We start from the raw sequence: 285,133 nt of genomic DNA, 5'->3' as shown, positions 1-285,133 counted from the left end.
AAGGTGAGAGCACAGCTCTCCCGGCACCGCCTGGAAAGGCTCTGGGTAAGGAGCTAAATCTATTTAGTGCACCTGTTGCACCAAAATGTCCCCTTGGCCAAGAGGGAAGAGCCGAGGGTCCCCATGGAAACACCACTGTGAATTTAGAGAGGGATTGAAGCACCTTCCTGGGGTCCAGAAAGTGGGCTGAGCAGCTGAAGACCCTTCCTGGCCATCCCTCTGCTTCCACAGAGAGCCGGGGAACTCCCCCAGGTTCAGAGCCAGCCTTGGTCACCAACTTCCTCAACGGAGTTAGGCTGGCAAGCGACTCTGGCATCAACATGCTGGTCTACATTATGGGGCCTACCACGCAGGGCTGTTGGAAGGATATCTGAGCCAACGTACGTTAACATTTTGAACATTTGAGATGTGTCACATAAATGCTAAGTGTCAGATTATGCCTTGGTGCATTTTCTGCGTCCCTCAAGTCTCGGCCTCACTTTCCTCCCTGCTGTGTAAACTGGGGCACCCTCCCAGAGGGAAGCCAAAAGGGCTACTCAGTGGTAAAGGAAAACATTCTGTTTATGCCATGGGGTTCTTCATACATCCCACGAGCCAGTTTTGGACCCCTCAGCTAGCTCCAGGCCCTGCCGCTCTGTAAAATAGGTGTCAAACGTGGTCATAGCCAGAGCTGCATGCTAGAAAAGGGCACCACACCCAAATTAGAACAGCTATGTGATGATTGGCAGCTGTCCTCAGTATATAATTACACACCACAAAGCCAGGCCTGCAAACAACCTTTAGTTTGGTTGCCTGCAGCAAACTTTGGTTGTCCACAGGCGGACAGGCAAAGAAGCTCATGTAAAGCTGGAAGCTAGTTGTGAGGATCATTAGATATGACTCTCGGTATCCGAGGGCACTGCGCTCTGGGTTGACGTGCTCCAAGCTACCACTGGCCATGGCTGCTCCATGGATATGACCCATAGACTAGCCAAGCAAAGAAAATAAAGGGAAAGGGAGAAAACTCAGAAATAAGGGGATGGGATTTTTAACCATTTGGCGTGTTACTGTGAAAACATACAGCCTCCCACTGGAAATTGAAATTGTTCAAGATTTTCTATTCCTTGGCTCAATCATCAACCAAAAGGGAGACTGCAACAAGAAAATCAGAAGGAGATTGAGACTTGGAAGAGCAGCTGTGAGGGCTAGAGAAGATCCTTAAAGATAAAGATGTCTCTCTGGGAACCAAGATCAAGATAATCCAAATCACGGTATTCCCCATTACTATGTATGGATGTGAAAGTTGGACTGTGAAGAAAGCTGACAGGAAGAAAATTGATTCATTTGAAATGTGGTGCTGGAGGAGAGTTCTATGGATACCATGGACAGCCAAAAAGATAAATAAGTGGATACTAGATCAAATCAAGCCTGAATTCTCCCTAGAAGCTAAAATGACAAAACTGAGGCTCTTGTACTTTGGTCACATCATGAGAAGACAAGATTCTCTGGAAAAGTCAATGATGCTAGGAAAAGTAGAAGGCAGTAGGAAAAGAGGAAGACCTAAACCGAGATGGCTGGACTCAATAAAAGAAGCCACGTCCTCCAGTTTGCAGGATCTGCGCAAGTCTGTAAATGATAGGATGTTTTGGAGGTCTTTCATTCATAGGGTCACCATAGGTTGGAGGCGACTTGACGACACATAACACACACATTATGACTGCTTGGCTTATCACTGGTGAAGCATTCTCTAGGGGTCTTTATGGCCCCCAGAGGCCCCTAGGCAGTCAGGGAAGGTCATGACCACCTACCTTCATGACATGAAGGCCAGACATCAACCTCTAAATATCCACCCTTAGCAACCAAGGTTCTTTAATTGGGATTCTTTAACAGTACCTTCCAAGGTTTTGCTACTTAAGAACCACCTTGCTGGAGCTGACCGAACCTGTCTAGTCCACAATCCTTCCCATCGGTGGCTCCCCAGATGCCTCCCCTTGCTGTTGGTCCCTGGTGCACTGTGCCTGATCATGGAAGTTCCATTCTGAACAATCATGGCTAAAAGTCTCTGACATGAGTTGGTCTAATCCATAACACAATTTCTCTGCTAAGAGGAGCCCAAGAGTCCACCTAGCACAGCATTATGTTGACAACATGTGGGGCCCACGAGGCAGATGTTTGCTGATGTTTCACCCCCCACATCTGCCCTCTTGACACATGGTCTGTCCCTACTCTTTGGCCATCCTAGACAGCAACACTGTGAGATCCAGAAGGTCTCTTGTAATGCTGCAGAGGATATCAGGGTGTGTGCTTGGATCACAGGCAACTTTGGCCTCACCTTCTGCTCCAAGTAAGCCTTTGTATCACTTCTACAGTTTATGTAGCATTTGCAATGTGGGGCCATTTTTCTTCTGCTCCTACCTACCTGCCTGCTATGCTTCTTTTACAGGCTGCAGAATGGACTCTGAGGATAAGTGATATGCTCAAAGCCACACAGTGAGTCTGTAGCAGGGATCAGCAAGAGTCAAGTCGTGTAGCACCTTAAAGACGAACAAGATTTCCAGGGTATGAGTTTTCTAGAGTCCAGCTCCCTTCGCACATACCTGAGGAAGGGATTAAGCTGGAAATCTTTTTGGATTTTAAAGTGCCACTGTACTTCTACTGCAGACCAGCACGGTTACCAGCCTGAAGCTGCAGGAGAGATGGGGACTTCATTCAAGCAGCACATTTCAGGATCCAGAACGCTCATCCGATCACAGCTGCCTAGTACCCAGGCAGCCCAGTCAATATTTGACTGATTCCGAGGAGAAAGAGATCTCCCCCGGCCCCTTGCTACCTGAGAGCCTTTGCACTGGACATAAGGACTGGCCTGGAACCCAACAGGCAGATCGCTCTACAATGCCTGCCCACTTCAGCCCGTGCCAACAGGGTCGGGGAGCGCGGGGGCGGGGGATCAAGCGCGCTGGGAAGAAACTCGGCCCCATGAAGCCCCTGAGCCTCATGCACAAGGGTCGCCTGTCCCTAACCAGCGCTTCGGGTAGCTGGGCAATGCGCTCGCAGCTCCTGAAGGGAAAGGGGCGCCTCTACCCTCCAGGCGGTGAGGATCGCCGGCCAGGTTCTCAGCAGGGAAGAAACAAGCCGCGAAAGGGTCCCCTGCGCCCCCCTCCCCGTGTCGACTGCATGCCCCGGGATGCCCAAGGCGCGCTGGGGAAGAGCCGGCTGCAGCTTACCTGGAGACTCAGGGATGTGCCGCGGAAATGCCTCTGGACGGGCTGGGAGCAGCGGGGCGCGCTGCCCTGCTCGGCACCGGGCTGCGAGCTCTGGAAGGAACCGCGCCGAGAGGGCCGGAGGGAGGAGGGCAGCCCGGGGCTCCAGCCTACCTCGCTCGCCCGCACGCCGAGGGTGCTGCAAAGGGAGCGCGCGCCGGTGTGTGCCTGCCTGCCTGCCTGCCTGCCTGCGCGCGTCTGGGGCGGGCTGGAGCGCTCTCCTGCTCGCTCGCTCGCACGCACGCACGGCCGCTCCCCTCCCTCCCGCGCACGCCGCCCGAGCCCGGCTCAAGGGGCCGATCGATACTCTGCTCGCCGCCTGGCAGCCGCGGCTCCTGCTGCAGAGCTTGGCCGGGGGAGGGGGGGGGGAGCAGCCCGCTGCGCCGAAGCACGCTGCAGCCGAGCAGGGGGCCGGCGCAAGGCCCCAGGCACCCAGCTCGCCTCCCGGGGCGAAGACCCCCCAGCTCTCTGCGCGCTTCCCAGGCCGACTCTGTAGCGCCCGTGCCGGGGGGCAGCCAACTCCGACAAGCCGCCGCCCTTCGCACTGTGGCGGGGACTGGGGGGAGAGGAGGGTAGGAATGCCGCAGGGACAACCGGGAAGCCTGCTTCCTCCACTCCCGCGATCTGCGAAGACTTCTCACTGTGTAACGCCGAGCATTTCTATGCAGCCCTCAAAGCCCTCGGCATATATGATCCGCAGTAATCCCAACAACAAGGCTGCAAGGTAGGCCAGTACCATCCACCATACAGTACACAGGGGTCCGAGAGGTCCCCGCTGAGATGAACTTTCAAAGCCAGACCTTCCCAGTGGCTGCTCACCCTCTGGGCCACGTTGATTTCAGAGCTACTTCTGCTGCTGCCCCAAAGGGCCCTGCACGCTTTAAGTACTCCACCCATTATCACCTACTGCCCTTTATACCTACCCTTCATCCATGCACAGGAACGTGGGAACACCTTTCTCCTCCCCCTACTCCAAATCATTCCTCAAAACCTTGTTTTGCAAAGCCTTCATCTCTCAACAACTTTTGCCAAACTGCATGCACTTTGGTTCATCCTGCAAGCTTCAGAACTCTTACCAAATGCTGTTGAGGGGACTGTGTCAGTCACAGCAGTGATATATCAGGAAGAGGAAGATTAAATGCCAGCTGGAAATAGGGTTGCCACTGCAGGCAAACCTTCTCTGGAAGCAAAGAAAACGAGGGTTGGCACTCTTGATCGAGAAAAGAGGTCACAGTGGGCATGTGCCACCCCAACACTGCCATGTACATCTGTGGGCCAATGGTAATTGAAAGCAGGCCGCCCCCTTCAAAAATCTCTGCATTAACACGACACGTTAATTGTTTCAGCTCTGTTTTACCTTTCTGTTTGGTTCCAGATTTCTGCTGTCCTAATACTATTGCAGAAACTGTCTTGAGTACTAGCACCATCCTCAGTGTGCCACCTAATTGGTCATTTGGGTGGCTTTGCCAGGGTAATTTATTATTATTATATATTAAATTTATAGTCCGCTCTCCCCACAAGAAATGGCCCTGCCGAGGCCGGACGCAAACATTAATGAGAAACAACTGGCATGGCTTGTTGTTAAAACACACAGGTAAACGGGTCCTCTGTCTTGCTGCACCACACGTTTTCATTCTCGTTCCTTTTCTCCCCTTGGTTCCTCACACCTTTCTTCCAAGAAACTCACAGCAGACCACGTGGTCCCCTCACAACCATGCTGGAAGGCAGGTTAGGCCAAGAGAATTACTCGGCCTAGGTAACACCTTTCCTTTCCCTTCCGCTCAGTAAAGAGGCTGTAGAATTTGCAGCCACCACCCAGGGGGCCTCCCAGCTCCCCTGGGCTACCAGGGCCACTGGGATTTTGTCCCCCTAGTCTGGAGAGCTTAGCTTTGACGCAGCCCTGCTGGCTTCCGGTTTGTTCCCTGGTCAGTTCAAAGTCCTGGATTTGACTTGGACTGTACTCAGTGGTTTGGGCCGGAGGACCCATCCCTGGCCCCAAGGAGGTCTGCTTAGCCTCGACCAGAGCCAGGGCCTTCTCAGACCTGGCTTCCACCTGGTGGAACGCTCTGTCTACTGAAACCAGGGCCCGGCAAGACCTACGATCTTTTCACCGGGGCTGTAAGACAGAGCTGTTCCACCAGGCACATGGCTGAGGTCTGAGCCTCTGCCGGCCTGAAACAACAAGGGGGTGTATAAAATCTAACCCTCCCTGCGAAGGTTGTCCACCATCCTGTTTTAGTTTGTAAGGCTGACTGCATCATTAGAAAAAATGTTTCTATTTAATGATGCTTTTAAATGTTTTATGGAAATGAAATTTTATTGTATTTTAATGGGGTGTGATCTGCCCTGAGCCCACTCACGGAGAGGGCGAAATAGAAATGTGAAATAAATAAATAAATCTTTTCCTGCCCCAGCCCAGCCTGTGCATGTTCACTTCTGCCCGGAAAAGAGGCCCTGCCCCATGTTCTGTCCTGTCCGAGGGTCTGGGGTGTCAGGGCTTGCCGCCGCTGCCGCTGGGCGTGGCATTGGGCGGTCTGCTCCTGACGTCATAGGGGGGCCAGGGATGCTGCAGGACCCTGCTCTGTGAAAGGAGGGGCGGTATACCTCACCCAGACTCCCTCTCAGTCCACTCGCTGGCCTGCTCAACCTGGCCTGCTTGCCCCCTGTGTCCTTCTTCATCCCCTCCTTCCAGAACTCTCCTCCAAACCTCCACTCTTGCATTGCACCGCTCTCACTCCACATTATCACTCCTTACTCACATCCACCACCACAGGGCTCTTCCCAGCCAGCTTTTATAGGGCTTCCTTCTACTGCCCCACCCCTCTTCCAGCCCAGTCTTGGGCTGCACCAAGCAGTTGCAGCTGGGGTAGCTGATCTGGCCCCACTGACCAGCACCAGCTGTGCCTTGTTCCCTGGCTGCCCAGCCTCCCTGCCTTGGCTGATTGCTGAAGGCCTGTCCAGCTGCAGTCCCCTGGCTAGCAGCTCGGCCTCCCTGGCTGAGCTGATGGCTGAAGGTGGGTCCAGCTGCGGCTCCTTGGCTGGTTGCCCAGGGCTTCCTGCAGAGTGCCTCCAATAGCCCCACCTGGAGTGGCTTGGCTTCTGGCAACTCCTGGGCCAGGCTACTATTTTCTAGCTGGGGCGTGGCTTTGGGCTGTTGGGGCTGCTGCTGCTTCTCCTCCTTAGGTAAGGTCTTTGGGTGGGTGACTGCTGGGCCCCCAATCCCTCTGCCCTTGCCCCCTTCTGCCTTGCTTAGTCCCCTTTCCTTCCCCAGGGGAGTGGGACTCGCTGGCTTCTCTCTGTCTCCCCCTGACTCCTGAGGCCCTGGGCCTTTGCCTCTTGCCCCTGGCGCCGGCAGGTTCTGGCTCCATTTGCCCGTGGGAGGGGATGACCTGCTGTCCCCAGGCTGCCCCCTCTGCTTGCCAGTCAGACCGGTTGACCTACTGCCTGCTGGCTGACCGGTTGACCTGCTGGCTGCTGGCTGCCCCCTCTGTTTGCCCGTCAGCCCGGTTGACCTGCTGTTCCCTCTTGTCAAGTCTGGGGGCTGGGGCTCAGACCCCGGACACACCTCCCCGCTTGGCTTTGAGTTGTGGGGGTCCGGTTCAGCCTCGAACATGCGGGACATGAAGTCCGCGTCCACATGCCGCGCCCCCTGGCGGTATTTGACGGTGAATTGGAAGGGTAGGAGGGAGAGGTACCACCGCAGCACCCTGGGGTTGTGCGCCTTCATGCGATGGAGCCACTGCAGGGGTGCATGGTCTGTCAGCAGTACAAAGGGGTTGTTGGCCAGGTAGTACTGCAGGGCCCCAACCGCCCACTTGACCGCTAGGGCCTCCCGCTCTACCGTGGCGTAGCGCTTCTCGGCGGGCTGGAGCTTCCGGCTTAGGAATAGAATTGGGACATCCACGCCATCCCGCTCCTGGGTCAGCACGGCCCCGAGGCCGGTGTCCGAGGCGTCCGTGGCCAGTGTGAAGGGCCGGTCAAAGTCTGGGTTCCATAGGGCAGTGGCATTGGAGAGGGCTGACCGCAGGTCCTTAAAAGCTGCCTCTAGTTCTGGGGTCCACCGGACTTGGTTGGGCAGCCCCTTCCTCAAGCTGTCTGTCAGGGGCGCCGCTCGGGAGGCAAAGTGGGGGATGAACCGCCCGTAATACCCCAGCAGTCCTAGGAATCGCCGAACCTGCTTCTTGGTCTTGGGCTGTGGGGCGTCGGCTATTGAGACCACCTTGTCCGGTGGTGGCCTGACTCGTCCTCCCCCGACCACAAAGCCCAGGTATTGGAGTTCCCGGAACCCCAGGTGGCTTTTCTTTGGGTTGGCCCGCAGTCCGGCCTGTTGAAGGGCTCTCAAGACTGACTCCAGGTGCTGGAGATGGGTGGGCCAGTCCGGGCTAAAGACAATGATGTCATCAATGTAGGCCATAGCGTATGCCCGGCACTTGCCCAGCACCTGGTCCACTAGTCGCTGGAACGTGGCTGCTGCACCATGGAGCCCGAAAGGCATTTTCTTAAATTGAAAAAGACCTTGGGGAGTGGCGAAGGCTGTTTTCTCCCGATCTTCAGGTCGCACGGGCACCTGCCAGTACCCCTTGGTTAAATCGAGAGCTGACAGGTAGCGAGCGGACCCCAGGTGATCCACCAGCACATCTGCTCGGGGCATGGGATAGGCGTCGAACTTGGCCACCTTATTCAGCTCTCGGTAATCGACGCAGAAGCGGGTGGTCCCGTCCGGCTTGGGCACCAAGACTATTGGACTCCTCCAGGCACTCTGTGAGGGCTCAATCACCCCCAGCTGGAGCATCTCGTCCGTCTCCTTTTCCACCGCCTCCCACCGCTTTCTAGGGATGGGTCGCCACGTAGCCCGAGCCGCCTGCCCTGGCTCGGTTGGGATGGCATGCTGTATCAGGCTGGTGCTACCTGGTCTGCGGGAGAAGACGCCTGGTACCCGGGCCCATAGAGCCTGTAGCTGGGCCCGCTGAGTTGGGTCGAGCTGGGGGTCCACCTTGGGCTCCTCGAATTCTGGGCCTTCTGTGGTCCACGGCAGCTCACTGGACGGGAGTTCCAGGGGGTCCTCCGCCAGCTGGCACTCCTCGCTGTCCCGCTCGTACCACCTCTTCAGCAGGTTCACGTGGAGCGTCTTCCTCTGGCGTCGACGAGGCCCACACTGGACCTCATAGGTGGTAGGTCCTAGTACCTTTGTCACCACATAGGGGCCTCGCCAGGGGTCCCCCTCCTCCCTGGGAAAAACTGTGCGGTGGACGAGGACCTTCTCCCCCAGCTGGAAGGTTCTCTGTCGCGTACCCCGGTCGTACGCGGCCTTCTGGTGTGTCTGGGCGTGGGCCAGCCGTCGGCCTGCTTCTGCTTGGAACTGCTGCACCCGCTCGCGGAGTTGGCTCACGTACTCCTGGACTGGGGGGGCTGGGGGGCTGGCTGGGGGGCCCCCATTGCTCCACCAGGCGGGAGAGCATTCCTCGTGGCTTTCGCCCATACAGCAGTTCAAATGGGCTAAAGCCAGTGGAGGCCTGGGGGGTCTCTCGGAGGGCAAACATCAGGGGGTCGATATACAGGTCCCACTGGTGAGGTTTGTCATGCGTCATCTTTTTCAGGGCCTCCTTAACAGTCTGATTCAGGCGCTCTGCCAATCCATCTGTTTGGGGGTGGTAGGCAGAGGTGAACACCTGCCGGATCCCCAAGTTCTGACAGAGCTGACGCATGGCCTTTGCTCGGAAGGGCCCTCCCCGGTCTGTCAAGATTTCGCTGGGCAGCCCCACCATTGCGAACAGCTTGGACAACGCCCGGACCACCCCCGGGGTCTGCATAGTTTTCAAAGGAATGACCTCCGGGAAACGTGTGGCGTAGTCCACGATCACCAGGGCAAAACGGTAGCCCCGGGGTGTGCGTGGCAGTGGGCCGATAAAGTCCATCGCTATCCGCTGGAAGGGCACCCCCATCACTGGCAGCGGGGAAAGAGGGGCCTTTGGCGGGCGTCTCGCTGCCACCCTCTGGCAGGTGGGGCATGAGCGGCAGTATGCCTTCACGTCCGCATTCACCGAGGGCCAGAAGAAACGCTCGAGGATCTTCCTCAGGGTCTTGTGGTGCCCCAGGTGCCCGGCCCAAGCGTGCTCATGGGCGGTGCGGAGGACCTCCGGCCGATAGCCTGCTGGCACAAGTAGTTGGCGGACCTCTCCCTGGCCATTCGGGGCACGAGCTATGCGAACCCAAACCCCTCCTTGCTTCTCAATGCGAGGGAGCCGTTGGGACCTCCGTTCATCCCGCACCTGCTCCTCCTCACGAGCGGCTGTCTCTCGCAAGCGCTGCAAGGACTCATCTGCCCCTTGGGCATCACAGAATGGGCGATCTGCTGGGGGTCCAGCTGGGTCTTCAGTCTGTGGTTCTGCCCCTGGTCTGGTGGAGGGACCCTCTCCCGGGTCGTCGGCCTCCTCCACTTGCAGAGTGGTGGCAACTTGTGGGTCTGTCAATTCCCGTGCCGCCTCCCGCCGAGGCCTGGCGATCCCTGGGGCGTCTCTTCCCGATTTCTTCGCTGCCTGCTGGAGGAGCCTGAAGAACCCCGGGGCATCTCTTCCCAGCAGCATTGGCACGGGTAGGTGAGCTACCTGGGCAACTTCCATTTGGTGGCAGACCCCTAGGTACTCTACCGTGATTAGGGCCGTAGGGTACGGCTGGGTGCGGCCCATCACATCCGTCACCGGGATCCAGCGGTGCACTGGGGTGGCAGCTGGGAGGAGTTGGGGCCGAATTGCTGAGACTGCACTCCCGGAGTCCAACAGGGCTTGTAGGATCAGCTGGCCTATCCTCACGGTGGCGCATAGACTCAGCACCTGCTTGCCAGGTGGTGGGTTACTTTCCCAAGCCAACGCACATACCACTGGCGAGGAGGCTGTGGGTGTGCAGGCTTGCATCCGCTGCTCCACGGCCTGCATTAGCTCTGCCTGAGCTGTTTGGAAGGCCGCCTCCAACTTCCTCCACATCCTGTCCAAGCATTCCTCCAGCCACAGTCTGAGGTCTGCTGGGGCTACGGCATTGGGATACATCCCTTCGACTGGCGCCTGCGTCGGAACGGCTTTCCCCGTACGGGCCACCAACTTGTCAGGGCTTGCCGCCGCTGCCGCTGGGCGTGGCATTGGGCGGTCTGCTCCTGACGTCATAGGGGGGCCAGGGATGCTGCAGGACCCTGCTCTGTGAAAGGAGGGGCGGTATACCTCACCCAGACTCCCTCTCAGTCCACTCGCTGGCCTGCTCAACCTGGCCTGCTTGCCCCCTGTGTCCTTCTTCATCCCCTCCTTCCAGAACTCTCCTCCAAACCTCCACTCTTGCATTGCACCGCTCTCACTCCACATTATCACTCCTTACTCACATCCACCACCACAGGGCTCTTCCCAGCCAGCTTTTATAGGGCTTCCTTCTACTGCCCCACCCCTCTTCCAGCCCAGTCTTGGGCTGCACCAAGCAGTTGCAGCTGGGGTAGCTGATCTGGCCCCACTGACCAGCACCAGCTGTGCCTTGTTCCCTGGCTGCCCAGCCTCCCTGCCTTGGCTGATTGCTGAAGGCCTGTCCAGCTGCAGTCCCCTGGCTAGCAGCTCGGCCTCCCTGGCTGAGCTGATGGCTGAAGGTGGGTCCAGCTGCGGCTCCTTGGCTGGTTGCCCAGGGCTTCCTGCAGAGTGCCTCCAATAGCCCCACCTGGAGTGGCTTGGCTTCTGGCAACTCCTGGGCCAGGCTACTATTTTCTAGCTGGGGCGTGGCTTTGGGCTGTTGGGGCTGCTGCTGCTTCTCCTCCTTAGGTAAGGTCTTTGGGTGGGTGACTGCTGGGCCCCCAATCCCTCTGCCCTTGCCCCCTTCTGCCTTGCTTAGTCCCCTTTCCTTCCCCAGGGGAGTGGGACTCGCTGGCTTCTCTCTGTCTCCCCCTGACTCCTGAGGCCCTGGGCCTTTGCCTCTTGCCCCTGGCGCCGGCAGGTTCTGGCTCCATTTGCCCGTGGGAGGGGATGACCTGCTGTCCCCAGGCTGCCCCCTCTGCTTGCCAGTCAGACCGGTTGACCTACTGCCTGCTGGCTGACCGGTTGACCTGCTGGCTGCTGGCTGCCCCCTCTGTTTGCCCGTCAGCCCGGTTGACCTGCTGTTCCCTCTTGTCAAGTCTGGGGGCTGGGGCTCAGACCCCGGACATGGGGATGGTCGTAGGCAGAGGGGACTTTGGGGAGGGGGCCCAGAGAGGGGAGGACTTCCTTCCTTACAAGACATATTTGGGGTCTCTAGAAGAAGACCATCCCTGCTTGGTAAACATTGCACTTTTTAGTTAGTCAGTGAAGGATTTCAATTTGCATAGGTCTGCTTTGGGAGCCAGTGTGGTATACTAGTTAGACTGTCAGACCCAGATGCTGGGAGACCCAGGTTAGAATCCCCATTCTGCCATGTAAACTTGCTGGGTGACCTTGGGCTAGGGTTGCCAGCTCCAAGTTTGGAAATTCCTGGAGATCTGGGGGGTGAAACCTGGAGAAACCTGGAGAAAGTGGGGTTTGGGGAAGGAAAGGACCTTGGTATGACATAATTCCATAGAGTCCACCCCCCAAAGTAGCCATTTTCTCCAGGTGAACTGATCTCTGTGGCTTGGAGACCAGTTGTAATTCCGGGAGATCTCCAGCCACTACCTGGAGGCTGGCAACCCTACCTTGGGCCACTCATGCCCTCTCAGCCTAACCTCCCTCACAGAGTTGTTGTGAGGATAAAATAGAGGAGAGAATGATGTAACCCACTTTGAGTCCTCATTGCGGAGAAAGGCAGGTTATAACTGAAGTAAATAAATAATTTTTATGCCTTGTTCTATTATGCACAGGCTGATTTCTGTTGGTTTTGACTGTTTTTGTTTTAGTGCCACTTAAGATCTGATTCAAGCATAAGCCACTTTACATAGCAAGAGTACCAAAAACTAATTAGAGATGTTTTAAATGAATCCATTTTCATTCTTCTTTTAAAACAATATTAAACATTCAAGGAAAGGGGCCCAGTCCTTGAGGAGGCCAAAGCCCTGCAGAGCCCATCCCAGCACATCTGCACATACAGCTGCTTGGGAGTATGCAAGGGTGGGGTGCAGACATTCAAGAAATGCAGCCCTGAACGGGAAGTCCATTCTGGAACTCAGCACTCTCTTAAGCTCCCAGAGAGAAAGGGTGAGGGAGAGGAAGGGAGGGAGATTTCTTCCCAGAACCCCAAATACCTGCATACCCGGTGTGCCTGTCAAGCATGCAGAAAGGTCTGCCGCTCCTGCTCCTGCTGTTCTTCTGCTGTTCATTAGCATTCCAGCAACACCTAGGAGGCACGTCCGTTCGTTCTCTTTTCCCCAAGAACAGGGTGTCTGAAACGACTTGGCACCCTCCATAATGAATGGAGTTTTTTGCTTCGCTTGTCTTTGCCGAAGAAACACCTTTAGCAGGACCAAGAGAAACAAGGTCAGGTCTGGAAGACACAGAGATGAACTGAATTCCCATAGATTCTTTCTCCCTCCCAAAGTTAAATTTCTTTACTTCATTTATATCCCATTTTCCCCCCAATGGGGAGCCAAAAAGGTTTGCATCATTCTCCTCTCCAGGGCTTTTTTTCTGGGAAAAGAGGTGGTGGAACTCAGGACCTCACAATGACGTCACTTTGGGTCAGCTGGAACAAGGGGGGAGTTTTTTAAAGTTTAACTCGCCCTTGGCGAAAATGGTCACATGGCCGGTGGCTCTGCCTCCTGATCTCCAGACAGAGGGGAGTTTAGATTGCCCTCCACACCGGCGCGGAGGGCAATCTAAACTCCCCTCTGTCTGCAGATCAGGGGGTGGGGCCACTGGCCATGTGACCATTTTCAAGAGGTGCCGGAACTCCGTCCCACCATCTTCCCTCTGAAAAAAAGCCCTGCTCCTCTCCTCTGTTTTACCCTCATAACGACCCTGTGAGGTAGGTTAGGCTGAGAATGTATGACTGGCCCAAGGTAACCCAGCCAGCTTCCCTGGCAGAGTGGGGATTTGAACCTGGCCCTTCCAGTTCCTAGTCTGATGCTCCAACCACTATACCCCACCGGCTCTTTAATAAGGAAAGAAGAGCCCTGCTGGATCCGTTCAAAGTGCGTCTCCACTCCACTCTGTCTTCACTTCCTACAAGGGCTAGTGAGAAGACTCATGAAGCTTACAGAGAAGAAGGGATCTTTGTCGATTTTATTATTCAGGGGTTTAGTGCCCCTGAAGCTGGAGGTTCCATTCAGCTATCACAGCTAACAGCTATCTGTGGCAGTGACAGGAGGAGGCCTTGTAGCATGAAGCTCTGAAGCAACTATATCCTAAGCTCAAGGCTCTGTTAGGTTTAGGGTTGTGTTCTACTGACCTTCCCTCAGGCTCCTCTGTAGTTGCCTGGAACCTTTCTAAAATGGCCCCTCCGTCTCACTAGCCTCTCTTCATCTTTCAATCACCAACCGTGCACATTCATGAGAATGGCTGACACGGGTTTATGATGAAGTGTTGGTAGCCTGTAAATTGCACCCCCCCTTCCCCCACAGATCTCTTCTTCAGACACGTTTATAACAAATTGAATATTGTAAAAAGTCCAGTAGTACCTTTAAGAGTAACCAACTTTATTGTAGCATAAGCTTTCGAGAACCACAGCGCTCTCTGTCAGAAGCATCGTCAGCTTTCGAGAGCCACAGCTCTCTTGGTCAGATGCATTGTCAGCTTTTGCAAACCACATCTCTCTTGGTCAGATGTATCATCAGCTTTTGAGAACCACATCTCTCTTCGTCAGATGCATCGTCAGCTTTCGAGAATCACATCTCTCTTCGTCAGATGCATCGTCAGCTTTTGAGAACCACATCCCCCTTGGTTCTTGAAAGCTTATGCTTTCAAGTTGGTTAGTCTTAAAAGTGCTACTGGACTTTTTACTGTTTTATAACTACAGACTAACATGGCTACCTCCTCTGAATATTGAATATATTTATGAGGTAATTTTACTTCCCTTTTTATTATATATTTGACTGGATAGATAAAACCCAGATGAAGGCAAAACAACACATTTTATTTAACAGAAAACAGGATATTCAACTGAGTAACTAAGTGTGGAATGTTTCAGCTGATAAGGGCCAAGTGATTCCCCATTACGACCTAGTTTACAACCTTCCTCTCATGAGATTGAATACTTTGTCACTGGGCCCAACTAAAGTAAATAAGTAAAGAAGGAGAGATTTTGGCTTCCTTTCCTCAGAAAGTTTACCTCAGATTAGGAGGTTTATTGAACCTGGTTATCAAAACACAAGTTCCCTCAAAGGTCACTTCCCCTCACAGTCTTTGGTCCTCAGAGATGTGGTGCTTCTGGCTTTTACCAGGGTGGTTATTTATCAACTAAAAATAAGCTTTCTTCCCTAAGTCTACCCATTCTGCCTTAAAAAAAATTCTAGCTGATCCGATGCTTTTAAGCATTTCCAAGCCCCTGAGGGGGGAAAAGTTGTTCCTCCCCCTTTTAAATGGAGGCTTGTTCACCCCTCCCATCCTCTGGAGTTCCATGGGCTTTGATTGGCTGACAATCACTGAACTTTGCCTCAGGAATCTGAACCTTAGGCAAGGATTGGTTCAGAGCCCTAGAAAGAAGGCGGGACTTTGGGGATGCCTGCCGCACACCATCAATATTCCTTATTTAGAACATTTATATGCCGCCTATCCAGAGATGTGCTTAAGGCCCCTTACAAAGTAAAACAGTACAATAGAACCATGAAAACAACAGCGTAAAGTTATCAACCATAAACAAGCCAGGGGAATAAAGCAGCAGCTTAAAATTATACTCCTAAAACAATCCTCAGGCTAGAAGCAGACCATAAAAACAGCTTGAAAGATGGAACCGCCTCAGTTAAAAGCTTACATAATTTTTTTTGGCCTTGCTCCTAAAGGACAGTCTGGTAGGTGCTGGGTGAGCCACAAGGGGGAGGGCTCTCCAAATCTAAGGAGCCACCACTGAAAAGATCCTGTCTCTCATCACTAGCTGCTTCACCAGGAAGGGGGCCGTGGAGAGCAGGAGTTGAGAAAAATCCTGTCAACCTGTGACATGGGAGAAGGGTTCTTATCTGCTTGCAGAATATTTAAGAGATTCATCACCTGATTTTTAACCAATTAAATTAATTCAGATTTTAACATGCATCGCCCCAAAATGTCATTATAAGTTACTTTCAGAGACAGTAAAGGAAGTGTAAGAAAATATAACAGAGGCTAAGAGGCTGGGTTGAAAAACTCAAGGCCCCTGATTGGAAGTCCCCTCTGCCACAAATTCAGTAGCTGCCTTTAGGAAAGACATTCTCTCTTTCAGCTTCTTCTCCACCCTCATATGAGGACAACAATATTGGCCTCAATTATAGGGCTGTTGTAGATTACTGAGATAAAGCATGTGGATTACTTCAAAATGCCTATAAAATGCAAAGTGATGTTGTTCAAAATAGATCTGAGTTGTATGTTTGTGGGAAAACATTTCTGGTGCACCCAAAATGTTTTTGGAAAGACAGGCTCAACGCTGCCCTCCCCATAAAACCCTTCCCTCCCCTTTTCCACTCCGTTTGCTCCTGTTTGCTTGCTCACTCTTGGCAGCTGCTTTGGAGCAATTTTAAAAACCTTTTTTGGCTTGGTAGCTGTTGGATTGAGCCAAGCAGAAGGTTTTATTGCTAGCACGGTGACATCATGACCAATCCAATCTGGGCACACAACATTAAGATGCCAAGTCAAAGTGAGGGCGAAGTTTTCTGCCCTCACTCGGGAGAGAATTTTCACCTTAAAACTATTGCCAGATACGGAGGAACATAGGTGATTGTTTTCACAAAGGGTCTTTCTCTGCCCTCCCCTCTTTTTAAGCTGTCAAATAAGCTGAGGAGGTCCCAGCCTGGATCCTTTCTTCTCTATGACAGTTTTGCTCCAGGGACAAAATAACAGACAAACAATTTTATGTATGATCTAGATGATTATTGATGACTGTAGTAGTGGTCGATTGTAAAGGTATGATTTAGACGATTGTATGATTGTAGCTTTTGTCTTATGTGTTTGAGTTTATTAACTGAAATAATTTTTTTTAAAAAATAACAGACAAGCATTATTCTGTAACTTTGACTGACTGACCTATCGATAAACCCAGTTAAAATGGATTAAAAGTTTTCAGGCCAACACTTTTCACAAACTTAGTTTGGAATTAATCCCAAGCTTTGGAATGTCCATCAAAACGTTAAAAACCTGTGAAAGTAGCAAGACATCCTTTTGATGCTGTTCCTAAACACCTGTCATCTCAATATTGACTCACAGCATTGTGTCTTCATTTCTTTGCACTGGCACAGTATCAGTAGTTTAGCAGTGGCTCAGAGACAGAGCTCCTGCTTTGCATGCAAATAGTCCCAGGTTCGATCCTTGTAGCCCCTGCTGTTTTGGGAACAGCCTTTCTTCACTTCAGTTCCTGGAGCGTCGCTGCCAGTTGGAACAGGCAGCTTCATATGTTAGCATGTAGTCTCAGCCCTCCAGAAAACTGCTTGAAATCCACCCGCACACCCATTTCAATGCAGCTTTCTGAAAGAATCAAAAGAACCAGAACCCAGCAGGGGGTGGGGAATGCCCTCTGCCCCCCTGGAAAGAGGAACGGATTAGTTCTTTGCTGGTGCTCTGTGTTCATGGCTTTAAAATGAATGATAGGATTTCTGAGAGTTAAGCACAGTCAGTTGCTATGTGCATAATTTGCTTTGCTTCTACTACTCATAGAAAGGGGCAAGGAAACTCGATCCTGTTTCCCTTCTGTCTTCCTTGTATGCTTTCAAGTGTATTTTTGAACCCATAAGGCAAGAAAGTGGGGTGTATTTTTTTAACTGAGGTTCCGGAGGGGAGGAGGCTGAGTTCTGCCTCCAATACGACATTCTACACTCTTTTACTGTTTGAAATTGTGATTTGCACCCAATCGCCACCCCCCCCCCCACAGCATCCTGATGCGGACAACAGAGAATCCATATTTAGCATCCCGAAGGCCTTCCAAGAAGCACCTCCTTCCACATAAGATGCAGCTGCCTTTGAAGTGGTGCCTCAAAGGAAACCCGCCCTCTGTCTGGATCCTTGGTAAGTGAACTGCTTTTCAGTAGTAGGAATCAGGAAGACGAGGCAGCTCTTTTCCTCAGCCTTAACTTAGAAAAGGAGCGGCATCCCGCCCTCACTCGCTAGTATGAGAAACTGCTTTCCTCTCCGAAGATCACACCTCTTGCTTATGCCAGAGGATGCTTATGTTGGGGGAGATTTAAAGCTTCTCGAATGGCCACCCTCTAACTCCTGATCTATCTCTATCTCTGATCTGTTACCATCCCTTCCGTATCACTACGTTTTCTGCAAGAATGCTGATGGGTTATGTACAAGGTGGTTTATCCATCAGGAACCTCACTGGTAGGGCAGCTGCCTTTATTCAAAAGGTCTAGTCGCCAGTGTCTCAAGTTAAAAGAATTGGGTAGCCAGTGATGGGGGAAGTTTCACAAGGCAGCTCTGTGTGTCTAATAAGTGGGGAGCAGTAGAAAAAAGCAAGAGTCCAGTAGCACCTATAAGACTAACAACATTTGTGGCAGGGTATGAGCTTTTGTGAGCCACAAGCCACTTCTTCAGATAGAAAAGAGTCCAGTAGCACCTATAACACTAACAACATTTGTGGTAGGGTATGAGCTTTTGTGAGCCACAGGCCACTTCTTCAGATAGAAAAGAGCAAGAGTCGAGTAGCACCTATAAGACTAACAACATTTGTGGCAGGGTATGAGCTTTTGTGAGCCACAGCCCACTTCTTCAGATACAGCTAGAATGTGAGTCCATCTGTCCTTATATCATGCAGAGTGGAGTGATTTCAGATGCTGAATGACAATATCAGGTGTGATTGGATAGGGTGGGGTATGCAGAGGAGTTGTGGGTGTGGAGAAATCAGCATTGGTAACGAGACAGAAAGTCTCGGTCTCTATTCAGTCCGGGTGGATGCATTGTCTTGAGCTTCATTATCAGTTGCAATTCAGCAGTCTCTCCTTCTAACATCCCTTTGAAATTCCTCTGCAGGAGAACTGCTAGTTTTAGGTCAGCAACTGAATGTCCTGGAAGGTTAAAATGTTCCCCCACTGGCTTTTGAATGTTGTGGTTTCTGATGTCAGACTTATGTCCATTCATTCTTTGTCGAAGGGACTGGCCAGTTTGTCCAATGTAGAGAGTGGAGGGGCATTGCTGACACGTGATGGGGTAAATCACATTGGAGGATGAGCGGGAGTATGAACCTGAATGGCATGGCTGATGTTGTTGGGTCCACTGATGGTGTTGCTCGGATCTATATGAGAGCAAAGTTGGCATCTTGGTTTGTTGCAGGCCTTGGTACCAGAGTCCATGTTTGTGTTAAGTAGTTTATCATTGTGGGTGAGTAGTTGTGTCAGGTTAGCAGGCTGTCTGTAAGCAAGAAAAGGTCCCCGTCCCCCACCCCCACTGTCTATGTAAGGGAAGTGTCACAATCCCACATGGGTTGTAGGCCATTAATAATGCATTGAACTGGCTTGAGTTGTGAGCTGTAGGTTACCACTAGCAGTCTTCTGTTGTTATTTTCTTTGGGCTTGTCTTGTGACAAGCTGTTCCTGGGTGTTATTCTGGCTCAGAAGCAGCCGCCCCTAACATGTCCCCCCTCTCTTGAAAATCCCCTTTTTAGTTTTCTCCTTCCAAGGCTACCATTGTCCGCTGTTCCTTCAGCCAGCACATTCCTTAACACAGAGCAGAGCACAGGAAAAGAGAAGAATTTCAAAAACTGCGCACTTTGAGATACATCACAGCTGATTGCTAATCAACCAGCTTCCTGCGTGCTTCTTCCTTTCAGCTTTCTGTCTAGAGCACCGTGTGGTTATTCTCTGCTCTTCCTTCTGCTGTGCTTGTTGCTAATGGTCAGCTTACTGGCTCACCATCGCCCCACAAGGAACTGGATTCTCTAGTTCTGATTGGGTGGCCCCTCCTGGGTGCTTTGGGAGCAAGGTAGGCCCCCAGTGGGCACACGGACCGACTGACAAGAGGCCAAAACAGACAGGGGTGGCTCTCCTCTCCTCAGAAGGTTTTGGGATCAAGCCCAGCTGCCGACAGGTGGCCTAAACACCGATCAAGCACGGGAGACAAATTGTTCTCAGATCCGAAATCTATGGGGCAGTTTATTTATTTATATTTGATTTATATTCCACCCTCCCCACATCCCCATATATAAATTAACATTTCAGCTTTAAAACCAATAGACAATAATATATCATTTAAAATCTAAAATACAGAGGACAAAAAGGAGCAGCACAGAAACAATTCATATAATCCATCGTCCAACCGCCCCTAAAAGAATATCACAAAGGGTCGGGGGGGGGTAGCTATTTCCTGATAGGGAGGGGCGATCCCCTCTGTTCGACCGGTGGGGGGCCCTGCCCAGCGTCAACCATACGCCTGGCGGAAGAGCTCTGTCTTACAGGCCCGGCGAAAGGACAGCAAGTCCTGCCGGGCCCTGGTCTCATCAGACAGAGCGTTCCACCAGGTTGGAGCCAGGACCGAAAAGGCTCAACTAGGAGCAAACTATTTAATCAACAAGGGCCGTCGTCACACGGGCTTTTATTTAGCGCTAAAATGGCGCTATTTCCCGGCAAACACCCACCTTATTCCAACACTGCAGCGATTTTCTCTCTTCTGCTTTGTGCTTGATAGTCGCGCTATTTTGTGCCTCAGTGTGAATGCCTCACATCGATGTATTTCGCCTCGCAACGTCCTATGCCCTCCCTTCAATCCCAGAATCCATTGCTTCCTGCGACTCCCCTTTTAAAAATTTTATTATGTCCTTATAACGCCATAACGACATAACACAATGCAGACTTTCTGCTGAAGTAAAAATGACTCAATCGCCATGGCAGAGTCTTCAGCGATGGGGATCACGCCAGACAGGGAGTTTTCTGCGGGCAAAGGGCTATTTATATACTTTCAAAGTTGGAAAAACAAAAGGGTCATAATGTTTTGCTCTAACAGAATGTTTATATGCTGTTATTCCGTTATAGTGGAATTAAACGCCAGAATAATAAAAAAAAGGGGGAGGAGCTGCTTCTGCGCAGTTAGAGAGAACAGAACAGAGTGCTTCGGTGTGGACAGCTGGTGGCGCGAAGAGCCGTTAGGTGACCCAAAGAAACGTTACTGTGCCGATAGCAGGTAGGACGCCATATGCTGTAAATTTAACGGAAGAGATGCCCGTGTGACGACGGCCAAGGAGCAGCTAATTTCCAAGCATTACTATAATAACACTGTGCACTGGGTCAGACTCCTATTTGCGTTCTTTAAAATGTTTTAAGCCTTATTAAGAATGCTCTTAATGCTCTTTTAAAGGCTGCAACTATTTTTTCTTCTTGTCGACTGTTTTGCTTGCTGTCTTTAGTGGCTTCTCAGCCCGTGTTCCCACTGCTGCCACTTTAGGGCTGCTTTCGTGAGGCTTGGAGTCAAGGTAGGAAGGCACCGTGCCGTGATTTGCCTCTCATTTCTTAAAACCCTCGAACTCCACTTCGGGCCACAATGCCGCTCCAGGCCACACACACACAAAGCAGCTTACAAGATAAAATCAATTCAAAATACATGGCAGAACATGCAATACATAACACAACCAACGTTTTTAAAAAAGCAGAGAAAAACTAGACAAAGCCCAGCAAGGCTACTCATATCAACACATTTAACATAATGAGGCAATTTGTAGACCAACAGGAAGAAAGTTCTCATTTGCACTTGGGATATTGATGCGTTCAGTCCTTCATGAAAGAGGAAATATTTTGAGGAACATTTTTCTTTTTTTCCTGTTGTCCCAAGGTGTCTTGGTTGTCTCTGCTAGGTCATGAAATAATTGATTTATAGGTAAATATAGATGGTAGGCAGGGCTCATTTTGAGCGGGGAACGCGCAGGAACGCAGTTTCGGTAGTTCTCCAAAAAGGGCACGTCAGGTGGCCCCGCCCACCTGATTTTGGCCATTTGGGGCCTGTTTCACCCAATTCGGGCCCCAAATGACCAGGATCAGGTCCAAAACAGCCAGGATTGGTCCTGAAACGGCCCGGATTGGGTCCCCGATGGGTGGTGGATCACTCTTCCACTCAGCGGTGGCCAAATCCTGACCATTTTGGGTCCCTTTTCAGCCATTTTCAGCCCCTTTTAGCCATTTTGGGCCCCATTTTGGCCCTGAATGGTTAGGATTGGGTCCAAAACAGCCAGGATAGGTGATGTCAGGGGGTGGGGCATATGCAAATCAGTTATGCTAAAGACACACTTCTGGTGATGGCAAAGGGCGTGGCACATGCAAATGAGTTGTGCTAATGAGTTAAGCTAATGAGTTCCTGCAGCTCTTTTTCTACAAAATGACCCCGGATGGTAGGTAATATTTTCTACTAAAAGTTCTGCATTTATTGCCAGACATCCTCACTATCGTAAATATGCTCATTTTTTCTACCATAATCCATTACATTCAAACTGTTTAAACCTGTAAGGTAGAAAAAAAGCAGGCAGTTGTAGCAACACATCATCACTATTTTCTCCTCCCCACTTCCAAAGACAGGAGCCATGGGTAGGAACGGCAATCTTTGCGATGCTCTTTTTCTCTTGCTTGGGTGACTCAGCAGCTCTTGGCCTTAATGCTAAGCAAACTTTGAAGCCCATAATTCTGGCAAATTAAAATACCCAGTGCTTTTCAAACAACATTATTTTCAGCCCTCGAAAAGGCCATTCATAATCTCCCATGAATGTTAAGTAATTAGAGGGGGGAAATTCATAAACCAACAGGCACTTAGTTGGAACTAAGATATGCCTAAGAAGCAAGCAAGAAAAAGAAGCCAATTTATTAATGCAATTAGGTTGAGCTAGAGGCTGGCCCGGCTTTCATTGTCTTCAGTTGTGTATTTGGTGCATGGGGGGCGGGGGTGGCACAATAGGTAGAGCTGGAGCAGTTCATCCATGTTTTTCTAACCTGATTTCTTCAGGGGACCCCTTCCACATCAGCTTATTTGCTGAGGAACCATTTGCCATGGAACCTCCGTGTGTTACAGAGGATTCTGGAGTATGTTCTAGAGCAGACACTCCTCCATGCCTCTCCCCCCTCCCATGACCTAGAATATGTTTGTTTCTTTATTGTGTTTCCTCTCATCCAAGAGGTTCTCAAGGGCAAGTTTCAAAACAAATTGTTAAAATCTGGAACGAGGCAACATTAAAGCCACCAGCATTAAAAGACCAACAATAAAAACAACAAGCAGCAGTAGAGACAGAGAACATAAAGAGCTGTTTCAACAGTAATCTGTCCAAAAGACCAAGAGGGCAGTGTGGGATAGTGGACAGAATGTCAGTCTAGGAGAAAGGAGTCTCTCGTTCAAGTACCACAATGCCCAAGCTCACTCGGTGACTTTGGGCCAGTCAGTCTCTCAGCCTAACCTACCTTACAGGTTTGTTGTCGGGGGAGAACCTATATGCCATCCTGAGCTTCTTGAAGGAAGGACAAGATGGAAACCTGCTTGATAGAAGATTAGATCCAGAGGAGTTAGCCGTGTTAGTCTGTAGTTGCAAAATAGTAAAGAGTCCAGTAGTGTCTTTAACAACAACAACAACAAGTCTAACCAACTTTATTGTAGCATAAGTTTTCAAGAACCACAGCTCTCTTCGTCAGATGCATCGTCAGCTTTCGAGAACCACAGCTCTCTTTGTCAGATGCCAGTCCCCATCTTACAGAATGTATTAATGGGGCTGAGCAATATGGGCTGCCACCTGAATTAAATTTTATGTTGTTGGTGCAATTTTATTGTGAACTATAGTTATATGATGTGATCTGCTCTGAGCCCACTTGTGGAAAAAGCGGATTATACCTCGAATGAATGAATGAATGAATGAATGAATGAATGAATGAATTTACAAGCTCATTGCATGAAAGCCCAGAAAAGGGTTCTCTCCTTTCTGAGCGTTCCCTCCCATCTCATGATGTTGGGGCACGTGTGCTGTGTCCATGTACATTACGGAGTTGTTCTCTCCCCTCACCCACCCCACCTCAGGAAGTGTAGTTTGGTGCAGTGCAAAAATACTCAGGAATTCAGCCAGTCATCCCTCTAAACAAAAATACGCACAAGCGAGAATGGGTTTTAGATCTGGCTGCAGGAAGAACCATCACATATAAGATCTGCTGGAAACCATCAAGAGAATAACGGATGCCCACCTAACAGGAAGTGGCTTGGTGGAACAGTCTGGTCAGAATGTTCACAGAAATTGGGCAGACTCTCATTGAGAATAAGAAATTACCATTCAAGGACTTGGTGTCTGAAGAAGTGAGCTGTGACTCTCACGAAAGCTCCTACCCGACCACAAATTTTGTTCGCCTTATAGATACTACTGGACTCTTGCTCTTTTCTACTGCTACAGGCTACCCATCTTGATCAATCCAAGGACTTGCATGTGTGCACCTATAAAACAAGCGGCATCAGCATGCGGTTTGCTGAACATCGCCTGCACATGTACAGAACCCCCGTCAACAATCCAATTCCACGCCGCAGAACAGCCTCTCGGGGAAATGCCGTTCAGTTCGTAAAACAGTGGAACATTACACGCTGGGCAAATTTGTAGATTGAATCAGACCATAATAAATTTCTGCAACGCCACTATGAGGAACACCACAGTCCCCTGAGGCAGAGTTTCCAAATCACTATACGCATGCAATGAGGATTCCCAAACAGACCGGTTTCAAAGATTAAGCAGCTCGGTTTATCATTTTTAAAGCCTATGGACTGCTGCGTGACAGAGGGAGAACGAGAGTTCAGCACATTTAAATCTTTTTTGCTACAATCAAAGAGCTGAAAAGGACTTTGTTGGGCCGCACTGCACCTGCTCTTCACTAGAAAGGCAGAAACCGTCCCTTTATTGGCTTATTAGGAAGGCGCTCACTCCTATCGTTTCACAAAAGATGCAGAACAGAAATATTCCAGAGGGCGTTCTCGCGGAGGGAGTAGAGCGGCAGTGTAATGAATAAGCTCAGTGGCAACTTCTATTAGGGATAAGGTTTGGCTTTTGTCTTTCCTTCCAGTTCCAACCCCAGCCCAACTGCAGTATGTTCTTTTACTAGGAACCTTTGCTATGAGACTCAACTGTATTGTTGAAGGCTTTCACGGCCGGAGAACGATGGTTGTGGGTTTTCCGGGCTGTATTGCCGTGGTCTTGGCATTGTAGTTCCTGACGTTTCGCCAGCAGCTGTGGCTGGCATCTTCAGAGGTGTAGCATCTCTGTCTTTTGGTGCTACACCTCTGAAGATGCCAGCCACAGCTGCTGGCGAAACGTCAGGAACTACAATGCCAAGACCACGGCAATACAGCCCGGAAAACCCACAACAAGCACTATTGTGTAATCTGCTTTCTGATTGACTGAACACAGGGCTTTTTTTCTGGGGAAAGAGGTGGTGGAACTCAGTGGTGGACCTCAGGACCGCACATTGACGTCACTTTGGGTCAGCTGGAACAAGGGGGGAGTTTTTTAAAGTTTAAATTGCCCTAGGTGAAAATGGTCACATGGCCGGTGGCCCTGCCCCCTGATCTCCAGACAGAGGGAAGTTGAGATTGCCCTTCACGCCGGAGCAGCATGGAGGGCAATCTCAACTCCCCTCTGTCTGGAGATCAGGGGGCGGGGCCACCAGCCATGTGACCATTTTCAAGAGGGGCCAGAACTCCGTTCCACTGCGTTCCTGCTGAAAAAAAGCCCTGACTGAATAGTTTTGTTTTACTAGGAATCTTCGCTGTTAGATTCAAATGTTATCATTCAAACGTTATGTGTTTTTTTGCAGGATTTTAAGGGCAAAACAAATAAATAAAGGGACAACTGTTTCCATCTGCCCAGCAGTGCAGATGGAGCACAGAATAATATACGGCAAAAACAATAGCACAGCTGTCCCTCCCTCTCTCTCTCTCTACACCTTAAATAAAGTCTTTTTCTGGGTGCATATCAAGGCACCTTAAAAACAGGAGCGGGGGGCATCTTCTCCCACAGGATTCACCTGGCTTCTGCTCCTTTGCAATGCATTTGCCACAGTTGAACTTATTCATGGATTAAATACATGTTCAGATGTTCAACTAGGGTTGCCAGCCTCCAGGTAGTGGCTGGAGATCTCCCGGAATTACAACTGGTCTCCAGGCCACAGAGATCAGTTCACCTGGAGAAAATGGCTACTTTGGGGGATGAACTCTATGGAATTATGCCATGCCAAGGTCTTTTCTCCAGGTTTCACCTCCCAGATCCCCAGGAATTTCCCAACTTGTGGCTGGCAACCCTATGTTCAACAGATAATTCTTGCTTAGGCAAACAGTTTTGACGTTTTTTTCTCTTTAAAAAAATATATTGCTTTATGTAAAGCTGAAAAGCTCCTCTGGGGAGAGTTCTCTTCGTCAGAAGCATCTGGTGGGGAGAGCTGTGATTCTCGAAGGCTTGTGCTGCAGTGGAATTGGTTGGTCTTGGAGGTGCTACGGGACTCTTTTTGATTTTGCTACTACAGACTAACACGGCTAACTCCTCTGAAGCTTTACAAACTGATCTCCATATCAGAAGGAGCTGTTTGCATCTACTCCGCCCTCCCCTCTCCTCCTCTATATCTGACCAGGTTCTGTTGGCCCTCCATGCATCTGACGAAGAGAACTGTGATTCTCGAAAGCTTATGCTACAATAAAATTGGTTAGTCTTAAAGGTGCTACTGGACTCTCTTTGATTCCTCCTGGACTCCTCTGGATCTGGGGAGAGAGGATTTCATGAAGTCACAGGTGCCAGCCAGTCAGACTTGTGCACAGTCAGTTCTGCTCCTGCGCAACTCGAGTTCTGGGAAGCCATTTTGAGCCACAAATCGATGCTCTCCAAAAACTATTAGCACAGATTGAGGGCCTCTAGGAGCCGCAGAGCAGGAAAGGGGAACCACGTCAGAGTCTCCACCTGCTCCTGAGGATTACCAATGGGATGCTGGCTCTTCCTACAAAGCTCAGCTCAAAACCCACATTTTCAATAAAGATGGGAAGCCCCAGCTAACACCAAAGCGCCCCCCCCTCCAGTCTGCCCAGTTGGAAAGAAAAAGAAAAGCTGACATTTGTTTAAAGACAAGCTGGGCAGCTCTTGCGGGATTACAGTCAAGACGGGAGCAAGTTCAATTAAATCAGACTTTTCAAGAAGTCCATGCAGACGGGTTTTTGAAGGTTACAGTCGGAAATGAAAACACCGGCCCTGAGTGGAGAGGGAAACCTTCAAAACCTGGTGAACAAAGCAGATGGCTGGATGGATCCCACAAGTGGCGGTGCTTTCTCTGGTGCCAAGTGTATGAGTTCTCCTGCGAGGCTGGGCTTGCCAACCTCCAGGTGGCACCTAGATATCTCCTGAAATTACAGCTGATCTCCAGGCTACAAAGATCAGTTCCCCCGTGGGGGAAACGGCTGCTTAGGGGAGTGGACTCTTTGGCATTAGACCCCACTGTGACCGCTATCATCACATTCACAGGAAGGTGAAAGGCTGCAGATCAAGTTGCTCCTTGTTCTCCAGGTATCCAAAGCCAACAAACCAACCCACACCCCATCCACAGAGGTTCCTAACCTCTTGCAAGACCAGCTGGGGAGCAGGGGGGGCAGGACCCTCAGTGGCTCCCAGGAGGCAGCTGCCTCACCTGGCTCCCCTTGCCAAGCCACTGCTACTCTTGCCTGCCCAGCTAGAGGTCTGGTCAGAGGCCAGACCTCATCAGAAGCTGGTGGCCACCAAGTGAAATCACTGGTCTGCCAACCCCAGGTCCCATTGTGGTTCTCAGCCCTGCTTCCTGAGATGCTGCAGACCAAACCCGAGACCTTCGGCATGCAAAGCAGGTGCTGGAACCCTGTCGATCTACCCCCCAGTTGGCATCCGGCACATATCGGCCTCATGCTTTTGCCCACATTGATATCCCTGCCTTGCACAAGCATGTAGAAGTCTTGCGTGGTCTCTGTTTTGCTCCTGAAGAACCCTCTCTTTGGAAGGGACGGGGAGGATGCTGTACAGTCTTTCGTTCTGAAAGGCTTTCCAAACGTGCCTGGCCAGACAGTTAACGGTCTGGAAAAGAAGAGTGGCTCAACATGCTGACATCTGAAGTGGGGAGGGGGGAAGTGAGCTATTTCCCTCCTCTAAATGCAATTGAGTTGCTGCTCTCAGCAGGGACAGGTGATTAGGAAACTGCCTGGCCAGGGCTAAGCACTGGCCTCATTTTGGATTTATTCTTGCTCCGGTTCCCCCTCACCCCACCCCCTGCTGCCCGGTTTCAAATAGACAAGCTTCCCATTTCCCTCCTTAATTTTTTTCTCTTTTTACATTTAACATATGGGTGATTCAACAAAGCATTTTGTCCCTTTTTTAATGCATAAAAACACTCTCCATTCAATGCAAACGACGACTGCTTTTTATATTGCAAATGCCTCATTACCTCTGCAAAGCAATATGGCTCTTGTAGGTACAGAAGAACAAGCCACTTTGGGCTGAAAAGGAGACAGCTGGTCAGATTTGCCAGCAGCAGAACAAGATTGCTCTCTTCTTTTTACGTACGAGAGCCACGATCCAGGAGATGGGAATTTTCAACTGGAGAAAGGCAAGATTCAGATCCAGTAGCACCTTAGAGTCCAACTAGATTTCCAGGGTGTGAGCTTTTGGGAATCAAAGCTCCCTTCTAGGGCAGACCAACACGGCTACCCACCTGAAACTACCAACTGGAGAAAAAGTCTGGGCAGACCTCTGCCAAAGGCTTGCTCCGGTTTTAGACCAGATTTACCATCATAGCTTTCCTAAAGAACTTCAGGAAATGCAGAGGCTCCCATTTTCTGGGCCCAGCCCTTAATCATTCCTTCTTTGTGCATGCCTTACCAGCAGCCCTGATCTGCTCTCCTCAACACCAAGCCTTTTGGAAAGGCAGCCAGCTGAAACAGTCCACCCCCCCCCCCTTTTGCAATCTGTGCCCCGAAATAGTTGCTATGGAAAGTCTCACCAACTGTAGCCCAAGGATGCCTTGCAAGGCCTCCCTGATGCCACAGAAAACAGCATCTGACCAGCAGCAGGGAAGTCACTCACTGGCTGTGGAGGCGGCAGGAATGATTGGCGGCATCTCTGTTATCCTCCTCTTGCTCCCTGAAAACGACAGTTCACTTTTAAAGATGGGCACGAACCGAAATACAAACCAAAGTTTGTCACGAACTGGACCAGTTTTTGGTTTGCGAACCGGAGGTTCGTCAGAGCTCATTTCTAACAAACCGCGACGAACCGCTACGATTTTTAGAGCGGTTGATATGGTTTGTTTTTCAGTTCGTCACTGCAGACAGCCTGGTGCTGATCAATCTGTTACCTAGGCAACGGTGGGAGTGATGGGCTTTCTGCAGACCTTCTGCAGCCCTGGAAGTGACTATTCACGAACCAAACAAACCGGTTCGCGAACTGAGCACGTTCATAGTGGTTCATGAAACGCAACGAACCATGAACCGCCATTTCCCCAGTTCGTGCCCACCTCTGTTTGCTTTCTTTCCATCCTCAGCTTCTCACATGGAAGTGCTGGCCCGCATGCAGGGACTAGCTCACAAAGCAGCCTGCACCACCCGCTGCCCCTGCCAGAAAAAGCCTGGGCTGCTCCCTTCCTTTGTGCTAGGCTGCCATTCCAAGCACCTCAGAGAAGCAGAAACACCGTTTCAAATGTGACACACCTTGGCACCTGTGCACACTTAACATGGCTTCCCAAAAAGCATAGCGGAATGGCACACCTGCTCGCCATGACCCACTGTATGGTTTTTCAGGGTATATATACCATTGTGACATGCAAAAGGGCCCTAAATCTCTCACAGAAGGCAGAGATCCCATAGCCATTGCCAGGCCTCTCCTCCATGAATTTGTCCAACTCCTTTCAAAGTAAGTGACTTTCACAAACTCCAGGGATTTGGAAGCAAGGAAAACGTCAGCCAATAGCCTGTAAATATAAACATGCTTTTCTACACTGATATATACCAAGGACAAGGCCTTCTTTGCAGTGGCTCCTTTGATTTCAGAATTCCCTTCCCCAAAACATCTCCTCACACCAGGCACCGAGGAGAACATTTCCCATGCTCTCAGGATCTCTGATGACGACGCTGTTCTTGCTGTTATTGTGTGTGCAGGAGGGTCAAAATCAAGAAGAGTCCAGCAGCACCTTTAAGACTAACCAATTTTATTGTAGCATAAGCTTTCGAGAACCACAGCTCTCTTCGTCAGATGCCTGATCCAAACTGGTCAAATACAGAAGAGGAGGGGAGATAGGGGAGAGAAGGAGACATATATCAGAAGGGGACAGGATGCAACTAGCGGGGAGGCAACCAAAACATTCCTTTGCTAGTAAATGTAAACATCTTCTTTTGGTGTGGAGTCACTTTGCCGTGTTAGTTTGCTGCAGTAAAAGCCTCCAATTCCTATATAGTATAAGCCTTCGATAACCACAGCTCTCCCTGCCAGATGCATCTGACAAAGAGAACTGTGGTCCCCGAAAGCCCACACCAGGCGCCACTGGGCTCCCCCAGACCACGCCTCTGTAAAGGAAATCTGTTACCAGCTGGTTAGATCCACTACTAATTAGAAAATCCTGTAATTCTTTAAGTGGGCTATCACTTTAACTTTGCCCGTTTCCACACTACTCACCTTCATCTGGAACGCTGCGGAATGTCGTGAAAAAAACGTGGAAGATAGCATCTTCTCACACAAGTTTTGCACGACATTTTTTTTCACAACGTTCTGCAGTGTTCCGGATGAAGGTGAGTAGAGTGGAAACGGCCTTTGACTTCACTTATGAAGCCACCTCAGCAGCTTTTGTGCAAAGGGTTTTTTTTGGGGGGGGGGTACAAGTAGTTTTTCAGAATACACAGTTCATATAGGTCAAAGGGACTTAGCCAGAAAACGGAGAGCAGATATACCCCATGCTGTTTGTTTGTTTATTTGATTTGATTTATACCGCGCCCTCCCCAGATTGATTGATTTGATTTATACCCCGCTATATCCCAGAATCCTTGGCCACAAACACAGATTCAACAGCTAAGCTTGGGAGTTCTTTGAAAGAAACATTTATGTAGAAAATGTTCCCAGCAGGTAGTAAATTTGAAAATTGCTGCTGTAATAATACTCCTTCTCAGCCATCATATTTGGAATCCACTGGGCCACCCCTTGGAAATGTGAGTGAAACGGTCCCACCAGCGGCCCTCCCAAGGCATCTGGAATAAGGAGGGTGATTCACCACACCCTTGATGGGCACCTTACAGCAATGGAGAAAATCCTCCCTCCACCCCCCCCCCACCTGTGACAGATCTTGCTAAGCAATTAACAATTAACCCAGAAAACCAAAACATCTCAATTGCTGCAATTAAAAGGAAACCACCGTTGGTATAATTAAAAGCCTCAAAATGAGAGGTTGGCAGTTTGGAGGAAAAGCGATGCCACCATCTTCCTTAGCAACGAGAGCAGCCAACAAATGCTCTGGTGGGCACACACACAGAACAAACATGTCTTTTCCAAAGGGGGCCAGCACAAATGTGCGTCCCCCACCTCCTCGCCCTTAAGGGGATGGGAGGGCTCAAACCAGGAAGGAGGATGAAGAGACCCGTAGCTTCAGAAAGGATTTGCAAATTGAATTGCTACCTTATAGTAATAGATCCAAGAGTTAGCCATGTTAGTCTGTAGTGGCAAGAGTCCAGTAGCACCTTTAGGACTAACCAACTTTTTTGTAGCATAAGGTTTTGAGATCCACAGCTTTTTGTCAGATGCATCATCAGCTTTCGAGAACCACAGCTCTCTTCATCAGATGCAGATGGTGTGGTTCTCGAAAGAGCTGTGCAGAGCTGTGGTTCTCAAAAGCTGACCATGCATCTGACGAAGAGAGCTGTGGTTCTTGAAAGCTTATGCTACAATAAAGTTGGTTAGTCCTAAAGGTGCTACTGGACTCTTTACTGCTTTATAGTAAGCACTTTTTAAAAGGTCTACCAGGAGTGCAAAGAAACATGTGAGATGGTTATGGGTCGGGAGAGCCTATTTCTTTTTCAAAGCATTAAAAGTTCCCCCCACACTCTAGAATAGCAACTGGTGAATTGGAGGCCAGAAACCCAACTTAGCCCCAAAGGTTCCTTATCTGCCAGCTTCCAGATCAGCCCTGATCCCAATAACCTCCTTCCCTGTACTCCTCCACTACTTCCCTCCAAGCTGCTCTCCCCAAAAATGGCTCTCAGCACCCCTCTTGCCACGTGAGTGCGACCGGCAACATGAGCGCGCTGAGATCTCTGAAAAACATGGAAACAGGAGAGAGCAGAAATGGCCCTAAAGGGTTCATCCAACGCCTCCATTACTTCTCTCACAGGGAGAGGATTTATTGATTCCTTATTAAAATATTCCTACTCTGCCGTTTCTCTTGGCTCAAGGCAGGTTACGAAGGAGGGAGAGGAGCAGGCTTAAAAACAGTTAAACATTCCAGTACCCGCCCCCTTTCACCCCCTTGCCGTCATATAGAGGAGGGTGCGGAGTTGTTTTCTGCTGCCCCAGAAGGTCGGACCAGAACCAACGGCTTGACATTAAATCAAAAGAGTTTCCGACTAAACATTAGGAAGAACTTCCCGACAGAGAGGTCCCTCAGTGGAACAGGCCTCCTCGGGAGGTGGTGGGCTCTCCTTCTTTGGAGGTTTTTAAGCAGAGGCTAGATGGCCATCTGACAGCAATGCTGATTCTGTGAACCTGGGCAGATCGTAAGAGGGAGGGCAGGAAGGGTTACACCAGTGCTTAGTTCTCCTGGCCCCTTCTTACATACCCAGAGTAAGGCCAATCTCCACCTTGGGGTCAGGTATCAATTTTCCCAGGCCAGTTTGGCTAGGGATCTTGATGGTGTTTTGCCATCTTCTGGCCCTGGAGGGTCACTGTGGGTGTGGGAGCAGGACGTAGTTACGAATTTCCTGCACTGCGCAGAAGGTTGGACTAGATGGCCCTAGAGATCCCTTCCAACTCTCTGAATCTCACTCCCCTCGCTTGTCTTCTTGTTTCCTGCCCATGCTTATAAAGCATTGGCACCCACCACCCAGCTTGCACTTGTTAAGGGAGGGGTGGTGGCCTGGGTCTGCTGGCAAGTTAGAAGCAGCTTAGCAATAGAATTGGCTTTTGTAATGGCCTCCTTCCAGCCTGCCTGCTGGGAGTTCATGAGAAATGAAATGGCTCCACTGCAGACACAGCGGGCTGCCCCAAGATTCCTCCCTCCACCACCTCGCACCCACCAGCCCTTCCTTCCGTGCAACCCTTCCATGCCATTCCATGCACTTGGAGAGGTGGTCGGAGGGGGCAGGCTGAAGGCTTCACCCCGAAGTGGAGAACAGGGAGTGACAGAAGGGACTGGAAGGCAGAGGGGCAAGCGGCAAACTGCCTTTGTGTTTGGGGTGGGAGTAGCCAATGTAAGTCGCAGTGGTGGAAAATGGACTATTGTCATTTAAGAGCCATTTAAGAGCCATTTAGGAAATGAAAAACTTGGAATCACCCCTTAGAAAATTAAAATGAAGGGCAGCCTCAAGAAAAGGATCCAGGAGCCTGCCTGAAAAACTACTTTAGCTTCCTCTTTCTCATATACTGGTTGTGCAGGGGGTTGGGGGGTGAGGAGGGACAACAAACTAACCTGTTGGCAGCTTTTTCCACTTACAGTCACAAGCCAGGTTGGGGAGGGGGGGGATTACAGATACCAGCATTTCAAGGCACAGAGAATTGACTCTTCGGGATACATCTGCCATGCTCTTAAGACACAGTAATGAAATACAATTAGCTGGCAAACACATTCAAGACCGTTTGCAGCATAAAGTAGTCAAACCCCAACCCCTTTCCTCCTGAAGAACTTGAGGATTCTATTTGCTCTCCGTGTATTTGCTTTGAAATTTCCTTCTCATCTTGCAGAGAAATGGAAGTGTCAGTTCCAGGTTAAACAGGCCACATCAGAGGCGGGGGGGGGGGGGACCATTGCCATGGCAACCGAGGGACTTCAGTTCTGCCACTGGTACTCACTGATGCTAAATTAAGGGATTTAATTTTTTAAAAAATAGGTATGCATTTCAAATTATGAACAGCTGGGCAGCTACCTAGAATGAGGGCACAACATTTAAAGCAGGAAAAATTATTACAGGCAAAACACAATACTGGGCTAAATTTTGCAGAGGCGTTTTCCTCTGACGGAAGGAGCCCTCCCTTGGTTGCCTTCTGTGTTGGTGGAGGAGATTAATGGGATCTAACCCATTGCATGGGGCCCTAAATAACACATACCATTTAAGAGGCCCAACTGTTCCTCTTTGGGTCCCTTGAAAAAAGAGACACACATTTTGATTGGCATTGTCAGGGCTTGTCGCTGCCGCCGCTGGCCGAGGTGCCAGCTGGGCTGGCCCTGACATCAGAGGGGCACCAGGGATACTGCAGGACCCTGCTCTGTGGAAGGAGGGGCGGTATACATCGCCCTGACTCCCTCTCAATCCACTCGCTGGCCTGCTCAACCTGGCCTGCTTACCCTCTACGTCCTCCATCATCTCCTCCTCCCAGAACTCTCCTCCAAGCCTCCATTCTTGCACTGCTCTGCTCTCACTCCACACCATCACTCCTTACTCACACCCACCACCTCAGAGCTCTTCCCAGCCAGCTTTTATAGGGCCTTCTCTCAGCACCCCACCCACCTTGCAGGCCCTGCCTGCCAGGCCACACCCCTCCTTGGCCTCCCAGCATTGGCCTGGGCTGTCTCAAGCTGCTGTAGCTGGCTGGGATGCCTGGATCAGCAACAGCTGCATTATGTCGGCTGGCTGCCAGGCCTCTCTGGCTGAGCTGATTACTGAAGGTAGGCCCAGCTGTGGCCCCTTGGCTGGCTGCCCAGCTCTTCCTACGGAATGCTTTCAGCAGCTCCACCTGGAGGGGCTTGGTTGTGAGCATCTCCTGAGCCAGGCTGCTGTCTTCAAGCTGAGGGGGAGGCTGGGGTGTGGCTCTGAGCTGCTGTGGCTGCTTCTCCTCCCTGCCAGGTAAGAGCTCTGTTTGGGCTGCTGCTGGGCCCCTATTCCCCCTGCCTTGGCCCTTTTCCTCTGGCCTGCTTAGCCCCCTCCCCTCCCGCTGGAGGGTGGGACTAGCTGGTCTCTCCTTGCTCCCTCCAGCCTTCTGAGGCTTTGGCCTTTTGCCCCTTCCCCCTGGAGTAGGCAGGTTCTGGCCCTAGTTGCTGGCTGGGGTGGCAGGGTTGCTGCCTCCCGGTTGCCTCCCGCTGTTCCCTCCTGGCGAGTCTGGGGGCTGGGGCTCAGACCCCGGACAGGCACGCAGTGGAGCAAGTTTCCCTGATCTGTGGTTGGAAGGCAACAGTCCAGCCCTGAGGAGAGGGCAGGCCCTGCTTCAAATACCCACTCAGCCACGAACTTTGCTGGGTTAGTGACCACAGCCTAGTACACCTCTCCCTGTCAATCTAAATCTATCTCGTTTACAAACCTTGAGTTTACCATTCTAATAGCATTCTTATAACCTGCAGAGCATCAGACATTCGAAGCTGCCTTGGGTGGAGTAAGCTGATTGGTCCATCCTAGCCAGTCTTGTCCGCTCAGGCCGGCAGCAGCCATTCAGACTCTCAGGCAGAGGAATGTCTTTCACATCACCTGCCACCTGATACATTTTAAGCTGGGCATGCCAGGATAGAACCTGGGACCTTCTGCATACCTAGCAGATGCTCTGCCACTGAGCCACAGCCCTTCCCCACTTCTTGGTCTTCTGTTGGGTAGTACAAGTGTCACCCCTTCTGTCATAAAAGAGTTAAGCTGATGTTTGTGTTAGCTAATGATAGCAAGTAGAGTAGACCCTTCCCACCAGAGAAGGGGAAGTAGCATTCTCAATGAGGTGAACCTAGGATTGACTCTTGGCTGATCAATATTGGGGGCCAATTAAGCTATCCTGCACCTACACAAGGGATCAGTTACAGTTACAGACAGGGCTTTTTTTCTAGGGTGGTGGAACTCATTGGTGGAACTCAGGACCGTACAATGACATTACATTGGGTCAGCTGGAACAAGGGGGGAGTTTTTTAAAGTTTAAATCGCCCTTGGCGAAAATGGTCACATGGCTGGTGGCCCCGCCCCCTGATCTCCAGACAGAGGGGAGTTGAGATTGCCCTCTGTGCTGCTTGGCAGCACAGAGGGCAATCTAAACTCCCTTGTCTGGAGAGCAGGGGGCAGGGCCACTGGCCATGTGACCATTTTCAAGAGGTGCCGGAACTCCGTTCCACCACATTCCAGCTGAAAAAAAGCCCTGGTTTATGGAGATGAAAGAGGAGAGAAAGTAGAACAAGGGAGCACAAAGGAACAATGGAGCAGAGGGTGCCACTCTTCTCCCATGCCACTGATGGCTGGAAGCCAGCTGTGCTGAGAGAATGGTGCTGCCCGCTGTGTTATGCTCTCTTAGCATTTGCTCAAGAGGTTTGGCCAGAGAACCTGCCCCCTTGCATAGAGCACAAAGCAGCTCTGCAGGGCCGTTTCAGGTTAGGAAAATGAGGCGTGGGTGTATATTACTCCTCCAATTGGCTACTACCTGAATCAGGCCTCCCTAGGATGGCTGTTGCTTATAGGGGGAAAGGCTTTGAATGCTCCCAACATGGAACTCCCAGGATATCTCAAGATCGCTCAGAGTTTGAGCTCCAGTCAACTCTGAAGGAACCACCACATGGGAAGCAAGGGGGAGGCTGTATGCTTACACAGTAACACAGTAACAAATGGTTTAAGAATCCCACCCCCATATTTTTCCTCAGCCCAAGGTGGGCTCCTGCCTCTGGGCTTGGTTGGGACTTGGCTCATTTACTTGAGCTACCTACACCTGCCCCTAAACTTCTAGAAGAGATTCATGGACAAGGAAATGGACTGTCCTGCTGTGTAGGGGGGGAGGGCTCCTGAATCCAATTCTGGAAAGGAAAACAAGCAAGTATTTGGAAGCAGAGGGAGAGCTGTGGGCCTGAGTGCTGGAGCAGCGGGGTGGGGGTGGGGAGGCATTCCTCAATCGCTGCTATTACTGTGCCAGCCCCTCTCCCCGTGGCTCAGAATTTCTCAGCAAAAATCTTCCAGTTTTCCAAATCGCCCAAGAATCCAGATACTGGAGAAGTCTACAAATAATGCACATTACTACAAATGAGTAAATGCAACAGTTAATTTTTCCAGGGTGTACCTTTTTCCAGCAGAATCCTTTGGGAGCCATTTGAAATTTCATGTAATATTTAGCTAAATCTCTTCATTATCTGGTGACAGTTTGTCAGGGATGGGAGGAAGCGGACTTTGCTTGAAGGCAGCCAAAGCCGGGATGTGGCAGGCTTCATCGATTGAAGGGGAGGCCCTTTGACAGGGGAGAGCCAGCCAACAGGAAGAGGCTCCCAACCAACCCAAGCCGAAGGGGAGCAGCAGAAGGGAAGCAAGCCCACAAGATCTGTCCTTATTGTCTTGCTCCAATCCTTGAAGCACAACAGATAGGAGGGGGGAGCACTCTGCGCCTGCTCAGAGGTTCTCTTGCCATTATCCCCTCCAACACAAAGCTGCAATTAAGCCACAACTGTGCTGTCACAAGCATGTCACTGCCTCAGAATCACAGCCTCTCTTTTTTAAATAGTACCCAAGTTGCTAGCTCTCAGGGCGGATGGGAATAAGCATCAAGGGCCAGCACTTGGAGAAACGTACAGGGCAAGCAGACCTTAGGGCAGCGGGGTGGGCAGGCAGGCAGCAGCTTCCATGGTTGCTGAGCTCTTGCGCTTTCTCGGCAAGGCCATGTAAACTTTACACAATTGGTTCAGGTTGCAGAGCTGGGCTTTTAGGATCACAGACCGAGGGCTACAGACTGTATCGTGCCCACTGTGACCACTACTGTGTTGCTTCCCCTTCCGTGTCTGGGCCTGTGCAACTCTCCCAGCAACTCAACCGTCACAAATGGCTCTCGTCTTTGCTTGGCTTGGCAACTAGCCCTTGCCTGGTCATGCTGAGCCATGCCTCAGTAACCTTGAGGCTAGACGACAGTAACACAATCTAAAACAATTAGGAAACTTGATGCAGAACGTGACAACTCGTCTACTAACCTGGAGCCAGCCACATGGCATATATTACTCCAGCAGCGAAAGTGCTTCACTGGTTGCCTGGTAGTTTCCTAGATGAATTCGAGGTCCTGGTGACTGACCGATAAAGCTCTTTGGGACTTGGGACCTGATATATCTGTCGTTATGCTCTGCGGCCCCTGTCTGAGCTCTGTCTGCTCAGTCCAGAGCTTTTCCTGAGAACACCGGGAGCCCCCCCCCCTTTCCTGTTCTTCCAGCAGCTGGCAGAACTGAGCTATTGGGGCAGCCTTTCTCCCGTACGCTAATCTCCTGAAGTTCTGGCTTGCTGGACTCTTGGGAAGAATGAGCTGCTGTTGTGGTCCTTGTTTTTATTAAACACTAATCTGTGTGGAGTGCTTGCTGGGAGAAAGGCAAGTTAAAATATCGCAATTAAAGTGGTGTGAGCCCTCCCCCTAGAGGAAGCACCTGCAGCACGCCCCCCCCCCACCTTCCACAAAAGGCAGAAGAGCCTCATTGCAAGTGCTGCAGTTGGATCCCACCCGCTTTGTTTTGCTGTTGGCATCGCTTTCCCCTGGCACCAGCAGCTCAAAGCCTGGCCCTTTGGAACTGCACTGGCCTGTGTTTGTTGCCCTGCATATTTTGTTGCATTGCATCGGCAAACGGAAGATAAATCAGCCTCCTTCCCTCTACATCATTAAAAAACGTTGCCAAGTCCTGGATGCAATTACTAGACAGATGATCCATCCCTCATGCCAAATGTGCCGTTGCTCATTTCTGGAGGACCATAAAGTTGAGAAACAGTCTATGCACTGGTTCCCCCCTCCCCCCAATTACAATCTGTATGCCTCGGTAGCCCGACTAGTGTGGTCTGCATTATGCAAGCCAAAGAGATCTGCATATTGTGCATAACTGATTTTGCTTTAGCGTTGCAGAGAAAGGAGGAGCTCCGCAGGGCACTGCTGGCCTGATCCTGAGCGACCGGAAGGCCTGCTCCAGCTCTCTAGAAGCCGAGAATTCAGCCCAGCTCAGCCCTTGTATCCCACTCCCCAAAGGCAGGGAGAACAGCAGCTTTGAAACATGTACACGATTCATGTAAAAAACACTGATTAACCTTCTGCATGTACTCCTTTAATGAAAAAGTTAAGCCCTCCCAATAAATTACGTTTCATTTAATATTACACATCATAGCAAATATTGTATTTTATTTGCATAATTTATACCAGCTGCATTATCTGAACCTGCAACTGAGTTTGAGTTTGAGGTAGGTATCTCCCTCCTTCCCTCTCATCCCCTCCAGTTATTGCTACCCAACATTCGAATTCAAGGTAACGGAGCTTCATAAAAACATTCTGGAAACAGGGATAAGAAAATGGATTTTTTTTATTCCTAATTTTTTAAAGTTCTGACGTTTTACAAATAAATGCTTTTACTCTTGTAATAAGCCTTGGAGCAATTAAAAAAAAATCACTGCACAGCCAGCAACGCAGCCAGATTCAACACCCATAAATACAGGCTGGAGACAGACAGACGATTACTAACTTTTCTATACATGATCTTTTTTTCTTTTAATGTCACACGTTGACGACTGGAAAATGGTCTACAGAATATGTGGGCAGAAGGCAATTGGTGTGTTTCGAAACACCAAAAGGGCGACTCCACTAGCCCCTGATGCGAGCGAGGGTGCTTCAACACGGCTGTGCCGGCACAGGCGGCTACTTGAAACCCCACCCCATGCGGGGGGGGCGGAAAAAGCACATCTGAAACACGTACATGATTCATGTAAAATCAGTAACATTCGGCATGTATTCCTTTTAAAGGAGAGAGTCAAGGTTCTTATTTTTCCCCTCAATAAAATATTACATTTCATTTAATACTCTGGTACAATACTTCATACATTGCTGGGAAAGGGGGCACAGCAAGAGAGGAAGAGATTTCAGGCTAGAGGAAAACAAACAGGGGTTTCTCTCACTGAGCTGGTAAAATTATTGTAGAAGAAGTCATAAAGAGGGAGTCATAAATAATTTTAAAAACAAACAGGCTTTGAAATTACTTGGAGATTAAGAGTTTTTTTAAAAAAATGAAGAACAAAAACAAAGAGCAAAATGTTGAAATAAACCCCGTCACAGTCTGTGTGGCTTAGGAACATTTCGAATAGTTTACAGCCAGTATCAAGTTTCTAGGCATCAAGTTTTCCACCCTTGCAAGTTACATTTTTTTTTCATTCCTTGCCCCTCCCTCACCTAACACACATACCAGAATCTGTCATTTACCAGAAAGATAGCAACGGTATGGTTATTTTCAACACACATTTTGGTGAACAGGGATCATAGGAAATTTGGTCGAGTAATGATATTTGTAAAAAGTCAGCTACAAAAAGTACGCATTAGCAAACATTCAATAAGCGATGGCACGCCGGCTACAGGTATCCCCCCCCAAGAGCGGTGCTTCCAAGATGACTTCTGGAAAGTGAGGCATAGTTATTGCCCGAATTAAAAATGGAGGCACACTTCGCACTCTTGCACCCCGAAATGTTTACTTTCACGAGAAGGCAAGAATAAGACTCGCCTGCCCCCAGAGGAGGGCCACCCCTTGCACTGTGACGTACACCGCCCGTCTGGGTGTGCCCTCCTGGTTTGGAAAGGAGAGCAGCCTGCCGGAGAGACCCGTGCAGACAGGAAACAGGCTGCCCTCCTCAAAAGGCAGGGGACTTGGGGAGAGACTGCACAAGGAAACTACGCCCAAACTAGCCTGAGGCTGGCTGGGAGGCCCACAACCGAAACTGGTGCAGAGACACCACAGAATTGCCCCCGCCTCCACCCTCACCCCTCCCTCCGCCGGCACACAGAGTCCAGGCATCATCCCCACAGGAGCCATCTTTGCACGCTGCCCACGTCCCAAAGTCAACAAGAGGATCCCTTCCATCCGTTCTGCTGGTGATGGCGGCCTTCCCCTGGCTCAAGCAGTCATGGGGAAAATGCCACCATTTGCAAAATGAATCCAACCCAAAGGCAAGCAAACTGGCCTCAAGGAGTGTGCAGCACTCTCCCAAAAGAAAGACAGGGGGAGGGCATGTACGAGATCAGGGAAACACAGTTTCTGAGTTCAGATTTCACACGTTTCCATTAAAATTAACAAGCAGAACGTTTTCCAAAAGCCAAAGCAAGGGCATGAAAAATGCATGATTTAATTCCAGAACCGAACCACGGCATCCCGACCAAATTCCAGATGGAAAGCTTTCCCTGCTCAAAACGCTCGAAAATCACCTTCCACCATCCCTTTGGCACAGCTGGAGGGAGGGATCATTTAAACGTTCGGAAGAGCTACGGGGAGGTCAATGCCACTTCCCCTCCCTTTGCAAGTTCACCGTATCTACTTCCACATCATCACAGAACACACCTAAAACTTAAGACACATGAAACCAACACCCCACTGTTGACCACGAATGCAGGCAGTTAGGACTGTCTCCGCTCATTTCATTGGGGCTGACCCAGGAGACACTCTCAGAGGTTTCCACTCTTTTGAAAAAGCGTTGTTGTTTTTTAAAAAGTCATCCAACATCTCTTTTGGTTTCCAGCAAGCCCCAAAGACCTCTTGCTTGAACAATCTTCTAGAAAGTCCTTTTTTCAAGTTTCAAGACGACACTCCATCACATCCTCTTCAACATTTACACATTCTAGATTCCATATTTCACCTCACAGTAAAGACTGAAACACACAAAAATTGAGAGCATAAGGGTGTAAAACTTTTCTGGATCAAACCATTCAGACTGGGAGAAGAGAGCTGAACGTCTGATGCATAATCAGACCCCTGCACATTGCCAGAAAGAAGGGAGCCAGGCTACTTTGGTACAGGCCAGCATGTTCTTGCTCCTTCTGCCCCCAAGCCCCAAACACACAGCCAGCAAAAGTCATGTCACGCCATTTGTGCGTATGTGGGGCAGAGAGGGGGCTTCAGCTCCAGGTCTAGCAGTGATGGGGGGGGGGACGGACATTAGCAATAATCTCTCCCTGTGCTCAAAGAAGAGTTCCATTCATTAAATTCTATGATTCTCTGCAGGCCATCGTAACTCCATCCACTAGTAGGAAACCTCCCCATTCACCCCTCACATCTGCTTGCCACACTGATGGCCACGTGTCATCCAACACTGCCACGGCTTAGGGGACCTGTACCCCAGCTTCTCCACGGTCCAACCTTGCAGCTAAGCCCAGCAAGCTGAAAGTGGGACCCTTCTGGATCGAGCAGCCACTCGGGTGGGAGATGAGAGGAGGCAGCACGCTCAACAGGAAAAACCCCTGCAGACCACCCATCGGGCCACCCAACTAAGATGAAACCTAAGACAAGAGGCTTCGGGCAAACCGGCAAACGGAGTTCCAAAGATCAAAGACGAGAGGGACACATGAAAGGTGGAAGGCAAAAAGAGACCCAGAAGACTTTCATTACGCCTACATTCAACATGCAAACAGGGCTATGTAAATCGCTGTGATTTTTGGTATGGAATTCTTTTCTTCGCTTGAGGGGGGGGGCGGTTATGTTTCTTTAACTGCTGAGATCAGAAGTTAGAAAAGTATCTGGTGCTGGGGAAGGGCTTCCGTTGCCAGCCTTTCCCCCAGATTAGGAAAGCCAGAATGTATTATGGAGGGAAAAGAACCCCCCATAAGCTATTCAAAAAAGGAGAAATGGCTCACATTCGTGCAGGTTGCAGAACAAACCTTTTCTTGGAGCAGAATTTGGATTTTTTTTTTTTTGAAAAAAGCACATCGCCCTGGCAATACCCAGCTGGTTTTGGCAGTTCCTGGCTCTGCCAAAGGTTTGCTAACCTCAACAGCCCAGCCAGCTTCCATTCTCCAAAAACTGCAGAAATATTGCGGAAATGAAACAGCAGCCTTCCCAGAACATGTGCAACATGGCCGCCAGCCATAGGACTCCTCTGGAAGGTCTGATCCACAGCCCTGACCCCTCAACAGGGTGGTTGGCAGCCAGAGGACAGCTGGAGACTGTAATTCCGTGCGCTGGATAGGTTCAAACTGCTCCTACAAGACCTCTTCATCAGGGATGCTAAACAGCAGCTGCCAGCCACAGCTGTTCAGGAAGGAAAAGAAACCAGGCAGTTGGACAGAACTTTGAAAAAAGGCACTTGGAAAAGGCAGAATGTTACAGACTATTTAGCACAACGGAACACGAGGTGGAAAAGTTTTTAACAAGTGGGTGAGCCTGCTACCCTTCGATGGCAACTTGAGACAGAACTAGGCCCTACAGATACATCAGCCCGCACAGAACTCAAACTAGCCACCTTGAAAAGCCCACCGCTTGCCCTTTTAAGGAAAGTCCTGTGGGATCAGGCAAGAGGCCCACCTAGTCGCCCATTTGGGCTGCCCTGACGCACCTTGGAAGCTCACGAGCAGGGCATGAAAGGAGACGCTTCGTACAAGAGCCCACGTTCAGCAAGCAAGTGGCTCAAGTGACAACTCCAGAATGCCACCCAATGGAGTCTGCCAGTCACAGCACCATCAACAATTCACAGGGGCGCCACCTAGTGACTGCGGGGCAGTTCTCAGAAACTAGCTGGTGCAAAAAACGCCTGGTTGGAAGTTGGAGAAAAGCATCTGAATTTCAAAAACCAAAACATGGCATGGAACACATTAAGGACCAGTTACTTTATCACACTAGCTGATCAACTAGACCTGTCGGTGGGATAGTTTTTGGCTGCTCCTTGGGGGCAGGGAGGGAGGAGAGAGGATCAAGCCCCCGGGGAAGCACGTAACCGCTCCCTCCCCAGTATCATTCATATCAATACTGACCTACTACTCTGAATTTTTAAAGGGCAAGAAACAGTCTTTAAAAAAAAAAAGAAATCTAATTTGAAACAGCTTTAAATGCCTAAATCCAAGAAAGGGGAGAAAACCATTCAAGTACAACAGAGTATTGGTCTGCGTCAGAGACAAGAGAACGCCAGAGTGGCTCCCGTGAATCTGCTGCGCTCACGGCAGCGCCCCCCCCCCTCCGCACGAGAGGGCCCGGTGGGAGAGGACGCCTCTTTGCGGTGGAGGAAAGCGTCACCCTTAGCAGAATGGATCTGTGGGATGCACCCTTTCATCTCAAAGAGTGGAAACAAAACATCAGCAACTGCAGAAACCAGAGAGGTTGGAAAAAAGGCATCAGGATCGTCTTGGGCAGACGGCCTGCTCGTCACTGGAGGGTTAAAACACCATAAATAAAAAAGGCTCTGTGCAGCAGCCAAAGTCCACTCCTTGCAGGATGTTTTTCGAGACGCCTTGTTTCGCCTTCCCATTTTAAAAAATGGCAATTTCAGTTCTGCAAAGGGAATACAAAAAAAGAGAGAGGTCCTTTTGTGGCCTATCAGAAATACACTTATGGCATAGATCCAGAGGAGTTAGCCGTGTTAGTCTGCGGTTGCAAAATAGTAAAGAGTCCAGTAGCACCTTCAAGATTAACCAACTTTATCGTAGCATGAGCTTTCGAGAACCACAGCTCTCTTCGTCAGACGCATTTTCAGCTTTCAAGAATCACAGCTCTCTTTGTCAGATGCATCGACAGCTTGCAGCTTCAACAAAAAGCTCCTGCAACTCTGAAGTTGGCTCAGAGCACTAAAGCATCTGGCAACATCTGGCAACATTTCAGAATGGGGTGCGGGGGGGGGGGGGTCAACGAGCCAAGGCTGCAGGGGTCAGCATAAGCCCCTCTGCACACCTCCAGAATGACAAGATGCAGAGAGAGGGGAATGTGGCTTTCATGGCACTGAAGCCGAGGTGAGCCATTGAGAGAGAAAGGAAAGAGGCAGCAGGAAGTGAGAGGGGAAGGAGAGGTGGGAGGGGGAGGCTGATCTGAGTCGAGGGAGAAGGTCGACTTTGAAAGCCGTCTTGCGTTCCAGGTTGGGGTACAAAGTGTCAGGTTCAGAATGCTTCCCTATGTATTGTAACCAAAGAGACTCCATTTTAATTCTCTTGCTTTCTTCACAGGTGCCAAGATGTTCCCTAGCAGCTATCTCTCTCAAGAGGAATGTTTTGACTACAGCTTTTCCAGTCCTGGGAAACTTTCACTTTCTCAGCTTCAAAGGGATTGTTTTGAGAACTATGGGGGGAGGCTGGGCCTACTGAGTCTTGATACTTTGTACTGTATTCTTTGCCTTTCATTTGTAACAATACACGTGTACCAGCCCAGATATTGCATCTGGGCCAGTGGACTATAATGGATTCTTTCAGTAAATCTTTTGAAAACAACGGACTCTTGTCTGATTGCAGAAGGTAGTCTGGATACAACTATTATTTAGCCACAGTTCTGACATTAAGCAGGGAACCCAGCCAGCTCCCAGCCAGAGCAGAGTGGACTATGGGCAGCTGAAGGACGGCCGCTCCAATGCTCCAAGAGAGACAAGAGCCAGACCAACCCCCCCCCTCCCCCCCCGGACAGGCAAGGTGCCTCTGGGGACAGATGGGAATGGGAATCGCCCCCGGGCTCTCTCTCTCTCCCTCCTCACCACTGCCGCGTAAAAGACCGCCTGGCAAAAGAGACGAGCGTACCTTTCCCACGAGAACCTCTCCCTTCGCACGGGCTCATCATCTGAAGCTCTTCTGCTGCTGCATCAGACCGACATTTTCATACACCCTCATGGCATTCTCTTCTCTCATCCTGGAGGGAGCACAGGATTGCAAAGTCACACCAAGCAACGAGCTCAGGGCTCTTGCTCGGCGGAGAACAGGTTTAATGAAGGGCTTTGACTGGAGTCTTACGGTTTTAATTGAAATGTTAACATGCTGTTTGAATTGATTTATGGCTTCGAAGGGAACCTTTTTAAAGGGGGAGAAAAGCAGGATAAGCAGGCGCCACTGAACCACTTTCAGCAACGAGACTTGCTAAACATTCGGGGGGGGGGGAAGCCTCCCTCCCCAGGAAGCTGAAAACCCGTGAAATGACTACGATGGGCCTCAGCTCCTGCTTCTCCAAATACTAATATCTGGGGGGAAAAACAGGGGCTATGAAGTTTACTTTTAAAGCATGCAAGAGGAGGAGCGTTCTTGTCACACCTCTGTACGTCACTGAGTACTGGACAGTGATTCATCCCAAGATGCAACAGGAGACCTTCACCAAAGCCAGAGAGTGCTGCTAATATGGCTGATAGCGGGAGCAACCAAGTGACCAGAATTACTTGCCCCCAGGAAGCAGCAGACCAGATGGAGAAACACTGGACCAACAAATCCTGTCAGGATGCAGGCCGCTGAGCAGGTGGCACTTTGGGCTCACCAAAGGTCTGGATTAAAAAATGCATTTGAAAAATTATCTCCCATGGCAGAGTGTCTGGGATTTCCCCTAAGGAGGGATTCTATCAAATGTCACAGCCCCACCATTTCCCCTTGGCAGTCCCCAGCTTCAGCTGCGTTTTCTCGTCGGCAAAAAGCATGTGCAGTTCTGGGCCATTTCTGCTGCGTGTCAGATTTTTGCCATTAAAAAGATACTGTTTTTAGCTCTTTGGGTCAATTGTGCAAAAATGGACTGTTTCCACATGTCTTACCTGCCTGCGGAACGTCGTGTGAAAGACCCGGAAGACAGCGTCTTCTCGTGCGGAACTGCGCCAGGAAGATGCTGTTATCCGGGAGTTTTGCGCGATAACAGCTTCTTCCTGGTGTGATGTCGCGCGAGAAGATGCTGTCTTCTGGGTCTTTTGCGTGGCGTTCCGCAGGCAGGTAAGACGTGTGGAAATGGCCATGGTGGAAAACAAAAGCACGAATGGTGGAAAAGGGTGGGAAACAAAAGTACTAATCAGGAACACTGACAATGAAAACTGATGAAACGGAGATTAACAATAGCAGCGGCCAAAACAAGGCATCTTGGTACAGCCCAGGGATCCTGAGTTCAGGGCTCGTTTCCCCACCTCCAGCATCGAAATAGCCTCCTCCCTTCCTTGAGCACTTGGACTTGGAACAATTCTGAAAAACAGATGCTGGGATTTCAGGGGCTGCCAGCTACTTACTCAGGACAGGTGGGAGTAGGAGTACAGGGCGGGAGGGGACTCTGGTCTCCGCTTGCCTGGTCCGCTAAGGAGTATTTAATGTTGGTGTACTCGTGTCCTTTTCTTTTACTTTTCTGAAATGAGAGAATCCCCCCCATCCAAAAGAATTAGCTCTCCTGCTTCCAAAAAGGAGGCTAGCGGGAGACCCTTCGCTTCTGCAAAACAACCGAGAAAGAAGAGTAATCCCCCAGTGGGGCTACTAGCCCGGTTGACAGAGAAGAAGCATTACACCGGAATAAAACCTAGCCAAAAATTAATGGGCCACATGCCAAGATTTAACACTGTAGCTTGGACCCTGCAGATCTGTTTTACCACCAGTAGCAAAAAAGATGCATGGGAAATGTGCCCCCCACCAACATCCTTTAACAAATGAAGCCTACGAAGCCACCATAGCAAGACCACATTGGCGTCTCATCTGAACACCTCTCTTTTGCCCCGGCAATCTGGGGGCGTTGCTCTTTGGGTTGCAGCTCCACACCCCCATCCTCCATTTGTCACGCCGTTCCTCCTTTACTGCCGCTGTCGATTGTTTTACAAGCATTTTGTTAGTCATTATCTGACTGCTGCTGCTGGCACTGAGCTTAATTTTATGCAGCTGTTTGACTGAATTTATTGCGTTTTGTAGTTTGTATTGTCTCTCTTGCGAGCAGGGCACACACAAGGCTCTTAAATAAGACGTGGATGACGCTGAGTAAAGCCCTGCAGACTGATCCCCCACCCCATCATGCACCACAGACACACACCATTATCTAGGTAGTAACTATCATCATTACAGCTTATGGACAAAAGGGAGGCAAATAATTACTCTCCCCCCGCCCCGACTTCCCCAAGAATTCTGCATTGCATTTTCACGGTTATTAATTCACACTGGATTTTGACTGCCAAGAGCCAATTTGGGGCTGAAAACATGGGGATTAAAAATATAACTGGGAAGTGCTAAGGTGCGTACGGTTGTTAACTGACAAATACGTGCTTTGGTGTTTATTTTGCATTAGCAGAGCTGTGGGCTACTAATCCAAAGCTGTTCTTCATTTTACTGAAACACACACACAAAAATGCAAAACCAAGTGCTGCACATGGGGAGAAACATTTTAAATGCGTTGGGACCTGGGAGAGCTGGGCGGGAGTGCATGCTCTCCTATGAGTTGTGGGGAGGACAGGCAAGTGCCCCTTACCCCCGACCCACCAGGCTCTGACTGCATAGTCCATTCCTAGACCTGGGCTCTGGGCCCCACCTGAGGAGGGGTGACCTGCCAAGCTACAAGCCACAAATAGGCTGCAAATGACTAGCGAAGGGGCAGGCAAGGCAGCGAGACCTCTTGCGGTTGAGCAACTTCCACTGACTTACTGGCAGGACTTCTTCCTAAGGCTTAGAGCTCTTTGATTCGGTAGCGCCCAGGCACTGAAATGTGGCCCTTGATCAGAAAGTACTTATGCCAGGCCATTCTGGCCGCCTCGGCAAAGAAGGTACCTGCTCCTCCTCGATCCTGCGCTGTAAGGTTTCAATGTAGTGCTGGACCGCCATGTAAATAAACCGGTACTGTGCCTCGGTCTGCACCATCCCAGACCGCTGGGACCTCACCATCTGAATAGTCTTGGGAACATCGATGTCACAGTCCACGCCTAGGGGAAGTGGGAAGATGTGCAATGCAACAGGATGCAGGGCCCGGGCCCAGGCAGTGTCACTTTAGCCAGGAAAGGGCATCACCTAAGTGCTCCAACAGGTGCAGGATGCAAGACATGAGCTGCAGGTCAGGGGCAATGAAGGATCTCCAGAGGCAGATGCTGACAAAGCCCCCTCTCTGCCCAAGACCCTGGAGAGCACTAGCTGTAGGATCTTTAGCTGGGAGGGTTTAGACAACATACTGTGGTTGGCACTCACCATGGTTTGGCCACATAGCTACACTGGGCTATCCATGGTTTAGTGTTATGCTGAGAAAGAAAAAAACAGACTCACCTTTCTCTCTGATTATGTCGATGAGAATATCGATCACAATGAATGTTCCAGTTCGACCAATTCCCGCACTGTCAAGAGGCGGAAACAAGTCGTATTTTTACCTCTTCCGGCTTAAGAAAAACCCTACAATTCAGAGCCACGGTCTAATGAGTTCACTGCTGTACCTGCAATGGACCACAACTGGGCCAGCATCTGCTATGCTCTCCTGCTTGTGGTGAACCTCTTCTAAGAAATCCAGGACGCCACCAGGATCGCTGGGGACTCCGTGGTCAGGCCAGGTTCTGAAGTGATACTGCCAAACTGTTCGCTCCGTGTTGCCCTGGACAAGACGCCACCCAAAAGAGTTATAAGGGGCCCTAACTGGCGTCCTAGCAAAAAGGCAGGTGGGGGGCAATGCTCCCTATCTAGGTCTGACCCTCTCTCCTATTTCCACATAGCATTCCATACCCCCGCCCCCACCCCCGGGCAGTGAGAATGGGAGAGGAAGGGGAAATCAAAGGAGCAGTTGGAGTTTTAGAATCGCTGGCAAAGCTGTCTGCACACCAGGGCAAGAAGCCCACACAAGGCCCCGCAGGGGACAGACACTTGCAAGCACTCCTGAAAGAGGGTCGCTACTGAGACCCTAAGCCCAGCGAGCCTCTTGGGAGTTTCAAGAGGCGACGACCTTGGCTGACCCTTCCCCACACGCCATTTTCACAGCATCTCAAGCCAGAACACTCCCTTTCAAAATGCATCCCTGAACAGTCTAACCACCTTTATATCACTAATTATATACATAAAAATGCTATTAATGTTCATAGCAAACCAACTCACAGAGGAAGGTGACATCTGCGGGGGAGGGGGGCTTGTTTATGAACTTTAACATTAAGAGAGTCAAGAGAAGGGACAAAGGAAACAATGCGCACACACCCCACCAACAAACACGTGTTCTGTGTGCCCTCGTCTACAGTTCTGGGGACCTCTGCTGCAAAAACAGAGACGCCACGGTGCCACAGGACTTATTGAACTTACTTGCCCGACCTTTGAAAGTTTGAGTTCTCGTAAGGTGTAATCATGAGCTGCGCTCTCTTTGACATTCCTGACGCGCATAACACCATATTCCTTCAGAGCATGCTCATCTGGCCAGTATTTCACACACTTGCTCTAGAAGACAAGATGGAGTGGGGGGAAGAGTTGTGTTTCCTTACTGAGGCCGGATCATTACAAGTTCAGGCCAAATGAGGAAGGAAAGTCAAAGCCTGCTCTCTCAAGCCCGCCTGCAGCAAATGAGTTGATTCTGTTCCCATTCAGGTAGCTCACTTTCTGCACATCTGCATAAGTCAGGATTGTAAATGCTATCGCCTTACAGTGAAATCCTAAGCAGAGTTACTCCAGTCTAAGCCCGCTGATTTCAATGGACTTAGACTGGAGTAACTCTGCTTAGGATTTCACTGTTAGTTATCCAGCCTGAGCAAGGACTGCATCCCAGTGACTAAGCAGCAAAGTTTCATAAAATTATTTGTCTTTGGAGTCAAATAAAATTATGTCTAGGCACATTTGGGCAGGCAACCCAGTTGTTTTTATTTGCCAGGCGAGCATAAATCAGGCACACGCAGCACAGCTGCCAGCCTCAGCATCTTTCCCAGCTTGTCTCTTGCTCTTCACTTACTAACGGGAAGACCCTGATCCTGCTGGGACCCAGTTCCCAGAAGGCACTTGGTTCAGCAACCACGTCTTACCCTTGGCCTGGTCCACGGTCCTTCTGCACCCCACCCCACCCCACCCGGGCTAGACCTTTCCCACATTGAGCACCACACAGGTTCACAAGAGCCCTCCGCCTCCTTGTGTTTAATCAACACAAAGAAGATCTTCAGACGCTTGAAACAAAAACAAAACTGTGCAAGTTAATTTCCCTAAGCCAACTGATGACAGCAGCCAGACAGTGGCTGGCATGGTTCCTGGCAAGATTCAGAGCATTTCACAGCCCACTGGAAAGAGGAGAAAGAAACTGAAACAGATGGTCTTAAAGGAATCTGAGAACACGCCGGCACTCGCCCCGGCTGGGGCCTGACCCCAGATAGCCTGCTAAGGCAGTTTGGGGAGCCACAACCAAGAGCTTGTTGGTGAGAGGGCGCTCAGAGTGGGAGGGAGGGAAGCCCTTGGCTGCCAGGGCTAAGAAAAGAAGCGGGGCAAACCAAGTGGTGCCTCCGCGTTTGCCAAGGTGCTTTGTAACCAGATCCTAATGGCTTCTTCTATTACAAAACAGAAGGCTTCCAACCCGCTCCCTGTGGTCGATGAAGGCAGGCAGGCCCTCCCAAGGGAACAGCTGTTAGCCAAAGCCGGGGATTGAACTTGGGACCCTCTGCATGCAGAGCAGAGCAGGGCAGAGGCTCTACCACTCAGCCGCAGCCCCCTCCTCCTAAGAAATGGCTGGGACTCAGGAAAGGGGCATGACCAGAAGGAACACGGCCTTATACAGTGCCTGTCTCCCGAAATGGGACTTGGAGACTCGCATCAATTCTGAAACATCCTACATTCAAAACAGCAAAACCAACCCGCCAGTAATAGTTTCCACCTCCACACATTCCCCCGAAGCCCATCTAAGCACCACAGTCAGGCAGAACTTCCTAAAACCCAGCAACGTGGGGTCCCCCCCTTCCTTACTGAGAGAAGACTGCAGGCCTGGAAGGGCCTCCCGCGGGGCCATCGCAAACTCAGGTGTGATCACGCCCACCCCTTGGCTTCCCTAGACAGTCACCCTTCCCAGCCCTAAGCAGCTCAGCCAAGGGCTGACCTTTCACCTGCCCCAGAGTCTTCCTGGCTACTGGGTGTCTGGGTCACAGGCCAGACCCAGAAGGAGGAGTGCCAGCCCTAGAAGCCCCACCTGTGCAGACACCGACAGCCTCTAGGGGGAGAATGTGTTACCCCTCAGCTGCTGCAAATAGTGGGTTGCCTTTTGGGGGGGCGGGTGATCAAGGGTGCTTGGAACTGTGCTCCTTGTTTGCTTTACCAGTTGAGCTTTTATAGATTTAATAAGACGTGTCAAAGAACATATTTTGAGCAAAGCTGAACTTCTTTCAGTTATATAAACTGGATACTAATCAGCAAATCCTTAATATTCAAGAAAAATCCCTTGAAAATGGAAGAAGTTATCAGACTAAGATCTTGCCACATTCGTTTTGGGTGGCAAATACGGCAAAAGCTAGCATATTACAAAAACACTACAATGCAACAATGCAGAAAAACCTGACTTGATACCAACTCCCAGCACGGCTGTGGGTGCTCGCCTCACTGCAGATGACGGAGGGAAGAGGGAAATAAAAGGAAACTCCTAGCCCTTGCGAAGGGAGAAGCCCAGAGACCCCTGGCAGGGCCTGGTGAAACCTCCACAGCCAGCAGGACTTCAGCGGCACGCCTTGAACCACCAGCACCCCTTCCGGGCTCGGAGAAACAAGGGCCAGGCAAGACCCAGCAAGGGGAGGCTCTGTGAACGGATCCTCTACGGCTGGTTTTTGTTTTCCTTAAAGATGGGAGCTGTGTGGGGCCCAACTTCAGATCAGAGGCCCAGCCTTGGAGGGCTGAAAGCTTCTCTCCTGTGCTCTTTTGGTGCCTGAAAGCCCTTGGGCCCGCGTATCTGCGAACCCCACATCCTGCCACAACAACTTGGCTCATCTGAGCAGGGCCTTCTGTGGTGCCACCCTGCAGGTGGGCAAAATCTACAGCTGCCTGCACAGCTGCCTTCTCTCAAGCGCTCTCCCCCCTCCGTGGAGACGGCCTGCCTGAGGAGGTCAGAAATGCTCCCAAGCTCCTGCCTTTCACAAACTATGTAAAACAGGAGAACATTTTTACAAAGGGAAGTCTCTACATTATAAGAGACTAGCTTGATACTCGTGCTTCGTTATGGTATTTAACTACTTTAAATCCAGTTATAATACTTATGGGTATGTAACATTTTTTTGTTTGGGGGGTGGGGTTTGAGCTGGCAACCCTAGTGAACTTTGAGGGGAAGACTGGGAGGTGCATTTGACCTCAGGACACATTCAATTACTCCCAATAGCAACTGCAGACTGTTGAGAATGCCGGGGGGGGGGGGGCGGTGAGGACCAATCAGGCAGCATACGCAGATGACCTCTGTGTTCCAACTGTCTCTGGGGAGGGGGATGAGGTGTGGAATGTTGTGAGCCCCAATCAGCCCGCATATGTAAATGACCTTGAAAGGCGGGCCCATCAGGGAAGAGGGGCTGAACTGGCTGTGGGTGGGGGTGCAAGCAGGCAGCAGACTGCCAGCCACACAGGGAAGTTGGATCCCTTTGGGAAAACACATTTGACCCCTTCTGACCTCCTTAGGGGGCGTTCTTAAAATCCCTTCTTAGTGGGTGTTTACATCATGAAAGGAATGTTCTCCCCAAATTTTATGTTTCTAGGTCCAGGGGTTTGGGCTGGGCATGGATGAGTCAATCAGGACACTTGTCTTTATATATATAATTGGTCCAAGAACGTGCCCTGAGTTTCTACTGATGTTACTACCATGTTACTCACTGTTACTAACATGTCAGGTTAATACTTGCAGTTTCTTCAGACGAAAGCTCAGCTTCAAATTGCTGAATTTCCTAGTTCTATTATATTGCTTATTAGATGTATCACCCTACTGAGTGCATTGATTTACACTGAATAATCTGTCTGGAAACCATAAAAAGTAAATGAATAACCCTACCCCAGGCAGGACAGTTCTTTGCTCCATGGGGAGCAAGCACACAGATGGTGGTGGGTGGGCAATTCAGATGACAAGATCAGCACAGGGAAGCAAGAGTTAAACCTCCCACCTCCACCATGCTGCTGGCCCTGCATCAACACACCCAAGCCTCCCTCTCAGCTCCCAGAATCCCCACTCCCATGACTCCCACCCAGAGGCCGGGTTGCCTGCCGCCTTCCCTCTTCCCTAAGCTATGTTTGGTTCCAGCTCAGCCCCACCCCTTTGCCTTTCCCTGGAAGGCTAAATTGCTCAGCTGGACCACATCAAGAAGTCAAGGCCTAACAGGCACACCCCGGAGCCATTTTTCTGCCTGGGCTGAGTGAGCAGCAGTGCCGGAGCGGAACATGTTGGCTGCTGGGATGCTGAATTTAGAAGGTGGAGACACCAGAACTGAGAATACTGATTTGCTCCTGCTAGGAGGAAAACACTTTGTGGCCACAACTACAGCCTAACCGACTCACACCAGCCAGCCCATGTACAGGACAAAAGGTTGAGCGCTAGAAGCTCCACTGGTGTGTCCAAAGCCAAGACCTCTGGAGTTCCATCAAGAGGGGAAATGCACACAGAATTCAGTGCCTTGCCTTCCCCCTCAGACCCTCCGGAATCCACGGTGCTCTTGCAAGAAGCAACCTCGGTTACGAGCTTCCAAGTTTTGCTCAAAGAACCATCCACCGGGATGACGTTCTGTGAACCACGGGGGTATCGAGATCCGTTGGGGGCGGGGACACCACCTCTTTACCTTGCCCCTCTCCACTTCTTTTGTCGTCATGACGATCACGCGCGAGTTCTCCTGGAACACCATCCTCCAGAAGTCGTTCACAGTATTCTGCAAGCAGCCTTGGGTGGCGATGTAGCTTTTCTTGGGCTTCGCGCTGTTGCATTTGGTTTCAAACTCGGGCTGCAAAGCAAAGCAAACACCTTTATTTTATTTATTTATGTCATTTATAGTCCGCCTTTCTCACTGGGACTCAAGGCGGATTACATAGTGTGAGATCAGTACAATCAGTAGCAAGGATCTTTGCTACTGCTCAGTTTGACACTGAGAGATCTTCTCCACAGTTTGACACTGAGAGATCTCTGTCTTTCGGTGCTACACCTCTGAAGGTGCCAGCCACAGCTGCTGGCGAAACGTCAGGAACTACAATGCCAAGACCACGGCGATACAGCCCGGAAAATCCACAACAACCATAATTCAGTTTTGCATTGTTTGCAGAAAGCCAAGAGCGTGGCAGCCTGCCATGGGCTCAGGACCCTTGACTCAGGACACTTCTGCACATCCAGGAGAACAAGAGAGACACCCCCCCACACACACCAGAAGCAGCCACGGAGGTAATCCTTGATGGAGAGAGGAAGAGGAAGAACATCTCCAAGTTTCAAGCTGTCCCCACTTGCTTCTCCAGAGAAGGTTTCCTTCCCAAGGGCCCTTGATTCTGAGGATCTTGCTGCTAGTGGAGGCACTTGTTGCTAACACACATACCTTGTGCCAGGGGAAAGCTCCTACTTATGGAGGAAAGAGCCTTCACTAGGGCAAGGGCTCTGCAGAATCCAACTCAGAGAGCCTGTTTGGTGTAGTGGTTAAGAGCACGGGACTCTAATCTGGAGAATCGGGTTTGATTCTCCACTCCTCCACTTGAAGCCAGCTGGGTGACCTTGGGTCAGTCATAGCTCTCTCAGAGCTCTCTCAGACCCACCCACCTCACAGGGGGATTGTTGTGGGGATAATAATAACATACTTTGCAAACCGCTCTGAGTGGGTTTTAAGTTGTCCTGAAGGGCGGTATATAAATCGAATGTTTATTATTTATTTATTTTGTGCAGAGATCCCCAAAACATGGGAGGGGAGGATGTCTTACCATGATAATATTGGCGTTTATGTAATCCGAAACGGGTTCATTTGGGTCACCGTCATGTAGGACAACTCTGGTATGGTCAACTGGGGGAGAAACACAGACATACCCTGTGAAACAGCTGCATTCAAGTGATAAATCAGGTGCGCTAGCCTGGGGTGAGTAAAAATTGCCTCCAGGGGATCAGGTAGGGAAGCTTTGCATTATTTGGGTCTTTTCAGAAAAAGAAATGGGATGGGGGGGGATAATCCAAGGATTTTAAAGGATTTTTTACTCAAGTTAGATTTTTGCACACTTGGCCTGCACACATAAACACACACCCTGCCCCACCAGGCAGTTCATCCATCAAGTACCCCGGGTCTGCTCTGATTTGGCTTCCCCCCCTCCTTCTTCCTCCTGCTTGCCCTCACCCCGACCCACGACAGGTAAAGGAAAAGAGGTTGCCCAACACGTAACTCCATGAGAGCCAGAAGCTCAGTTTTTAAATGGAATGCAGGAGCTAAGCATTTGTAGGAATCTAAACTCTCTGACTGATCAGATTCTGAAATTGCGAGAAAACACAGATGTCTGGCAAGATTTCGCCAGGGGCCCCAGACCAAGACTCCTCCTGGGCTTTGCCTGACCCCACCCAGACCCACTGGAATAAATCACACGTCTTGCTGTTGGCTTTCTCTGAGCCGCCCCCCCCCCCCCCGATACACAGCCCGTCCCCCCTGCCTCCATTTTATCCTCACAACTGCCCTGTGAATAAGGCCAGGCTGAGAGACAGTGACTAGCCCAGGGCACCTTGTACCCATCTCCTGCCCCTCTCGCCACTGGCTCCTTGCCCAGCTCTCCAAGACAGGCTGCGCAGTTTGATCCCCCAACCCCTTCTGGCAGACAACATCTTGTGTGAAGGAGAACAGATGCAGCGGCCTGAGGCAGGCCGTCAGTCCCCCGCGCCTGGCAGTGTCTACTTCCAGCAGGACTTCCCTTAAAAGTAAGATGACAGGGATCAAATCCTTCAACATGCAAAGCTGGTGCTCAGCACTGAGCCCGTGTGAAATGCTCAGAGTGGCAAACAAGGAACAGGGAGGCATGGGCATGAATCCCCACTCTGCCACGGAGGCTCTCCAGGCGACCCTGGGCCCCTCTCGCTCTTCCCCCACCTAACCTAATTCACAATGTTGCTGTGACGAAGAAGAAGAAAGGGAACAAGGGATGCTTCCGTGAGCTTCCTGGAGGACGGGCGGGATAAAAATGTAGCTGATCAACAGACAGCTACAAGTCACGGGAAACACGGGAACAGCCAGGAGACCCAAACAGATCGAATGCCCCCTCCCAGCCGGTAAAGCGTCCCCAGTAGAACCATCTGACTGCTGACTCACAGGGCAAAATGTTTTTGTATCTGTTCTTGTTCTTATTCTCCTGCCGTTGTCCCTCTTTGCGACTGTACAGGAGTTTGCATTCTTGCTGCTGCAGAGTCTAAAGCGAAGGCATAATATGGAAAGTTAACAATGACCCTCTTGCAGTTCTCCATTCTCAGGCTTCCAGCAAAACCCACCCCATCCCTCAGGCCCAAAAGCATCCAAGACACTGGCCGCTCTGCCAGAGACAGCCTCGTTGGGCAAGAGGCTTCGAAGCATTCGCTGGGTGCCAAGGCCATGAACGGGCACTTGCGGAGGGCACTGGCAGCCCAAGGCTGCTGGAGAAGACGTGAGAGCTGTGCTCACGTTTGCCAAGGGGCTCTTTGGACCACAAGCCAGACAAGCGTGTAGTGAGGGAATACCAGGCTCTTCCCAAAGAGGTGAAATGAGCTTAGAGCAGGAGTGGGCAAATCACACCCTTGGCAACAGGGGCATTTCGTTGAACACTTGAGTCTCTGAGCCGTGTGTCAGGAGCATCAGCTAATGGACCATGGTACTGGTGAGTGGCCCGAGGCTTCGAAGGAGCGGTTTAACAGCTCGAGATCCTTTGGTGCAGCCGACGGAACCGATTCTGGGTCTGTGCCTGCTTCAAGAGGCTCTGAGTAAGATGCCAGTTTTTCCTCTTTTGAGCATCAGCAGCAGGAGGAACCAGCATTCGACTTAAGAGCCCTCCAAAGTAGGCTGTAGTCTTCAAGCAAAAAATACTTGCCCGCCCCTAATTTAAACGCTCCCTAGCAAGCACCCATAAGCTACACTATGGGAGGAGGGGGCATCTGGGCTGGCGTGGACGGACTGCAAGCCACGGAAGCCCCCTTTAACATCTCTGTTTGCGGCTAGCTTCATAAGGTTCCTCCTCAACAACAGTCAAATTCTGCTTCTTTTTGCCGCACAAATCCATTCCTCTGGCCGATTTTTCACGCTGTGCAAACAGCCCTTGACAGCCGAACGCCAGCAGCATCTAGCAGTCACACCTCCCCCTAGTGGTGCCTCCGCAGCATTACCCGGCAGCCAAAGGATGGCTTGCGCTAGACCCATGTGTTCCTTTCATTAATTACAATAATTAGGAAAATGGGGTGTTTTGTAATGATTGTAATGAATATTAAAATGAAACAAGATGGCCTGTAATGAAAAAGCATGCCTTTCTTTCATTTTATTGTGATCTGTTTCAACAGAGCAGCCTCTGCCTTTACAAGGCAGGCTGCATTTTCCCAATAAAGGCACAGAACGAGCCCAGTGTTCCTTACAGGGAACAGGGGAAGCAGCTCAGGGCTTTATTAACTGACTGCAAGCTCTAGCCAATAGGCTTCGGTACACGTCTAAGGTATTACAATCCTCAAGGATACAAGGTGGGACTTTCCCATCCTCCCTTCTCCCGATGCCTGCCCTGCTGTGCCAAATTTTCTCTTGCAGTCTACGCTCGCCAGTTGCTCTCCACACCTTATCCCAATCCAAGAAAATCCATCTCAAGGTCCTCCTGCTGCCTGCCTGGCTGCCCACATGCCTTACTCTCCTTGTGCCACCAAACACCTTTGCCTTGCCAGACTGCTGCATCCTCGTGCTAATTCTCTTCAAGCTCACCCGTCTGGGTTACTGTTTGGAATCTTTCCGATCAATACTCCCACAGACTTTAATGTTAAACACAGGTGCATTTCATTGCCGCAAAAAGAGGGGCCCTTTTATTCTCTGTCTGAAGTTTGGCAATGTGAGTATCCTCAGGAAATACCACAATCCCCTCGAGCTTTGGTCCAGTTTGGATTGAAAACCATGAAGTACAGACCTGAGAAGGGAGGGGGGTGCCTTCCATTGAAACCAACGGGAAATAAAATTATGCAAATGAAACAACAATCATGAAAAGAAACAGTAATGGAAAAAAACATGCAAAACCCAGTAAGTAAACAGCCCCTTTTGAAATTAATAAAAATAAAAGAAACTAAATCAACTCCCAAGCATCCGAAGAAGTGAGCTGTGGCTCACGAAAGCTCCTACCCTACCACAAATTTTGTTAGTCTTATAGGTGCTACTGGACTCTTGCTCTTTTCAACTCCCAAGCAGAAGTCTAGTTTGCACAGATCCATATGGGATATTCAGTACATGTGCATGCAACCTGCTTTTCCTATCTTCAGTTCTTCTTAGGGCTGCTTTTTTAATGACATGGCGGTGCCAGAGATCATGGAAAACAAACACGTTCCAGCCAGAAGCATATTTCCCATTACAACCAGTAGAAACCAAAACATGGATACAAAATAGAAACAAATTAGGGGCAGCCATTAAGAACCTCTGGCTCCTTGACTTTCACAAAGATCCTGAAAAAAGCCACATTTCCACGTACATCCTGGATGGGAACTGCCAGAAGGGCTGCGCAAATGCAATCGAGCTTCCCAAAACTGAGAATACCCAGGGGAGGGGGGAGTGTACCAATTTCCCCCAATTACCTCAAATTCTTCCCAAAACCCCTGCTTCACTTTGTCGGTGGTCTCTGCAAGCTTGCTCAGTTCTCGAACTCGGCTCTCAATCTCTGCTGCATTGATGCGGGTGGTATTGAGGGGCTGGCAGAGGGAAAGAGACAGAGAACCCCATTAATTCTGTCAAAAGACTCCCAAAATGGACAGTTTTCTTGAACCACAAGTATGCCCTTTGGAAGCTCTTCCCCGTCAGCCACTGCACCCCTACGGCAAATCAGAGGCCCAAATAGCTCGAGGGGCCCTTCGCCTTGCTCTGTCCCCGCTGCTGTGATTGGTCAATGCCCATCCCTGCCCCCCCCCACCATCAACTTCCTTGCTCTGCCACCTGGCCCCAAAGGCACACCTGACCTGAACTACTGCCTTGCCCCTCAAGAAGGTCCAACCATGCAGAGCTGGTTCTTTCCACTCCCTCCTTCAAATCTGCAGAGGAGTGCAAGATGGCATGAAGACTGCTTCTTCGTTTGAAAGAAGGAGGGAAGCATTATGTCAGAGCAACTCAAACCCCACTTCAGGCCTGCCTTTCTTTCCAGCAGCAGAGGCTAATTTTTAACACTTGAGAGCCGCAAGTGGAATTGGCCATGTGACCAAGCACCAACGTTCCCAAGAATCACATAGCCCCCCCCCCCCCAACTCTCAGAAGCCTGAGAGGGTCCATAAGCAGAGGACAGTGGAGCACGCTTTTTTAAATTTGTAAAACTTTTATCCCTCTTTTCTCCCTGGAGGTACTGCATGCTTTGCATGCAGAAGACCCTGTTTATCCCCCAGCTCTGCAAGCAGAAAGGCTCTCCAGAGGCCCTCCACAGCCTAAGACCGTGGAAAACTGTGGCTGGTCAAGAAAGACAGCATACAGCTGGATGGTATGCCTAGGTGTAAGGCAGATGCATGCATTTATTGCACAGGGAGATCCTCCCCTCTAGCACACACAGAACCAGTTCCTTCCCCTCCTTGGGGCCTCCTTGACACACCCCCAGAAGCTGCTTTTCTGTGACCTCACTTCCTCCCCCCCTCTCACTCCGACACCCACCTTGATCCTCCAGACAACATGACAGAGCTGCTGACAAGTTATGAACTGCTCCTATCAGGCAGGGCCAATGATATCGGGAGGACAAGGATGAAGAAGAGCCTTCCCAGTGACTGAGAGCACGCGCCAGCAGTTTCTGGCGGGCCGATGCTCTCCGACACGCATTGCATGAGCTCTCTGGCTGGTCTGGAGCACGGCTCTCACCTGCTTGAGCTGAAGGACTGTCCCCAAGGTTTCCACCATGGGGTTCTTCTTATAATGCTCAACGAGGTCCGTCAGGGAATCAAACTTCTCCCCTCCTCCAACATCATACTTCAGATCCTTCGGAAGAACCAAGAGCCCTTGTTAGCCACACAGTGCAAACGCGCCTCCTTCTGCACGCCTTTTTATTCCGAGAGCTGAGGGAGGAGGCACCAAGCCATGCAGGAAGGGGGATTCTCAAGCCCCAGAAAGAACAATCCCCGCTCTGTCCCGGCCACCTCCTGCCTGAAATTTCGAGGGTCTCTACCCCTCCTTTACCTGGCACCGGATCATGACATGGGTCACTTTTGATTTCCCATCATTGCTCTCTCCTTTATCGTCCCCCGTCCGGACAGAAAGGACAAAGTCTCCGGGATGGCTCTGGCTCTCACGAACGAGAAAGCTCCCGTGTTTCCCTTTTTCCGTTAACAGTTTCTCGGCTTCTTTCCCAGAAAGGTGCCCGTGAAACCACCTTTGGAAAGACCAGAAAAGGAGGAGGGTGTGGCTTCTGCCTGCCCGGCAGATCGCCCGCCCTCGGCTACTGCCACCCAAACAAACGGAGCTGCCTTAAGTCAAACCAGACAAGCGGTCCATTCCCTCAGCACGGTCTCCTCGGGCACAGCAGCTCTCCAGAAAATGGTCTTTCCAACACTTGCAAGTCCTTTTTGCTGGAGACTGAACCTGGGGACATCTGTATGCAACACAGGAGGCACCCTGCCGCCCAGTCCTCTCGCTCAAGCCAGGGCGATATAATGGTCAGAACACCATTCCCCTCATTTCTGATAGACCCGAGCCTCCATTTTAATTTTTAAAAACACGAACCGCATGCAGTGGTTCATTCTTCTAGTCAAAACAGTCTGTTTTCCAGACTGTGCAGGAGTAACATTCATGCAGCCACAGAGGAGCCTACTCTGACTGCTAGGAGCAATGACTCATGCAGAGATGCAATGGGCAGACTCCTCCAAGGGAAGTTTCTTTAAGGCTCAGAGGAGACACTGATCTTTCATTAGCTCCATTCTTGTGGCACAGTTCCTTGGGGAGGAACTTCCTCACAGTTGTGCCTTGGCTCAAACAACTGTTTGCTGGCAGCCTCATTTATCCCGGTATAAAGAGAGCACAGCTGACAACTATCTCAGGGCTACTGCAACAGCCAGGAAGCTGAGCAAGCTGGTGCTCAGGCGCAGGCTTAACTGCCTGCCTACCTGCCAAACCCTCCACCTGCCTTCAAGATGCAAGCCCTGACCCTGGCTGCACCCAGAACTTCCAGGTTGGATAGGATACTGAGGAGCCCCCTTTACTCTCCCAGAAATCCTCTGACTGGGCACCCTCACTTGGCCCAGCCACACCTCTACACCACGCCCACCTCACCTTTCAGATGTGGGGTCAGCACAGTTGAGCGGATACTTGAGCTCGATCACATCCCCGTTTTTCTCTTTCAGCTGCCCGTGATGTTCCATGTAGTACTGGACCAGCTCCGCCAAGGTGGCAAACTTCTCCCCTCCATAGAGGTCATAGTAGTCCCCAGTATTCTGAATCTTGATGTGGGTGACGGCTCCATTCCGCCTGGTGGCGCAAATGCCCAGAAAAGGAGGCGAGAGACAAAGGACAAAACTGAGCCGCGCCTGCCAGCCCCAAGTTTCACTTTCCTCCAAAGGAGGGAACAGAAGCCCCTCTCATCTGCACTGCAGGTGCATCCGCCTCTGTTTGGCAGTGGCAGCAGGTCAGCAGGAGGGGCATTCCGTGGGGAGGAACCCCAGCACAGGGCACAGACAGCTGCCCCTGACCAATTTCAATCATCCCATCCCGCACCCTATTCTGGGCAAAAGAGTACATCTGTCATGTCTGTGTATAGCCATGCCATGTTTAGGTGTTTGTTATATCAAAAAGAGTCCAGTAGCACCTTTAAGACTAACCAATTTTATTGTAGCATAAGCTTTTGAGAATCAAGTTCTCTTCGTCAGATGCATGGTACAGAAACTGGTCAAATATAGAAGAGGAGGGGGGAGGAGAGGAGGAGAGAGAAGATGCAGTTAGGGGGGGAGAGGGAGGATGCAACCAAAACATTCCTTTGCTAGTAAATGTAAACATCTCCTTTTGGTGTGGGGATCAGTTGGCTTCAAGGGAGTTTGCCGTGTTAGTTTGCAGCAGTAAAACAGCCAGACCATCCAATTCCTATGCAGTATAAGCCTTCGATAACCACAGCTCTCACCGTCAGATGCATCTGACAAAGAGAACTGTGGTCCCCGAAAGCCCACGCCAGGTGCCACTGGGCTCCCCCAGACCCCGCCTCTGTAAAGGAAATCTGTTACCTCTGATAATGTGATAACCATTCACAGTCCCTATTCAGTCCTAGCTTGACAGAGTCAAATTTGCATATGAATTCCAATTCAGCAGCCTCCCGTTGGATTTTGTTTTTGAAAGGTTTCTGCTGAACTACAGCGACCTTTAAGTCTTTGATGGAATGTCCTGGTAGATTGAAGTGTTCTCCCACTGGTTTCTGGACGTTTCCATTTCTAATGTCAGATTTGTGTCCATTTATTCTTTTGCGTAGAGGTTGGCTGGTTTGTCCAATGTACAGAGCAGAAGGACATTGTTATGTCACTGATGCCACGGGCTACTGAAGTTTTAAGGCCTCAATGCTAACCTATTGTGTTCTCTCCTTTAGCCATATTAACCATGTTCTCTCCATAGTATAATTATTGCTCTCCAGGCCCAGGAAAGGGCCTCTCACCTTATCTCACAAAAGTATGCATCCCCTAGTTAGACATGACCTTGAGTGTCTAGATGCCAGTTTTGCTACTTTGCCAGATGCTGAGAATGTACTGATTGTTTATTCATAACTATAAGAGGTTCTCACAGAACCCGTGTAATCTTGCGCACCAAAAACCTAACCGTTGCTGAAGCACGGGAGTTTCCAAGTATATCATAGCCTGTATATGTTTTGACTCATCACTTCTACCAAGCTCCTTGCTGGAGTGCAGACCTGAACTGTAAAATCCTGAATAAAGCCTTTTCTATTGGAACCAATGTGTGTTCACTGGAAACGGACTACGGGAGCTACCTGCCAGGGACTGACAAAATCACCACTCTCTTTACTCAGCATGCAGCCATGTTTTTCCTGCCGCTATGGGCGTGTAGCACAAATTGCAACCAGATACACTCTTGAAGACAAGTGGAGCCAATTTTGTCCCTGTATAAAAGATGTTTGGAGGGGAGAGATTTCTTTGCATCCTTCTCCCCCTCACCACACACACAACTTAGAATCCCAGACCTATAAGCACAGCAACATGGACCCAGCAGGGTCAATGCAGAAGGCCACGGAAGTCAAGACAGAGCAAAATGCCTGCACAGATATTTCAAAGTCCCATGGGGCCCCCACCACAGCACAACCTGCCCCCCCATTCACTCCCTGCCCCCCCCTCCATACTTTGCCATGTGTGCGGTTGGCATGGTGCCTTACAGAGGAAGTGAGGAGTGGGAGCGGAAGGGTCCCACCCCAAGGAGAATGTATCCTAAACAGAGAGAACAGGCTGGGTCCTGTGGGCCAGTTCTGCTAGCAGAGATGCTTTCCTCTAAGAGAAGGAACATTCCTCTGCCGCAAGACATCTTACAACAGAGAAAGGCCCCTTCTGCTCCACCCTATGGATCCAACCTACGGGAAGCAGGACGGGAGAAATGGAAGAGGTCCTGGAAGCTGCAGGCTCTCCTTCCAGGCTAAGGGCACTGTTAAAGCACACACAGGCAGATGCACTGGCGGAAGATCGGTGACACTGCCGTTAGGACCAGGTTGGGTCTTCCACAGGCACTAATCTGCATGCCGAGCCCCCGACCCAATGATAGCTGGGGGCAGGGAGATCATCAGCAGTCCCTCTCCTCGGCACAAGCCTGTGGTGTTCCTCACGCTGCTCTGAGAAGCTCAGAGCATCTCAACTTCTCCAACCCCAGGGGTCACCCTGTAGGTATGCCACCAGTTTCCACCAGTCTCCAGCTGACCCCTCCAAGGTCTGGCTCTCTCCCTTCCCCACCCAGTTCCGGAGAACAGAAGTTATCTCAGAGACTGCCCTCCTGGGATTTACTGGGGATACGGCTGTGCTACTGACAAAAGAGGATCACAAACCACCTGAGCCACTTGGCAGACACAAGGCATAGGCCATTCATACTTGCATTGAAGGTGATGGACCCGGGCTTCGACAAACTTGGGGAAAGGGGCTTTTCATCCCTCTCAGCTGCCATGCACAAAATCATAAAGTTGTAAAGAGGAAGGGTGATGCTAAGCCAAAAGGGCACGCTTCTGAGCTGTGAAAGCCCCACCTTTGCAACAGAACTTACCATAGCTCTTTGTCAAGGTCACAGAACTTTTCTCACATTGAAAATAAGTAAACCCTCTTCACACACATGCAACTTACCGAACAGAAAGAGTGAAGTCTCCCGGGTTGCTTTTGCTAGGCCGGGCCAGAAAGCTGCCATCGACTCCCCGGGTCAGGAGCAAGTTTTCTGCCTCCACGCCAGTGATATTTGGGTGAAACCATCTAGAAAAGTTGCCCCACAAAGAGACATACATTTTAGAAGCCAGGCTGGAGGAAATAAGAGATTTAGCAGAAGAAAGTCGAATTCACTGTCACAACCTAAGTCACTTGGTGGAGAAACCGCAGGATGACCTAGTAAATGGCTGCTCACCAGCCTAAGATGAAATGGCATGATCAGAATGCGCAGGTGCTCATGGGCGAAGCTCTTGCTTTGAGATCCAACCACCTTTATTTGGGGAGGAGCCCCTCAGAAGGACCTCGGCTATGACAGAGAGAGAGAAAAAGACCAGGAAGTCATGTACAACCTCATGCTTCCGGACAGCACGTCAATCAGCAGCAAAAGGCAACTGGAAAGCCACCTCTGCCAGGAACAGCTTTGAAGACAGGCTGGAGTATCCCTCTGGAGTATCAGGGCTGGCAGAAGGCAGAAGCGTTGTGGCAAGACCCAGCTCGGACGTGACTGCCTTCCATATATCTGCTGGGTTTCGGCCACCCACAGCCATCCTTTCCAGGGACGAATATAGAATCCAGCCGGCAGAGGCCTCCATACGGACTGCCCCTCGGGCCCAGCATCGCCACCTATGGTGTCAGCCTCCTCCAGTTTATTATTAGAAATCTGGTTAACTATGCCGACATTTTGGCTCAAGCTACGCTCCCCGCCCCACAGCAAAAAGTCAAGATTCCTGAAAAGCCTGAGGAGTTATTATTGGAAGTATGGATTTACATATATTGGTTTTAAATATATATATATATATATTCCACCAACCAAAAGTAAGCTGACTGTAAAACAATGAAAACCAGCAGCATCAGCAAGAAGAGGCGAACAGACAAAAACACACACACCTCCTTAGAGACTAGGTGTTTTCTACCTGGCACCTAGAACTCAGCAAGGCACGTGCCAGGCAAAACAGCATAAGGAGAGAGAGGTACCACCACAGAGACGACCCCCTCTCCAAAGGCAGGAGGCACACCGAGAGGGTCACAGGGGAGCCGGCGGTTCTTCAGGAACCTCTTAGATCCAGAGGAGTGAGCCGTGTTAGTCTGTAGTAGCGAAATCAAAAAGAGTCCCGTAGCACCTTTAAGACTAACCAATTTCATTGTAGCATAAGCTTTCGAGAATCACAGTTCTCTTCGTCAGATGCATGGAGGGCCAACAGAAACTGGTCAAATAAAGGGGCTAAGCCCAATACTGTGCCCAGAAATGAAGCTCTCGTACTCCCTTCTAGTCCTGACTTACTGCTGCAGTCTGAACCAGCCGTAGTTTTATCACCTTCTTCACGAGGAGCCCCGTGTTAATCTTATCACAATAATCATAAAGCATCATCAATAGACACGGTGCTTAGAGGAACGTAAGTAAGAGACAAGACCCTACATTAAGACAGGCAGGTGGTGACATCTCTACAGATCTAACAAGAAATGTGTTCAAATCACGGAGAACCATCGATCCTGCAAACACAAAACTAGCCACAGTTGCCTCTTCGCAAATTGCCGTCAGAAACCTCCAAGTCTACATCTCTGCTCCACGGGGAAACCACACACCGGCGCCTCCACTAAGCTGACTGAATCTTGGTCCTCAGAGAGCGCTCCTGCTTTTGGCAGAAAGAAACAGTGACAGATTACTCCGGCAAGCAAGCTAAACCACAGACTGCAGGGGAAGGCAGAAATCCTTCAAGGTCACGTATCAGTTGCATTACAGGTACTTCCCTATGCTAAAATATAGTCATCTGCAACACCCTGGGTAAGTATAACTTCTTCTCACAAAGACCAATACTAGTGATACGCATTTTTTGCCATTTAAAAAGTAGAGCTAGGGCGAGCACCAGGATGTGTGTGTGTGTGTGTTGGCTGAGGTCATGCGCTAGAAATCGTCACTGAAGCAGAAATTTACTTGGCGATCTCAGCAACTTCCAGGCTTTTCGCTTCCTATCACCACCATGGGGCTACTGATGCTGCTTTACCTTCCAGGCACTGTACGGAGTCCTAGAGGTGGAACAACCGAGACACCCTTGGTGAATTAGGGGTGCCCAAAATACCCACAATTGTCCACTCCTAATACAAAAACCATCTATTCCCACTTGCAGATAAATGTCTCAAAAGGGCAAAAAGTGGGGGTGGGAAACAACTGGAGGCTCCAGCGGATGCTCAATTAGGCCGTGTTATTCTATTAGCTATTGCTTTCAAACAGGGGGCCATCCTGTGCTGTCCTGCCAGCTGTGGATAACAGGACATAAGCAACAGGGAAGGACAGTTCTGATCGCCTTGGGTGCCAAAACAAGTGGCCGAACAGCCCCAGTGGCCTGTGGGCACTGCCCCTTCTTGCCTTCTGGTGCGTCTGGGAGTTAAGCAGGGGCAGTCCAAGTCTCTGCCTGGCATGTGCCACACACCTGATGCCATGCCCAACCCTCAGATGGGCTTCCGCTCCTCCTCTCTTGTACCTGCTGCCACCGCTTGGCCTTTGTGCGCAGGGCCAAGGCTCCCCTCTCTCCTGTTCAGGCTTGCCACTTTGAGCCTTGCCTTGTACCCCATCTCCTGCCACCCTACATCTGACCACCCCAGGGACTCTGCTCGCTGCTCTTCTGCACCACTGGGGGACCAGCAAATTGCCAACAGACCCCCCCCCCTCCATGGCACCTGTTGCAAATAGCATGGTGGAGCAGCGGAAGTCTATGTAGCACAAGGAACCGCTAACAGCATTTAAGGATTAAAAGAAAATTAAGAAAAAATGTTTCCACTTTTACTTTTAAGCACAGTACCAAAGCACGTTATTTATAATCCGCCTTGCTCCTTGAGACTCAAGGCCAATGACACAGTGAGAGTCAAGACAATCAATATCAAAGGCATTTCAATAAACATGTAATGGATATATATAGGCAAATTTGTGAACATTTAAAAACCAGCAGAAATCCAATCTACAGACTTGAAGAAATGCTGAAACAGAGCATAAGCAATTCTACGACTGACATATGAAACAACACAGGAACTGCTCGGTAGGACCATACACCTAGCAAAAACAGTGATGTCGATGGTCCCTCAATATTTACACCAATAGTAGTGAAGTCTGTGGTCCTTCCTTATGATGGCTCTCTTGAGACCTCTTCTTTACAGTACAGCCTTCCTATCTGAGTAAAAAGCCCTCTTGAATAATTCAGTTTTGCATCATTTGTGGAAGGCTGGGAGAGGGGGAGCTTTCCTAACCTCCCCAAGTAGGCCGTTCCGTAAAGTGGGGGATGCTGCAAGAATGCGCATGTACAGGCATCTCTGTTGATTTTGCCCATGTGCAGGGAGGCACCTGCAGAAGGCCCTGCTCAGAGGAGCAAAACAGCCATAGTGGAACGCAGAGAGAAAGGCAGATCCGTATGATGAGGGACCAAGGCTGTGAAGTTTTGTAGGAGCTAGCTATACCTTGAATTGGGTTTGGTAACTGAAAGGTAGCCAATGGAGGGGCAGCAGAATGCGAGTAATATTAATGGTCCTCCTAGCTCCCGACAGTAGCAGAGCTGCAGTGTTCCGCACCAACTGGAGTCTCCGCGTTAACTTAGAGGGGAGACCTATGTATTACTGTAGTGACGTTACTGTAGTGACGTTACCATGGCATGGATCCAGGTGGCCAGATCAGCCGGGTCAATAGGGGGCCATCTTCCAGGATAGACTGAGTTTTTGGAAAGCATTTTTTCAGCTGCCTTAATTTGCTTTTCTAGCAGTAGTGCTGGATCCAGTATAACCCCTAGCCTCTTAGCTCAGTCTGCAAGGGTCAGATGAACTCCATCGAAAGCGGGGAGTACAATGTCCTTCAAAATCTCTGCCTTCACAACCAGCATCACTTCGATCTTGTCTGGGTTCGGTTTCAATTTGTTTGCTTTCAGCCATTTGACCACAGCCGTCAGACAGCGACTTAAGAGCTCTACTGCATCCTGCAGTGATTTGCATTGTGATATATAGAGCTGGATGTCATTTGCATATTGATGGAATCTAATTCCAGATATGAATGAGTTCTCTTAAAGGCGCCACATCGAGGTTGAATAACATGAGGGAAAGATTGCACCCGGTGGAATCCCGCAAGATAACTCCCATTCCACTGACAGCTGGTCCCCAACAGCTACCCTTTGAGTCTGTTCCATGAGAACGGATGACTTAAACCAGTCTAAGGCACATTCCTTGATACCTACTTTTCCCTCCAGGCGCCTCAACTGGATGCCGTAGTCTACTGTATTCAAAAGCTGCAGACAGATCCAGGAGGGACAAAAAAGAAGCATGGCCTTTATTGACGTTCAAGAGCTCAAGTCAAAAGGTCTATGTAAAAACACAATTCCTCTATCCCTCCCTTTGAACATACCTAATTTAGATCTTCTGTTAAGGTAGGCTTTTCTATCTTAGAAAAGTCCAGCTTATTAGGAAGTCTTCATACCTTGCAGTCCTGTCTTAGGCCTCTGAGCCCGCCACATGGTCAACAGCTGCTGCCTGCAAGGAGACCACTCTCAGCTCCTTCAGTCTGCAGCTCAAGTCAGCCAAAAAGAGCAACCCTCCTCTCTGTGCCGGGATGTTTTACTATCTCCCTTTGACCACCCCCGGGACAGGTCAAAGGGACAAGTCAGAGAGCTTTTCCTGAAGGTTACAGGAAGAATATATTCTGATATTTTACTGTCTGCCCAAACTCTGTTTCCCCACACATACCTGTAAAGGTAAGTAAGCGTTTAGCAGAAAGTCTTCTGGTCCTCCTTTGTCTTCAGTCAGGTGGAGCACGTGCGTAATTAAAGTCCTTGGATGCAGCTTAGAAAGCATTCAGCTTCCCCTCCCCCTTGCTACCTGTTCTCAGCGAAGAGACTTTTTTTTAAACTGGGGTTGAAAGTTTTGATACAACCCAGCTACAAATAAAAGCATTTCTCCACGGGGTTGGTTCTCTCTCTCTCTCTGTGTCCTGTGATGTTGCTTTGAGGCTTACTGTAAGCTGTCTTATGGACCTATCTTATGAACTTATCCAAAGGACAGATATAAAATGTTGTAAACCAAAAACAAACTGTTACCATGAATATGCAACACCAGCAATTGGAAAGCTGGACATTCCGGCGGAGGTGAAGAAACAGCTTTTAAACATCCCTAACATGGAATTCTTTGGCCATGAGAAAGAGTGCCACGCCACATGCCAGGGATACACTGGAGAGATGCGTGTCCCTGCCAAGGCCAGCGCCACCCAAATGTAGCGGAATCAGAGCCGCTTTTATTCTGCCCCTTTGGAAAATTCCATCCCAAGTTCTGAGGAACACAGACGACTTGCTGTATTTTATTTGGTCCAGATAAAAAGCTGTTACGCAACTTCTATTTGTGGGATTTTTTTCTATGGGCCCAACACTATTACCTACAATCTTTACCCCTAGGCAAAGTGAAGGACAGAGACTCAGCAGTTACACCAGCAGAGAGAGAGAGAACCCTGCCATTTCCTCCAAGCAAGCCGCAGAAGCCGACGAGAGGTTCTGCAAGAAGACGGCCGGTAATGGCGAACCAGCTTCTCTCCTTCCACTGCGCTGGGCTCTGCATCTCACTGCTCCAGGAAGTCTACGCACAGCTGGGGAAGCGGCTCACAAATCACTTCTCACCAGCCTCCTCCCTGCCCTCTTCCTTCCAACGCTCCTCCTCTGGCCTCTTGCCACCCACCACTCAAATGTGAGAAGAGTTTTCTAGGTCAGACGTTTAAAACGCAAGCTCTGAAAAAGCCAGCGAAACCTGCACCCTGCGAGCTTAGGCTCGTGTGTGCAGGACTTAAAGGAACCATCATGGAAACATGAAACAGAGACTACTAAGGATTTTTTAAAAGTTTGTTTTTAGACCCAAGTGATCCAGCGGAATCCGAAGGGGGGGAAGCGCTCCCGGAAGCCCCAACTGGGCTGCCTGAAGTTGCTGCGCTATTTGTGGCGATCTGGTGCTTTGGATATATTTGGCTTGAAGTGGGATGAGACATTTTGTCAAGAGCTTGAAATAGAAGGATCCGGGGGTGTCTTGAGTCAGTCGTGGACCGAGAAGTGGTTCCGGAGATGTGATCGGAACAACCACGCTTGGAACCCTCCAGGCACCTGTAAGGTTTATATCCCGTTTCAACTCATGGATTCTGGGCAGATTACACAAACACTTCCAATTATACACTACAAATAGGGGGAAGGGAGAAACAACAGTGAGGCTGCAAAAAAAAAAAAAATAAGGTCTTTCAAAACAAGGCTGTGACTGTAAGCCATGGCTCCATGGTACGGCATCTACTTGCACACAGAAAGACCCATGTTTAACCCTTCAGTCCCCCGTATTTCCAGTTAAAGGACCCCAGGCAGTGTGGTGGCGGGAAAGCCTCCTCTCTGCCTGAGACAGTGGAAAGCTGCTGTTGTCGATGCCACTGAGCTAGACAGACCAACGGTCTGAGACAATGTGTTCTCGTATGACTTCCTGCTAGGACCTTTCATCTAACCGGTGGTGCTGGAACAAAAAAACGACCGTTGAAAACGGGACCAGAGAATATGGTACACTGTTGCTAAAACTGACACATACCTTAAAAAGAGACAGGAGAGAAACAATACTTATCAAGAAAGAAAGGCCCTGTCCTTGCAACTTCTGGACTAACAGATATGAAGTGAGATCCAGGTCCAAAAGCAACTTAAAGATAAATAAGGTTGGTCTCTAAGGTGCTTTTGGACCTGGCTCTTGCTCTTCTACTACAGACCAACACAGCTACCCACCTGAAGATATGAAATGAATACATCTCTAATCATTACATAATAATGAGTTCACTGCACTTTTTAAAAAAAACTGTATTATCGGTCAACCTAGAACCCGTAATGTGAACAGTCTGTGGGTTGGATCCCAAAGATCCATTCTGCCAGCAACGGTGCCTTCTTCCATTGAATGAGCCTCTTGCAACAGGGGAAGGCTTCTTGCACTGGGGGAAGTCTCCCAACACAGAGCCATGGGATCCAATGGAATGGTAAAAACAGGGCGTCATAGCAAGGGCAGGATTTGACTCCAGCAGCACTTTAAAAGCCAATAAGATTTCCAGGGCATGAGCATCCAAGAATCAGAATGCTTGACGAAGGGGATTTTGATTCTCAAAAGCTTAAGCCGTGGAAATCTAGTTGGTCTTTAAGGTGCCACTGGATTCAGATCTTGCGGTTCTACTGCACACCAATATGGCTACCCACCTGGAACAAAACAAGGACAGGAAATTGTTCCTAAGCGCCAAAACTATAATGCTTTTAGCATCCTTAACTTTCATCACTGGCCATCCAAACAAAAGATGTATGTGATCTGCCCTGAGCCTGTAGGCTGTGAGAAGGGGAGAATACAAATTGAAATAAATAAATAAATAAATAAGATACCCTACCTCCCCAGTTACTACTGTCTGTAGAAACTACACACACAAACATATTACCTCCATCCACCTCAAAAATGGGCCTCTGTTCCTTTAACTGTTGCATAGCAAGCAACAGTATAATCAGTGCAATAATAGGAAACATATCCTCTGTTGAATTTTTGCCTGTCCTGCAGTAGTTCAAAGCACAACTGCTTTGGCAGGGAAGCCAAAAACACAACTTGTATTGCAGCCGAGAAAAAGAGAATGGTGGCTTCCCTGAAACAAGGGAAGAAATCCCTAACTGAGGGCACAGGAAGATTAAGAGAAGGATCCGAAAATTACAAACTCGCTCAGAAGCATGTGGTGTGGCTCCAGACTCCATGCAACAATCCCTAAGAACTGCTCTGCTGGATCAGGCCAATCAGATGCTTCCAGGAAGCGCAGCAAAGCAGGTCATGAAGGCAATAATCACCTTGGCTCAACAACAGCATTGAGAGGTATGCTCTCTCTAAAGTCAGAAGTTCCATTCCTAGCTTATATGGCCAAAAGACATAGGCAGGTGCTCTCCTTTGTGAATTTGCCCAATCCTCACAGGATCTGACCAAAAGTCCATTTGGTTTCTCATGGCTAACAGCCAGGAGTCTCTGGGAACTCCACAAGAGATGCCTGAAGGCAATAGGCATCTCCCCCGCCCCCCTTTGCTGGGACATAAGAATCTGGTACTCAAAGGAATACTCCCTCTAAGCTTAAAGTTTCCAGTTAGCATAATAATTAATCCTAAAACGTCACTGCTGCCAGAATGTTTCAAACCCATCTCACTTAACCTTTCGGTTCCAACAGTCCCCAACCAGATTTGCTTCTGAAAGGCAAACAAGGAGAAAGTGAAGGCCTTCCCTCTGCCGTTCCTGCTCCCCATCCAAAATCCAGAGGGAGGCTGTCTCCCCACAGGAGGAGGCCAGGAAGACTGCAAGCACTGACGGAACCCAGAGCTGTAAGGCTGCTGGCTGGCAGACCTTCCAGCAACGCCTTGGGGCCCGTTTAGCTGCCAAGATTAACAGCTGCCCTTGCCTTCCTCCTCCTCCTCCCCCTCCCCAACTCGTTTTAAGCCAATCTTGTGGCAGAGAGTTCCACCTGCCAGCTCCAAAGTGGCCTACGCCTCCTGCCATCTAGTATGGGATGAACCTTCTACCGAGTCAGAAAGGCAGGCAAGCAGGCTGCCTCTCCCCTCCCGTGGAGGCACCGTCCAGAACCGCGACTTGCCTCGGCTTTTGAGACTGGACTCGGGTCTTGTTCTTGGACTGCAGACCAGCGCGGCCGCCCCCCTGAAACTAGCTTCGGCCAAGCGGCAGCATCCCGTCCCTTGAGGCACGCCCCTCGTTATCACGGCCAACATTCGCTCGCACTTCCTCCTCTGTGCCTAGCCCTCTTGCTTCTTTCCTTCTGAACTCTTGTGGCAAGGAGTTCCCCAAGCAACGGAGCGGACTCGTCCTCCTCTTGCCGTTTTGGAGGGAATGACTCTTTCACCGCGCTGTAAACCAGGCAGACGCATTCGCTGCTCCTTTCCGTCCCCTCCCCCGCCCCCCGGCTCCGTAGGCGCGCATGGGGGGCAGCCTCCCCCACAGGCCCCGGGGAGGAGACCCTCGATTCGTTTCCATAGCAACGCAGGAAGGCGAGCGAAGGGGCGGGGCCCGGATCCCCCCTGCCTCTCCTCACCTCCTCGAGGTCATCTTCCCACCTCGGCCCGCCTCCAGCTTCCTCACATAGGGCTCCGTCGCCTGACGGAGAGCGAGGACCGACCCCGGCCCAGCCGCATTCGGGCCTGGGAGCCACACAGAACAAGGCGTCGCGGGCCCTTGCGCGTCATCGGCTCGCGACGCGCGGGCCCCGCCCACTCGTGTGGCCGGGGAGGAGCGGTCGTCGTGCGCGTGCGCACTCCGTGCCGGCATACTAACGGCAGTAACATTGGCGGTTCTCGAGCGAACGTGGAGACCGAAGGAATCAGCGGGACGCAGAGAACTGGGAAAGGGCGCTCGCTCCCCGCCGCCTGCCCCCGTCCTTCGCGAGTGTAAGGGAGGGGAAGCGCGCTCCGTTTTTTCCCTGTTATGAACCCTTAGTGGGACTCCAGACCCGCACATGGCGGCGAGCGCATGGAAACCAGAAGTGAAGGGCGTCTGTAATGCTCCCCCCCAGTAGCGCTAGGCAGCTTTAGAAGATTACGGCATTATTTATTGGCCCTGAAGAAGTGAGCTGTGACTCATGAAAGCTCATACCCGACCACAATATTTGGAACTCAGAGGTGCTACTGGACTCTTGCTCTTTTCTATTATTTATTGTTATTAATTTATTGGCTTTATTGTCTGCCTTCCTCACTGAGACTCAAGGTGGATTGTACAGTGTGTGTCAGTATAGCCAATTTCAAGGACATTTCAATAAACAATGTAATAGGGTATATACATGCCGATTTGCAAAGATTTAAAACCAGCTGAAAACAACAAGAAGGATTGTTATGGAACAACATGTTGGTAGTAACAGAAACTCATTGGACCCCAGTCCAAAAGCCCCCTTCCTCAGCTGCATGGAGATTGTCTTCAGTTGACATATTATGTGCAAAGTTGGCAGGAAGCAGTTTCTATGCGAAGCTCGAATGAGTAAAAGGTCAGCACTCAACAGCAGTAGCAGGAGACAACATAAAACTCCTGGCATTTGAGTCCAATGGCACCTTAAGAAGCCAACTCCCCGGCCTGGCTAGGCAAATATAACCCTTGGTTCCAGGGAGAAATGTGTCCTCTTTATTCAGCTGGTGATCAATACAGTCAACCCGTGTACTATAACATAAATAAATAAAGCTTTTCCACTACCGAATTATTCGAAAACGCTTTTGTATTATAGGGAGGGGGTCTCAGATGCTTCATTAATGAGTTAAGGACCATAGACTACACCACTATGTTGCCTTACTACCTGTTGTCCTAAATACATGCTACTTGTGCTTCTAATGTCAGTCCTAGAATTGCTTATGTTCTGTTTCAGCATTTCTTCACTCTGTGTTGGATTCTTACTAATGCTATGTCCTTGTAAAATTGTGTTTATTGACCTTATGGCATCATTTACGGAAATGTCCTTGAAATTGACTGTACTAATTCACATTGTTCAATCCCCCCTGAGTCTCAGTGAGAAAGGTAATAATAACATTAATAATAACATTCGATTTATATACCGCCCTTCAGGACAACTTAATGCCCACTTAGAGCAGTTTACAAAGTATGTCATTATTATCCCCACAACAGTAACCCTGTGAGGTGGGTGGGGCTGAGAGAGCTGCAGAGAACCGTGACTAGCCCAAGGTCACCCAGCTGGCTTCAAGTGGAGGAGTGGGGAATCAAACGATAAATGACATAAATAAATAAAAATAAATACTAGCACGTCAAATTCTTGGAACAGCGCCTACAGGGCTACAGAAACTACATCTCCCAGAGGGCTGAGCGGAAACCCTCCGATGATGTCACACACCCGTTCCTCTTTAGCGCCGAGTTCCCGGATATTGCTTCCTTTTCCCTTTTCGGAAGGTAAGAATGGCGGCCTCGGAGCTGTTCGCGGCTGGACTTGGCAGTTGGCATCCGCCGCCATCCGTCTCCGCGAAGCGCCGTGCGCTCTGCCGACGCGGTCGGGCTGATTCGGGGAGGTCTGGCGGATGGGGCGCCGTTATTATGTGGGGCGGGGGGCGAGCGACGCCGCCGCCGCCGCCGCCGATGTGGAGAGTAGGCCGCGGTGGTTGTCTCCAGGGGCAGCTGAAGTGCGCCGCGGAGTCGCGCGCGCGTTATTCCGAGCGCGGTGGGCGTTGGGATGCCCGAGTCTTCCCCGCGGCAGCTTCTCGCGCGCTTCTTCCAGGAGACAGGCGCGTGGAAGGCGCAGCCTGCTTCGAAAGCACGGTTCACACGTGCGAGGGAACGAGAGCCATCGGAAGGGGTGCCGTGCTCTTCGTTCTGCAAGGGAGAGCCGCTTTTGGCCCCCCCCCCTTTAAAAAACCCTCCCTGCAAATAGCAAACCAGGCAGAAGAAGGGGAGAAGACCTCTCTTCGTGCTGGTCTTCTGTTTGAATGAGGCTGCCCTAATTTAATTCTCAGTGAGAATAAAGGACCTAAATAAGCAGTAAAGGGCTGCCATGCGAGGTGGCCCGGTCGCTTCTCCCACTGCTTTCTCCTGCATGTGTGAACCAAGCCTTAGCTGTGTGTTCCTTGCTCCACGGGATTGGGCTTCCCCTTGGTACGAGGGGAGTGCCTGCGCTTGTAAGGTCACTCTTGTGGGGCTGGTCCTGGGAGCTCCTATGGGGCTGTCCACACAGTATGTGTTGTGGCCTTTTTGACCCTTGGCCCCATCTTAACCAGCACCTGACACCCCCTTCCTCTTGGTGACTGATGAAATGTATGGATGGTTTGAACTGGGGAATGAGTTCAGATCCTGACCGGCTGGGGGTTACGATCTTGTGTGTGTGTGTTTTCTGTTGTGAAATGTAGACAGATTGAGCAGAGCATCAGTTCAGTTACTGGACTTTGCAGCAGCCTCAGTTTTGTGACCTGCAGTGGAGTTTATATGCTCCCTCAGTTCAGCTCAAATGTCCCATTTTGGAAAAGAGCCAGTTTGGTGTAGTGGTTAAGAGCAGCAGGACTCTCATCTGGAGAGCCAGGTTTGATTCCCCACTCCTCCACTTGACGCCAGCTGGGTGACCTTGGGTCAGTCACAGCTTCTAGGAGCTCTCTCAGTCCCACCCACCTTACAAGGTGATTATTGTGGGAATAATAATAACACACTTTGTAAACCGCTCTGAGTGGGTGTTAAGTTGTCCTGAAGGGTGGTATATAAATTGAATGTTATTGTTACAGGTAGGTGGGGCTACACATATATTGGCCCTTTTTGATTCCTATGAACTGGTGCTACTTGGAGAGTAAAGCTGAACTCTCTGTGCTGGCTCGGGAACAAGTCTGTTGAATTTAGCAGGAATCCCTTTAGAGGAAATCTGTATAGAATTGGGGTGTGTGAGACGGGATGGGGGCATGCTTAACGTTCTCAAAAAGTTCCGAATTGCCTGTTTCTTTTTTTTTGTTCTTGCGTGTGCAAGTTACTAATCTTCATTATCCTGTTGATTAGATGGCGGACGAGAAAAAGGCAAAGAGGGTTCGGAAAACCCATACCAGCCGCAACCCCGTGCTGGCCCGGGGGATTGGGAGGTATTCCCGGTCGGCCATGTATGCCAGAAAGGCCATGTATAAGCGCAAATACAAGGCTCCAGAAACAAAGGTAGGAGGGGGGTTAGGAGCTCCTTGAGTGAAAGAAGCTTGAATGTAACGCACAAAATTCACGTTCCCCAGAAGTGGCGCTGGCTGCTAGGGGCCAGACGCTTTTTAAAAGTAACGGATGTGTTCATGGAAGTACATTGGCAGCAGTTAACTATAGCTGTTAAATGGATCTTCCGTGTTCAAAGCTAGTGTACCCGCAAAAGGTACGTTTATTTTTTTAAATGGATGTTATTTATGGTCTGCCCATTCTCAATGAGACTCGAGGCTGATTACAGATAGTGAGGGGAAAAGTCCTTTCTAGTAACCTTCCCTGTGGCTCTTGGGGCAAGCCTGCCGGAAGATCTGAAGCTTTGGGCTGATCTGGCGTGGTTTGTGCTTTGTGCCGAGCGTTGGTTTGCAAAGGTTTGATGTTCACATGTGTTTTGTCTGCAGATAGAAAAGAAAAAGAGAGAGAAGGAGCCGGCCACTATCACGAAACCTGTTGGTGGGGATAAGAATGGAGGCAACAGGGTGGTCAGACTTCGCAAAATGGTAAGTCTTAGCCCAAGTTCAGAGCAGTGCGGTGTAGTGGATAGATTTCTGGGCTTGAACTTGCCAGACCCCACGACCAGTAGATGAGTGTTCGTTGAAAAGTGTTGTGCTTGTTTATTAATAAAGGACATCTGCTTGTGAGCAGTCATTTATCCCTGAGGTGGTAACGTCTCCCCACCAGGCAAAAAGGGTTTTCAGAAGTTCGCTCTTTGATCCCTCGTGGACTACAGATAACTAGTTTTGGTAATGCATGAGCAGGCTGGTTAACGACAGTTAATGGTGGGCAAATGGGTTTTTGTGGGCTTAGTTGCAGGGCTGGCTGAAACGAATCTTTTGGATGCTGCTGTTTCTTGTTGCCAGTTGGGACTGCAGGATGTGAGCAGGTGGCTAGCTGGATGCAGAAAGGAGGAGGGGATAATGTTTTTATGGGGGTTCCTGGGGCCGGATTATTCGGGAAGGATAACGTATGTGCTTGCCTGATGGTGGTTGTAAGGGCACTAAACGACTAAAATGGTGTCTGGGTAGCACGAGCTAGGTAAGGGTTGCCGCGCTATCGAACATTTAGGGTGGAAGAGTCAGGGTCCAAATCCCCATTAAGTCGTGAAGCTCATTAGGTGATCCTGGGCCAGGCACTGCCTCTCAGTGCAACCTATTTCACATGGTTGTGGAAATAAAATGGGGGGCCCATGACACTGCCCCACACTCCTTCCATAAAGGATGGGATAAAAATTATCGATGCTTGCAACTTGAAGAAACGTATACATCAGCTGTTAGTTGGTTGCCACATAAATTGATTCATTTATACTTTTGATTTCCTTCCATTGGGGACCCGAGGCAGCTTACACCGTTCTCCTCTCTTCCCCTTTGTCATCAGAAGAACCCTGTGAGGTGTGGCTGGCCCACGGTCATCCGGCAACTTCTGTGGCAGGGTGGGAATTTGAACCTGAGTCTCCCAGATTCTAGTCCAGCTCTCTAACTACTATGCTGTGCTGGCTAGAAGACAAAGTTAATGTGAGAGACCAGTGCTTGGTTCTTTCATTGAGGTTACAGTCCTTGAGCTAGGTGATAGTTCATTTTCTTGTCACTTGAATATGATAGGATGTGTCCCTGTCACCAGAATCAAGGCCGTTGGCTCCCAGAGCTGTGCCAAAGAACTTCTCAATGCACATTGCAGATCCAGAGGAGTTCGCCGTGTTAGTCTGCAGTAGCAAAATAGAAAAGAGTCCAGTAGCACTTTTGAGACTCACCAACTTTACTGTAGCATAAGCTTTCGAGAACTACAGCACTCTTCATCAGATCTGACGAATCACCTCCCTAACCAATCCACCTCCCTGTCACTGTGTCTGCATAGCAGCATGTTCTCGTTGGAATGAATGGGTTTATATAACAAGTCCTTTTCTTGCAGTCCGTGGGAAAACTCTTACGCCAAGGAACTTAGGAAGATTGCACAAAATTCTGAAACGATTTCAGCTTTGTGGATAGCACAATTTAATGTTTAGAACCCATCTAAATACATGGGTGGTGGGGAGACAGCTCTAGCTACCAGCCGTCCCGGTGGCTGAGGTGATCTTCAGCCTTGGTTCTAGATGGCAATCTGGGTGCTTTGCAGAGAAAAGGATTCTTGGAGTTCCCTGTTACGTTATTTGTTTTTCCATCCTGATAGCCCAGATACTACCCAACAGAAGATGTCCCACGTAAGCTGCTGAGTCACGGCAAAAAGAATTTTGCCCAGCACAAGAGGAAGCTGCGGGCTTCAATCACCCCGGGAACGGTCCTGATCCTTCTCACCGGCCGCCATCGAGGCAAGGTGAGGGAAACCAGACAAGAAATGCTCATCCCAGCCTTCGTGGCTGATCAGTTCCCTGATACGTTTCTCTTTTCTAACGATGCTTTCATGAGCCCTCTTCCTTGTGTTTCTAGCGTGTGGTCTTCCTGAAGCAGCTGGGAAGCGGTCTGTTGCTGGTGACCGGTAAGTTGCTCTTATGCAGTCCGCCTGTTGCCACAGCTTGCTTAGTTTTTCTTTGCCTGGCTCAGTGGTAGTACGCCTACTTTGCACGCAGAAGGTCCCCTGGAATCTCTAATGAAAGGACCTCAGAGCTGATAAAGACCTTCTTCTGTCCAAGAGCTGCTGCCGCATGGCACAGAGAATGCCCAGTGTGATGGACCCATAGTCTAATATGATATAAAATGGCCTCATAAAGTACCCCATTAGTTGTGGTTTCTGAAGGGGAGCGGCATTGTTGAGTGAGCCGGGTTCATCTCTGAATGTTGGCTGGTTTTTATTTTAAATACTGCTTTGCTGAACGGCAGTAAAACCAGCTCTTGTCTATGTAAGAAATGAGCCATGACTTCCCTGGCACCTCAGGGCCCCTGGATCACACTTGCTTTGTCTCCTCTTTGCCCTCAGGGCCCTTGGCCATCAACCGTGTGCCTCTGCGTAGGGCTCATCAGAAATTTGTCATTGCCACCTCTACCAAGGTTGATATTTCTGGCGTGAAAATTCCCAAGCACCTCAGCGACGTTTATTTCAAAAAGAAGAGACTGCGCAAACCCAAGCACCAGGAGGGTGAAATCTTTGACACGGAGAAAGAGGTTTGTGCACGGGTGGCTGGGTGGAGTAGTAGGCTTGGCTCATTATGGAGCTGGAACGTAGCACCGTTGGGAGGGGTTGTGTTTTAGGATACCATCCCCTTGGATACTGGGGTCCTGCCCTCAAGACGGACAAGCAAGAATGGGTTGTGCTGGACTATTTCTAGTCATACCAAGTACATCTTGAAGTCATGAGAATGACTTCTGAGAGGCACTTCAGTGCCGGTAAACGTAGCAAAGGCTGCCACCTGTGGAACTGAGGGAACTGGCCTTGAGTGAGGAATTCCAGTCTGCACAGCCTTCCGCTGTTTTTTGGCTGCTGGGTACGAAATCTGTTCTGCAGAATTTGAGTAATTTCTAGAGCTGCTGTCATGGAGGCTTATGTAGGGGCACCTGATACATGGCGCATTTGCGTCTGTGCCAGTATCCTCGTAGCGGCTGCAGAACCAAGGCCATGCTCACACTGCTTACCAGCCACGGAACATCGCGCCAAGCTCCTGGAACAACGGCGTCTTTCTGGTGCGATTTTGCGAGAGAGTGGCAGTTCTCACGCCAGGAAGACGCTGTTGTTCCAGGAGCTTGGTACGATGTTCCGTGGCCGGTAAGCAGTGTGAAAACAGCCCAAATCAGTTAATTTTCATGGCTTGGGGAATTTTGGACAGAGGAGTTTTCCATGATGTCTTATTTGGGGCCGAAGGGGAGTATTGCTGTTGAAAGCCAATTAAAAATGCCTCGGAATCTTTAAATACGCCCAGAGTAGCTCATTGGATCCCTGCCAAGGACTTCAGCAATGATTGAGAGTAGCAGGATGAGAATGGGATGGAGGGAAGGGGGGAGATGCTTGGGCCTGGGGCGTCTTTTGAGTTCTTGGTGAAAAGGGCATTAAAGGTCGCACTGTCCTGCTTTCACAGAAATACGAGGTAACGGAGCGTCGCAAGGCTGACCAGAAGGCTGTGGACTCCCAGCTCCTCCCCACCATCAAGAAGACACCGCAGCTGCGTGGCTATCTGCGGTCCACATTTTCCCTCTCCAATGGTGTATATCCTCACAAATTAGTCTTCTAAGTAAGCGTGGAGACGTCATAGTAAAGCTGGTGGAAAAAACATGAACAGCTCCGTTCTCCCATTCCTGTTCTAAAGTCATTTTTTACTGATGCTTTTACCGTTGTCAAATGCTAACCCATAAAACCATTCCTTGCAAGCAGAAAACTTGGCATAGGGGCGAGGTTCTGGCCACACCTGATTCTTGCAACACTACAGTTCAGCTTGAAGGGCATTTTTGACACAGGGAAGCATTTTTTTTTTTAGCCAAATGGGCGGTGCTGGAGAACTTCAAAGCTTGCAGAGCTTTCTGTTACAATGTAAGCCTATTCCAGAGGGCTGGCTACGGTTTCACATTAGTGGGGGAAGAGGACCCTGGGATGCTCAGAGGTACTTTGGTGATTTAAAAGGTTAAAACGGTTCAGGTGGAGTACAATAATGTGGCACTCCACTACATCTTTCTGTTTCCTTCCCACCTCCCGCATTCCTGTTCATCCCTGTCTTTGACTTTTAACTTCTCTTCTTTTGCCTGTTTGGTACCCCCACACCGTCAAGGTTGATGGCAGGATAGCAGCGCCCCAAATCTCATGAGATCTCAGTGGCATTCTTAAAAGAATCAGAAACCACTGCTATGAGTTTAGTACTTTTTATTTTCACATTTTATCTTTCTCTGCAATACTCCTTGTGTTGATTTTTGATCCACACTGAAGTTGCTTGGGGCAGGGGAAGCACCACTCAGTATTGGAGCATCTGACATGCTGAAGGTTTCAGGTTCCATCCCTGGCATCTCTGGTCGAAAGGACCGGACAGTAGGTGATGGGAAAGACCTCTGCCCGAGGCTCTGGAGAGCTGGCTAAGAAGGACCTGAACTGATGGTCTGACTCCATATAAAGCAGCATCTTTTGTTTGCTGTTCAGAATGAGACAGATGAGACCTTTAAGACAGATCTAAAATACATTAAAGCCATATTAAAAGACCAAATAAAACTGCATTATGCCCCATTAGCAGGGTATTCCATTTGCCTAAGCTCAAGTTGCTCTCAAGTGTGCTCTGGAATAGCAGCCCTGCTGGAAAGCTGAGAGAATAGGAGTCCTGCCGTCATCCATAAAGCTGTTGCAAAAGCATCAGGCAGCCACTGAAAGTCCTGCCTGAGCAGTCTTCATACAAGGAGTGCTGGCCCTGTGGCGCAGAGTGGTAAGCGGCAGTACTGCAGCCTGAGCTCTGCTCACGACCTGAGTTTGATTCTGGCAGAAGCTGGGTTCAGGTAGCTGGATCAAGGTTGACTCAGCCTTCCATCCTTCCGAGGTCGGTAAAACAAGTACCCAGTTTCCTGGGGGTAAAGTGTAGATGACTGGGGAAGGCAATGGCAAACCACCCCGTAACAAAAAGTCTGTGAAGAAAACATGATGCGACCCCCCCCCCCCCCCCGGTCAGTAATGACTCGGTGCTTGCACGGGACCACCTTTACCTACTGGCAACAGACCTTGTTGGAAGAATGAAGCTGCTTCACGGGCTCGTACTTAACAGATGCTCTCCTTGGTGCCTTCAGCTGCTGCTACAAGGACATTCTTTACCTTGTGACAACATTTCACAGCTGATGTACAAAAGAGTGTGTGAGATGCCCTTGGGCTCCTGAACAGGAGGTGGAATTGTGCAGAAGCAGAGACTTCGAAGCGGGGAGGCTTCCTTCTTGCAAGGCACAGGGGCCCTGCTTGTGTGCTTTCACGTTCTAGGCCAGAATGCACAACTTTAACCCAGGTTGGGGATTTGTCAGTAGAGGGTGCTGGTGAGCAGGTGTAGCTTTGTGAAGCGGGGAGTGGGAAACTGAACATTAAGATACTGGGAGTGTTTGATTTCAGGTTAACTTTATCCAGATAAAAGGTTGGTGCATAGAAGAATGGAGGGGTGGGGCAGAGACATTACACGAGGGTGCAAAGTCGTAGGTTCACAGTTACCATGTTTTTCATATTACCCTAATTTGTCATATGACAAACTAGAATTAATCATTGATTATGAACACAGCCATTATCATTTATAGGTGTTAATCTAAATTTTAAGACTTTCTCATGTAGTTCCTGAATTAGCCCTCGAAGATACCCCTATTGCTGGGGGAGGGGCTAGCAGAACCAAGAATCAAATAGCATCTGACTTCCTGGTTTTGTAGTTGATTATCTGTTTACATAACTTTAATAGTTTAAAAATCATCATGCATAATTTTTTCATTTTAAAGCCTAACGTACAGCAAGACACTTCATAAATCGCCCAGTGGTTGGGTGGGACATGAACAGAACAACCTGAGGAATGGGCTTTATTAAAGCCTAGCCTATTAAAATGAGTGCGTTTAACTAGACTAACTGCATGGAATTGCGCTGGAACTCACCAAGGGCATCCAAGAATCACGATATCTCAGGGGGCTTCATTACAGTTTATCAAAGCCCCTGAAATAAACAGGTAATAACTGACTTTAGGGATACTGTCAAGAGACTGTATGACTCAGCCTCTTGGGAAAGAAAGTTTCAAAGCTTGCTGGCAGCTCTTCTACTGCGTGCTCTAATGGGTTTGTATTATGGAATGTTTTCATTCTCCAGGCTATTTTTAAATCTGTGGTGAGAATGGACAGGTCGCCGTTCTCAGCACATTTGCAAGCTCCAATTCCCAGCATTCTTTGGGGGGGGGGGAGAAGTATACACCTTTATGATCACCTTGATGCCCAGTGGAACATGCTGGACTTCCCTAATTACTTAAATCAGTCAGTACCTTGTACTAATTAAGTTTTGCAAAAGGTAGACTTCTGCCATTCAAGGTTTATTTTAGCAGAATAATCTATAGAATTATAAAGCTACCCTAAAATAGGGTGGCTGGTAATATAAGCCAACACAGAGAAAACCTGCAAACACATAGGAGGCTGGGTGCAGACTGTTCCCTCTGCCATGCGCTCAAGAGCTGCTTTTGTATCCCACATCCCTGTTTGTAAGCAAGTGGCTGGTTGTGCAGCCTGGCTTTGCTGACTCGGTGCTTTCCGCTGAGCACATCTCCCACAGAAGGACCGAGAGTCCCCCCACCCCCATCTGGCAGCCTTGGGCATCTAACAGAAAGTGATAGGTATCTGCTACCCAAAATAGTGAAAGAGTCAAATATATCAACATGTTCTGTTAACATCAGATCTGCTTCACGTTTAGTGTTCTGATTAAAAATGGCAATTAACGGAATGGTGGATTGTTTAGGGAAATAGAACGCGGATGTTTAATCTGTTTTGAAGAGCAACTGACCTCTTTGGAGTTTTGCAAGGAGAATATGAACAGTTGTACATTGCTGAGCATTTTGCATGCCTGTCATTGAAATTTGCTTGCCAGTCTTCAAGAGCAAAATATCCATGGAGTTGGCGGAGGAGTTGCATCAACCCTCTCTGCAGTAAGGATGTGGCTTGCACACCTCAGAGTGAGAGGGTGGCTGTATGGTAAGGCACAAGCATTGGAGCTGACTCAAGCTCCTGTGTCAGGAGCTATGACTGTACCATGTTGCCTGACCACCTCCTTCAGAGTCTGAATTCTGCTGCATGTTGAAGAAGGTAGTCTATAATGGTACAGTCTTACAAAGGGCAACCTGGCTCCTGTTAAGTATCTCTTCGTCAGATACATGGAGCTGATGGAGAGATCTGTGGTTCTCGAAAGCTTATGCCTCAATAAAGTTGTCTAGTCTTAAAGGTGCTACTGGACTTTTTACTATTTTGCAACTACAGACTAACACGACCAACTCCTCTGGATCTATTCCCCAGTAGAGCTATGGAACTACACTAACATCTCATGGGTCAGAGGGCATGGCAAATAGGAATGCCAGGGCTGCACCCATCTATAGGACAGTGGCACTGATAAGGGTAGACACTGTGCCAGCAATTCAGATACCTCTCCAATGTAGTCAACCACTGACTGGCTATACATTTTTTTTAAATAATCTCAGCAGGTTGCTCACAATAGCATGCCAGGTTTCTCCACTCCCCCTGCGAAGGAGGTTACATACATTTATGCTGTCCAGTCACAACCAACTTACGGCAATGTCAGCAAGGGGCTTTTGAGGCTAAGCCCTTTGCCTTCCTCTGCAGGGTCTTCCTTGGAGGTCCCCCCAAGTACCGACTCTGCTTAGCTTCCAAGATCTCACACGATCAGGCTATACCATGCCAACTTCCCTCTGAGGGAGGTTATGCTGAGAGAGAGCAACAGCCTCTCTCAGGCTTGATCATCGTGACCAAGGAGGAACTTGAACCCAGAACATCAACTGTTCCACCACGCTTGTTTCTCACGTGTGGTTTAGGAGTCAAATAGTAAGCATCGAATGTTTCTGTTTAACAAATTGTCGGTAAAAAGGCACCCAGTGAATTGTACCTGAATAAGGATCTGATACCAATTTTAATCCTCGATTTTGTACAAAACCAGAAACACATTCTGGTTTTGTGAGGACTGAAGAGCCTCGTTCCTATAGGAAGAAATGTTCACCTGCCAATGGAGAAGTATTTCTTGCATGAATTTTAGCATCATTTCAGATCTTGGTGCCATCCCTGAGACGCTGTACTACAAACACATCATATTTTGTTCAAAGGGAAAAGTGTGAAACATCCTGGTGTTACCAACTCTACCAAACCCTTTAAGTTGCATTATCTCTTGACAATAAGCAGGAACTCAGGATTCTTTGCATGAAGCACGTCTTAATCATCCCTAGATGCATAGATGACAGCCCCTTTAATTGAAGGATCTCAGGGTTTCCAAACACTAATTAGTTTGACCTCAGTAAGATGAAGAATTTCAGTGAGCATTACCGTACACCCACTGAAAAACAAAAGGAAAAACATAACTAGCGGCAGGGCTTTTTTTCAGCTGGAACGCGGTGGAACGGAGTTCTGGAACCTCTTGAAAATGGTCACATGGCTGGTGGACCCGCCCCCTGATCTCCAGACAGAGGGGAGTTTAGATTTCCCTCCGCGCCACTGGCGCGGAGTGCAATCTCAGCTCCCCTCTGTCTGGAGATCAGGGGGCGGGTTGCCGAGGGCGATTTAAACTTTTAAAACTCCCCCCTTGTTCCAGCTGACCCAAAGTGATGTCATTGGTCCTGGGAGTGTGCGCTCACTTTGCGCACGCACATGTGGTTCCGGGGCACCACCTCCCGCCAAGAGTTGCCCCCTGTGCTGGCAACCCACTGAGTTCCTCCACCTCTTTTCCCAGAAAAAAAGCCCTGACTAGCGGGTTCCCAAGTATACTAAAAGTACAAATAAAGATCCTAGGAGTGAAATATGGAAAAGTTTATGTGCCTGATAAAAGTTTCTATATGGGAAAGTATCCCGAACCTTGGAAGAAAATTAAGAAGTCATGAAATGTTCGGGCCTTAACTTTCAATCTAGATTTTAAAAAATGTTTACAGATTTTGTTGAAATTAGCCTTTTTAAATGGCAACTATCGATAGATGTTTTTTGAGAACTTTTAAAGAAATGATCTGAAAAGAGCCATACTCTTTTAAGGCCTGCTCAGGTCTACTCAGAAGTAAGTCCAATTTTATTAACTGGAGTTTACTGTCAGGAAACTGTTCTTAAAATTACAGCCTAAATTAATTATCCTGTGTGAAGCTGCTATACCAAGTCGTGGGAAGCGAGTCAGAAATGCATCTGGAGTCTATAGAATAGGAAGCAGTGAAGCATACCGTCTCTGTTCTTAGATCCATCTCCAATCAAAAACCACTCTCTTCCGCTTACGACTTCCGCTGATGGGTACAGCAGAGGAAGGGCAGGGAACAGGCCCTCTTCCACCCTGCCAATGTTGAACAGTACTTGTATCTGCCCTAAGCAGCAATGGCAGGAAGACATTGGAGACCAGGGGAAAGCCCCTGAAAAAAAATCAGTCTAGCAGGTTGCGTTTTGCTAATTTATTGTGTTTTTAATTAATTTTGTAAGTTACCTTGGGCATATATGGTAGAAAAGAAGGGTGAACAATCTTTGCAATTAATGATGAATAGTCAAGTAATCTGAAATTGCAAATCCAGTAAGCTCCATGGAGCATCTTGCTTAGCTCCAATAGCAGGAAATGAAATCCTGTCTCCACAGTACAAACCTGTTCTGTAAGTTTGATGCCGTATGAATGACGGCCCTTCTGATCTCATCTAAAAATTACAGGAAATGGCATTCACTCTTGTCAACAACTGGGAAGTACATGGGAACGGACCTCTGTGTTGACTGATAACAGTTCTCTTTGCTATGGGTACTTGGCCTAGTAAGTAGATCATAATCCTGTATACTTGATTTTTCCATTATTATCTTTATTTTTGTGTTGCAGATCATATCACTTACCAAAAATATCCAAGAGTCTGTGGGTGCCAATAAGTTTTAGATGGAACTTAATTGTTCAGTTATTTTTCGCAGAAAACCACAGGCAATAAAATGTGCTCTGAAGCATATTGCGTAGCCCACAGATTTCTGTAAGATTAAAATAGAAGTTAGAGCTGCAGTAAAGACAGGGCTTTTTTTCAGCGGGAACGCAGTGGAACGGAGTTCCGGAACCTCTTGAAAATGGTCACATGGCCAGTGGCCCCGCCCCCTGATCTCCAGACAGAGGGGAGTTGAGATTGCCCTCTGCGCCACTCCAGCTCCAGTGGCACGGAGGGCAATCTCAACTCCCCTCTGTCTGGAGATCAGGGGGCGGGGCCACTGGCCATGTGACCATTTTCACCCAGGGCCATTTAAACTTTAAAAAACTCCCCCCTTGTTCCAGCTGACCCAAAGTGACATCATTGTGTGGTCCTGAGTTCCACCACCTCTTTTCTCAGAAAAAAAAACCCTGAGTAAAGATATATGGTTCTAGTTCTCGTAGTCTTGAGCCTACACACATCCAAACTGTTTGGCACTTAAGACCAATGTTGTTTTCAAAACCCTGACATTTAACAATTTCGTATTTTTTAAAGCGATTGTGCAGCAAAAGTCTGCAATGGCATGAAATATTCTGTTAATGTGGATAACATAAAAATGAATTTTGGAAATGTCCTGCTCATCATATTTATAAAAAATTCCTAAAGACAAATAATTGTTGAATTACCTCACTATTTGTGTCAAACATAAAAAGGGGAAAGCTGTCTCTGTGGGATATTTGTACCTTAAATATTGTAAAAGAAACATTAGCCTATATATAGTCTCAAATGCTATAGTACGCATTTGTCACAACGGCATGGTTTAATAGACAGGTTTCTCCCATTGGACAATAGAAACAAAAAATAAAATGACACACAGAGCAATTCTATGTGGAGTTACTCCAGTCTAAGCCCCCTGAAATCAGTCTGGATCAAGTGCTTAGAGCCTGGAGCCTGGAATATGCCAACACCTAGCTCAGTTTGCATACCATTGGCAAAATCCCATTAATGAAATCTCAATAAATCTTTTCTGTCCTTCTTGCTCCCTTTTTTATCTCCCAGTTAATATTTAACTGTCATTACTTTCAATTCAAAAACAGTTCAGCTGTATTTCTCTCACAGGATGCACTGTGTATAAAATTGGCAGTGCAATCCTAAAGAAAGTAATGCCCTTCTAACCCCATTGACTTCTGTGGATTTAAAAAGGTGTAATTCTGTTTAGGATTGCTCTGGTGGTGTATCAATTTCCTTCTTTGACCTCCTTTCTACCTCCAGAGGATAGCTATGGAAACCTGGCTGCTGTGCTTTCAGCTGGAGAGAGCCTGGCAATGAAACCAGCTTGCTATCAGCAACACTTCAGCAATTTGCAAAGCAATTTAAATCAAACAGAATGAAAAGCTGACACATGCCGCTCACCTCTATTTCTGGATTAGTTTTGTTGGGTAATAGAGAATGGCCAACCTTCTTCCATGTGGATTGTAGTAACCCCAGAATTGCAATAGCTTGAAATTAAGATAGCTAGAAATTACCAGTGCATGAAAATGTTGAAACATGGGAGAAAGATCTAGAAACCAGGCAGACAAATGAAAGGGGTTTTCTTTTTAAAGGCAATGTGTTGTCTTCTCACATGGCTCTTGAAGAGCCTTAGAAGTGTGCATGCATAAAATAATACATGTACTTAACATTTAGAGCTTTCAGAACTTCTCATGTTATATTATTGCAACTTGCAATACAACTCAGTAATTTCACCCGGTATCATCATCACTGTATTGAGGAGCGGATACTGAAAGACAGTGTGGCTTATCTGAGAGCCAAGCTACAAGTGACGAATTACACTTGCCTGGCAAGTGAACAGACTCACGTGTATTCCTCCCTGTTCACTTACCATTCACTTGCGCTCCACTTGATCAAGTTCCAGGCAAGTGTAATTCGTCACTTGTATCTTGGCTCCGAGTTTGCCAAGGGACTTCCCAGATTACAGTTCATTCTCCAAGCCATTTTGTTTGAATTCAAGATATAGATGTTCAAGCATCAGTATTCCTGCCTTAGGGACTCTGATTCCGTTTTTAATTTGATTCCATTGCATATCAAACATATGTGTGGCCATGTTAAAGAGCTGTCATTTCAAACACGGTTAGCCATAACATTAATCATGTGTGAATTTGTGATAAAACACCATAAACATTGATGGCAGTAAGAAATCCATAACCCATGACAGATATGCTGGAAGTGTATCTGCCAACTATATATAAATTAATAATTGGTTGTGGGCTGTATTGGGTAATATGTGATCCTGCAGGATTCTTTGGTGAAGTTCACAAGCACTAACTGGAACCATAAAAATCCTAGTCACTGTTTAAAAAAAGTCTAGCCCTCATTTTTAAAAGAAATTATGTGTTTTTAGAATGTCAGGTTTCATAAACATCTAAGTAATCAGACCAAAAATATTTAAATTTTGTGCTTGCATCCCATTTACTGAATGCAATATTTTTCTTAGGTCTGAAAGTTTTCTTTTGCCCATTTCTGTGTCTTCTTTTGCTCTTTCTCACTTAATACTTCCTTTATCCGCTTCATTGTTTAAGAAGATAGTTTCAGGCAGGGCTTTTTTTCTGGGAAAAGTGGTGGTGGGACTCAGTGGGTTGCCCTCGGAGAAAATGGTCACATGGCTGGTGGCCCCGCCCCCTGATCTCCATACAGAGGGGAGTTGAGATTGCCCTCCGCACTGCTGGAGCGGCGCGGAGGGCAATCTAAACTCCCCTCTGTCTGGAGATCAGGGGGCAGGGCCACTGGCCATGTGACTATTTTCAAGAGGTTCTGGAACTCGATTCCCCCGCGTTCCCCCTGAAAAAAAGCCCTGGTTTCAGGTGAGTAGCCATGTTGTTCTGCAGTAGGACAGCAAGATCCGAGTTCAGTAGCACAAAGACCAACAAGGTTTCTAAGGCAGAAGCTTTTGAGAGTCAAAGCTCCTTTCATCAGATACAAGTAGGATATTTGGTCCCTGAGCCCAAATATCCCTGTCAGAAGGTGGGAGGGAGGATGCAGAGATCCAACACGTAATGTAATCAGCTTGATTAGAGTGAAATGCTTCGGGGATTTGGTCTCTAAGGTGCCACTGCACTCAAACGCTGCTATTGTAGGAGTACAGGTAATCTTGTAAACTGTTTCAGTTCTATAAGAAACCAATGTATTAAGTATGTAAGCCCAGTTAGCTGGGACAGCTAGCTGGGTTTATTGTAATCTTAAGTAATCTTTTAAAAATATATACATAAGAGCTATGAATAAAAAAACTAGCTGGTTTGATATTGAGCCTTGTCATGTATGTGTGACATTAAGACTTGACTATTGTAATGCACTATGCATAGGTCTCCCTTCTAAGTTAACTAGGAGTCTCCAATTGATGCAAAATATTATGGCTCATCAGGAGTGACCAGGAGCAGGAATATCACTCCCATCCTGCAGTCACTTCAATGGCTACCTATCAGTTACTGTGTTCAGTTCAAGCTATTGGTTATCTCATATACAAAGCTCTACCTGGCCTTGGTCCAGCATCCCTACAGGACTGCCTCCCTCCCTATGTTCCTCCACGGCAGCTTGGCTCATCTGAACAGGGTTTCCTGCAGGTGCCATCCTGCACATGGGCAAAATCAACACCTGCCCATACACAAGCATTGTCTGTGGTGGTCGCTACCTTGTGGAACAGCTTGCCTCAGGAGGTCAGGAGAGCCCCCACCCTCCTGGCTTTCCGCAAACAATGCAAAACCGAATTATTCAAAAAGGCTTTTTACTCAGATAGGAAGGCTGTACTGTAGGGAGGGGGTTGTAAGGAGGGGGTCTCAAATGCTTCACTAATGAGTTAGGAGCCATAGACTTCACTATTATGTTGCCTTACGTCCTATTGGTGGATTTAAGTATGTGCTCCTATGTGCTACCTGTGCTTCAAGTATGATCCTACTGGGTAGTTCTATGTTGTCTTATGTCCTAGAATTGCTTATGTTCTGTTTCAGCATTTCTTCAGCTCTGTATTGGATTCTTACTAATGCTATATCTTTGTAAAATTGTATTTATTTACCCTATGAGTCCAGAGCAAAAAAGACAGTTACAGAACAACCAATTCTTTTACTCAATGTCGTTTTAATGTTTTCCTAGGCAATGTCACAATCACACGTAGTTGGCAACATCCGTTCAGAGAGTGACCACCCCGGGGTGGGGGTCGCTCCCGACGGGAGAATGGCAACGGGTATGCCCGGCTGAATATCCCGTTTCGCTATACACACGCTTCTTCAAAAGCCTCCGTACAATTGCCAATAAATATGTTGATTACAAAGCAGGAGTCGTCCACCATAAATTTCCTCTACTTAATATCGGGCTCAAAGCCTCTACTCTCTCGACAAAGTGAAATAAACTCTCTTGGTATAAGTACAGCGCAGGGCTTTTTTTCAGCTGGAACGCGGTGGAACGGAGTTCCGGAACCTCTTGAAAATGGTCACATGGCTGGTGGCCCCGCCCCCTGATCTTCAGACAGGGGGGAGTTGAGACTGCCCTCCACGCCACGGAGATCAGGGGGCGGGGCCACCAGCCATGTGACCATTTTCTCCGAGGGCAACCCACTGAGTTCCACCACCTCTTTCCCCAGAAAAAAAGCCCTGGTACAGTGTATCAAGAAATAAATACAAAGAATCAGTCAATAATACAAATTAATTCAAGTTCTTGTGTACAATAATTTCTGGCTGCGCAACAACACTCTAAGGCATCTAATTATAATGCATCTGCAAGGTCACATGTCCTTTCGAAATCAAGCTTCACAGCAGACCGCATGAATAAACGTAGACTTAAACTGACCTATGCTTACAATGCTAAAGTGCTAGTGCCTTGAGTTATATAAATGTATATAAGACCAAAGTCTTAATGAGACAAAGTCCAATTCATTTCCAGGAGGAGATGTTCCAAAGGTGTAGGTGCAGTAGAGGTGTAACTGCAATGGGGGTACCAGTATTTCCTTCCCGTTTCTTTATTCCTTCCTCTGGCAGTTATCACGAAAGCCACTACTCCGTGAAAAAGAAGAACATGTCCATAATGATTCCTATGTCTACCGCTGCGCAGGTTTTCACGGTGCATGTTTGCTTTCTTTCTTGCTGTTTATCCTCGTGATTCTCTCAAGTGTGGAGTAGATCCTGGCAGCTAAGCAGGGTCAGTCCTGGTTAGTACTTGAATGGGAGACCACTGAGGAAGAGCCAAGCCATAGCAACAATGACAAAATCACCATCTCTTGCGTTGAAACTCTGGGGTCACCGTAAGTCTGCTGCAACTTGATGGCACTTTATACAAACAAGTGCTGAAGCTAGTTAATTGTGAAGATCTTGTGTGTCTAAATGCCAATAAAAGAAAAATACGTGCGAAGATTCTTTAATAGTATTACTGTAGTGCTGTACCGGAGATAAATCTAGGACTGTTGTGATGGTATACCTTCTGCCAGGAGATTAGTAGTCAGCCACTGTGGAACTATACAGAACTCTGTGACTTGTTAAATGCAACCCCTTATCTAGATTACCTTGATAAAGGGTTATTGGCAACAAAGAATTTGACAAGGAGGTAACATCCTGCCATACCAACACAATCAAATTAATTGTGATTACTAATACTGTTGGTGAAAAGGGGATGTGATTTCAACACTGCCTCATCCTATTTCATAGCCTGCCTCATTCCTCAGTTCAAAAAGTATATTTACCTGAAAAAATGTTACTGCTGTCAATGGAACTTAATTCCAAGTACATGTGTTCAGGATCGCAATCTTCATGCCCCCATTTACAGTGTAAATCGAAGAGGGGAGAATTTGGACCTTTTTTTAGGAGATGGAATTTGACACTGATGACAACCTCTAGCAAGTTTTGTTATAGTGATATTGAAGCAGAAATCCAAAAAGAAACAAAGGCAAATACAGAAATAGCAAAGGCTAAGTAATTACAGTGAAGAAATAATAAAGTTCAGTGTATTGTCGAAGGCTTTCACGGCCAGAGAACGATGGTTGTTGTGGGTTTTCCGGGCTGTATTGCCGTGGTCTTGGCATTGTAGTTCCTGATGTTTCGCCAGCAGCTGTGGCTGGCATCTTCAGAGGTGTAGCACCAAAAGACAGAGATCTCTCGGTGTCAGAGTAAAAGCCATTTTGACCAAGAACTTATGTCTTGATGCCATGGTCCAGAGATCTATCTGCGGTATCCTGTCATCCATAGCCTGACAGAGGGCGATTTAAACTTTAAAAAACTCGCCCCTTGTTCCAGCTGACCCAAAGCAACGTCATTGTGCGGTCCTGAGTTCTACCACTGAGTTCCACCACCTCTTTTCCCAGAAAAAAGCCCTGGTTATATGTATTATATCTATCTGTTGATTTATTATATATTATATCTTGAGGGCACTTTGTTGATGGTCCCTTATGGTTAAGAAATTCTTTCATGTCTGCTATGGAAACCCTGTACATTGCAAAGGGCTGGGAAATATCCTAAAGTATACTGCACATATCTAGCCAGGTCTACTGAGCTTCATCATTACCCTACTTAGACTGAAAATGTGCCACAAAACACACCAAAACGTCACTTGCAGAGATATTTCATTTTTATTCTTCATCAGGCAACTACTTTCTGTAATTATTTATTACAATCATATTTGCCTATATCTATTATTAATGTTTCCTAACAGATTTTAATTTTGCTACCCTCTCTCTTGTTCTTCTTCAAATAACCATTCTCATAAAATTCAGAATTACTCCAATTTTAAATAGGGAGGAAAAGAAAATTTATTTTTGGATATAAAGAATGTGCTTGAATTATTAAAAAACATTTGTTTTCTTTAGGGATTCTACCCCACCTCTTTCTATTTTGACAAGCGTGAAAGATGACATGATTGTAATTAACAACCGTTGTTTTAATTTTGTAGTATGTGAGCAAAAAGCATCACATGTCGCAGGAGCCCACAGAGATCCTTTCTAGTCTCTGAATACATAAAGGACACAATGCAGAGAAAGCTGTATGCACGAAAGTACAATGGAAAAGAATGGTTCAATTCAAGCCAAACCAATTCAATGTTCAGTTCATGTCAATGGCAGATTAGAATCCACATGGTGATTAGAGCTTCCAAACAGTCATGCAAACTATGGTTTAGAGTGGCTTGTCTGCTTTTGTTTCCCATCTGTTCAGAACTCTGGTTTCTAGAAGCAGTGGCTTCCAGAAGCAGAGCAAGAATATCAGGGATGCTCTGTCAATTTTGACATCTTAGCATACCAAGCCACAAGCCATGGCTTCAGATTCTAGTTTGCTCATCAACGGCAAACCAGTCAACTACCATGCCAAACCATAGATAAGCCTCTATAACTATACTGGAATCATAGAATCATAGTTGGAAGGGACCTTCAGGGTCATCTAGTCCACTCCCTGCACAGTGCAGGAAATTCACAACTACCTACCCCATACTGCCAGTGACCTCTGCACTCCATGCCCAGAAGATGGCAAAAAAACCCCTCCAGGGTCCCTGGCCAAATTGGCCTGGAGAAAATTGCTTCCTGAACCCCAGAGTTCTCACATGATGTCAGAATTGAGCCATTGTGACTTAAATGCTAATTGCTACTCAGCCTGTCATGCCTGCCAAAAATAGCATCTCAGTTCCTGCACTGTATACTCCCTACCTTCTAATGGGAGCTGCAGGTCAGGCGGCAACTAGAGACTGGGCTTTTTCAGTGCTAGCACCTTGACAATGGAAAGTTCTTCCCCCAGATGTTGGCCTTCATAGTGACATATTTGGTATGCTAGGCTGTATCTACTGCTTAGCCTTACTGTATTTTATTTTATTTACGTAAATTCATAGTCTGCCTTTCTCACTGAGACTCAAGGTGGATTACATAGTGTGAGATACAATCAGTATCAAGGACATTTCCATAAACAATCCCATAGAGTAAATAAATACAAGTACAAGCATTAGCAAGAATCCAATACAGAGCAAGAATCCAATACAAGAATCCAATACACCCTCCCTATATCCCCCTCCTTACAGCCTTCCTATCTGAGTTAAAAAGCCTTTTTGAATGATTCGGTTTTGCATCATTTGTGGAAAGCCGGGAGGGTGGGGGCTCTCCTGACCTCCTGAGGCAAGCTGTTCCACAGGGTAGGGGCCACCACAGAGAATGCTTGTATATGGGCAGGTGTTGATTTTGCCCATGTGCAGGATGGCACCTGCAGGAAACCCTGTTCAGATGAGCCAAGCTGCCGTGGACGAACATAGGGAGGGAGGCGGTCCTGTAGGTATGCTGCACCAAGGCCATGTAGAGCTTTGTATGCGATAGGGTTGCCAGCCTCCAGGTAGTAGCTGGAGATTCCCTGGAATTACAGCTGGTCTCCAGGCCACAGATCTCAGTTCACCTGGAGAAAATGGCAACTTTTGGGGGTGGACTCTATGGAATTATGCCATGCCAAGGTCCTTTTCGTCCCCAAACCCCTCTTTCTCCAGGTTTCTCCAGGTCCCCCCCCCCCCAGATCTCCAGGAATTTCCCAACTGTGAGCTGGCAACCCTAGTACGTGATAACCAATAGCTTGAACTGAGCACAGTAATTGATAGGTAGCCAATGAAGTGACTGCAGGATGGGAGTGATATTCCTCCTGGTCACTCCTGATAACAGCTGAGCCATTATATTTTGCACCAATTGGAATCTCCTAGTTGATTTAGATAGGAAACCTACATATAGTGCATTACAATAGTCAAGTCTTGATGTTACCATAGCATGGATCCACGTGGCCAGGTCAGCCAGGTCAAGGTAAGAAGCCATCTTCCAGGCTAGCTTGACGTTGTAGAAAGCATTTTTTTGCAGCTGCCTTAACTTGCTTTTCTAGTAGTAGCACTGGATCCAGTATAACCCCTACACTCTTAACTGAGTCTGCAAGGGTCAGAGGAAATCCATTGAAAGTGGGGAGTACGACGTCCTTCAAGATCTCTCCTTTTAATGCAGCTTTTAAAGTACTGATGCTGTTTAATTGATGTTACTGGATTGCCCTGTTTTACTGATTTTTTTATAAGCTACTTCGAATATAATGCATGGAGAAGTAACTAATATGTTATGTAATGAATTTAAATGGGGGATGCCTAAAGTAGCTCTTTCCTAGCCAATGTACAAAACACATTACAACGCTCTCACATTCAAAAAAGCATTGAGGGACCAGCAAAGATGCTCCAGGGAATCCACAGTGCTTCAAGGCTGAGCAACAATTTTCATGCAAGCTTCTGCCATCCATACTCAAAACTTTCCTGTTCACACATGGAAATATTTTTTTTAAAAGCAGCTGAGAGGCAAATTGGACAATGTGTTGGAACAGATTATTTATTGCTTCACATTTGAGGGACAATTATTCCCTTTTTCTCTGTGCACACAGGGTGGACATGTAAGTGGCCACAATGAAGTGGGATCTGGCCTACAAAAATGTATATCATATGCTATCTGTTCTTTAATGTGTCACACAGGACTTTTTGTTGATTGAACTTTTATAGGATTGAATTTTGATAGGAACACACAGGTTGCCACATACTACATTGGTACTCTCTACCCTGAATGGCAGCAACTCCCCCGAGGCTTAACTGGAGATGCCCCCTGAACTATGTCAGCTCCCGATTCAATGTTCTACAAGAGACTGCGTATATACTCTGTCAAATACAACATATGCACCTCAATAAACAAGCCCGAATACAATTTGTGGCACAAACACTTCATATTCATTTGCTTGGCACTAATCCTGCTGGCCCGCCTGAAAGGACCTCCTTACAAGGTCTAATGGTGTATATGGGCAAAAAGGTGGGGGGAAAAGGGGGGGGGCTTTCAAGAACCATCATTTGTGTGTGTGTGGGGGGGGTGAGGGATTGTCCTGAAGGGAGGTCCGAAGTCCCCAGAAGACTGGGGGTGGTGGATGTGTGGAAACGCGAGGAGGGCGTGCGCGACTCTGAAGGAGGAATGCAAAAACAGGGCAGATCAGTTCTTGGGATTGTGACGAGGGACGGGACAGCCCTCTTCCCGCGCAAAATGATGATGATGATGATGATGATGATGATTCCCTCACTGACTCCTAGAGTCTTGAATAAAATCCGAGTTGGTGAGGGACTAAAAATCCCAAGCATGATAATGATAATAATAAATAGAGAGGCGAGGAGACGGCCCGCTCTTCCTTCAGCGAGGGCCCCTCCCCAGAGGCACGGAGGGGCGGGGCCAGGGGCGGCGTGGGCGGGGCGTGGGCCGCGGTGGCCCGTGAGAGGCGCCCTGGCAACGGCGGCCCCGCCCCGCGCCTGCCTCGGCCTGCCTCCCCCTGGCGGCCAGGCGGCGGAGAAGGCCGGTGCGCGCCCGCGCGAGCGAGCCAGGCCGCCGCGGACCGAGGCGCGCCGCCGCCGCCGCCGCGCAGTGCATGCCGGGCGCTCCCCCCTGCCCTCCCCTCGGCTGGCCTCCCCCAACATGGCGTCGCGCGGCCCGCGGGCTGTGAGGGGGGCGAGGCGGGCGGCCGGGCGGGCGTGAGGCGAGGCGAGGGGCGGAGGGCGTCCCGGCGCCTGCCTGCTGCGCTCCTCTCCCGCGCCGGTTCCCGTTGGTGGGGGCGGAGGAGGCGGCGCCGCTTGGCTCCGCCCCGCCATGGTGGGGGGGGTGACGGGATCCGCCTCGCCTCCCTCCGCGTCCCTCCCTCTGCTGGGCCGCCGGGCGGCAGGTGCAGCTGTCAACGCCGCCGCCGCCGCCGCCTCAGGCTCGCCTCTCGGGGCCGCCGCCGCCGCTGCCAGCCCCTCCATGGGGTCCCCGGCGGGCGCCTGCAGCTCGGCCGGCGCCGCCGCCGCCGACTCGGCGCAGTGGCTGTCGGTGAAGGAGGAGACCATCTTCCTCCACGACGGGCTGATCCGGGTCACGGACCTGGCCGAGCTGCCCAGCGAGATCATCGGCGTGGCCGAGCCCGGAGACACCGAGCTGGAGGTGAGGGGGGGGGGGGGAGGCGGCCTTCCTCGTCTTCGTCCTCCTCTTCCTCCCCCTTCGGCTTCTGTGATAAGAGGGGAGGGGGAGGCGTCGCAGGGGGGCGATGGGAGCCGAGGGCGTCTGGATCAGGCCATGGGGGACGGTTGGGGGGCGCCAGAGAGGGGGGAGAGAGGGGAAGGATGCTCTGGACAAGAGGTCGGGAAAGGCCAGAAGCCGGGGGGGGGGACCTGGGGTCACCCTCAGATGAAGCCCGGAGGTGGCAGGAGGGCGAAGGAACCAAAGGCAGCATCATGTTGCCAGGAGTGGGGCTGAAAAGCCTCGAGGACGGGGTGATGTGGCAGCGGGGGGGGGGGGGCTATGCCAGAGGGGAGGGGGTGGCGAGGGGAGGGGGCGGAGGTCCCAGAGGGGGAGTGTGGGAAGGGAGGAGGGCAGGGGCTTGGAGCAAAGGTGGGGGTGCTTGGAAGATGGGGGCACGCAGGGGGGACTCCAAAGCGGTGAAGGTGGCAAGACCTTGAGGAAGGACTGTGAAGGTAGAGGAGGCCGAGGGGTGGCGGATGGGCTGCCAGGAGCGGATCATGGAGACCGAGGGAAGAGGGGGGGCTGGGTGTGTCGAGTGGGGAATCAATAAGAGGTGGCTGGTGATTCGCTGGGGAGAAGAGAACTCCCTGATCCTCCCCCCCCCCGAAGGTCTCTGCCCACCAGATTCAGAATATTTGGGGAAGGGGGGAGTTGGCAGGCACAAAGAGTAATCAGAGCATGAACACCCATCCTAAGAGGTCTGTCCACACCTATGTTTGTTCAAATGATGGTGCAAAGGTGATTTAGTAGATGAGGCAGGAAGAGAAACTGAAGCCTCCTTGGTTTTTAAACTCGGAAGGGTAAAACCCCTGGCTGTCTTTCTCTTCCGGCAAGGGGTTTTGAGAAGCATTGATTATACTGATAACTTTATGATCTTAATTATATAGGACTATTATTATTATTGCTTAGTAACTTATAGCTCTTTGTTTTTACCGTTGAAATGTGCCAAGGGTTCAGAAGTGTGCTTAAGCATACAGGCTCTTGTTATCATGGTTACTGTAAGGCCATAAGGAACAGCTGTGATTCCCCCCCCTCTCATTCTCCTCCTGTAAATGGAAGCAGCAGTAGATGGATAAATGTATGCCTGTGTTGTGATTAAAATATGTACTTTTGCTGTCAGTAATTTCTGCTTGCATCTCTTCCATGGTCTGCATCTTTCCCCCTCCTCCTGCCCCTCCCTCTGTCACCCCGCCCTCTCCCCCGACAGTGTGGCTTGCAGTGACACAGGTTCTTTGTCAGAAACTGGGTGGCGTGAGCCGAATGGGGATGGTTCAGCAAGCGCTGCATTGAATGATTATGTTCAGTCACCTGTGTTCATTTCGAGGGTAGAGGCAGGTTGCGTTCTTGCCAAAAGACCCTGCTTTAGTAGCTAGCAGCCCAGACAATGTGATAGCTGGATTCTGGTGACACAGTGTCAATTCCTTGTTTGGGAAACTTCCATAGTTTAATATGATGAAAACGGGGATGATTGTTCCCTAACAGGTTTTTTTTTTTACTATAGGAAATAGCCTAAGTATTGTTTAGGTTAAATAAATATTAAATAGAACATTGCAGGTTGGTAGTTTTTTAAAATGCTTTTCCCCCAGTAATGCAGGGGCTGCCTTTTGTGAAGAGTGACTTATCTGCTGTGTCTGGGGGAGTGAAGAATGTAATGATTCATTGGTCTTGTGGTCCACGGTTTCTACCAGTACAACTTGTGTGATGAAGCTGAATCCCTTAGTTCTGCAATGTATGTTGTTACATTCCTCGTAATGTGGTCTGGGCAAATTCATAGCAGTGCTCTACATGTGCTGGCCATGGAAAATGACCTATTTCTCAACAGGACCTAAAATTGCTCTCTGCTGATGGAAATGGATGTACGGGACCATTTACAAATATGAAAGGAGAGTGACATTTTGTTTTTATCTCGCAACTCGTTTTTGAAGAGGAAGTGCCATTTAGCAAAGGAGTGTCAAGAACATGTTTCCTGTGCAGAATCTTGTCAAGGGGTGCTGAGCCCCAACAACATCCTCCCAGCTCATACAACAATGAGGGTTAAGTTGCATGCGGCTCAACACTAATGGAGCGCCATCCCCGTGTTCCCACCAGCCATATCGTTGAAAGTGATCAGCTTAGGCAGACTTCCTTCATCAACAGATGCCTCAACAAGCTTGCCAAGGTTTCCTGCCCATCTTATGAAAAGAAGCCCTATTTATTTATTCATTTTAAAACTTTTTAAAAAAGTAATTAGAAAAAAACACAAGTTCTTAAAATAACCGTAACTCTAGTGCAAGATTCCACCAGCAAATGGCCTACCAGAACATGGGCTGAGTCCACCCTGGCTCCAAATGTGGCCAGTGCTAATACCTAGCCCTTCAGTTAGAATCGGGATATCTCGGGGACAGTCTCTCTCGCTACGTTCCACCGTGGCATCTTCACTCATCTGAACAGGGCCTTCTGTAGGTGCCATCTGGCACTTGGACATAATCAGCAGCTGCCCATACCTGTGGTAGAACTACCTGAAGAGTTCAGGAAAGCTCCCACTCTCCTGACTTTAATGCAAAAAGAGGGCCTTTTATTATTTATTTATTTATTTATTTACATCATTTATAGTCCGCCTTTCTCACTGAGACTCAAGGCGGATTACACTGTATGAGGTTAATACAATCAGTATCAAGTACATTTTAATACAATAGCATATGGTAAACAGATACAAGTTTAAAAGACATAGCATTAGCAAGGATCCAAGACAGAGTAGAAAAAATACTCGGATAGGAGGGCTGTAGGGTAAGGACATGGTGTCAAAGAGATAGGGACCATAGACTCTGCTATGTGCTACTATGTACAATGTGTTGCTTCAACTATGATCCTACTGGTTAGTTCTATGTTATTTAATATGTCACTCTTAGAATTGCTTATGCGCTGTTTCAGCATTTCTTGAGCTCTATTGGCTTTCTCCTTGTTTTAAATCATGCAAATTTGCTTTTATACACCCTATTACATTGCTTATTGAAATTCACTTGAAATTAATTTACTAACTCAAGTTGTGTAATCTGCCTTGAATCTCAGTGAGAAAGGCGGACTATAAGTAACATACATAGAAATAAACATAAAAAATACTCTAACCAGGTATGTTTAAATAAACTGAAGTTCCCAGGTACAATATGAAGCATGCCAAAGAAGTATCCTTTCATGGTCAGTTAAAGAAAACTCCAAAATATTCCTGCACTACAGTTATTGGGTTCAGTTCAAGGAACCGGTTCTGTGCAAAGCCCTTCTTTGGGCTTGCATATCTGCGGGACCACCTCTCCTGCTATGCTCTGCGAGAGCTTTGCTCATTTGAGCGAAGCCTTCTGAAGGCGCCACTATGCAGTGTAAGTTCGACAGCTGCATTCTCTTTCGTGGCTCCCACCTTGTGCAATGGCCATTTAACAAATTGCAGGAGAGTAGGAAAATTGCCTGGGGAGAAACGGTTAAAAGTTTTCCCCCTTGCATCACGGCCCTGATCCAGATTGGTTTCTCTGTGACTGCAATTTATTGGTGGTTGTTTTTTTAAGAAGGAGATTTGTTCATGGGTCATCGCATCTGGTTTGGCCCTGAATTTCTAAATTGATTGCAACTGAGGGCCTAACCTCACATTGCAGTCCCTAGTTCCACTCTGGCTCCTATCATACCAGGCATGCCGTGGGAGTTCTGTGTTTGGATCTCCAAGCAATTTTTGAAACTTATTTCTCAGGTCATTGCGGCCCTGTTTGGATCATGGTGCATAGGTACTTGAGGAGGGGGGCTTTCATTTTGTATCATTTCCCCAACTTAAAACCATCTAGGGAGCCATGGTTTTCCCTATAGGGAAGTTGTGTATTGATGGGCAGTATGAGAACTTAGTTCCTGCCTAGGGCATCGCTAATTTTATTATTTATAAATTCTTTATATCTGCACTGATGCCATAATGATATGAGTCATCTGTATTCCGTTAACTCATACTTTTACCTTCCTCCCTGAGTAAAATTGCTCCACTACCTTTTCTTCCCTTGAAATTCATAGCTACACAAACAACACCAGTCAGAGACCCCCGTGCTTCTTCGTACTACCACAGCTGGGTAGCTTGTATGATGCTGCATTTGTGTACATTTTTCTGAAGTGTGTAGTGTTTATTTCTGTCACCATATGTGCAAAAAGTCTGCTTTGTTTTCAAATGTGAAAAACCTTCAGAACGCTCTCTTCCTTTTTCTAGTAAATGAATTTCTCAAGATCCTTATTATTCTTTTAAAAATAATTTTCATGCCATAGTTGCTGGGGCAGGCTTGCAAAGAACCCCTGTTAATTATGACCAATGTAATGGGGAAGTGCTCCCAAGAGCTTGCCAAAGTGTGTGTCAGTAGTGCACTGAGATAAAAGTTAGATGATGATATATAAAATGAATAGTAAAAGAACTAAATGGAGTAGTTAGTAATAAGCAGCAGAGAGTCAAACAGGTATGATTTCTTAAAATGAAGAAACACGCGTGTTTCTTTAAAGCCCAACAATTCTGAGCATGGAATAGCCATTTAAAATGGGGTTACGTTGTGTTCATAGACTGTTAAAGCCAACCTGCTTCTATATTACTTTATAACTTGATCCCAGAGGTCCACTTTGGTACAACTTGAGCTGCAGTATCTGCAGCAATGACCTCATAACCTGTTTCATCATGAAGCTATAGAATTATAGAGATGAAAGTGATTAGCTGTCCCCCCACTTAATGTAAGACCACTCCCCATGCCCACCTATCTGAGTTGGGTAGCCTATCAGTGCCAGTGTGGGTCTGAGTGCCAAGATGAGCTCTGTCTATCTTGGGCTCAGTGGAGATGTAAACATTCCTGATCTTTGTTGTTTGTTCCCTTCTTTTCTCCCAGGTATGAAATCCCCCCCACCCCACCCTTTCCATGTTTTTTAAACCACAGTGTAATGTTCTGTCTGCAGCAGTCCTCTTCAGGGTTGCTCTCATAACCAAAGGTTAAAGCCATAGCTTGAGTAAACTACAGCAGGGTAGTGGTGGGGTTATCATGAAGCAAGAGGGAGAGAGGCAGTGTGTCGAGTCCTTGATTTCTTAATCAGTGTTGCGAAATGAGGAACTCTCAGCCATAATCTCAGGTGCATTAATGATATATTGGACTAGTTGAAGATCTTCCGTTGGCCTACAAGTAGTTTTGTAAAATAATGTGTATTTTCTAAGTATTCGCTTACGAAAGAGCGTGTTTGTTGTGTCCTTCAAAAATGTATGTTGCTAGCAGGGTTTTTTAAGACAAAGCTGACATGTATATAAAGCAAAACCTAAAAAACATACCTACTACCTCTTGTTTATTCCGTAAGTAAAGTATAGACACCAGTATATGGTACTCTTGGATTCTTTTCTAATGTGTTCATACCTAGTCAGTTGCAGTGTTTGGTGACTTGCTCCTCTTACAGCATTACTCCGGTTATCGAGTGGGCCATCACCTTTGGCTTGCTGTTCAAGGGTCATTGAGCACATGATACTCCCAGTAGCATCAGCCATGGATGTTCTAATGTTGGCCACCATGTTTTTCCTATGAGCAATAGGCTTAGTTCCCACTGAGACAGGTTTGGCAGATCTGATTGTAACTCACCTTTTTGAGGAACAGGTCTGGGATTCATTGCTGTCCCATGTGGGTGTTGTCTTTGCTTTGACCTTTTTGTATCTTCCTGTCTCGCTTGCCTATTTATTGGATATTTTACCAGTCCTACACAACTCTTCAGGTGCTCAAATCTGCTCATGGTACCCTTTCGAAAGAAAGAACTGACCTGTTCCTTTCAGTCATGTGGATAGATAGCACTGTACACGCAAAGCTGCTCCTGTTATTGTGCACAAGGAAATAATAGTTCATGCAGATAGTTAAATGTGGGTAGCTGTGTTGGTCTGCAATAGAAGAGCAAGATTTGAGTCCAGGAGCACTTGAAATTTGACCAACAAGATTTCCAGGGTAGAAACTTACAAGAGTAAAAGTTCCCTTTGACAAGAGTCACATTCCCTTCCTACTTGTACCTGATGAAGGGAGCTGGACTCTCATGAGCGCATGCCCTGGAAATCTTGTGGGTCTTTAAGCTGCTACTGGACTTGAATATTGTTCATGCAGAAGCTTTATATGTGCGTTGGAGCTACCATGTACTCAAGAATTCCTGCCGCCACTACATTTTTGGTGGCCTTAAAAATGGAAGGTAGCTATCTAATTGACACAGATTGCCCTGGTCCTTGTGATTGTATGCGTCATTACCAGAGATGAAAAACTGTGAGGAAGAGAACAAGTACCCTGCTTACACACGCAGAGCTATAAGAAGGCCAGCTCTTTAAAGTGACTGAATTGTTAGTTCATTCTAATAATCAAACCCATCAAATTATATTTACCTGGAGACATCAGCATCATGAAAACAAGTCCTTGGAAGAGTGTCCTGTGCTTAGAAGTTACTTTTATTGTTTTAAACCCTGTCTCGTAGCTCAAGATGATTACAGTTCCAATATTAATACCACGCAAAATAGCATAAAACTAACGCCTGTCTCGAAGAAAATGCCTGCAGCTTAAATCCCACTCTAAAAGTCTTCTTAGGTAAAAGGCCTTATAGTACCTGTTAAACACTTGTAAAGGCAATGCCCTCTTACCTCTTGGGGAAGCCCATTTCACAAGGTGGGAGCCACTATGGAGAAAGACTGTGTCCTAGGAGGTGTTTGCTGATGCATAGTGACTTGGCAGAGATACAGCACAGAGCCCCTCTGGGGATGCATGGAGGAGGTGCTCAGGCCACTGTCTGTGCCTACTGGGCAGGTGATGGTGCAGAGCTGCCTGGCCATGGCAAGCCCACCAGCCAGGGAAATTTAGAGCCAGCTGCCTTGCCTTTTATCTCTTCCTGGGCTGGGTATAGACTGAGGAGGTGTGCATCAGCCATTGAAACTGACTACACTTGTGTGGATGCTCTAGGCATTCCATCCCTAGACTCTTGGTTCAGGTACCATAGAGACTAGAAGAGATGGAGCACTTAGATGGACCTATGTGTCCAGTCCAGTCACCTCAGCGGCCCAGCATTAGTTGCCCCCACTATATGAGGTTAGATGGGTAGCAAGAAAAGGCCAACGATCAGGTCACCAAAACACTGGAAATTCCTCCACATGGAGGTTCATTTGTCACCTTATATCATTGTCTCCCACCAGCAGGTGAATACTTTTGATTCATTTGGCGTACCCCAATAACTGTTATTGGCCCACCTCTCTGATTGTAGTATTAAGTGTGTGAGAGTGTTTATATGTTTTTATGAAATTGTTTTAAACCCTGTCTTGTAGCTCAAGGTGATTACAGTTCCAATATTAAAACCATGCAAAATAGATGTTTTAATGTTGAAATCTTTCATTGCTTTGATGCTTGCCACCTTGGGCATCCTATGGCATCAAAATGATTTTAATAAATAAATTGTCCGTCCAGAGCTGCCATATTTGTCTCTTGGCACTACTATTTCTAGTTGGGAGATCTGGACTGCGTCCATGCCAGGGACTTTCTACGTTTCAGCCCCCCAACTGCTGTGGGTTCCCCCCATGTTTCCACGTGATGCTGTCCTCTGTTTGCGCACATATCTTTAATTGCTTGTTTTTTCCACACACAAAAAATCTGCTACACTTGTTTTTAAAAAAGGTACTTTCTGGGAAGAATGCTATCAGTAAGAGCAGTTTCTTGTGTTTGAAGAAGGCAATTGTAGGATTTTGACGTGTTGGTCAGTTACTTTTTTCATTTGGTAACGACTGCGAGGGATCAGTCCCTGACATCTATGAGCATAACATAAGAGAACTGCCTGCCTTTTAGACAGAGGGGAGGGGATTGAATAGGAGGAATTAATTTTTTTAAAGGTGCGTTATTTCTATGCTGCACTGCATTACCTATGCTTCTCAGACTTAAAAAAAAAATTAAAACGGTGGGTGGAGAATCCTGAGGGTCACATGAGAACACAGGGGAGGGGCTTCAATGAAAGTCAAGTGCAAATGGGAAACCACTGCTAAAAATGGAAAGAAAACAGATTACCCTCAGCTGTCTGGAATGTCCATTGCAAGAGCAATTTCACACAGAATGGCATTAGCAGCAACCAGACCTCCATGGTCAATCACCCTGCGGTAGAAGCAGCCCTGGTGGTGTTTCCAGAAAGCCTTCCATCCTTAGCAGGAGGTTAATAACTATCTAGTACATGCTGGCTGGACCACCTAAAATGTGGGAACAACTAGAAGATGGTAACCAGAAGCCCTAGAAGATGTAGCTACTTGTGCCACTAACCAGGGTGACTGCATTCTCTGAAGCCTCCTCTCGGTGATTCACTTTGCTAGTCATGTGTGATATATAGGGAGGATGTGATGATTTTTTGGCTGGCCTCATTCACATCCGTTTCTTTGGGTGCAGCGTGTCAAACCATCCATTATTTCATTAAGATCTAATTTATAGGTGCCAAATGGCAGAGCACCCCACGCAGACAGATCCAGCCACGTGCAGGAATGCTCTTGGGCAAATCAGGGAGTGATTCATTTGAAACAATGCTCAGGGCAAAGTTCGAATGGAAACTCAACTGAAGACGTGGATGACTTGATCGTTGCAAAAGGCATAAGGCAGTTGCAAGCTGCTAAACCAAGGAATTTTAAAGTGACATATATAAAGTTTTTGGAAAATATCTAAAATAATCTAACAGCAAATATTATATGATAAATACAATGAAGCTATTTACATTCTGTCATTTCTTCTTGTTAGTGTATGTGGCTGTCTCCTCTCCCTCCTCCCATATTATCCTCCTAACAACCATCTGAGGTAGGGCAGGCTTGACTCATCTCTCACATCTCCCCTCCCCAGTTAGGGTTGCTAGCTCCAGGTTGGGCAATTCCTGGAAATTGCGGGGGTGGGGGGGATAGAGTCTGGAGAGAGCACGGATGGGGAGGGGAGGGACCTTAGCCGTGTATAATGCCATGGAGTCTACCTTCCAAAGCAGCCATTTTCTTCAGAGGAACTGGTCTCTACGGCCTGGAGATCAGTTGTAATTCTGGGAGATCGCCAGGTGCCACCTGAATGTCAGCAGCCCTTCCTCCCGCATAAGCTTCATGGGTATCCTGGGTCTACATCTACTGCATCTGCTCCCTTGCACTGGCTTTTCAGTGTATTGTATTGTTACGTTTGATAGTAAATTTTTATTTTACGTTGTTTATAGTCTGCCTTTCTCACTGAGAGTCAAGGGGAATAACATAGTATAAATCAATGCAATCAACAGCTGGGACATTCAATAAGTAGAATAGGGTAAAAGATAGCAGAAATTTGAAAACAAGCAGAAATCTGAATACTGAGCTGAAAAGCAATGCTGAGACAAAACACAGGCAGATGGATATATATTAAATAATGTGGATCTATCCAGTAGGCACCAGCCAGTATTTATAGTCTACAGTCTATATCCCTGTGCCTCTTACACTACAGCCCTATTACCTGTATTATTAATAAAGTATCAGAGTAATTTGAGCTCAGCTTTGTAGATTAGTGACCGCAGTTTTTTACCTGGATCCAGACAATCACATAACTAGTTCTGTGCATCCCAAGGAGTTAATGACTTGGGTTTCTTGGAACTGTAGCCCTTCTTGATGCTTGGCAAACTACTTTGAGAGTGTTAAAACAGTTTTTTGGACTGTGCGCTATTCTAGTGAAGAAAAAGTGTAAAATCCCACTGGGTTCACATAAGCCCATAGTTCTTTATATCTGAACCTTTGTTTTTCTCCCAAGTCCTCTGTCCCGTGTACGCATGTCATTGTCCTTTTAGCACTTGCTCCAGTTGATTGCCAGCTTGTTTTGTTTAGGTTACTCCAATATCTGGGCTGAGTCTCCTCGTTCCATGCTGGGCTTGGGAATTTGCCAGTGCTCCGCAGAGACTCTTCTGGCGCCTGAACAGAATTCACCTCTGATGCTGAAAAACAGCAAAATGTAAAAACAGTGGCACACCTCAGATTGGTCAGACCAAAATTTGGGTTTGTTTGTTTTTGTGCTAAGGCATTTTTTATTTAGAAAGATGGCTGTCTCGGTCTAGAGGGAAAAGAAGGGAACGGGGAATACCCTGCACTGTCCAAGAACATCTCAATTTTTTTTAGCTGCTTAGTGATGGCTTCAAATATGCATTATTGGTGTGTGTGTATGTGTGTTGGGAACCATGTTTCTTATAAACTTGGCTAAAAATAAACCTCTTAGTACATTTCTGGTTCTTCCCAGGTTAGGTTGAGAGTAGACTTAAATTATTCTGCATGTATTTTTTAAAAATATCTTTGTTTGGCATATGCTCAGAATAAAATAGTGTGTCATGGTAATTCCATATTGGATTCAGCATTTATGACTTGCTGACTTAAAGGGTTCTACTTAAATTCAGTGGCTTGGTTCAGATGCAGCGCCTGTTCGAAAATATAAATAATTAATAAGGCGCTAAAACTGTACCGATTCATTGGCAAGCCGAATGCATTCTTGATATTTCTGCTGTGTTGATGTGGAAGATGGTGGCTGCACCTTCATGCATATCTGAGGCTGCAGAGGTATAAGATGTGCTGATAAGGCTGCAGAAGGTTTAGATTAGTCCCAAGAATGTTTATTTTTTTACAAATACTAAATGAAGACTGAAAGAGAACTTCTTCGCCAAGGCCTTGTAATATCTGTGGTAGAGTGTGGTTTGAAACCAGAGCTTCTAAAACGAATGCTGTCTGCTGCTCCACACCAGCTCTCCTTAGGTGAAACTTCTAACTAATTAAAATAAATGAATCATTACAAATAACCCTTAATGCCTGTAGAATCTGTTTAGGCCACTTTCTTCTTTTTTTCAAAGTTATTTTTATTTTATTAATAGAAATAAAAGCCCATAGAAAGGGCAGAAAACAAGAATAAAGAAAAAGTAAAAAAAGAAAAGAAAAAAAAGCTTACAAGCAAGAGAAGAGAAAAAAAAGAGGAAAAGAAAACAGAACTTGAAACTTAGAAAAGAAAAAGAACAATTTCCATTTCATTTCCATTCTTCTCTACAACACTTGTCTTATTTTAACAAAGTTACAATCTCTCCAAAATTTTCTTTTCCACTACTGCCTCCTTTCTATTTGTTTTATATCCCCCATTATCTTCTTAATGATCAAAACCACAAATCAAGTCACTATTCCTCATTTCGTGCAGAAAGTCAATAAAGGGTTTCCAGTTAGCCAAAAAGATAGACAATGTTTTGTCTCTGATCAAAGCTGTATCACCATCTCCGCTAATTCTTGTCATTTTCATAGTCCAGTCCTCTGTTGAAGGTAATTCTGTATTTTTCCATTTCTGTGCGTACAAAACCCTCGCTGCTGTAATCTTGTATAGAAATAAAATCCCATGGTGATTTTCCAACTGTTTATTAGCCTCAGCAAAAAGGCTTCTGGTTTAAACTGTACAGTAGTCTTTAGTATTTTTTGTATTACCATATGAATCTGGGTCCAACATTTTTTAGAGATGATAAAATGTTCCTTCTTGTTTCTCACATTTCCAACACTTATTTGACATACCTTTGCTCATTTTGGCTAATCTGTCAGGAGACATATACTACCGATGCATCATTTTATAAAAAAATTATTTAAGTCTAACACTCAACGTAAATTTAAGCCCCTTTACCCACATATATTCCCATTGGTCCATCATTATATTATACCCACATTTTTTTGCCCATTTTGCCATACAGTCTTTCACAGATTCTTCTTCCATTTCAAATTTCAGTAACAACTTACACATTTCAGAAGTAACATGTTCATCATTTGAACAAATCTCTTTTTCAAACTCTGTCTTTTCCTGCTCAAAGCCCCATAATTTTTTATCTAATTTAAATCTTTCTAAAAGCCGAGCATATGCAAACCATCGACATTTATAACCCTTCGCGACTACCTCCTCCCTTGTCTTTAATTTGCAGTCCTCTTGTGAAAATGCTATTAAATCTCCATAAGTCAGCCATCCCTGTTTGAAAGTCATTTCTCGTCTGTAGAACGCTTCCTCTGTTGAAATCCAAAGTGGCATCTTCTATGTTAGTCTCAATTTATATTTATTCCAAATTCTCAAAATAGCCCTCCTAATATAATAATTTTTGAAGTCTGCATTGACCTTTACTTTGTCATACCATAAATAGGCATCCAAATCTCAGGTCATAACCTTCCAATGTCAAGAGTCTCTCTTCTCAAAAGCATCCATTCCTTCATCCACATTAGACATACAGAGGCATAATACACTTTCAAGTCCGGTAAACCCAGTCCGCCTCTCTCCTTCGCATCTTGTATAATTTTATATTTGACCCTTGGTTTTTTCCCTTGCCATATAAATGTTGAAATATCCTTTTGCCACTGCTTAAATGGTACATCTGAAGTTAACACAGGTATTGTCTAGAAGAGGAATAACATTCTTGGTAAAACATTCATCTTAATAACTGATACTCTTCCCAACAAGGACAACTGCACTCCATCCCATCTTAACATATCTTTTTAAATTTCTTTCCATGCCTTAACATAATTGTTTTGAAATAGCATACAGTTCATCCCCGTTTTTCAACCTTATTTTCATCAACTCTTCCTGATATTTAATATCCATACTTTGATCATTTATTTTAAAACCTGCCAAAGCACCAAACCCAATTTCTCCATCGGTATTTCAATTCCATCTAACGGGTCCTCCAGAATCAAAACTAGGTCATCTGCAAAGGCTCCTAATTTATATGACTCTTTTTTAATTTTAACACCCTTGATCCTTTCATCCCGCCTTATGTCTCTATTCAAAACCTCCAACACCAAAATAAAAAGGAGCAGTGACAACGGAGAACCTTGATGTGTTCCTTTCTGAATCTCGCATGGTTTAGATAATTCTCCATTAACAATAATTTTGGCATTCTTTGAAGGATAAATTGATTTCATCCATTTTATAAAATTCTCCCCAAAATTCATCTTTTCTAAGACTTCAAACAGGAAAACCCAGTTCAAATTGTCAAAGGCCTTTTCAGCAAACAAAAAATTAAGAGCTGCTTGTTTTTCATTATGTTTATCCAAGTGTTCCACTATATCCAACACAGTTCTGACATTGTCTTTCAACTGTCTTTTGGGTAGAAAACCGATTTAATCCTCATGGATAAAGTCTTTAAGAACATACTTATGTCTTTCTGCTAAGATCAAAGTAAATAATTTATAATCATTGATCCACAGTGATACAGGTCTATATATCAGCAGTGACTTGACAGATCTTGTGCTAATGCCAGAGTCATCGGCGGTGGCAGATTAAGTCCCAGACCCTCCCTACTAAGAAAGAGGGAAGCCCTTTAGAAGAAAATTAGGCTTCCTGTATGGGAAGAGAATTACATTCCTGATTTATTTCCTGAGCTCTCTGTGTTGCAAGAGGGATCCTGATTAGCGCAGTCTCTGTATAATAATTTTTCCTCTGATGTCCACACGTGTGAATTGTATTCTATCCATTTTTCTCCTGTCCAAAAGTATATTCCCACAATACCTGTGAAGAAAAATCCATTTTTATCATTCCCAAGAAGTTCTTTGCTTGCTTCTCCTACGCTCTCCCTTTTTATATCACAATCAATCAGTAAAACTTGATTTTTCTTTCTTTTTTAGCCTACAGCATTTTATAAGCTGCATACAATACAATACCTAATACTAATTGTACTGCATTGCTATTGCCAAGGATTTGCTTTGTTACAGTCCAGTCAAAGAGAGTTGGTAGCAAATGCAGCTTTATTGGCTTCAGAATTAACAAAAGTACTAATTGATAAAATGCTAAAAGGCACCATTTTAACTGAGATAGGCAGTTGTTTATCCATAGCATAATTAAAATGCAGAATTAAATTGAAATTCACATTTTTCTGGCAGAGCTTTGTAAATTGCTAGAAGTTTCCATTTAGCATCATACTTAGCATCATACTTATAGACTTCTGTGTAGCTTGGAATCTTGCATGTTCTAACAGAAGTTGGCATAACATATAAGTTTGTTGCCAGCTTTTCTGCCATTGCCTAGAGAATTAGAGATTGCATTCTTGTCAACAAAATCAAGTAGGATTGGCTTATTCAGGAGGTCGTACAGGAGACACACCGTTACTTATCTATTGAAACACAGTCTCCCTTTGTTCTCCATAAAGAGGGCCATATAAATGTCATTAAGGAAAGCTGATCTGTGCTGTTTTTGAGAGTAGTTCTTGGGGGGTGGGGGAAAGATGAGTGTGTACCCTCTCTGCTTCTTTGTTCACATAAACAATATATAGCAGTACCTTTTTGAGTAGTATTCCCTATTTCTTACTTTCAATATTTTCCATTTGGGAGAATGATACAGGAGGATTTTTTCCACTGGAATAGCACTGAAAGAAGTGGTAATGAATTGCTCGATTGGGAATGGGCGTGAGGCTGAAGCGCTGTATGGTTTTGTGATTGCCTTTAGCACTTGAAAATTATGTTTATGCCAGGAGTGTCATGTAGCCATCTTGGTATAAAATGTATAGATAAGTAGATCAACTCATTCATTAAAAGTCACTCACAACTAAAGACTGCTATTTCTTTAAAGTGAGTCCACAGTACCTTCCATAGGTTTGGGGTCTGCTTGCTGGGCCTGCCTCAGCTCGGAGCAGCTCTGTCTGGCATTACCCTCAGCCACGTCCTAGTGCCTTTTGCCTTTTCTGAAGGCTGTCTCTGTTCTCCCCCTGGAGCAAGCTGGCTGCATGGATGTCTTCCCTTTTCCTGCCCTTGACAGCCTTGTTTCTTTGCATTCTGTCCTCTTCTCCTGGCCGGGTCTGCCCTTTTAGATGCATGCATACATCTGACGAAGAGAACTGTGGTTCTCAAAAGCTTATGCTACAGTAAAGTTGGTTAGTCTTAAAGGTGCTACTGGACTCTTTTCTTCTTTAGGGGTGTGTGTGTGTGTCTCATGGCCACATCTTTCAAGGCAGTCAGAAAGGCACCCTCCTGCAAAGAGGCATTTTTATCCTCCTGGACCCACTCAACCAACCCAGCTTGATACCAACAGCCATGAATGGCAAGGGTCAAGTCTAGACGTGGTGGGCTGCTCACTTGTAGTCAGATGCACTTCCTCTGGAAGTGTTATGAGTTTGGGGGGAATCTCTGAACAAGATTCTCTCAAGGGGTCCTTGAGACAAATTCGTAAGAGTAAGACCAGCTCAATTGTGCAAGTAGTCCAAGAGGGCAGTTGATGAAGCAGTGTGTCAGGAGGGCTTTTAAAGATGTGCTCAGGAACCTTGTGCTGTTGCAGGAGATGTTGGAGGCTCCAATGGACACTTCTGACATTTTCTAGTGACAGCATGGTTGAAGAGGTAGGAGGAAAAATATCACGGGCAAAGAATATTTTAGTGGGATTTATATTAACCACCAGAGCTCCTGAAATGATCTTGTAAAACCGATTTGCACTGTGATTGACTCAAACTACTGATCTGAGTTCAATTTAAAGAAGAGCCCTTCCTTTTCCCTCTCCCTGCTCTTGGTAGTTTGCCTATTACTTGTAGTATGTATGTGGGAAAGTAATTTAAATAACACATTAATGTTTGATCAAAGCCATGTAAGTCCTGGTTCTGAATTTTGTTTGAGACTTAAATTATTGGCCAACTTAGTCACAATGCAGCGCCTGAACGTGTGTTGACTCAGGGGATCTTATTGAACAGTGTTCCTAAGTAGTGATGTGGCTTTTATGGGCAATTTGAATCGGAAAATTTTCTGATGCAATTTTTAAAAAATTAAATATTTAAATAATGTTATCAAAACTTAAACAACCTTACCAAAAGAATTCAAATACACCACATATAAAACTTAGATCATGTTCCACATTTAGTCCATCTAACATGAGCTGAATCCACATTACGTCTGCGCGTCCCAGTGTTACACTAAATGTTTGCTAAACACCCGGAAGTATAGCGTCTTTCTAGCGCGATTCAGAAATCGCGCTTGAAAGACGCTATACTTCCGGGTGTTTAGTGAACATTTAGTGTAACACCGGGACGCGCGGAGGTAATGTGGATTCAGCCATGATGGATTTGCAGCCCAGCAGCCTTAACAACTATAGATAAACAGGCTATATTTACATATGTGGGGTGGAAAGTTTTCCTCGGAAAAATGTAGCATTGGGAAATTTTCTGCCCCTCATCACTTTTCCTAAGTCTAGAAACTGAGCACAAAGAAATGTGTTATACTCAAGCAGAATTTTATTGTAAAACAGAAGAAGAGCCCTAAGATGGACTTTGCTTTTGCTAATTAAAGGTTAAGATAATGCAGTAGTGGTCAGAAATTAAAACTTGAATAGCTGAGGGCAAGAAAAACAGCTGGGAGTAACAGAACAAGACCTGAGATGAAGACAAAGGTAGGAGTCCAGTGGCATAACATGCTGAATTTCCTCTCTATCCATTTTCAAAAATATTTAGCTAAGTAGCAGTATTTGCAGTCACAATCTATGTTCTCAATCAGGGTATGTACTTGGTTTGCCACAGATCAGTGCTGGGTTGAATGACATTCTAACAACAGTCTAACAACTGCCTAATAACAGTCTAACATGACAGTCTGACAACAGAAATATTTGGGAACCTGTTGTGGTGGGATTCAAACGGAAAGAGGCAAATTCCATTCCGATACTTAAAGGCAAGCATAGATTGAAATCCTGTGTTAAGGTAGGGGCGGGTCACTGCCAGGTGGCTTGCTTCCTGCTCCCTCGTCGGCTTCCTTTCTCGTTCTGTTTTCCCTGCAAAAGTCATGACAATGTGTTTACTCTCATAAGCCTGTTCTTACTTTGGAAATTTATACGCTTTCCTTCCAGAGTCCTGCTTGAGGTGGGCTGCCCTTTTCCTCTAGAGGGCATCCTTTCCATTTCAATAGGCATCTTTCTTTGGTTTCATGAGTACTCAGACTTATTTTCAAAATGTATTTATGTCATTTATAGTCCCCCTTTCTCACTGAGACTCGAGGCTTTGTGGCTCTGAAGCTTCTTACTAAAAGTATCGTTCTCTCCTCCCCTCCAACATATTTTTGCATGCATTGATTCTTTTCTGCTAGCTTCATCAGGTAGCGTGGAATAACTCAGCTGTTGCTCTGCTTTCATCATAACCACTGGACAATTGTTACTCAAAAGCTTTTGCTCAAAATCAATCACTCTCTGCAAAGTATAGCAAGAACATACCGTGGCCCCCTTGAAACAGATATGCACGTGCACGCAATAGACATAGCAAGATAAAGCATAGATTTGTTTTACTGTGGAGATCTCACTATGAGGGAACCTTGCCACCAGCCACTCACATCATTAGATAGTTCTTTCACAGTAGCTAATCTTGTTATTTCCTGCATGGGATAATCTTCTGATAAGGCCCCAAACAACATCCACTTCACAATTTCAGCAGCAGGTAGGCGTTTAGAGGACCTGCTCTGGCCCACTTAGAAGAGGCATAAAATTGCAGCATGGCTTGGACCCATTGAGTTTCTTTAGGGGTGCCCAAAGGCTCGTGCATATTCAGTTCACTCTTTGAGTCTCTTTTTAAACAGCAGATCCCCACTGCTTTATCACAAATTCCGTAGGAAACTTGTTTCAAAAGTGGCTTGGCGTGGCGCAGTGCATCTGTGTCTTGTGTGCTGTTAAGTCACTTCCGACTTATGGCGACCCTGTGAATTAATGACTTCCAAAATGCCCTGTCATGTACAGCCTTGCTCAGGTACATCTGCTGTACAATATTTATTCATTTTCATTATTTATAGTCTGCCTTTCTCACTGAGACTCAAGGCAGATAATGCAGTATAAGTCAATATGATCAAGAGCTGGGGTGTTCAATAAACAATGCAATAGAGTATGTGAATGCAAATTTTGCAAAGATTTGAAAACAAACAGAAATCTAATATGGAGCTGAAACAGAGCATAAGTAATTCTAAACCTGACATATACAATGCAGAAACTACTCAGTAAGATCATACTTACAGCAACAGACAGTACATAGTAGTATAGTCTATAGTCCCACTCCCTATCTCTCTACCAATGCATCCCTTTGAAACTACTTCTTTACAGTATATCTCTCCTATCTCAGTTAAAAGCCCTGTTGAATAACTGGGTTTTGCATAGTTTGAAGAAAGCTAGGAGAGTGGGAGCTTTCCTGACCTCTTCAGGTAGGCCATTCCGTAAGGTGGAGGCCACCACATAGAATCAGAGGAGTTAGCCGTGTTAGTCTGTAGTGAGCACAACAAAGGAAAACGCCCGGATAGTAGAAACTGTAAGCAACGAGTCCGGGAATATACAATAAACAATCAGTTCTTTTTTTCTCTTATAAACACTGTATTAGTGCAAAAGTGCAAAGTGCAAATGAATAAATACAATGTACAATAATTACAATAAGATCTCTTGTTTCTTCTGTCCAAGTCGTTATTGAATAATAATATCCAAAGGGAATACCATGAGGACCCACAATGGGGACTGAGCAATGTCCAAACGGAGAGTCACAGTATTAGAAGGGGGGTGACCACATCGGAGTAATTAGTAAAATGGTGACCAGTGAGTATGCGGTGTTTATATGTATAATGGAATTTTTTAATGGATTTTCTATGGAATTTTCATAAGTTTATACTTTTGTTACAGTCCAGGATTAATTGTGCCCAGGAAGAAGTATGATCCATACGAAATGGGAATTGTATAATATGCACGCATAATCCCGTCGGCACATTTGGATTTCTCCTCTACTTGGACTGGGGTCACCCCCCTTCTAATACTGTGACTCTCCGTTTGGACATTGCTCAGTCCCCATTGTGGGTCCTCATGGTATTCCCTTTGGATATTGTTATTATTCAATAACGACTTGGACAGAAGAAACAAGATATCTTATTGTAATTATTGTACATTGTGTTAGTCTGTAGTAGCAAAATAGTAAACAGTCCAGTAGCACCTTTAAGACTAACCAGCTTTTTTGTAGTATAAACTTTCAAGAGCTGTGGTTCTCGAAAGCTGACAATACATCTGACGAAGAGAGCTGTGGTTCTTGAAAGCTTATGCTACAATAAAGTTGGTTAGTCTTAAAGTTGCTACTGGACTCTTTACTAGTTTCCCCCCACAGAATGTATGTGTACGTGCAGCTGCTGATTTAGCCCATATAAAGTGTGGCGCCAGCAGAAGGCCCTGTTCAGATATGAGCCTAAAGCCGTTTAACTAGTTATTAATTTAAAACATTTATTAAGACGTTCTACCTTGCAGGAACTCAAGGCTACTTACAATATAAATGAAATAATAATAATAATAAAATCAATACAACACAGTTTAAAAACACAGTTTAGGACTGCCATTAAATATGAAAATAAAGTTAAAATCAGTCCTAAAGAAAAATGTCTTCAGCTGACTCCTGAAGATTCTTCAGTGAGGACGCCAGGCACCCCTCCCTGGGGATGCTGTTCCATAATCCCTTTGGAGCTCAGAGAATTAGCGGTACAATTCTTTTGGATATTGCAAACTGTCTCATTAGCAAGCTGCCCTAAAGATGGCAGAGGTGACGCTGCCCAACCCTTTCCCCAAACCTACCTACTTACCTTTGGATAGTGGCATGAATGGAATTAGTACTATTTTAGACCTCATACTTGGTGGCGCTCTTGTCCTTGCCATTGTTCTCCAGATCTGTATATCCAGAGGAGTTAGCTGTGTTAGTCTGTAGCTGCAAAACAGAAAAAAGTCCAGGAGCAAAGAAGCTGAGACCCCTTCCCTACAATACTTCCCTCCTATCTGAGAGCCAAGCTGCAAGTGACGCCTGACACTGGTTGGACACTTGTCAGCTTCCCTCAAGTTTTGATGGGAAACGTAGGCGTCCTGGTTTTACAGCTTGGCTTTCCATTGCAGCTGCAAGACCAGGATGCCTACATTTCCCATCAAAACTTGAGGGAAGCTGACAAGTGTCCAACCTGTGTCAGGCGTCACTTGTATGAGTAAATTGCAACTGATTTGCATCTACATGGCCCTCACTCCCTGCATCCTCTCTCTCCCCTCCCCTCCCCACCTGTATATTTCTGGCCAGTTTCTTCATACTCTCCATGCATCTGACAAAGAGAGCTGTGGTTCTCAAAAGCTTAAGCTTCAATAAAGTTAGTTAGTCTTGAAGGTGCTACTGGACTTTTTACTATTTTGCAGATCTACATAGAATATTCTCAAGACTTTTGCCTGTCCCTTCATCCTAAGTGTCCTCATTAGATAAGATTTCCTTCAGACCTCCTTTGCCATTCAGCTGGTGTCTTTATACTATCTAAACATGAAGCTGCCCTTATACTAAGTGAGACCACTGGTCCATCACGGTCCATATTGTCTACTCACGCTGGCAGCGGTTCTCCAGGGTCTCAGGCAGAGGTCTTTCTCCTCACCTACCACCTGATCCTTCACTGGAGATGCCAGGGACTGAACCTGGGACCTTTTGCATGCCAAGCAGGTGCTCTGCCACTGGGGCATGCCCCCAGGCACTTGACCCTTAGTAGGTACAGAGCTCACTGGAGCAGCATGTCCCACCAAGGTTGTTTGTATCGTTCTCTGTCCGTATGCCCAAGTCCCTTCTGCTCAGATCTCTTTTCCCCTCCTTTGCTGGCTGCTGATCTGCATCACCTTTCTGTCTTGATCGCCATTACCATAGCAACCTGACAGACATAGCTGGAATAAAACAAGATAGGCTTGTTTTGGGGTCTACTCCTGCCACCATTTCCGTCACTTCCCTGCTTCTGTGTATCATAGTTAGAATCTGAATGGGAGACAAGAAGGAAGACTAGGATTACTACACAGAGGAAGGCAGTGATAGACCACCTCTGCTCCTTTCTTGCCTTGAAAACCCCTTGATGGGATGGCCATAAGTCAGTTGACGTCATCCCCTCCCCCTCTGGAAGTTCTGGTCTTCCTACTGCACCCCCCCCCTTATGTCATCATGTTCTTCCCCCACCTCTGCCACCACACTGTTTCTAAAGGGAGATGGGATTCTTCTGAGGACCGCAGGATTATGCTTGGCTTTGTGCAGAGAAAGGCCTTTCCCTGCACTGTTCCCTGAGATCGTTTCACTGGAGATGCTGGGATTTGAACTCACAGACCTGTGGACTTTCCCCTGCTGTCTGTGATACCAAGTGAAATCCGTTTGCCCAAGCCTTTAATGGTAACAAACGCTAAACAAGTGTTTTAAATAAAACATTGGGCTGCTCCTATCCATTCCAGGTGTGATGTAATGGTTAAAGATTAAGACCTGGGATAACCAGGTTGGAATCCCTTGCTCAGCCATGGAAGCCCGCCAGGTGACCTTGGGCCCATCACTGTCTCTCAGCCTAAACCTACCTCCACAAGGTGGTGGTTATGAGGATTAAGTGGAAGAGAGGAAAAGAATATGAAAAGCTGCTTTGTGGGATATAATTTTTTTTAAAGCATTTTTATTTCCCTTTCTCTTCTATGTTGGTATTAAGGTTTCAGAGCCCAGTATAGAGACTACAAAGAGGGTCGTGGTGACACTATCACCAGTCAGAATAAACAATACAGACTTCCATAGATAGCTCTTACATGATCCATTTAACCGGAGATGCTGAGGATTGAACTTGCAACCTTCTACTTGCAAAACAGATGTTCTATCGCTGAGCCACAGCTCCTTTCCCTGTAGCTGAATAGCAATTGTAAAAGACCATCAAAACCTTGGGGAGGGAAAAGTGGAAAGCTCTGATAAAATTGGCAGTTTCAAGAACTTTGTGAGGTGCCACTGCAAATTAGTAGCACTGAAAATCCTGATGGGTTTTTAAAAGCAGCTGTGAGATTTGGACACTGCTAAATCGATACCTCTAGCAATTGCATGTGTACTGGCTGGTGTTTATTTGGTTAATTATCCTTGAAATTTGTTCTGGATAGTCCCATTTGGTCTATGTTGAGCGTCGTCCTTGAAAATGATTTAAAAATAGTCAAAATACCATTAAAATTGTCTGGAACCAGTGTTACATCTCAAGTAACCTCATCTAAAAAACATTAAGAGCTCTTACAATGTTGTAAATTCAGAGGGATTTGACACTGATCATAAGGGAACTTGTAACATGACCCTAACTTTTTTTAATCTAACCAGATGGCGAATTGACTCTGTGCTTCTGTGCAACACACATTTATGACAAATGCTTGACAAAAGCACCGAGTATTATGTGTCTGTATTGCGTGCTCTTATGAGATTGGAAAATGTTGTTGGGAGGTAAATAGAAATTTTTTCCACAGCAGGCCTGGCTTTTAACTGCTTCGCTGTTAAGGCACAATGATGAAATTGGTAAGGTCAGAAGGTGAATGAAATATGTGTGCTTTTCCCAGGACAGAAATTAAAGAGTAGAACTGAAGGAACAAATGGTGCCCAGTCAGTCAGTAGTCAGGCATGAGGCTGCCCTATGCAAAGCCATCGTTTTAATGCAGGCCAGGAAAAGGGGTCGTGGTGCTTAGAAACCCAATCTTTGGAACTGGCGTACTGGAGCATCTGTTCTCACTGATGTGAGTGTTCGTATGACTGAACTGTTCCAAGAAAGCCATTAGCAGTGGCTTAATTTCTAAATTAAAAAATCTGCAAATTAAAGGAGGAAAGAGTTGTCCACTGTGATTCTCTTTCACAATTTCTCTTTACAATCTCTGTCTGAAGTACTGTTGCTTCCCAGATGGAAGAAAATATGTCATAATATCTTGTGAGCAACCAGCTGTCAATAAAGGAGGTAAAACAAACATTGATCTCTACAATCGAACACTTCACTTTGCTATTCAATTTGTAGGCCTCAAGAAAAAGGTTTTGGTCGCTTGAGGCAGTCTAGCAACCTTTATTTATTTTGTCATTCTGGAATTATGAAGAGATGAATGGATTCATCTTTCACCTGAAACCTGTTATTCTGTTGTCTTATGCATAACTTTTTACTTTACTTCTTACTTTTTAAAATCTAACAGCGCAATCCTATGGCCGGCCCCAACGCCGACACGGCTGCACTGGTGGTGTGGCGGCGCCGCCGGGCCGGATCCTGTGCCAGCAAAGTGTGGCCGCAGCGGCGCCCGCAGCGGCGCAGAGATGCAATTTTGGAGAACCAGAAAGTGTTGTGGGCGGGTCTGATGCACGGCCGCCGCCAGGCGCAGCCAAAGGGCGCTGTTCCTGACAAGCGTCAGGGGGAGGGGCCAGGAAAGGCGCAGCCTATGGGCAGCACGCGATCCCGGCCAGGCCCCAGAGCAGCAGGCAAACCGCGCCCATGCCGGCAGACTGCCTCGGCTCGTGTGTCGGGCGGGGCTCGCAGTCGGGAAGGAGAGGGGTGAGCGTAGTCTGAGAAGCCTTTCCCCCGTTTGCCCAATGTAGCACCAAGTCCGTGGCGGCCGCATCCAGAGAGGTTGGCATGGGACTGGCAGGCGCCCTGCCATGAGGAATCCAGGGCAGCAGCCAGTCTCTGGCAGCAGGGGACAGCCCCCAAGTGGCGCCGAAGGGGAGGGCTGGCCTGAGGCCGCCACCAAGAGGCAGACACAGCGGGCCTGCCCCCTCGTCCCCATCCCAAGGCAAAGAACACAGACACCCATTGCACAGAAATCAGCCTTTATTATTATATCATCCCACCTCCCCCAGCAGACGTGAGGAAGGGGAGGCGTGTAGGAGAGCCGTCTGTGCAGCAAAACACCCCACCCCACCCCCAAGGCGGCAGCGGCGGTCACCGGCGAGGCCGGCGGCCGGACCCCCTTGGCCGTCCACGGGCCCGGCCTCTCGCACGCAACTGGGCCCGAGGGAGGGGTGCCTCTGGGGCGGGTGGAGCTGCTGCAGCGGGTGGGGCCAGAGGGTCGAGGATGGCGACGAGCCGCCCGAGCAGGGCTTCGGCACGGACTTGAGAGGCACGGACCCCTTCCCCCACTTCCAGTACCGCAGCCATGAACTCCCGGCCGCGGTTGTTCGCCTCCTCCCATGCAGCGTGCACCTCTAGCCGCTCCCTCTCGATCGCCGCCCACATTGCGGCTAGTGTCGGGGGAAGCCGCTGGGCAGGGCGGGGGCCGCGAGCCCGTGCGCCTGGAAGGATCCCCTCCATGGGCCCCTCCCCCTCAGAGGCGGAGCCAGGTCCTTCCCGCACACGGCCCATGGCACCCGGGGGCGGGGGGGCTGGAGGGGATGGTGCTGCAGGCTGGGACAGCTCCTCGAGCGGCTCTGTCGATGAGGTGTCCTGAACCGGCGGAGTCCCAGGGCCACCTTCACCCTCCACCGACGCAGGGAAGCCGAGCGACTGCAGGAGAGCCGCTCCGGCAGCAGAGGTCCTCCGGGAGGGTGGCAGCTCGCGCAGCTGGGCAATCACCTCCCTGCCTATCTCCAGGCGCATGGTCCCTGCTGGAGCGAGACATGGGTGGGAAGAGGCCCCAGGGAGGGAAGAGCAGCGGCCCAACATGGGCTGCCACAGGCCACCGAGCCGGGCCAAGCACACCCATTCCAACTGCGGCCGCAGCCCCTCGTCTTGAGACCGGTCGGCGCCATGAGTGGCCTTGGATGTGTGGCCGAGGCCGGCGGCCGAGCCGGTCCCTGGCCCCACCAGCAGCAGGGCCACAGATACATACCGTGCTCCGGATCCATGCCCCCCGACGGGCCCGGTTGAGGCTCCTCGTCGCTGGCAGCAGGGGCTTGCTGTGGCGGTGGAAGGGCTGCCAGTTCCTGGGCCCTGCTCTCTGCCAGGGGGGGCACAGACTCCGCTGCCTCTGCCTCCGCCTGGCTTGGGTCTGGACCCTCAGGGGCCGTGCCTACTCACGGGAGAGGCCCTGTCACACATGTGCCACGATCCATACGTCCCCCCCCTCGCCTCCCTGAATCCACAAATACTAACCGGGCAGGACCTCAACGCCCAGGCCGCCCACCACCGCCTCCGGGATGACCGCTCGCATGACCGCCTCTGGGCCTGGGAGCCCCTCGTCAAGGGCCCGCTCATAAGGAACCCCCTGAGACATGAGGAGGCGTACTCGTTTGCGCGCGGGCCCGAAAGAATCATTCCAGCGCTTCATTGCCGAGTGAGCAGTGCGGGGCGCGTTGCCCACAGCCGAGACCCTGTCAGCTGCCATCTGCCAGAATGCCCGTCGTCGAGACCGGGACGAGGCGCCCCTGTGCGTGCTCAGGGCGACCTCCGCATTCTCCACCACGAGCCCAAAAAGCAGCACTCTCTCGGCCTCTGTCCAGTTTGCCTGGCGCTGGCTTCCGCCGCCACTAGTGCTCTCAGCAGACATGGGGGTAGTGCCCGCTGGAATGTCCGGTCCCCGAGATAAGTGGTGGGAACCAGCCACCTAGTCATGTGCTCACCCATCCCCTCGGCAAGATGGAGGAGGGCACAGGGGGTGCAGGACCGGGAAGGGTGGCTGGGACGGCCCATGCAGCGGACAGAGGACCTGCTCCTGAGCACCACTTGCAACGGGCCGCTGAGACCGGTAGGCCTGCTGCTGTGCGTGGGGGGGGGTTCAGGGTGCTGGAACTCAACCTGCGTTCCTTCCAGGCAGGACCTTGATCATCCCCGCCTGGTGCCCGCCACTGCCGCCGCGGCTCCCAGCCATCCGGACCAGCCACCTCCTGCCAGCCGTGTTTGTCCGAGCGGCCCTCAGGCGGCGCCGCCTCAGACGCCGCCGCCGGTTCCAGGCCAGGGTGCCATCCCTGCTCCTGGGCGACATGACTTGCCTGGACCGCTTCCGCCTGGACAGGGCAGCCATACAGGCTCTGTGCGAGGAGCTCGCGCCCGCCCTTCAGGGGCAAGCTGCGGCTCCCCGGGGCATCCCCGTCCTCCAGAGGGTCCTGCTGTCCCTCCGCTACCTTGCGACCGGCTCCTTCCAGGGAGTCATGGCTGAGGCCTTGGAGGTCTCCCAGTCATCCGCCAGCCGCTGCCTGCATGCCTTCCTGGACGCCCTAGTTGGTCGGATCCGCGAGCACATCCACTTTCCCACCTCGGAGGCAGAGTTGGCACCCATCCGGGCTGGCTTCTCCTCCTTTGCAGGCTTCCCCAATGTGATTGGAGCAGTCGACTGCACGCATGTGGCCATATGCGCTCCCAGAGAGGAGCCGCAGGTCTACAGGAATTGGCACCGGTTCTACAGTATCAACGTCCAGGCAGCCTGTGACCACCAGGGGATCTTCACGGACCTCGTTGCCAAGTTCCCGGGAAGCGTCCACGACGCACAGATCTTCACCACCTCCGGCCTGAACAGGCTCCTGTCATCATGGCCTGAGGGGAGAGGCTGGCTCCTAGGTCAGGAGTTGGTGGGGGAGCTGTGAGGGGACGGGGATGGGAAGGGAGATCCTAACTCCGCCTCCCCTTGCAGGTGACCGTGGCTATCCATTGCTGCCTTACCTCCTGACGCCATACCCTGCGGATGAGCCCGCCGACAGAGCCAACTACAACCAGGCCCACCGGCGCACGAGGATGGTGATCGAACGTGCTTTCGGTCAGCTGAAAATGCGCTTCAGATGCCTCCATCACACGGGCGGCCGCCTGGCCATGCAGCCGTTCACCGTCGCCAAGCTCGTGGCTGCCTGTGTCATGCTGCACAATATTGCCGTGCGCCAGCAGCTCCCCTTGCCAGCCACAGAGGGCCCAGGCGAGGACCCCTGGCTGCCGCCCGCCGGTCGCCTTTCTCCTGACGCCCCTGCAGAGCCCCAGGAGCATGACCGAGCTGTGCGAGACAGGGTCGCGGAGCACCTGTGGCATGCTGCGCGCTGAGGGCCATGCCTGGCCATGGGGGGCTCGGCCGGCCAAACACTCGCCCTTTACGCCCCTATGGTGTCCCAGGCGGCCCCTCCGAGTCCCCGCTCCCTCAACCCCTGCATGTAGAGAGCATGGGAAAGCCGCCCCGGCCAGCAGCCACCGCCCCCCATGGACGGGCTGCACAGGAAAAGCGGTTAACGAACTTGGCTTTATTCCCAATCGATTCCAGGGCCGCATCAGGCGCCCAGAGAGCAGCTTGCCAACCCAGAACCCCGGCCTCAGCAGCCAGGAGGGTGAGGGCTAGGTAGCGCGTCGGAGCAGGGGGAGGCCAGCGGCCCCGCCACGGCATCCCCGTTACAGAGCAGGGGCCCGGCTGGGGTCCAAGATGCCTGTGCCTGGGATGGCATATCGGCAGCTGCCCGGCCGTCTGCGGGGACGGGCTCCAGCTTCGGCCGCTTCCTGCCAGGCCCCTCCACTGGGTCACCCTCTGGGTCTTCAGCGGGTGGTGGGTAGCGGAGTGGAGACCAGGCGGTGAAGCCCCTCCCAAGTTCCTCCTCATCTGGCGAGGGGCTCCGGGCGGGCGCCGCTGTGGGGGCAAGAGGTGGGGGATGGGAGCGTCAGGGCCCCTGTGGGCTCTGGGGTTGTTGTCGCGGCCGCAGGCCGCCCCACCCCACATGCCCGTGCCCCTCCTGTTGGCGAGACTCACATGGTGCCGCTGCCCGCGCCTGCTGGAATGCCCCGTGAACCCGGTCCATGGCAGCCATCCACCTGTCATTGATGGTCCCTGCAGAGGGGGGAGAGAGGGAGGGGGGGCACCCGTTGGTGGCAGCCCGGCATCTGCTGCAAGCACCTGCAACCTGCGCCTCGACGGAAGTGTCTGGGACGCCTCCGGGCCCTTACGGCCTGCCCTCTGTGGCAGCGGAGGAGGCTCCCTGGATGGCGCCGAGGACCCTGACTTACTGCGCGCGGGGCCCGCAGCCACCTCCTCTTCCAGGAGGTCATGCTCCACCTCGCACAGCGCCGTGTCTAGCCACGCTCGTATGAGGTGGGCCTCCTCCGCACGGCCAGGGAAGAGCTCCTCCAGGTAAACTGGCCGCGCAGTCATCGCACCCTCATCTGCCAGGAGGTCATTCCCGGCTGCCTTGGCAATGAGCTGGGCCCCGAGCCTGGCCGCCCACTGCTCCCGCCACCCGTCGCCCTCCATGCAGCCGGGACCGCTGTGGGTATAGTGTTTCTGTGCTGCCCACTGAACTACACCGCCCGCCGGCATGACCTTGGAGGGTCTGAGATGTAACAATTCCCTATCTTCTGTCTGGCAGCTGCATAGTTCATGGATAGGTTCAGCACAGGCCCCCCCCCCATCTCAGACCTGTGGGTTGGAGGGGAGGGGGCCGTGGTGGTTGGCTTCCTATGGCCCCAGGGCCCTCTTCCCTTGCGGGGATGCTGTGCTGCTCAAGTGCATCCTTGCGGGACGTGAACCCTTGGGCCTGGCTGTACGTTGCGCCGTGGGACTGGGAATAAAGCTCATCTACACATGGACCCGTGTCTGCCTGCGATACTTTGGTGAACTGCCAGCCATATCCTGCCCTGGCACCATGAGCGCATGACCAGGCCCGCGGTGACAGCGCATCCCTTCCAAGGGGGGGGGGCTTAGGATGCACAAGGACTGGCCAGGGGCCGCTCTGGCATGTCTTCCATATTGCCCTAACGCACCTGCCCTGCCTGGCATGCCGCCCTGAGCTGGGGCAGTCACGCAACCTGCCATCGGGGGGCCCTCCCGGGCCTGGGGTGGCCACCCAGCCTGCATGGCCCGGCCGGGGAAGGGGCACGCTGTGGCAGCCAGCCGGGAGGCCTCGGGCTCCCGCATTTTAGCCACTTTGCGCAGCTGATGCGTTCTTCCACTGCCCCTGTGGGCGGGGCCAGCGGCCTTCCCTGCAGGATTGGCGGGGCTGGCAGCCTCGGAGTGGTTCCCCCCCCCGGCAGGGCAACGCGAGTGGCCACAATTGCTGAACGCAGGAGACGGCGCCGAGCCAGGGCGGAGCCACGCGCAGCCTCGGACACACCCCACCCCTCCCAACAACCATGGCCTGTTGGCGTGGGAGGCTGGCAACTGCTCCACGGGATTGGATGCGAGGCAGGACGCCCTGAGGTGGAAGGTGTTGGAATGACCAATGGGGCTGCTGCAGACACCCGAGGGGCTGGACCCACTCTGGGAGGCGGCCGCTCATGGGACTGTGTTGCTGGGGCTGCGGCTGCGATGGGGGCGACCCTCCCCAGGCGCGCGAGACCTCCTGCCCGGGATATGGCATCCGCCTGCCACCACCCTGGATTCTCCATTGGTGGGGGCTAGGGTTCCCGCGAGTGGACCGTTTCCCCTGCCATCTCCCGCCCCCTTGCAGCGGCAGCTCGCACCACCCTCTCCCTTGCTTATCGGGTGCCAGCTACTCTCCCCACCGGGGATTGATCCCCCTCCCCGCTCACATGCCCCGCCCCAACCCTCTACCTGGCCATAGATGCAGGGGGGTTAGCCGTGTTAGCCTGTGGTAGCGAATTCAAAAAGGGTCCCGTAGCACCTTTAAAACTATCCAATTTTATTGTGGCATAGGCTTCTGAGAATCAAGTTCTCTTCGGCAGATGGGTGGTACAGACACTGGTCAAATACAGAGGAGGAGGGGGGGAGGAGGAGGGAGGGAGGGGGCGGGGAGGCAAGACGGGGTGTGTCGGATACATTTGTGGCAATGTGCAGGTGGGGAGATGTGACGGGAGTGTTGGGGGAGGGGCGGAGGACGAAGTCAGACTCGCAGACACAGAAAACAGTTGTTGTACATCTCGTTTTATTGCACTGGAAAGAGCGGGCTTGCGTTTAGGCTGGCGAGGGAGCCGGAGCATTCCACACAGCCCTCCTTCCCGCTCGGAGGGGCGGGGCTGGGATGCAGGCCGCGGCGCGACGGTGCTTCCTGGGCTGCAGCCAACCGTCCGTCAGAGATGTTTGGGGAGGGCGGGGCGCGGGGGAGCAGCCATGCCCTGGACGTGCCTGTGGGGGAAAAAGACACGTGTGGGCTTTGCCTCGTTCCACTGGCAAGGCAAGCCCCACACTCTGCCATCCGGGGGGGGGGTTGCACATGGTCGAGGGCAGCAGCTGATGCCTGACGGTCTGGCGAGGATGCACTCAGCCTTGGGAAGCCTTTACCTTTATGGGAGGGAATGAGCTGGTCACAACAAACACCTGGCCACATGTGGTTTTCGAGGCGCCTGCCTCTGAGGCAGCCAGGGGCGGCCATGGTTGCCCCCCACCCCTGCTGGGCCTCACCCAAAGCGGCAAGTGAGCGGGTGGGTTCAGGTGAATGGGCGGTTTGCACTAATCTGCGGAATGCCCCCCCACCTCCTCCTTACCTGTCAGCGCTCCGTCGGTCATCACCAGGTGGGAGCGCCAGAGTCAGGGCACCTGCAAGGAAACGGGAGAGCATGCGGTTAATTTGCAAAGTGTCATTCCCTTCTGCCACGGAAGGGTTAGTTTGTTTGTGCTTAGTTAGAAGCAACTAGCATGCATCAGTTAGCTGTGGAGTCATTCTTTCTATCACGGTAGAAAGAGAGTTAGGCAGACATTTGCACCTCTTCCCCTTTATGCGAAGTTCCCCCAGTTTTTCGCAAAGTCCCCCGAGTGCATTCTGCGCCTGCCAATGTGAATGCCCTCAGCCCGTTTCGGTTTTCAAAGGGGCAATGCCACTCAGCAGACGGGCAGAGCCTCTGGCCGAGTGCTCACTTACCTGGGGGTTTGGGCGGCGCTGGCCGGATGTTTTGTAGGGCGCGGTCGCAGGTGATTGGGTGCAGAGAGGGGGGCTCGTCCACGCCGGGCGCGCACGCTGATTGGTCCCCGGGATAGTTCTCATCCTATGCTCCTTCGGGCCATAGGGGCGGGGCGGGGCGCTCAGAGAGGGGGCTGATTTTTCGCCGTTCCATGGACGCCTATGGGCTACGCCTTCTTTTTCCGTGGCGTAGCTTTTTTGCGCCGCTGTGGGCGTTCCCGCTTCTGGAGGAGCTTAGGGAGCGGACTAACTCCGACCCCGCCTTGCTCCCCGCCCCCCCCCCTGCGTCGGCGTAGGGCTCTACGCCACTTCTGCGCCGCCGCCCGGGCGCCTGTGGCTTGCACCGGTGCTGGCCCGCCGGCGGGCCAGCGCCGTGTCCCAGCGCGGGCGGAAGGCCACTTACGCGGGCGTACGGGCTAGATGCGCCCTCGCAAGCCTTAGTTCGGTTCCTGTTCACTTTCCGTGCCCTTCTTAGGATTGGGCTGCCCGTCATAAACCCTAAACCCTCATCCCAAGAGAGGAGAACCTAAAAGTTAGTTATCATGTAACTTAACAACGGCTGCCAAAATTTTTGCCACGCAGAGTAGTTTGTTTGTTTATCTTTGTGTCTGAGTAGCCAGGATGATTTCACTTCTGAAGAAAGAGTTGTGATTAAATAATGGGTAGATCAATTCAGCTCTTAATTTTGAAAATTTAGAACAATCAAAGATGTGGTCTACAGAGCCAATTTTGTTGCTTCTGCAGTTGCAAAATTCCACTGAATCTTCCTAGTATCACTGCTGAAGGTAGGGCATTCAGGTGCACTAGCATAAAAGCCCTTTTATACATTGGAATAATTAGCTGAGATAGGTAATTTGGCATTTTTGTTGGAAGAAGAATGCCAACTGAGAACGATGAACACACACTGTGGGCTCTGATCAGCGTGCTAAGATCAACGGTCGTATGCATAATTCTTTGGTTTAAGATAATAGACGTTTTCAGTGTATAAGTTCATGTCTTGATTTTTGAGAAGCCCTGTTAAGAGCAACCTGGTCAATGCATTTATTAGTATCAAATTCTTCTTGTTTTGTCTGTAGATTTTAACGTTTGAGACTAAGAATCCAACAGAGCTGTCAGAGCGCCTGCGTTCTGTTTGTGGAAATCAAAGCAACGCCTATGCCCGCCTGCTGGAATATCGGTTGAATGCGCTGCGTGGACTCTGGAATGCCCAGCGTCAACTTGCCTTGGAAGAACAACATGAACGGGAAAATTCAGGGGATGAGGAAACTCTGGCTTTGCTCAAGCGGCAGGGCCTGCTGCAGCAACCTGAGCAGGCACCGTTCACATCGCGGATGGGGCTGCTCTTGGTCTTTCCCCTCATTGAATCCCAAAGTAGAACGGACCCTTCCCTGTGTAACATAACTGCTGAGGTGCTCTTGACTTGCCTTCGTGACTGCCAGCCCTTAAGCTTGACTAAGGAGCCAGCGGACTGTCTTAACGGCATTGAATCTTTACTCTGTTCTTGGTTGGAGGAAACCTCTGCCTCAGGCCAACAGATTCCACACAAGCAAAAAGAAAATGCTGCTGCCGCCCTTGTTGCCTTGGCTTGTGCAAGGTAAGGGAAAGGGAAATCTGAGCAGGAGAATCTTACCTTAGTTTAACTGTTGTGTGCCTGTGGGAGAAAATATCCTGGGATCTCACTGCTTGAATATCATTGTACTAAGGAACAGGTCCTGGGCTTTGGTATTTCTGTGTTTTCTTCCCAACCTCTCCATCTTTCGTCAAGGAAGCATCGGGAGCAGCACTGACCAGCTCTTAACCCTTTTTAGCAGCAGGATCGAGGGTTTGGGTCAGATATAATAATAACTCCACTTATATACAGCTCTTCTAGCAGATTAGTGCCTCACCCAGAGCGGTGAACAAGATAGTGTTGTTATTATCCCCACAATACAGCTGGGGAGCTGGGGCTGAGAGGAGTGGCTTACCCAAGGCCTCCTACTGAGATCATGGCAGGAGCGGGATTCGAACCAGTAGAGTGCTGATTTGCAGCTGAAGCACTTAACCCCTTAACCCGAAGTGAATGCTTCTGTTTCAACCTGCCGTTTAGTTGACTTGCTCACTGAAATTACTGATATGAAATCTGCAGATTGTGGCGATGAATTTCTGTTAGGATTGAAGATAAAGAGTTCTGCATGGCCCATCTTGGAAATGCATGGATTTCAGTATAGCAGTGATGCTGTGTTTCTGTATTTAAACCTTTCTGGATTATATTTGAGAATGCGTGTGGTATTGTTTCTGCTGAACACATGATCAAGAATTCCATTTGTGAACACTAAAATGCATTCATAGCACAACAGAGGCAGACTTATCTGTAGTTACGTGATTATTTTATGATGAACACATGAAGCCGCCTTACACTGAGTCAGACCAAGGTCAGTATTTACTGGGACAGGGTCTCAAATGGAGGTCGTTCACATTGCCCACTGCCTGATCCTTTTTAAAACTCTAGATGCCAGGGATCGAACATAGGAACTTTTGTATGCAATGCAGATGATCTCCTACTGAGCCATGAACCCTCCCCTACAATAAGTGTTCTGTTTCTACACACAACAGAAAATGGACAAACAAGTTACACGTCGTATGGTTCGCTTCATCTTATTTAAACAATGGGAAAGAAAAATAAATGTATACAAGTAACTTACAAGGGGTGGTTCTATAACCAATAATGTAAGGCTTAAACATTTCATGTGAAATGCAAATTCCAGTATTAGGATAGAACTTACAGTAGTATAGCCAACGTTTTATATACGCACTAAATAAGTCTGATCAATCAAATTATGTTCATCCTGAACATAACCATTTCTTCTTGCTTTTCTTTCTGCTTTTGAAAATGTATAATTGTCCCTTGGGAGTCCATCCCCCTGGCATCAGTGGTCTATCTGCCTTAAGAGAAAGAATTAGTATCTAGTCTTTTGGCTATCCCAGCCTCTATTCCTTTAGGTGTGGCATTCCAGCTATCCTTCCTACTTGTATCTAATGAAGGGAGCCTGACTCTCGAAAGCGTATACCCTGGGAAATCTCACTGGGCTTTAAGGTGCTTCTGGACTCAGATCTTGTTCTTTTGCTGCAGACCAATATGGCTACCCACCTATTCCAGCAAGGTGTGGGCTGTTAAATCTTTTGTTCTTATTTTGGCCAGAGCTATTTGCATAACTAAATTCTGGAGCATTGTGAGTTTGGGAGAGGGATGACTCATCTCTTGTAGTTTTCTCTTTGCCAGTCTTTTACCAGCATTGCAGCCTCTAGAGCATGTATAGCCCAAATCAATAAAACACCAACGTGGATTCTAGGGTGGAGAGCTTTCAGAGCTCCCTTTATCAGATACTTGGAAGTTCATACCCTGGAAATTAGTCTTTAAGGAGCTACTGCACCCGAATCTTGCTCTTCTACTACAGACCAACTCGGCTACCCACCTGAAACAACCTTTTTCTCGTCCCTCTGGCAAAGCCATGGAAGCAAAGGGTGTTAGCAAGATCCTCAGAAAGTAACAGTGTGTGGTTGGAGGCCACGTTCAGCACAGTGGGTCTGAAGCTGAGCTTACCCTTCTTCCTCTTCTTTCCTTCTCTCCTTCCTGCCTACCATCCTACCTGTCCCTCATCTTCAGCTATATTTATTCTTTATTTACTTCACCTATACCCTGCCTTTCTCCACAAAGGGGGCCCAAAGCAGCTTACATCATTTTCTGCTTCTCCGTTTAATCTTCACAACAACCCTGTGAGGTGGGTGAGGCTGAGAATGTGACTGGCCCAAGGTCACTCAGTGAGCACAAAGGCAGAATAAGGAATTGAACGTGAGTCTCCCAGTCTGAAACTCTAACCACTATACCACACTGGCTTCCATAGGGTGGTTGTTGTTGAACAGTGGGAAGCAGCCTGGGCCTGGGTGAGTCATGGAACTCTTATGGAGTCAAGTTGTCCAGCGGTTGCTGCCAGGTCTTGCTCCAATCTGTTCTTCCTGGAAAGGGCTCTGCCCCCTTTCTCCTGCCTTTTACTGACAGAACCCAAGGCGTCAGCTTGCAGTACTGTTGTGGTTACAACAGTATTGTCAGCTGAACAGTGCCTGGCGGGGGGGGGGGGGGGGGGGCTGTGAAGTGAAAAGAGATCCTTTATTCTAAATAAACAGACATGTTACTTAAACAGAAATAGTTTCTTTAGAAGCACATATGTGTAATATTTTCAGAGCCGTTCAGAAGGGTAATTAATGGTTTTGTCAAGACTGCAAGCATTCTGGTTGCAAGATCGGTACAGGACTACTTATCATTTTCTAAACAGACTTACAGTGCAATCCTAAGAATACTTTCCTGGGAGTAAGCCCCATTGAATATACCTGAGTAGGATGCTGGGTAGACCTCCTTAGAAATACTCTGGAGTCTCTTGCTGTTTCTGCCCTAGATCGTAGTGCTCTTATTCGGAACCTCCTTAACACCCAAAGCTAACCAATTTCTTCCCCATAAGATTTCTGTTCCTTTGTGCCCTTGGAGTGGTTCTGCTGTGAGTTTTTGTTTTCATGGGAAAAACTCTGTAAGGGGCTGCACCTGCTTTTATTTGTCCATGCTGATGTCCTTCCGTGGCTCCTGTCCTGGAGCAGCAGTGCTTGAGCGTTAATGGTCCTGTCAATACCTTTAACTGCTCTTTCCGGTGCTGCCCTAAGAAGGCCAAATTTTCAGCCTTCCTGTCTGTACGTTGCCTTGCCTTCACTGTTGCTGCTGCTGTTCTTCTGAGAAGAATGGCAAAAAGGCAATGTTGATACTCTCAAGCTCGTATGTTGATCTTCTAGCTGGTTTCCAGATGGCTGCATAGTGATGCTGCAGCAGGATATGTACAGCCTGTTCCTTGATACACATTTGACTTGTGCCAGTGACCATCTAAACTGCAGCATCTTCACTAAAGGCGAGTGTGTTCGCTGGTAGTCATCACCGTGTCGGTGGGGCTTGATGCACCACTCTACATGCTGTTTTGACAGTTTCTCTTGCCTGCTGCTCGGTCTCTGTTGTGGCTCTGGATGACGAAGAGGCTATCTCAGAAGAAAACAGATGTGGCTGGGTGCCATTAGCCTATTATTAATCATGTCCTCATTATCCAGTATATTTTATGAATGGAGGTATCTGAGTAATGAAGGGCCATGCAGAAAGGTCTCTTGTGCATAATGTGAGTGTTTCCTCAGAGCCATACTAGGCCCTTGTTAGAATTCTGTGTAATGAGTTGGAAATTGAAACCTCCTCTAAAGAAGTAGGTGCTAATGAGCCATATTTATTTTAGTGTCGTGAGCAGATTCTTTCAAAAAGACTTTGAACCAATTGCTTCACTGCTGATTTTTTTTTAAAGTGTTTGCAAAAAGTGACCAATGTTTTATATTTTGGCTCTTTCCTTAGGGGATCATTGAAAACATTTGTTCACACAGTACACCTTTTGCAGAAGCAGAGTGATTTGGGATCCCTGCCTGTGGCTGATGTGTTATACAGGTAGGAAGGAGAATTCTGAGGGTAATTGTATCCTGTGGTGCTGTAAACCAAACGTTAATATTAAAATATGAGAAATACAGAGATGTCTGTAATTTAGCAGAGCTTCAGAAGCCCTAGAGTCAATAATCAGAAACGCCAAGTCAGTTACAACCACGAAGGAGTCCATATACTGGTGGTGGAAAGTGCCATCAAGGCACAGCTGACTTCTTATGACTTTTGCTGGCGTTTTCAAGGCAACAGAGGTGGTTTGCCATTGCCTGCCTCTGCATAGCAACCCTTGTCGTCTTTGGAGGTCTCCCATCCAGTTATTAGCCACGTCCAGCCCTTCTTAGCCCTTGAGATCTGATGAGATTGTGCTTGCCTGGGCTGTGCAGGTTGGGTCTTCAAAAGCCTTAGCGTCAATAAGCAGAAAAGTCAAGTCAGTTACAGCCGTGAAGAAGACCATTTACTACTTAGAATATATTTTAATGTGAAGTCTCTTAACTGCATGTAGAAATATTTCCATTTCATAGAAGCTCCGTCTCTGTTCTCTAAAGGTTGTTGCTCTTGGAAGGGGGCCCTGGATCTCCCTCCTGTTTGCTTGGGGGCAAGCACATGGTCTCGTGGGGTTTTGAAGACATGTTACCAGCACCTGATGGTAACCCTGGTTCTGGCTCAGAAAATAAAGGTAAGATCCTTGATGTGAAAAAGCAGAACTGTAGTCACCGGCAGTCTTGGTGACTTTTTCATTAAAATCATTTTTCCTTAAAAATATCTGGTTTCTGATGTGACAAGAACAGTTTTACTTGTCAGAAACCATGTGCAAGCCTGAGCAAGTGTTAAGGATAGACACCTGAAGGGTTTCTTTCCAAGAGCACAGTCCCTTGGGCACATGAGGCATCAACCCCTTGGCACAACATTGAATTTGTGCCAACCAGATGCCCATTTGGGTAAGTAATGTTATTTTCTATCCTGTCTTCTTAGAAATCTGCTAACAATGGATCTTTTGAATTAACTTTGCAGTATTGGCCCTTACTGTGTAATCCAAAACATCTGAGTAATAGAAGAATTTATATTTTTTGGGTCAGCGCACAGAATGGTGCAAAATATTTACAAATAAGCCAGAAGAAGGATAACCTGCATACTGGTGCTGCGTATGTTGCTGAGTGGCTTGAATGGCTGAGTACTCACCAAAAAGGAAGCACGACTTGCCCTTGCTGAGTCGTGGACTTTAAAGCTAGACGAGGGGATCAGATCAATGCTGCCTTCTTTTAGGAGCAGAAGTACGCCATTTTGAGCATAGTGGTCCAGTGGTAAAGTTTGCATGTGCTGCTTCTGGCACATGTAGAAGAGCTGACTTCTGTGATGTCCCACCAGCATGTAGGACAGGCGCTCCCCCTGCCTGATGACAATGACTTTGCTGCCTGGAAAAAGCTTTCCTTTGAAAAGCTCTTCCTTTCTTGTTACAGATGCGGACTTGGGGCGCTGCCTTGCAGCGGATGGGTCTTATCTTTATACAACAAACTCGGTTGGCCGGGGAATAAGCAAATTAGGCTCTGGATTACATGGCACTTTACGGTAAGCCACAATTTCATTAAATGCCCAGTTAATTTAGGCTGTAATAAGCTTTTAAAATGCAACAAATTATTTGAGAGAGGTTTCTAAAATAAGTGTGCCATAGTTTCTCTGAGGGCACAGTCGTGGGATTGGCTCATGGATTTCAGGGTGTGGCCTCTACTGTTTTTGAAGTTTGCATAGTGTTTATTTTTGTTGTTGTTGTTGTTCCATATATTGTGTGTGTTTTCAGATTGGGAACTGAATAACTTCTGCATAGTAATTTGAATACTGATGATTGAATACTGATGATGATAATGAATAATGATGAATACTGATACATTGGTGAAGATACCGAAAAATTTAAAAATTCATACTTATGGACTGTGCGCGCCGGAATAGACTTATTGTTGTGTGTGGGAGTGATTGAGTAGATGAGCTACAGTTCATAAATCTGCCCTGAAAATATATTCATTTATTTAAGATATTTTTATCCTGCCCTCCTTGTCACAGTTGCAAAGTAGGTTCAGAACACTGAGGCAGCTTCTGCACAGCGATGATTCTCTGTTTAGCAGAAGTGTTCACAGCAGCAACATAAGCATCAACTAGCACATCCGAATCTCTGGCTTTCATTTAGCCCTTTTCATTGCAGAAACAAGAGAGAGAGAGACATACTTTGAAAAAAAATGAATTCTGGAAATTCAGAGGAACTAATAGATTGTGGCAATAGGTTGTCATAATGTTGTTGCATTATAGCAATCTAGCAATTGCTGATTTTTTTTTTACGCCCACAGTGCTCACGTCCCTCTTCTGGGGTACCCTGGAATGTTTGTGGTCAGGAAGATATCACTCGAGGGGAGAGGTTGAAGCCCCCCCCCCCCCGGTGCTGCTGCCCCTGTCTGAATCAGGCCCTGCAGCGCTGAAGAAATTCATTCCCAGCAGCTGCTGTCTGACTGAGGGGAATGAGAGTTGGGTCATACAGTGTCACGTCTCATTTTGCATAGTAACTCTTCATAGGATTGCCTGCCTTCCCTGGGAACCTCATGAAAAATATTTGCATCTGTTTCTCAGGCCAGATTAAGCAGTAGGGCTACTAAGAAGTTAATAAAATAATTTTTACATGCCCCATTTGTTGTGTCAGTCATCATATAATTCTACCTTTAAAACTTGGTATGAACCTATGGAGTTCTGGTTCTTCCTCACAGAGGGCTCTGGAGGCTATAAAGACTGTGATCTTCAATGATGGAGTTTCCTTGGAGGGGTGACAGACTGCATTAAAGGGAAACCATTTTTCTTTCTTCTTTGGTTTAACTTTGGTTTCTTTACTGTAGCTTCTTACAGGTGGACCTGATGTTCTATCTCTTGTACCTTCCAAATTAAAACCAATAGAGAATTAAGGCAATTAATAATAATAGTAATAACATTCGATTTATATGCCGCCCTTCAGGATGACTTAACGCCCACTCAGAGCGGGTTACAAAGTATGTCATTATTATCCCCACAACAGCAAGCACCCTGTGAGGTGGGTGTGCCTGAGAGAGCGCCTAGAAGCTGTGACTGACCCAAGGTCACCCAGCTGGCCTCAAGCGGAGGAGTGGGGAATCAAACCCGGCTCTCCAGATTAGAGTCCCGTGCTCTTAACCACTGTATCAAACTCATAGATCCAGAGGAGTTAGCCGTGTTATTCTGTAGTAGCAAAATAGAAAAGAGTCCAGTAGCATGCATCTGAAGAAGAGAACTGTGATTCTCGAAAGCTTATGCTGCAGTAAAGTTGGTTAGTCTTAAAGGTGCTACTGGACTCTCTTCTATTTTGCACCAAACGGACTCTCCCAACCCAGTTTGCTACTGCTTTGAACGGCACAGATGCTTTCTTTTGAAACACCCACCCCATGTACCCTAAATATTTTCTTGCTTATATTTTTGGAGATGAAGAAGCATTTTGTGAAGTGTTGACCTCCTGCTTTTTCCTTTAGAGGCTTTGTGTATTGCCGTAATGAAGAGCTGGAGACAGGTTGGATCGCTTTTGGAAATGGCCGGCTTCTTCACAGGCCTGTCTCCTTTGATAACAAACCTCACTCCCTTTTCCAGGTCATTGACCAGAATACCCTTCAGGTAAAAAAAAAAAAATCAAGAAACGCCTTTTGTTTCATATTCACATTATAGTTTGGAAAAAGATTTATTGCCTGTCAAGAGTATATTCAACCAATATGTAATGTAAGTTTAATTGTCCCTTTACTAAGATGTGGGTACTTTGCATTTAGTTAATTTACATCTACTTAAGGACTACTGGTGAGATCGGGGAGGGTATATATATTAAAATATTTATACCACATTTTCCTATTGTGGGACCTCCGTAAAGCAGTTTACACTAGTAGAATCTTTTAAAATCCTATCACAAACACCCACAACTACATGTGGTTGTGACAACTTTATTTAAGCCAGAGCCAGTTTACAAAAGTTGAGAAGAATGTATCAGGTCGGGAGAGCCCCCACTCTCCTAGCTTTCCTCAAATGATGCAAACCCGAATTATTCAAAAAGGCTTTTTGTATTGAAGACAGGGGTTTCAGATGCTCCGCTAATGAGTTAGGGACCATAGACTTCACCACTGTGTTGCCTTACATACTATCTGTTGCTTTAAATATGTGCTCCTATGTCAGCCCTAGAATTGCTTATGTTCTGTTTCAGCATTTCTTCGACTCTTTATTGGATTCTTGCTAACGTTATGTCTTCGTAAAATTGTGTTTATTTACCCTACAGCATTGTTTATGAAATTATCCTTGATACTGACTGTATTACACTGTGTAATCCGCCTTGAGTCTCAGCGATAAATGACTTAAATAATAAATAAATAAATAAATAAATAAATAAATAAACAAATAAATAAAATGAGACTAATGGAGGAGGAGGGCGTTCCAAGGCCTTGGTGGTATCCCTGAATAGGCCTCATTCCGTCTTGCTATCTGCTAAATTTCTGAAGGCTCCGGAACATGTAGGAGGATCTTTCCAGGTGGCCACGTATGAGAGAGGACACATTTTTTCTTTTGAAAAATTTTTATTGGGTTAGGATCAGTTTTAATTCACATTACAATCAATTCTCCCCATTCCTAGTTTCTAACCCCCTCCCTTTCCCCCCCCTTTTTGTTGACTTCCAACAGTTTTCCAACCCTTTGTCCCTTTTCCCTTACTCCTTTTAATCTCCTCTATCTATCAAATGTATATTCTCCCTTTATTCTAAGCAATACTTCTTTAACTATTTTTAATACTCTGTACCCTAACTATACGTCCCTTTTTCCATATTAGATAAACAATTTATCCCATTTTTCATAATTCCCATTTCAATTATTTCCATAAATCATAAAGCATATAAACCATACATTCATGTAGATCAGCCATTTTGACTTATACTCTGTATATATTACTCATTCTATCTTCTTCTTTCTATTTTAGTTATATTTTAGTTATATTTGGTTACATTAGTATTTCTGTTTCCCTTCGTAAATCTGTATATCTATCATCATATGATATCAATCAATTTGACTCTTATATATCTTCAGTTAACATATTCAGTTTGGTACATTATACAAATCTTACCAGAGAGAAAATATTATTAGTTAGTCAATCCTTATAATTAACCCTTATAGTTAGATATTTTCTATCTATTTGTTGTTCTGTATATGTCAATCTAATAACCTAGCTGCTTAGAAATTCACGTTTACCTATTCTCCCCCCCCCGGTAAAGTCACCCCCCCCCCTGCATTTTATTGTATTTCAATAGTTCTCAAACTGCCACAGTTCACCTCCCACCTCCCATTTCTTCACCAGATATTGTTTCAGCTTCTCCCAGTCTGTGTTAAACTGTCCTGGGTCAAGGTTTCTCAGTTTTCTTGTCATTTTGTCCATTTCTGCCATATACAGCAATTTGTAGATCCAATCTTCAATAGTTGGCACTTCTTGTACTTTCCATTTTTGCGCATACAAAAGTCTAGCTGCTGCTGTCATATAAAATAACAACGTCCTGTAATGGGCTGGAATTCCCTCCATTCCCAAGTTTAGTAGCAGGAGTTCTGGGCTCTTATTAATTTGAAATTGTAAAATCTCACTTATTACTCTTATTATTTCCCCCCAGTACTGCCTGGCTACCTCACACGTCCACCACATATGATAGAGGGAGCCCTCATGTTTTTGCATTTCCAGCACTTATTAGAAGTGTTCAAATTCCCTAGCGCAATCTTCTTTGGTGTCATGTACCAACGGTAAATCATTTTATAAATGTTCTCTTTGATACTAGTACAGGTCGTAATCTTCATTGTAGTCTTCCACAAGTATTCCCATGCCTCCATTGTTATTTCTTTGTTGAAATTTATGGCCCACTTCACCATTTGTACTTTAACTGTTTCATCCTCAGTATACCATTTCAACAGTACTTGGTATACCTTAGATATTCCCTTCTTGTCATCTTTTAAAAGCGTCTGCTCTAGTTCCGAATTCTCTGTTCGTATACCTCCCTTTACAGAGTCCGAATTGTATAGATCTCTGATCTGTCTATACTGAAACCAGTCGTAATTAGGTGATAGCTCCTCCTGAGTCTTTATTTTCAATTTAGATGATTCTATTCGAGTTATCTCCTTGTAAGTTAAACATTGTTGCTCAGTATCGACAGCTCTCGGATCTATCACCTCATATGGAACTACCCACAAAGGGATTCCTTCTTGTAAATAGACTCTGTATTTCTTCCAAATTGCATATAAACTTCTCCGTATTTAATGGTGCAGGAACATCGAGTTCGCCTTTACTTTATCATGCCATAGGTATGCGTGCCATCCAAAAAATTTTTTATATCCCTCTAGGGCCAGTAATTTCTTATTTTTCAATGTCATCCAGTCTTTCAGCCACACTAGGCAGATTGCATCATGATAAAGTCTTAAATTGGGCAGTTGCATTCCGCCTCTTTCTTTTGCATCTTGAAGGACTTTCATTTTCACTCGAGGCTTCTTGCCTGCCCAAACAAAGTCTGATATTTTCCTCTGCCATTTTTCAAACTGCTTGGAGTCCCTGATGATTGGTATTGTCTGTAGCAAAAACATTACTCTTGGTAACACATTCATCTTAACTGCTGCAATCCTTCCCAACCATGACAGATTCAGTCTATTCCATTTAATCGGGTCTCGCTCTATCTGAGTCCATAATTTTTCATAGTTATTTTTAAATAAATCTATGTTCTTTGCAGTCAGTTCAATTCCCAAGTATTTCACCTTACTTGTTACTTCACAATCCGTTATTTCCATTAGCAATTGTTGTTTTTGCTTGGTCATGTTTTTGCATAATATCTTTGACTTCTTTTTGTTAATAAAAAAACCTGCCAAATCTCCAAACTCCTTGATCTTGTCTATCACTTTTGGCATGTTCTCCATTGGGTCCTCTACAATTAACATTATATCGTCCGCAAAATGCTCTGACCTTATAAGAATAGTCCTTTATTTTTATTCCACGAATTTCTTCATCTTGTCGTATTTGTATCATCAGGATCTCCAATACCAAAATGAACAACAGCGGAGACAACGGGCAACCTTGTCTTGTTCCTTTGCTTATAGTCAATTTCTTAGTAACCTCATCATTCACCACAATTGCTGCATTCTGGTCTCTGTAGATTTCCTTAATTGCTCTAATGAATCTTTCTCCCATTTGTAGCTTTTCCATGGTGGCAAACATAAAGTCCCAGTTTAAATTGTCAAACGCTTTTTCAGCATCAACAAAGAAGAAACCAACCTCTTTATCACAACGCTTATCATAATATTCAATAGCATTGATCACTGTCCTTAAATTGTCTTTAATTTGTCTGTCTGGCAAAAAGCCTGCTTGTTCCTCCTCAATAACTTCCGAAAGCCACCCCTTCAGTCTCTCCGCCAGTATCTTCGCAAAAATTTTGTAGTCATTGTTAAGTAACGATATAGGTCTGTAGTTTTTCACATTAGTCAAGTCTTGGCCCTCTTTGGGGATCAATGATATATTCGCTTCATTCCAGGTATCTGGAATCCGTTGATCCTTTAAAACTCCATTGATCACCTCTTTTAGGAATGGTGCCAGTTCGTTGGCCATTACCTTATAAAATTTAGCTGTAAGTCCGTCTGGCCCTGGCGCCTTTCCCAGATTTGCAGATTGTATTGCCTTGCTTAATTCCTCATCCGTTACTTCATTGTTCAGTCTATTTCTCCAAGCTTCCGAAATTACTGGGAGTTTCACTTTCTCCAAATATGTCGCTATTGATTCTTTGTTCACCTCTTTCTTGTTATACAACTTAGCGTAAAATTTGTAAAAGGCTCTACTAATGGTAGTCTGTTCCAGATAGGTTTTATTATCTTCACAAATTTTATTTATTGTTTTCCTTTCCCTTCTCTTTTTCAATTGCCATGCCAAATACTTCCCAGGTTTATTTGCACCTTCGAACGTTTTCTGATTCAGTCTTTTAAGGTTCCACTCCAATTCTTTATTATTCATTGCTGTCAGCTGTTCTTGAAGTATTTTAATGTCCTGATATAGTTTCTTTTTCCCTGGTCTCTTTTTTAACTGTATTTCTTTGGCTTTTATTTTCTCCTCGATCTCTTGTCTCTTCTCTTCTTTCTTTTTCCTGGCTCTACCATTTAAGTCCATTAGTATGCCCCTTATTACCGCCTTGTAAGTATCCCAAACTTTATTAGTTGGTACTTCTTTATTCACGTTGTATTGTATGAAGAACTTTGTCTCTCTTCTCAGCATCTCCATATTCTCTCCTTCCTGTAGCAAGTCCTCATTTATTCTCCATGCTTTCCTTTTTCTCCTTCTCCCTAATTTCCACATGATTGGATTGTGATCTGAGCCTACCATCGGCATTATTTCTACCTCCTTAGTCCATAACGCTAAGTCTTTTGAGGCCCAGATCATATCAATTCTCGATAATGTAGAATGCCTCGCAGAGTAAAAAGTAAATTGTCTGCTTTTAGGATTTTCTCTTCTCCATACATCTTCTAAAGTCTCCTGTTGTATCAGCTCAAAAAAGAGCTTTGATAATAGTCCTCTTTTCTTTTGTGCCGTTGATGTATTTTTATCTAATTCCAAGTTTGTCACTCCATTGAAGTCTCCAGCAAGAATTATCTGGTCGTATGAAAGGTCATCTAATTGCTTCCTCAAATCCTCAAAGAAGCTTTCTTTTGCCCCGTTAGGTGCATAAAGTCCGACTACCAATACTCTCTTTAAATTCCACGTACATTCCACTGCTATAAATCTAGCTTCCACATCTTTCATTACAAATTTTGGCTGTAGCTCCTCTTTTATATACAACACCACTCCTCTTTTTTTCTTATTAGAGGCCGCTGCAAATTCATTGCCCAATTTTTCCAATTTTAGATATTTTACATCCTGCTTTCGAATATGGGTCTCTTGTAAACACACAATATCACATTTTTGTTTTAATAGCCAGTGGAAAATACTTTTTCTCTTGTTCAGTGAATTTAGTCCATTTACATTCCAGGATAGAACTTTACACTCCATATTCATGGTCTTATTGCTGGTAAGTCCTTTTCATAGTCCCTTAAAAATCTCTCCATCTCCCGCTCAGATCTGATCCGCTTTTTGGCCCCTCCAAATTCGAAGGACACACCTTCTGGTAATTCCCATCTGTACCTGATTTTCATGTCCTTCAGAATCTGAATTAGCACTTTATATTTTTTCCGATCTAGTAACACTGATCTGGGTAGTTCCTTCATTATAATAATCGTCTTGCCATCAAGCTCCAATGGATCTTGAAACTGTTTAGTCACAATCTTCTCTTTCATATTTCGAGTCGTAAACTGCACAATCACGTCTCTTGGTAATTTCCTCTGGGTTGCAATTCTCGAGTTTACACGATATGCCACATCTAGGATAGCCACAACTTCCTCCTCCTCCTTCCCCAGGTATTCAGCTAACACCTCAGTCATCTGTTCTTGCGCTGTCTTTCCTTCCACTTCCGGCAAGCCGCGAAACCTCAGCTGCTTCTCTATGTGTTTACTTTCCGCAACCGCCATTCTTCCCCTCATCAGTCTCATCTCTGTTTGTTGCGTGTCTGCTAAATTCTCCATCGCGCCTTCTACTGCTTTAACTCTCTGCTGCGTTCCTTGTAGTTCATTTTGTATTGTTTCCATACCTTTCTTCACTTCTGACAGCTCCGATTTTACTGTCTGTTTAACCTCTTTAATCAGCTCCAATTTCGTGTCCTTAAGTTCTTTAATCACTTCTAAAAGTTTTTTATCCAGGTTTTCTATTGCCGATTGCCACTCTTTTTTCGACATCGTGGGGCTTGCTTTGGCTCGCTCCCACGAGTCCGCTCTCTTCCTTAACTCCGTGGCGTAAGATTTAATGTCTTTTTTAATTCAAATATCCCGGTCTTCTTGCAAAAACTGATTTTTAAAGAGTCCAAAATGTCGGGCGTTTTTTCTCTATGGTTCCTCTATGATTTTGTAATCCAAGATGGCTTGCTTCCTCTTCCGCTGAAGCCGCGACCCTTCCCCTTTCAAAGATGGCGATTCCCTTCTTCCTGCCCTCCGGCAAGGGCCGCTTCTCTCCAGCAACTCTATTGTTATTACGTACTTCCTGTCTCCCGACTTCCCACAGTAGGTCTCGCGATGGTATCTTTTTCTCACAGCCCCATAACCGCAAGTATTCAAAACAATAGTCCAATTTCTTTAATAACTTCTTTAAACTTAATCTCTTTTCTAATACAACTCTTGCCGAGTCTTCCCCTCCTTGTTATTAGCCTGTTGCATTTTGAAAATCTACTTTTATTCTTCTTTACTTTTAACAATCTGTCCCGTATCAGAAGATAGTGATCTTTACCTTCTCATTCACTTTTCTTGGGTTGTAGTCGCTGTTTCGATTTTAATTTCTCCTCTCCACTTCTTCCCCCAATCGAAGCTTGGGTATGTAGGTCTTATGCCAACCAGGTTGGCCCCAGAACTGCCGCAGAGATCGTAGCCGACCTGTCGCAGGGTGGGACCTCAAGGATCGGGAGGGGACCCGTTGCGTAGAGCCCCCCCTCGTCCGAGATCAAACACACCCTAGGGTCTTGAGCGTTCTTTGCCTGCTCTCTGCCTGAGAGCAGTCGGCCGTGGGCTATATTTCCCCCACCGGCCGCTTAAAAACGGCAGTCCGGTCAGCTCCGCAAGTGGAGCTGCTTCAGACCTCCATGAATCCCAAACCGGAAGTCCAAGAGAGGACACATTTTAAGGTCCTTTGTCTGCCACCTCATGCTGCCCCTTCAAATACGATTTGTTAATCAGAGATAATTCTTGCAGCGGTGGTCATAGGTTTTTAAAGATATTCCCTTAAGGTATGAAACATTTCCAGAGCTTCCAAATGTGCTGTTTCGTTTGCTACTTCAGCATGACTTGTCAGTTACTTAGTCCGTCAATTGCCTTTGGAAGGTGTGTGGGGCTTCAGAAGATAAGATCAGAGTTTGTCTGTGTGCGTTGTCCTTTTTGTAGCACTTGGTTGTATAGCAATTTAAAAGCTTATTGCCTTTGGGCTTGAAGCATAGAAATAATACTTTAGCACTTGGATGGCAGTTCAGAAAAATGTGCCTTATGACTGTCAGAGGTGACTCAGTAGCAATCTGTCGTGGAGGACAGGAATCCAGTATCAAGAATGTCTGTGGATCAGCAAAATATTGCATGCTGACCGTATCTGTGATTCATGGCCCCAATCCCAAGATTTAGCAGAATAAATCACTGGCATAAGTTGTGTCAACTGCTGTCCTGCACAGTGCCTCCAAATGTTATACCAAAATGGCAGAGAAGGCATTAAATCCTGAGTGTGCAGTCTGATATACCAGTACAGAAGTTTAGGATTAGGGCATAAATTATTCCAGGAGGCTGGGAGCCCTGTGTTTTTTTTTATTGTGTTTGGTCTGTCCTCAAAAAATGCTTTAAATTGTTTTTAAAATATTATGGTTGATTCATCCCGCTGCCTGCAAGGCACTTTTCAGCATTTTCACACTTTACTAGTTTGTGTTCTGATCCATGTCAGTATTGCAAATGGGATTGTTCTGTTATGCTATGATATTATGGAGCTGCCTTATCCACATAGCCCAGGAATTGCCTCCTCGGACTGGCGGAGAGGTACTGCTTTGCTTATTCCCAGCTTGGCTGTATAAGATTCCTTTTTAACTAGAGGTACCAGGCCTCAGACTGCAGGCATGTGAGAAACAGGTGCTCCATCACTAATCTGCAGCCCTTTCCATTGTTTATATTTCTATTTCAGGGATGTGGGTTATTATTAAAAGTTACAAAAACAGGGTGTGAGAGAATGCTGATATGGAAAATCACATTAACAGAAGCATTTTGAAAAGGTTTAACATTTCAGTGTTCTGATTGGCAAGCATGAGTTTTCAAAACCATGTGTTTTGTTTGCAGTGATTTCACTGAACTATTTGGAAAATAAGATGCGTTTCAATCTCATTTTTTAGTTCAGGGTTCATGATGTTAGTTGGGAAGTCTTTGAGAAAAAGCAAACTCTCTCTTCCCCACTCCCCACCCCTTGTTGCTTTTGTGTCCTGATGCAGGTATGTCAGCTTCTCCCAATGCCAGCAGATCACTTCCCAGTAGGCAGCACTATGACAACCGTACATCTCTCTTCAGATGGGACTTATTTCTACTGGATATGGTCTCCTGCAAGCTTGAATGAAAAAACCCCAAAGGGACACTCCGTCTTCATGGATATTTTTGAGCTTATCGTAAGTGCTGTTTCCAAGCTATTGGGAAAGAATTAAGCTTTGTGCTGCTATTTCCAGCACATTTCCAATTTCCCTTGCATATTACATAGTGTGCACTTGGTTCGCTATCTAGGGTTTGCGCCATAGCAGTTCTTCATTTCACTCTGTGGCTTAATTACATATTAAGTATTTAAATCTTTTCCATCTCAAACCCAGTGGCTTAGGTTATCTATCCTTCATCTCAGTTTGTTATAGTGGTTTGTTAGTATTCATATAGTGCCTGAAACTAGTCTTCATGATTAGACACTATAAGGAACTCTGTTCCACAGCTTACGATCTAAAGGACATGATGTTTGTGGGGAAGGGGGACTGGGAAGGATATAAGATCAGTAAAAAGAAATCAACAGTAGAAGGAAATCAGTCTGTGAAAGCCTGAGAAAAGCAGTAATGGTTTTTTTTCTATATTCATAATGACTCACAGTAGCAGGCTGGACTAAAAAAATGACACACGGCAGCCGGCTTGGTAAGGGTTTAAACTTGAGTATTCCCTATCCTGCGTGCAGATGAAACCTCTGAACACTAAGGGTATCTCTAGATGTGCAGGTTTTTAAAGAGCGGTCCGGGTTGCCTAGAGCCAACTCGGGTTTCCACAGCTTCTGTGTGGCTACAGGGAATAGCTGTTAAAAAATAAAGGAGAGCTGAAACTGCCTCAGAACGCCACTGCATTCTGTCACAATCGGATTGGGGGGAGGGTATTTCCCTGTTTTTACTGCTCCATATTCACAGATTACTCCACATGGAGCAGCGAAACAGGGGCAGGCACCCTTTGCTCTCGATTTTGGAAAACAACTTGAAGGGAAAGGCAGGATCCCTTCCTCCCCTCACAGGGGCGTTCTGGGGCCTTTTGGACGCTCCTTTATTTTTAAACAGCTGTACCCTGCAGCCACACAGCAGCTGCGGGAACCCGAGCTGGGTCTGGAGTACCTGGACCCAGCTTTTTAAAAACCTGCATGTCCAGAGAGTCCGTAAGATCTGTCCAAGAAGTGGCCACTTTGCCGGTGCTGTTTCCATTGTGGATCATGCTGCCTAAGGAGGGTCCCTGGTGTGATTTTTCTAGGAAGTTAGTCAAACTGTTCTGCCAAATTATTTTTCTAGCAAATGAATGTGGAAGTTGTTAAAATTAGTCTCTGTTGATTGCTGTTGTATTGTATTGTACTCCAACAGTTTTTGACAGGCTGTTAATGTTTTATAATGTGTAATTGTTTTTCTTTAAAAGAGCACTTTTAAGTTTTATAAGGCTCCAGTGCCAACACCCCTCCTCATTGAGAACTGCATTAAAATACTACATAGCTGGGACTGAGATTTTATTTTTTTTTCCTTTTGTCCTTGTCTTTTGGGATTTATGTATGACTTGAGGTGACTTTTGTTCCCCCCAAAGAGAATTAAAGCTCTCTTGGATCATTTTAATAGGCAGAAAATGGTGTCTGTGTAGCCAATCCCCTTCAGGAACGTATCATACTAATGAGAAAAGAGGGAGATTCAGCCAAGAGTATTAATGAGATGCTTCTGAGCAGGCTGTCAAGGTACAGAGCCTCCCCTTCAGCGACTTTGGCTGCACTTACTGGCTCCACAATCTCCAACACGCTAAAAGAGGACCAAGCAGGTATGGAAGGAATTCTTAGTAATAACATTGTACCTTTAAGATAGATCAAGATGGGTAGCCGTGTTGGTCTGTCTGTAGCAGTAGAAAAGAGCAAGAGTCCAGTAGCACCTACGAGACTTACAGAATTTGTGGTAGGTAGGGTATGAGCTTTCGTGAGTCACAGCTCACTTCTTCAGATACACTTCTGAAGAAGTGAGCTGCGGCTCACAAAACCTCATACCCTACCAAAAATCAGTCTTATAGGTACTACTGGACTCTTGCTGTTTTCTATTGCACTTTTATTTTTATTGATTGTTTTATTTATACCTGGCTTTCCCCTTGTGCTCAAGGTGACTTACAATTCTAAATGAAAACTATCCATAATAAAATGAAAATGTGTAATGCCTCCCACTCAAACCACACTAAAAGCCCTAGCAAGTGAAAACAACCTTACAGCTTCTGTGGCCATTACCTTGCTCATAGACTCTGTTCTGCAAAGCAAGAGACTCTGTTGAAAAGAAACAGGCTGTGGTCAGATGGCAGGCAGGCAACCTTAAGGACGGAGGACAGCCATAAGGTAGCAGCCAGAGAACCATGATTGGCTCATGGAGACATACGAGTAGAGAGGGTCTTTCAGATACATGGGTCCTAGGCCAGCACCTTCAATTGAATTTGGAAACAATAAGCAATGGTCACATGTTGTTATTGATTGGCCTTGCTAAGCTGATACAAGTTTCCACCGGATACCTAAGTATCAACCAGATATCGGCATAATATGTACACTGTTCCAAGTAGCGCTGTCTTTTGCAGTTCTGTAGGTGTTATGTCAGAAAGCTGCAGTTTTTCCATATGAATTGCAAAGTTTTTCGAGATGGTTTGTTGTTGTTGTTATTATTATTGGGGTCTTTAATACCACATGCAAGATCACCTCTATCAGCTCAGCCAGGAAGCCTACTGGCAAGTTCGGCAGATGATAAACCAGCATCTTGATTTTTTTCCTGGTGCACAATGCAAGGTACATGTAATCAAGACTGGTTTCCGTCTTCACCAGGTATCTGCTGATGGAGAAAGTCACAGGAAAAGGATCACTAAAATCCTTTACTTTGAGGCTAGGAAAGACTTGATACCCAGCTGATACCTACCACCTGTAACTTAAATCAACCGATTTATCCTGCCAGGTTTCAGTCAATTAAGCCAGTTTTAACTGGTATTGAAGAGTGGACTCCAGTCCTTAGAGTTGCTTTTCTGACTGTGTGGGTCAGAACACACTTGGGGTTGTCTCCTGCAACAAACCTTTTGTTCCAGAAAAGTCTAGCAGACTGTGCCCTTTCTCAAAATGTTACACATTGCAAGTAGTTGTGGCTTTGCTTCTCTTATGTTTGGGGGTTTGAATCCTTTTTTTCTAATGGAAAAGTGTTTTGCATGCTTCTCACAACTTTTGTCTGAAATTTTCAGCTGCAAACACAAGCTGTGGCTTACCTCTCAAAATGCTACGAAAGACTCCGATATACACATGTGGAACATATTTGGTGATGTTGGTCCCGCCCCCAGGTGGTTCTGGCAGCTCTGCCACACGGTCTCTTTTTGGTGGAACAAGTGGTTTGTCATCCTTAAAAAGTAAGTTCTCTGCAGCCTGCCTGCCTTGCTTCTGCTCTCTTTGTTGAGCTTAGTTGGCAGAGTGGTCTGTCCAACGCTCTGCCATTCTACTCTGACCTTAAGAAAACGTCTTGTTTTCACCCGCTCCTGTTTTAGCAATCCTTTTCTTTCCATCTGTCTGAAAGGAGGAGTTTCCTCCCAGTCTCTTTCCAGTGATTGGCCAGTTCAGGACTTGGCTTGAGCCTAGGCTAGCCAAAGTTTAGTACCAGGACCAGTTTTCAGCTCAGGCCTTAGCCTTGGAGTAGGGTTTACATGACTGGCTGCATGTTTGTGTGGCACCAGGTGGTAGACCCTGCTTGGTTGGTCGTGAATAAAACTTCACCACCACACAATAGTGTTTATACAGCAGACTTCTAAAATATTTTAACATTTATAATAAATCAGTATCAAAATACTTCAGAAATTATATGCGTGACAATATCAGTCCTTGTACTTCCTAAGTAAAACAGACAATATGGAGCAAGCAGGAATTCATTCATTAGTCTTCTTGACATCTGATAAATTGCATTAGATTTTACCAAAAACCTTCATAGTAAAGCAAAACCACTTTTTAATTTTTTTAATCAAGTAAAACAATATATATGGCTGTAAATTATTAGAAAATGCCATGTTCCATTGCTCAGAAAAGCAAATCCAGTTTTTTACAAATCTGCTTGAAGGTCTTTTCGCTTTCCTTTTATATTAAGTTGAGTTAGGCAGGAGAGCAGTAGTCCAAGTCTTTTTGTACCAATCCATCAATATCAGCAGTTTTTTGATACCAGCGCATCAGAAAAAGAGATACCTGCTACAGTCACAAGTCCATATATCCAGGTCCAAAACAATTCTTATGGAAGCCCTGCAAAAATACCTTTACAGTAAGAATCCCAAAGAAGTTGGAAATCTTGTAAAGAAGTTCTTATCATTTGTGTCTTAGTCATAAATTGCAGTGGACTCTGGACTAAAAAAAAAGTCTGTACTTACTGTGAATTTCTGTTCTGTATTGTTAGTAACATTACTTAGAATATAGTAGGAATTGATACTGTCATTTTCTGTGTATTTTTAGTAGTGGTTTATTATGAATATTGTTAAATTACTTTAGGAATTTATTGATACAAATGCTTTCACATGGTGCTTGCTTTTTGTGGTTGTTTGGAACACTTATTCCCAATTTTCTACATCTGGTTTCTAGTCTGTAACAAAAATTGAAGGAAGGCTGGGATTGCCCATGAGCAGAGGAGGCAAGAAGTGGAAAGACACAACAATGGATACACATGTGAAGCAGGAGTAACTTGCCTTTAGAAATGTGAAGTGTTGGAAGTGTCTTGAGGGCCTTTTTAAATCCCTGCTTTCAGTAACAATAGGCAGCCTCCCCGAATATGGGAACAGCAGGCCCACAAGAACTCAGGCAGGTGTCTTGACCCATATCGTCTGTTCCAACTGGCAGTGGCTGTCCAGGGTCTTAAGCACAGAACTCCCCCATCGTTTGATACTTGACCGTTTTTCAAATGAATCTGGAACCTTCTGCATGCAAAGTAGGGACTTACCCCGGAGTGATGCCTCCTCTCCTAGAAGTTCCAAACCAGAAAGTGTGGCTTCCAGTCATGTTCTAGTCCCAGTGTCTCTCATCTTAGAAACTGAGACTTCCATTAGAACTTAACACTTAGAAATTAAGCACACCATTGTATGCACAATGGAAAATTTTAATGAGAAACGTGTGCAGTTTAGAAAGATTGATTGATGTTTCCTTGTTTAAAGTTTTGGCTTCAAGCTTGGTGTACAATATATCAGACGGGCAGTTTGCAAGCCGAGCGGATCTCATTGATGCTGCTGGGAGCTCACTTGGACGCAGTGCCCTTGTTCCTGGTCTAGGTAAGGAAGGAAGATGCATTTTAAGTATGACCTGCTGTTGGAAACACCCAGGCCCTCACCTGGATGGTCCATGTCGTCTAATCTCAAAAAATCTCGAAAGCTAAGCAGGGTTGGCCACACTCAGTACTTAGATGAGAAACACCCAAGGAAGGCCAGAGTTGCTACACAGAGACAGGCAATGGCAAACCACCTCTGAATGTCTCTTGCCTTGAAAACCCTGTGGGGTTGCCATAAGTTGGCTGCAAATCGACAACATAAAAAGAATTGGAAACCATAGTACCCAATGGCTCAGATTATAGTTAATGAGTTGAACCCCACCCTTTCTTTAGAGAGTAAATAACTTTCTAAAGGAAGAGGAGGCTAATAAAATTTAAAATAAGACACAATTACTTGTAAATAATTACCGAACCCTTATTTGAAACTGTACGCTTGCTCTGAACTGAGCCATAATAAGGGACTGTCACCTCTTCTTCAGGCAGTGAATTAAAATGCCAGTAAGCAGCATATACTGGCATGAACTTAAAGGAAGAATACAGGAGATAAAAGAAAGTAGACTCCTGTACAAAGCTTCCTTTGAACACTTCTTAGTTTACTGGGGGGAACGGGCAGTTAAACTCATGAGGTCTCTACAGTGTGTGCTATGTTTGAGAGAGACACAGAAATACATCTATTGAGCTATTGATTGGCGAGCAGGAAGTGGGAAAGCAAATTTTTAAATGGTTTTCTTAGGGAGGCTGGTCATGGAAGTTCTCAGGCATTCTGTTAGAAATCTGCTTCTTGTCAGCATGTGCAATTCAGATTTGGAAATTCACCAGATAATGTCATATTCTGAATATTGCCAAGCTTTATAATTTCAAATACTCAGAATAATTCCAAATACTCAGAATCCCATTGGCTCCAGTAGAAAGCTAGTTAGGAAACTGAAGTGAAGCACCTTCCCCAGAAAGCCTGAGAGCCAAACTAGACATGACGATGTCCTTTTTATTTCAGTACTTGAAAAGGGCTGTGGGAGGGGGGAAAAGGAGTACCTTAGTCTACCATGCAGTGGACCCAATCAGGATCGGGCCCTCCTGGCATTTTTAAATCTTGTTAAAATGGCGACGGCAGCATCTCCATGGTGAACATGAGGATATAGAACTTTCCCACTGTACAACAGCCATCCAGGCTTTGATTGGATCTTAACCCAAGGTTTGCTACAGAGCAAGTTTGGGAAAGATGGGAGAAAAGCCAAGGAAACTCCTGGAAGTGCACAAATGCACCATGATGGGCTGGGGAAACAGGGAAAAAATGTACCTCCTGACAACATCGAACCAGGGGCAAATAACCTGTGTGTAAATGGCCTTTGAACTGCTGCCCCAGGAGTGTGTCTGCACACTCCACTGTGCTGTGCCTAATGCTGTTGGACAAGGTCGCTCACCTTCCCCTGGCTAGCTGCCTGCTGCCTGAGGTATTTGCCTACTCCCTCATGACACGCTGTTCACGGTTCTTATTGTCCAGGCTGCAGTCATTGCCCAATGCCCTGGCAAAGCTCCTGGCAGTTGTGGTTACTGCTTCATATTGCTCCTTGTGTTTGGAACAGGGGCAGGGGCAGGGTGGAGGAAAGCTTTAAGAAGCAGTTTGCCTTTTTTTTTTTTTAGTGGGAAATAGTTGTTTCATATTAGTTTTAATGGAATTTCGAATATTTGGGCTTGTATGGTGCCATTCTGCTCAGCAAAGTTTGATGCTTTCCTGCCACTTCTGAAGGCTTCCTCCCACAGAAGCAGCTCTTCTGTCGAAGGAAGGCTTGAGCGAAGTAGGATAATTCCCCCAAAGCCTTGGCAGTTCCAAATACATTCCAAAATCAAAAGGTTACAAGTATCTCTCTGCCCCTCTCTAGGCAGCATCATCTCAGTGGTAGTTGGGGGATGGGGGCGGGAATAAACGCAGGAGTTATTACAGACCAAAAATGTTTTGAATCCTGACTCTTTTGATTGGCGGATGTATTTGTTGTTTGTGTTCAGGTGCGTGCTATGATGCTATGAACAACATGATCTGGACATGTTCAAATGACTATATTGATCAATGGTGCAATCCCGGGAACCAAGCCTTTCACTATGTCTGCCAGCGGCTAGGAGTCAGCCATATCATTACGGAGCCAAAAGGTGAGGGGAAATAGACGATCAGCACTCCATGTAAAGACGGGCAGCCCAAGCTGGGGAGCTTTTCCTAGAAGCCTCTTGCATCTTGCCAAGAAACTGGCAGCGCAGAACTGCACTTTTATACAAGGATGATTAGGAGGATACCTAGTATTCTGGTACTATTTTATTCAAATATTTCTTTGCTGCCTTTCAGCCCCATTTCAGGAACCCCAAGGTGGTGAACATTAAAACAAAACACGAATACATTTCAGACATTAACAAGCATTTAAAATACAAAAAAGAATTTAAGACAATTACATAAAACATAAACGCATAAAAACACACAGACAAGGAGGTGTTTCTGTGTCGCAACTTGTACGGCAAATAGAAATTGCCAGTTATGGAGTATGTTGTAAATATGCCGTCACTGTTGTAAAAACCTTGAGAAGTGGGGCCCATTTTACAGATGGGAAACTTAAATACGGTTTCCCCCACTGCTGCTGTGGCTGTTAATTCAGTGCAACAGCAGTGGGGCTTCCTCACATTTGTCTGCCCCAGTTCCCTGCAGCGGTGGGTCCCTTCCACATCACCAAGGGCTTTTTCATTTTTTGTTTTTTTAAAAAATATGACAATTAGCATATTGTTATACCAGTATAACTATCAGACATGACAGTTGCCAGTTTTTTAAAAAAGAGCCCTCTGTTGGGAATGGCTGCCATGGGAGACAGGAGCAGGGAAACTAGTGCCAATTGTAGGTAGAACCAGGAAGATCCAGACTTTCCTGTCTTCATGTGTGTCACTGCAGCTTTGCTGTGATCTTTCCCAAAAGATGGGAGCAAAGCAGGTTTGGAAACAGTTGCAGGAAGTTGAGGACAGCCCAGCAGGTGCACAGAACCTCTACAGTGCTTTGTGGGAAGCTCAAAACAATCTGCTTTCCAAAGCATCCAAACTGGGGTGAACGACTCATGTTTAAGTGGCCTTAGATTGTGATGGAGTGACTGGCCAAAGGCTACACCAACGAGTGTATAACAACAGGGGAATTCTGAATCCCTTCTCCAAGAACCAAGCTCCATGTTTATCTGCTTTGTTACTTTTTGAATGCTTTTGGAAATTGGGATAAAGCTGTATGAGAGAAGTAGCTATTTAGGGTGATTATTATTTGAATATGCAAAAAAAAAAAACCCAACATCTGGTGGCCCACACAAGATATGATGTCCTGAGAACCAGAGCTGTAGGTTTTTCAGAGCATGTTTCTGGCCCTTCCAGATGAAATATATGGGACTTTTCTGGAGAAAGTCAGAAACCTGGACAATCCTGGCAAAGTCTTCTGATAGCCAGAAGAAAAAGTTTTTGTAGCCATGACCAGCTTTGTGTACCTCTCTCTCTTTCTCTCCCTCCCCCTGCTCAAGATGTTGACTGTGGGTTACTTAAGTCAGTTGGCCTAATCCCAACCTCCACGCCCTTTACTTGCTCACTTCCCATACTCAGTTATATATGATGCTGCTTTAGACCTGGGTCCATCTAGCCCAGTGTTGTCTACTCCTGCTGACAGCGGGTGCCCAAGATTTCAGCCCTGCAGAGCCCATGCTCTGCCCATGAGTTAAGGATCCCCCTTTGCCTTGGGTTATCAGTGTCTTTGCAACAAGTTCTACAATCATATGCTGATCTTATTTTGAAAATGGTGCAGATGTATGGATGATTAATGTACAGAATGCCAGGCTTAGAGTACATAAAGCCTGATAACTTGGAAGTCATGTTACTTATCTCTATGACGTATCCTTTGGTTTGGTGCTGTTTTTTCTTCTAGGAGATGCCATAGCCACGAATGAGGTTATCAACCAATTACTACACCATGTTGGTGCCATGTGTATCCATCAGCTCAACCTGCTTGCAGCAAGTAACAACCTTCCAATTACAAACTTTCTGGGCAAGCAACACCCAATTGAAGCTCATCATCTCAGCAGCATTTGTGACATAATGGAGAAAGCCATGGTCAATGGAGACACTTGTATAATACGCTGTATCCTGGTTGTCTTCCAGGTAGGCATGCGTGGGTGTCTGTATCTATGTCACAGGCAATTATTTCAGTTTCTATTGCGCATGTTTATTATGTATGGAGGTGAGAGTTGGACACTGAAGAAAGCTGACAAGAAGAAAGTTGATTTATTTGAAATGTGGTGCTGGAAGAGAGTTTTAAAGATATCATGGATGGACAAAAAGACAAATAAGTGGGTTCTAGATCAAATCTAGCCTGAGTTCTCCCTAGAAGCTAAAATGATGAGACTGAGGCTGTCATACTTTGGTCGCATCATGAGAAGACAAAGACAATAATGCTAGGAAAAGTGGAAAGCAGTAGGAAAAGAGGGAGACCCAAAATGAGAGGACTTGACTCAATAAAGGAGGCCACACTAGTTTGCATGAGAATTTGGGCAAGACTTGACAGCACATAACACACACACATTGCACATGTAGTCGTAGTCTAAATGTCTGCAGAAAGTTTCCTTTGTATTGGCTCCAGTTTTCAGGGGCCACTTAGGCAGGACACCTTTGGTGGGGTTCCCTTAACCTGGCAGAGATGATGTGTAGAAACGGACCTTCTTGGGGGCTCCATGTGAAGTAAGAGTATCAGTCAGCATTGGTGTGGTGTTGGGCCATTCACAAGTCATGGTGCCCTGGAAGATGCCTGGCCTTGCTATTCTCTGGAGGTAACCAATGGCCCATCTATTCCAGTGTCCTCTTTCCAGCAGTGACCAATCACATGCCACACAGAAACTCGCAAACAGAGCATGAAGTAGGGCCAGATCTACGATTGCTGGTGCCCAGGGCAACCGAAGACCGGCCACTCATGCGCATGCACAGCATACGCACGCTCCCAGCACTGTGTGATGACGTCACTTCCATGACGTCATCACGCAGGGTGGCGCGAGCCGCCCCACAGCAAGCCATCTGTCCCGGTGTGCCGTGGAGCTGGTGGCGGCAGCGCAAGTGGCTGGGAGGCTGCCCGCGCCATTTGCCTGCCCTGCAGGACAGGGGGCGCATGGCAAGCCGGCCACCCCCTGTCCTGTGGGGCAGGTGAAAGGCAGCAGTGGTGGCTGGGCAGCCGGCTTGCTGCGCACCCCCTGTCCTGCGGGGCAGGCGAATGGCGCGGGCGACCTCCCAGCCACCTGCGCACCCCCTGTCCTGCCGCCCGTGCGCTCCCGGGGATGGCAGCTGCGCCCGCTGCCTCTCTTTGGCGGCCCCGGGGGCAGACTACCCCCTGCCCCCCCGTCAATCTCCCCCCCCCGTCGATCTGGCATGAAGTCAACAACCCTATCCCGCATTCTTCCTCTGAAGCAGAAGTCCCATGCAGTTCTCATGGTTAATAGCTAATAATAGACTGTCAACTCTAAATCTGTCTAACCCCTTTTTAAATCCAGTGACCATTAGCATATCCCATAGCAGTGAGTTCCAAAAGTAAACTACCCGTTGTGTGAAGCAGTACTTCTTTTTGTGTGTCTTGAATCTATTCCCAATTGGATTCATAGGGTGCCTGCAAGTCTAGTATTACAGGATAGGGTCTCATTTTCCTTTTGCCTGAGGATTAGGGTAAGAATGTGCACAAGCTCTTGTACAGGCAGAAGATCATCTTGGGATTCAGTTGTACTTTGTGCTTGACGGGTTACCAAAAAAAAGTCTTCTTGTGAATCTTCTGCAAGGGGCTGGGCATCTTTGGATCCAAACTGCTATATATTCTTTTAATGAGTCGCTCGTCATTCCTGATTTGTAACTGGTATTTCAACATTTGAGCATTTTCCTTCAAACAATTGTCGTTGCAGGTGGTTTTTAAATTTTTCTTCAGCCCCCAAACAGAGAAGAACCGTGACATTGTGAGGCGATCTGGCCTCCTGCTTTGGCAGCTACTTATGGCACCAGCAGACCAGATCAGCCCTGAAATTCAGAAGGAAGTCTGTCTAGCAATCAGGTATGTTCTGATATGTAACACATCTCACTAGAATTAATCTGAGGATTCCATAATTGCACTAAAGATCAATCACAAAGTCATATAGAGGGCAGACAATCCTATCCTGTAACATTCTCTCATATGTAGTGGACATGTAAGAAGACGAGAAAATATTGGATACAAATACATGATGAGATGCAAAATGTTTTAAAGTTATTCGTGCTGAATCCCAAAAATGTTATTAAATATTTTTTCCTCATATTTTCTGTAAACAAATGCTAAAAGTTATTTATCCATTTCTCTCCTCTTAAGCTCTGGTCTAAATATCCTGTATCCTGGAGAAGTAGAAATTAATAACTTGCTTAAGCTGGTCTTAACTGAAGGTAAGAGAGCAATGATATTGGAAAGTAAGTTCCTATGGAAACTGGTAGTTGACCAGTTCAGAAAACATACTTTGCATATTAGTTTGGCTGCGTAGCCCAATGTTGCGTACGTAACCAGAAACCCCACAATGTATTTCACTGTAGGGGATCGAAATAGTGGGCTGGCCCAGCTTCGAGATGTGATTATGACTAACCTGGCCGAGCAGCTTCAGAACAACAGATTTGGCAGTGAAGAAGACGAGCATTACAGGTAACTAATCTTCATGGACAGACCTGATCTCTATAAAGACAAACAATTGAGATACAAGGTACTTGTCAAAATGGCTCAGGTGACACAAGAGTAGTGGATGAACCGAAGAGTCAGCTAATGATTCTTCAGGGTTTTTTTTAAAAGACTGGTAATTTTGGGAATGAAGATTCAGAAGAACCAAAGAGATGCTTGGATCAGCGAGAGAGCAATTTCCTGGAAGACAGATTATGGCATAAATTATTGTTCATGTGTCAGTTTATTCCATGCAGCTCTCTGGTGCATGGAAGTTATTTGTATCAAAACCAGCCTTAGAAATAATGAACAGTGCAGGTTGCAGTTCCCTGGAAATTGCCTCTGCACAAGAATTGGGGCTCTTGTTAGAGATCGTGTTTGTACATTGAGGCTAGGATTCATCCAAAGAGCAAGTGTAGATGCCTCCAAGTACTTGCATGTACCAGTGGCCTTTGAACAGCAGATCCCCCTGCCATGTCACAGTTCGCTTTTGAAACTTCCCCATTCCCAGTAGTCTGTGAAAACGTGAGAAAGGAAGGCTGCTCTTTAAGATAAGCCCAGCACCTTGGGCATACGGAACTGATTGTGCAGTACTTTGAATCCTGCGCAGTGAAAGTTAAGTAAAGAAAAAGATGCAAATCAGTGTTTCACTACTGAAATTTTAGTGCATCGCAATTTGAATTTATTCCATTCTTTCTTTACCATGACTTTCCTGCATTTTAAAGACTAAACGATGAACTTTTGCACTACATTCTCAAGATTGTTGTCCGAGAATCTTGTATCTTAATCACCAAGTGCCAAACTGTATCCAGAGAGGAATTTCAAAGGCTCCTTTCAACTGTGCCTGTGAGTAAAACCCTCTAGCTTGTTATTTTCAAAAAACTATTTATTTTATGGCTACCGTTACGATAGAATGGCAGTGCCGTGGTCTCTGCAAGTTTGCAGGGCCGACTTTTCTTGATTTTGGGCTGCAGAAGTGAAATACGGCACTTATTACAGGCGAGACGGCAGACTTCTAAGGGTAAGTCTTCTTCCCCTGCTGTCTTTCATGTAATCTCTGACGGCCAGTGCTGCAAATGCACATGCAGTCTCACACTTTGTCCCATCATGAGTGTTAGTGCTTTAACAGGTTCAGATGGTTGCACAATGGCCCGCGTATGCGTAGACGGGCTCTCCATAATGCTTTTCATCCATACGTTGCCCTGCTTTCTCTTTTCATATTTGAAACGAAAAGATGATAATTGAGAACCGGAGGATCGTAATACACGGGACAGGCACTGAGATGGGAAGACCATAATGCATATCTGGCCTTCAGCTTTGGCTTCACAGGGCAACCTTTGGGACCCAGACAGATGAGATATTGGTAGAGCTGTTAGTGGATTTCCTGCACTTTTAAAAAGTTGGGGAAGAGGGTGTGTGGTTCAAGTAAGAGGCTGTATTCCCGTCCTCAGTTGCTCCTACCTGCAGACCTGCTATTTGTCCTGCAGAGGGTAACATAAGGCAACAGATGTGGTTTTCCCCTCTTCTCTGAAGCGACTACTCAAGGGGGAGTGACTGGGGTTTAAAAAATAGCACAGGTGGGTGTGACCCCTTTATGGGGCAGTGACTTGCTGTGGTAGGCAGAGACTTGCCCAGACTCAGTGATGCTCATGAAGGTTCCCTTTCTTGCCATGAACCGAGTCCAAACAGGTCCCCACGTGAGTGCATTCCCTTCATCCGCCCCCTTTAGAGCCTTAGGGGGCTGGCCTGTGCCTCTGCCGTGGGTCAGATCCAGGAGACTTTACCAAGTCAAATTGTCCTGTCTTGCCCAGGGCCACAACTCCTCCTCCGGGTTCCCCTTCCTCCCTTCTCTATGCTTTCTCAACCAGCTCACCTTCCTCTCCCCCTCTGTCTTCGCCTCTTTCTTCCTTGGCATCTTTGGGGCTTCATCCATGCTGGCCAAGCTAGGGTTGCTAGGGAGTGGCAGTGGTGTGGTGCCGCCTGGAAAAATCCAGATGTGTTGTCATGCCTCTCTAGGAGTCAATTAGTCCTAGACAGGCATGATGTCCCAGAAGCGGTGTCACACTGTAGGCCCAATGACCGCCTTTTAATTTTATCTTTCTGAGGAGCTGGGGGAGCGGCAAACGTAGCCCAGTGCTGCTGCTTCTTTCTTTGAACCTTGTTCATCTTTTAACCTCTTCCTTGCTTTGCTGCACCCCAGCTAGCTATTCAGAGACCCTTGCTGCCAACCTCACCCTAAAGCCTGCCCTTAATGCTGTGCTCAGTAGCTGACTTGTGGGGGACAGCTTTCCTGCAGGTGGCACGCCTCCACTCCTCCTGGGGCCATCATGCTGCTACTGCCGTCCTGGACATTGTCCTACCCTGTCCTAGAGCAGTTGCTGCCTTTGAGCCCGCAGACTAGGTCTCCTCGGGCCTCTGCCCCCACCTCTGTGCCACAGTGGGGAAGGGCTGAAGCAACAAAAAATAACCTTTCCTGTCTGCTGCAACCCTGATCTGAATGCAGTGCCCCATGGCTGCTGTTTTCATTTTTTTTTTAGAGTGCAGGAGATCCTTATGCCTCTTCTAGTTTGGTCCTTAATCTCAGTCCCCGTTGTATCCTACAGAGATAGTAATATTGGCTTGCCTTACTGGAAAGCTTGGAACAGCTGTAAGGCCGTAATAAACAACTAAAATTTGGGGTGATAAAAATATCTGGAAATGTTTCTGGCAGAATATTCTGGAAATTACGAGCAGAAGGGATATGAGTGTGTGCGGTTTAGGCCTATACTGTGTGTAATTCAAAAAAAATTGAAATTCTGTATCAAGGTCATCCAAAACCTGTACCGAGAAAAGCGGAGTTCTTTAAATTATGTAAATATTAATAATCTCTCCAAGTTCACATAGCTCATTCCATTATTTTTTTTACTATTCTGCATAATTTATTCTGACTTTGCTTGTCCTGGGAATGGTCAGAGAGCTCTGCAAGGTGCTCCTGCCCCACCACCATCTTCTAGATGTAGACTGGCTGCTGCATTGCACGAAGACCCACTTCCACCCCCTGAATTTAGTTGCTGATCTTTGCAGTTCAGCCTTGTTTCAAGAGTGAAGTTGACTGCCTATTTACTCATCCCTCATTGTTTTTTTAGCCTACATGCAAAGCTGGCAGACTGTTGCTCCCTGTGCTGTGATTCCCAGTTCTTTGGCCTGCTGTGCTCTTGTGCTTCGTTGTGAAGCTGTTACAGTCTAGCAGGAGAATAATTTGACATTCCCCTTGTACCCTTCCCTGTTTGTTCTCTTCCTTCGTGTTTCAAAAATAGCACACAGCCTTTTCTGTACTGATTTTTCTAATTGAAGTGTTGAGACGATAATGCGAATGGTGCTCGTTTATATTAAAGGCTGCCTCCTCCTGCCTGCGGTATCTGATGGCCGTACAGAACCATCTTCTGAGTAATACTATTTTGATTAAGCCTGACGAAAATGATGACAGTGACAGCTCGTTGCAGGGAGAGACATTGAAGGTACAGGTAAACATCAAGATTAAATTCCAGTACCTCTTTCGACAACCCCTGCTATTTCCTGGCCCTTGTATCGATGCAAGGCATCCGACTGGTATACCCCCTCTGTGTGGCATCACGTATTGTTGTCTCAATGTCAGTGTTGTGACAGAAAGTTAAAGCTTGCTTGGGACTCCTAGGGGATGGCTGATTCAAGGTTGTTTCAGTTTATGCATGAGATGACGTCCATGTTGACTAGTCAGGGAACTCGTGTAATCGTTCCTCCAGTGCTCTGCTACCTGGTTCTATATACAAACTATTTTTTTAAAACAAAATCATTTCCTGTATGTGCTGTGTGTACGGACCAAAGATGTAAATCCCTTAGATTTTTTTTTAAAGGGTGTGAGAGAGACTGTGTGTTGATAATATTGATGTAGTTATTATTTAAATTATTCTGTTAAACTTGTTGGAATTCAACCTTGAATGTAGCTAACCACAGGCCTTGAAATCTTACTGAGGACCCCGATCATCTGGCTCAGAATCTTTGTTCCCTAGTCTGCCGTAATCTGAAGCTTTCCCCTTTTTACTTAACTCTAGAGTGTGTCTGTGCTCACTCTTCCTTTTTATATGCATGGAGCTCATTGCTCTCCTCTCTAACCCAGTGGAGAGCCTCCGTTTTGTCACGCACACGTGAGTTTTGCCTGTGCAACAGGCTTTTAAAACAGGTCGGTCCCACCAGAAATCATTACTTTTCTCCCGCTTCAAACCCTGAGAATGATATTTCAGTTAGAGAACAGAAAAATTCTTAACAGAAAATTCTCTGTGTGTTCCTGCCTCATGGTTTCTTGGAGAAAGTTTTACCACTTAAACAGATCTGGAACCAGTTTGCATCTGTGGTGTAGGTAACAACAATAACATTCAATTTAGATACTGCCCTTCAGGACAATTTCATGCCACGGAGTGGTTTACAATGTATGTTGTTATTATCCTCACGACAGTCACCCTGTGAGGTAGGTGGGGCTAAGAGAGCTCCGAGAAGCTGTGACTGACCCAAGGTCCCCCAGCTGGCTTCAAGCGGAGGAGTAGGGAATCAAACCTGGCTCTCCAGATTAGAGTCCTGCCACTCTTAACCACTGCACCAGACTGGCTCTCCCTGTAAACAGTGTTTTCTGTGCTTGAACATGTTTGCTGTGATTGAGCTTGATAACCTGTCATTGGGGCCTTATTTCAAAGTCGTTGTTAGCTGAGCACCATTTAAATTATCCATGCAATCTTGTTGCAAAGACGAGGTGATTCCATTTTAGAACTTGCTGCTTTCACTGAGTATTCCTGAGGGGCAAGTGCTGGGTCTGAAAAAATGTAGCCTTTTCAGTGTTTTAACGTGAAACTTGAAATCTGCAAATAGTGATCCGGCTATGACAAAGTATTGCCATTAGAAGAAAGATTTCTGAGAGAATAAACAGTTCACACACTCGGGGGAGTATTAGTTGTGTAGAAACAGGGCAAGACATGCCTTTGTCCAAGGTTTGTGCTTCTCTTCTGCTATGTTTTGCATCTGTATTTGCAACTGCTCAGAGCCACTCGGGGCCCAGTCCGTTGCAAACTAATGCTGGTGCCCCTTGGATATGAACAGGCTCTCGTTTCTTTCAGTGGTGCTCACATGGGAGAAATCTACATTTTGCTGTGCCCTTTACTTCCAGAGAGAGCAATCTCTTTTAATTTTCCTTGGTAAATTTGAGAACATGTCCGATATAGGCCACTCTAACACATTCATCAATGTATTAACGAAGTGCTAATGTGTCCATGATGCGTCTCATCCTACAAACACAATTTTTTCCCCCCAGTTTCTCTCTGCAGCTGTCATCTCTCTTCCGTTCTAGGACTGTCTTTCGTTCCTTGTCCAGCCAGCAGTCAGGGCTGGATTAACCTTTCTGATAAGTACTCTGCAGAGGCAGCCCTGGTCCCGTTAGAGCCCAGTCTTTTCAGTAACTGGAGTTTCTCAATGTATTTATCTTGTTCCCTTCTCTTCAACATCTGCTGCAGAGAGGAAGAAACTGGCTGTTCCAGCACTGTAGAACAGGACTGCCTTGGCCCCGTTTCCAGCATTAGATAAATACCAAGTAATGCCGTTCTTTCCAGTATAAGGAGGAGAATGCCCTGTGCACTTCTGATTATTTTTGTCATTTCAGGGAGGGCAGGAATAAGGGCGCGTGCGTTTGCATCTGTCCATCCGTCCGTCTGTCTGTCTGCCCATCGAGGCTGTCAATCAACAGAAGAAATATTAGTTCATATATTGTATCAATTGGCTAAACCTTCATCACATATCAGGGCAATAGTCCTGATAAAAGCATACTTCGTATTTTTAGATGGTGAACACACAGGTTTGGGCAGGTACCATCTTCGAAGAGGCGTTCGTTCCTTCTCTGTGTGTGAGAAAGAGAGGGCAGGAGGATGCCTTATCTAAGATAGCTCCTGCCACTTCTAGTTTTTGTATTTCTATTTAGAAGAGTTTTCATTAAAAAAACCCCTTTCCAGTCATTCAGGGCACTCTTTAATTAATTGCAAGGGTTTGAACCAATCAGTTTTACTGATTAATCAGTTATGTTATGGCTTTTTATACTTGGAGGGTGGAAAATGAGCAATTTGGAGTTGTATGTCTGAGGCTGAAGGCTACCGTAAATCCTTAGTAGAGCCTTGCCAACAATCCTTCTGGACAAAACTGGTTCTTTGTTTTCTTCTGTGGCACCCAGATGCATCTCTTTTAAAAGTGCACTTAAGTTTTCCTAGGGCTAAACGTTTAAAATCTCACGTTGGAGACGGGCAATCATTTTTCAGAGTGGAAGGCAATCCTTCTCCAATGCTTGTGGCATTGTTTCCCATGGTGTGGCCGTTAGTTTCTGTTTCTCTGGTCAGAGAGAGTTTTTGTATATGCTTTGTACAAGCACAGTAAAAATCTGCAATATGGAAGTGATGGTGTGCACCATGTGGACAAATCACTTTCAGCTCTGAAAAACTTACTGTTTGTCTCCAAGCTCTGAGATATATCTGCCAGTGCCTGGTTCCATTATCATGATCAACGCGTCTGTTTTGGAAGGCCATACCTTACTTTGTTTTAAAGGTGGTTATTCCCTTGGCCATGTAAACTATTGTCCTATAACTTTTTATGCCTAGGAACTTAAGGCCAGTATTTTGACTCTTGCTACGCAAATCTTGACCGGGTGCGATGAAGTTCTAGAAATGCTGCAGCAAGTCACCACAGCTCTTATAAACAGTGATATTCCAGACAGGGAACAGAGGTAAGATCCTAATTTCCCTCCTTGCAGATGGAAAACATATATTAATTGGAACTTCCACAGCCATTGTGTAACCCAACTGTATCTACATGTCAGGCCAGCATTTAGCTGGTAGGAGAATGCAAGTTCAGGCAACATCAGGGGCTCCGAGGCAGAAACGAGCAAGACGTAAGGGAAAGTGGTAGAGCAGGCAGCACAATATGCTAGGTGTCTTGGTTAGGAGAGTGAAGTGGTAATCGGTCAGATTTAATCAGAGAAACAAGGAACAAGGGGTTGGGTCAATGCCCAGGGTAAATGACTAGAAGCTGGGTGATTTCAAGGGCTTTGAGGAGCAACACAGAAAGGAACAAGTTTCCCTGACAGACAAAAGGAGGAAGCAGACAGTATTTAGGGGCTCGAAGGTGCAGGTTAGCCAGTGAGACATGCAGTGACAGGACTGTTAAGTAAAGGACTGCACAGTGAACTTAATCCATGGGACCTCTCATTGCAGGTTAAAAGGCCTGGAGCAGGTGACTAAAGCCACGATGCTGGGCCACTTGCTTCCGGTACTGCTGACCTCTCTGATGCACCCCAACCTGCAGACGTTGACCATGGCTGATGCTCTGATGCCACAACTGGTGCAGCTGGTCCTTTACACAAGCCAGGTGGAGCATTTCTACTGAAACTTTTACACGTCTGATATCTTAGTGTGGTTTGTTTCTCTAACTCAGGGATATCAGTATTAATGTTCTAGCTCATAACAATTATTGACACAGTGGGCAACTTTCCGCTATGATGTTTGTGATAGTGCTTTAAGCGTTGCTGTGTGTACCTTCTTTTATGGCAGACAACAGCCTTTATTTCTTCTTACACTCTCTTCCCTTCCTCCCATTTTTGATTCCAATGAAACTGAAGCAGTATTTGCCCACCCAGAATGCATTTAGGCAACTTGAGCTCCTCTCAACATCTTTTTCAAAAACTTAGTTTAATTGCTTGGTAATGGAGACTGCCATGGAGCCTCAGGTCTGTGTTCTAAGGAGCACCATTTGACAGTTGCCTATGAATCCAATCTACCCCTCTCCCACTGGATATTCTGAAACTGGAGGGTTGTGCCTCCCAGTGGACAAGAAAGAGGCTTAAAGGTTTGGCCAGGGGTGGGGAGGATCAGTCCCATAGAGGAAGCTCGCGACCCACCTCCCCTTTTTTCCTCTCCCTCAGGTAGGTGCAACATTAATAACTATGCAACTTTATTAGCAGCAGCCCACATGTGTTTGATCAGCTCTTTTCCTGAAACCTTTTGTGTTACAGACGGCCTTGCTGCTGAAAACCCAGTCTCCAGTTTTCTCCGAAGTGGGCAGTTCTCCTGGAGGAGCCTCTGAACAAAGAAGCAAGCTGTTCCCTGATGAGAGGTAATTGATGTAGCCTCATCAAACTGCCCTTTTATGCCCAGCACTCACCCAGTAATATATTGAGAGCACGCTTGTAATTTGCTGCTTGTGTTACTGCTAGTTGAACTGTTACTGCGTGATTCAGAGGCAGGGAACTTATGGGGTCAGTACTGAGTTTAAGTTACAAGCTCAGTACAAAGCTTCCCTGTAAAGAACTGGCAGTGATTACTCTAATTGGGAAGTTTGTTGAAGAAGGGCTACATCTTTTATTTCTTTACCCACCCACCCCCACTCCCTTTAAAAGAATAGTAAAGAATACTTAGCTTGAGAGATTTCAGGAACGCTGCAAAAGGCAAGATGTAATGACCTCTTCCCGATTTTCAAGAACTTAGTCCACAGGTAACAATTATTTAGTGGCATTATTCACAACGCCCTGCTTGTGTCCCATTTCATTGGCATTGTCTGGTTGGGTGGCTGTTGCAGAAGCCAGAAAACTGTGTTGAAAAAACACAGCGTAGAGCCATTCAACGACCTTCCAGCATCTCATCTCCTTCTCTCCCTGATTTATTTATCTGTCTGTATATTTATTTCCTTCACATATACTTCAGCAGGGACCCAAAGTGGCTTACAGCAGTCTCCTTTCTGCCATTTTATTCTCAGCATCCCTGTGAGATAGGTTGGCTGTGTGTGTGTGTGTGTGTGTGTGTGTGTGTGTGTGTGTGTGTGTGTCCCAAGATCAGCCAGCAGGCTTCCTTGGCAGAGTGGGGATGCAAACCCGGGTCTCTGGCACTCTAACCACGATACTACACTGGGTCGCATAAGGAAGTGTTGGGGTTGTGTAGCTTACATTGCTACTGCACCCATGTTTTACAGCATAAACTTAACCAACACAGTTTTATTTTTATTTTATTTACTTACCTGCCCAAAACCAAGGTCTGCTGGTACATTGATAATTCTACCCTATTCTTGACCACTAAAAGCTAGTTTCCAGAAAACTGTGTTTCACAGCTTCTGGAATATGTGCAGGTTCCAGCTTTGGTGAGCCTCTGGTGAAGAGTAACTTTTGCGTTGAAGGGCAGCCATTGTGAGCTCTTGAGGATCTGATTTGGCAAATTCTGGGACCAGGATATTTAGAGATTTTGGAAGTTATCGTGAGCACCTTGAATTGTAATGTGTAGGGGGGGCAGCGTAAAGATGGAGGGGAGATGTGGCCAAAGGAGGTAGGGAGGACGAAAAGTGGAGCTGAAGGCAGCAGGTGAGGGAGAGAAGTAGAGCCAGTCTGGGGAAGAGACTCAGCTGTGGGGGTGGTGAGATAGCCTAAAGGGCTCCATTTGTGCTGTATATTTCCTGTCATTGCTGGTTTCTAGTGAAAATATAATAATGTTCAAAGTCCCTGGTGGAAGGTATAGATCCTGGAAGGTTTCTTCTTGTTATCATTTCTCTTTCATTTACCCCAGAATGCTAGAAGAGAAAGAAGAGCCAGGTTTCCTTACTGGCTTGAAAATCCCAGCTCCTTGGGCTGCCGGGAAAACGGTAGAGACAGTTCATCCTGTCAGGGACAACTATAAATTTAAGGAGACGGTGCATATCCCAGGAGCCCGTTGTTTGTATCTGAGATTCGATAGCCGATGCTCCTCGCAGTATGATTATGATAAGGTAAGCCAGGGCCAGAATGGAACTGTCCGTTTGGGCATGACCTACCAGAAGGATCTCCCTTCTCACCGGTAGGGAGCCTTACTCTTGTAATGCCCCCATTTGCTTCAGTTCCACATATTGTCATTCTTAGCATGTTTGAATTGTAAATGCTTCTCTTGAGCATGTTTCCTTATGCCATGAGCTAAAAGGAGGAGTGAGGTTTTGAGGACTGAACAGTACCCTGCAGTACCTCTGTTTGCAATTGTAGAAGCTAGTGCTGAAGCGGCGATACTCTAAAATGATACAAGTGTGAAATGCTAAGTCTAGAAAAAGCTGGGCAAAATTGAAAGGAGAGATCTAGTCATCCAGGAAAACCTGAAGACTTCTTTAAGCTGTGGAACAAACTTTTCAAGCACCTGTTCTCTTGGGAGAGAAAACTGAATATCACATTAGGAAACAGCGCAGCTTTGAAAACTGTCAGTTGCTGCTCAGAGAGAGGTTGATTTGAATGACTTTTTACACTTCAGGGCGATTTTCTGCAGCGTCCCATTAGGGGATTGAGAAACAAAAGGTGCTGTTCTCCCCTACCCCATATCCCCAGGTGGCTGTATGAGGTTATTTGAAGACAATTGCAGTTCCCCAGCTCCCAGGAACTGTGAAGTGAAAGGCGAGACCCACCCAGTTAGATGACTTTAGGCTTCATAGGAAATCATTAGACGTAGTGGTGGTCTGGAGGAAGGTTGCTCCTCTAAACAGAAAAGCAGTCACTGGGTGGGGGAGGCTCAGATGGGGAGAATATGTGAGAGTTCAAAAGTGTTTGCTGGCTAGAAGCAGTTATTCTGAATTGGCATAAAGCAAGCTGTGGCTGTTTCCACACGGCTTACCTTTTGCTGGGTGCAGCGTGATCTCGCGCGAAATTGTGCGATAACAGCGTGATCTCGTGTGATAACAGCGTCTTCCTGGCGTGATTTCGCGCGAGAGAGAGCACGCTGCATCCTGGCAAAAGGTAAGCCATGTGGAAACGGCCTATGTAAAATATTTCTTTGTTCCAGTGTATCTGCTTGTAAAATCAGAACAACGCTTGCTCGGTCACTTCATAACACTTCAGGAATTTGTTTCAGTACTCGAAATACTATGAGCGTGCACTTGAATTATGCTGTCTGACATTTTGTTTCCATTTTTTAAGCTGGTGATCTATGCTGGCCCGAACACAAATAGTCGGAAGGTTGCTGAATACGGGGGCAACACCCTTGGATATGGCAGCCGTAGCGTCTTAGGAACTGGTTGGCCCAAAGACCTGGTAAAGGTATGGCACGATAGCGTTTCTGTCCTTGAAAGTGACATAGAGGTCCCAGGTAATAGTAGTTCCGTCATGGTTAAGAGAGGCCATTTCCCCTAAGAAAATAGGCGTTATGGGCCTCAGAACCATCAAGTTCTCCAGCCAATTGTGTTAGCTCCTTGCTTCAGTCCTGTTAACTCCCCTAAAAAGCCCGGTGGAAATAAGCAGAGGCTTCTGAGCTTGCAGAATTGCACCCCACCATGATGCTGCCTTATACTGAGCCAGTCCATTTGTCTCTTAAAGTGGGTATTGTCTGCTCTGACTGGCAGCAGCTCTCCAGGGTCTCAGGCAGAGGCCTTTCACATCACCTCCTCCCTCATCCTTTTAACTGGAGACGCCACGGATTGAACCCGGGGCCATCTGCGACCCTCTGCCACTAAGCCACAACCTACCCCATCATGTTTGGTTGCTTGTTTAACACAATCTTTTTCATTTCTCCTTTTTAACGCCTAAGGTGGAAGGGGATACCGTGACCTTCTCCTTTGAAATGAGGAGCGGCCGAGAACACAACACCCCAGACAAGGCAATGTGGGGGTTTTCTTGCACTGTCCGGGCACAGGTATGCTTGTGTCAGATTTGTGTTGCGTGTGGGCCCTGTACTGGAGGATACTAAGTATGACCTAAGTGCACTGTATTTTGGGGTAGTGCTCAGGGGAAACTTGGAACAGAGATTTCTGCTCCTGCTCTAAAATCAAAAAGAAGCAGCAGGCACGATCGGTCAGATTGCTGAAGCCCATGTTGGTAGGTGGGGAGTGCTCAAGGGAAGCTGAATCCAGGTATGACCGGAGCTGTGTGGAGAAAGTGGAAGGTAATTCCTGGCAGGAACCACAGCTGCCATGGTGATGTTTAAATTTACCAAGGGGGAGGCAAAGGGGGCCTAGTCATCATGAGACAAGATTCGCCCTTGTCCTTGTAGGAAGCAGGCAATTCAGTTGAGGTCTACTTGAACACCTGCTTTCCACTTTTATGTCACTTGTGTTGAATGCTTTCTCAGTTTCCGTTTAGCTGTTCAGAATCGGTTCAGTCAGGGCATTGCAATAAACAGGGTTTTCCAGTAAACCGATAGGGTTGGATCTTGTGGGTCCACTCTGCCAATGGTGGCACTTTCACCTGGTGCAAGGAGGCCTGGGAACCCTCGTTGTGCCAGAGGAAGATGCCAACATTAGTAGAATGGATCCATGGGATCCAACACATTGGCTTTTTGTGCTCCTGCAAAGGCGTGTGCAACGAGGTATTTCCTTTCTCGGCTGCAGCTCCCTTCCACTTTGATGGGTGTTGCTTCTGCCACAGCTTCAGATGGAGCATCTGATGCAATTCAGATTAGCTGCCCTAAAAGGAAGGAATAAGAGATCTTCTACGTTGTACATGTGTCTGGATCAGGGGCATCTTTTTAAATTAGAGGGCTGGGCTCCAAACAGTTACTGTTCAGTATGGCCTTTTCCTCTCCTTAAAGGAGTCCTCAGAAGATGTATCAGGAGGATTGCCATTCTTGGTAGACCTCGCTTTAGGCTTGTCTGTGCTGGCTTGTTCTATGCTGAGGATACTGTACAACGGACCAGAAATAACCAAAGAAGAGGAAACGTGCCAAGAACTTCTAAGGTCCAAACTTCTGCAGAGGTAAATATGTTGCCATCAATATGGGTTGTGCTAAAGGGAGGCCAGTGTGCAGACTATCAAAACCAGGTGCCATGAGCTTAACCAGCTTCTGAGGTGTGCATGGAGCTGAGTGTCTCCAAAGCTGCAACATCTGCCAGGAGGTGGTGGTTTTCTAAGCTGCTTTTTTAAAATGCCTAAATCAGGCAGATGAATTGCAAATAAAGATAAGTGCAGTATGCAGGCAATATTCTTTTGTGATTACAGAAGGCAGACCATTGGAATGTTTTTGTAGTATAACTTCATTCTGAAATTGTGTTAGAACAATTTCCATGTAATGAATGAGAGAGAGAGAGAGAGCATGCAGTCAATGTGCTGTATTCTTACCTGCATTTCCTTTGGAACTCTGTAGTTTTGATTACACCACCTTGATTTTAAAGGGCCTTAAAATGACTATAGTGATAGTCTGGATTGGAAAGAAGCAAAGATGTTCTACTCTGTCGTTTCCCAGGTGCCAGTGGCAAGTGGAAGCCAATGGCGTTATCTCCCCAGCCCTCACACCAAGTCCTTCCCCGCTGCCTCTGACCATAGAAGAAGATCGGGAGTTCACCTACCCTTCAGATGTCCTTGTGCCCCCTGTGGGTCATTACTTTGACCTACCAAGGATCAGGCTTCCTCCTGGAATCATGATAAAACTCAGGGAAATATCTGGTCGGGCTCGGCCTCAGTTCAGACCTAGCATCAGGTATGTAGCTGCAGTTCTTTCCCCCAATACTCCTTTTACCTGCTAGTTTGATTTTGCGGTTATTTAAACCAGAAGTCTTGTCAAATGCCTGTATTTAAAGCAACTTCCCTTTATGTAAATAAACTTGAAGGTGTAAAACTTTACTCTCAGACCGGTTGAATTGTCTAATGCCAGTCTTCCAGAACATAACTTCTTGCAACCCTTTAACAGGGAGGTGATCCAGCCAGACATAATGGAAGAAATGGTGGTTTCATGTGTTATCAAGCACTTAAATCTGGTCGATGCACTTCAGTCCCTAATAAATTTCCAGTATCAAGAGGAGCACGCAGAGGAATACGACTTGCTTTGTAAAATTATGGGAGAGACCTTTAAGAAGCTAAATGCGATGGAACGGCAGTTGCAGGTAAGGCTGCTATAAATGTCCATTTTCTGTAGAGGGGTGGACAAGGTAGTGATGCTTTAGAATTAAACTGTCCTTTGCAGAAAGCTGCATATACCAAGTACGCTCCAATTTTCTTCTTGATAATAATCTTTCACACTGCTGTTGTCTTTTGGCCAGAGTGTTGCTGAGTTAGAACAGAAATGGCAAAGTGAAGTGGAAGACGCTATGCATGGGAAACTGGAGAACAACGTCCCCTTTTTTTACGACTATCACTTCAACGAGGTGAATGACATACATAGTACCAATAAGTCTAGAGGAAATCAGCTGACGCTCTTTCTGAAAGTGTGTTTCTAAATGCCTTTTCTCTCTCCTGATAAAACGTTGTGTCAGGTTTATTAGTGCCCAAGGATAAACTACGTGCCCTTTAAAACCAACTGACTAACCTTGTCTTGGAAATAGACTGTTGATTACTGGTGATTCCAGAAACTCTGTCAATATATGTATAAGGACAAGGCATTTCCAGGATGTTCTTCAAATGGTAATGGAACACGACAAGATTTTGAACACAGCTGCTATTATTTACGTTCAGAGAACTCAAAGGAGGCCTGGTTCTGAAGAACGCAATACTTCCAGCATGTTCAGAATTTTTCTTTTGACTGCGTGGGGTGTTAGCGGTCAAATCCGTCCTCACGTTATTAAGAAGGCTGATGAATATGGCAATATAAGCCCCTTCTCCATGTGTTTTAAACACAGGAATGCTGCCTAGCAAGGCAGGAAATGGAAGCCAGACCCTGGGCCAGGAGCTGGGAAATTACTGGCATGTGAGGTGCCCGGCAAGACCAGTTTTCAGCCCCCACACCCTGGAGTCATGCAAAGATCCTAAGACAATAAGGTCTTCCAGGAGTTCCTGAATTAATCTCCCTAATACACCCTACTGATCTTCCTGTATCCACTTCCATTGGAGCTATCCACTCGAGAGGGAGGGTCTTATATCATTGAGGAAGTGGCACATTTATGGTGTCATGTTTTGCATGTTTAATTTGGATTTTATTTCTGCTTGCTAATTTGGGGTTTAGAAAAAAATTACTTTTGAGTTTAAATGCAGGACACTGAGGAAAGAAGGAGAGGGGCTGCATGGACAAATGGGGTGTGATCTGACGGCACGGCAGCTGCATCCCGGGGGGCAGAGCGGACTGGTTTTCACTCAGTATGCTAAGAGGAAGCGTTTATTCTAGTTGCCTCAGGCAAACTGTGTGGAGCCCAAGAAAGAGTCTGTGTCTGTGTTTCCGAAAGAAAGGTAACCATCCCGGAGATTCTGGTTAAGTCAGTCCTTGTACGTCTCAGAGAAAGGATTCTGACTAAACCAGGCAACCTGTAGGGAAGCCTGAGAGCCTAATCCTGTCTAAGCCAGGCAGACTGTCTGAACGCCTGGGTCAGCCTGTGTACATCTGAGAGGAATTATTCCACCTAGCTCAGGCAAATAGTGTGGAAAGGCCTGACTGAGTCTACGTCTGTGTGGATGAGGAGAGAGTTTAGTCTGGTGGTGAAGACTTGTGTGGAAAATTACTCTTGTGTGACTGAGTCTGTGAACACATACCTTTAAGAAGATATAATTATTTTTGAAACTGCTTAGCTTAAGAACTATTCTGAAACCAATACACTTATCAAAACTTTGCGACCATCACGCCATCTTATAAATAAACCATCTTATAAATAAATTATATTTTTGGTTAAGGAAAAAAGGTCCCTTTTATACCTCACAGCCACCCCCATGTGCTGACTTGTTCTGTCATACTACCATCCATAACAACAGATTCCTGTAGTTCCAGTTAAACGGAAGAAATCTAAAACAAAAGACCTCTGGTGACAGCGGAAACCTTTTGGGAAGCAGCAATATATAGGTTACACCAGGGCTTTTTTCTGGAAAAAGAGGTGGTGGAACTCAGTGGGTTGTCAGCACAGGGGGCAACTTTTGGCAGAAGGTGGTGCCCCTGGTACCACATGTGCGCGCGCAAAGTGCACGCATGCTCCCAGGCCAATGATGTCACTTTGGGTCAGCTGGAACAAGGGAGTTTTTAAAAGTTTAAATTGCCCTCGGCAAAAATGGTCACATGGCTGGTGGCCCTGCCCCCTGATTTCCAGGCAGATGGGAGTTTAGATTGCCCTCCACACCACTGGAGCGGCATGGACGGCACTCTAAACTCCCCTCTGTCTGGAGATCAGGGGGCGGGGCCACCAGCTATGTGACCATTTTCCAGAGGTTCCGGAACTCCGTTCCACCACGTTCCAGCTGAAAAAAAGCCCTGGGTTACCCAAAAAAGGGAAGCTGTTCTTAAAGTATAAGCCTGTGTAAAGTAGAGAACACCAGAAGTTGTTTTTGTGTGGAAATATAGGGAGCGTTGGTTGTGACCTGGGCCCTCCTGAGGTGAAAATTTAAAGTAACATAAGGAGGAGGTGAAGGTCCAAAAGCAAAGGTTTACAAGGTTTAAATAAAAAAAACCCCAAGCAAATAATTACATATGGGCTTCCAGCTTTGAGATCAGCTGACTTTCACCTTATCTTTTGAATCGGATCCGCACAGTCCCTTTTCTGTATGTACTTTTTTCTTCTCTTTAGAGCAAAATGAAAGAACTGGAACTTCTGTGCTCAATGAAGGAGGTTTCTTTTGATGGAAGTGATCTTGAGAATATGGTTCTCTCGCTGAGGTTGGTGCAGTCATTGAATCTGATAGGGTACCTCTCTCTTCTTTAACAGTGCTTGTGCGTGCGGCCATATACACTGATTTGGGCAGCTCTGTGCGTGGATGCATAGCCATTCTATCTACAGTACTCAGCTCTTCTCCCACTACAACCTGACACTTGAAGAACTTGGACTACCCTACCCCCCTTTGTGTTTGTAGGAATTCCTGAAGAACATCCAGTCTAAGTTTTATTTTCACTTCTTTTAGGGAGAAATTCTTTCAGGAAGTAAACTCCCTACTACAAAAGCCTTTGCATCCCATGGCTAAAACCAAAGCGCTGGTTAAAAGCTTAATGAACCGAGCGGAACTGCTGTTGCATGTTACTATTGCTGCACAGCCTGGGCTCACCAGGAGCATATCTGGGACACCTGCGGAGACACCAGGTAAGGGTGGTACCAGTAAGGAACATCTGAGAAACTGATAAGCATGCTTCTTAAGGCGAAATATGCCTGTAGAATTGAGTTTGCAAATAAGCTTTTTAAAACAAATCCAGGGATTGGGAAAGACAGGGAAGATGACTTCACAAACTCTAGCCCAAAGGTTCCTTCTATGGCTAATGCCTTTGGTTCAAATTGAACCATTCTGAAAGCTTCTAGAGTGGATTCCTTCAGAGCTCGTTCCATGAGGAAAAGGATATATTTAACCCAGCATGTATGCCCTTAACTCGCTCACACATATAATGATAAATACCTCTCTTTAGCCAAAGATCCCTTTGTATGTCTGTCATACAAAGCAGCCAATGTGTTTTGTGTGTGCGTGTGTGTGTATGTATATGTGGAAAATATATGTGTATATATATATGTGTGTGTGGAAAATCACATTAAAGACAACATAACTCATGATGGTTTCCTAAAACGTTGTCCTGGAGTGTCTGGAAGCAATTCGTCATTCTGTTCTCCTAACCTTGCAGCTTGTAAATCAGCTTCAGAAACAAAGGTGATTTCCCACGCAGTCCGCCAGCCTGTCTTTCTCCGCAGTATGTCAGCACCATCTGACCTTGAAATGATTGCAAATGAAGATTTGGAGTTTACCAGGTCAAGTCAGAGGTATATGCATTGTTTCTTTTCCTTAAGAGTCTAAATATCAGTACGATCAGGCTTTTCCTAACTGGATCTCTCTTCTCTCCTATAGGAGGCGCCATGTTACTAGTCATAGAAGCAGTTCCTTTACTCTCCTTCAGTCCCTGACCATTGAGGATAGCCGAGATAAGCCCACATACAGCGTCTTACTGGGACAACTGTTTGCTTTCATTGGAACAAATCCTGACCAAGCAGTAAGTTGTGTCAACATAAAGCATCTAATCATAATGTGTAGCATTTATATAGAGTTTTCATTGTCCAAAACACTCCACACACATTGTCTTGTTTTGAATCCATCCTACAATTTGGAAGGGGATTTGCCAATGTTATCATTATTTTTCAGATGAGGGGAGCGGGTATGGGTTGAAGATGAGAGAGCAGCTTGCCAATGTCTACCTGCTGAGTTGGTAGCAGAGGTGAAGCTTGAACCTGGGCATTCTGAGTTTGTCGCTCAAGGTGTAGACAGAAGAGGTGACAACTGTGCCTTTTGGTGGTTCTGTAAAATGCAGGTTGCAGGCTTTGTGCATCCTCCCTCTGCCCCTGGACCATGCCGGCAAGGGAGGCGGTGTTAACTCTTCGCATGCCCTTTGTTTTAAAATGCTAATAGCAGAACCAGGAAGCCAATTTCATATAGTGAAACTGAGTGGAGGTTGAAAGTTTGAATGCCCTCTTCCTTCCATGAGAGGCCCCGAAGCAAAATGAGATTTCACAAGCCTGCAGCTTGCAGTTTTATAGACCAACAAAGAAGCATGATCGTAGCCCTCAATCTGTTAGCTGCTACACTGTACCAGCTCTCAAGATTTTTCCTTCCAGGCTACTTTGCTCAAACAGCACTCATTTCTGTAACAATAAAAAAAACCCCTAACATTGTGTATTTGCAACAAACAAAAATCCAAATTACATTCTTAGAAAAATGGGGGCCAGAAATGAAGATCTGGAATTCACCAGGTCAAGCCAAAGGTGTATGCATTCTCTTCTGCTTCAAGGGTCTATTTTATTTTATCAGTAAATGTCTGATATGGTAGAAAGCAGAGAGTTGGGGAAGGGGAGGAATAAAGAATGGAATGAGGCAGGAGTAGGAGTAGGCTAGCGGGAGCCTGTCTTCCTGTTCCCTGCCACGGTGTATATTCGTGAACGTGAGACACCACCCTATCCTCCTGCGGGCTTTTGGCCCATCCAGTCCAGTTTTATCTGTTGTGGCAGCAGCTCTTTCCTAGTTCTGTTGTCTTGCACTATCTCAAGTGTAGATGTCTGGGTTTGAACCAGGTGTTTTCTGTATATGGAACTTGCTTTAATGTTTTAAAAAAGCCAAGCTAAAGCTCTTGATACTCTTAGGGTTGCTAGATCCTATGCCTTGTGCCAGATTTAATAGATGCATAGCAGAAGGTGGCCTCAGAACATGAGACAGGCTGAAGAGCTCTTGTTTGAAAATTTAAAGGCTCAGTGGGCATTTGAATCTCAACCTCCCTGGGCCAAGTCCAGGCTGTACCACTGCGCTATACTGGCTCTCATTTTAAGGAAACTACTTGGCTGTTGTGCCTCAAAGAAGTTAGTCAAACAAAAACAATGTTAACATTCTAGATAAAACAAATTTCTCCCCTAGGTATCAAGCAGTAGTTTCCTGTTGGCTGCTCAGACCAGGTGGCGGCGTGGAAACACCAGGAAACAGGCCCTGGTGCATATGCGGGAGCTCCTAACAGCAGCCGTTCGTGTCGGTGGTGTGACACATCTTGTGGGGCCAGTCACAATGGTACTTCAGGGGGGCCCACGGTCAGTTTCTCTTCAAAACTCAGTTTGAAGAAGGGTGAATGGGGGTACATTGCTTGTTACCTGGAGCACATTTCCTGAGAGAAAACAGGAAGTGACAAAATTAGCTCTCTCCAGTGTGTACGTACTTTGGTTATGTCACATGGAAAACTTGACTATTGGTTGAGCTATCTTAAAATGCATGGAATGCTAGGTCTCCACCCAATGTTAGGAAGGTGGAAGAGAGTGTTGAGCCATAGCTGACTTATGGCAACCCCTGGTGGGGATTTCAAGGCAAGAGACTAATGGTGGTTTGCCATTGCCTGCCTCTGCAACCCTGGTCTTCACTGGAGGTCTCCCATCCAATTACTAACCCACGTTGGCCCTGCTTAGCTTCTGAGATCTGATGAGATCAGGCTCACCTGGGCTATTCAGGTCAGGGCACCCAATCTTAGAGGGGTTGCTTAATAAGTGGGCACCCTCTTGTGAATGCTTTGCCCTCAGTTGCTACTAGTTTTGAACAGATCCACCGTAGAAATTTATATTGATTTTTTTCCCTGTTAATTTTAACTCTCATGCCTTCTCCCAAAGAACCCTGGCAGCTGTTTATTTTGATGAAGCACAGAGAACTCCCGGTTAGAACTCTCTGCCCCATCCTGCCTCCCTCTCCTCCCTCCCACCCCCCTCAGGCCAAGCTGAATTTCACACGTTCATCCTTATGGTCACTGTGCAGTCCCCACATGGGAACCTCATGTGCCAACTCAAGAATATTCTGAAGCTTCTTCCAACTACGAGGAGCTTAAAGCAATTGAAGGAATTGATTTGGGCCGGCTCTCCTTGCGCTATGTAAAGAAAACGTTGAGGTGTGGGGAGTACCGTGCACTTAAAAAGAACTTCAGAATGTTCCACAGCTGGCTTGTGCACGTGCACTTCCTATGCATGACTGCACAGAAGACCCCGATGAACAGCCGTCACTGTCAAGCAGACCTGCGGCCCGCCTGCCTTACTCAGTGATGTCTTTTACTTTGAGGGATTTGGGGGGGGGGGGGTGGAATAGATAGTTTGTAGTTCTGCTGTTCGCTTGCTATTTTCTCTGCTGTTGCTGCCCTGCACTCAGCTGTCTTATCTATACGTGTGGGAGTGGGAGGGGGGTTGGATGGAACTTGAGGTACCTGGGAAACAGCCGCATGACCTTGGAGCCTTGGCGCTTGCATCTCTCCCCCCTTCCAGCTTTCCCACGAGAAAACGTGCGCTAAGACTAACAGACTTCTGCTCGAAAAAAGGGGGTGGATAGAGGAGGATATAACTAGCCCCTGGCCCTTGCCCTGGTATTCCTGGCAATTGCTTTGTACTGTGCTCTAATGGTGGTAATCTCTTAATAAAGACCTTTAACTCATCCAGCCTGGCCTGATGAAGTGAAGTAGTCTAGGAGAATCCCCTGATAGAGCCTGACAGTTACAAGTAACTGCAACCATATTTTCCCTGTGAGTACAGAGAGACCATGTAACCCAATGTAAGTCTGTAGTGGTAGATATGCCCTCTTACTCCTGTTCCCTTTTAAATAAATTAATTACTTTAGTTTCTTTTTCTTTCTTTAACCTTTTCTTTTGAGGAATTAATTGCAAGTGGGCAGTTGAAATATATTGATTTAATCCACGTGTTTGCTATTAAAATGCTTAATGTGCCTCCTTTCCTGTATCACCCAGTGTGAAAAATCTGTGCTCTTGTATTTCTTGCAAGGAGCTTAGAGAATTTGCCTTCAGGGGCTCAGCTGTTTGATTTCCCACAGAATCGAAGAGCTCACCTGTGGCGGGATGGTGGAGCAAGTGCAAGAAGCCTTCGGAGAGACCATGACCTCTGTGGTGGCGCTCTGTGCTCGCTACCCCATCGCTTGTGCAAATAGCATTGGTCTGTTGTGCACCATTCCTTACACCAGGTAGGCATGCCACACTGAGAAAAACAGCTTCACCGACCTCATGTGTCTAAAATCAGTATTTTCAACTGCAACTTCTTTTTACGTGTTTTGCAAGAACAGTTGGTGTGGTAAGAGAGATTCTCCTATGTAAATATCAAGATTAAATTCCATTTACTGAAATAGTTAAAGTCTGAATTATGGACCTTTGGTTTCCTCAAAGTGGCTAACAAAATTAAAACATAAAATAAAACCAAACATTGAACAAAAGAAAGGGAAAAAGGTCCCAACTCAGTCAATGAAATGCATAATCCATAGTACCACGTACAGGATCTGTTAATCCATAATCCGATTTAGCCTAGCCAATAGGCCTTCCTAAATAAAATAGTATCCACCTGTTTCATGAATACTATCAATAGCATAAAGAAGCATGTTGGTGCAGAATAATTTAATTTAGCTAATAGTGAACCAGCTGGCCCCTGTGTGCAGAGTGAAAGGTGCAAAAATGGGCTACCATAGACAAGACAGAGATCACTATCATTCAGAGGACTCTCCAGGTATGCAGAAAAATGGCTTAATAAATTAACTTTTGTCCTCACTGAGACATTTTAAAGAGGATTTGGAAAGTGGAGGAAAGCTGAGTGTCAGTTTAAGAAAAGCAGGCACAGGGAAGAAACCAGTCTATTCCTACCGGGACTTTTTTTCAGCCGGAACACCACAGAATAGCGTTCCGACAGCACTCCAAAGTGATCACTTGGATCAGCTGGCAGGGAATTCCCCATCAGACAGCTGATCCTGGGGTTTAAATGCCCTTTCCATGCCACTTCAAAGTGGTGGGGAAAGGGGCACTTAAGCTGTGCCAGCTTGGATCAGCTGCCTGGCGGGATATTCCCCGCCAGACTGTCGATCCCGGGCTGCAGGGTGCTAAATATTGTTACAGTTCCCCATCCTTGGGAAGATGATGAGTTCCAAACAAGTAGGTCTCACTAGCTTTGGAGTAGCAGGCTGGATTTGATGATTCACAGTGCTTTAGGTGAAAGACCTCTCTTGCTCTTTCTATATCAGATCCCATATGTTTGCAACCAATTTACACGCATCTGCAATGTACACATGTATCTGCACAGCCAGAGGGCACAAGAGAATCCCTTTACCTTTTTCTTAGTCCTTCTTTAAAAAAAAACATTAAAAGAGGTGGTAAATCCTTTTTTAAAAAAACCCTAATTCTTCTGGTTTTGGAGAATGTTAATGGTCTTCTGCATAGCATTGGCAGCCCTTGTCAAATTTTCTCTCCAGCGTTGACTGCTGGTTACCCAGTCCTTGGTGTCCAAACAGTGATGGGGGCTCAACATTCAAACAGTTACATAGATAAAAATGGTTCTGCTGTCTTATATAGTAAAAGACAGCAGAGCAAGAAATTAGATCAGCAGGCACTATAAATGTGCCACCTAGCGGCTTCTTGAGTGTGTGAATTGTTGCTGTGGTTCATTCCCTGTGGCTTGCTTTTGGGGCAGGAGTGAAGAGAAGTGCCTGGTGCGCAGCGGCTTGGTTCAACTCATGGATCGGCTGTGCAGCTTAAGCAGCCAGACAGAATCCAGCTCCAACGAGAAACAGACGAAGAAGCAGAAGGTGGCTACCATGGCTTGGGCTGCCTTCCAAGTGCTCGCCAACCGTTGTGTTGAATGGGAAAAGGAAGAAGGTAAGGGGGATGGCATGCTACTGCTGGCTGACCACTGAGAGAGGCATTGGTGAGTAGTGGGGCAGGGGGAAGAGATGGGACAAAAACAGGGGATTGCATTGCGAGTAGCACTCGTTCAAAAACCCAAGGACACTGTTGTGTTTTTAAAAACAGGGCAGGTTAATTAGGATCCCAAAACGAGTAGTGGCTGTCTTGGTTTTTCCAGCAAAAATGCTTGCTTCCTTCCCTCCCTCCCAGTTGGACACTTGCTACTGGCCTGATTCTTTTTGGCAGTTCTGAAATACCTCAGTATCCATTTTGCCTAGTAGGGTAGCCTAGAGGAAAGATAGCGATGTCAGATGTTCCTGCCTATTCTGCAGCTGGTGGCTTTCTGGAACCTCGCAGTAGGCGTTGATGCTTAACACCAGCATCACTTCCTGTTTTTGTTCAGATGAACAGAGGTAATTTTTAGCATACATGCCCCGACCTAAGCTACAATTTACTGTCTTAAAGCTAAGCTAAGCTTTGGGGTGGGGCATGTAAATCTGTTCACAAATATGCTATATAGTGCCTTGTTCAGATTTTCTTTAAAATTATTTTTAAAAACAAAAATGACAACATCCTCTTCAAGCGTTGTCAATTGTTCTGTATCTTTAACCACTTCTCGCTGTGTTTTACCTAGATCCCGTTAGTTGTTTTTCTGTTACGCTTGCAGGGGGGTCAACCGAGGCTGTGCACTCCGGTCTGGCTCGTCAAGTCTCCAGTCTTTTAACAAACCATCTGGCACGAGCCACAGAGTGCTGTGGCAACCAGGCAGCTGGAAATGATGCCCTGCAAGACGTCCTTAGCCTTCTGAACGATCTTTCGAGGTATGGCCTGGTTCTGACCTACTTTTATGTACTTCATTTTATAGTCTGCTTTTCTAGCAGAGAATAGAATTGATTTTATTAACGTTAGCAGCAAAACCTTTTAAAATGCAGTTTGAAATTCTGTTCTGAGCCATAAAGAGTGTTATTTTTTAAGCAGCTGGCCCCAATTCCTCGTACGTACATGCGCACGTGGGTGGGTGGGGGGGACATCCATGCTTGTAGTTGGTTGTATCTCCTTCATTTCTTAATATTGTGTAGTTGTACAAGGTCAATCTTTTCCCCCTGCTGTTGTGTGTTGATGAGAGTGACATGATGGTGGGCATCAGTTTAAGACTTTTTCTTTTTATCCAAGTCTCTATACAGTCAATTTTAATCAAGTTGGTAACCGTCTGTCTCTCATGAGGCTGGAAATGGGAAAGGTCGCACTCTAACATGATCTACAATGTTACTTTAAAAAAGAAAAGAAAACGAATTAGGGTAAACCATGCCCAAAATCAAATCATTGTAGAGAGAGACTGGTGAGATATTTTGGCTCCTCACCCTAGAGATCATGTTGGACGTTGACGTGGTGTCTCTGGAGATGCTAATTCCCCACATTGATATCCTGCTGTTTTTCCTGGATCTCTAGGTAGCGGTCACAATTCATCCTCACAACCACCCTTCAAGGTCGAGTGTGAGTGACCCAAGGCCATCCAACGCATTTTGTAATGAGCGAGGATTCGAACCTCGGATTGCCTGTTCCAGTCCAGGTGCTCTACTGGCTGTCCAAAGCGTGTTTAAAATCAGCTATATTTTGCTCTTCCAGGAGTCACATTGGCAAAGCGATCCTGAGCCAGCCGGCCTGCGTGTCCAAACTTCTGTCCCTGCTGTTGGACCAGCGTCCGTCTCCGAAGCTGGTCCTCATCATCCTTCAACTCTGTCGTGCTGCTCTTCCGCTGATGAGTGTTGAGGATTGCGGAAATGTTGAACTGCCCCCCTGGAGTTACTCTGTGCCCTCCCTGAACAGTGAGCAGGATGATCCCAGTGACCCAGCTTCCAAAATCGCCTCCCTGCTGTTAGCAAAGCTGGCTGATTATGTGGTACCAGGTAGTGAATGTTACCTTGTTACATTGCCATCTTGAGAAACTGATCGTTACTGCATACGAATTGCACTTTTATCTTTGAGAGTTGAGAGGCTTCAGCTGTTACAAAGTACTGCTGCCCCTTCCTGATATCAGGAGGTTTTACCCCAGTGCTAGAGTGCTCACACTGACTCTCTGTTGCCAGAGAGAAAATAGAAATACAGTCTGTTTATGTGCTATTAGGATTCCAGAGGTGCTCATAGATGTGTTTTTGGTGGATGTTCCCCGGCTTCGTTGTATGTCTGCCTCCCTCCCTTCAGAGGCTCACTAGACCCCAGATTTTAGGAGTCTTCCAGAAGCACTGTAAAACGTCCTTATTCAGATTGACTTTTGGTGACGGGGGATACCGCATGATGCTGCATGCTTGGGTTTGATCAGGGGACTTTGTGATTAGCAGGCTCCTGTTCACCCTGAACCCTTGGACGAGGGACAGCTAGTGTGCGTTTAGTTACCGTTTCGCGCTTATTTTTCTCCCTGCTTTCGTAGGATGTCAAACAGTTCTTTCTCCAACTGCTTCTGAACCTGATACCTCTCTGACAAAAGCCAGTCCCAAAAGCTCCCTTAAAGGAGACAAAGATCCAGGAGAAGAAAGTGAGGCTGTGGATGGTAAACTTTCCATTTTTATTCATAAGCGGGAAGACCAGTCATCTCACGAAGTCCTTCAGCCATTGCTAAGGTAACCCTGCCCCAACAGGATGTAATTGAAAGCCTATGTTAGGGCATCTGCATTCATGCTGTGTTGTATCCTTCCCTTTATAGTAGCTCAGAAGGCCGTCCATTTCGACTTGGAACGGGAGCTAATATGGAGAAGGTGGTTAAGATGGATCGAGACATGACTAAAGTAAGGAGGCATTAATGAGTGTGTGTTCGAATCGCTTAATCCCTTCTTCAGAGATCCAAATTGAGAAATCTGAACATCCCATTTCTAGAAGATTGGCTTTGGCTAATCAGTGCTTCATTTATTTGCATTATGTCTACTCCACACTGTTGGCCAGAAGGCTCCCAAGGCTGTATACAGAAAATCATTCCACCAAAATGAAACACTTAAAATCACTAGCATTGAAGCCAGAGCATCAAAGAGGTCTGGGAATTTGGTTCAGGTTCAAAACAGCCAAGAGATTTTGAGTTCTGATTCAGTTCCACTTCACAGAAAAAAAGACTTTCTAACCTGGCTTCACACTTAACTAACCTATTGCTAATATAACAGGAGCAAATAAGAGCAGAATGAAAACTTAACACGAGAAAATTATTAAGTAGCAAGCTGTTTCTTAATGGCTGTTACTTTGGCATGCAGGATGAGTGAGATACAAGCATAAACAAATCAGTATCATTAATACCTGAGAAGTCGTTGCCCTAAAGGTTTTTGAAGCCAGAGAACAATTCTGAGGAGATGTTAAGAAAGGCTGGACAAAACACGATGGAACAAGTTCAGCGAGAAGTCCGGGTAAAGGCTTCAGCTGGCATCAAAAATGGGCTTGGCAGCGGCTGCTTTCTCTGCAGGAGACATTTCATAGTATGCTTTTAGTTTGCAGAAATAAAAAAAGACTTTTTTAATGGCGACTTGGCCAGTGCAGACACTTTACAGAGCGAGCTGAAAAGAAGGCATTTCTGTCTTTCCTAGAGCGGCTCCTGTGAAGTTATCACGGAGGAGGCAGCTGCAGCTTTGCGAAAGGCAACCAAGTGGGCGCAGTCTGGATTAATCGTGAGTGTGGGGCCTCCGGTAGAAACTGTCAATCCCGAAAGCAGCAGCGGCCTGTCAACCGGAGACAAAAAGAAAACAGCTCAAACCTCCATTTGCAGGGAAAGGAATTCGGAGCTTGCCAGGTTGGAAACCTCTGCTTGACTTCCTGAGACTTGGAATGCTGTCATATGGCTGTGCTGATTCACCTGTCCTGCTAGGAACAGCCCTGGGTTCCTGTTTTTGTGGTGCTTAAAAGCAGTGAGGACAGTAGCAGGCACAGATCATATTTGCGCAATGGGGATCAAATTGCCATCTGCCCACCTGCCTACTGCTTTTGTGCATCGTGGGTTCAGCCTCAGAAGTGCTCTTACTGGGGCCAAGACTGGTTTTGTAAACAGACTTTATGTGCCTGTCAGATACAGTTTAAACCTGGTGTAGGTCTCAGGCTGTTACGATTTTGGCTGTCATCTCCCTAAAGCTATGGTGCCCTCCTAGTCCATACCATGGATACACATTCACTCTAGTTCTTCTTTGGGCTTCTCTTGTTTTCCTGTGGGTAGCTTAGTGAGGGTAGCTTAATAGCTCTTCACCCCTCCAGGGCATTTTGAAACGCAGCTCCCAGAAGTCTGCACATCTTCGTTCAGAGCTGTTTAGAGCATCTGCTTTTCTCAACAGGACTGACCCTGTGCGGCCTTTTATCAGTGGCCATGTTGCTAACAGCATGGCAGCAGAAGTGATCGCTCTGCTTCACAGCTTGCTAATGGCCCCAGAATCCAATGCTGCCCAGATATGGACAACCACTGCTGAAAAAGTAAGCAAGGGGAGAGAGGACTCTTAAAATGGTGTTTCTGTAATAGAGAGAGAATGCCCACGGTGACAAGGTTTTTGATCACAGGCGTGAAACCAAAGTGTCTTCTGAGCGTTGAAGGTTCTGTTGATCTGAACACGTGAAGCTGCCTTAGACTGAATCAGAACATTAGTTGTGGCTCTCCAGGGTCTCGGGCAGATGAGGGTTTTTCATATCACCTACTCTCTGGTCCTTTTTGCTGGAGATGTCAGAGATTGACCCCGATACCGTCTGCCTGCTGAGCAGATGCTCTTCCACTGAGCTGCAGCCCTTACGGTTTAAGTCAGAAGGGAATATTATTAGTAGCAAGAGTATCAATATTATTACTTGCTGCTCAATATAAAGAACACCCTATAAGAAAAATTTTATAGAAATGTTTAACCCTATTTTTTAGCAATATTTATGGATAATAGTAGTAGCAACCCTATTTTTTAGCAATAGTAGTAGCGTTCAGTCTCTCATCTCACCCTCTGACTGGTCTCGAAGAGCAAGTTCTTAATAAAGGTCTCAGTTTTTGTGCCTACACCTGTTTATAATTTGTTTCAGACCAGGGTGGATGTGTTTAGGTTGATACGACAAATTAAGTTGAAGAGATTTTTTGAAGAACAGCAGCGACCAATTGATAGACCTACTTATGGTCTGAAAAATACGTTTGAGTATTTGATTTTAAGAGACATTCAGGATATAGAAGAACGTCCCTTTAAGGCTTGGCAGAACCTCTCGAGAACAGAAAGGGAGACACTTAATGACCTTAGCCGAGACCAACAAATAATAATTAAACCTGCGGATATTTATTATCCATAAATATTTAGCAATATTTATGGATAATAGTAGTAACAATAACAGTAGTAACACATATAAAGAACATGAAGAAAATAGTTAATTAACAATGAGTAAAGGTAAAGAGAGGCCCCTGTGCAAACACCAAGTCATTACTGACCCATAGGGGGACGTCACATCACGACGTTTTCTTGGCAGATTTATTATGGGGTGGTTTGCCATTGCCTTCCCCAGTCATCTACATTTTACCTCCAGGAAACTGGATACACACTTTACTGACCTTGGAAGTATGGAAGGCTGAGTCAGTCTTGAGCCAGCTACATGAACCCGGCTTCCGCCAGGATTGAACTCAGGTTGTTGTGAGCAGAGCTTGGGCTGCAGTACTGCCGCTTACCGCTCTGCGCCACGGGGCTGAAGTAAGGTCTAATAATATTTTGCAGAAATGTAAAAGATACAACAAGGAGTTTAAAATAAAATGTCTGAAGAGACTGAAGTAGCATAAAAATACCCTAAAAGGCTAATAATTCCAGCAAATAAAACAATCAATATATGTAGTCTGGTAAATTGTCATAATTGAAATCATTACCTTTGGTAATATCTAATTTTTAAAATTTTTTCCTAGGTTCTGTCACGTGCTCTGATGTATATTCCTCAGCTTGGAAAATACGCAGAGAGCATCCTGGAGAACGGCAGCAGCAGTGGGAGGAAGCTGGCCAAACTTCAGAGGATTGCTCGCCAGGCAGTAGCTGCTCTCTGTGCTCTCGGCGGCTTCAAAGAGACGATCAAAATTGGCTCGGAAGTGCAGGTGACTGCCGGGGCTTTGCGGTCTCCCCCCCACCCCCCACATCATGTTGCTGGGCAGGCTGGTGCTTTGCTGCATTGAGAATAATGAGCCTTTCTTGTACGGCGCATTTAGAGTGCTCAAAGCACTGCACCTGCATTGTATTGTAATGCTTACCTAAGCCCTACACGGTCGTCAGTATTATTACATATGGGCAAGGGGGGCTAAGGCGGAGACCGAGCGTGTCTTGCCTAAGGCCGTTTAGTGAGTGCCGAGCAAGACTGAGACTCAAACTCAGGACTTTTTGATTCCTCACTCAGTATCACAGACTCTGCGCTGTACATGTTATTATTTATTATTATTGTAACACACACAAATACACAACTTGTATGCTTTGTGCTCTTTGCAGAACTGTCTCTTTCTAAATTTGGATTCTGTTATACATGTTTTGTAATCATTCGTCACAGACTGGCTTCACAGGGCCAAACTAGACAGGACTATTTTCTGACTTGCGTCTGCGTTCCTCTGAACCAGTTCCCCTCAGTCACACATCAGCTGCTGGGAACTAATTTCCCGAGCGTCACAGGGGCCCAGTTTGGGTCAGAACTGCCATGTAGGGAAGAAGGTGCTTCTGTCTCTTCCCCTGCTGTTTTCCAATCCCTGAAAGTCCCTTCTTCTATGCCGTAGTCCTGATCTGATCAGTTCCCTGTGGCACTTGGGAAAGTAGTTCCCAGCAGCTGACATCTGACTCAGGGGAATGAGTGTTGGGTCAGGTGAGCCCATACGGTGGCTTGGCAGTGGAGGGAGTCTGGTCTACTTTGGCCCTGACTGAAAGAATCTACAACACTTGAGCTGTGGTAGGGAGCAAAAGGGTGAGGCAAAAGGGCATGAGGAGCATTCAAGACGAGAGGAGGGGAGTAGAGATCAGGATGGGGGTGAAGGGCTTTGGCAGGAGGTCGAACCGGATGCCCGGGGTGGGGCTTTCCTAGACTCAGCGGGTGCTGGCTTTAGCAGCATTCATGACTTACAACTGAAGTTCAAAATCTGTGTCGTGGCATGGGCCTAGGTGGCTTGCATTTTTCTCCTGCCAGTAATCATTCCCTCTGTTCATTGTTTATTTCTGCATCATCAGCATTTAGTTTGAAAAGCCTTTGTCGATCTCTCCTTCCCTCATAAATCTTCTCTCCCTCTCCCTCTCCCTCTCCCTCTCTCTCATATATAGGTTTTAGGTAGGGGGATAGCAGGAAGCATTGGAGTGGTGGCGTCTATTAACGAACAGGAAGGTATAGCAACGGTCAAATTCCCACCTACCAGTATAGACTGTAGAAAGACTTCCCAAGCGTCAGACATTTTAACTATTCCATTATCTAGACTCTGTGTTCCAAGATCGGAGGTAAGGTCATCTTAAAATCCAACATCAAGTGTAATGGCAAATTGTTACATTAAAGTTAAGACTTAAATTTTGTAAAAGGGGCCAGTTTAATGTTTTTGTTAAAGCTGACTTGGGGTACCTGGCTGCACTCTGTAACACAGACAATTTGAAAGTTGTACCCAGGTTACATAATTGATGGATCCTCAGTTTGAGGATCTCCTGTAGCCTAATGCTACCTTTGTTGGATTGTCATTTTTACTTCTGCATCTCTCTATGTGTGCACATGTTTGTGTGTGTGTGTGTGTGTGTGTGTGTGTGTGTGTGTGTAGGGAGTATGTGTAAAAGACAAGAATATATAACTCCAAGTAATTCCCTCATTTCCTAGAAACTAACGACTTGAATTTAACTTTTTACCGTGCCCCCTCCATCACCATCAGGCATTGCCTCTTCATAAACTGTCCATTACTGAGAAGGTAGTACAGGCAGTCCAGTCCATGTTGCTTCCTCAGGAGGGAAGTCTATCTATTCATACCTCACTTCCTGCAACAGGAGATGGCTCAACTCCAGTAATGGCAGTGGTCCGACTCCTGGCTGAAATCAGAACAAGGTGAGCAGATGCTTTGGCCGTGTTTGGGAGGTGGGTGAGAGGCAGAATCTGAGTGCTGGCCCGCTGGGTGCTTCGTTTATTGGGTCCGTAGTGCAATTGATTTAGGATGAAGACAGACATAATGTTAAAACGGGGTTTACTGCACAGGCGAACTCAACTTTATCTTAGTTTCACAGCTGGCATGACAGATGCACGCGCCTGCAAATTAAACATTGGTGTAGCTGTCAGCCCGGCCCCATGCTTCATGCATCCTACCCGCCTGTTTCTAAGTGAAGATTCATGTCTTTATCCATTAACTTGCATGTTTATTATTATCTTTAAAGGATTTGTTTAAAAAATGTGCAAAAGCAGTCTGAGGGCCCAGGGTGGATCTTGGTAACTTGAGGGGCCAGCCAATCAGCCACTGGCTTCTGCTTTAAAGGTGTAGAATTGCTCCCCCCACCCCTCCCATTGCTTCACTCTGAAGAGGGATTGGTACGTTTTGGAATGGAGGGAGGGAGAGCGCTTCCACGGCTCTCCGTGCATTATGTCTGTCTTCACCTTTAATGCAGGAAGCGATCAGCAAACACATGTCCTTAGCAAGCGTGATGGCCACACTGGAAGGGCTTGTGGAAGGCCAGATGATGCACGGTCATTTGAGGCCTGCTGCTGACCGCACTGCTGCATCTTAAACCAACTTGTTTGTGAAGTGAGAAGTCCTTGAGCTGCAGAGGCATGAGGAAAGGGCAGCTTTAGCTGATGCCGCTATGACAGGCCAACTGTCATAAATAATAATAAATAAGCCCTTTAGAGGTTCTCCCAGCTGTGTGGGAGCCCTGGGCAGCAAGAAAGTTTGGAGTGACCCAACCTTACCTGTCAACCCTGCTCACACAGTTAGGGGACTGATACAGTCTCCCAGTTGTTAGGGCTGTGTGCTGCTGTCCTTTTTGGCTGAAATGGTCCTGCAGTGACGGCCTGATGGAGCAATTAATTCCTCAGGTCAAAGTGGTGATACCGCTGGTGCGAGGGGTTTCCGGCGCCCGCAGCCACCTTATGCGTGTGCCCCCAGCCTGCATGATGACATCACCATGTGATGACATCACACAGCACAGCCAGGCCCATTGGCCAGTGGGTGGCTGGGGCAGCGCGCGGAGGCTGCCTGCGCTCTGCACGCCGCCCTGGCCACCTGCCGTGCCTGGCCTGCAGCTGCTGTGCCCGGCTGGGAGTGTGTGGTGGTGGCGGCGGCATGGGGCTGGCCGGCTGCAGCAGCCGCGGGCCAGGCACGCCAGCTCCGTGGCATGTGCCTCCGCCCCTAGCACCCCCTCCGGGGCCCCAGCACCCATGACAGCCGCCTCACCGCCTCAGTGGTGGCGCCAGCCCTGAGTGGTGATGCACAGTAGAGCTCTACACGTGAAGGACAATCAGGGAATGGACATCACCACCAAAACAATGTGGAAATACACTTTGCCACAACTATGCAGTCACAATTTCCCCTTCATCAAACACATTCCAGAAATGAGTCACAACTCAAGATAATCATCAAAATATACCATCTATTGCAGTTAATATGTGTAGAGCTCTACTTTATTTCATTTGTGAGTGAAGGGGCCTCTTACAGATTCCTTGGTGATGCACAGTAGCAGCATTAAGCTGTGTTCGTTAAAATGCCTGGTAAAAACATTTTAGGATTAAAACAGTTTCTGAGGTTTGCACATTGTGGCATTGTGCATAGTTTAAAGATAAGCGTGACAAGTGCGCTGCGCTGCACTCACTTTGCCAAGCTATTTCTTGGGCCCAAAGGTCAGGTAAGTCCCTTGGCTGTCTTGCAAGCGGTCTGGTGGTGAAACTGTCTTAATCCTTGTTCTCTGGGTGCATCTGAAAAGCTTAACCATGTTCTTGAAAATGCACACTTGAAAGCATGGTTGCACACCTTGGTTTCTGGCCATCCTGAACCCCGCTTTTGGTGTTCAGATGTGATACTTAGGCCCAGAAAAGGAAAACAGAGGCTTCAGCATTATGCGTGCATGAGGCGGGCCTGTATGTGATAAGAACTGAGAGCCAGCCGGCCATTGCACCAACCTCTGACCTGCATGGCAGTGGCCGGCTGGTTTCAGGCACAGGCTTGGCAACCTCATCGTGCTTGAAGAGTCATAGGGCAGCAAAGTCATTTGCCTATCAGCTTGTTTCCACGGGCAAAGTCATCTGTGTAGCCGAGTGTATGTTCTGATACAGTTTTGGAATACTTGCTCACCTTTGCCTCCTCTCCCCACAAGAGCTTGCCTGGTGATGGCACAGCTGTTGGAAGACAGTTCCTTCTGTGAAGAGTTCATCCAGCAGTGCCCAGCCGCTGTGGAGGTCCTCAGTCTCGTGGCCCAGGAGTGCAGCCCTGGTAATAACTCGGTCTTGTTTGCACACCTAATGTAGTAACAGGCTGCAATGCATGTGTTCAGGAAGAAAGCAGGGTAGTCCAGCATGCGTGTCTGCTGCGGCTGGCCCCTGCCATCTGGATGGGAATAAGACCGACGTCAGCAGTTAGGCCCAGCCCATCTACAGCAGAGCAAGGAGGTGGAGGGAATCACTTTATTCATCAGTTTACTTGCAGCCATCCTGGACTTAACGTGTGGCCGATTCTGGGGGAGCCAAGTCACTGTAGCCAGCGGCGTTTCTTTGATCTCTCCCTCTCTTGTAATATATATATTAATAATTTTACAGATAAGCCAAAAATAAAACCATAGACATTTGAATGATAAAGACAAAGACAGTTATGCATGGTAACTCTTTCCTTGCTGAAGTGCCATCTGTTTCCCTGCCTCTCTTAATTCCCACAACGAACTCTGCCCCCAGGATCACACTGGATCCACATTCAGTTAAATCCCCACTGGGTAACTGAGGCCAAGTAGCATGCACACTACCCCTGAAACTGAGGACACATGGAGTTTGTAAAAGAAAATAAATAAGAAATTTTATTTTAAGAAATGATAAGAGTTCAACATATACAATAAACCTAACCTTTCCTAATCTTATCACTGATATCTTCATTTCCTGACTACCTCACTTTATAAAAACTCTACTGACCTAGCCTGGCTCTACCTGAACAAACCTAACAAGATGTCTGTCTGTCTTACTCGCTCTCCAATATATGTTTCTCCCCCCTCAATCATATCCTCAGAGCACTTGACTCCCATCTCTGTCTCATTCCATCACTTAGTGTCACTCCACTTCTCTCTCTCTCTCTCTCTCTCTCTCTCTCACTCACTCACTCACACACACACACACACACACACACACACACACACACACACACACACTTCCCCCTCCCCCCTCCCAGTCAGTGTTCCTGCCTTTTAATCTACCTGTCAAGAACTGTGTGCACAATTACATCCATTATCTACCTATCTTATATGCATCACATCAAATGCGTAAAAACCAGTAAGTGATAATATTAAGGTACCGCTGAGTAAATTGCTCACACCGATCACATTTCTGGGGTTTTCTTCTTCTGGCAACTGACTGGAGCTTCAAGGATTCTTTTTAGCCCCCAGATGGGCATGGATAATAACAACAACATTCGCTTTATATACCGCCCTTCAGGACAACTTAATGCCCTCTCAGAGCGGTTTACAAAGTATGTCATTATTATCCCCACAACAAAACACCCTGTGAGGTGGGAGGGGCTGAGAGAGCTCCAGAGAACTGTGACTGACCCCAGGTCACCCAGCTGGCTTCAAGGGGAGGAGTGGGGAATCAAACCCTGTTCTCCAGATTAGAGTCCTGCCGCTCTTAACCACTACGCCAAACTGGGTACATGATGGCCAATTGACTGCTGTTTAGAAGCTAGACCAGTCGCCTGCCAGCCACTGAAATAAGCTATTTGTTTTCTGCTGTGAAAGGCAAGAGAAAAGGCTGATTGGGATAAAGTGTTGGACGTTGAATGAAGAGACCCAGATTCCGTTCCCCATTCAGTCCTGGACAGGCAGGGTGGCCTTGATCCACTCCCACTCTCTCAGCCTTACTTGCCCCTCCCCTCCATTGCGATGAAGATTCAAGAAAATTGGGGAGGCGTGGGAGGGGCCCCGCATGCTACCCTGAGTTTCTCTGTGAAAGAACAATGCAAACGAATGCAGTTCCTCATTGTAGAGACACGTTTCAGGTTTTGTTCCTTCAGCCGAGCGACATTTTGCAAGATCTGCAAAACAAGGGCTTCTGATGTTTGGCTGTTCTTGAGGGAGGTTAGTAATGCATGCTGGGTGACTTTGAAAGTGCTGCTGGCCCCTTTGCAGTCTTTTTAATGGCCTCGGTTGCAACGTCCTAGGGGAGCGACTGCTGGTCGTAGAAGTGCAGTGTGAAAAACTAAGAATGCTGTACCGCGACAGTGCCCGCCCCCCACCTCCACCTCTGCAAGCTGATCGAAGGCAGGTAAATATGTGAGCAAAAGCCTAACAACTGGTCTGGCATAACATCGTTTGTGCCAGGGCAGGGCAGCAGTCAGGCTTTTTGTCATGTGGGACATACGCCTGAATGTTTTCAGTGCCCCGTTCCAAGCTTTCTTCAGCCAAGGCTGCATTTTGGAAGAGTTCCAGTCCTTGGATTTTAGAGGCACGAGATCAGGCGTGTACAGTGCAGTTGTGTAGAATTAAAGCAGACCCTTTTCTTATTGACTCAGCCTAAGGAAATCACCTGGAGCCCTTCTAGGGTGTTCCCGCCAGTGCGTGCCTGCATGTTCTCCTCACATCTCACAGCCGTGACCTTCCTTGCGGATCCCAGCGCAGGTGGGGGGCTGCCCCGTGGCACTTTCATCTATGCGACATCATCAGTTCCAGTACAGGTGAGAGGTTGCCGTTCATGAATTCACACCAATCGATTTCAAAAGGTTCCAAGAAGTTCCTTCGTTATCTGCATGAACCTTGTTTTTGATAGGCACCATCCTTCTACTGGGAGGTCGAGATTGTTTCCTATGGAGATACAGATGATGACACGGGCCCGATAGTTTCTTTTGGGTTTGCTACAGAAGCAGAGAAACGAGATGGAGCTTGGACCAACCCTGTTGGTACCTGCCTCTTCCACAAGTACGTTATAGATACATCTGTTGCAGAACTGGAGCTTTATTCAATTATCACTGCAGTGCTGTTGAGGCACTTTAAGAACAGGGCAACTGGTATTTCTGTTGCAAGGCTGCTCAGGGCGTGATAGACTAGCTCATCAGGTGGTTTTGCTTGTGCTGACTGTTTAGGTGAAATGCAACATTTTGAGTTGCAGAGAGTCTTCCCCATTCCCCTTTAGCGGCCAGCCTTTACCATCAGGTTGCGCTGAGCCTTGAGGGCACAAGCACGGCTTTCCTGCTCCAGCTTACACATCTTCTTCTGAACAAGAGGCAGCGTCTGCTAATGCTGCCCGACGGCAGACCTTCAGCAGCAGAGGAAATTTTTGCTTCTTTTTATTTATTTTATATTTGGATTTTTTTCGTTAAAATACGATAAATGCATGCATCTTGGGGCAAAATAAGAACTATAGTTGAAGAAAAGTTCCGTGAAACTTGAAAGCTTATTATCCTACTCTGGTCAAACATTTGGAATCTTATTTGACACAAGGAAAAGTGTCATCCGAGCCAGTTTGCATCTTCTGTTTCTATAGCATGTCGAGTATATTTTAGAAGGAGATAGAACCCCTTTTTTCAGGCTGCCACTGCTGTAATGAAAGATTGGCTCATGGTTTCTCCTGGTATACAGCCAGTTAATGGTTTGCTTCTTTCTTCTCACCTATCCAGCAATGGACGAGCGGTCCATTACAATGGATCTAGTTTGCTGCAGTGGAAGAGTGTGCGTCTGGATGTGACCCTCTCTCCTGGTATGCCAACTTCTGCTTTGCTTCACCTTCAAGCATTTTTTAAGGTAGCAGCGACATTAGGAGGGGAAGGAAGATACATGACTTTGTGTCCCTCTTGTGATTTTGCCTTCCTCTAGGTGATGTTGCAGGAATTGGCTGGGAGAGAGCGGAAGGCACCCCTCCACCTCCAGGACAGCCAGCCAAAGGCAGAGTGTATTTCACATACTGTGGACAGCGCTTGGGGCCTTACCTGGAGGATGTCTCTGGGGGAATGTGGCCGGTTGTACATATCCAGAAGAAGGTAGGTTAAACCCCATCCCTCCCTCCCAGCTAGAGTTTGCTAAAGCTCAATACCTGAACCCATTTTAAATTTGAGGTCTGAAACAGACAAAACAATAAAAAGCAGGGAGTGTGTTAGCGCTTCCCCCCTCTGCTGTGTAATCACAACTGCCCACAGATATCTCGAGCTACAGCTGACAACTTTTGGAGCATGACTTTCAAGACAAGCTTGGGCCTTCTCAACTTCTGAGCTAGGTCCATTGAAGCACTTGGCACTTCAATGGACCTATATTTACTCCATGTATATTTTACTCCATATATTGGTGTCTGTGTTCATTGCACAGAACCGTGACTTTTTATTTCTATCTGACTTTCTTTTCTAGATAATTGGTTACTCTTTTGATGATGGCTAGGTTCATGTGTAATGGTTGTACTCCAGCGCTGGGTCATGTGCTTCCTCCTCTTCCTTACACAGTATACCATGGCTAGCAGTTCTGGTGTTCAGCCAATTCTGGTTTTCACAAACCATAGCTTGCCTGGTTCAGATGTAACAGCAGATTATGATTTGCCAAGAAACTTTGAAGTAAAGAAAGTCCCCCCCTCCCCCCGAGAGGGGGCGTACATATGAGCCCTTCATATGAAGGATTAGGAATTTTCAGGTGAACTGAACTACCAATGGTAAATCAAAAATAAATAAATAAATAAAATGCCAACTGCACTGTAATTAGTACCATTATTTTAAAATATTTTTCATTCATCATGCAGCATAGAGCCTAGTTCTGAAAAGCATTTTAGTAACCCAACGAGAACGTTTCACTAGCAGAATATAGTAAGGAGGGGAAGGTTGTAATAGGACTCAGAATGACCCCTTCTGCTTTGTTTCTGTCCCTTCTAGAACACCAAAGTCCGAGCAAATTTTGGGTCCCGTCAGTTCGCCTATGCAGAAGGACAAGCTCACCGGAATGCCGCTGACCTCTGTGTTGACCTTGCAGAAGAAATCAGTGCCAACTTTGAAGCGTTGCCTTTTGCCATGGCTTCTGACAGCGACAATGATGCCGGGACCAGCACTGCCTCTGACCCCGGGACTCATGGCCCTCCTTGCAGGATTGCTGCTGTGGCCACAGCTCAGCAACGTAAAGTCATCTTTCCTAGCATTCAAGTTGCCTTCCCTGCCCATAGTAGCAAAGCAGAATAGAAATAAAAGCAGTAGCAAATTATTTATCAGTGAATTAGAGGCCTGGGGTCAGTTGGCAATTAAATGACCCTAACTGTGTTATTTTCATCATTATTATAATATTCTTAGTGTGCAAAGTGTCTTAAAATCACAATCTCATTCATTTTTGTGAATCTGCAAAGCTGGCTATATCACCATGGCAGACTTCAGCTGTCTTAACCATTATGCTGTCCTTTCAAGCCCTGGGAGTTGTATTTCTGTGAATGAACCGAAGAATGTGCAGTCCCATGCCCACCCCCTCTTTTCTGTTGCTTTGATATTCCACTTTTCATGAAAACCTCCAAAGCAGTTCCCATTAAACACACAGGGTTGAGTCTCACAGACCTGTTCCTCTAGAGGAGGCTGTTCCCCCCATCACAAGGATCCTCCTCCTGACACAGCAGGGCCCCTCTTGCATCAGGAGGTGGCCCCCTCCACCAGAGGAAAGCATCTCCACCGGCAGAACGGGTCCATGTGACCCAACCCACCGTTAAGTCGCACCAAATCCCTCTCTTCTTACAGAATACGACAGTGACACCTCCTGCCATTATAAGATGGAACTCAGTTTTGAAAACTTCATCACATCGGGCCCAGATCCTCATCCTCCGCCCATTGCAGATGATGAAAGCGATGACGACGATGACGATGACATCCCACGGGTAGGCAGAATGCAGCTGCCAAGTGTCTGGGCCCACCCTTCCCCTCCTGACTCATGTCTGCACGATACAGATTTCCTGCCTGAGAATTCTGTTCACATATCAGATGAAAAGAATTCAGCTTGCTAGTGTGTTAGTCTGTTAAGTTGCAAAGCGGAGAATGGTGGTGCAGTGGGGAAAAAAGATTTTTATTATGTTTCACTCAAAGATCCCTACACAACTTGCTACATTCTGAGAGACAACTTTACAGGCCTTCCAACGACGCAGCGTGCAAAACACACAGGAATCTTTGCTGTGCACAAAGCATGATAAAAATCTTTTTTGCTACTGCACCATCTTTCTTTTTGTTCTCTGTATGGATGCCCCCCTCCCCTTTTGCACTCATTCTTTAAGGTGCCACAAGATCCCTTTCTGTTTTGTGCTCACACAGCTGCTAAAGCAATTTCTCAGAAACACGTGGCTTGGGGATATTGATAACTGTGCTGAAAAAGGCCTAGGTCCTGTTCTCTGCATAGATGTTTACCCTTATCGTGGTTCTTTCAAACGGTGTTCACACATGCGCACCCTTCTCTCTTTGCCAGCATTGTGTGGTTCTGTACCAATAAAATATCACAATCTGCCCAGACTTATACTAGATTCAAAATAACAGCAGACAGACTGGCTATTTCTACAGCAAGTGTAAAGCCATAATAGATTGTGTGTGTGTGGGGGGGGGGGGGTACCAGGGCAACACCTTTCCGTCTGGTGGTGTACTCCCCCCATCCTTCCCCAAGCAAAGCATTGATGTTTGTCAGTGTAACTGCTGCAGGTGTGTGTAACCCGACCCTGCAATTATGAGCCTTTGGCCATCCTGCCTCATGAACCCTGAAGATACCTGAGAATTGAGGTGTGGGATGCATTTACAATATTTGTATCAATATTATTGTTTTTATTGTATGTGTTATATATATATATATATATATATATATATATATATATATATATATATATATATATATATATATATATATATATATATATATATATATATATATATATATATATATATATATATATATATATATATATATATATATATATATATATATATATATATATATATATATATATATATATATATATATATATATATATATTTATTATGTTGTCATCCACTCTGAGTCTGCTTGCAGGGAGAGTGGACTATAAACCAAATCAAATAAAAATAAAATGATCTTACTAATTGGCTGTTCCAGATGCATTCGTTGCTGTGAACATTACATCCTGAGCCTCTAACAGATGGATCAGTTTCCTTCTACCCCCCTGTGAGAAATCCAATAGTTTTCTACAGGCTTTTCCCCCCTTTCTTTGAGTCCCCCTCCTTCTTTTTAAGGTGCATACACTGTAGAAGGGGGACCATTGCTCTTGGTCTGATTCAGCACAGTTGCTCTTATGAAGCAGAGCAGATAGAAATAACCCAGTTTACTAAAATGAATTTCCATGGTTTCTGTTGCCTGAAGAAGCTGAGATTCCCTGGATATTTAGTTTTGTGATATCTCTAAGGTATATGTGGAGCAGGGTACAGCTCCAGGGTCAACCTTGTGCTTGGAATAGAGAAGGTTCCAGGTTCATATCTTACCAGAGTCCTCTGCGGAGCTACTCCTCGACTGGATGAACTCCTGGTCCAGGTTCTTACCATTTTGTATTCTCCTTGTCCTGACGGGAAGACGTTTGGTTTTCCTTCCCAGGAGGATCATTATGCCTTGCTGGTTAAAGCCTGGGAGACAAAAGTGTTTCCTACCATTAGAAGACGATTCCGCAATGAAGCAGAGAGGAAGTCGGGCTTGGATCAAATCAAAGGAGCTTTGCAGCTGGGTGAGCCTGTCAGAACTCTCTCTCTATTTCTCTCCCGAATTTCAGCATTGATTTCCAGGACTCACCCGTTCATTTTTAGACCAAGAGTGAGAAAGCTTTGCTCTTGCGTCTTGTTTAGTTTTTATTTGTAGTCAAGAACAGGCGTAGATAAAAGCATTGTTGAGATTTCATTCGTTCTTTTATTTATTAATTCCATGTATAGTTCAGCTTTCTTACTGAGGCACAGCAGAAGCAGGCTTGTGTGCTTTCCCTACTACTGCTACAGCTGCTGACAGAGCACGGGGGCAACAGGCCTTCTACATGGCAGGTTTCCCCACATTGTCCTTGCCGTGGTCACCTGGCAGCAGGGCTTTCCCAGGTTTTGTTTAATCAGCATTTGAATATAATGATAAAATCTGCATATCAGGTTCTCTGAATTCTCAGCCTTCATTTTTTAAAAAATATTTATTCCCTTTCATTGCAATGATATAAGGGGAAAGACATGTCTCTGCAATGAAAGGGGCTAGAAACTTATATTTTTTTTTCATACTGAAGGCTGGGAATTCAGAGAAGCAGGTACAGAGGCTGCTATGCTGTTATTCATTTCTTGCTGATTAAAATAATGAAAAGGCCCCGGTGGGTTCCCCCTGTGTTGTGGTCTCAATCTGAATCAGAGGCCCTTGTGGTGCTTATAAATTGAGTTGCCTGTGGGAACAAGCCACTGCCATATGGCTGCAAGCCCCTGTGATGATCCTGTGCCATTTGGGCCCCAAGTTGGAGACCGAATTGCTAAAAACAGTACACCTAATACAAACAATGATGTAAAGCTCGGCTGCAAAACTAGAAAGCAATGCAATAAAAAATGTACTTTATGCAAAAAACGAAGCAATGAAAGCTGCCTAAAATTTCCAAAGCTTAATTGCAACCCTATTCCCTTTATAAAAATGCCCTTCTGGACACTTTTGTTTTATGCATTGTATAGAATGATTTTAAAAAATGTGAGAGCCTTCCTGACTGTCACACAGGCCATTCCATCTGGTGGGAGCTACCACTTGAGTATGGGCAGCTGTTGGTCTTGCCCGTTTGCAGGCTGGTACCTTCAGAAGGCTTAGATCAGAGGGAGTGAAGCTGGAGCCGTGGAACGTGCCTCTCCCAGGGATTCTGAGCTCTAGTAACCAGTTCATTCAGTTGCTGCACTCCCCCTAATGAACCAGACAGAGTGACCGCAAATCTTCTGTAGCCCTGTGTAACATTTTTTTTCTAGGAATGGTAGATATAGCCCGACAAACAGTCGAATTCCTTTATGAGGAAAATGGGGGCATTCCTCGGGATCTGTACCTTCCCACTATTGAGGATATCAAAGATGAAGCAAATAAATTCACCATTGATAAAGTTCGTAAAGGTACATCTCTTTTCTCTTGTTTTGTGATATTGGGTTGAGGGGATGGTCTTCATTCACACGGGTTAGATTAATTTAATTTAGTTGGCTTTTAGTCCGCTCTCCCAGCAAGTGGGCTCAGGGCAGATAACAACGTCAATACATATAAAAATAAAACAGCCAACAATATAAAATAAAATCCATCAACATTACAGTATAGTAAAACAGCATGCTTGATTGCACAACCCCTACATTCAAACCCCATGAAGTGGGTGGGGGTGGCAAGCTGTATAAATCGACAGCAAAACCAGGAGAGGAGCTCAAAGCCGCCACGCCCCCCCCCCCCAGCAGGAGACCGGCTGGATAATCCACCAGTGGATTTGCATGAATTTCATTCCTTGGCTACTTAAAACACTGGGCATTTCTGAATGGAATATATGAATGGCTGCTATTTCAAAGCAGGTGAGGTTTGTTTTCAGCCTATTCACATGTGCAGTCTACAATTTGATGTTAAAGCCAACAGGTGCTGACTGCAAGTATGAGGACACTCGGGCCTGCCAGGATCTTGTATCATTTAGGCTGGCCTGTAAGACAGAGATGTTCCGCCAGAGAGTCCACTGCTGGCTGCCCTGAAAAGGGGTACAGTAATCTATCTGTCCGCTACTACCTCCCTTTTTTTGTATGCTGATGGGCAGGAGTGCAGGACTGCCCCGTCTTGGAATGGTTTTATTAATTGCTGTTTTTATGTTGTGATTATTGTTTTTGTGTTGTATTTTAATCAATGTTGTACCTCGCCCTGAGCCCGCTTGCGGGGAGGGTGGGTTAAAAACATAATTAATAAATGAATGAATGAATGATTGAATATGAACTCTGAAAAGTGTGTATCTCACACTCAACCTTCCAGGCTTAAGTGATGATAAAGAAAAATAATAAAAAGCCTAAAAAGACCACAGTTTAAAACTACAGCTGTGCCAAATTCCCCACAAAAACTGGTTAAAAGAGACTAAGGGAGTGGATGAAAGCAGCTTAGTGATTTAAAAGGCCCCTTTTCCTTAGCAGCCAACTTGTGGGCCGCACAATATCTGTGAGTGTGTGCTCTCTCCTTCCTTCCCCCTCCTTCTCCTCTCATCATTATCCCCATATTGTTCTGTGCTGGTAAACTTGGCTGCTTTGAGTCCTTCAGATACTGATTATGCCTTTACAAGCACAACCTGGCAAGTTGAGAGCCAGTTTGGTGTAGTGGATAAGAGCACAAGACTCTAATCTCAAGAACCGGGTTTGATTGCTTGAAGCCAGCTGGGTGACCTTGGGTCAGTCACAGCTCTCTCAGAGCTCTCTCAGCCCCACCCACCTCACAGGGTGTTTTCTTGTGGGGATAATAATGACATACTTTGTAAACCCCTCTGAGTGGGCGTTAAGTTGTCCTGAAGGGCGGTATATAAACCGAATGTTGTTGTTATGTTATTAAGGAGGCCTCACAGAACTGATACCAATAGAAGCTGCAAGCAGTGGGCTGCATAGCAAAGTTTGCGCCGCAAGCTTGTCTGATGTCGCCTCCGGGCTTTGTGGCAATCATCCCTGGTGCTGGGTCCTTTATTGAACAAGGCCAGGTGCTTCTTGTTGGAAGCCGTGATGTTGAGAAAGCTGTCTTTTGGTTTCAGGCCTGACCGTTGTCACACGCTGCCCAGACAGTAACAATGTAGCAACCAACACTGTAGGAACAGCCCTGCCTAAGTTTGCTATTCGTGGGATGCTGAAGACATTTGGGCTCCATGGAGTCGTTCTGGATGTTGATTCGGCAAGTTGAAATATACCGAAGCTTTTTATTTGTTTGTTTGTTTGTTTACGTTATGAATAATTGGTCTGTCTCACTGAGACTCAACGCAGATTACATAATGTGAGTCAGTACGGTCAATTTCAAAGACATTTCAACAAACATGCAATAGTGTATAGGGAAAGCCAGGAGGGTGGAAACTCTCCTAACCTCTTCAGGCAGTTTGGAGGTAATGGAGGCTAAATTTTCCAGTGGTAGAATGGAACTTCCCTGCCTCCCTCTTCTTCTTGTGGTCCACTGATCTCTACAAAATACTGTCCTGAGGAATTACACAAGGGTTGATCTGCATACCGGGGGTGGGGAGGGGACGGCGGCTTGGAGAAGATGGCCAATTTAGTCTGGATCCATCTCAGCAGGGCTTTTTTTCTAGGAAAAGAGGTGGTGGAACTCAAGACTGCACAATGACATCACTTTGGGTCAGCTGGAACAAGGGGGGAGTTTTTAAAAGTTTAAATTGCCCTCAGTGAAAATGGTCACATGGCTGGTGCCCCCTGATCTCCAGACAGAGGGGATCTCCAGCGGCGCAGAGGGCAATCTAAACTCCCCTCTGTCTGGCGCTCAGGGGGCGGGGCCACCGGCCATGTGACCATTTTCAAGAGGTGCTGGAACTCCGTTCTCCCGCATTCCTGCTGAAAAAAAGCCCTGCATCTCAGTATTTGCTGTCTTTCACGTGTGCCGTATTTGCTGTTGTCTCTCTCAGTGGCTGAAAGACGTCAGATGATTGTGGGGCTTGTTGTTTTAGGTAAATGAGCTGGTCCAAGTAGAGACATACCTGAGGAGTGAAGGAGTCTTGGTGAGATACTGGTATCCTATTGATATGCTTGAACGACCACCTGCTGGCTATAGGCGGACAGCGACAAATGGGCTGGTTTCTCTGGACAATGCAAACATTCAGATTCACAGGTAAAAAGAAATGGAACCTGCTTGTTGGTCAACATCTTAACTTCTGCTTCAGCACTCACCATCTCATAGACTTTGTTATTAGCTGTAGTTTTGTTACATAAATCCTTGAGCATCTAAAAAGGAAGCCAGTGCTTTGTGAAACTCTGCACAAATGACCTTTTATGTCTCAGTATTGCTTTGAAAGGGGAATGCTTAGGTTTCAAAGTCAAAAAATTTCCACTGCAGTGGATCTGAAATTCCTGTGCTGTGCATGAGATTCTTTTGCTGCTTAACAGTGGTGAATTGCTCTTTGTTTGTTGTTAGTTCAAGATTAGTTTACTTTTATTTTCATGCATGTAATCTGTCAGCTGGAGAGGCTTGCCCAGCCCTGTCTTAGATAACAGAAAAGCAGCAGTTTTTCAAATGGAGGCTTTGTTCTATGAATTAGTGCCACGTCTTTTCACTAGGAGGCAAACTAGACATTACTTTCTTCACAAGTTCACCACAGGCCCAACTTGTGTTCCCCACAGCCACACAGCAGTTGCAGAGAATGGCTTCTTTTAAAAAAGGAAAGCCGAAATGGGTCCAGAATGCTGCTGCTGGGGAGAAAGGGCTCCTGCTTCCCCCAGCCATTTACTCAGGCAGGAGACTGTTATAGCCCTGTTTTTGCTGCTTCATGTGCACAAATAATCCACACGAAACAGCAAAACCAGAGAAATAACTCCTCTCCTACACTTACGTTGTTATTAAATGATATTATAGTATGTGACAGTTCAAATTCCTTTCTTAATCATGGGTTTTTTTTGTTATTGTTGATGTTGTTTATTATTTTTTTTAAATGAAAATTTAAACATAATTTTTTTTAAAAAATACCCTACAGGTACAGATAGTGTGTTTTAAAGCACCTTGAAATGTATAATCTGTCTCTCCTTCCAGAGAACTTCTACGATGTGAGGCTGCACTTGCTAGGCTGTACTGTCGCATGGCTCTACTCAATATTTTTGCCCCTAAATCTCCTCACATGTTTACTCGTCTGTTTCACATCCCTGCAATCCGGGACATCACCTTGGAGCACCTCCAGTTGCTGTCCAATCAACTTCTTGCACCACCTCTTCCTGGTAAAATGGCACTCAGTTGTCTTGTGGGAGGGGCGTGGTAATGTAAATGGGAAATACAGTGCCATCAAGTTGCAGCCGACTTAACGCAACCCCATAAGTTTTCAAGGCAAGAGACAATGAAAGGTGGTTTGTGATTGCCTGCATCTACATAGCAACCCTGGACTTCCTTGGTGGTTTCCCATCCAAGTACTAACCAGAGTCAGCCATGCTTAGCTTGTAAGGTCTGACAAGATTGGGCTAGTCTGGGCTATTACCTACTTGGTAATGCAATAGTATCCACCATATCCATAAAGAGAGGAACTGTGTGTGTGTCTAAGTGGTTCTTTCTCTGTAGTAGCTAAGCTTTGGTTCATCTACGATATTCAATGCAGTCCCCCATTGGGAACTGCGCCTGCGCAGACCAGCCGCTCGGAACAGCATTTCTTAAGCTTACAGTCTATTAAGGGGGGGGGGCCCTCCCTCGCAATCCGCTCCAAGCTGTTTTTTCTCCGCTGAAATGGTCAAGTGGTTGGGGAGGTCTCCCCCTCCTTTCCCCAGTTTGTTTTTTGCCGCCACGAGAAACAGACGTCTTTCTTCACTTCTCTTTCAGCTCTGCTTTTTCTAGTTTTATTTTGAATAGTTAATAGTAGTTAATAGTTATATTAGTATAGTATAGTTAAGTGATTGTTAGGGATCATCGTCAGGGGTGAGTGGATCAGACGCAATTTAGTTAGCCCCCTCCCCCACCCCCGTATCCGTTAGAGAAATGGCAGACAAATCTTTATTTAAGAACTGCATGGAGTGCGGGACTAAGGTGGCCCAAACTGACAGCAACTCCCTGTGTTTGGCGTGCCTGGGAGGGGGCCACATCGTTGAACGATGCAAGCATTGCCAACTGTTTGCCCCTAAGACAAGAGGAGATGGTGCCTCCCGTTTGAAAGCAGCGTTATGGGAGAAGGCCGTGTCAAGTGCTGGTAGCCCGGAAGGAAGTAGCAGTAGGACAGGTGGTCCTGCAGTCTCCCTTTGCCTGAGAGCTCACCCCGGCACCTGGGGAGTAGCTTGCTAGTCTCCCAGTGCGGGACTGCACTGAAGACCATAGGTGAAAGCAGGGTTGCACTCACCTGTAAGCTCATCTAGGTCTTCGTGCAGGCACACGTTTCACCCCCTCCCGCCCCACTGTGAACTTTTTTTTTAAAAAAATGAAAAAAGTAAATAATAATAAATAATTAGTTAAAATAAGAGAGTTGCGGCGGCCCAGGAGAACTGGGGAAAGGAAGGGGCAACCTTCCCAACCACGTGACTGTTTCAGCGGGAAAAACTGGCTCGGAGCAGATCGCAGGGGAGGTGGGCCCCCCCCTTAATAGCCTGTAAGCTAAAGAAATCCTGTTCCGAGTGGCTGGCCTGCGCAGACGCAGTTCCCAGCGTGTGCCTGCACGAAGACCTAGGTGAGCAACGGTAAGTGCAGCCCTGTTTAAGGTATGTCATCAGTCTTTCCTAGCAACCTGGTGGGGTGAGCGAGAGCAGGCTTTTGAAAATCGGTGTGTTGATAGTCCTGTGCGCCTCCCTTCCTTGACAGATGGAACCATCAGCTCCAGCTCTATCCTCCTAGCTCAGTCCCTTCAGCACTGCATACATTCCCAGAATTGCTCAGCCACAGACCTCTTCTACCAGGGCAATTCCCAGACAGTCCAAGAGTGGCTCTCTGTCGCCATCACACGGACCCTGCATCAGGGGGAGGACAGCCTGCTTGACCTGACAAAACAGATCTGTTGCTTCTTACAGGCAAGTGGAAAATCAAGTCCTGGAAACGTTCCGGTCTCGTTCCTAAAATCCTCCTTCCTTAATAAAACACCTTTTTTTTGGTAAGAGTATTCTTGCAAGAGTGGATGCAGAAAATTCCAAAGGGGGACTGGAGGGCAAAAGTGGCAGAAAAGGAAGATTCGGTGTAGTTTATTGGCAGCAGTATCCTTCAGAATATGAAGATAACTTAAACACGAGCCACGCAGATACCAAATACAACCACAGCCGTTGGCCTCCAGCAGAAATAAGATCAGCTGCACCTTCCAGCCGTTCATTTCTGCAGGGTGGGATCGAGATTTGCAGCCGGAGGGTGTTTTCTGGCTCTTGCCCCAAGTCCGCCTCAAGTTCCACCCGCAAATCAGCACGTGTGATGCATAATTTGAAGCCATGGGGCCAGATGGAGGGGAGAATGAACATTTTGAGAACAAAATAAAATACAGACCTGTGAAGGTCACAGGCCAGGGGTCACACCACTCTGCACCAAGGATGTCACATCTTTTGACCCCAGAAATACAGAGGTGGTTGCCCTGTGATTGCTTAGCTCAGTTCCAGTCACCAGTCCCAGAGGTTAGCGGCCACCCTGCAGCCAGGCCTCTGTACTCCTGATCCCCACAGTTGGCTTTCACGCAGGCTCTAGGCCTGCTCTCCTAGTCTGAGTCCTTTACCAGGCCTTTGTGACCCCTACCTCAGGCCACTGCACCCTTCCTGCAGGGTGAAGACCTGAGGTAGCTAAACCACCACCAACGATCATTAGGGCCCCTTGGCCAGGAATGCTGCCTTCCTGGCCCCGGGGAGTTTTGTGTCCCCGCAGACCTGTACAGAGACCAGGCCTAGCTGGCTACTCTCCTTCCCCAGTCCTAGCTGGTTCCAGCCAGCTCCATCCTTCAGCTCTCTGGGCATGCCCAGTTCTTGATTTCCCATGCCTGCTCCTGACTCCTGAGTATGGCTTTTCTCCCAAGGAGTCCTTCGCTGTTGTGGAGGGCTTTACTCCATCAAAAACCAATACTGGGTGTCTGACCTTACTCCTATCCCGCTTGCGGGGAGGGTGGAATACAAATTTGAAATAAATAAAAATATCTGCTCCTCCTGTACTCCTGCAGACCCTTAGGGCACCTCCTTCAGCCTTAGCATACTTAGGGTGGGGGCCCTGTTACACCCCTTCTCCACCAAAGCTGGGGTGCCCAAGGATGTGATTTTACAACTTTTACAATATAAAAGGCATAAGTTATCACTTGGCATGTAAAATTGCACTACTTGGCCCTGGTTTTCTTCATGCAAAATAAGGTCAGTATTAGAAAGAGAACTGCAAAGTGCTGCACCTTCATGCGGTGGAGGTATCCTAGTTTTTGTCATATGGAAGGCAGGAGAAGTAATGGTCAAAAATAGAAAACACAAGTACTGTAGTGGTGGAACAACTGGAGTACGGACATCTTTGGATACCGTCATTATAATATCAATGAGCTCAGTAGTGTACTGTCACCATACATGTGACATCATACATACAGCCTTGAGAGTGAGTAAGAAGACAGATTAGAAATATAAATAGTAATTGTGGACAAAATTAGTCACACTTGAATAAATAATCTAGCCTTGAAAATATTGTAATGTATCTGCAGAATACACAGAAATTCCCTAATGCTGTAGATTGTCTTACACAAACATTTTCATAATGCATATTTTGGTTGAGTAAAACTTGGTCTTAAGAAGCACTTTGTTCCATTCAAAGGAAGGAGTAAATACTTCAGAGTTTTTTTTCAGTGCTCTCTGAAATTTCCAGATTTTATTGCATTGGAAGAATGAAATAAAGTCAGAAAAAATGGGAGGAAATTGGAGGGAGGATTTCACATCTTTATCTCTGTTCAGCCTTTTCAGCATGAGGAGGCAGCATCTTGTGACTGCAGAAATTTGTGGGACACATGATACATCTCTGTGTTAGTTTGGAATTTGAGAAGGGCTGGCTGTGTTTCCATTTGGTGGTTTTGACTGTTTAAAATACTGTTTTCAGAATGCTCCTGAACAGTTCCCTTCTGAGGAGTTCCCTATTTCTGAGTCGAAAGTCAACATGGATGTTACTTTCCCCGGCGCGGCCTTTGTAGTTGTGTCCTGTAAGGAGAGTCAGTCTGGATTCCGTAAAGAGTGAGTGACAATGAATACAGAGAGGGTGGGGATTCGTCTTTGAAAATGCACCTGGCCGCTCAAGAACTCTGCCATGTTTATTTTGGCCAGAGTCATTTTAAAACTGGATGGCCATGGATAAGGAAGATTATTTATACAATGTAGTAATAATTTTAAGCAGGCCCATTAGCATAGGTGATGCTTACAAAGTCATCTAGGCAGAATGATAGATCCCTGCACAGAGAGCTTTGCTGTGTTAAAGCTTCAGCAAACATTCCTTCCCTTGTTTTCTAGCTCTTCCCTGTATAAGGCTCCTTGGGCCCGGGTTTTTATCTATGGCCTCGGTCACAAAGTAAAGAGGAATGGCCAGCTGAACCTCACTGAGGCTGTATGCTACCCTCGGGATGCTTCTCCAACCAACACAGGCCTGACTCCACCCCCCACAACTAACCAGTACCCTTCAGTCATCATCTCCACAGACAAAGTCCACATCAAACTTGGTAAGCTTAAACTAAAAAGCAAGTGTGCACACCTACTTAGAACAGGATTTGGTATCTGCAGCAGACGGCAGAGTGCCTAGGTGCAAGCAGCCACCAGAGCAAGATCTTGGGTAGGAGCATGTCTGGATTATAGGCCTTTTTCACACTTATGGTTTAAACCTCAATTTATGAGCATTTGCTACAATCACAATGGCTTTGGCATGGCACCCCCGTGTTCCACGCTGTCTGAGGCAGTTTCAATTTGGCGACTTATTTTTCATTTTAGATGGGCTTTGAAGCCTCGGTGCAGTTTTGGGACTTTGCAATTCATGTCACACTTTTTTTAAAAACTTTGAGCAGGCGTAGTAATGTTGCAATGTTGGAACCCCCTCCCCCCATATTTGCTGATTGGGCTGTTCCATGCCCACTGGAAAGGCAATTGGTGGCAGAGTTCTGGGGGAAAACATGTACTTTTTGTGCTTGTTCCACTCTCATTTATTTTTTTAAAGCCAACCCAGGAAAGGGTTTGTTTTGCAAATAGCTGTGCACTGGGAGAGAGGGAAAAGCAGACATTTAAACCTTTCCTGGCTTTTAAAGCCTGGAGAAATGAGCAGTAACGTTACAACACAGCAACTTTACAACTCATTCCTGGCTTTGAAAAAAAAGAAAGTGTGCAATACCCTCGAGGGAGGAAGGGAAAAGCAGCCATTTAAGCGTTTCTTGGCTTTTAGAGCCAGCAGGGAATAAGCAGCAATGTTAGGAATCATTCCTGGCTTTGAAAAAAAAATAAGAGAGTGCATGGATACCTGGGAGGAAGGAAGCCAAGGGTGAATTAGCCAATGACCCTTACCTCGCTTTACTGATAAAAATGGTGGAAAAGTTCAGAGAACTGAGAAGGGTGGGAGTGGTTAATTCCATACAGACCAATCAGCTCCCAGAGTAAAGGAGAGGGGGGAGAAGAGAAGCAGAAGGGGAATATAGAGTTCGCTCTGACATTAATTGGGCCAGACGCGACTCAGCAGCGGCTTCAAAATAAAGTCACAGCATGTCCACAGGGAGAAAAATCGGGGATACCGCGGACAAACATCGGTACTGTGTCCCATGACAACCTTGCAGTTGTGAAATTCCTGCAGACATGGGAAGCAGAACAGATACTGAAATGTTTTAAAGTCCCAATGTGAAAAGGACTATAGTTTAGCTCTGTACAGTGCAGGCACTCAGGTACTGCAAAAGAAGTTTTTTAATAATGTTCTGATTGGTGGGAAAATATGTCTTGAGAGAATTCCAAAAGCATGCCTGCTGGCAGTGGACGAGGGGTGAGGGAGTTTAATATCTTTTCCCCCTTTGTTGCAAGCTTTTCTTTTAGGCTGTGTGTGTGTGTGTGTGTGTGTGTGTGTGTGTGTGTGTGTTGTGTTGTGTGTGAGAGAGAGAGAGGGAGGGGGCACTGATGCTAGAAGTGAGCAGCAGCAGCTCCTCCATTTCTGTGGGTCTCATTCAAGGCGTGTCACCCCCTCCGGGAGCTGTGCTTGTCTTGCACTCCCTTCCCCTGGAGTTCCCCTTGGCCATGGCATTTGCAGAACAGCTCCTGACATGGAAACTGGATGAAGGTGATGGGAAATCTGAAGAGGAGTTGGACACAGTCCCTGCCTCCGTTCTCCTGCAAGTGGTGGAAATCTTAGGTGAGAGTGGAGATCCTTCTTGCAGCCCCTGCATTCAGACACGGGGATCCTCATCTGCCTGGCAGTATTAGGCCCAACAGGAAACCGTAGCCCTCCCTTCCATGCTCAGAAAGTGGGGGGGGGGAAACTAAGAAAGTTCACATGGAGCAAATCGTCGAAGAGCTCTTGGAGGCAAATGTTTCTTGCATTTAGCCTCAGGGTCCCAGTTCTGGCAAAAAGGCTTCATCATCCACTCCTTGTTGTGTACACTTTAATACGTTTCATCCAGGAAAGCTGCCCTGTAGGAAGGGCTTCACTGGCTCTAGCGGGAAGAGGACCCAAGCCCAGGAATGGCATCTAAGGTGGCATCTAAAGTATCACAATGGGCCTGGCAGATGCCACCTTCATTGGCACTTTCCCACACTGCTGCCACCCCTGGAATGGAAAAGGAGGGTTTTTAATGGCATGGCGGACGGAGCTGGGCGTTGTCTGCCCTGTTGGCTAAGTGTGGAGTAGAGCTGCACAGCCTCAGTGCAGACTGCAGTGCAAGCCCATTGCAAGGGCTCTGCACGGTTCAGGCTGTCAGTCTTCACACGCACTATTGTGTTAGACGCACACTCCCCCAACCGATTCTGTCACATACGTAGAATGTTTTAGAAGTGCCCAATTTTCTCTCTGTCCTGTTTCAATATTCCTAGGGAACTTCCTGTGGACAACAAATATGGCGGCCTGTGTGAAAGAGCTGCTGTTTCACCTCTTGGCCGAACTGCTTCGTAAAATTCACAACCTGGAGCAGAAGAAGAACCCAGCAGGGCTGTCTTCCTCCATTGCGCTCCACCTAAATCCTTGTCTGGCTATGTTAATGGCTCTCCAGTCAGAACTCCATAAGCTGTATGATGAAGAAACCCAGAACTGGGCACCCGGAAACACTTGTGCAGGGTCAGGTGTTGGAGGAGCGGACCAGGGCAGATTTTCCACCTATTTCCATGCGCTGATGGAAGTTTGCCTGGCTGTAGCAGAAGTGACCCTGCCTATCAGTATGGGCATAACGGCCAGTGCGATGTCTTCAACTAGCGGCCCAAATCTCAGTGATTCTTCCTCTTCCTCCTCCTCCTCTCCGGGGCAGACCCCCCAGAGCCCAAGCCTCCTGTCAAAGAGGAAAAAGGTAAAAATGAAGCGAGAGAAGACGTCGTCTTCAGGGAAACGGACTTCATCCCGCGTGCCTGAAACAGACACGACCATGCTGAGCATAGGTGGGAGCAAGCCAGAGGACATGTTGTGGTTCCACCGGGCTCTAACCTTGCTCATAATTCTCAGGCATCTAACCAGGAAAGACCCCCAGGGGCTTGGCGTGACAAATGACGCTGTCACAGACGCTTGCCAAGCCTTGGTTGGGACAACTGCTCATAGCCGCTTGCTGGTGATTTCGGGGATCCCCACCCACCTGGAAGAGGGGACTGTGCGGAATGCCATTCGTAAGGCCTGCAATGCTCACGGCGGGGTCTTCAAGGATGAGATTTACATCCCTTTACAGGAGGAAGGTCCTAAAAAAGTAAAGGACAAAGCAGAGGGAGGGGAATGCAGGACTGAGCTGGACAAGCCGGTGGTCACCAGCGGTGTGGAGAGCTTGGATATCAGCAGCTCCAGCAGCATCACCCCAGCCATGAGCGTCAGTGCGTCGGCCTCCACTAGCCAGGCCTCCCTTTGCAGCTCCCAGGGGATCTCCCGGACGATCAGTGACATCTCTGTAGACCAGTTTCAGATGGGCCCAGAGGTGCCCCTTCCTCCCGGATTGCTAGAACCGCATGTGGTTTCCAGTCAGGAGAGTTTAGACCTTTCCCTTTGTAGCACTGGGAGCCTAGGCAGCCTAGGCAGCCTCGGAGAGCCCGTTGACAGTGTGGAGACGGCATCGGCGTCGGATGTTGGGTCCATGTACACTGTGACGTCGCTGGACAGTCAACCGGTCCCATCAAGGCCCATCAAAGGGTTTGCAGTTGTGGAGGTAAAAAACAGGTTTATGGGGAAGCGAATTCACTTAGACAGGTTTTTTAACATGCACAGTTTATTCAGAGTTTATTTCTATCAATGTGTTTACTTCGTATTTTTATCTGTATTTACTATGTTTTCTTTCTCACTGAGACTCAAGGCAGATTGCAGATGCAAAATATAAAAATTACGCAATGAGACAGCATAAAACCTCCAGCTAACAATTCAATAGGATTAGATTTATCAAGTTAGAAAACAGTACCAACAAAAGACTAAGGCATGCCATGCCATAAACAATGCAGAAAAATGAAGCACCATGCAGTAAGAACAAGATAATGCAACGAACAGTGCAATAGACTGCAGTGCTATTCATTACCCCGTATTAAAAAAAGCCCTCCTGAACATTTCTGTCTTGCACATTCTGCAGGATGGTGCTGGGAGGGAGGAGCTTCCCGGCCTCCTCAGGCAGGCAGTTCTGCGAGGTGGGAGCCACAGCTGAAAATGCTCAGATCCAGGCAGATGTCGCGTTTGCACGTGGACAGGGTTAGGTTTAGGGTGATGGTTAACCATCGGAGGAACTGAGCTGCAGGGCCCAGTCTGATTTGCTGTTCTTGCTGTAGCAGATTGACACGTGGCAGCTCTTCTGAAATGTCAGGCAAGGTGCATTTCACAAGTAATGCTGCTTAAAATGTTTCTTAATATTATAAACATTTGATTTAATGTAATCCAGGGTTCTTGATTCTGGATTTTGAAAACGTGGTTGGGGGGATGCCAAGTAAGCTTACAGTTGAGGGAGAAGCGGGGAGGAGCTGTTGGTGCAGGATTAGGCAGAAATTGAGAGTCATGGGGACACAAGAAGAGGTAACTGTTGGGTGACAGAACTGGTTTACCATCCCAGTCTCTGATAAGTGCCTTCCGTTGTTACTCCAGATAAGATCCAAGGCTAAAACAGAGAAGATCCGGGCCAGTTTATTTAACAGCAGTGATTTGATTGGATTATCCAGTCTCGATGGGGAGGATGAGCTCATGGAAATGTCCACGGAGGAGATTTTAACCGTCTCGACTGTGAACCAGAGTTTGTTTGACACACAAGGAAGCCCCGCACTTGAAGACTACTTCAATGACAAAACTATGAAAGGTGTGTGCTTTCTCAAGAAGCGAGTGCCGTGTGCGCACACACACGTGTGTGTGTTTCTATATGTGTGTGTGAGAGTGAGAACTTGTTTCTGTGAGACTTGTGTAGTGGAAAGATTCTGATAGCTTGTGCTGGTGCAGCAAAAAAGAAGAAAAAGAGCCAACCGTGCTGCTTGCAAGTGGCCTTGAGCATCGCAGGACCCTTTTGCAAGCCACTCTGATGAAATGCGGTCACGAAAGCACCTCCACATTTAAAAATTCATTCAGAACTATGAAAGGTTTGGGCCCTGGTTAGAAGTGGGGATGTGCATTCATTCCCAAACTAATAGAAATGTCGTGTTTGTTTGAATTGCAGAAGTGAGTAGGAAAAGCAACAAATAAAAGTAATTCATTGCCCTATGAGATTTCCCAAGGAATACGCTTTCAAGACTCTCGAAAGCTTATATGCCTTGGGATATCTCATTGGTCTTTAAGGTGCTACTGGACCTGACTCCTGCTCTTCTCCTGCGGACCTACACAGCTATCCTCCTGAAACTGTATTCATTGACCTGGATCCTGAGAAGCTGCCTGCATTCCTCCTGCTCTCCGTACCCCTTGTACCACCCCATGCATGCAGGCACTTTCAGTGCTAAGGGCTGGGGCTGCTGCCAGGATTTGCAGCGCTAGGCAGGCAGGATTCTGACCGGCCAGCCACTAGGCGGTCTCTTTCCGCCTTCCCCAGTGCCTTGGTGCGTCCTAGAGAATCAGGGTTTCTGACAATGTTGGACGGGCCCCCTCAGAGCGACGTTCGGGCAGGCCCGCCAAGGAGGTGATGCTTTGGGAAGCGTCAAAGGAGGAGGGAATGAGATCCTTCCCCCGCCCCGCAACTTGGCTCCTGGAGGACTGGGCTTTCCACAAGCAGCAGCAGTCCCAGCCACCAGCACAGTGGGAGCAGAAATGAATATAAAACAGAAATGAGTCACAAGGAAGTGTACGAATGCTTTTTTAAGAATGAAAAGTAGATGTGTTAAGAGCAGTGCTTTTAAGGGCTGGATAAAAGGAAACGGTTTCGAACCCGCTTTGTTAACATCCTCTTGCAATTTCTAAAAAATTGTTTCCACCAGGAGAGAAGCTTGTGTCAGGTGCTCGTGAAGTCCTCACTGAGATATTTAAAAGCTGCCTCCATTCTGAGCAAATGCTGAGCCTGACTCCCACGAAACCCACCAAAGTGGCTGAGATTTATCTGAGCAAAGAGCAGATAAATGCCCAGACACCAGGGAATCTCCTGTATGCCTTCTTCACCAACGTCCGGCCCCCAAAGAAGGTCCTGGAGGATCAGCTCACGCAGGTAAGCATTACATTTTGTCTAATTCTACCTATGCCTAAAGGAGTGAAAGTTCTGTACCAAGTTCTGCAACGTGTATGTTATGTGCATGGACTTGTGTTTTGTTTATTTATGCTATTTATAGCCCACCTTTCTCATTGAGATTCAAGGTGGATCACACAGTATAAGTCAATGCAAACAATGGCTGAGACAGTCAATAAGCATTCAGTAGAGAATACCATAGAGTATGGACTGCAGACATTTGAAAACAAGCACAAAACTGATGCAGAACTGATGAAAAGGCATGAGTAAGTTGAAATGACGCATGACCCATTGTGGAACTATCCAGTCGGAGCGTACTTACAGCAACGGACAGCACTCTGGCCTGCAGTCTCTGTCCCATTTCAGCGCATTTCTCTGAACTATTCCTTTACGGCACAGTCTTGTTAAAAAAGCCCTCCTGAGTAATTCAGTTTTGCACGGTTTGCAGAAAACCCAGAGAGTGGGAGCTTTCCTGATCGCTCCATCTAGGCCATTCCATGAGGAGGGGGTTACCACAGAGGATGCGCCTGTGCGGGGAGCTGTTGATTCTGTCCGTGGGCAGAGTGGTAGCTGCAGAAGGCCCTGTGCAGATGAGCACGGCTGCTGTGGCAGAGCATAGGAAGAGAGGCAGTCCTGTTGTGAATATGAGGGGTAGCCAAATATGTGATAGCCAAACTTTGAATTGTGAGCCCGATAGCTGACGGGAAGCCAATGGAATGGCTGCAAACTGAAAGTGATATGCATGTTTCACCGTTTCTGGTAATAGTCAGGCTGTGGTGTTCTGCACCAGCTACTCTGCTGATCACAGGAAGGAGAGAGACATAACAATGCAGGTGCGGCAGCTGTGTTCCTTAGCAGCTGCTGAGAAGCCTGTCTTTCCCCCGCCATGGCTTCCTAAAGTTTCTCAAGAAATCCTTTCAAGTTTCTCTTTGCTACGAATGAGAGGATGGAGATTCTTGGGGTGCTGACTCCTTTGCCCGTAACCCCTTTTTGTGCATGCATCGTGTGCCTTTTGTAGAATATGTCCATCTTCGTGTGACAGTATGAGTCCTGGGCGCCAGCTAACCTTTCTCATTTTTGAAGATTCTGAGGAAATACGGGGCTCCCAAGCCAAAGTTTGACAAGAGCAAGTACAGCAAGGCAGGCAAAGAGCAACACCCGGTGAAAGTTGTGAGCACTAAGCGGCCCATCACAAAACCACCAGCCAAGGAGAAGGCTGTGCTCAACAGTGTCAGGTGAGAGCCACTGGTCTTTGTGTAAATGACCCCCGTGCTTCCAAAGCGGCTCTTTTGGTGCGGTGCAAGGGACTGCAAGACGCCTCGCATGCTCTGGGGGGCCCCTGGCAACCTAGAAACCATCCTCAGGAAAAGGCAGTTTTCAGTGTCGTTAAAAGCGTGTGGAGCCACCATGTCCCCTCACCCATGAGGACTATGGTGGCTGCTTGAGCGTCTGCCTCCATTTTTAGATTGGGGAAGGGGGCGGAGGAGCAGACTGGCACTGGAGTTGGCACGTAGCTCCTTCCTGAGCTGCCTGATGGGTCCTTGCGTTCTCTCGGGTGGTCAGGATTCTGCTCTGGATTATGTGAAATCGGGTATTTGGGATTGTTTCTATACAGCGCTTTAAAAACACACACAGAGAAATTCTGTGCCAAGAAAAATAAGAATCTAAATGAATTACACAAAGTGGCATACACTAGAGCAGACTTGCTCACTGGTCACTGTTTTATTTTCCTCCTGCTTAACCATGTAAGAGGGCAAGAAATTATGCATTTAAGCAGGCACTGTCCATTGGCTTTTGAACCCATATTTGCATCCATGAGGGATAGAAACTTTAAAAGAAAGTGGGTGTAGGCTGATACCTCTTACTGAAAGGGGGATCATCTCTCAGTGCCTGCTGCTAGTACATTTCCCAGGTGCTGATAAAAAGAAAGGCAGGTGTGTCCAATATAACCTTGCTGTTCTAGAAGGGGATGTATGTCTTAATGGGAAGATATCCTGAACAGCCCAAATCTCTTTAGTTGTTAAGTCAACAAGCGAGTGAGCTTTAATCCTTAACTTCCATTTGGGGTTTGTTGGTACCTGGGATGGACTTCAGAAGCCGTAGCTAGGATCACAGTGCCACAATTCTTGTCCTAAATGTTTAGTTTGGGTTCTATACCTCCAGGCAGGCTGGAAAAAAACACCACTAAGTATGTGTGAACAGTTATCCCACAAGGACTCTCAAATGCCGCTGAAAACTTACATTGTGACATGGAAATTTCCTCTCTCTTAGCAGGACAGCCTTGAGTGAAAAGAAGCCAATGGTGAAACCCAAATCCCCGGAGAAAAGCAAACCTGATGAAAAGGACCCCGACAAATCGCCCACGAAGAAGCAGGAGGGTGAGGCCCCGGGGGGGTGAAATGCTTCCCTCCTTTCCCCAAGAGAGCGGTGGCAGCACAGGACAGATTTGCAGCACCTAAGCCTCCAGGTGGCTTCCTCCCAAGCCGATCTGCGTTCCAGCTCTGCTTGGTAAAAAGTTCCCAGCTTGAGCCATTTCGATATCATGGATGGCTGGAGAGTGGGGCACCATGAGGCTTGGAGGGTATTTGAAGGAAAGTCTCCTCGGATACTTCTGTTCCCACACTCACTTTCATAGAGGTGTGAAATTGTCAGGGCAGGTCCTATTTCATATGCCCCCCCCTTGAAGGCTATGAGCAGCAGGGCCTTCTCTGCAGTGGAGCCCTACCTGAGGGATTCTGCTTAAAGGGGTCTGACATACCTGCTCTCTTGTAGGTTTCTTGAGTGTAATTTGGACCTTTTCCCTTAGGCAGTTCTTTTGCAGTGTTGAATGGGTTGCTGCCTGTAATTGATGGTTGAACTGGTTATATTCTGTTAGCTTTGGCTGTTCTTATTTTAACTGCTGTGAAATTGTTTTTTCCATGTATTTTATGTTTCACAGAAACCCATCAGTGTGCTGTAAAAGGGAAGGGAAGTTAATAAAATTCCAGAGTAGACTGTAATTTTGAAACTAGAAAGAAGGGGGTATTACATTTAAAATCGTATTTCAGGGTAGTGTAATTTCTTGCTTCTGCGTTATGCTGGTCTTTGACCATAGCAAACGCATTGATTAAGCAGGGGCCTGACACACTGGTGAGGGGTGGGGGTGGGGGAGTTAGCCCAGCAGCGTGGCTGTTGTTTTAAGCTCTCTGTTGAATGCTCTCTTGATACCTCTCTTAGTTCCCGAAGAGAAATATCTGACCCTGGACGGATTTCACAGATTTGTCATCGATCGGGCAAAACAGGACATCCGGAGTGTGTGGCGAGCCATTTTGTCGTGTGGTTATGACCTCCATTTTGAAAGGTGAGGGAGGGGCTGAATAACACTTCACTTGCAGATGTTCAAGAGGCGGGTGGCTTCTGTGTCTTGCCCCTCGACACCATCCGTCAGGCTGATTCAGACGTGACCACGGACACCAGTCTTTCACGTTGCGACCTCCCCGTGTCCCCAGGTGTGCCTGCATCGACTCCAGACATGCTCAGAAGGCTTCCCGCAAGTGGTCCTTGGAAATGGATGTTGCCCTTGTTCAGTACATCAACCGTCTCTGCCGTCATCTGGCAATCACCCCAGCTCGACTCCACCCGCATGAAGTGTACTTGGACCCTGCCGACACGGCTGACCCCCGCGTCTCCTGCCTGCTGAGTATGCGTGGCGCTCCAGGCTGGGGTTCTGGTGGGCCAGACGCGGCATGCTGGCTCAGTCCTGGGCGAAGTGGAGAGCTGGTGGCCCAAGCAGCAGTCCGTTCTCCTTCCCTCCCTTCTCACTTGCTGGTCTCTCTTTCTCCCGTGTAGATGTTCCCGTTGAAAGCTTGCGCCTGCGTTTTGCACTACTTCAGTCCCTCAATACAACCCTGGAGACTTTCTTCCTGCCACTGGTGGAGCTGCGCCAAACTGAAATGTACACAAACAGCATTGCAGCACTGCTGCAAGTGGCCAAAGGTGAGAGTTGTGCGCTACCTATGAGCGTAGCTGAGCCAGAAGGGAGAGGGGACTCATTTTGCAATACTTCAGATTCCTAATGGGAGAAACGAACTAGATTGTGGTTTGGGTGGAAGGGGCAGGGAGCAGGCTGGTCTCCTTTGTTTCTGAGTAGCCCCAATCCACAGGCAGTAGTGGAGGAGCAGTATGTGCGTCACTCTGAGAAAGGGACTCACAGGGGAACTCCTAGTCCCTGCCAGAACCCCAGATCGCCCAGCAGGTATTTCTGGGGTGGGGCTGTTCCCAGAGGAAGAACCACTCAATCGATTCCTTGGGTCATTCTTTAGGATTCATCTTTTACGACACAAAAGTGACTGTCATGAACCGGGTGCTAAATGCCACCGTGCAAAGGACAGCTGATCATGCAGCCCCCGAGATCACCCTGGATCCACTGGAAATAGTTGGAGGTATTCTTGGCGCCCGTTTTGTTATTTCTATAGGAAATGTTGCATGACTGGCTGGGGTGAAGAGGAGGAAGTCATGATTTCAGGGCTGTGGGAATTCCGACAAGTGCAAACCTAGATTATTTTTTCTTTCTCTTTGTGCCCCCCACCTCACCCACGGGTGGCTGACAGGAGAGATTCGTTCTTCCGAAAACTCCTACTTCTGCCAGGCTGCCCGGCAGCTTGCCTGTGTCCCGTCTTCACAGCTTTGCGTGAAATTGGCCAGCGGAGGCGATCCGACCTATGCTTTTAACATTCGTTTTACAGGCGAAGAGGTCCACGGCACCAGTAAGGGGCTTTCATGTCACCGTTTGACTACCTGATTTGTTTTCAAGCAGCACTAACGTTGCAAGGCCTACCTTTGCGTTTGTGGGGAGCAGAATATTTATCTTAAATCCCACCCCTGCTGCCCCCCAAAGTCCTGTTCCGCTGAGGGGGAATCTCTGCACTGCCCACCTCCCACCACCATCCATGGCCCTGGCTGCTGTTAGTGGGGTTGATTTCAAGATCATTTTCCAGTTCTTCTTGATGGAACTTGTGGGATGTCAAACGGAGAGTATTTTCAGAATGGTGGTTGGCTGGCTTGTAGCTCTGTCCTCCCTTAAGCGAGTGAAGAGCTGAGGAGACATCTGCGGAGGAGCAGGACCCCGGGCGGCTTGGGCGTGGCTCTGAAGGGTCCGTCTCGGCTTCTTGCAGGTGGCTCTTTCCGTCACTTCCTGTGGCAGGTCTGTAAGGAGCTCCAGAGTTCGTTGCTGTCCCTCCTCTTGCTTTGTCCCAGCTCAGCAGTCAATAAAAACAAGGTACACTGTCCCGGGCAATACAGAGGGAGAAAATACTGCCCTTCTGGTGCAAGGTCTGGCCTCTTGGTGGGGGGGAGAGCACAATCTGCTTTATCCCACCCACCCACCCGGCCCCCCGGACTGGGCTCTTGATCAACACTCTTCTCTGTCATTAGGGCAAGTACATTCTGACACCCAGCCCCATCAGCTATGGAGAGGAGCAGCTGCTGCACTTCTTCGGGCAGCTGTTGGGCATTGCCATTCGGGCTGATGTCCCCCTTCCCCTGGACCTTCTGCCCTCCTTCTGGAAGACCCTGGTGGGAGAACCGCTGGATCCAGACCTTGACCTCCAGGAAGCAGACATACTCACCTACAACTATATTAAAAAATTTGAAAACGTAAGTCCCGGGTGCCACCCTCCTCTCCCCCTGCTTTATTTCCGGAGGTCATAGAAACTGCTGGGCAGCCGACGATTGGGAAGGGGGGGCCTTTGGTGGTTTTGAGCAGGACCTGCCTTGGACTGAGTTACTCAGAGGAGGCGGGACCTCACAGATCCATCCCACCCATGGCAGTGCTTTTCCTACAGCTCAAGGAACCTTCCTGTGTCTTAAGAGGGTCGCTTGCGTTGGGGGGGAAGCGCCACCATCAGCAGAAGGAGCTGCAGGATCCACCCCAAGCCCCCCCCCCCCCGCAAGTCTGGCTGGGTGATATCCTCAAGAAATCTGGTGGGGCTCAGATAGGCAATAGGGAGGTCAGGTGGTGGGGAGATTCTGTATAGTGATCTGGTGCACAGAAGAGGGAAGTGAGACATTTTGAAGATTTTTTCAAGGCCGGTCCTGAAATGCATCTACAACCAGCCATCCCTTTAACCAATCTTGGATTGATTGTATTGACCTGTAAGATAAGTCTGACACTCCTAGCATGTTGAACCCCTAACATTGCTGAAAATTGGCCCTTGATTGGCTGCTGTGTGAATGTGGGGGCACAGATATCCAGCAAACGGTGGCGTCAGGTGTTCACCTTAGCTTTCCTCAGGCATCTTGCTCAGAAACTAAGAATGAGTATGGCTTTTGGCGATGGCTCAATGCCACTCCATTCAGCAGCTGTTTGCGTTGCATTCCCAGAAGGATTTGGCTTTTTACAGAGGCCATAATTTAGGCAGTGCTACAGAACATTTATTCCTGATGCTGATTCAGCTTTAAAGTGATGTCTTTTTAAAAATACAATTAAAAAATCTAACACAGTGCAGTTTTCTGGAAGAGATTCAGCTCCTTCTGAGCACATCCGTTCTGAATAACGGAGGCAGTAATTGGTCCCAGAAAGAGGAGGCAAAAAGACATTGGAGTGTCTCATTGGGAGGGCTCCTTCTGAGTCCTGGGCAAGGCCCAAAGGAGCCTTCAAGACGGGGCGTTTCCTCCCTCTCTTCCTTCTGGCTCCAGTCCAATCCAGGCCTGTGGCCATGCCACTCATCCTGGGCAGGGCCTCTCTCCTCTGTCCTGCTTCCTCATTGCTCTGCCCCGAGAAGATTCTTTCGTCTTTCCCCGGCAGTTTTCTCAGCTGCTACTTTAGTGCTTCTAGCATCCTTTGTGGGACCAGGGACGATTCTGGCTCTGGCTGTTCTTGCCCCACCTTTAGCGCCCATTCTTTCTAGAGTCTTGAACCCTCCTGGTTGTAAGTGCTTGTCCACGGTCGGGACAATATATGTATGATTTTTGCAGTACCCTGGTAAGTATCCCCACTGCACAGGACTTGTTCACAGTGGGCCTTCTTCTGTGCCTGACTGTTGCCTTCCTTGTTGTCCAGCAGATTGTGCATGATCAAGCGTTCCTTGTGTGTGTGCAGACAAGCTCCCTCTGTTGCAATGAACTGAGGACTCCTGCTTGTCCAGTTACGTGCTGTGGCTGGGCTGGTTCTGCATTCGGGCTTTTGCCCTTAGCTTGCTTTATTGCCCAACATACCTGAGGGACTACCTTTCCCCATATGTACCCCAGAGAGTACTCAGATCAGCAGGTAAACACCTACCGTTGGTCCCTGGCCCCAGGGAGGCCTGACTGGCCTCGACCAGGACCAGGGCTTTTTCAGTCCTGGCCCCAACCTGGAGGAACTCTCTGTTGGAGGACACCCAGGCCTGCCGAGACCTTCTGTCTTCTCAGCAGGCCTGCAAGATAAAGATGTTCCACCAGGCATATGGTTGAGGCCAGTTCTAGATCCATCAAATAAGCCTTCCTACTGGTGTCTCGTCAGGGTGGGGGGCCTATATAGCCATCTCTTCTCTTCCCCCCCCCCCACACAGGTGAAGTTGTAGTACAATTATACCAACTTGCACCGCCCCCTTTCTCCCCTGTGTATGATTGGTAGGGAGGAATGAAATGGGCTTCCACCTTAGGAGCTGAAATCTGTACTTGTTGATAATTCTGATTTTATTGTGTTCTAAATGTTTTTATCCTTCTATTTATATATATATATATATATATTGCTGTAACCCGTCCAGAGGGCGGGCTAGAAGTAAAACAAATAATAAATAAAAAATAATAATAAAAGTTTGTCCCGCCATCCCCTACGACATCCTCTCTGATGTTGCTGTAGCTCAACGACGAGGCGGAGCTGGAGGCCTTGTGTGCCGAGATCGCTTCTCAGCACCTGGCAATGGAGAGCCCTGACTGTCCCAACAAACCCAGCTGCAAGTTCACCTACCCAACTATGACGGGAGAGGAAGTGGAGCTGTGTGCCCGGGGCAGGCACATTCCTGTCGTGTGAGTTGTACACGAAGCTAAGCAAAGAGCAGAGAGGGCGGGAGAGGAGAGTGTGGGCTGGGCAGAGAGTCTGGGGTGGCCCTGGGCCGTGGAGGCAGCCACAGCAGACCTTCCAAGACTGGTGTGCCCAGGAGCTTGTTTGGAAAAGGCTGCGTAAACTCAGACTGTGGCTGCTTCTGTCATTTGGATTTGCATGTATTCTGTGATGGGGTGGCAGAGGGACAGGTAAGGAGAGGGTCCCGTATGGAAGCAGGGAGCAAGAGGATCACGGAAGCAGTGGAGAAGGACAGGAACCCGCGTGATGCACGGCAGGCAAACCTACCCATGGTGTAGAAGCCCCTTTGCTTTTCAGCAGCCTGTGAGTGCTGGCTGCTTTTTTGCATTCCACTCTCTGTGTGCGCGACTTCTCTGAAAGCAAAAAAAGGGAGAACCTGATAGTTGGCAAACGTGAAGGCAAATCCAGGTGCCTCCAGCACAGTTGATTCTGCAGTATGATTATGTCTTCAACATGCATATCAGAATTTTTGCTAGCTAAATGCCCATTTCTCGGGGAAACCCAGAATTAATCTAACATCCCTGTTTGTGATTTCCCAAGACTACTCAGTTTGGCCTTCCTCTGTGCCCAAACACATTGCCCTTGTTGATGGACTGTTGCGTTTTTGTGTCCTTACTGCTTTGTTAGCCATTTTGAGTCCGAAGTGGTAAGGCCAGGTAGGTAGGTAGGATTGGCAGCTAGTTAAACTTAAATTTCTGTAACTATAAATCACTCTCTTTGACTGGGCACCCCAGACAGTGTACACCTTTCTTTTTCCAGGACAAATCTTAAGATAATAAAACTCTCTATTTGGCCAACCCCATCTTTAAGGCTCATCAACTTGTGTAAAATTAAATCAGTTGAACACAGTGCACACAGTTAAAGCCCGAAGATGGAAGCTTTACAGTACCAAATTTAAAAACACAGAGAACTGAAAATAGGGAGAAGGATAGCTAAGAGTGAGTGGGATGGAGCCAGTGGAAACGGGGCCTGAGAACTGAAAGTCAGCCTGGAAGCTGTTCCGCGAGGCTGCACAGGCCAGTGCATGTAGACAGAGTTAAGTTTCCGTGTGCATGCTCCGTATTCTGATATGGGTGTACTCTCCTCTCAGATGGGAGAACAAAGATGTCTATGCAACAGCCATCCGGAACCTGAGGACCCACGAGCTGCAGAATCCCGACTGTGTGACAGCCGTGAGGGCTGGTCTGGGCTCCATCATCCCCCTCCAGCTGCTGACCATGTTGACGCCCCTGGAGATGGAACTCAGGACCTGTGGGCTCCCTTACATCAACCTGGAGTTCCTCAAGGTTCATATTTTTCATGACCTCATCCCCGAGATTCTAACCAACCTGGTTCCAACCCTTTTGTGTCTGCAGACAGGATGTGTGTGGAATGGATGGAGGAGCCAGACAGCCGTTCTCCTTTTCTGCCCAAGGAGAACAAGCTACCATGGTGATAAGACGGTCATGGCCACAGGACCTTGAAGGTCTGGGGGCCACCAATTGCATCTGCAAAAGAGAACCTGTTCCTTGGGGCATGACTAAGTTTTTCTCCCCTCTCTCTATCTTGTTCCCCTCTCTTTCCCTTTGTTCTTTTCCTTGCAAATAGGCACACACCATGTACCAAGTAGGACTGATGGAAACAGACCAGCATATTGAGTTTTTCTGGGGGGCCTTAGAGATGTTCACACAGGAGGAACTTTGCAAGTTCATCAAATTTGCCTGCAATCAGGAGCGAATTCCTTTCACCTGCCCATGTAAGGATGGGGGGCCAGACACAGCACACGTCCCCCCATACCCCATGAAAATTGCACCTCCGGATGGCACTACAGGTAACTGCCCAGAGGGCTCCGAAACTGATTGATTTGTATATTGTACGGGTAAATGAAGAACAACCTTTTAGATCCTAGATTTTGGAAAACAGGACTATCAGAAATGCAGAGTGAAGAGCTTGGCCTACCTCCACTTGTTTTCTGAGCCTGGGTGACTTTTCTTCCCAGCAGGCTGTGAACCAATGGGATTTGGATCCAATTTGACTTCTGGTGGCTCTTTATCTTAGGTGTCCATAAATACATAACAGCAGAAGGAAGCAACCTACTCAAATGTCTCCGTCCCACCTTTCTGGCCTCCATTTTGAGTGGTTTCAGGAGGACTTTAGATTTTTCAGGTGACATAACTCAGCTGCCTCCATCTTGAATAGTGTTGTCCTTGTTCAGTAGGATTCAAGATGGTAACATTTCTGTTGCCCATTGAAAGGGGCCCCTGTTGAAATCAGTCAGCTAGGACATGGAGAAGGCGGAGTGACCAGCTGTATCTTAGGTGCACTGAAAGGCATTTAGAAGGAGCAAGGCCCTGCCCTCCCCAGCCAGTTCATAGTTCCTCTCTGTGGTTCTTTTCAGGTTCTCCAGACTCGCGCTACATCCGTGTTGAGACCTGCATGTTCATGATCAAACTCCCTCAGTACTCCTCCCTAGATATAATGTTGGAAAAACTCCGGTACGCCATCCATTACCGTGAGGACCCTCTCAGCGGCTGAGCTGTGCCGTGCCAAGGCCACAGGCATATTTGGAGAAGTCCTTTCCACGCCCCTGCTGAAACTCAAAGCTCCATGGAAGGCCTCCCCGGGACACTGACGGCAAGAGCCAAATGCTCACCCGCTCCTCCAAATTTCGCCGCCACAGCGGTGGTTGCTGGGAAACTTCCAGTTTGTAGTCGTAGGTGGATGGGTTGTCTTTGCTACCTTGTTTGTGAAATATTTGTGGGATAGTTTAGTACGCAGACTGATGGTCACAGACCTTGAAACCTGTACATTTCTTTTGAAATTACAAGCACTGATTGCAGAACAGGAACTGAATACCAAGATCTTTCAAGGCAAAAGCAGGATATGATTCTGTCTTGCCAAAGTTTCTGAGTTCAAACGTGAAGTTGCTGTAAGCATGGGTACCAGCTGTTGTTGCCAGACACTGAAACCCTGTCGCTGGGTGAGGTAAGGGCTGAAAGTCTTTGCCTTCTTCTGGGGGGGGGGGCAGGGTAGGAGGAGTTACCTTGATCCTGGTGAAATGGGCTTGGGTGGCACGGAACCTTCAAATTTGCATTTCCACAGAAGCTACAATTTAATGGCACACTTGGGGTATCCAACTCCAGGATACTGCAAGTCTGAATCTTTTGCTCAAAGACAAAGGGAAGGAAGTGTGCCTGTCAGTTACCCACAAACAGCAAAGCCAGTTGGAAACACTGCTAATCTTTTGCACTCAGAAAGGATTGCTTTAAAATGAGGCTGTATTGGAAAGGAGGGAAGGAAAGGAGGGGCGGGGGGCATACTGAATTCCAACAGGCTATTTTCCACTTCCCTGGGAAAATTGCAGGGATCATCCATGTAACTTTGCTATTGTGGCCAAATTTATTTAGGAGCCCACTAAAAGCAAAAAAATCTTGCACAGCTGCAGAGCTTGATGAGTTGAATTTGTGTCGGGGCCGAGATGCACCCAGCAGACACCCCCATTCTCTTTCTGTATTTTCTCCTCTTTAACTGCTGTGAGGCCTCTTGCGAAGCTTTGGAATGCAAACTTTTGATGTTAAGGTAGCCCTGGATCAAAACCAGCAGGCTGGTTACTATCCATCAGCAAAGAGCTAGTGCTTTGCTCTTAAGTTTTATTCTGGCCTGCAGAAATCTCACTGGCACCTTGATGAGCTGTAATGTAAAGCAAGTGGGAGACAGAAAAGCAGGTCCAAATTATTTTGCTTCTGCACAGCAACAGGAAAACAGTCTCAACTGAACATTACTGTGAATACTTCTAACTTGCCAGGCTGTGTGATCGGAGTGTGAGCAGAAGGGCAGACATGATGGCTTTGCGACTTAGCTGTTTGATGCCTAAAGGAAGCCAGCCTTGCTGCACAGTGGAGAAAGAAAAGCTCCCTGTGTTGAGGCATCCTTTTGGACCCATTTTCTGGCCCAAGCAGGCATGATATATTCGGGCTAAAAACAAATGTTGTATGGTTAAGTTTACAAATGCCAAGAGAGAGCCAGCCACAACCAATGTGGCATGGAAGTCCTTCATTCCACCCACCCAGGTCATTCCTGGTTGTGCTGGCCTAACACCACATCCAGACGGGTGCCAATGACGCCTGCTCTATGAGGGCTCTGCCCGTCTGTGTCTTGAACCACCACTTTTCTCGAGGGGGCTTCTCATTCCGTCAGATACCTCACAGGCCTTCCTGTTGCCACATCGCCAGAGAAGTTGCCCCCCCCCTCCATGCGGAGGGCATCCCTGCCGCTGCTGCTGAGTGACTTGATGTGTATATTTATTAGTTATTTATGGTTGCATAAGAAAAGAGAAATTGCCCTCCCCGGTGCATTTATACACAACCCTGTGTAGTGGAGCTTCTTTCTGGAGACATTGTATGTCCAAATAATCGCACGATGCCCTCCATCTGCATTGAGGATTCCTCTGGAAGAGCAGGCAGGACGAGCTGAAGGACGCTGCTGAGAACGAACAAGTTACAAACCGTTGGGTGGCCTGGAGTTCCCGAGGTGCTCGCTCGGTCCCTGTCCTGCCTGAGTACTGACTGTGGCTGCCAACGAGAGCATCTCTTGAATCACAACTTGTTTCTTTTCACTTGAAGACTCATTCCGAATGTACAGCTGTCCTAAGAACAGCAGCAACCAACCGTGGACGTGGCGGCATTTGAGTTTAAGCTTGCGTTGAGTGTCCCTCCTGGTATTAATTCCTCTTGACTTGTTTAAGTGCTCTTGAGCAGGTAGCAAACATCCAGGCTAAAGGGAAATCTTCCTATTACTGGTTGTGTATGTGCGTGTGTGTCTGTCTGTCTTCTGTGGCTCCCAATTCTTGGCCCAGAGGCAAGTGAAATGCCGTTAACCACACCGAAAACTACTTGAGATGACGGGCAGGCAAAGATGCCTGCTCTCCTGCTGTTTTGGGGATAGGTCAATGCACTAATTTTTATTTGTATTTACTTACAGCAAAGGTGTAAATATTTTGTATAAAAGGGAAAAGCAAGTCCCAAGTGGCTGTTCCTCTTGTGCAGGAGGGACCCTTGTTTCTGCTGCTCAAGGGCAAAGGCCAGTTGAGCCGACATGCCTTGGGGGGGGGGGGGGTTGGTTAATTTATTCTCTCCACACTTTATTCAACCACCAAAGTGTACCCTTAGAACCATCATCCCTTCTCAAGTGTTATCAAAACTCTGCCCCTTGCTTCCCTCTGTGACCCCCCTCATAGCACTTTGCTCTTCGACATAACACTGCAAGATTGGTTGCCACTGGTTTTTAAGATATCTCTCTGGCTTTTCTTGTATTTAAATAAATGCTTACTTTTGGTGGAAGTGTCTGAAAGCGGTTTTGTTCTTGGCCCCTCCCCCTGTGCTGAATACCTGTAGGAAATCAGGGCTTATGTGGAACTACATTGAGCTGAAGAAATACAGCCCAGGACAAATTTGGCAGCTGCTGCTTTTTGCAGGTTTTCAAACAAACGTTGGTTGGGGTGCCACCACCAGCCCCCAGCCCCAAAACAACTTGAGTACTGGCCCTCCAGTGAGCCAGTATCGCCCATCGGGTGGCCTCACACATCTAGCAGCGCTCTGTGCCTCCATTCGCTGTTTAGATACTGCACCTAGTTAAAACGTATTTCCCTCCACGCTCCTACAAGCTAGCAGGCATAGGCAAGCGATAGCAACTTTGAGCTATTGTGCTCCAGGGGCAGCAAACTTCCCTCCCCGTTTTGGTCTTCAGATAAGATATAAATAGTATTTTTCCAACCATCAGATTTGGAGCATTTAAAATGTAAGGAAGTTTAATAAATGAATTTAAAAAATACACATCGTCTGTTCAGGTTTTCAGCCTGAGCAAGGAAACAAAGGCCGTTTCCACACACGTTGAATAATCCACTTTCAATACGCTTTAGTGAACATTTGTAACTGATTTTCCATGTGTGGAACAAAAAATCCACTTCTAAAGGATAACTAAAGCGTATTGAAAGTGGATTATTCAACGTGTGTGGAAACGGCCAAAGACAAGCTGAAAATACCCAGTTCCCTTTCCTTGTTTGGTACTTACCTTTGAGGGTGCTTAAGTTACGACAAGTTAGCTTTACTTGAAGTTGCAGTAAAGATCGTGACCTCAGTTCACATGGTCCCTACTGTGCCGACAAGACAGAGTTCCTAAGATAAACGTGTAGTCCCACAGCTTGTACGCAAGGAACTACCCAAACTGAAGAGGGCACCTCTCTCTCTGTGCTCTGAGAAGTTATTTGCCTTGGGGGAGAATCCATGCCACCTGGGGGTCCTTTGGCTCCAACTGTCCCGAAAGGATGTTTGCCCCTTTTTTTCACACACCCCCCCCCTTCTGCCAGCTACTGTGCTGCAGCTGAGCCCCTGTACATAATAGCAAGCATAGTAACTGAAATACTGAAGTGAATTCTTGACGGCATTTCTCCACCGTGGCTTAGCCTGTGCTTAAAGGGTTGTCCCAACATTCCTATACAGGAAATGAGTCAAGGACTTGGCATCCTTGGCTCAGGGTCTGTCCCATGATCAGTCTCGACACAGAACTCCAAACCAGGCTTAGTGAGATTCTCCTGGAGCCTGGGGGGTTTTCCCCCCCCCCGCCGCCCCGAGTCAGAATTAGGGTACAGGCTTCTGCTTTTGAATAATCACTTGCCAAGTTTGGATAAGGCACCGTGCTGAAAATTAAAACTGATACATTTGGATACCTCTGTGAGCAAGACTCCCATTTTCTTTGGTTAGCTTATAGATCACCATCTCTCTTTCTCTCTCTCTCTCTCTCCTCTTCCTGAGATGCAGGAAGGACTTTTATCACCCTTCTCTGTAGTGCTGTGTGTGTGTGTGTTATTCTTAGGGTATATTTTGTCACAACAGGAGTCACTGGGCATATTCATGCAACTTCATTCCAGCAAGGGTTACCTCTTCAAATTACCTTGCACACCTAATGATAGAAGTAGACTTGGACTGCCTCTCTCTACAAAGCAGGAGAAACTGTAAGGCAGCTGAGTCTTACTGAACAGACTAAGCCTCCATATAGTTAATTCTGGCTTTGCTAGTAGAAGAGTAGCAAAACTGACCCCCACAAAAAAAGGATTGCTAGGGTGTTGGGAAATTACAGGTCAGTTAATCTCGGCAAAGTGAGGTTCTATTGCATCTACCTTTTGGCATTTGTCAAACTGAGCAGTTAAAAAGTTATACTTGGAATTCAAAAACGCTTTTGTCCTTCAACAGCTCCTCAGTACACTTAATGGTCACGGGAAAAAATGGTGAGCCTGCTCATGAATCAAAACAGTTAAGTGATAGAAAGCAAAGCTTGAGTAAAAAGAGAGACAGGAGGTGTAGAGGGATTCATGAGCACAAATCTGGGCCCAAAATGCTAGAAGCAGTAACACACCTCGATTAAGATGGCAGGCACAGGCTTCCTGCTTGTAAAAAGAAGACTACTGGGCATCTCTGTTCAGCCCCTGCTCTATGAACGACCAGTGTGTTGAGTTACACAGAGAATGTGTTCTCTCTCCGCAATGAGAAAAAGCCAGCCCCACGAATCAGGCCGTCTCTACCGTGGGGTTCAAGCATCACCCCTGGCACAGCCCATGCAGTGGGGAAACGGGCCAGTATTAGCAGCCGTTAAAAGAGAGATGATGGGAAGCACAAGACTGATAAATACCAACTTTTATTACAGGAAATTTAAAATGAACATTCTCTACTACAACAGAACAATTAGCACAGGGAGAGGAGGAGGATAGATCGATCCTCCTATCAAAGCCCCTCTCAATTCTTAGGAAATTTAACTGGGCACTTCCGGTATTAGAGACCAAGATCGATACCCACCCACCCACCCTGGATTATGGCTTTTCCTCGAGTTCCTCTCAACTTGCCACGGAGACTTGCCTAGGAACTCAGATTTGCTAAGTGTGAGAGAGATCCTTCCCCCCTACGGAGTAAGCCACAGCAAGGCACCCTGTGACCTCTCTTGCAGGGACTCCTCTGCTTCCTGAACCGATAGCGCTAACCGGGCTGATCAAACTCTCGGCTTTGGGAGTGGTGGATGTTTGATTCGCCGAAGGGTCTTTAAGGCCACAGACTTCCAAGCAGGCCACCCAAGACACATTAAAGCTGTACTATCGTTAAGCGACTACGCTGGGATAGTCTGCCCACCCTGCCCCAGCCCAGCACGTGTACACACTGCACGCTTTAAAAAGAAAACGTGAACTGGAGTTGGAGTCTCCTGCTGCCACATCTCTGCCCTGCAGCTGTGGTAGGAACCTACCTCCAAAGTGACTGCCTGCGTTAAAACCAGTACTGTTGCAAAAATCTTTTGTGCTATAATAAATACAGGTGGCGGCCCCCTAACTTGGCCTGACAAAGCCCCCCTATTCTTCTTTGTCGGGATCGGCTGCTTCAGTCTGTCACGGTTTTGCCTGTGAGAAAGGAAAGCAAGAGGTGAAACAGTGGCCCCTGCCAGGCTTCAGGGGAGAGGGGCTTGCGTCTCAAGGGGCTGTGAAACAACTGGTGTTTTTTGGGAAAGCTTTACTCAGAGTGTGCGATTTGCATTCTCAAGCCAGATCTGACAAAGTCCCAAGACAGAGTGACTAAGCATCAAGCAAAACGGCAGACATCTGCTCAGGTCCTTCGATTTCTGATTGCCATAGAAGGACTGCATACGTTTATTTATATATATATATCCCGCTTTTCTCCCGTTGGGACTCAAAGCTGCATAGATCCAGGAGTTAGCCATGTTAGTCTGCAGTTGTGAAATAGCAGAATCCAGGAGCACCTTTAAGACTAACCAACTTTATTGTAAAATCAAAAAGAGTCCAGTAGCACCTTTAAGACTAACCAATTTTATTGTAGCATAAGCTTTCGAGAATCAAGTTCTCTTCGTCAGATGCATGATCCCATGCATCTGACGAAGAGAACTTGATTCTCAAAAGCTTATGCTACAATAAAATTGGTTAGTCTTAAAGGTGCTACTGGACTCTTTTTGATTTTGCTACTACAGACTAACACGGCTAACTCCTCTGCAACTTTATTGTAGCATCTGATGAAGAGAGCTGTGGTTCTTGAACGCTCAGGATACAATAAAGTTGGTTGGTCTTAAAGGTGCTCCTGGACTCTACTATTTTAAAGCTGCATAGAAAATCATTCCCCCCTCATTCGCTTTCTCACCACCACCACCCTGTGAGGTAGGTCAGGTTCAAAGTATGTGACCAGTCGAACAGCGAGCTTCCATGTTAGAAATGGGGACTAGGCCAGCCCTGCCCTGTTACCAGGCAAGAGAGCCCTGGAAGCCGCTGGGGCCTGAGCAGCCCTTACCCTTGCTGCTGCTGCTGCTGTTGCTATGGGCAGGCCTGGGGGGGCTTGTGCCACCGTCACATCTCAGCCTGAGGAAGGAACAGAGAGAACATTAGGACTGGAACCCGACAATCGCTTCAGAAGCACAAGCGGCGTGAAGAGAGGAGACGCCAACTGCAGAGGGCGGAGAATCCTGGACGTGGGTGTGGTGGCTGGAAGTCCCCCTTTCCCATCGGGAGCAGAGGCCACCCCCTGGCCCCATTCTGTCTTGGCTGCAGCTCACTCATTCGCCCTCCCTTCTCCCCAACTGTGAATGATGAGAAATGCAGCTTTCCTATTCTTTATGGGCTATTCTTTTACAGTCCAAGCCTCAGAACTTCATCTGCAGAGCACACCTGGCTTGTGCAAGCCCCCTCCCCTGCCTACCTCCCCCTAACCTGCACTCCTGCTATTTCTAAACATGGAGAGAACCCCAGATCATCACCGAAAGCTGATTTAATTAAGGACCTGCTGGCAGGGGTGAGAGGTGCAATCTCTACCCCTCACAGAAGCCTGAAGTGCGTCCAGCCTAGCGGCCACTCACCAGCAAGGGCACGTGAGCACACACAGACACTTGCCCTGGGAACTCTACCTGGGTCGAGTTGGATCTGTAACAGGTAAGCTTGGCATGTAACTGCTGGGAGGAAAGTTGTGGGCAGAACGCCTTGCTGGCACAGGGTCTTGGACTTCTGCTACCCTTGCACTCGGGCCCCAGTACTGCTGTGCTCTCTCTCCTGTGCCACCATCTCCCTGGTTTTTGCCCTTCCCTTGCTCCGAACGCCCAATTTCAGTCTCTCTCCTGTTTGAAGAATTCAGCTGGACGCGCCTGGCAGCTGCTGGGTTGCCCCAAGAGGGGCGTCCTCGAATAGGCTGGGGGGGCCTCTGCTGCGTGAACTCCTCCATGTACTGTGGCGAGATTTCCCCTGAAACAGAAAGGAAGGAATTCCTCCCTGAAGCCATACTTGCAGAATGGAGCACGAACCAGAACGCCAGACCCTGCAGTGAGGGGCAGAACACTGCCCCGGGGAGCCAGACACACCAGCAGCTCTGCTCTAGGAAGAGGATCAGCTGCTCCAGGCTGCGCAGCCAATGGAGGGGACACGAAGAATGGCCCAACCAGGCTTCCCCTCCCGAGCCCTGTGCTGCCAGCATGAAGCACAGCCAGCAGGGGAGGGACACTGAGCCAGAGACACCAGCCCTTTCCCCGTCCTGCTGTAGCAAACGGCCTCCACAAATGAGGTGTGCTCCTTCTCTGAGAAAGGAGGCCTCCCATTCAGTCCCCAGAACTCTCCTGCCTCAGCCAACAAAACGGCCTCTTCTCAACTTTCCACCCCCGATTGCTCATGCTACAATACCTTGATGGCGGACTCGTCTTCTAGGCAGGTCCAGCAACTCTGTTCTCTCCAAGTCTCCTACGGCTGGAGCCCCTGGCTGGGGCGGGGACCTTCCCGTGGAGGAGGCTGTAGCTGGACGCAAGTCGCACTGGTCCTGGGGCAAGACAGACAGCCAGTCACGGGGGGGAAAAGCACCAAGGGCCAAAGCTGAGGAAGGAGCAAGCCGGCCGGCCTGCCCTACCAGGCCAGGCAGACGCTTCCCATGACGACATCAGTACCTGGTGGTGGAAGAGGATCTCTTCTTCCAGCTGGACTCCACAGAACTCGCAAGGGATCATGATGCTCTCCCCACTGTCAGACTGGAGAGGGAATCTCTCTCTGCCACCAGGTGGATCCCTCTGTTGCTGCTCCCACAAGTCCGTAAGACTCTCGGGCTGACCTTGCTGAGGGAGGGAGGCGCTCCTCTTGCTGAAGGAAGCCAAAGCACTTGCTGGGCTGCATCCCGTCTGCCACACAGACAAAGGAGGGGAAGGGCTCAGTTAACATAACACCCACACACACACACACACACACTCCATGGCAACCATGACCATTTCCTACTTCAATTCTGAACCACTGGTTTATAAAAATTCTTTGCTCTCCTCTCCTAGAAGGCTCAGAGCAGAGGACTCTCGCTCATTTATATAGCACCAACCACCAGTTAAAAACGGACGCTTGGGACACGGAAGAGGTTTTAACTTGAAAAATGCACCGCCACTAATGTGGCACCACCACCAAGGAGGCCTTGCCCAGCGCTCTGCTAGCTCTTACCTGCCTGCAAGATCTGGGGTGGAGCCTCTCTCCCAGGAATCACAAGGCTGGGAAGGATTCTCCAAGGCACGCAGGAAGAGACTGCGGGTCTGCCCCAAAAGAGGCGGGATCTCTTCTGCTAATGGCAGCTCTCCCCACAGCTGCACCCTCTTGCTCTCTGGCAGCCCGCTCCCCACTTCATCTTAACTGATGCAGATTACACACAGTGGAGATTTTTTATTCGGATTATGATCACCAATGCAGTACGGGAAATGCAGACCTCCCACCTCACGAGTGCCAAGGCCTCCAAAGGTACCTGTCTGTCTTTTCAGAAAGTCTCCTAGCATTCCTAAAGGCTAGAAACCAGCTTCTCTCTCTTTCAGATTTAAAAAATGAAAGCCACAGGTCTGGATGGAGCATGTGCCTCGTTTTCAACCCCTGGTCCATTTCCCTTCCTACAGACCTTTGGCCGCCTCCTACCAAGCACCATTAGAAAGAGATGCAAAAACTGACCTGATGCAGGATTAGATCTTCCTCAGGGTACAGCTCCTCACAGAATTCACAGGGCAGCATAGTTTCAGCTGCATGGTGAAGAGAAGCAGGATTAGCCACTCGTACATACCCCCGAGCACCCATCGAGCAGGCTTCTCTTCTGATTTCCTGAGCATGTCCAGCACATGGCCGCACGAGCTCCCCAGGAGGCAGACTGCCCTTCTTTCCATTTTACAGTGGACAAATCAAGACCAGCCGACAACACGTTGTCCAGGGCCAGCCTCCCAAGGGCTGGCAGCAAACAGACTTGAGCTGTTACTTCAAAGCTCATGTTTCAAAGTGTAGCCACTGAAGAAATCGCCTTGCACATCATTGACTCTGATGTGCAGGGCGATTTCATGTCACCACCAGAAAAACAGCAAGCAAGGGAGGAATCAGAATGGGACCGCCCTCTCCGCATCGCTTCACAGTCATGTTTCCTCGACTGAAAGTATCTGGTCCACGGTCAGAAGCTATGCCAGGACACTGGCAGGCTTCTCTTGCTATGCCAAATGACTTGGTCCCACTATGTTCCTTACATAGGCTCCCTTATCACACTACGCTGGGGTCATGAGTAGAGATGGGCACGAACTGGGGAAAAAATGAACCGTGCAGTTCGTGGCTCATTGCATTTCACGACCCACAAACTTTCACGGACCTGCCTACCCCCCACCCCCGTTCACAAACCAGCTCGTTTGGTTCGTGAAAATGTCACCTCTAGGGCAGCAAATCATCACTTCCGGGCCAGCAGAAGGTCTGCAGAAAGTCCATCCCCTGTTGCCGAGGAAACTGATTGATCGGCACCAGGCTGTCTGCAGTGACGAACCAAAAGATGAACCAAACAAACCAGCCTAAAGTTCATGGCGGTTCATCAGAAATGGGCTCTGATGAACCACCAGTTCGCGAACCATGAACCGGTCTGGATCGTCACAGACTTTGGTTCGTTTTTCGGTTCGTGCCCATCTCTAGTCATGAGTCGCTGCTGCTAAGACAGCAACGAGAGACCCTTCAGGCCACATGAGGCCGAGTCCCAGCACAGGTGCCTCACATGACAGGTAAACCCTGAGATGGCCCAAACTGCCATTTCTAGAAGTGGAAACTGGTTTTAATTCATTCTGAAATTCAGCTTCCCTCGCAACAGTTCTCACTCACATATAGGTTGTTTCTGGATCTCGTTCCAGTTTTTATCTCCACACCTCCCCTACCAAAGTAATCTTTGCAAAGCAAAGCATTCAATCTTTAGTGCTGCTAAAGCATTCCATGCCACCACAGCAGGTTAGTCAATGGCAACGACACCACATTTTAGCCTGCTATAAGCCCTGCCTTACTCTTTGACTTGTTGGAAGGGTTCATGGATCCCAAGAAGTCCTGAGAGAAGATACCGAAGTTGCTAGTTTCGAGGGAGTTGCCTGCGGCTCTCGTTCTCGGGGGACAAATGTTCTTCCAGAATTCTCTCTGGAGCTCTGCAGCACTGCAGTCACGGAGGGAGTTGTCACGCTGCAAGCTAAGAGCCAAGAGGTAATCTAACTGGCAGTCAGGTCCTCTGTCAACGAAGGCTAAGGTGTTGGCAGTCTTCTCCAAGTGGCCTTCATGGGGGAAGAAACACAACCAGCTATTAGAGATATGCTTTGACCCGAACCCCAGGGGGCAGTCTTAAAGGCACAGGCTGCAGCACCCTCACAGATTCGTTTCTGGGTTCGCTTTACAGAGTTGGCTCTGGCCCTTTAAAACCCATTAGGGCTTGCGACTCCCTCAATACAAGGTCAGCCGGGCCTCCCACCAGGGCCTGCTTTCTGTTTCCTCTTGGGAAAAGGTCAGGATAGTTTCAGGCCTGTCAAGAGCTTCCTCTGAGATAGATGACTCCGTCCTCCCTTAAATGGGCTGCCAGAGGGCCACCCATCGACTTTACATTTGGAGAGATGCACAAGGTGGAGTTACTGAGGAGGGCTTGTAGCAGAGAAGGACTTATTGCTGTCCTCAGGTATTCTGGCAGACGTTTGATTTCATTACAGTGTGTAAGAAACGCAGGCCACTTTGAATAGTCAGGAACAGTGGTAGAATAGATTAAAGAAACGATTAGTTGAAGCTTAACAAACGCAGCTGCTGCCCAGATGGAAGTCACCTTTCCACGGAACGGAGGTGGGATATATAAATAAAACAGAATACAACGTATGCTTGTATCATCATACTCTGACCTTGCATTCGCACATATCCTGCCTTCTCACACCCAGTAAACAGCAGAAAATTACTACTGGATTTCCCTCTCTCTCTCTCTGTGTGAGTGAGTGAGTGAGAGCGAGAGATCCAGTTTTGTGCAACCAGCAGGAGCAGCACAGAATACAGCACAGCTAAACGACATAAAGTACTCTGAACACAAAGAGAAAAACATGCTACATATGACACTAAGCAACGTTTTAGTCCAGCGCTTCTCTGTTGATGCCCTCACCTTGATTTTCATCTGGCTGTGAAAGATCGGCATTTCTCCTGGGAAGATTCTTGGGAAGCTGCTGGCCGGAGAGACAATTGTAAAGCCTGCTCTCTGGGAGCCTGTTCGTCCTTGGCAGGGGCCCAAAGGAGCCATCTGAATGGAGGAGGTTTCTGATCACCTGGACATTCTGCAAAGACGTTTCAGAGTTCAAGCGGGGCTTGGGCAGCCTGCTCTGGCCTCCTTCAGCCTTCTTCTCGCAGTCCTCCGGGTGCTCCTTCAAGTCTTTCAGCATCACATTCCGGTGGCATCTGACACACTGCTCAGTCCGGGCACCACAGTAATCCATGTGGTCCTTCAGCTTGTTGAATGCGAGCTCTAGCTCACAGTGTTGGCAAACGACAGGCCGCAAAGGGCACGCTGAGGCCTAGCACAAGAGAGTCGAGCAGGTAAACAGCTACAGCACACTGTGCCATTATGCAGGCGACCAAAGGCACATTACAGGACATGTGCTTCAGAAGGCCTCAGAGAAGGATGGAAGGTTTTGCGAGGGGCTGTGGCTCAGCAGTCAGGCATAAGCTTGACTAGGGGAAGGTCCCAGGTTCAAGCCCTGGCAAGTCCAGTTCAAAGGACCCAAGTCACAGACTGTCCGTTTACTAACATCATAGGATCAGACTAGGGAGGAATTATAACACCACGCCTGGGGCAAGGGGTGCATTCACACAAACAGCACAAGAATACAGCTCATATGCTAAAAAAAAACATGAAAAAGCCCTTTGTTAAGGTCCCCCGGCTAAAAATAGAAAATTCTAGCCTGGCAAATCTGCTATAAAAATAGGAAGTCCAGCAGCACCTTAAAGACTAACATTATTCAATATGAACGTTCATGAGTCAGAGCTCACTTACACCTCTCTGAGGCAGTGAGCTCCAGCTCCCAAATGCTTATACTGAAATAACTTTATTGATGTTATTCATAGTCATTCCCTCTCACAGAGACTCAAGGTGCATCATACGGTGCAAGTCAAAGACACTCAACAGGATAAGACATCGAATAAACAGTGCAACAAGGGTTTGGATTCCACAAACATGAGAAGAAACAGAAGTCTGAAACAAAGCATAAGCATTTAAACATGACAGATTAAACGATGCAGAGATTACATAGCATGATGTTAATATCTTTAAGATGCCACTGGACTTTTGTTTTACTTGACTGTAACAGACTAACACGGCCACCTCTCTGCAAATATGTTAATAGCCTACATAGTATTTTAAGAAACCCACAAGGCCACCTGCATTACCAATTCAACCTGAAACATGCACTATCCTCTCGTTTACAAAAAGCCTTCCTGCTTGGAGGGAGGCCACAGCAACCAGGCCAGTGGCTATTCTGGTGGAACTGTGTTCACTTCCACAGACTTGCCAGCTATCATGAGGACTCGTAAGATTCAACCTACTAACCAGATGCTCTGGTAAGTCTCCTCTTTCCATCTTCATGCTGCATTTACAGCTAACCTGGGATTGAAAAATAAAGTAAATAGCAGGATGAGAGCCACATCCCAAGGAGGAGCCAAGCCAGAGGGGGGGGGGGGGGGGAGGCAGTGCTCCTCGGTCACCTGGGTGTGCTCCAGCTCCATGTGGTTCTTCATTTCCGACTTAGGGACGGACTCCTGGCAGAAATGGCATACCCCAATGTTCCTGCTGCAGTGGATCTCATGGATGGTGAAGTTCGCCACAGGAATGTCCTTTTTGCTGTGAAGAGAGAGGTGGCGCTCAGACAAGTCACAGGGCATGCGCTAACAGAACGCCTTTGGGACAATGTGTTGGAGTCCAACTTTCAGGGTCAATCTGGGTGCATCATTGGGTTTAACAGCACGTTACACATATGCAGCCGTGGGGCCTTATGGAACTGGAGGTGGGCAAACATGAGGCTATTGGAGAAATTGCCAGAGAAGATGCAGAGGCAGAAGTGGCGTCAGCCACCCCATGTACTAACCAAGCTGCTCTGCCACTTTTTTGGCATTAAGCACCAGCACGTGGGTCCCTTTCAGTTCCAATAAAGCTGTCTCTCTTGTACAGTCTGGCTTCTTCATGCATTCGCAGGGGCAGTTCAAAGTTAACAGTGACTGGAAAGGGAGCTGTTTGCCCTGTCATGATCTAGGCTCTCTAATGTGCTCCCAAGACAAGCCTGGGAAGGGATGCAGGCAAAGACACTTTTTGCACACCTGCTTGTAAATCAGTTGGACTGGCTCTGCTACTCTACCATAGCAAATTTTAAAAATCTGGTAGAGCAGCAAAGGAGGTGAGATCTGGTTTTCAATTTCCCTCCCCCAACCCAAAATAGGCACAACGGTTCTACCATTTCAGTGCCAAGAGCCATTTTGGAACTGCTGGCAGCAAGCAGAACATGCAATAAAACTAAACAACGGATACAAAGCAGTGACCCAAGATGATCAGGAAGGGTGTGCAGCTGAAACCTTCTTCAGGGAGAGAGAGAGACTCAAAAACACAAAGACAACCAATTCTAAAGCCTGACTGTGAGAACTGATGCCGCAGAAGGCAGGCACAGTGTGGAACAAACACCGCCCTTCAGAACACATCTTGAGTTTTCTTACCAGTTGCTGCACAGCTGGGTTTCACTTTCCTGTTCTGCTACTGCAGCCATCACACCAGTGTTTTTTCCAGGAACTAGGAGGAGAAAGGGGGAGAGAAAGGTCACTTTCTGTTTTCTCTTCACAGGCCTGCTTACTCATTTCCCTCCTACTCAGATTCCCTGTCAACAGCAGTTCCCCTGGCTTTTGCCTGCCTACCTGTTTTTATCCCCAAGACCAGCTACATGTCCTTGCTGCCAGCAAAATTCTGATTGGATCTATTTAATTTTATTGGAATCAAGAGGCTTAGGTGGGAGAAAATAAGCTGATGTGGTCGAGAGACTCACCACATCCTGGAGGTGTATGTCTCACACGCCCAGACCGTTTTTCTTGGTCTCTGCGCAGTCTTACACACAGGTCTGGGCAGGGCCTTCTATTACTCTATGAGGACCCTGAGGCATTCTCCCCCCCCCCCCGCCCCCGCCTCCCTTCAGTTCAGGGTCTTCGTACACCTTTGCATTCATGTTTTATCCAGATCAGTTTTCTCTTGGCCCCACAATGAAAAATGCAACCTACGTCTTACAAGAGCACTCACATTTCAAAATCCACCGTCTTTAAAAGGAAATCCTTAAGCAACTTACCTAAAATCACTTCTTGAGAAATCAACTGGTCTCCGGTTAGTCTGAATGAAGAACGAACGAACTGTAACTGCGGGGTGCTGGGGAGGCCACAAGCCGAGACTTGCTCGATCTGGACAGGCAAACCCCCGAGACGCGGAACGAGGCGCCCCTCCCCTCCCTCAGGGTTGCCAACTCCAGTCTGGGGGATCCCCGGAGACCTGCGGGGAGGTCTCCTGGACTGCAGGACACCCCGCCGAGCCCGCCCTCCGCAGCTGCCGCTCCGTCCGGAGGCGCCGACCTCTCGAACCAGGTGCGCCCGCCCAACAACTCCAGGCTCGGCCTGGAGGTTGGCAACCGGCGCCCAAAGGCGCCTCTTCTGGGGAGGCCCCGCCTGCTGTGAGGGAGAAGCGAAGCCCGCCCCCGCCAGCCCCGTTCTGCCGGGGGCGCCGCGCTCCCCGCCCGCTCAGCGCCTCAGTCCCTACCGGGCCAGCTCCTCGTCACCGCCGAGTACGAAGCTTCTCTCCCAGCCTCGCTTTAGCGCCGCCTCGTCAGACTGCACCGCCCCACCTTTTACCGTTCCCGATTCTCATTGGTCAGCGGTCACGTCAAACCGACTGTTACCGTTCTTCTATTGGACCAAGCGGACGCTCGTCTAGAGGGGAAGCCCGCCCTCTTCTTCTTCTTCCTCCTCCCCCCCCCCCCCGCTTTCCTTTTCCTGCTCGCCGCAGGAGCCGAGGGAGCAAGCGGCGCTTGATTGGCTGCGCCGGATGTCATCGGGGGACGCGCTACGCCCACGCATCGACAGGGGCGACTCTGCGCACGCGCGGGAGCCTCTAGCCAGCCCGGCGGTGAGGCGATCCGCCTGAGGCATCTGGCGCGCGAGGCCGTTCGGCCGACGGGAGCGGCGCGCGCGCCCGGGTGGCTGTGGCCGAGCGGGGCGCAGGCGCAGTGGCGGGGAGAGGAGCTCCGGGTGAGGCGCTCTGAGGAGAAAGGGGGGGGGGGGGAAACGGAGCCCCGCGCGTTCGCGTCCCGCCTCAGGCAAGCAGGCAGCTCTGGGGGCCCCTCTCAGACTAACAAAACGGGTGGCTCAGCTCACTTCTTCAGATACCACGGATTGTGTTCGTCTGATGGGTGCTACTGGACTCTTGCTCTTTCCTACTGAATACCTAGTAGGTTTGCCTGAAGTTTTGCCAGAATAGGAAACCAAATACTTCACTGACAAGATGGCATCGCTTTGGTGAAAACGAATCACAAAGTCATCAAGTTAACATGAGGTAAGCTAACCAGTAGGATGTGTCAAAAAGCAACCACCACCATTTTGAATGACTTTGAAGTAGACTCTCTGGCAGGGTTATCAACCACTGGCTAGCAAACCAGTGGGTGGCTTGCACTGAAGGCAACTGGCTTAAACTGGAGTAACTGGGAGATAGAATAAGGCTTAGTAAAGCGCAACCTTGTGTAGGAATATTCTGAGCCTGAGAAAGCAGGAAGGCCCAGGAAAAAAGGGCACATCTTACTGAAGTACAAAAGTGGGTAGACCACGAATGATCTGAGGTCGATTCATTCATTCCTCTCCCGCCTTTTCTCGAAGGAGTACATAATCCTCCACCTCCGTTTGATCCTTACAGCAACCCCGAGATGTAGGCTAGGTAGAAAAAGAGCAACTGGGCCAGCACCATCCTGTGAGATTCGCAGCTGAGTGAAGGCTTGCACCCAGGTCTTCCTAATGCCAATCATTCATGCTCACTGGATACTGAAATTGGTTGAGGTTTCAGTGAGGCAAAACACTTCATGGAGCTGACAGACAGGGTTTTGTCTCTGTGCTTGAAGGAGCATGAAGGAACAACCGGGGGAAATGCACGTTTTACTAAAAAAAATGCCTGTTTCGCAGCATCATGCTGCAGGTGCAGGTGGGGCAAGGATTACCTACAATGATAATTTAATTCTTATATGGAGCAACTTCTCCCCCTGCAGGCCAAGTGGTAGAAGAGCAACCATCCCATATGGCATGGGCTTTCGGGGACCACAGTTCTCTTTGTCAGATGCATCTGACGGGGAGAGCTGTGGTTATCGAAGGCTTATACTGCATTGGAATTGGATGGTCTAGCTGTTTTACTGCTACAAACTAACACGGCAAACTCCTTTGAAGCCTCACACCAAAAGGAGATGTTTACATTTACTAGCAAAGGAATGTTTTGGTTGCATCCTCCCTCTCCCCCCTCCATGGCATCTTCTCTCTCCTCCCCTCCTCCCCCCTCCTCTTCTATATTTGACCAGTTTCTGTACCATGCATCTGACGAAGAGAACTTGATTCTCGAAAGCTTATGCTACAATAAAATTGGTTAGTCTTAAAGGTGCTACTGGACTCTTTTTGATTTTGCTACCACAGACTAACACGGCTAACTCCTCTGCATCCCATATGGTGTGTTTACTCCGTTCACACGCAAAAGTTATCCCTTTTCAGTCATTACAGGCATTCCTACCTCACGTACCAGGAGAGCACTCGAGCCACTGTCTTCTCAATATGTACAGTCAGCATGCAGTGTGAATAGGACAATGCATGTCTTTTTCCAGCTTTACTGTACACCAACACATACCCACAAAAAAATGTGGATTTCCTATCATATACCAAAGCAAGAAAATATGTGCATTGACTTATTCACACAAAAATAGTGACTGGACACATGGAGAGGATAACTAGAAGCACACTGTCCGGGTACCTGAGGTGGCAATACCAATATCTGAATGACAGAAAAGTTACTAACATGATCAAAGCAGTAATTGACCAAAAAGGAAATGACTGTTGAAATGAGCAGTTGTAAAACTCTTGCGAATTGGAATTGACAAGATATTTGGTATAATTTGTAAACTGGATTTATTTATTTTCACTTATAGTCCGCCTTTCTCACGGGGACTCAAGGTGGATTACAAGTATGATTATAAAGCTACAAATTATTTCTCCTAAAAGCTTTACATAGAGATTGAATAACATGGGGGATAAGATCAGAGGTCTGGCAATTCTGTGGCTTTTTAGTCATTCAAATCCAGGGCACTTTCTGCTGTATCCCTGTGACTGTATCCCTATCAAACTTCAAAATGCCATTAATCTCAAGGGCATTGTGAGCTGAGCCCCTCAGTCTGCAGTCTGGGATGTGGTGGCATAGTGCCTATGCAGCAGTCAGGACACTGATCTGATTAACAAAAGCTTTATCAATAGATCTGACAAACTGGATAGGAAAGAATAGAAATAAATAGCTGCCTTTGCTACTTGAGAGCGTATTCAAAGGGGTTTCAGAAAAAGGAGATTACCCTGAGAGTAGCATTCTGCAGACAGACAAGGAGAAAACCCTTTACTGGAAAGAAGGTACTCCTCCTACAGTTCTGTCTTACTAGAGTTTTCTGCCCACGCAGGATCTTTTCTTTGTACACAAGAAGTTGCTATACTCCAACGGAAGTCACGGCTTTGGCTGATGGTACCCACTGTGAAAAATGTCAAGACCCCGAGGAGTGGTTCTCTTTGTGGAAAGCAAACAGACTGAAGCCTGCTCCACTTGCAGTGAAATTCTGAAATGGGACCCGGTTCTGATTAAGGAATTGGACATGCGCTCTCATGCCACACCGGAGTCTCTGTTTCAGGCCCCTGGCGGTTACCTCTGATAATGGATAAATAAACACACACAAATGCCTTGCATGTGAGTAGGAAACTCATATAGAAAACTCAGCATATGTGACTAGCAGGAAAGGAGTCCAGTGGCACCATAGGAACCGACAAGACTTTCAGAGTGTATGCTTTTAAGAATCAGAGCTCCCTTCTTCAGGTATCTGAAGAAGGGAATGTTGGTCTCCAAGGTGCCACTGGGCCAAAATCCTGCTATTCTACTGCAGACCAACAAGGCTACCCAGCTAAAGCATAGGAGAAGTATCCCTGAAGGGGGTGGATTCAGATGAACAATAAGGGTGGTGCATCTCAGAGGTAGTTCTCAACGCTTAGTTCTCAACGCTTAACTATTCATACAACCTGCCACCCCTCACCAGCCCAGTGGTTGGTCTGAATCCACAAGAAAGGACAGGAGCCTCTACTTCTGAGGAAAATATTTATTCTGTCCAATATATAAAATAGTCTTTCTAGTTCAGGCCTTGTCCGTTTTTTCTTTGTCTGGTTTAGGGGTATTGAGGCTGCTCGCTGATGTTCGTGAGAACACTCTGGAAAGCGCGTTGGAGATCTTCTCAAATCTGGAAGATCGTTGTCGAGGGATGGTGACTGTCTCTGAGTTGGAGGCGGTCATGGGGTTGGTTCCTGCCTCTGCCTGATCTACTGAGGAACAGAGACCCAGTTTAGTGTAGTTGGTTAAGAGCGGCAGGACTCTAATCTGGAGAGCCAGGTTTGATTCTCCACTCCTCCACTTGAAACCAGCTGGGTGACTTTGGGTCAGTCACAACTTTCTCAGAGCTCTCTCAGCCCCATCCACCTCACAGGGTGATTGTCGTGAGGATAATAACACCACATGTTGTAAATCGCTCTGAGTGAGTGTTAAGTTGTCCTAAAGGGCAGTATTTAATCACATATTATTATTATCATTTTCTGCAGCTGTGCTTGATTTGGTTGCTTATTTATTCCTTTTAAAAAGTTAACCCTGCCTCCAAGGCTCAACTGTATAAATGAAACCATCTAAAACAGTAGCAATATTCTAGATTAAGCAGCTTGGACACATTTCAATTACTGATTGCCAGTGCCCACAAATAAGACTGGAGGGGTATTTCAGCCAGATCAGGAAAATGGCACCAGAATGTCAGGGTTCTGGCTTGAGGGCCAGAAACATGCTCTTACTGCTTCATTTAGTGTCAGACACCCTTCAGGAGATCCAATCTTGGCCGTCCCAATGTGCCTGTAGTTTGGCCCTAACATGAAGAATGTGCCACTTCACTTCTGTTCTGGTTTTAAAGCCCATGTGGCTACAGAGCCATAAAAGCGGGTTCCCCACCCACTTCCTTCCGGGTGTACAGTGCTGATTTTAGTGCACATGAAGAAAATGTTTCCTAAATTTCAGAGTTGAGAACAATTGATATACAAACCCAAACTGGGTTAGTTTAACTCATGCAGGAGAAAATTTCTCACGTCAGAGAATTCTGGTCCCTCCCAGTGTTTATGAATCTTTATTCTGGATGCATTTCCCAATTCAAAGGAGGTGTTAAATCATCCAGAGAGCTGACAGACACACTTCCCCAAGGGTGGGTCATGGAGCTGTATTTCTGCAGTGGGGGTCCTTGGGTGCTCCAGTCACAGCAGATACAAATTGTGGCAAAAACTCTCCATACCCAGAAGAGTCTCATTGGAATGGAGGGACAGTGGCTCATGCAGGGGACCCTGCCTTTTTGCTTTGGGCTCACGCAAGGGGTTCCTTGTGTCATTAATTTGCCCCCCCCCCACAGCACATACACAGCTTTCCCAGAGTGCACAGGTCTGTCCTCATGCAGTATGAGAATGGCTGGAACAAGCAGGGGGTGGTGGTGGTTGCTCCAGGGCAGTCGGCACTCCCCGCCTACGTTGCTCACTCGGCATAGCCTGCCTCTTGCGTGCAGTAAAAGCATGGAGATGCCCGCCAACTCCCAACGGTATAGGTGGAAGTGGATCACAGGACATACCTTCCTCCTCTTCCTCCTCTTCTGACGAAGACTCGTGAAAGTTTTGGTCCCGATAGACAGAAGTGATCTGCAGAAGAATGAAAAATCAGCACAGCCACAAACCTGCTTTACACGGAATCCGTTATGGCCGTGGCCACGTGAGGCAAGCCGTGATGGATCAAGCAAAAGGGGGTCCAGGGTCTTGTTTCCTGGAGTGGCAGACCGGATGCCTCCAGAAAGGCCACAAGAGAGGCCGGATTGCCCCCCCCCCATCCTTTTTTTTTTTTGAAAAATTTTTATTGGGTTAGAATCCATTATTTCCACATTTACATTCAATTTTCCCCAATTTTTTCATCTCTAACCCCCTCCCTTTCCCCCCCCTTTTTGTTGACTTCCAACAGCTTTCCAACCCTTTGTCCCCTTTCCCTTACTTTTATTAGCTTCCTCTATCTAAAACAAATGTATATTCTCCATTATTCTAAGCAGTACATCCTTAACTATTTTTAACATTATATGCCCAAACTGTAAGTCTTTGTTTCCATCTTAGATAAACAATTTATCCCAATTTTTCAATTTCAGATATTTCTATATATCATAAACCATATAGATCATACATTCGTTTATATCAAACAATTTGACTTATTCTCTATATATATTACTCATTCTATCTTTTTATAATAGTTCTATATATCTCTCCTCACGTAGTCAATCAATTTGACCCATCTATATCTTCAGACATTCAGTTTGGTACAAAACTTGTCAGAAAAAAAAGAAAATATTGTTAGTTAATCGCTCCTTATATTTAGTCCTTATAATTAATTATTTTCTCTATGTTCTGTTTGTTAACCTATATATATCTATATATATGTCAATCTATTAATCTGACTGCTTATTAATTCACATTTATCTCTTCTCCCCCCGGTAAAGTCTCCCCCCTCTACTTCAATACTTCAGTAGTTCTCAAACTGCCACAGTTTTCCTCCCACCTCCCATTTCTTCTCCAGGTATTGTTTCAGCTTCTCCCAGTCTGTGTTGAACTGCCCTGAGTCCAGATCTCTCAATTTTCTTGTCATCTTATCCATTTCAGCCATATACAGCAATTTGTAAGTCCAATCTTCAATAGTTGGCACTTCTTGTACTTTCCATTTTTGCGCATACAAAAGTCTAGCTGCTGCTGTCATATAAAATATCAACGTCCTGTGTTGGGCTGGAATTCCCTCCATTCCCAAGTTCAGTAGCAGGAGTTCTGGGTTCTTATTAATTTGAAATTGTAAAATTTCACTCATTTCTCTTATTATTTCCCCCCAGTACTGCCTGGCTACCTCACACGACCACCACATATGATAGAGGGAGCCCTCATGCTTCTTACATTTCCAGCATTTATTAGAAGTATTCAAATTCCCTAGCGCAATCTTCTTTGGTGTCATGTACCAACGATAGATCATTTTATAAATGTTCTCTTTGATATTAATACATGTCGTTGTCTTCATTGTAGTTTTCCACAAGTATTCCCATGCCTCCATTGTTATTTCTTTATTAAAGTTTATAGCCCATTTCACCATTTGTGTTTTAACTATCTCATCCTCGGTATACCACTTCAACAGTACTTGGTATACCTTGGATATTCTTTTCTTATCTTCTTTAAGAAGGGTCTGCTCTAGTTCCGAATTCTCTATTCGTATACCTCCCTTTACAGAGTCCGAATTATATAAGTCTCTGATCTGTCTATACTGGAACCAATCGTAGTTAGGTGATAGTTCCTCTTGTGTCTTTATTCTAAGTTTGGATGCTTCAGTTTTAGTTATTTCTTTATACGTTAAACATTGTTGTTCATTATCAACAGCTCTCGGGTCTATCACCTCATATGGAACCACCCACAAAGGGGTTCCTTCTTGTAGATAAATTCTGTACTTCTTCCAGATTATGTATAGACTTCTCCGAACAAAGTGATGCAGGAACATCGAGTTGACCTTTACTTTGTCATGCCATAAATATGCATGCCATCCAAATATTTTTTTATATCCCTCTAGGGCTAATAGTTTCTTGTTCTTTAATGTCATCCATTCTTTCAACCAAACTAGGCAGATTGCATCATGATAAAGTCTCAGATTGGGCAGTTGCATTCCGCCTCTTTCCTTTGCATCTTGTAAAACTTTCACTTTCACTCGAGGCTTCTTGCCTGCCCAAACAAAATCTGATATTTTCCTCTGCCATTTTTCAAATTGTTTGGAGTCTCTGATGATTGGTATTGTCTGTAGCAAAAACATTACTCTTGGTAACACATTCATCTTAACTGCTGCAATCCTGCCCAACCATGACAAATTCAATCTATTCCATTTAATCAAGTCTCTCTCTATCTGAGTCCATAGTTTTTCATAATTGTTTTTGAATAGATCTATGTTCTTTGCAGTTAATTCGACTCCCAAATATTTCACTTTACTTGTTACTTCACAATCCGTTGTTTCCATTAACAATTGTTGTTTCTGCTTAGTCATATTTTTGCATAATATCTTTGACTTCTTTTTGTTAATGAAGAAACCTGCCAAGTCTCCAAACTCCTTGATCTTATCTATCACTCTTGGCATGTTCTCCAATGGGTCCTCTACAATTAACATTATGTCATCCGCAAATGCTCTGACCTTATATGAATAGTCCTTTATTTTTATTCCACGAATTTCATCATCTTGACGTATTTGTATCATCAGAATCTCCAATGCTAAAATGAACAACAATGGAGATAACGGGCAACCTTGTCTTGTTCCTTTACTTATCGTCAATTTCTTGGTCAATTCATCATTCACCACAATTGCTGCAGTCTGGTCTCTATAAATTTCCTTAATTGCTCTGATGAATCTTTCTCCCAATTGTAGCTTTTCCATAGTGGCAAACATAAAGTCCCAGTTTAAATTGTCAAACGCTTTTTCAGCGTCAACAAAGAAGAAACCAACCTCTTTGTCACAACGCTTGTCATAATATTCAATAGCATTGATCACTGTCCTTAAGTTGTCTCTTATTTGTCTGTCTGGCAAAAAGCCTGCTTGTTCCTCCTCTATGACTTCCGAGAGCCACCCCTTCAATCTCTCCGCCAATATCTTCGCAAAAATTTTATAGTCATTGTTGAGTAGCGATATAGGTCTATAATTTTTCACATTAGTCAGGTCTTGGCCCTCTTTTGGGATCAATGATATATTCGCTTCACTCCAAGTTTCTGGAATCCTTTGATCCCTTAAAACCCCATTCATCACCTCTTTTAGGAATGGTGCCAGTTCATTAGCCATTGTCTTATAGAATTTAGCCGTAAGTCCATCTGGCCCTGGCGCCTTTCCTAGATTTGCAGATTGTATTGCCTTACTTATTTCCTCGTCAGTTACTTCACTATTCAACTTATTTCTCCAAGCTTCCGAGATTTCTGGAAGTTTGGTTTTCTCCAAATATGACGCTATTGATTCTTTGTTTACTTCTTTTTTATTATACAGCTTAGCGTAAAATTTATAAAAGGCTCTACTAATGGTAGCCTGCTCCAAATACGTTTTGTTATCTTCGCAAATTTTATTTATTATCTTCTTTTCCCTTTTCTTCTTCAATTGCCATGCCAGGTACTTCCCAGGTTTATTAGCACCCTCAAACGCTTTTTGATTCAGTCTTTTGAGATTCCACTCCAATTCTTTATTGCTCATTGCTGTTAGCTGTTCTTGAAGTATTTTAATTTCCTGGTATACCTTCTTTTTCCCTGGTCTCTTTTTTAGCTGTATTTCTTTGGCTTTTATTTTCTCCTCAATCTCTTGTCTTTTCTCCTCTTTCTTCTTTCTTGCTCTACCATTTAAGTCCATTAGTATGCCCCTTACAACCGCCTTGTAAGCATCCCAAACTTTATTGGTTGGTACTTCTTTATTCACGTTGTATTGTATAAAAAACTTTGTCTCTCTTCTCAGTATTTCCATATTCTCTCTTTCCTGTAACAAGTCCTCATTTATTCTCCATGCTTTCCTTTTTCTCTTTTTTCCAAATTTCCACATAATTGGGTTGTGATCTGAGCCTACCATAGGCATTATTTCTACCTCCTTAGTCCATAATGCTAAGTCTTTTGAGGCCCAGATCATATCAATTCTTGATAATGTAGAATGCCTTGCAGAATAAAAAGTAAACTGTCTGCTTTTAGGATATTCTCTCCTCCATACATCTTCAAGAGTCTCTTGTTGAATCAACTCAAAAAAAAGCTTTGGTAATAGTCCTCTTTTCTTTTGTGCCGTTGTAGTCTTTTTGTCTAGTTCCAAGTCTGTCACTCCATTGAAGTCTCCAGCAAGAATTATCTGGTCGTATGCAAGATCGTCTAAATGCTTCCTTAAATCCTCAAAGAAGCTTTCTTTTGCACCGTTAGGTGCATAAAGTCCGACTACCAACACTCTCTTTAAATTCCAAATACATTCCACTGCTACAAATCTAGCTTCCACATCTCTCATAACAAATTTTGGCTGTAGCTCCTCTTTTATGTACAACACCACTCCTCTTTTTTTCTTGTTGGAGGCCGCTACATATTCTTTGCCCAATTTTCCAGATTTTAAATATTTTACATCCTGCTTTCTGATATGGGTCTCTTGCAAACAAACAATGTCACATTTTTGTTTTAGTAGCCAGTGAAAAGTATTTTTCCTCTTATTCGGTGAGTTTAGTCCATTTACATTCCAAGATAATACTTTACACTCCATACTCATGATCTTGTTGGTAAGTCTTTTTCATTGTCCTTAATAAATCGCTCCATCTCTCGCTCAGATCTGATGCGTTTTTTGGCCCCTCCAAACTCAAAGGACACTCCTTCCGGTAACTCCCATCTGTACCTGATTTTCATGTCCTTCAAAATCTGAATTAGCACTTTATATTTTTTCCGGTCCAGTAACACTGATCTGGGCAGTTCCTTCATTATAATAATCGTCTTGCCATCAATCTCCAATGGATCTTGAAACTGTTTTGTCACAATCCTCTCTTTCATATTTCGTGTTGTAAACTGCACAATCACATCTCTTGGTAGTTTCCTCTGGGTTGCTATTCTCGAATTCACACGGTATGCCACATCTAGGATAGCCACAACTTCCTCCTCCTCCTTCCCCAGGTACTCAGCCAACACCTCAGTCATCTGTTCTTGCGCTGACTTTCCTTCCACTTCTGGCAAGCCACGAAAACGTAGCTGCTTCTCCATATGTTTAGTTTCTGCAACTGACATTCTCCCCTTCACCAATCTCATCTCTGTTTGTTGCGTGTCTGCTAAATTCTCCATCGCGTCTTCTACTGTTTTAACTCTCTGCTGCGTTCCTTGTAATTCACTTCGTATTGTTTCCATACCTTTTTTCACTTCTGACAGCTCCGATTTTACTGTCTGTGTAACCTCTTTAACCTCTTTTATCAGCTCCAATTTCGTGTCCTTAAGTTCTTTAATCATATCTAAAAGTTTTTTGTCCAGGTTTTTATCCAGGTTTTCTATTGCCGATTGCCACTCTTTTTTTGACATCGTGGGGCTTGCTTTAGCTCGCTCCCACGAATCCGCTCTCTTCCTTAACTCCGTGGCGTAAAATTTAACGTTTTTCTATTTTAAATGTCCCGGTCTTCTTATAGAAATTAAATTTTAAAGAGTCCAAAATGTCGGGCGTCTTTTCTCTATGGTTTCTCTATGATTTTGTAATCCAAGATGGCCTACTTCCTCTTCCGCTGAAGCCGCGACCCTTCCCCTTTCAAAAATGGCGATTCCCTACTTCCTGCCCTCCAGCAAGGGCCGCTTCTCTCCAGCCACTCTATTGTTATTACGCACTTCCTGTCTCCCGTCTTCCCACAGCAGATCTCGCGATGGTGTCTTTTTCTCACAGCTCCAAAGCCACAGGTATTCAAAACAATAGTCCCATTTCTTTAATAACTTCTTTAAACTTAGTCTCTTTTTAAATTCAATTCCTGCCGAGTCTTCCCCTCCTTTTCACTAGTCTGTTGCAGTTTAAAAATCTACTTTTTTTCCTCTCTGTTTTTATCAATCTGTCCCGTCTCAGAAGATAATGATCTTTACCTTCTCTTCACTTTTCTCGGGTTGTAATCGCTGTTTCGATTTTAAGTTCTCCTCTCAGCTTCTTCCCCCAATCGATGCTTGGGTATGTAGGTCTTATGCCAGCCGAATTGGCCCCAAAACTGCCGCAGAGATTATAGCCGACCCGTCGCAAGGTGGGACCTCAAGGATCGGGGGGAGACTCGTTGTATAGAGCCCCCCCTCGTCCGAGATCTAGCTCACCCTAGGGTCTTGAGCGTTCTTTGCCTGCTCCCCGCCTGAGAGCAGTCGGCCGCGGGCTATTTTCACCCCGCCGGCCGGTTAAAACGGCAGTCCGGTCAGCTCCGCAAGTGGAGCTGCGTTAGACCTCCATGGATCCCAAACAGGAAGTCGCCCCCCCCCATCCTGTTGCTCCCCCCAGTAACCTGCATTGACTGCACACATGAGAATGGAGAGACTGCCCGTGAACCAACTGGTCGTTTGTGGCCAGTTTGGATTCCTCTCCTTTTCATAAATATGAAGAGAACCCCTGAAAGTGCGGCAGAGAATTGCTCCCTTGATTCAGTCACAGCAGCAGCTCCACACCTGGCTGCCTCCCCGGAGACCTGCAGCTCTGTAGCTCTTAAAAAAGTCATTCCTGGAGGTCAAATCACTCCACTTTTACCTCAGAACTCGACCGTTTCTGAATCTTACACACTATTGTCACCGTTTATATCCACTTGATAAACTCCACACAAGATTTTAGGTTGTTTCTCCACTCATGGTCCATTTACCGGTCTGCTCTAATAGCACCACGGTAATACTGGGGAAATGTTGCCCTAGTTGAACATCCTCCTGTTGGGAAAGTCCATGGCCAGCTAAGGCACCTTTTCCTAACAGCAGCAGCGCAGAGATGGGAACAGACGCCACTCCACAGGGCTGGACATTGCAAGAGAGGCGCTGTATTTCTCTGTGTGTGCCTGTGTTGCCCTCCTGAGGAGCAGGGTGCCTCCCTCTGTCTCAAGGGGGAACGCCTCTCTGGCTCCTCTCATCCTGCGTGCGTCCTTTTTTGTCCTCTCTCTCTCCTGCTTTCCAAGGAGCCACACGCACAGCTCTCTCCTCATGGAGCCATGGGCATACCTTCATGCATGCATGATGCTGGACCAGCAGGCCAGCAACAGGGACAGGTGGTTTCTAGCTAGGGCTTTCACACTTCTACGAGAAATGGAACTACCTCAATAAATGTAAGTTCTATATTTGCACAACTGAGTTGCTAGTGGAGGTTTTTTTTCCTGTATGTGGTTCATGCATTCCTGACTGGGTAGACTCTGATAAAATACGCTAAACTAAATTAAGCTAAGCTAAACTAAGCTGAGCTAATTCACTCACTCTTTCTCCCTCTGCCCCATATGCACCCACTTTTGCTATGCATGTCAGTATCTATTTACCTCAACCGCCCCTGAAGTTTCTTCTGTGTCACGGCAGAGGTGCATGCCCACCACAGCTGAAGGAACAGTATGAGAGAAAAAGCCACATCGTTAACCAAGACCAGAGCAACCGAAAGAGTCTCTGCTGCCCTGTTTCTTGGGAAGGGGGAGGGGAGATGGGGGGAGTAGGGAAGCAGCTCGTGGATCCCTTGTGCACGTGGCCCAGCTCCCTTTACTGAAAAGCCCAAGGAGTCTCTGTGCACACCTGCCCCGCCCTGGGCTCCAGGGCGGGCTGCTGCTCTTTACATGACACAAAGAGCCATTTTTTAGGGAAGTACTGAGATTGCACCAAACCTTTTTCCAGTGTCTGTTCTTCTGGCTCCCTGGGAAAGGGAAAGAGAGGCACCGATTAAAACGGGGCACGTTCCCCCACCCCACTTCATTGCCGCTGCTGCTCACTGTTCTCTCTGCCCCCTTCCTCCTCCTTTGATTCACAGTCAGCAAGCAGGAGGAGACACACCAAAGCAACAGCCCGGAGGGTTATTGCTCTCCAGCTGATCGCGCCAGTGGTTGACCCTCTGGTGTTAACAGTCACGGCACAACGTGCAATGCCAGACTGACCGGGCCAGTGAAAAGCCTCCTCTGGCTGCTTCTTAAATCCTGCACCCGCCTGAGCCCTGCAGCGTGTGCCCCCCAGAGCCCCACAATGACCAGCAGGGAACCACTCGAGGGGGGCGTGCCTCAGGAAGGGCTGCAGTTCTGAGCAAGTGCTACGATCCCTGGAAGGAGGCTGTCCCAAAGGAGCATGTGCCCCGAACAAGTGACGCTGTCTGGTCCTTACCCGTCTGTTCTCGTTGCAGGTGGTGGCTGCTCAGTGTCCAAGGGTGCACCAGCCACGCTCTTGCTGACGTTTTTGGCAGATGGAGAGGCTGCGGCAGCTACTTTCAGAGCCTGGAAAAGGAAGGGCCTTGCTTAGCTGCAACATCTCAGCAGCTGAGGCTTTGGTCGGTACATACAGGCAGAGGTGCTGGGGACCTACAGCCCTGGAACTCGGGACCCCTCCCCCACCATTTCCATTAGTGTTAACAATGTCACAGTCCACTTTCCTGAAAGCAAAGCTCAATTAAGCATTTGTGGGGAAAACGGAAGGCCATCAACGGCCAGATGACTCTGTGATGTGACGCACTGTGAGAAGGCCGGTCGACCTGCTCTCAGCAGTTTCTAAGGACAGCCTTTGGTCCTCCACCTCTGGCTTCCTTTGGCTTACCTTGTCTGACCTGGATTGGGCAGGCTCAAGAGGTGGTATGTGATGCCCTGAGGCCATGGCAGTAATCTCAATCTGAGGAATATTTGTGGGGCAGAATTCGCTCTTTTTTCGGAGTGCAGCCTCCGTGGTGGAGCTGGACAAGCTCAAAGCCGGGCAGCATTTGCTCAGGGAAAGGCTCTTCTTCTGGGTGATGCTGCTTGAGGTCTTGGGCAGATTCACAGATTCAGTGGCAGCTTTCTGGGTGGGGGGAGGGGGGAGGAGACAAGAAGAGAAGCGGCTCAGAATGGCCCCACAGGTGGAGGCTGCAGGTGAATCCTGCAGTGCTTGATGTGACGTTTCCACTTACATGCTGCTGTCCAACTGCACAGTTCCCAAAGTGCCCATATGACAACATTAAGAGCTTCCATGGGGAAATTTACCATGACCGCAAATTGCATCCCTGGCAGAGGTGAAGGAGTTGAGATACATGTCGGTACCGAATGAAACGAAAACCTCATAAGCAGCACAGTAAAAGTTTACCTGCTTTATTAAATGCATACCCCTGGGAGGTATGTCTGTATGTGTCCCCCTCACATGGGACACATACAGACAATTTTAATTTAAACAAAGAGGAGTGTTGTTTGTTGCAGTATAGCAACATCTTGTGTAGAAGGAAGAAAGGAAGAATATTCTGCAGGGGCAGGAAGCTCTAGTTAAGCAGGACGGGGTGGGGGGTACCTTCATCATCGTAAGGGTTTTTCTCCTTGTCTGTCTGCAGAACGCTACTCTCAGGATAAACTCATTCATCTGAGAATTCTCTAGAACTTCCTCATCTATCAAGGCAGCTAGTTTATTTCTTCTCTTTCTATCCAGCTGTTTAGTTTGTCAACAACACTTTTATTAATCAGTTGTGTCCTAACTGCTGCACAGGCACTCTGCCAGCATTTTCCTGGTAAACTTCTGGTATAAAAACGGCACTACCGCGTGAGCAAGGCAAAGAAAGGGGCTTAAGGGGGGCAAGGAGGAACTTCAAGCAGTAGAGCCAAACCCTTCTGCCTGGAGATGCCTCTGCCCCAGCCCAGCTGCTTGAGGACTGGACTCCACCATCTCCCGTACTGTCCCTCTCTGCTAGGGTCCCGGCCTTCCAGGTGGGGCCTTGGGATTTCCCGAAGTTACGCCTGATCTCCAGACAGTTCCCCTGGGGAAAGTGGCAGCTTCAGAGAGCAGACTCTATGGTATACCATAGAGTATTTCTAGGTGAAATCCCTCCTCAAATCCCCGCCCCAAATTCTCCAGGATTTCCCAGGCCACTGTTAGCAACCCTTAACGCTCTCCCTAGAAATGGGCCAGGGAGGGACTATCCGTTGGCTAAGCCAGCAGTCTCCCCAGGGGTGCAGAGGGAGGGGCAAACTCCCCTGGGGTCATACAACATGGAGGCCCCCAGTGCCTTGGTAAGATGAGCAGATAAAGCCTTTCTCCTTTGATCTTCAGGGCAGTGGCTTCCCCTGCCAAACAGAAGGCCCATTTGCCCGCACTCATGGTTGTTTGTGAATTATGAATCATCCTCAAATATTACCCACTGAACTACCCAGTGCCTTGAATGTGCCAACGTTCTGTGTACTTAAAAGCAGCCCTGGGAGTGGGGATTCCGGAGGAGGGCCCCCCCCCTTTGCCCCGGACTTGGGAGGCCTTCCCGAGGCCCCAGCTGTGCCACTGAGCTCAGACTCCTCTGCATCTCCTTCCTGCTCCTGCTTGTTCCGCCGCCTCTTTGCGGCTCTGCAGGCTCTTCCTGGGCTTCCCTTCCCCAGCCTTACCTTTCCAGCCACTTCTGCCCCCGCAGACCTAACTGCACGCCTCCACGGGACTCTCACTGTGCTTCTCTCCCGCCCCGCCCCCCCGATTCTGCTCTCTGCATTGAAACAACTCCCCTCCCTCCCCTGGGCTTGAAGGGGCATCCCACCACGTGAGGCAGAAAGCCCTCCCTCCCCTGGCCTCTACACTCACTGTAGGCTCTGCGCCTCCATCTTGTGCCGGAGGAATAGTAGGAACCTCGAAGAAAAAGGAGGTTTCCTCTTGAAGCACTTGTTCTTCCTCCTCCTCACTCTCAGATTCTTTGGCCTCCCAGTCAAGCATGGTAAACGGGTTGCCTTCAATGTCATGCGCAATGAGGCGGAGCATGAGGTCTTCCTTGCTTGACACGTCCTTTAGGAGCTGCACTCTGCTGACGTCTGGCTTCATCAGGCATTGGAAGGAGTTTCTGCAGACAATCTGCAATGGAAGGGGAAAGGGTGGCCCCATTAAGAGGCTTTCAAATTCCCCGTCTCTACTGTTTGGACCCGAAAATCCACAGTTCAGTTGCACCGTTCTCTTGTGCCAATCAAACCCACCGTTCTTCTTCGAATGCCAGTTTTTGTTGCTTCAGATTGAACTTTCCTTGCAAAACGGACATATTTTTCAACAGACGGGTTCCCTGAGACCTAGGCTCTCCACTAATGGAAACTCAAATGCCTCCGCTCCTATTAGCTCCATTTACATGGGGAACAATAATCTGAGAAGCTCTTCTTCACAGAAGTGAGCAATAGCTCTGTAGGTCCATCAAATCAAGGGGACTTACATAGGACACAGTCCTGGTGGGTCCCTCACTATGTAGCCCATTCTAGCGCACCCCCCCCCCCAATCCACTGCCTGAGCTGAGCTGTCTCCTGCATCTGGGACTTCCTGCTTTTTGACACTGAGCTCTTCCTATCAGAGATACCCGAGACGGAACATAGGAGCCCAGCACGAGTTTGCATGCTGAGCTCTTTCCCTTCTGGGTGGTGTCTTGCAGGCGCTGCATACAAAGAGGATTTGGGGGGAAATTATACAAGCAATCTATTGTGTTAAACGGACTCCCTGGCTTGCGCCAGTATGGCTGCTCTTACCTCCCTTGGCTTCACATCCAGGTGCCCACTAAAATCCAAGGAGGGGCGTCTTTCCTTCTTTTTATTGTCATTCTGATGCTCAAGGTTCCTGAAGACACTCTTGCTTGACAAGGATGCTTTTCTTAGTTCGGTAAGGCCGATTCCAGTTCTCGAGCGGCACCTCTTGTTCAGCTTTTCCAGTGATTCTGTTTTGATGGAGAGCACTGCCAGATGATCTGAAATGAGATGTGGGTCAATCTCTAGGGGCTTATCCCCAAGGTAGGGGACTATTTTGACAGGTACTTCTTTGAGAAGCGCCTCTTCCACAGACTCCTGGGCCAGATCTGGTAGAGTTGTCATTGTGTCCATGGAGGGTTCTTTGTCAGGTTCCACATGCTGGCCCATTTGAGCGATAACTTTACTTACAATCCGGTCCAGTTCCAGTGCGCTACTTGTCTTGTTTTCTGTGTTTTCAGTACAAAGGTTACTGGTGCTGCAGCTGGAGATCTCATTAACAATCATACTGGCCACTTGATCTGGGAATATCACTTTGGTGTTCCTCACGTCATTGTACATCTGATGCTGGGAACCAGATTTCTCCAGGACATTGCTGAAGACTGAATGCACCACTTGGTTGACCGTATCTTCATATTCTGGGTGCAAATTTGGCTGGTCCTCAGACACCAGGTTGATTTTGTTCTTGGACATGTGCATCTCCACAGATGTCTTCAGCTGGTCAGCAATATCATTCACTTCTGCTTTAGATAATGTTTTTGCTTCAGGTGATGCCAAGTCATGCTGTGCAAGCAGGATTTTGGTTAGGAATCGGCTTAAGATCTCTTCCAAAACAAGCACAGATACCACAGGGACTGGGCTCTCTGAGGACTCACTCTTGCCTTTCACCAACTCCATGTTGCTCAGAAATTTCTGGATGATCTTGTCAGACTCCATCCTTATAGCAGTAGTGGAGTAGGACCAGTCATCTTCAGAATCGGAACCTGGCTCGAAGTCACACCTGGAAACTGCCCTCACCATGTAGCAGGCAAGTCTGTCAACAACCTCTTCATTGTCGCTCGTTAAATCATCATATAGCGAAGCTTCAGAGCTAGAATGTCTTAGAATGCCTGCACAAGCACTCTCAACCACCTTTCCAGGAGTCTGGCCACCACCTGAGTCCCAGTCTTCCACCTTGTCATTGCCCGGCCAAACCTGAAACTCATTCCTCAAACGAGTAATCTTAGCACTCTCTTTTTCGCTCATAGCTGAAGAAGCGTGCCCTTCTTCAGGCGCCTGCAAAAGCTTAGCTGGAGATTTTGCCAATTCCCTAAATACGGATTCCACCAAATTTTTAAGAAAAGGCTCTAGGTCATCCCCCTTTTTTTCTGGCATGCAAGCATTTGTTGTTGATGAGAGAAACTTGCTTATTAGTCCGCGGAAGATGTCCTTCAAAAAGGATGATGAATGAACATCAACTCTGCCCTCAGTCTGCAGAGGCTGTGAGCTTGGTTGTTCCTTCATATGTTTTGTAAAGTAAGTTGTCTTCACAGGTTTGCCAAAAGTTGGGTCATGTTCTTCCAGGCCATCAGAACCACTGGAGTCCCACAGTGGAAATATTCTATGTATGATCTTCGAAAACCTCTCTCCAAAGCTAGTACTGGAGGAGGTGGAATCTGGTAGGATGGTTTCAACTCTGTCAATGATAGAATCAGCTTGCAAAAATGAAAACAGATAAGGAGACGTATCTCCAGTAAACAAAGGCTGGAAATGGTACCTAGAGATCTCTTTTAGCATTAAAGGGATTAGTTGTTCTGCTAAATTATGACTCTTACGTTGGAAAACTTTAAAGATCTCTAACTCCGATCCCGACTTTTCTATTAACTTCTGATAAATGGTGTTGCTTATCTGGATCACTTCCTCGGCAGTTACTTTTGGAAAGTATGAGCATTCCTCCGCACAATTAATCACCTTGACGTTAGAGAGCTGAAAGGCAAGCACTAGAGTGTGGACTTGTTCTATGACTCGATCTCTCAATTTGTCTTCTGATAAACAGTTATCTTTTGAGTATGCCTGAATATTTGGGGAAGACAGGACCTGGCAAAAGAAAGCAACAATGACATCCTCTAAAAAGGCAGCCGAGTGGGTGGCATGGGGGCGTGGTTCCATTTCCTTTTGCCATTTGGTGCATATGCTTTTAGAAGAATCACTACCACTTAAAAATGGGCAGATATGGTAGTTGAGAATTTCTCTTATGAGCACACTAGCCACTCTGAGGATAACAGCATTCCCTTGCCTCAAGACAGAATTCTGGAGTTCATGCTGGGATTCCCAATTGTGTAAAATCTGGCTGTAAACCGAATTAGCAATGTCTTCCTCGGTTTCTCGGTCCATGTCTGGAATTCTCTCTGGGATGTTTTCCAGCCTGATCTCATGGGCACAAATCTCTGGGATGACACCGCTCTTCAGGTTTGCAGCCATTTCTGTGAAATTAGAGTCAGAGAAGTCAATCTGCTTTTCTGTATTTTCTGGAGGGGAGAAAATTTTCTCCAAGAGCTGGCCAAGTATAACTTCCAAAAGGCTGTAAGGAAAGATGGTCAGATGGGAGGCCTGGGGGCTCTTGTCAGGCGGGCTCGGGCAAGACAATGCTTCTTCTGCACCCAGGGACTGCAGGTGGTACTTGAACATTTCGTTCATGATGAAACAAGCTATTTTTGTTACATAGAATTTGCTTAAGCCTTCCCTGTCCTGCGGCAAGGGCTGCTGAAAGAGAACTTCATGCAGAAGGTCACTGTACACAGACTCCACCATGCTTTTCACTGCTTCTTCAGAAACTCTTGTTTCTCTTGCACTTCCATAAGTGCTGATCCAGATGGCCTGCTTTAAAACTGCTGCCATTGTGTCCTTCTTGATTTGGGCGATTCTGTTGTAGAAGTCAGGCCCAAACGGTCCTTCTTCCTGAGCTGAGCATGCCGAAGCGCTAGAGAGTGATGGGAATATTTGACCCAAAATCCTACCAATTATAGCCTCTACAATTTGGTAGGAAAGCACAGTCATATATGGCACAGGAGGTTTTGCCTTAGAGTCAGCCTCGCCTACAAACAGATTTTTCTGAAGGAAACATTTCACTTCTGCCAAATTCGATGGACGTCCTGAACGCAGCAAATATCCTGCAGCTTCCTCAAATGATATAGTGATGTTGTGATGAGGTGAAGTATGCCCACGGTCTTCCTCACATGGCATATCCTTGTGAGGGGACATCCGATCTACCAGTGTTCTCGCCTCAAGAGAAGAGCCTTGTTTCTCTTCAGGGTCTTCTTGGATGTTAAACTGACTTTTGGTAAGTGTTTTGGTAAGTGACTCGGCCAACCTCACAGCTGTGTCCTCCAATTCCTTTCTAGAGTCAAGAAGTGGGATGTCTGATAAAGAATCAGCAATCTTTGAAAATAATCCGGAAACAATTTCTCTGAAGACGCTAGGGGAAGAGCCACCTTGCATTTCTTGGGTTGCTTGCTTTGGGTCCAAGGGATTGACAATAGTTCTATGAATGTCAAATCTACTCTTAGTATCCCTTGAGGTGGCTGCGTTGCAAGCAGGAGATTCTTCGCTGGGTATAAAAGGCTGCACGTGTTTTTTCAGGATATCTCCAATAAGAAAGCCAGCTATTCGGTCGATAAGAGAGTTGCTCTTGTTTTTCATATCCCTCTGGACAGCTTCCAAGGAGCCTGCTTTTTGCAAGATCTTGCCACACAGAGACTCTGTCATGTTCTGAACGTCATCCTCCGAAAATTCATACTGCTCTGGATGGGTGTCCTTAGTGACTCTAATTTTGTGTTTCAAAAGTTTCATCCGAACATCATCAAGCAACTGGGTGGAGAGTTTTCTTATGTCAGCATGTGAAGGGTGCTTTGCATCTTGAATTGGTGTAGAATCTCTGGAAGATGTGGAAGAGAAGATTTTTGATAGAAGTCCAGTAATTACATCTTCTAAGAATCCTGAGGACAAGAAGGTGTTAAATGGAGATCTACTCTCATGTTGCTCTTGGATTTCGCCAAACTCTTCTCCAGTGTTTTCTGTATTATCTTTATAAACTGGTGATGAATGTGAACCCTTGAGAAAATCTCCTGAAAAGAGTGGATGGAGAAGATAATCTGAGATACCTTTCTCTATCCAGTTCTTAATGGTTTCCAAGGCAGTCGCATCTCCTGGAGATCCAAGATCACCACATGAGGCTTGTTCTTGTTCTGTTGATATGTTGTGGCAGACAGAGTCAACCATGTCGTCCATGACATCCATCAAAGGGACTACCAAACTTGGCTCCTCTCCCTTCTTTGCCCCCATGACTGTAGCCCTGCCAAACTGTAAGTTGATGGAGTTGGCCAGTCTTTTAGCCATCTCAGGGAGGTCAGCTTCATGCTGCCCTTTGACTCCTCCCTTCTTGACCATAGAGCCACAGAAAATCTTGGATAAAACTTTAGAAACGATTTCCTCTAACTGTTTGGCAGGAAAAATTCCCGGAGGAGGTTTACAGACACTATCCAGAACGGTCTTGACAATGTTCTTAGACAAAGCTTCGGCATCATGACTAGTGTAAGGATCTTCCTCTGTAGAAAGAAAAGTCTGGAGATGATGGTGAGTGATTTCTTGAATGATGAAGCTGGCGATGCTGTCAACAAGGGTGGTGCTTCGGCATTTCACATCTTTCTGGACCGAAGACTGTGAGCCAGACTTCTTCAAGATTTTTGCATAAACTGAATCAACCATGCTCTGAATCTCTTTTTCTGAATGTAAACGGCATCGATCATTTTTCTTGGCAACCCAGATTTTGTGCTTTGCAATGGATCTCATCACTTGGTTGACCATATAGGAACAGAGGTCATTAAAATCCACTTGTGACATCTCCCACTTGCCCAGCTTCTGGGTGGCCCTGTCAGAGGGTGGGAAGAACTGAGCCATGATTTGGTTTATTACCCTTTCTAAGTACTTTTGGGATAATATGGTAATGTATGCTGGAGGAGGCTGCTTTTGCCTTTGGGCTTTAGGAAAGCTGAAACACTCTTCTATTCTGTGGATGATATTTCCAGCTTTTACATTTCTGTAGACACTCTTTGGCAACCTCCTACACACTTGTGGTGGCAGCTGATAATCCAGAATTTCCATCAAGATGATTTCAGCTGCCCGTTCAGCCATGGTATTAACATCACTGATTTTGTCTTTTTCAGTAGCCAATTGGAATCCAAACTCACTTAAAATAGAGTCAACTAGTTTGTTGATAGTTTGGTTGTCTACTAGCGGGAAGTAGGTCTTCTCTTCAGCCTGCTGTAGGAGCCCAACACCAGCCTTCTTAAACTCATCTACTAGTGCATTCACAAATAACGTGTTCATCTCCCGCATGTCCATACAGGACACACTGTCATATTTGGAGCACAGGGAGGTATACATCCTGACCAGGAGCTGAGAAATAACGTCCTCCAGAAATGTTGCTGGATAGATTGCAGAAAATTCCGGCTGGAACTGGCTATGGTCAGGATGACTTCTCACATAGCCTACTTCTCTTTGGTGAGATTTCTTGAAGGAGGAAGCAGAGAAGGGCTTCCTGGCATAGAGCTTGCCAGTGGGCGTGGCTGCTCTGGAGGCACATGTTCTGTGTTGTACTGCAGACCCCAACAGGGGCTTGGTCCTCTCCCGTACGTTCTTCCGTGTATGACGCCTCCCTGGAATGGGCATTCGGTATTCTGGTTTTCTACCTCTTGGCATTGAGGAACATGCCTCACTTCTACCATACCTTGCATGCTGTACATGTGGTTTTCTAGAGATTGGCTGTGTGAACCCAACCGCCTTCTTGGAGAGGGGATTCATCCTCCTAGGCTTCTCGATGCTGAGGGAAAGCTCTGTCATTACAGGCTTAACCAGGGTGTGAGCTAAGTTGTCCAAAGCTGATTCGTAGGAAGAAGCCCCTGATTGAACCTCTGCCCATGGTTCCTCTGAATACTTAACCTCGTACGTGAAAGTGGATGTGTTTGAGTCGACCTCTTGATCTTCCATCCATCGTCTAGAATGCGAAACAACTGCACTGTCACTATCATGTGCTCTGTCATCACAGATCTGTTCCTCTTCAGGAAAGTCATCAAAAGCAAAAGTGCTGGCAAACTTGTCAGTCATGAGGCATTTCTCCAAAAGGGCCTGAATAAGCTTTTCACTAACAACATCAAGGAGGAGAACAGAATTTGGAGACAGTCCCAGGTTGCTGCTAGCCTTGCTTGTTAGCCTACAAGCATGAGGACAAATTGAGGAGCGTAAGAGACATTGTTTGGCTGGAAGTTTTCTGTTTTGATAAGGCACAACAGTCTGTGAACTGGTATTTGGAAATGGCCCACCAAGACCACTCTGTGATGGACCTGGCTGCAGAGAATCAAAAATGATGTGCAATACTTTGTTGACTATATCTTTTGACTCCTCAGTTTTCAAGTTATGGATGAAATGTTCTAGATTAGAGACAATGCAACTGAGCCTCTGGGTTTTGTGGGAGATGTGATCCATTGTAGACAGACACATCGTTCTCCTGATGTCACTTGGACCTTTGCCGTATGTCCGGGAACTTCTGCTAAAGCGAGGAGATGTGAAGTGATGGTGAGCCAAGAAATCTCCAGTGTTTCCACCTATTCCATATTTACTTCTCCTTTCAATCTCTAAGGACAGCAAAGTGGCAACCTCCTTCACCAGAGGATGATAAATATCATCAAAGTCAGCCAAACAAAGAGGTGGGATGTAAATGTACTTTGGTTTCCTTGCTGAGAAGCCCTTCCGTTTGGGAGGTTCTTGCAAAATATTTTTCTCACACAGGACACCTATGACAACTTTGGAAATTTGGGATGCCAGATCTTCAATGTTCAAGGGAGAGCTCCTTGATCCCATCAGCCCATGTTCAGGACAATAAGAGTCCACTGAACAGAACATGCTCTCAAAGCTGTCCTTTCTCTCTTGTGTGCTGCTTCTTGCCTTGACATCGGAAATGTTTGAGAGAACGTTAGAAATGACTGCAGCGGTCAAAGGCTCCCAAAGCAAACCAAGGCACGAGGATATCTGTGGGCTAGAAGATGGGTATGTGCTTCTCCAGATCCGTTTCTGGAGCTTTTGTTTCCATGATGGTGCAGAAATTCCGTAGTCCTTCTCTTCCAACGAATCTGCGAAAGAGAATATTGGTTATAGTGATGGACTTGCCAAGCACTTATACCGACTGGTCAAATCTTCACCCAGTCCTAATTGGACAATTGGCTCCCAGGGAGATCCTTTTGGCAAGCCGTTATTATCAGCCATCCAAAATCTGTGCCAAAAAAGCTGTATCTGCCTAATTCTAAAAATCATGCAGGTAAAACTCTCTCATTTTTTAAATGATGCTGCATTTCACAAATACATTTTGCATTTTTATTGCATTACGTAATTCATTCTGCAAACGTTTTGTTAGTCAAGGAGAGGGACAAGACATTTTGTAGGGCACTAGTTTTCTGACACCCAGATTACTAGGAAAACATGTACAGCCACTCTTCTGGCTACTGAATTTTCAGTAAACATGCCTGGGATGGGTCAGACTCACAGTCCAAGCAATGCCTTCCTTTGTGTTGCTGCCATCAGGCAGAGCGAGAGGAGGTGCTTGGAGTGGCAAAAGAGCTTTCACCCAGAAGGGCTAGAAATATGGGACAAAAGCTACGATTCTCAGGAAGCCGAGTTCCCAACTCCACTTCTTGTCCCCCTCCTGCCTTGTGGCATCTGTGCAGCCTCAGCCATTATCATTTACAGCGCAATCCTAAGAAGAGTTTCTCCAGGCTAAGCCTGTTGATTTCCGTGGGCTTAGACTAGAGTAACTCTTCTTAGGATTGCACAGTTAGCCTTCACAACATCATGCGCTGTTTCTCAAAGAGCACATATCCATATTTGTTTTGCTTAATTATTCCCTACTAAAAATAGCCCTCAAGGTTGCTTACATATCCATAAAACTCTGTACAACTATAGAAATCAAAATGAGAAATGGCACAGAACAAATCAAGGAAAGAAGCGGCAGCCGCAAACCAAATCAGGTTTCATGCAGAGCCCAAAAGGATAGAGCTTGGTGATTTTGATTGAGGAGGGAGTTCCGTAGCCAAGGTGCCTCTATGGAAAACCCTTATCTCTAGTAGCCACCTTCTGGGTCACCCAGAGAAGTTCCAAAATCATGGGCTAGTTCATAAGGGAGGAAGAGACACTTATTTTTCTGCAGACCTTGGTAGTCTCCCCTCCATAATGTATGCACAAATCCCTACATTTACTGCAGGGGGTCTTATTTCATTACCTTACTGATATGGCCTGAACCCAGGAGGTTTGCTATGAGAAAAAGATACAACAGACAAGATGAAAAAGGGTTTCTTGCCAAAGCTGCCAACAGAGTTTGGGCTGAATATTCTCTAAATGTTCACCTAATATTTGACACCGTTATTTGAGAGTCACTGGCTTTGGGCATCACTGGTCCAACCACCTGCTTACACAAACATGGACTAGCTGATTGTCTCTTCATGTTGGACCTGCCTCCAGCCCTCGGTATGATTGGCCATTTCATTCTTATTTTATGATGGGAAGGTGGAGTTGATACTGGAGCTCCACCACAAGAGTGGGGGCAATGGCTTGGGACCTGTCTTGTGGCTGCCTCTCGATTCCATTTTTGTCACCTGTGCTCTTAAATATTTATAGGAGGCCACTGAATGAGATCTTCCAGACATTTGGATTTAGAAGCCAACAATCTACCGAGTGCTCTCTACAAGCTGCATCTGGTTCACCAGCTCTCACCTCTCTTAGACCCCATGGTTTTATAACCTCACAGTTGGACTACTGTAATATGTTCCACTTCGGGCTGCCCTTGGAACAACTTCGAAACTGCAGCTGGTTCAGAATGCAGCAGCCAGATTCTTGCCGGGAGTTAGCTGATGGGAATACATTGTGCCTGTTTTAAAACTGGTACATTGCTTCCAGTTTTGCTTGAGGTCAAGTCAAGATACTGGTTGTTGTAACTATAAAGCCTTTCAGGGTCAAGTTTCAACTTGTTTGATGGGCCGTCTCTCCCCATATGCTCCAGCCTCCTGAGTACCAACTGCCACCATCTGGTTGTTCCCCATGTGTAAAGTTGCCTGTGAGACATCTAGTAGAGCCAAGTCCTTTTCAGTACTGGCTCCCACACTGTGGGACGAGCTTCCTGAGGAAGTAAGGGGGGGGCTGTCCCTGGAAGCGTTTAGGAGCTGCTGTAAAGCTGTTTCACTTGCTAGGGCTTTTAATGGAAGTTGTATATATTACAGGGGGGTGAGGAGATTAGTGAGGTTTTATTTTTATTACTTATGGTTTTAGTTTAGAATTGTAAGCCACCTTGTGCCACAAGGAAGAGAGAGGGTAGAAATATTTTAATCAATAAATACTTGGCAGTTGGCATCTGAAGGCTGAGAAGCAACTGACTGATGGATTATTTAAGGAAGGTGAGCAATTAGACCCATTTGACAGTTATGAGACACTCGGCATCTCCCCAAACCAGAGCAATGCAGAGATATCAGCTAGTCCAGCTAAACACCAGCTGCAGAGCCAGCGTGATACGAGAGGTCTCCAGCCCCCAGATTCACCTCTGGTTGTGATCAGGATCAGTTCTTTGATGACACACAGCACAATATGGTCTGCTAACTGCTGGATCTCCCCAGGCGCCGGCATGTGAGCACAAGCCAGCAGCTCCGCCTCCTCGTGCCTCTTGGAGCTCCTGGGGACGGGCTGCGTGCTCTCCCACTTGGAAAGCAGGCTGCTCCCATCCTGCGTGAGAAGAGAGCTCTCTTCTGTCGATGGGTTGGTCTTCTCGCTGGAATGGGTCACTCTCTTCTCCCATCGGCTGAACACGGTTTGCTGTTCAGACATTGATGAGAGAGAAGTTTCCATCCGTGGGTCCTCCTTCAGCGGAGAAAGTGGTCTGAATTTCTCGAAAAGGCTGGCTTGTCCAGCTGGATCGCTCTCCAGTCCAAACTCAGATAAAAGAGTGTTGACAATCGTCTCAGCCGTGTGGGTGAGCTTCACAGGGCAAGCGGGAGAGTAGCACGTGCCCTCCGGATTCATGAAGGACCGACTGTGCAGGAGGTGCGTGCAGTGGGTGGGATCAGCCTTGCTCCTCTGCCCTGTGACTCTGGAAATGGCTTCAGATTCTTCCGTCTTATTAAACAGTTTTTCCAAAATGCTTCCCTTTGGAATAGACCTTTGTCTAGGAAGCCAATCATCTTCCAGGAAACCCAACTTCAATTTATTTGGTCCCTTGTCCAGTCCATGCCATCTAGTGGCTCTTGTCCTGGCAGCTGATGTACAACAGGGCAGGCCTTTGTGTCCCTCTGGCACCGTGTGAATGTCCCATTCGGAGAACTTGAACACAGAAGGGAATCTACATGGGACTTCCTCCTTTAATTCCTCTTCCTCTAAACGAATCACATTTCCGGGTACGTTGATTGGGGGACAACTGTCACTCAGGTCTATCCTCCTGTACTTTCTGGATGTCTTTTTCATCCTTGGCAAAGCAACTGGATTCTGAGTCGGGGTTTTATCCCTTGCAAGGGCTTGACCCGACATTTCTAGCTGAAGGTTCTCCACCATTAATTCAGAAGTGATCTCGGTAAGACTCTCGGTGCATCGGTCCAGCATGACACTTATTGTCTCACTCAGCACAAGACTTTCGGAGGAGCTGCAAAACAAGGTGGCTTCCTTCTGGCTGAGCTGGTTGTCCAGGGTCCGCTTGATAATTTCCAGAATGCTGCTGACAGCATTGTTTGCATACACGCTCAGCTCTGAGTGTAGCATTTGCACTTGCCGGAAGGCAGCTTCGATACCCTCCTTGGTGATTGCGCTGCCCAGCTTGGAAATGCCCAGGAAATTGTGGGCTGATCCCAAGGGAGGCAATGTTCTTTCATTGGCACTTCCTGGTATCTCACTGCTAAATGTTTCTGTTCCGTTTCCTACCCCAGTCGAGAGAGAATGTAAAGATCGTGTTGGCTGTGTGAAAGAAAGGCTTTCTAGTGGGAATTTCACAATTTCCAAAAAGTTACATTTGAACTCCCTTCTAAAATGTCGAGCTACGAATGTCTCCAGGGTGAGGACAACACATTCGACGGTGTCTTTGGCTATTCTGTCAATTGTATCCATAGAAGCTTTCAGTGAGACATTGTAAAAAGGGAATTGAGGCTGGGTGAATCGGTGTTCGACTTCCCTTGCAGACCCTTTGGAAAAAGCCCAGTTTTTCCTCCCCAGAAAAATGTCCTTTTCTGGAGTATTGGGCACACTGTGCACCAAACATTTCTGCACATTTTCAAATACATTTGCAACAATATCTCTTGCTACAGAGCCTATCTCTGCCTGGGAATCACCGAGGAAGAGCCCTGGGGTTTCAGCCCTTTTGAAACTGGAGCAGAATAATCTCTCGCTGAGTTCTCCTGGAGTCCTCTTCAAAAGGCAAATGGAGGGCTCCAGATCCTGTATTCTCATGAAAACTTCACTGACAATATTCTCCGTCACCTGCAGCATTTTGAGGTTTTCATGAATGCTGGCATCTGTCAGTGGCTGCTGTTCAAATATGTGTTTTAGAATGCCTTCCTTGGGTAGAACTTGTTTGAGGTAAGAGATGAATTCATCATGAAAAATACATTTTGCTCTCACCCGGGTACCCTTCATTGCTGACTCAAGGTGAAAGTGCATGTGGGAAGGAGGAAGCTCATCTGCTTTGAAACATCTTAAAGTAGGGTGTTTGTGAAGATGACAAAGGTGAACATCGTCAGTGTGCAAATCTTGTACAACTGAATGAACCAGGTTGCTTGCTATGGAGATCTGGTCTGATGACAAAGTGTTGACTCGCAGTATTGTTCTGTGATAATCTTCAGTTTTGAATTCATCTATTATGGTTCCTAAAACTTTGCTGACAATGTCTTTAGCAAACATGGTCAAGTCAGACTTGGACAAGCTCACACTCATGAGAGAGCTTTCAGAATCATCTGAGAATGTTCTTGGCCTGCACACTGGCCCATCGCCAGCTTGCATGTCACACTGGAAGGCCCAGTGTGGTTTCCATTTCTGATGGGCAGATAATGGAAGAATCTCTTCCAAATTGGATGCAGCGAAACTGGCAACTTTATTCAGAACACTTTGGACCAGCTCTTCACCCAGGGTGCGTGGTTGGGGCTGGAGTTGAGACAGAGCTATTGTCATTTTCTGGATGTCTGATGCTGCTGTTAGATGAGATGGCTCGGCACGTAGTGGGCCTTGATTGCTGCTTGAACTATCCACTTCTGATTTTGATTCGCTGGAGCTAAAGAGGGTATCCATGACAACTGAATACATCTTATGAAGTACGCTGTCAACAATCTCACTGGCAACACTGCCAGCATGTACCTGAGAAACAGTCTCCATCACACCATGACAGGGCAAGGACTTAGACTGCAAACTGGGAAATAGGGAATCGTTATTTAAAGAAGGTAAATGCTCCAAATCTCCCATTATTCTTTGGGTAACCTGATTCAGGACATCTTCCACTCTTGTCAACAGTGGGAAGGTCAACTTCTGCCCTAATGGATGCCTCCTAAAAATCCTTTTCAGGACCCTTTTCTGAACTTCATTTTCTGTTAAGGCTATTTGAACAGATAAGATTGCGATGAGTTTGTTCACCATTTCATGAGCTGAAGCATTGTCTTTATAAGGGAGGGTCTTTGGAGAAGAAAGTATCTCTCCTTCCAGATCTTTTCGAACTAACTGAAGAATTGTACAAGTCAGTTTCTCAGCACACAGCCTTAAGTTAGTTTGAGAGTCCTGAACCACCTGTTTTGCTTTTTGATGGTACCTGCTTGCTTCGTCATCTCTGGTTCCTTGCCGGGCTGAGCCACAGATGTCTGAGGGTTCCCAGGGAAACAACCCAACAGTATGAGTTGGAACGGCTCTCCCTTCCATCAGGTGCTGTTTTTTCCACTGTGCAGCATGCATCAATTCAGATACCAGTTTCTCTTCTGCAAAGGATGTGAGCCTGAGGAAAATGCTGTCAACTAAGGATTTTGTGAGACTTTCAGGAGAATGCTCTTTGAAACCTGAAAGCTGTTTAGCCGCATATTGATTGATTTTTCTGCTTAAGCACTTTTCAGCTTTTGAACAGCCTGGGGCTTGCTGCTTGCCCTTTTCAGAGTCTACGGAATGGCCCCTAATCCCTTCCTTGGCCTCTCTGCTAGCCAGATGTGCAAGGGGCTGCATTGTCTTTTTAACAAGATCATAGACAAGAGACTGGAGTTGGTCTGAGAGCGACTCCTTCATGCTCAGGCCAGCTGCAAGAGCGGAACGCAGATCTTCAAGAACGACGTCAACCAGTTCATCAGAAACCACTGACACGTCATACTTAGCAATGGGTGACTTGGAAAGGGTTTTTCGGGTGGGGTCATTGGCTGTCTTAGGAATGCTGAGTTCTCCTATTCCACTCGTGTGGAATTTCTCAGGACCACATGAAGAATGTGGGAAATTGCACAGTATTGTCTGGTGGATTTCATTTAAAATGCTTTCAACCGTGTTTTGGATCTGGGTTTGAAGATCTCTTTTATAACCCGGACTTTTCCCAAGGAGCTTTTCCAAAACACATTCTCCTTGTGCAACATGATCCTGCAATTCAGACTGGTGCTCTTGAGGATTAAAAACAGCTAACACCATGCTGACAATCTGACTGGCTACTGTGCTTTCGGAAAAGATCAGAGGGGGAGTCGCTGTCTTCACTTCCTTATCTAATCCACGCTTTAGGTTCTGCAGGATGATTGTGGCCACTTCCTGTGCATATGTTTTCAGGTCAGAGTAAGTTGGTGGGAGCATGTGTTTCACCTTTTCCTTTACTTCCAAAAGAGAATTATTGAAGGAATGCAAAATATCTTCTAAGTTGGTAGACAAATAACCATAGTGAGTGGCCAGTAGCTTCCTGAGATCTTGATCAAGGTTAGAGAGAAAGTCTGAACTGGTTGAAGTCTTTCCATTCTGCATGCCTGAACAAAACTGCGATTCTACTTTAGATGTGACAAAAGCTTCCAGTTTTACTAGGAATGTTTGCACTAGATCATTAGCTAGGCTGAGTTTTGATGGGCAGCTGTGTATTTCAGGTTGCTTTGTCTTGGTGAGATTGTCAGTAGTGGGCTGAGGTCCTCCTTCGGAGGCTCCTGCTTCGAAGGACATCCCTGTGTCTTTGAAGTGCACAGTTGGCAAGCCCTTTCCAGCATTGGCATCTACCTTCAAAGGGAGGATATCGGTGATGATCAGGCCGGACTCTCTGCTACCAGGGCTCTGTGTGTCAGCGAAAGTGGCACGGGATACTTTCTGGAAAAGAGTTGTCACCAGATCCCCTGCAAAACGATGGACATCAGCCTCAGAGATGGGGGTCTGGCCCTGGAGCTGATCCTGCCCTTCGAAGGCTGGCTGCTCCTCTTGTGGATGCCTCTGGGTGCTCAGATGTGCAAGAGATGGAGGAGGGGGAGCTGGTGGACAAATAGGCCAAGCAGCCCAAATATGCTGGAAAATATCATCTAAGAGTTTCCGCAGTGTTTCAAACAGCAGAGGTTGTTCTTCCTCCTTAAAGTCATCCTCCATTTTTTTCAAGGCCTGATATAAAGTCCAACTTGTCCCCTTTGTGGGTTGTCCAGCACCTGGCATTTGTTCAGTAGGTAATTTAACCCTTTGCTCACCTTCAACTGAGCTGCAAATGGCATCTTGCACAAAAATGTCTAAATTGCTTTCTGTCTTCTCTAACTTAGTTGCTTTCACCTTTCCTCCTTCCTCCAGAAATGCTTCTCCGTCATGTGGGGCTGACTTGGCACTGGCCCTACTTCTCTTCCTGGATTCCAGGTTGAAACTCTCATAGGTGGTTTTGCCTCGATTTGCTGTTGTGACTGGCACTTCCTGGTCTCTTGCACTAGAGGAGAAAGTTCTTTCTGTTTCTGTGCTCCCTGGGTCCTCGGCTTCTGCTTCAATTACCATTCCAGGGACGTTAACAGGAGGAAATGGTCTTTTCATCTCTTTCTCGGCTATGAACAGGGTGGTAGTTGTCACGGCAGGTCTTGTCTCCTGGGCAGGAAAGCCCCCTTGCATTTCTGGACGGACTCTGGATTGAACCGGTGGACGAAACCCTTGGAGTTTTTCTGTGCTTAAGCTGTTAAATACATCATTGATGAGCTGAAGGAGAACTGAGCTTTCCCGAGTTGGGAGCAGGCCTTCTTGGCTTGTCTGCCTCTGGATATAGCTCAGGATGCTACTAATCATCTCTTCCACATACTGGTGGATGTTTGTCTCTGAGGAAGCAACCGTTTCAGACACTATCTTACGAATAGTTGCTCTGACAATCAGGTTGGCTGCTTCAGATTCTATAGTATGTGGAGGAACTGCAGCGTGAAGCTGCTCCAGAGGTATACCAATGGCCTCTATTTTAGCACACAGTTCAAACTGGTACAGCTTTGTTTGGCTGGAAGTAGCAAACACCTTCAGTTTTTCTATAATGACCTCCACAATCTCCTCGGCAATCCCATACGTTGACTCAGAGGAGAGGGGGAACGGCACTTCCCCGAAACGTGGCTCTGGAATGGTGTGTTTCCCGGAGGCTGCTATGCATGTCGCTTTGCGTCCTGCGGCAAAGTCAGTCTCGGAGAGGATGTCCAAGTACGTCCTCTGAGCAGCAGCCTGGAGCTTCTCGAGGACATTTTCAACGATGTCGTGGGCCGTGAAACTGGCAATCCTGGAGATGGAACCACTTCCAGAGGGGCCTGCAGGGTGGCTGCCCAAGAGGCTCTCTGAAATGGATTCAAGGAGAACCTCAATGGTCACAGAGAGGGAACTAGCGGCAAAGCCCAGGTCCCCTAATATTCTTTTGAAAATGTCTTCTAGAAGAACTGCAGCCGTTTGGGTAAGGTAAGACTTCAGTTCGGCAAAAATGTTCCTGAGAGCCTTGAAGGCTGTGGTGCCTTTTGGATCTGCTTTGGTACGAGGAGGTTTGTGTTCTCCTCCACCAAATGGCATCCCCTCTGATTTAATGACATTATCTACTTTAGGAAGGAATCCTTTTGTTTTCAGGATGGCTGGCACCAAGTGTCTACGTTGGCTATGGTAAGAAGCATTGTTCGCATTCTCAGGGGAATGTATGGAATACTTTTGGGATTGGGTAATGTGGCTGTCCGATTTGGAACTTCTCACACTTGTTGTGGTGGACAGAAGTCCGCTGTATTTGGATGGGGACATAATTATGGCTGTCTTCCCTCTCTTGAACTTCCTTTTATAGTGGTCGCTGTCCTGAGACGTGTGAGTGCTCTTGGCAACAGAAGTGGTGTTGGAGGAAAGCACTGGCGTGGGTTTCCCACGGGTTGTCTGGAAGTCGCTCAGAGATGGGATGGGCTTTATGCTGGTGTCTGTAAAGCTGACCTTTCTGGCGGATGAGCAAGGGTGACTTCCATAGATCTCACAACGCTCTTCGTTACAAGTGCTGCAGCTGCTGGAGTTGTCCGAAGAGAGGACAGACTCTTCGGAAACCGCATACACTCGAGGCCTCACCCGATCTTCGAACTTGGTGAGGGCTGGGTAGAGGATGGTGGTCACGGCTGATACCACCCATGTCATGATGTTCTCAATGATGCTGTTCAGATTGGAAGCAGAAACCTAACAGAACCAAGAGAGAAAAGAGGGGACGTGATCCAGCATTTGATGCGCACACAGAAGACCCCTGCCCAGGTGGGGGAACAGCTCCTCTCCAGGACTCGGGTCACTTGTGTTTTTCTTTATGAAACCCTGAGGGGGAGGCACACATATTTCTTAAAATAATAACATTCGATTTTTATACCGCCCTTCAGGACAATTTAACGCCCACTCAGAGCAGTTTACAAAATGTGTTATTATCATCTTCATGACAATCACCCTGTGAGGCGGGTGGGGCTGAGAGAGCTCCGAGAAGCTATGACTGACCCAAGGTCACCCAGCTGGCTTCAAGTGGAGGAGAAGGGAATCAAACACGGTTCTCCAGATTAGAGTCCTGCTGCTCGTAACCACTACACCAAACTGGCTTTCCCCTTCAAAACCTGTTTTCCATTATAAGCACCCATTTAGCTGTGTGTAGAAAGTATAACTCAGCTTTATGGTAATTATCTTTTCATAGGCATCCAAAAACAGGAAACCGTCAAACATACAATAAGTCAACATCATAAATATTGTCAAATTCTAATTGGAAACAGATGTGACAGTAAAATCTGGGATGAAATCGATGAAGGAGTTTCCCTTGAGGCCAGATCACTGGGAAATCTGCCATCTCCTCTCTTCCTACTGCCTTGTGGGGTTTAACTTGCTTGTCTGAGCCACCCAACTTTGTTTTACTACATGAATTCCTGGGATACAAAGAGTGGGGCCCGCTGGTGCGGCGGGCATTGCACAGTTGGATTCTTTGCCTGGTCACTGTGGCTCCAATGCATACCTTTCCTTGCAGTCTGTCTCGAATGGCCAACTGGTCTCTGAAAGGAAAAGCCCAAAGTTGAACACAGGTCTGAAACTCTGGTTGACACTACAGTCTGCTTTACTTAGTTATGACAACAGGTTTACCCCAGCTACCCATAACATCCAGAATAAGGCAGATCTGGCAACGCTACTTTTGGGCTCAGAAGGTCTGCAGAAAAGCGTGGTGGCCTGAGGACAAGGTTCTGCCTGGCTCTTGGAAGGTCCGTACCTCACATCCACTCATGGCTGATGTCACTGGTTTACCATGGGTGGTGGACAGCAGAGACCTTCCTGGGAGAATGCAAGCAGTGGACAACACAGGTTAACAGGGCAAAAACAGCAGCACTTGAGCCACGATGCTGGTACTGCCAATGTCCGGACAGCGTGCTACAAATGGATCCTTATTGTATTCTGGAAAACCACCCCTCATTCTGCCAAATGAGATATGCAGCAGGAGGGAAGAGTATATGGAAACGATGCATGGGGTGTGCACAGTGAGTTTCTCTGTACTGCAGAAACACATTGTATGTCTCTAATAGGACGTTCACCACCACCAAGGGACAAATATGCAGGTAGAGGCCAAGTTTCAACCCCAAGAGTCTCCCCGTAACTTTCACACTCACTTATATACGAGGAACTTGAAATGGGCCCTCCGGGACCTGATTGCAATATGGGTTATATGGGGGGGGGGCAAACTTTTTGAACCTGCAGGCACTTTTGGAATTTTGAGAGAGAGAGCCAACCAAAAATGGTTGCTGGAGGAGGCGAAGCGAAATGGAATACCTTTGTCCTCACACCTCCTGGGAAGAAGGAAATCCTGAAGGGGGGACCATAGACTGACTAAGGACAGCACAGTTGCTTACCAGTCTTTGTGATCCTCCGGGGAAAGAAAACCCTTTCATTTGAAGGAGGGCAGCCAATAACAAGCCCTGCCTTACAATGGCCCCACCCACTTTCTGAACAGCTTGGTGGGCCCCAAGGGAAGTGCTGACAGGAGCCATGGCACCCACCGGCACCATGTTGGGTGGGGAGCCCATGCTGCGTAGCCCATTTCCTGCCCCTGACGATCCAAGCACATCAGGTCCCACACCAGGCTCTGTGGCTTGGTCCGTAAGTGCTGCTCTCCTGCTATCTCCTGGGGACTTACGTATTCGAAAGCAGGTGCTGAACATAAGCGGAGTAAGATGGCTCAGTGCCCTCGTTGTCTTGAGTTGCTGAGGTGCTGTGTTCTGAAAGAGAAGAATGTGGCTGTCTGGGTACCACCGGGAGGTAAAGGAGAGAGCACTGCCAGCAGGGCAGGTGAGGGGAGTGCACAGGTGGTAAACCTTCTCCCCTTTGACCCACCTGCTCAATGCCAGGTCGTTTGAGGCCGAACTATACGTGGCATGGGAATTCAGGTCAGTGACTAGAATTTGCGGTGTATAACTTGGCTCAAAAGTCAGCTGTAGAATTTCATGCTATGGATTGGGGTGGCAGCACTGGAGAAGGGGAGAGGAGTCTTTCTCCCTCACGCTGCTTCCTCGGTGCAAAATGTCCTCCTGGACCGCTCTTAACACAGGAAAACCCAAGAACACTGGGGCTTAAAGCAGCTCAGGAGAGGCATTTTTAAATGTCGAAATGATATTGGTGATTATTGTACTCCCCATTTTCCTGTGCTTTGATCACAACCCCGCTGCTTTTAGGGCCAAATTACATGTCAGGAGATACTGTCACAGAACCTTGGAGTCACAGGTTGTTTGGCACTCAGCGAAAGCGCGATCTGAAGCAGGACGCTCTTGGTCGAGAGAGACCCGAGGCTGGTCCAGAAGCAGACCAAATACATCCCACCTGCCATTACATTTGTGGCGGAACGGGCGCTGGCTCTCAGTCCGGGCAACTGAGCCGCCGTCAATGGTCTGCTAGCCCCACTATCCGCCTCCCACCGTCCCTGGTGGGCATGGCTCACCTTCTTCGTCGCTGCCACCACTCAGTGAATTGTACATCGCCTGACTGAGGGGCAGTGAGACCCCTCTGGCTGAGGTTCCCTACTGGGAAGTGAATTCCCCAATCTTTGGGTGGGCCCTGGAGAATTGGCAACCCACCAAGGTCTGGCCTGATCAGTTCTCTTGGGCTCCCTCCCTTCCTGTAGCGTGCCAAGTGGGGGAGCTTACGTAGTCAGAGCACCACCAGGGCCGGCGCGCCCATGGAGGCCAGGTAGGCGGTGGCCTCGGGCGCGTGTGCACGGGAGGGGCGCTGGAGGGGGTGTTGGGGGTGGAGGCGCGCGCAGCGAAGCTGGAGTGACTGGGCTGCCTTCAGCTACTGCTGCAGCCAGCCAGCCAGCCCCTTGCTGCCGCCGCCGCCGCCGCCGCCACACACGCCAGCCGGGCACAGCCTCTGTGCGCCGCTCAAGCAGCGGCTCGCGGCTTCTGCGCCCAGCTGGGGCGTGCGGCGGCAGCGGCACGGAGCTGGCTGGATGGCTGCAGCAGCAGCAGCTGTAGCCAGCCCACGCCAGCTCCGCTGCGCGCTCCTCCACCCCAGCTGGGCGCAGAAACCATGAGCTGCTGCTGGGGTGACGCACGGAGCAGCCTCCGCGCGCCTCCCCAGCCCCGGCTCGCAGCTTCTGCGCTCGGCTGGGGCATGTGGCGGCGGCGGCACGGGGCTGCCTGGCTGGCTGCAGCTACTGCTGCAGCCAGCCACCTCAGCTCCGCTGCGCACTCCTCCGCCCCGGCCGAGCGCAGAAGCCATGAGCTACTGCTGCAGCCAGCCACCTCAGCTCCGCTGCGCACTCCTCCGCCCCGGCCGAGCGCAGAAGCCATGAGCTACTGCTGCAGCCAGCCACCTCAGCTCCGCTGCGCACTCCTCCGCCCTGGCCGAGCGCAGAAGCCATGAGCTGCTGCTGGGGCGGCGCGCGGAGCAGCCTCCGCGCGCCGCTCCAGCAGCAGCCCGCAGCTTCGGCGGTCGGCGTGCCGCCCAGCCCCCCTGCGGCGCGTGATGACGTCTGCGATGACGTCATCACACCGCGCAGAGGCGTAAGGCACGCTGCCGCAGGCGCCAAAACCTCTGGTGCCGGCCCTGAGCACCACAAGGTCCTTTATATTCCAAAAGAGAATAATTTAATAACTATATACCGAGCACTATATACAAAGCAGGTAAAGGCAGAACACATAGGGGTAGACCCCCCACCCCTGTTCAGAACTCATAGGGCAGAAAATCTAACTGAGGAGAACCGCCGTCTGCTTCCCCTGCCACACTGTTCCCTACTCTACCTTAAGGGGTGGGGGGAGGGGTCTCAGGGAAGGTTCCCCCCTTTCTTTCCTCCCTGCTGCCTCCCAGGCCCTCCACATTTAGGGCCCAGGCACCCGGGTTTCACCCAGCAGCAGGAGCCTCTCCTCCTTCAGCCAAGAAGGCGCCTCTTTTCTTCCTCAGGATGGGCTGGGTATTTCTATTCAGGCTCCACCACTTATTTTTCCCGCCCTTTCTTGGCCTGGGGCAGCTGGGTGTTGTAGTCCAGGAAGAAGGGCGTCCCCTACCAAGACTCCTGCAGGCCCCTCCCTGGCCCCACAGCCCATCAAACCTCAGGGGGAACATTCTTCTCTTTAAAACAGATTAACTGCAACCAGCACTCATCTCATCCCTGGTAACCATTTCGTTACAACATTTGTGAAAGAAAAGAGGCGGAGGATTGTCTGCTTGAAGGATCAAATCCCAAATGGGTGTGGGCGGGGAGGGAGCTAGGGTTACCATGAGCCCATACTCGATGGAGCAGCAGGGGGGAAATGGGGGGTCAGAACCCAGAAGTGATATTGGTGTGTTGCATGATGCTCTAGGAAAGTTCTTGATCTTAATGGTTTTTACCATTGGGACTGGGGAAAATCCTAGAGAGTCATGCAGTGTGGTGATGTCACTTCCAGGTTCCAAGCTGAACTGTGTGACATTATACACAGTTGTTTAGCCAGTCTCTGTCTCTCAAAGGCTCCTGGCAGTGGCGACTCTAGAGGGAGCTCTGGTGGTTGCCTGATGATGATAAAAAGGCGCTGGTCGTAATATTCACGTAGGCATCTCTCAGCTATTCTCACAGATGCAGAAAACAGCTAGTTGATCTAATAGGCTGCCTGCAGTATAAAAAGGTATCTATTTCCCATTATTCTAATCTAAAACAGAATACTTGCACTGGTTGGGAGCTGCAATGGAGCTCAAATTTAGTATGTTTCTTCCATTAAAACAAGTTATTAGGAGTGTGCATTCCACACCCCAGCCCAAATTTGCAGTCTGCCTCCAGACACCAGGGATTTGCATGGCTGTACCCACTGGGCCGTGCAGTATGTAGACATGAAATCCATACCTCTTTTACTTTTCTGAGCTCGCCGCTTCTTGCTTGAGCTCCGTTCTTTTGGCTGACCTTCTGGCTCATCCTAACACAAGCAGAGGATAATTTTAAAAACTACCACTTTGCACCTGCTGGTGTTCATTTCGCTTTCCCAGAGTGCCAAGAAGGAAGCCTCGAAGGCACTCCTCGCCAGGGCCGTGGCTGCCCGCCCCATCCCTTGCCCTCCGCAGCGCTCAGCACTCCCCCAGCGTCTGGCAGCACAGCGTCCCGTTTCTTACCACAAATCTCTCTCTCTTCTTCTGCTTGGCTTTGCAAGAGCCCTCGCCAGCAGGCTCGCGTGAGACAACCGAAGACACGGTTGTTTTGGTAGAAACCTTAGTGGTAGTTCGACGAGATGGATTCCCTCCTAGAACAAAATATTAACTACTAAGTGGAACTATGTTTTCACAGATTCCTGAACCAGAAAGCCTCGACTCCCCTGCCGGTACAACCCTCCAAACTGCAGGGCTGCACTAGTATACCCAGCACATCTAGACATACTCCACTACCACTACCACTACCACTTGAGGTGCTGATGCAACAAGAAGCCCTGTCAGCATCCAGTGATCGATGTTTGTTTTTTCTTGGAAGTACCTCAAAGGAAGGCAGAAAATGCAGACTTAGGATATTTTGAATGCTGAATCCCAAATTCATCCCTCTGTCTAGCTTTAAACTTTCAGAAGCTGGGGGAGGATAATCAAAAACTGGTTTTCTATATTTGCAGTGGTTTGCTGTATTGTAATTAAGGTTGTGAAATTTTTAAAACATTTCATTTCTGTATTTCAGAAAGGACATGATTTCCAACAATCAGAAATTTTGGGAGTATTAATACTGTCCCAGTCATCTGTTTCAGGTCATTGTGGGGGGCATTTTGAGGACTATCGGGTATTGGTATGCCTAGCCTCTGTCCAGGGCCAGGTTTATGGCTACTGTTTTCAATCAATGGCAGACCTGATGTCCAGGCTCCAGAGGCCAAATCTTCTGACCATTAAAAACAGTGGCAGTAGATCTGGGCCGTTTCCACACGGCTTACCTTGTTCCAGAAAAAAGCGAAATCTCGCAAGAAGACGCTGTTATTGCGTCTTCTCGCGCAATAACAGTGTCTTCTTGCGCGATTTCGCACGATAACAGCATCTTCTTGCGCGATTTCCTGTGAGATGTTGCTGTTTTCCAGAACAAGGTAAGCTGTGTGGAAACAGCCCTGGAGTTTGGAGACCAGAGGCCAGATGTTTTAAGGGGTGCTCTTTAGCCGTGATGGCATGATGACCCCGCAGCCTGATCTTGGCATGCTCACTCCCTCGCTCCTTTCTCCCTCACTACTCCTCTTGGCTCTACTACCTGTAAGGGAAATCGGGAGCCTGCACTCGGGCTGTGGCTGTCTTTTGTTCCCCACCAACTGGTGAGCTCCTCAAAGCCAAAACAGTTCTGAAATTTTGGGAGATAAAATTTTCAGCAATCCTGAAATCTTTGGACTGTTTAGGGTTGTTGGGGGAGTTTTCCAGCCAAACTGAAACAGCAAATTTTGGGCATCGTTTGTCTCAGGAATGCACAGCCATAATTGCAATAAGTTTTTATTAACCAGCAGCTGCTTCAAAGGTTTGTTTTCAACAGAAAGAACACACATTTCCACATGAATCATGGATACAGAAGTCAATATAATTCTTTTATATGCTGCAGTATAATAAAAACATTTCAAAAATGAAATCTATATTTTTATTTTAAAAAGATGCTTCTAATATTGCTGGCAATTTTTACAGGCAACCAAGTTAAGAATTCATTTGCTTCTGAAGATTTTTTTTAAAAATAGGTTTATATATTAGAAGTGCTTGGCCAGCTCCAACTGATATGATTTTCGTCATCTTTAATGGGGCTGCTTTTCTGGCCTCAAATGCTTCCACACACCTCTGTCATTATTAGAATGAATCACAGCTTCTGCCTGTTGGCTGCCTTCAAAATCATGTCAGGGCAACTGATCAGACTCCTGTGTGGTGTTACTGATATTAAATCTTATTTGCCACAATAAATATTCTGCTAGATTCTGCAAGACTAGAACGGCCCCTTCAATTAAAGAATGGCTGGTAGAAGCCTAAGAACAGGCAAAGAGGGCAAAGTCCAAACCAGCAGTTGAAACGGTCTTTCCCCCCTTCCGCATTCCCCTACATATTGGAACAGGCATTCTAATTCAATCAGGAGGGGCAGGAATGGTTGCTGTTGTCGTTTGTTCACTCTTGCGGTGTTTTTGCTGTTTTTAACCTGAAATGGTTCATTTGCCAAATTATATATATTACTGGTTTAGTTTCTCCTTATCCACCATAAATAAAACGTTTAAGAGAATTGACAACTGAACAAACTGCAGAAAAAGAAACAAGTTCTACGTCAGAATAGTAGTCATTTTTGCAAAGACGTTACAGGAGAAGTCACTCCCCACCCCCGGCTTCGTCTTCGTCCTGCCAGCTGGCTTCTCTTGACCAGCGGGTGCTGAGACTTACCATCCACAGGTGAGAAATGACACTTGATGGTGTCATTGCTGACTCCCTGCTTACTGCTGCCGCTGGAGTCATAGCAAGGATTTGCTCTGCCATTGCTGCTTCCACATCCTCCCGAACCAAAGCAGGTACTCTTGCCATCGTTACAGCAGAATCCATGGTTGCTACAGCAGCCAGCAGAGCCACAGCAAGAGGTCTTGCTGCCACAACCAGCAGAGCCACAGCAGGAGGTCTTGCTGCCGCAGCCGGCAGCTCCACCGCAGGTATTGCTGCTACAGCCGGCAGATCCACAGCAGGAGGTCTTGCTGCCGCAGCCGGCAGGTCCACCGCAGGTATTGCTGCCGCAGCCGGCAGATCCGCAGCAGGAGGTCTTGCTGCCGCAGCCGGCAGGTCCACCGCAGGTATTGCTGCCGCAGCCGGCAGATCCGGAACAAGAGGTCTTGCTGCCGCAGCCGGCAGGTCCACCGCAGGTATTGCTGCCGCAGCCGGCAGATCCGCAGCAGGAGGTCTTGCTGCCGCAGCCAGCAGGTCCACCACAGGCATTGCTGCCGCAGCCGGCAGATCCACAGGTGGATGCGGCACCCTCATTACTGACGCATTCAGCAGAGGCAGAGGGTGCCACTTTGCTGTGGCTACTTTCGGGTCTGCCAGAGACAAATTCTGCTGCCTGGAGGCTGCTGCTATCTAGGCTGGTGATCGAGAAGACCTCCTTGGCGGTGGAGTAAGAAGCTTTGCCGCTGGCAGTCTGAGGAATGCTCTCGGCTACTGCAAAGAAAAAACACAGGATTCCTATTGCAGAACAGCTTAAGGAAAGAAGAACAGACTAAACTCCTCTGCAGCCCTTTTACCCATTCCATTTGGAAGGTATCTGTTGTATGAGACGTTATTCTAGAGTCGCCACTTGATGGCCTGTGGAACAGAGCCCTTCCATCGGCCATAGCACCGAAGGATCTGCTTCCACCATTTCAAAATAGGACAGGCATCTCTGGAGCCAAGCACAAGCACCCCTCCAGGTGTTTCCACCTGGGAAGACACATCTGCACCTTTCTTCCCACCTATTTTCAGCAGTAACTGGAGAGCCTTTTAATGTTCCAGGACTTTTACATATTGATCTCTGCTTCTGTGATTTATTGGTATTTTACCTGTTTTTCAATCTGGTTCCAGCCACTGTTGTGGGGGGTTGGGGGGTGCTTAAGATTGCTGTGGTTTTTCATGGTTTGCTTTTACATCTTTTAGCCTTGATGTTTTCCTGTGCAGGTTTGTTGACTTTTTGTTTAAATGGGATATCAGCTGATAAAATGTCCTCCATGAACAAACAAGATCAACAAATCTGAGAGGCCTTTCACCTTTGCAGTAAGTCACATTACCCAGGATCCACAAGTGGGAAGGTGCACATTCCTTCTCATGGCTGGACTCCAGGGCAACTCAGGTTATTTCCATAAACATTTCCATAAACATTTCCATAAACAACATCATAGGGTAAATAAGTGGCCAAAAACAGAGCTTTTCTAAAGTCATTAGATCCAAAAGGGCTTTGATTGCTAGGAAGCCCATTCTCTCTATTTTCTCAGCAAGCTGTGCTCACGTTTGTTGCTACCTGCCTGTCTCCACCCTTGGACTCTCCAGTCCAAAGCTTGCTGAGCACCCAAAGGGGTTTGGCCATTTTAAAAACCAAAAAAAAAAACCCCATCCCTTTTTTTCAACCCCTGTGGTCTGGGGCTTTAAACTTGGGTAGAAATCTGTAAGAGCAGGAAACCACACAATCTTCCCAGCCAGCCTTCTTATGGTCCACCTTGTCAAGCTCTGGGACCTGGAAAACCGGCCACTGCTTACCTGGTGCGGTCTCCAGGCTATCTTTTTTGCTCAGGCCATTGTCAGGTTCTTGCTGTGAAATAAGAGTAATTTTAAAAGAATCTCAGTTGTACGACTGCAATGCACTGTATGCAGGATGCTCCGCTGGTACAGAAATCTCGCAGCCCAACTTGGCAGGTGCTAATAAGCAAAACATTCATGCACTAATGTTGGAGCAACTAAGCTGGCTATCCATAAATTTCTGGGGAAAATTCTCAAGCTGCTGGCTTTTGCCTACAAACCCTTAACAGCCCAGTTCTCAGGTATCTCAAGCTGCTCCCATATGAACCTGCCCCAAAACGTGAGATCAGCTTGAGGAGGCCCGATTCAAATTCCACGGTGCAAGGAGGACAGACTTGCCTCCAAAAATATTTTATTTACTTGTATATATTCTGCCTTTCTCACTGAGACTCAAGGTGGATTAGTGTGAGATGAGTGAAATCAGTGGCAAGGACAAGGGCAGGCACTTCCATACAATGTTGTCAAGAACATTTCCATAAACAACGTCATAGGGTAAATAAATACAAGTTTACAAAGACATAGTATTAGCATGGATCCAGCATGGGGTTTAGGAATTGCTGAAATAGTACTTAATCAATTCTAGGACTTACATTAAACAACATAAAGCACAGGTAATATATAGGAGTACATATTTAAAGCAACAGATAATATGTAAGGCAACATAATGGTGAAATCTATGGTTTCTAACTCATTAGCGAAA

The 285,133-nt window shown here is 47.4% G+C and overlaps 5 protein-coding genes across 10 annotated transcripts; 2 read left to right on the top strand and 3 right to left on the bottom strand.

The window, feature by feature from the left end:
• Positions 1-43,445: 43,445 nt before the first annotated feature.
• Positions 43,446-73,694, bottom strand: PTPN11 (protein tyrosine phosphatase non-receptor type 11). Its single transcript, XM_054996273.1, has 16 exons — positions 73,589-73,694; positions 64,429-64,551; positions 61,391-61,585; positions 60,302-60,494; positions 59,987-60,103; positions 58,732-58,845; positions 56,261-56,357; positions 54,900-54,979; positions 53,786-53,944; positions 49,326-49,457; positions 48,479-48,633; positions 48,315-48,382; positions 47,829-47,980; positions 46,319-46,431; positions 44,871-44,979; positions 43,446-43,644 (listed from the first exon to the last, which is right to left on the bottom strand). Exons 1-15 carry the CDS (start codon positions 73,600-73,602, stop codon positions 44,907-44,909), a joined length of 1,785 nt encoding a protein of 594 aa, XP_054852248.1. The 5' UTR covers positions 73,603-73,694; the 3' UTR covers positions 43,446-43,644; positions 44,871-44,906.
• A 1,689-nt stretch (positions 73,695-75,383) lies between these two features.
• RPL6 (ribosomal protein L6) lies at positions 75,384-81,390 on the top strand. The gene is made up of 7 exons (XM_054996951.1): positions 75,384-75,438; positions 77,017-77,166; positions 77,598-77,696; positions 79,360-79,503; positions 79,617-79,665; positions 80,104-80,288; positions 81,197-81,390. Exons 2-7 carry the CDS (start codon positions 77,017-77,019, stop codon positions 81,347-81,349), a joined length of 780 nt encoding a protein of 259 aa, XP_054852926.1. The 5' UTR covers positions 75,384-75,438; the 3' UTR covers positions 81,350-81,390.
• A 17,103-nt stretch (positions 81,391-98,493) lies between these two features.
• Positions 98,494-228,728, top strand: HECTD4 (HECT domain E3 ubiquitin protein ligase 4). 5 transcript variants are annotated; one of them, XM_054997015.1, is made up of 76 exons: positions 98,494-98,678; positions 130,313-130,830; positions 134,647-134,736; positions 135,273-135,403; positions 136,185-136,293; positions 138,243-138,381; positions 146,841-147,011; positions 148,461-148,653; positions 150,088-150,249; positions 152,023-152,136; positions 154,137-154,277; positions 156,061-156,293; positions 158,069-158,214; positions 158,506-158,576; positions 158,721-158,826; positions 159,564-159,684; positions 162,213-162,335; positions 165,483-165,607; positions 166,095-166,248; positions 166,892-166,992; positions 168,429-168,627; positions 169,793-169,912; positions 170,400-170,504; positions 171,399-171,562; positions 172,050-172,283; positions 172,494-172,686; positions 172,843-172,947; positions 175,282-175,370; positions 175,613-175,788; positions 176,316-176,451; positions 176,537-176,678; positions 178,088-178,254; positions 180,020-180,166; positions 181,654-181,838; positions 182,533-182,686; positions 183,492-183,772; positions 184,294-184,483; positions 184,567-184,648; positions 185,429-185,631; positions 186,164-186,299; positions 187,738-187,920; positions 189,119-189,289; positions 189,706-189,875; positions 192,128-192,243; positions 194,167-194,270; positions 194,518-194,679; positions 194,772-194,920; positions 195,619-195,698; positions 195,815-195,978; positions 196,852-197,089; positions 197,692-197,828; positions 199,553-199,679; positions 200,923-201,060; positions 202,698-202,834; positions 203,613-203,773; positions 204,689-204,870; positions 206,426-206,631; positions 208,655-208,785; positions 209,059-209,264; positions 210,743-210,922; positions 211,600-212,903; positions 213,818-214,025; positions 215,125-215,348; positions 216,450-216,601; positions 217,638-217,744; positions 218,583-218,706; positions 218,855-219,045; positions 219,195-219,341; positions 219,668-219,787; positions 219,956-220,111; positions 220,520-220,623; positions 220,779-221,000; positions 223,189-223,355; positions 224,501-224,696; positions 224,998-225,220; positions 225,788-228,728. In XM_054997015.1, the coding sequence occupies exons 1-76, from the start codon at positions 98,499-98,501 to the stop codon at positions 225,922-225,924; spliced, it is 13,260 nt and encodes a 4,419-aa protein (XP_054852990.1). In that variant the 5' UTR covers positions 98,494-98,498; the 3' UTR covers positions 225,925-228,728. The 5 variants fall into 5 exon arrangements, with proteins under 5 accessions (XP_054852990.1, XP_054852988.1, XP_054852989.1 ...); XM_054997013.1 differs by having other exon boundaries at positions 194,497-194,679; XM_054997014.1 differs by having other exon boundaries at positions 162,213-162,341.
• A 2,332-nt stretch (positions 228,729-231,060) lies between these two features.
• Positions 231,061-241,568, bottom strand: TRAFD1 (TRAF-type zinc finger domain containing 1). 2 transcript variants are annotated; one of them, XM_054996610.1, is made up of 13 exons: positions 241,509-241,568; positions 241,048-241,088; positions 240,431-240,503; positions 239,432-239,567; positions 239,277-239,330; positions 237,840-238,245; positions 236,722-236,979; positions 235,376-235,443; positions 234,352-234,579; positions 234,095-234,227; positions 233,332-233,662; positions 232,722-232,789; positions 231,061-231,826 (listed from the first exon to the last, which is right to left on the bottom strand). In XM_054996610.1, exons 3-13 carry the CDS (start codon positions 240,478-240,480, stop codon positions 231,807-231,809), a joined length of 1,752 nt encoding a protein of 583 aa, XP_054852585.1. In that variant the 5' UTR covers positions 240,481-240,503; positions 241,048-241,088; positions 241,509-241,568; the 3' UTR covers positions 231,061-231,806. The 2 variants fall into 2 exon arrangements, with proteins under 2 accessions (XP_054852585.1, XP_054852586.1); XM_054996611.1 differs by having other exon boundaries at positions 241,048-241,124; positions 241,509-241,531.
• A 3,355-nt stretch (positions 241,569-244,923) lies between these two features.
• On the bottom strand, positions 244,924-270,667 carry FSIP2 (fibrous sheath interacting protein 2). The gene is made up of 9 exons (XM_054995884.1): positions 267,852-270,667; positions 258,244-265,400; positions 257,327-257,590; positions 255,344-255,580; positions 254,918-255,027; positions 254,431-254,459; positions 254,098-254,153; positions 246,670-246,736; positions 244,924-245,338 (listed from the first exon to the last, which is right to left on the bottom strand). Exons 1-9 carry the CDS (start codon positions 270,655-270,657, stop codon positions 245,157-245,159), a joined length of 10,908 nt encoding a protein of 3,635 aa, XP_054851859.1. The 5' UTR covers positions 270,658-270,667; the 3' UTR covers positions 244,924-245,156.
• Positions 270,668-285,133: the final 14,466 nt, after the last annotated feature.

This window comes from Eublepharis macularius, chromosome 13 (genome assembly GCF_028583425.1).
Source record: "Eublepharis macularius isolate TG4126 chromosome 13, MPM_Emac_v1.0, whole genome shotgun sequence".
NCBI classification, from domain to species: Eukaryota; Metazoa; Chordata; class Lepidosauria; order Squamata; family Eublepharidae; genus Eublepharis; species Eublepharis macularius.
This window is presented reverse-complemented; position numbering and strand designations above follow the sequence as displayed.

Excerpts from the sequence above, each read along its gene's own strand:
- RPL6 (XM_054996951.1), top strand. The coding sequence starts at position 77,017 with ATGGCGGACGAGAAAAAGGCAAAGAGGGTTCGGAAAACCCATACCAGC. Across the intron at positions 77,167-77,597 it reads ACAAGGCTCCAGAAACAAAG|ATAGAAAAGAAAAAGAGAGA; the intron begins GTAGGAGGGGGG and ends TTTTGTCTGCAG. Across the intron at positions 77,697-79,359 it reads TGGTCAGACTTCGCAAAATG|CCCAGATACTACCCAACAGA; the intron begins GTAAGTCTTAGC and ends CCATCCTGATAG.
- FSIP2 (XM_054995884.1), bottom strand. The coding sequence starts at position 270,657 with ATGGAGACTGTTTCTCAGGTACATGCTGGCAGTGTTGCCAGTGAGATT. Across the intron at positions 254,460-254,917 it reads CCTGCAACGAGAACAGACGG|GGAGCCAGAAGAACAGACAC; the intron begins GTAAGGACCAGA and ends TCCCTTTCCCAG. Across the intron at positions 245,339-246,669 it reads AGAGGAGGAAGAGGAGGAAG|ATCAGGCAGAGGCAGGAACC; the intron begins GTATGTCCTGTG and ends GTTCCTCAGTAG.
- HECTD4 (XM_054997011.1), top strand. The coding sequence starts at position 98,499 with ATGGGGTCCCCGGCGGGCGCCTGCAGCTCGGCCGGCGCCGCCGCCGCC. Across the intron at positions 169,913-170,399 it reads GGCCCAAAGACCTGGTAAAG|GTGGAAGGGGATACCGTGAC; the intron begins GTATGGCACGAT and ends TTAACGCCTAAG. Across the intron at positions 219,342-219,667 it reads ACTGCTGCAAGTGGCCAAAG|GATTCATCTTTTACGACACA; the intron begins GTGAGAGTTGTG and ends GTCATTCTTTAG.
- PTPN11 (XM_054996273.1), bottom strand. Across the intron at positions 56,358-58,731 it reads GGTTTTGGGAAGAATTTGAG|ACTCTGCAGCAGCAAGAATG; the intron begins GTAATTGGGGGA and ends CCTTCGCTTTAG. Across the intron at positions 44,980-46,318 it reads CCTACTCCCACCTGTCCTGA|GATGAGAGAAGAGAATGCCA; the intron begins GTAAGTAGCTGG and ends TGCTCCCTCCAG.
- TRAFD1 (XM_054996610.1), bottom strand. The coding sequence starts at position 240,480 with ATGGCTGCAGTAGCAGAACAGGAAAGTGAAACCCAGCTGTGCAGCAAC. Across the intron at positions 235,444-236,721 it reads CCCTTCCAACAAGTCAAAGA|CTGAAACTATGCTGCCCTGT; the intron begins GTAAGGCAGGGC and ends TTCACCATGCAG. Across the intron at positions 231,827-232,721 it reads CAGCAGCAGCAGCAGCAAGG|GCAAAACCGTGACAGACTGA; the intron begins GTAAGGGCTGCT and ends CCTTTCTCACAG.